Source organism: Electrophorus electricus, unplaced genomic scaffold (genome assembly GCF_041902795.1).
Source record: "Electrophorus electricus isolate QZ-2024a unplaced genomic scaffold, ASM4190279v1 Scaffold43, whole genome shotgun sequence".
Taxonomy (NCBI): domain Eukaryota; kingdom Metazoa; phylum Chordata; class Actinopteri; order Gymnotiformes; family Gymnotidae; genus Electrophorus; species Electrophorus electricus.
In genome coordinates this window covers 556,083-844,440 of record NW_027658725.1, presented here as the reverse complement: position 1 = coordinate 844,440, position 288,358 = coordinate 556,083, and the positions used below count along the sequence as shown (strand labels likewise).

At 40.6% G+C, this 288,358-nt stretch overlaps 3 protein-coding genes, 2 long non-coding RNA genes and 1 pseudogene across 5 annotated transcripts; 2 read left to right on the top strand and 4 right to left on the bottom strand.

The window, feature by feature from the left end:
• Positions 1–60,462: 60,462 nt before the first annotated feature.
• Positions 60,463–61,306, bottom strand: LOC145656013 (uncharacterized). The gene is made up of 3 exons (XR_014121805.1): positions 61,272–61,306; positions 60,621–60,724; positions 60,463–60,515 (listed from the first exon to the last, which is right to left on the bottom strand). It is a non-coding gene; the product is annotated as an uncharacterized LOC145656013 (long non-coding RNA).
• A 113-nt stretch (positions 61,307–61,419) lies between these two features.
• LOC145656007 (protein NDRG1-like) lies at positions 61,420–63,408 on the bottom strand. Its single transcript, XM_081709468.1, has 6 exons — positions 63,183–63,408; positions 62,951–63,071; positions 62,451–62,513; positions 62,277–62,337; positions 61,837–61,923; positions 61,420–61,428 (listed from the first exon to the last, which is right to left on the bottom strand). The coding sequence occupies exons 1-6, from the start codon at positions 63,244–63,246 to the stop codon at positions 61,420–61,422; spliced, it is 405 nt and encodes a 134-aa protein (XP_081565594.1). The 5' UTR covers positions 63,247–63,408.
• A 17,440-nt stretch (positions 63,409–80,848) lies between these two features.
• LOC145656011 (uncharacterized) lies at positions 80,849–83,524 on the top strand. The gene is made up of 7 exons (XM_081709471.1): positions 80,849–80,910; positions 81,272–81,554; positions 81,646–81,685; positions 81,907–82,077; positions 82,325–82,456; positions 82,579–83,000; positions 83,431–83,524. The coding sequence occupies exons 1-6, from the start codon at positions 80,905–80,907 to the stop codon at positions 82,811–82,813; spliced, it is 867 nt and encodes a 288-aa protein (XP_081565597.1). The 5' UTR covers positions 80,849–80,904; the 3' UTR covers positions 82,814–83,000; positions 83,431–83,524.
• Positions 83,525–83,858: 334 nt separating this feature from the next.
• On the top strand, positions 83,859–86,190 carry LOC145656010 (uncharacterized). Its single transcript, XR_014121802.1, has 2 exons — positions 83,859–84,532; positions 84,609–86,190. It is a non-coding gene; the product is annotated as an uncharacterized LOC145656010 (long non-coding RNA).
• A 1,369-nt stretch (positions 86,191–87,559) lies between these two features.
• LOC118240774 (homeodomain-interacting protein kinase 1-like) lies at positions 87,560–94,788 on the bottom strand. Its single transcript, XM_081709467.1, has 11 exons — positions 94,639–94,788; positions 94,174–94,297; positions 91,268–91,683; positions 90,564–90,937; positions 89,781–89,904; positions 89,234–89,353; positions 89,027–89,113; positions 88,545–88,726; positions 88,169–88,399; positions 87,786–87,912; positions 87,560–87,658 (listed from the first exon to the last, which is right to left on the bottom strand). The coding sequence occupies exons 1-11, from the start codon at positions 94,786–94,788 to the stop codon at positions 87,560–87,562; spliced, it is 2,034 nt and encodes a 677-aa protein (XP_081565593.1).
• Positions 94,789–97,651: 2,863 nt separating this feature from the next.
• Positions 97,652–280,628, bottom strand: LOC145656006 (homeodomain-interacting protein kinase 2-like; annotated as a pseudogene).
• Between the last annotated feature and the right edge of the window lie 7,730 nt (positions 280,629–288,358).

Sequence of the window (288,358 nt, the reverse complement as noted above, 5' to 3'; positions counted from 1 at the left end):
CCAATAAATGTCTAGATTTGTGAGTTATAGAAAGACAGCTGGAAGAGAAGTCCTCCCAGCCCAGCACACAGGGCCAAGTGTCAAAGCGCTGGGAGGTGAACTGAACTTTCATCTTAGTCAGGTACTCCTGAACCCTCTTACAGTCATCAGACAGCAGCAGCCACGCATGTTTGGTCATGGGGTCCAATGTGACCTCATCCACAGCACTGCAGATCCAGTTCCACAATGAATTTGGAATGGATTTTGAAGTTCTCCAGGATCGCTGTTTACTGAGGACCCAAAGCTGTGAAACTACATCCTGGTTATGTTTGAGTAGAGACCATGCGATGAAGTCCAGGACAGGCAGCATGGGTTCCAGCTTCTTCTTAAGCTCCAGCTGCCTGAAATTCTGTGCCAACTCTGCCCTCATCATGCCGCTGTAAAGGCCTCTGCAGGCTTCTGCAAAGGATGGTGGATAGGCTCCAGCACACTTACAAGTATGAGATATTATTTCCATCAGGCTCAGGACCATCTCTTTAGGATAAGGTCAAGAGAAATCTCTTGGAATGTGGTGTTAACAGGTTCCAACTGGTGTGGGTGTTTTATATTACTTTGCATATATTGACAAATGTATGGTTTGGATGCAATGGACGTGAAGACAAACGCAAATATGTAAAGGAATGTGGGGTGAATACATAACCACTACTGAAAAATGTATGAAAATGTGGGTTCTCTGATTTTTAGACATTCTCCAGAGGGTGCCTCAATAATGCGTGTTAATGTTAACCTACAATAAAGTACGTGCACAGTTATGCTCTTTAACCAATTCTGAAGTCTGCATTTTTATTTAATATTTGAATTGAACTTTAAAACTAGCCGACTGGGCACCTAGGAACCACATACTGTTGCTATGTGCAGAGATGTGGGCTTGCAGCCCATTGTTGGGCAGAGTCCATCGCACTGCTCCAATAGACCTGCTCTGACTGCTACTTTCCCACGTCGGCAGTCGAAGTCGTTTCTCCTTCACAATGCTTTTCACCTGGTTGGCCAGTTTCACCGTCTCAGTAGACAAGCTAAAAGAAACTGTTGGCAGCCTCTCGTTGCTCCTGTAATATGACCGTCGCCAGACCAGAGAGTGGAACTGGATGGCAGTGTGGCACTTGCAGCTGCAGTTTGTTTGCTTCAAGATTTAATACGTGTAAGTGACCTTTGCTTCTCATCCTGTCTTTACTGGTTTGTTAATGAGGTCATTTGAAATTGTGTTGTACATAAAGGAATATTACAGAATTATTCTCTATTTTAAGCTACACTGTGGGGTTTTGTTTTTTTGATCTTTACATTTATATTAATGCAACCCAATACACTTATCTAATGATCAGCTATGACCTGTAAGAACTGACAATCTGAACATTCAAACTTTAAGAGGAATAAAAACAAAAAAATGATCAGCTGTTCATGTCAAAATCTGTAATATGTAATAGAAATAACTGTAATATGTTCAATATAACTGTAATATGTTCAATTACCACCATGTAACATATAACTGTAAATATGTCAATTGCAAGATGGGACTGTACATTCTGTACATACATATATAAATATCCATATATACATTGTACATATAAACATTATATATATATATATATATATATATATATATATATATATATATATATATATATATATATATATATATATATATATATATATATATATTGTACATGCACTATTAATATATTTTTGTATATATATAGAATATATTTCTCTATGCACCCCTGTTTTTCTTTTTCCTCAGATTGGACAGAGCACTCAACCATTTCACTGTGAGTTATACTGTGTATGACTATGTATGCGACAAATAAACCAAACTTGAAATGATTTTACCTTTTTCTGTCGTTTTCATTTTAAGCTTAGAATAACCAAGGCCTGGACTTTGTAAGGTGGTTTTGAATCCAGGTCAGCTAGGTGAGGACACCAATAGCTTACTGGGTAAGCAGCCACACTCTAACAATGGTGGGCTCGTGTGCAGAACAGTTAGAGCTTGGATCAAGCAAAACAAGAGGAAAAAACGAAACACCTCGGTGAGCGTGGAAAAGGGGAGAACAAAGAACGCCACGGAAAGAAATGGCAACCCCGATGCACTGGGGAAAACTCGAACTAAAAGCTCCCAAACAAAACCAGAAAACGGGGAGAAACTTGAATGGCTAAGGGAAGCCTCAGGAGAGAGACAGACTCGAGAGGGGAAAACTGGAGAAGGGAGGGGACGTGTAAAAACACTGACACCCTCGCAGAACAGAAAAGAGGCATAGCACAAGGGCTCACAGACCTCAATACCCAGAGTTACCGGCTAGGAGCTTGGCTCAAAACTTTATCAAAAACCCAGCACTGAATGATTGGGTCACTGGGCTTATATAAGGTCTAGCCCAGCTGTTGGGTGTTGATCCTGATCAGTGGCGTGGTTGACTCGACGCCTCCCTCTGGTCGAGGGGGCCTCGGCCTGGTGCCAACCCTTACAGGCTTGATGTCTACAGACATGGCAAAAATATTTCAATGTTCAATGCATTTCAGTTTCAATGTTTATTTTTTTCAGTTAAAATGTTAATTTTTTTTACTGCTTATTCTTCCATTAGACAGCCAGAAGCGCAGCACTGGTTAAAGTTTTTGAGCGGCTTCCTGCGCGCACTGGTCCTGGAGCACAGCGACTGCCTCATCCACCTTAGGGTGCAGAGACTCAGGTCATAGAGAACACCACAGACAACTGTGTGGCACATCACTGTTAAACATGCTGATTGCAACCCTGGGCATCATGAACTGTACAATATTAACCTCAGACAACGTTCTCGGAGTGAAATCTATAAACATATTCATCTAACTATCATTACTTTCTCTAACAGCTCATTGGATGAGAGGCCATTAAGTGAAAGGGAGTTTTAATATCCTTTCTATTTTTAAGTTTAAAAAAACACAGACATAAAAATTTCAGAAAGTGAGACAGAGAAAGGAAACCAGACTTTAAAATGGTGCTTCGCTCTTGAGTTACAACAGTAGCGTAACGAGGGGTGGCCCGAGTGCCGCAGGGTGAGGGGCAGGACGCACAGACTCCAACGTCTGGGACGTACATTTATTAACATTTAACACAGAACACTAACGGCACTCACAAGAATCACACGCGATTAATACAAACAAGAAACGGTTAACTGCAAATGCACTGTATATGCAAAATGAAAGATGCAGGGAGTGGTTGGTCTCTTTTTCAATCAAATCTGAACAGAGTGAAATCTTCACATTTGATTAATTTGACAGACTTTAAAGGGATAATAGACAACATATAAAATGGAACAGAACACGATATAAAAAGGAACTAAATGAAAAACAAACGAAAAAATACTTTTTATCACACTTGCACAGACAAGCACCAAATCAGACCAAAATAGATCAAGCAAAGGCATAACTGGGAAGAAGCATATTAGCCATTTATTACTCTATTGTTAACAACCTAACAACAGTAATCTGATTGTTAACTGATTGTTAACATACTTTTCAAGTCTTTAACCGTTTTGCTCCCAACATCCTATATGAATGGGTACGAATGCGGCTCATTACCCGCCTGCACAAACTGCTTCTGAAATACTGGGCAGCTAAAGGGTTCTTCACCTGTGTGGATTCTCATATGCTGCTTTCTGTGGCCTGTTTCGCCAAAGCCCTTCCTTACAGTACTATGACAAGCAGACACCCCTGTGTGAGGGTTTAGGTGCTCCTCAAGAGCCTGTGCATGTTAGAAACACATGTTGCAAATATCAGTGACGTTATTTCTCATTTTTGTGATTAGCCATGTTTTTCTGTAGCTACAAATACTTTGATTTTGAAAAAAAGTTTTTGGTAATTTAATAAAACAGACATCTTAAGTTTTACGACAAAATGTGCAAATAAGCTGGCCTGAGAGGTGCGTTCGGGAATATGACTCAGTGCGTCTCTGGTGCTGCTTTTGATGAGTGCAGTGTCATGAGAGTGTGGCCATCTAGCAGTACAAAGAGGGGTTACAGCTTCTCCCGGACGTTTCCAATAAATGTCTAGATTTGTGAGTTATAGAAAGACAGCTGGAAGAGAAGTCCTCCCAGCCCAGCACACAGGGCCAAGTGTCAAAGCGCTGGGAGGTGAACTGAACTTTCATCTTAGTCAGGTACTCCTGAACCCTCTTACAGTCATCAGACAGCAGCAGCCACGCATGTTTGGTCATGGGGTCCAATGTGACCTCATCCACAGCACTGCAGATCCAGTTCCACAATGAATTTGGAATGGATTTTGAAGTTCTCCAGGATCGCTGTTTACTGAGGACCCAAAGCTGTGAAACTACATCCTGGTTATGTTTGAGTAGAGACCATGCGATGAAGTCCAGGACAGGCAGCATGGGTTCCAGCTTCTTCTTAAGCTCCAGCTGCCTGAAATTCTGTGCCAACTCTGCCCTCATCATGCCGCTGTAAAGGCCTCTGCAGGCTTCTGCAAAGGATGGTGGATAGGCTCCAGCACACTTACAAGTATGAGATATTATTTCCATCAGGCTCAGGACCATCTCTTTAGGATAAGGTCAAGAGAAATCTCTTGGAATGTGGTGTTAACAGGTTCCAACTGGTGTGGGTGTTTTATATTACTTTGCATATATTGACAAATGTATGGTTTGGATGCAATGGACGTGAAGACAAACGCAAATATGTAAAGGAATGTGGGGTGAATACATAACCACTACTGAAAAATGTATGAAAATGTGGGTTCTCTGATTTTTAGACATTCTCCAGAGGGTGCCTCAATAATGCGTGTTAATGTTAACCTACAATAAAGTACGTGCACAGTTATGCTCTTTAACCAATTCTGAAGTCTGCATTTTTATTTAATATTTGAATTGAACTTTAAAACTAGCCGACTGGGCACCTAGGAACCACATACTGTTGCTATGTGCAGAGATGTGGGCTTGCAGCCCATTGTTGGGCAGAGTCCATCGCACTGCTCCAATAGACCTGCTCTGACTGCTACTTTCCCACGTCGGCAGTCGAAGTCGTTTCTCCTTCACAATGCTTTTCACCTGGTTGGCCAGTTTCACCGTCTCAGTAGACAAGCTAAAAGAAACTGTTGGCAGCCTCTCGTTGCTCCTGTAATATGACCGTCGCCAGACCAGAGAGTGGAACTGGATGGCAGTGTGGCACTTGCAGCTGCAGTTTGTTTGCTTCAAGATTTAATACGTGTAAGTGACCTTTGCTTCTCATCCTGTCTTTACTGGTTTGTTAATAAGGTCATTTGAAATTGTGTTGTACATAAAGGAATATTACAGAATTATTCTCTATTTTAAGCTACACTGTGGGGTTTTGTTTTTTTGATCTTTACATTTATATTAATGCAACCCAATACACTTATCTAATGATCAGCTATGACCTGTAAGAACTGACAATCTGAACATTCAAACTTTAAGAGGAATAAAAACAAAAAAATGATCAGCTGTTCATGTCAAAATCTGTAATATGTAATAGAAATAACTGTAATATGTTCAATATAACTGTAATATGTTCAATTACCACCATGTAACATATAACTGTAAATATGTCAATTGCAAGATGGGACTGTACATTCTGTGCATACATATATAAATATCCATATATACATTGTACATATAAACATTATATATATATATATATATATATATATATATATATATATATATATATATATATATATATATATATATATATATATATTGTACATGCACTATTAATATATTTTTGTATATATATAGAATATATTTCTCTATGCACCCCTGTTTTTCTTTTTCCTCAGATTGGACAGAGCACTCAACCATTTCACTGTGAGTTATACTGTGTATGACTATGTATGCGACAAATAAACCAAACTTGAAATGATTTTACCTTTTTCTGTCGTTTTCATTTTAAGCTTAGAATAACCAAGGCCTGGACTTTGTAAGGTGGTTTTGAATCCAGGTCAGCTAGGTGAGGACACCAATAGCTTACTGGGTAAGCAGCCACACTCTAACAATGGTGGGCTCGTGTGCAGAACAGTTAGAGCTTGGATCAAGCAAAACAAGAGGAAAAAACGAAACACCTCGGTGAGCGTGGAAAAGGGGAGAACAAAGAACGCCACGGAAAGAAATGGCAACCCCGATGCACTGGGGAAAACTCGAACTAAAAGCTCCCAAACAAAACCAGAAAACGGGGAGAAACTTGAATGGCTAAGGGAAGCCTCAGGAGAGAGACAGACTCGAGAGGGGAAAACTGGAGAAGGGAGGGGACGTGTAAAAACACTGACACCCTCGCAGAACAGAAAAGAGGCATAGCACAAGGGCTCACAGACCTCAATACCCAGAGTTACCGGCTAGGAGCTTGGCTCAAAACTTTATCAAAAACCCAGCACTGAATGATTGGGTCACTGGGCTTATATAAGGTCTAGCCCAGCTGTTGGGTGTTGATCCTGATCAGTGGCGTGGTTGACTCGACGCCTCCCTCTGGTCGAGGGGGCCTCGGCCTGGTGCCAACCCTTACAGGCTTGATGTCTACAGACATGGCAAAAATATTTCAATGTTCAATGCATTTCAGTTTCAATGTTTATTTTTTTCAGTTAAAATGTTAATTTTTTTTACTGCTTATTCTTCCATTAGACAGCCAGAAGCGCAGCACTGGTTAAAGTTTTTGAGCGGCTTCCTGCGCGCACTGGTCCTGGAGCACAGCGACTGCCTCATCCACCTTAGGGTGCAGAGACTCAGGTCATAGAGAACACCACAGACAACTGTGTGGCACATCACTGTTAAACATGCTGATTGCAACCCTGGGCATCATGAACTGTACAATATTAACCTCAGACAACGTTCTCGGAGTGAAATCTATAAACATATTCATCTAACTATCATTACTTTCTCTAACAGCTCATTGGATGAGAGGCCATTAAGTGAAAGGGAGTTTTAATATCCTTTCTATTTTTAAGTTTAAAAAAACACAGACATAAAAATTTCAGAAAGTGAGACAGAGAAAGGAAACCAGACTTTAAAATGGTGCTTCGCTCTTGAGTTACAACAGTAGCGTAACGAGGGGTGGCCCGAGTGCCGCAGGGTGAGGGGCAGGACGCACAGACTCCAACGTCTGGGACGTACATTTATTAACATTTAACACAGAACACTAACGGCACTCACAAGAATCACACGCGATTAATACAAACAAGAAACGGTTAACTGCAAATGCACTGTATATGCAAAATGAAAGATGCAGGGAGTGGTTGGTCTCTTTTTCAATCAAATCTGAACAGAGTGAAATCTTCACATTTGATTAATTTGACAGACTTTAAAGGGATAATAGACAACATATAAAATGGAACAGAACACGATATAAAAAGGAACTAAATGAAAAACAAACGAAAAAATACTTTTTATCACACTTGCCCAGACAAGCACCAAATCAGACCAAAATAGATCAAGCAAAGGCATAACTGGGAAGAAGCATATTAGCCATTTATTACTCTATTGTTAACAACCTAACAACAGTAATCTGATTGTTAACTGATTGTTAACATACTTTTCAAGTCTTTAACCGTTTTGCTCCCAACATCCTATATGAATGGGTACGAATGCGGCTCATTACCCGCCTGCACAAACTGCTTCTGAAATACTGGGCAGCTAAAGGGTTCTTCACCTGTGTGGATTCTCATATGCTGCTTTCTGTGGCCTGTTTCGCCAAAGCCCTTCCTTACAGTACTATGACAAGCAGACACCCCTGTGTGAGGGTTTAGGTGCTCCTCAAGAGCCTGTGCATGTTAGAAACACATGTTGCAAATATCAGTGACGTTATTTCTCATTTTTGTGATTAGCCATGTTTTTCTGTAGCTACAAATACTTTGATTTTGAAAAAAAGTTTTTGGTAATTTAATAAAACAGACATCTTAAGTTTTACGACAAAATGTGCAAATAAGCTGGCCTGAGAGGTGCGTTCGGGAATATGACTCAGTGCGTCTCTGGTGCTGCTTTTGATGAGTGCAGTGTCATGAGAGTGTGGCCATCTAGCAGTACAAAGAGGGGTTACAGCTTCTCCCGGACGTTTCCAATAAATGTCTAGATTTGTGAGTTATAGAAAGACAGCTGGAAGAGAAGTCCTCCCAGCCCAGCACACAGGGCCAAGTGTCAAAGCGCTGGGAGGTGAACTGAACTTTCATCTTAGTCAGGTACTCCTGAACCCTCTTACAGTCATCAGACAGCAGCAGCCACGCATGTTTGGTCATGGGGTCCAATGTGACCTCATCCACAGCACTGCAGATCCAGTTCCACAATGAATTTGGAATGGATTTTGAAGTTCTCCAGGATCGCTGTTTACTGAGGACCCAAAGCTGTGAAACTACATCCTGGTTATGTTTGAGTAGAGACCATGCGATGAAGTCCAGGACAGGCAGCATGGGTTCCAGCTTCTTCTTAAGCTCCAGCTGCCTGAAATTCTGTGCCAACTCTGCCCTCATCATGCCGCTGTAAAGGCCTCTGCAGGCTTCTGCAAAGGATGGTGGATAGGCTCCAGCACACTTACAAGTATGAGATATTATTTCCATCAGGCTCAGGACCATCTCTTTAGGATAAGGTCAAGAGAAATCTCTTGGAATGTGGTGTTAACAGGTTCCAACTGGTGTGGGTGTTTTATATTACTTTGCATATATTGACAAATGTATGGTTTGGATGCAATGGACGTGAAGACAAACGCAAATATGTAAAGGAATGTGGGGTGAATACATAACCACTACTGAAAAATGTATGAAAATGTGGGTTCTCTGATTTTTAGACATTCTCCAGAGGGTGCCTCAATAATGCGTGTTAATGTTAACCTACAATAAAGTACGTGCACAGTTATGCTCTTTAACCAATTCTGAAGTCTGCATTTTTATTTAATATTTGAATTGAACTTTAAAACTAGCCGACTGGGCACCTAGGAACCACATACTGTTGCTATGTGCAGAGATGTGGGCTTGCAGCCCATTGTTGGGCAGAGTCCATCGCACTGCTCCAATAGACCTGCTCTGACTGCTACTTTCCCACGTCGGCAGTCGAAGTCGTTTCTCCTTCACAATGCTTTTCACCTGGTTGGCCAGTTTCACCGTCTCAGTAGACAAGCTAAAAGAAACTGTTGGCAGCCTCTCGTTGCTCCTGTAATATGACCGTCGCCAGACCAGAGAGTGGAACTGGATGGCAGTGTGGCACTTGCAGCTGCAGTTTGTTTGCTTCAAGATTTAATACGTGTAAGTGACCTTTGCTTCTCGTCCTGTCTTTACTGGTTTGTTAATGAGGTCATTTGAAATTGTGTTGTACATAAAGGAATATTACAGAATTATTCTCTATTTTAAGCTACACTGTGGGGTTTTGTTTTTTTGATCTTTACATTTATATTAATGCAACCCAATACACTTATCTAATGATCAGCTATGACCTGTAAGAACTGACAATCTGAACATTCAAACTTTAAGAGGAATAAAAACAAAAAAATGATCAGCTGTTCATGTCAAAATCTGTAATATGTAATAGAAATAACTGTAATATGTTCAATATAACTGTAATATGTTCAATTACCACCATGTAACATATAACTGTAAATATGTCAATTGCAAGATGGGACTGTACATTCTGTACATACATATATAAATATCCATATATACATTGTACATATAAACATTATATATATATATATATATATATATATATATATATATATATATATATATATATATATATATATATTGTACATGCACTATTAATATATTTTTGTATATATATAGAATATATTTCTCTATGCACCCCTGTTTTTCTTTTTCCTCAGATTGGACAGAGCACTCAACCATTTCACTGTGAGTTATACTGTGTATGACTATGTATGCGACAAATAAACCAAACTTGAAATGATTTTACCTTTTTCTGTCGTTTTCATTTTAAGCTTAGAATAACCAAGGCCTGGACTTTGTAAGGTGGTTTTGAATCCAGGTCAGCTAGGTGAGGACACCACTAGCTTACTGGGTAAGCAGCCACACTCTAACAATGGTGGGCTCGTGTGCAGAACAGTTAGAGCTTGGATCAAGCAAAACAAGAGGAAAAAACGAAACACCTCGGTGAGCGTGGAAAAGGGGAGAACAAAGAACGCCACGGAAAGAAATGGCAACCCCGATGCACTGGGGAAAACTCGAACTAAAAGCTCCCAAACAAAACCAGAAAACGGGGAGAAACTTGAATGGCTAAGGGAAGCCTCAGGAGAGAGACAGACTCGAGAGGGGAAAACTGGAGAAGGGAGGGGACGTGTAAAAACACTGACACCCTCGCAGAACAGAAAAGAGGCATAGCACAAGGGCTCACAGACCTCAATACCCAGAGTTACCGGCTAGGAGCTTGGCTCAAAACTTTATCAAAAACCCAGCACTGAATGATTGGGTCACTGGGCTTATATAAGGTCTAGCCCAGCTGTTGGGTGTTGATCCTGATCAGTGGCGTGGTTGACTCGACGCCTCCCTCTGGTCGAGGGGGCCTCGGCCTGGTGCCAACCCTTACAGGCTTGATGTCTACAGACATGGCAAAAATATTTCAATGTTCAATGCATTTCAGTTTCAATGTTTATTTTTTTCAGTTAAAATGTTAATTTTTTTTACTGCTTATTCTTCCATTAGACAGCCAGAAGCGCAGCACTGGTTAAAGTTTTTGAGCGGCTTCCTGCGCGCACTGGTCCTGGAGCACAGCGACTGCCTCATCCACCTTAGGGTGCAGAGACTCAGGTCATAGAGAACACCACAGACAACTGTGTGGCACATCACTGTTAAACATGCTGATTGCAACCCTGGGCATCATGAACTGTACAATATTAACCTCAGACAACGTTCTCGGAGTGAAATCTATAAACATATTCATCTAACTATCATTACTTTCTCTAACAGCTCATTGGATGAGAGGCCATTAAGTGAAAGGGAGTTTTAATATCCTTTCTATTTTTAAGTTTAAAAAAACACAGACATAAAAATTTCAGAAAGTGAGACAGAGAAAGGAAACCAGACTTTAAAATGGTGCTTCGCTCTTGAGTTGCAACAGTAGCGTAACGAGGGGTGGCCCGAGTGCCGCAGGGTGAGGGGCAGGACGCACAGACTCCAACGTCTGGGACGTACATTTATTAACATTTAACACAGAACACTAACGGCACTCACAAGAATCACACGCGATTAATACAAACAAGAAACGGTTAACTGCAAATGCACTGTATATGCAAAATGAAAGATGCAGGGAGTGGTTGGTCTCTTTTTCAATCAAATCTGAACAGAGTGAAATCTTCACATTTGATTAATTTGACAGACTTTAAAGGGATAATAGACAACATATAAAATGGAACAGAACACGATATAAAAAGGAACTAAATGAAAAACAAACGAAAAAATACTTTTTATCACACTTGCCCAGACAAGCACCAAATCAGACCAAAATAGATCAAGCAAAGGCATAACTGGGAAGAAGCATATTAGCCATTTATTACTCTATTGTTAACAACCTAACAACAGTAATCTGATTGTTAACTGATTGTTAACATACTTTTCAAGTCTTTAACCGTTTTGCTCCCAACATCCTATATGAATGGGTACGAATGCGGCTCATTACCCGCCTGCACAAACTGCTTCTGAAATACTGGGCAGCTAAAGGGTTCTTCACCTGTGTGGATTCTCATATGCTGCTTTCTGTGGCCTGTTTCGCCAAAGCCCTTCCTTACAGTACTATGACAAGCAGACACCCCTGTGTGAGGGTTTAGGTGCTCCTCAAGAGCCTGTGCATGTTAGAAACACATGTTGCAAATATCAGTGACGTTATTTCTCATTTTTGTGATTAGCCATGTTTTTCTGTAGCTACAAATACTTTGATTTTGAAAAAAAGTTTTTGGTAATTTAATAAAACAGACATCTTAAGTTTTACGACAAAATGTGCAAATAAGCTGGCCTGAGAGGTGCGTTCGGGAATATGACTCAGTGCGTCTCTGGTGCTGCTTTTGATGAGTGCAGTGTCATGAGAGTGCGGCCATCTAGCAGTACAAAGAGGGGTTACAGCTTCTCCCGGACGTTTCCAATAAATGTCTAGATTTGTGAGTTATAGAAAGACAGCTGGAAGAGAAGTCCTCCCAGCCCAGCACACAGGGCCAAGTGTCAAAGCGCTGGGAGGTGAACTGAACTTTCATCTTAGTCAGGTACTCCTGAACCCTCTTACAGTCATCAGACAGCAGCAGCCATGCATGTTTGGTCATGGGGTCCAATGTGACCTCATCCACAGCACTGCAGATCCAGTTCCACAATGAATTTGGAATGGATTTTGAAGTTCTCCAGGATCGCTGTTTACTGAGGACCCAAAGCTGTGAAACTACATCCTGGTTATGTTTGAGTAGAGACCATGCGATGAAGTCCAGGACAGGCAGCATGGGTTCCAGCTTCTTCTTAAGCTCCAGCTGCCTGAAATTCTGTGCCAACTCTGCCCTCATCATGCCGCACCGCTTTGAGACTGTCTGGAGTTCTTTAGCCCATTCAGTGTTTCTCTGCTTGGTCTCCTTCACTGCCTAGGTCCTCTCTTCACTTCCTCTCTCCTGCTGCCCTTCACGTGGACTGAACAATGTATCAACAGCTTTGAGACGGCTGGCCCACTGAAAAATGTGCTGGCAACATTGTGGGGGTGTACGGTTCCACCGCAGTCATTACTGCTACTGGATGCAGCTGCAGCGCCCTCGTCAGGCTTACAGACACGCTCCACCTCTTGTTTCCACTGAGCGATAAACTTCACGCACTCCTTGAGACCGTGCAAATTCCTCAGGTCTGGTGCTTGAGGTAATAAAAAGAGAACAGAGGTTTAACATTGAATTAGACATATTAATAACATAATCACAGAATGGTATGTGTCCTTTCAGAATGATTTGTGTACAGGGCAGAAGCCTCTGTAAAGGCCTCTGCAGGCTTCTGCAAAGGATGGTGGATACGCTCCAGCACACTTACAAGTATGAGATATTATTTCCATCAGGCTCAGGACCATCTCTTTAGGATAAGGTCAAGAGAAATCTCTTGGAATGTGGTGTTAACAGGTTCCAACTGGTGTGGGTGTTTTATATTACTTTGCATATATTGACAAATGTATGGTTTGGATGCAATGGACGTGAAGACAAACGCAAATATGTAAAGGAATGTGGGGTGAATACATAACCACTACTGAAAAATGTATGAAAATGTGGGTTCTCTGATTTTTAGACATTCTCCAGAGGGTGCCTCAATAATGCGTGTTAATGTTAACCTACAATAAAGTACGTGCACAGTTATGCTATTTAACCAATTCTGAAGTCTGCATTTTTATTTAATATTTGAATTGAACTTTAAAACTAGCCGACTGGGCACCTAGGAACCACATACTGTTGCTATGTGCAGAGATGTGGGCTTGCAGCCCATTGTTGGGCAGAGTCCATCGCACTGCTCCAATAGACCTGCTCTGACTGCTACTTTCCCACGTCGGCAGTCGAAGTCGTTTCTCCTTCACAATGCTTTTCACCTGGTTGGCCAGTTTCACCGTCTCAGTAGACAAGCTAAAAGAAACTGTTGGCAGCCTCTCGTTGCTCCTGTAATATGACCGTCGCCAGACCAGAGAGTGGAACTGGATGGCAGTGTGGCACTTGCAGCTGCAGTTTGTTTGCTTCAAGATTTAATACGTGTAAGTGACCTTTGCTTCTCGTCCTGTCTTTACTGGTTTGTTAATAAGGTCATTTGAAATTGTGTTGTACATAAAGGAATATTACAGAATTATTCTCTATTTTAAGCTACACTGTGGGGTTTTGTTTTTTTGATCTTTACATTTATATTAATGCAACCCAATACACTTATCTAATGATCAGCTATGACCTGTAAGAACTGACAATCTGAACATTCAAACTTTAAGAGGAATAAAAACAAAAAAATGATCAGCTGTTCATGTCAAAATCTGTAATATGTAATAGAAATAACTGTAATATGTTCAATATAACTGTAATATGTTCAATTACCACCATGTAACATATAACTGTAAATATGCCAATTGCAAGATGGGACTGTACATTCTGTACATACATATATAAATATCCATATATACATTGTACATATAAACATAATATATATATATATGTATGTATATATATATATATATATATATATATATATATATATATATTGTACATGCACTATTAATATATTTTTGTATATATATAGAATATATTTCTCTATGCACCCCTGTTTTTCTTTTTCCTCAGATTGGACAGAGCACTCAACCATTTCACTGTGAGTTATACTGTGTATGACTATGTATGCGACAAATAAACCAAACTTGAAATGATTTTACCTTTTTCTGTCGTTTTCATTTTAAGCTTAGAATAACCAAGGCCTGGACTTTGTAAGGTGGTTTTGAATCCAGGTCAGCTAGGTGAGGACACCAATAGCTTACTGGGTAAGCAGCCACACTCTAACAATGGTGGGCTCGTGTGCAGAACAGTTAGAGCTTGGATCAAGCAAAACAAGAGGAAAAAACGAAACACCTCGGTGAGCGTGGAAAAGGGGAGAACAAAGAACGCCACGGAAAGAAATGGCAACCCCGATGCACTGGGGAAAACTCGAACTAAAAGTTCCCAAACAAAACCAGAAAACGGGGAGAAACTTGAATGGCTAAGGGAAGCCTCAGGAGAGAGACAGACTCGAGAGGGGAAAACTGGAGAAGGGAGGGGACGTGTAAAAACACTGACACCCTCGCAGAACAGAAAAGAGGCATAGCACAAGGGCTCACAGACCTCAATACCTAGAGTTACCGGCTAGGAGCTTGGCTCAAAACTTTATCAAAAACCCAGCACTGAATGACTGGGTCACTGGGCTTATATAAGGTCTAGCCCAGCTGTTGGGTGTTGATCCTGATCAGTGGCGTGGTTGACTCGACGCCTCCCTCTGGTCGAGGGGGCCTCGGCCTGGTGCCAACCCTTACAGGCTTGATGTCTACAGACATGGCAAAAATATTTCAATGTTCAATGCATTTCAGTTTCAATGTTTATTTTTTTCAGTTAAAATGTTAATTTTTTTTAATGCTTATTCTTCCATTAGACAGCCAGAACCGAAGCACTGGTTAAAGTTTTTGAGCGGCTTCCTGCGCGCACTGGTCCTGGAGCACAGCGACTGCCTCATCCACCTTAGGGTGCAGAGACTCAGGAGACTCCAGCATATGCAGTAGCTTCGAGTTGTCCAGTTCCAGGAACATACACGTGATCTTCCCTGCAAGGGTGGGCTGCATGTTCTGGATCAGGGGAAACAGACGCTCACCCAGTATCTGCTTCTGCTCCTGTGGAGGTGCAGCAGCCAGCATGGAGGCACTGAGAGGTTCCTGACCCTGCACATGGACCGCAGCCAGCTGCACGGGCACCTGGAGCTCTGCCCCCAGGTGCTGCTGTGGGTTGAGAAACATAAATGTTTTATAATTGATTTGACTGATAAATGGTAAGTTCGACATTTATATCTAAGGGCTGTGTGCCCAGGTGTTGCTGTGGGCTGTGAACGCCTGAGGTGGTTTTGTACTGTGGTACTGCTCTCACCAGCGACGCCTTGTTGGCAGCTTCCGCGCTGGCCATCCCTGTCCCCGGAGCCTCAGATGCCATGGTCTGATAGGCCATCGTGCGTGGGACCTGGCAGGCGGTGGTTGGTCGGATGGCGCTGAAGGCCTGCGGGCAGGATGCGGCTGGACCGATGGCACTCGGCATATCCTGGACTTGCTGTGGGTGGACGCACTGCATGGCCCAGCAAGGGCTGGGGAGGAGTTGTGCCAGCTTGCTGCTTGCGCAGTAGGCAGGCCAGTTCTGAGCTTGTGGAATGGCTTCCATGTTGTAGCCGGAGGGCGGGGCAGGCTGGTAGGGGTTGAGCACGAGGTTGGGCAAGGCACTCACGCTGGCCGTGCGCTTCATGTACTTGTTGGAGAGGTGGGCCTGCCGCTCCTCCTTGCGCTGCGCCAGAGCCACGTACAGCGGCTTGGTGCCTACAACGCGCCCATTCATCTCCGTCATGGCCGTGGCGGCCTCCTCCGGCGAGGAGAAACACACGAAGCCGAACCCTTTGGAGCGGCCGCCCTCCATCATCACCTTGGCACTTGTGATGGTCCCGAACGGAGAGAACTCCTTACGTAGACGCGCGTCGTCCAGACCGTCGTCTAGGTTCTTGACGTACAGGTTGTCTCCCTGGTAGTGAGTCATACCGTCCTGCTTCATCTGCTCAAACTTTCGTTTCAGCCCTGTCTGCCTCTCGCCTTTCTTCTGGGCATAACCCACATACACCTTCTTCCCATTCAGCTCCTTCCCATTTATCTCATCCACAGCCCTCTGGGCATCCTCGTGCCTCTCGAAGTTCACAAAGCCAAAGCCCTTGGACTTGCCGCTCTCGTCGGTCATGACGCGAGTGCTCAGCGTTTGGCCAAACTTGCTGAAGATCTCCTTCAGCTTGTCGTCGTCCATGTCCTCTCCAAAGTTCTTGACGTACACATTGGTGAACTTTTTGGCCCTGGCCCCCATCTCAGCCTCTCGCTCCTTGCGAGACTTGAAGTGGCCAATGAACACTTTGCGGTCATTGAGCAACATGCCATTAAGTCTCTCAATTGCTCTCGCCGCAGCCTCACGGGTCTCAAAGTGCACAAAGCCGTAGCCCTTAGAGCCATTCTCGTCACACACCACCTTGCTGGAAAGGATGTTCCCAAAGGCAGAGAATGTGTCGTAAAGAGCTTTGCTGTCAATAGACTTGTCAAGGTTCTTGATGAAGATGTTGCCAACTCCACTCTTCCTCAGAGAGGGGTCTCTCTGGGACCACATAATTCGCACAGGTCTGCCTTTGATGATGTTAAAGTTCATAGTGTCCAAAGCACGCTCAGCATCTGCCTGCTGCTGAAAGTTCACGTATGCGTATCCAAGTGAGCGGAGGGTCATCGCGTCCCTGCAAATCCGTACGGAGACTATTGCGCCAGCAGGACTGAATTTCTCGTATAGCATGGCCTCGGTAACGTCTGGATGAAGGTCACCCACGTACAACGAAGTCATCGGCGAACTTGGAGCACTTGGATTCATTTTCGTGGGGATCGTCGGTCAACCTTTCTGGAAATCGTAGTCGAAAGTAGTAAATGAATAAAATAAAATCGTAAATGATTTAACCAAATGATCTAACTGTACGAATTATAAAACAGTTTGAAACAGCAATTCAACAGAGCCAGGCAAGTGTCGACCGACCAAAGCGATCAAAGCAACACTTTAGCTTTAGATTCAAATACATGACAACTTGGTTGTTACGTAAGAGTGCTTTTACGTAAATGTTTATTTTTAAATATTATACAAACGCTATTTATTTATTTATGAATTATTCAATTATTTTAACTTATAACGTTAATAGCGTGAATGAGAGGCTTTAACAACGCCTTATATTTCAAAATATTACCTAGTCACAGCATTTTCCAAAAATCGTCCATATGCTGCTCACACTGAATCATTTACCGCATGGCTCAGAATAAATACTTTTAGTTTGATAAACGCAGCAACATTCATTTTCTTTAGCCTAATGCTCGGCAAAAAACATCGCATTAAAGTTAATTAATGGGATGAAATCAGTTTGCCTTGGAGCAGGCCTATGTTCTTTGAGGTTAAAAATAATCGCCTGGATTGTAAACCTTAGTAGAGTTCCACAACGAGGTGCGATTTGTAAAAGGACGTCTTTTTCTCTCCGAGTTAGAAATCTGGAGAAATAAATATATCAATTGATTTCCGCCCATCGGAGGACCTTTAGAACTTTATTATTTATTCATTATTTATTTCTAACTTCTCACTGTGTCCAACTATATCGGGTGTATAAAACGTATGAACAGACATAAATAACGTGGGGGAAACGGGAATAGGGGAGAGAGGAAAAATAAGACGAACAGAGACGAAACAGACAAACGGGAAATGCAGATAGAGTATTTTAAGTATTAGCCACCTGCACCATTATGGGAATGTGTGTGTGTGTGTGTGTGTGTGTGTGTGTGTGTGTGTGTGTGTGTGTGTGTGTGTGTGTGTGTGTGTGTGTGTGTGTGTGTGCGTCTGCGTGTGTGTGTGTGTGTGTGTGTGAGAGAGAGAGAGGCTATGTGCGAGTGCACTGTATATGTACACGTACTAGATTGGGATATTTATCATTTATGGATTAGCTCTGTAAACTTTTTATCAAAGGAGTCCAGTCTAGGTTATTGGTTCTTATTGATTCATTCTGAGATTTTTTTCCATTGATATGTAGTCTATCAATAGATTTTTCCATTCGGTGACACTAATATTATTTTTTGTTTTCCAATTCATGAGTATGTTTGTATTTGCAATTAATAATGTTATATATATATTATCCTGTTTTTTTTCTATTGACACATTGGTTGATGACATGTCTCCTAGGAGACATAAAGATGGTGTTGGATGGATAGGGTTATTTAAATCATGGTACATGTGTGTGATGACCTATTGCCAAAATTACTTGATAGGTGTGCTCTGCCACACGATGTGAATGTAATCGTCAGCTGTCTTTGGAGTAAAGTATGTACAGATTGCTGAGCTTGTGAAACCAATTTTAAACATCCAATGTGTAGTATAATGTAATCTATGTATTATTTTGCACTGAATGCATTGTAGGTTAGTGTTGCTGTCATGTGGTAATTATTATTATACATTTTAATCCAGACTGTGGCGTCGGGGGCTAGTAATAAATCTTCCTCCCATTGTCTCGATGGGAGAGTAATTATGCGATTTGATTTCATTATTATTTTGTATATCTTATGTGATAGTTTTTTTGTATTAGGAATGTTTATAATACTGATATGGATGCAGGTGAGTTTAATGTCTCTGAACTGATAGTTGCTCTTACCTGCTTTCTATATCTTATGTTTGGGCTACTTGTGGAAGTGACATGAAAGCAGTGTTATGTTTATGTTAGTGTGGAGTTTGATATCTTGTGGAATTTCCACCAGGCTGTTAGTATCATGGCCACCCACAAATTGTTGATCATGAATGTTCTTTAATTGATTTGACTGATAAATGGTAAGTCTGACTTTTAGATCTTTGCATAATGTTTGCTCTATGTCTATCCATATTCTGTCTGATATACTAGGTTTTATCCATTTTATTCCATATTGTAGTTGATTTGCAATAATCAACTACAGTTCTGTAATGTTGTGAGTTTGATTCTATGTGATTTATTTTTCCAGTAGAATCAAGTTATGATGTTGTCCAAAGATTTTAGACAGGTTGGTGGCACTGGAATAATTGAAAACAAACAATTTCGTTTAGGTAATATTCTCATTTTAATTATTGCAGTTTGTCCGAAGAGCATAAGGGGCAAATTTGTCCATCAATGAAGTTCGTCGCTTATTGTTTTAATAATTGGATGACTATTTATTTTGAATAACAGACAACTGGGAAGAGAATTTAGTACCCAGATATGTAATATGATTGGTATTCAGGGGGATGGGGAATGTTTTTAATTGCATCATAAAGATATGCTGCTAATATATAGTATAATACACAAATATCCTACTGGAGATACAATTTGACCAGTTATGTGTGATTTTCTGTGATGATCATATAGAACACTACAGACAACTGTGGCACATCACTGTCAAACCTCCTGATTGCAACCTGGGGCATCGTGAACTGTACAACATGACCCTCAGACAATGATCTCTGAGTGAAAGCGATAAACATAATCATCTTCATATCATCACTTTCTCTACAAGTTCAGTGGAAGAGATGTCAGTGAAAGGGAGTTTTAATACCCTTTCCATTTTTAACTTTAACAAAAACACAGACGGAAAAATTCCAGAAAGTGATACAGAGAAAGGAAACTAGACTTTAAAATGGTGCTGCCCTCTTGATTTACAAGTGTAGATTATTGAAATTATTACAAATGTCTGATGCCAAAAGGGATTGTGTCAGTGTTTCACTACTCAGTATTTGGTAGACAGTATAAACAAGCAGACTATGGTTAAAAAGATCACAGAAATAAAGCAAACACCAATATAATCTTGAACCACCTAGTCCACAGGAAACATTAGATTACTGGAACAAAATCAGACAACTAGCAGAACAACTTTTTACCAATGATGCAGGTGCACTTTTGGTGGATTTATTTATCTGTATTTCAATCCACTAGTTTTTCACTTGATCTAACATTACATTTAAGACCGACGCCCTGTTACGTCTCACAGAAGAGTCCATTGATCAAGCTGCTACTTACCCATCCTGGTCCTGGAGTACCTTTGCTCTGTACACTTTAGTGATGTCTTTGTTACCAACAAACCTATTTTAATCCATCAGATAGTAACCAAACGCTTCAAGGACACTTGCATAACCATTTTTATTTTTTCATAATACTTGTCCAGGTTTCCACTATTATGTTCAAACCATACATTATTCAATATATGCTAATTGATATTTAATAGTTACACCAACAAGTTCTTGGTACTATTATGTTCAACCTGAACTACTTCTATTTTTTTAAAAGACGATCCTATTCTATATCACCGGATGCCCATATTGTTTCTTTTGGTGATCTCCATATTGTTTCTTCCAGTGCTTGGCCGGGATGTCCCATCCTTGAACCAAGGCTCTCCCTTCAACGGAATCCCCTAGAGGCTTTTTCAAAGAGGCCTCCTGAAGATTTATGCTGAAGCCTACACTGGTCTTTCCTGCATGAAACCAGTTTATTCGGGACCATCCATACTTTTCTGCTTACAATATCATTTTATTACCTCAGCATTTTCATTACTAATTTAAAAATCAATCACTTTATACTTCTAAAGCTTTCACAGACACATTTAGACTTTTCAGCACTCTCAATGTCCAATGCTAAATGCTACAAACCACTCATACCCAAACAGAAGAAATAGCCCAAATATAGCCACACATATTCCTCCAACCTCTACATACTTCTAAGCTATATATAACGTTTAAAGCCATTAAAAGCAAAGTTATGAACATTTAAAATACACCTTGATAACACAGTTTATAGCTCTTCAAGAATGTTTAGTTGTCATGGCAACTATTCCTTTCTCGACTCTGTTTTGTTTTGGGGTTTTTTTGGCATACCTTTCTTTTTCAGTCATGAATTCCCTTTTTTGTTAAAATCTCCTCACCTTTTCTACAGCGCTTTCTCTCTCTCTAATTTCACAGGTAATTGTCTCTTTCCTCCAAGGGTCTGCATCTCACCTGGACCTTTTCCTCTTTGCTACTTCAGCTCCTGTCGTAGCTGAACATCAATAGTTTAATAGTTATTAGGAAATATTACTTAAAACAAAACAACAAGAAAACAGCAAAGAAGGTATATGCAAGTATATGTTCACTGTATTGTGCAACTGTCATGTCAGCAGGTGGACAATTTTAGCTAAAGTTAGCATTTCAAACATATATTTTGATATTCTAAAATAATGTTTATTAACTCAATATTTCATCACAATGGGGTGGACATTTTTAGCTTTAACTCATCTGAGTATGGAGACAAAGTGAGAAATTCAAATGAACTGATATACTATAGGAGCATGCAGTTTATGCCTTTAGTCGAATGAAGATAGACCTTTTTTAAAGTTGTGAGGTCACTGATGTCAAAGGTCGCATTTTTACCAAGATGGTTATCCAAAGATGAGAGAGTGGACAGCAATTCTTGGACATGTTTAAATAACTTGATTTTTTATTTTTATTTATTTATTTATTTTTAATCAAAATTGCAAAATGAATAATCAAAATACCTAAAATATTAATGAACGTATTTACAACCTTACGGTAATATTTAAAAGTTTAAAAGGTTAAAACATGTTTAAAAGGTTAAAACATCCAAAATACCCATTTCCTCATCAAAGACAATGTAATAAGGTTAACATTCCTATATATTCGTAAAATGTGTTCATTCAGAGTAAAACTTTAATCAGTTAATTAAAAACATTAATTGTTTCACAATCTTTGTATCAGCACATTTAAACGAGTATGTTGTACTGACCCTTAGGTAACAGAACGAAGTGTGAAGTCCACTTATAAAATAAATTACGCATTCGTCATTAGATCAGAGTAGGTGAGGGACAGAGAGCCATGTGTGAAAACGAACAATCATCTCACAAAACACTACTTATGACTAACAAGTAAACACTTGCAAAATAAAAGTAGCCGTTTATGTTAAATATAAGATTTCACAAAACTATTAATTAAAAAAATATTAATTAAAAAATATTAATTACAAAAATATGAATTAAAAAACGTAAATCGATATTTTTGCGATTGATCTCCCTCCCAAGTTACACCGTTTACTTGTCTTAGAACTGAAACACGAGTATCACTGTTACGTTTTAATGAAACCGTTATTTTGAAAATTACAAAACTGCATGTCAATGTTAACCGTGTGGGGTCATACGTGAGTGTATGTTACAGCTGAATTATTAGGTTACCTAACTAAGCTACAGATATTTTTATATTTATTGGCTGCTTGTACAGATTTGTTAGCTCGCTGATAATATACTTTTGTATATAAAATTGTTCTGCGCAAACCACAGCACCATTGCTAAGTTAGCACTTAGCCTTAGCTAACGTTACTTTTAAAGTTAAATTGAGTTTCTTGTCTTGTTCATGGCTTTGTAGCCGAATCTCCCGTTTAGACATGATGTCTGCCCGCAGGCTTAGACTTCTAGTGTTTTCTGTTCAAAAGTGTTTATCTCGACTCGCCGACAAATGCAGAGGTTATTGCTCAGTGTCTCTATCTAGCACTCCTACTAATGAGACTGATGAGACGAGAGTGAGCACATTTAAGACCAAGCTGTCGTCATTAAGAGTTCTTCAGGCAAAAGTTCAACTGAGACGCAACAGGAACATGAGGAATCGTATCTTCCTGAAGAAAGTGGTCTGGCGCAGCTACGGAAAGGTATGTAACTGCATTTGTTGCCATGATAGTTCAGGCTTTAGGATTTTAATTCCCATGTGTCAGTATGCCGGTAGTCGTTGCCAATTTTATTTTGGTGTTTACATCTTGCAGTGTATTTCGAAACATACGGCTGTCAGATGAACGTCAACGACACTGAAATTGCGTGGTCCATTCTTCAGAAGGGTGGATATGTTCGGACCCACGAACTATCAGAGGTAAGTGTCAATGCCTTGACCTTTGACCCTTGATAAACACAGCGCTTCCTTTATTTGAAAGCTTTCATTCTCATCTTTCCTAATTTTTTTTTTTTTTTTTATACAGGCAGATGTGGTGCTTCTTGTCACATGCTCCATAAGGTAGGAAAAGCCTATTTCTGTTTGTATTTTACACAGTGAATCTATACGTTGCCAATCTTGTGCAACTTGACAGCAGTCCTTGACTTCAGTGACATTTTTTGCTTGGATGTAATGCTATTTTCTGTTGGAAAAAATAAAAATCATTGTGACAGGGAAAAGGCAGAGCAGACCATCTGGAACAGACTCAAACATCCAGCAGTTCTGAAAAAGAAGCATCTAAAGAGCAGCACTCCATTAAAGATAGGAGTCCTGGGTAACTTCTCACTTCACCATAGTTCTTCATTCACGTTCAAATGTATCTCTCAGTCTGAAATGTTCGTGTGTGCGCATGTATGTTTGTGTGTGGGTTCACGCGCCCGTATACGCATATGTGTGCTTGCTCTCTTGTAGGTTGCATGGCAGAGAGACTGAAGACTGAGTTGCTGGAGAAGGAGAGGGTGGTGGATGTTGTAGCAGGGCCAGATGCCTACAGAGATCTTCTCCGACTCCTTGCACTGGCCCATGGGGGTCAGAGGACCAGCAATGTCCTGCTCTCCCTGGAAGAGGCATATGCTGATGTCATGCCCATTCACCATTCAGGACACAGTGCCTTTGTGTGAGTGCCATAATAATATCTGGTTGATTTATAAGGGAGGAGTTCCTGCTAAACACTAACTCTTAAATTAACTTTGCACTGTGTGATTTTGTAAAGATGGTACAGTTCAATTTTTAAGTTAACATGTATAGACAGTTTTTGGTGTTTTCATATTCAACTCTAATACACTGAATTTAATCTGAACAGCAACTGTTAGATTAAAATACAGAAAAGTCAGCTATAATTTAAAGGCATTTGCTACCATATTGCATGAAACATGGGACTTGCATCCACAATAAAGCCAAAAACAGCAAATGCTCATAGTTCAGTTGTTTATTATTATCATTTTACTGAACACTTGTCAATCTGCATTTTTTGGTTAAATATTTATACATGACTGACCCTCCTACACTTATGAAGGGATATAAAACTTCAAACACCGTGGTGGCTCATCTTCAGCTCCTTCATGCTTTTAGATGTAGCACTTCAAATAATGGTTTGATATCAGGGGTGTCGATACTTTTAAAGTCCTTTCACGCTGTTGACAGTACAGACCTTGTGTACTGCAAGCCTTGTTGGTGGCACCTTGTCTTACAGTGGGATTATCCAGTATATTTTGTCCCTCTTTGACTGCTGTAGGTCTATCATGCGGGGCTGTGACAACATGTTCAGCTACTGCATTGTGCCGTTTACCTGGGGGAGGGAAAGGAGCAGACCTGTGTCCTCCATACTTGAAGAAGTGCGCATGCTGTCTGACCAGGTCTCTTCCCTTCAGCGACTATGTGTGCAGTCTGGCTTTACTAGTTTCTGTGTGTGAAACTTGGCCAGATGTGAACACTAAGTATATGAAATGATCATGGCCATAGGGGGTGAAGGAAGTGACCCTGCTGGGTCAAAACGTGAACAGCTACAGAGACGTGTCTGGGGACGGGGCCAGCAACTCGGAGCTTGGTTCGCACCTCAGCCGTGGTTTCAGCACCGTGTTCCCGTGATGAGCAAGGAGGCCTACGATTCGCTGACCTGCTACACCACGTCTCCCTCGTAAACCCTGACAAGGATTCGCTTCACCTGGCCACATCCTAAAGACTTTCCTGATGAGGTAGAAACCCCAGAGTCATGGATGTGAGCATGTGGTTTTTGGTTGGGATACCCATGACTAGTGTGGGGAAGGTACTTTTAAAATGTATTTCATTGCAGGTGACAAAATACAGAACACAGAATACATGCTGTTAAATGTAATTAAAGTGAGTTATATTTGAAATAGTCTTGGACAATGTTGAAGTATTCCAAAAGTATGTTTAAAGTATGTTCCTCGTTTGAGTAATGTAATGGAATATGTTACCAATTACATTTAGGGGCATGTACATGTACACTGCCTACAGTGGCAGATTAAACCCTGTGGAGGCCCCTAGGCAGTCATAATCTTGGGGCCTCCCTTGCAAATTATCTCCTAATATGTTTTTTTTTTTTTAATTCCTTGTTGCATGGCCCCTAAAAGGTGTGGGGCCTACAGGTCACTGCCTGCTCTGGTAATCTATTGGTAATCCGGCCCTGACTGTTTATGGCTTGTGTGGTGTAGTGGATGTTCAAAGAGTTTAAGTATTTAGTTGAACAGTTTCTTATAGTCTGAATTCATGTGCAGATATTGCTCATAGGCCATTTTAAGCAGCAGATTGGATAATAATTTAGGATTCGCAAATTTGGATGTGAGCAGTAGAAAAGATCATTAATAGATTATCAGATTGAAAAAGCCTTATGCTTATCAGATATGTGAAATAAGGTTTGACTGCCATAGTCAATTTGTGCTGTTTTCGTTTGACCTGTGCTGGGGTGGGTGAGTATGTTTCCTGAAGGTGTTATAGCTAATCCAAGAGCGGAGGAACATCTGTAAGCAGATCCGCTTGCCAGCTCAGAGCGGCAGCAGCAGAGTCTTACAGACCATGAGGCGTGGGTGAGAAACGCTCCTAGAACGACAGCACTCACCACAAGCACAGTAGAGATTAGCCTGCTTATCTCAAATCTCTTGATGTCTCATGTGTTAAAACTTAGTTCTCACTTTAAGTCATCATGCTCGGGGATGTTTTCATAGGTATACTAGGGAAGCCTACCTTGAGCTTGTGGAAAACATTTGAAAGATAATACCAGGTGTCCTATCATTACCAAACATTCAATATGTAATTATAAAATTATTGTAGCTATAATAGGTCTTGTGTGAATATATATCTATGTATAATTTCTTTTTACAGGGGTCAGTCTGAGCAGTGACTTCATCACAGGCTTCTGTGGGGAAACCGAGGAGGACCACCAGCAGTCGGTCTCTTTGATCAGGGAAGTGGGCTATAATGTAGCCTTCCTGTTTGCCTACAGCATGAGGAAGGTGAGATCCTATTTTGTCATTGTGTTTAACACTATCAAAAAACAGACATTCTCCCTGGTTCATGTGATGGTTCTATCAAGAAATTCACCATTGTCTATTATCATTTGGAGAATTGAAAGGGTCTTGTGGCTGCCAGTTGGGCTTTACCTTCTGACATGAACATGTGTGTACCACACCCACAGAAAACTCAGGCATATCACCGTCTCGGGGACGATATCCCAGCTGAGGTGAAGAAGCTGTCGCCTGGAGGAGCGTATTACCTGCCATCAATAACTGTTTGAAGATTGGGGTCTTAGTTAATTTTGATTATTGTTAGTGTCCTTCTTTTGAGGACATGCCTGGCGAATGCACAGAAAACTACCACAAGGTGTTTGCCACTTGTGTGTTAATATGCGCTACCAGTCATGCTGAGATTGGATCTACCGATATACACACTGATAACAGAATTTTATGACCATCTACATAACAGTGGGAATAACCACCCTTGGTTTGGATAACACTAGTGAGACGTTGTGGCATGGTATCTGGAGGCAATGTAAGAGCAGGAGAGAATTTCTGTCTGCTACAGTGCTTAGTCAAGCCTTTTATATTGTACAAATGTTATCTGCTGTTTTTGCTTGACTGAGTCTGTTTTCTGCAGGAAAGTAAGAAGTCATCTCAAGATCTTTGTGGTCGGAATGATGGGAATGTGAAGGTTATTTTTCCAAGAAAGGATTTGCTTTCTTATCCCACGGATACCAACCCTGTCACTGTTAAAGCTGGAGACTATGTACTGGTGAAGGTGAGCTCTTACTTCAGTTTGCTACTCCTACATGTATATCTGTCTGTGTTGAGACTAAAACAGGAGCATGTTTTTACACACACACACACAGATATATATGAGCTGTATGTGTGGAATATTTATTCTGGTAAGCCTGGTCTGTGATATGTAATATACATGGCTGTGAAATATACTGTACAGTTATGGCTACATTTCCATGATTATTGGTGACTACTCTCTCCTTTAGAGATTACCTCAGCCAGCTCTCAGAGTCTGCAAGGCCACGCCTTCAGCCACGCCTCCCTGAGTGATGGACACCCCAGACGCCTATTGATGCACAGGCAGCTGCATATTAGCCTGTAGGTTCCACCTTCTTAGTATCAGGACTGGGTGGGAGTGTGTGTCACAGACCTATAGGTCTTCCCAGCTCCAGCTCTTGGAAGCCAGTATGCTCAGTGAGGAGTGTTCACTGCCTCAGTCACCCTGTCTCCTCATTATCAAGCTCCTTATGAGGTGATTCAGGCATGGTGAGGCAGAAAACCCCTGAAAATATGCAGGGAAGTTTCCTCAGAACTTGAGCTCAGTGTTCCTGAAGTGCAGTTTGAAATGAAATAAGGCTTTTCATTTTTTCATTCATTAATTTATTCAGAATCATGTCTGACTCATGTATGACTCTGTGTTAAAGGAAAGTTTTAACACAGATTTTGTCTGGGTACACACTTTGCAAACTTCAAACTGCATGATTAGCAGACAGTATTGTAGCTATTCAAGTTTATGATCAATAATGTAAGGTAAGTGTGTGTTAACTCTGGGTGGGTCAGGGTGTATTCTCCCCTAAACATACTTCTGACATAATGATTTGTTTAAACACTACAATTCTCTATATCCTAATAATTACTGCCACATTTTAATAACCTGCAATACACTGTAAATACAGCATTTGTAAGCTTTAAATTTACAAACTTGAACAATCATACTATATCAAATACATGATACTCATACCTGTGACATAGTGTTTTGAACAGACATTTGCTGCCACACCTGCTATTTTAGCAGGCTAAATAATCTGCCTTCTGAAATGCTAATATGCTTAATTTCATGCAAGTGCTAGTGTTCCTATTTGCTTGCTGATGTGCATGGAAGCGCCATATTATTATCATTATTATTATTACTATTATTATTATTATTATTATTATTATTGAGTCACACTGCTATCAAGTTAGCTGGTTGCTCTTAGCTAGTAGTGTGAACAGGACAGGGGACTTGGGGAAGACCCAAAGGGTGAGGTTTGTGTGTGTACATTCACAAGTATTGGTGCACAGCCACTGACATACATAAACACTGCTATCTGGATCTGGAATTTTTAACATTAATGTACAGACTATTCTTTCTCCTTAAAAAAATCATTATGGTAATAATTATGGCAGTGTATGTTCCCCTGCAAACAAATGCTAGGCTGCAGGCTGCATGATGCTGCAATCAACCAGCTGATGGCAAATCCAGACAGTGTTGTTATTGTGGCAAGAGACTTATTGTAAATGCATTGCCATTAATTGAGAGTCATTTTAAAAGATATTTACTCTCCCACTGCGCATACTCCCGTTTTCATAAATTGGCAAATATACATGTTGCTGCTTGTCACACAAACTTTTGTTGTACACAAGTAATAATGAGAAAAGGACTCATCATATGTTTTATGATATAGCTAAAGCTATGCATTTATCGAGAGGATTTAACACATTACAGAACACATCTAGTTAATCCTTTCCATGATTGACCCAAGGGCAGATAGCAATTATTTAAGTATTACTATGTTTTAATTTAATAATAAAAATGACCATATGAACCTTTTTGCTTTATATTTGTTTATATTCAGCTGCCTTTATAATGACAATTATTTATGACAATGACAATTTACAATACATTATCAGTGAGTGGTATAATTAAAGTAAAATCATTGTTAAATAAGTCTCATTCTTGTCTCAGATTCAAACACTACAAAATCTTGGTCTTTGCTTGAATGATTTTTTAATGGTCCTGACTACAACACTATCCTTTGATAAGCTTGGAAGTTGTACACTACTGTGAGAGGAAGTTACATTCAGCTAGGAAAGAACCAACAATCAAATAATATACACAGATTAAGATGGTCATTAAAGATCCCAAACTAAGATTAATGCACTAATTAATAAACTACAACTTGTTTGCAGGAGTTCATCAGTGTTTTATCATTGGCATAGGTAAAGGGGTTTTCAGGCACAAGTTAAAAAAGGCACAAGTTGTCAAAGCATAAGAATAATGACCATAATGATCATAAGAAAGCCTTTCTGAGCCAAAGATCTGAATTAACAGGGAATAACAGGAGCACTTGCAAAACTGTGCCTAAGTGTATCCAGAAAGCACTGTTGGGCTTTTGTAGGAAAAAAAGGTTACACAAAGGTTACACTGATAAAACAGTTTAATCTGAACGAAGAATCAAGACCCAGGAGCTGTAAAAGAATAAGTTAATCTCTGCATTGCTCTCTATATAGGGGGAGTTTTACAACATTGGAGTGCACAAGAAACCCGCTTTTGCCCCGACACCATTTTCACTGCCACCTGATGAAAGCAACATGCTGTATATGGGCATCTCTGCCTTCACTGCCAACTCAGCAGGCTTTGTGTAGAAAAATGCAGGAGCACTCACACTCAGAATCACAGATGACATGGTGAGTTTAAACCACTCCTTGCCATCACTGAGGGAAAGGTGTGCATGTGGTTACCTTACAAGACCAGGCTATTTAGTTAGAAGACTGATAAAGAAGACTGATAACTTTATACTGTTCTCCCAGTGCACATTAATAATCCCTTAATAGTGTAATAAATGAATGGACAAATAAATGATCAACAGTCCCTGAAAATGAAACAAACGTTTATCCTTCCAGATTCCCAGAGCCTCTCCATATCGTCTGAACACCAAGACATTTGAAGCCTTAATTCCGCAGGTATAAGAGATCACTTTCTGTATTCATCACACAAGCATGCAGAAACTGCTGATTTTATATTCTCACATAGGTTTCCTAACACAGTAGACTTTGAATCTTAAAGGAATAATAAGGTTTAAAGAGTAACAAATAATATGATCTCATTAGCAACACAACCATATTTAGATGAAGAATTTCCGAAAAGAACAACATTTCACATGATGATGCTTGGATGAAATGTGTTGAAAACACTGAGTTCTTTTGCTTTTGGTGCTAAAGGCACTTGCAAGTACACCTTACACAGATTGATGGTGGTAGTATAGTTGGCATTCAGTTAAATCAATTAAACTTTGGACAGGGGTAGATTTGTCCTTCATACTGTTATTCAGCACAGGTAATAGCCATTTTGGGACTTTGTATCACTTTTGGGAGGCTGCCGTGTTCTCCTTAAAGTACCCAGGTTGAAGAGTGCTGGGCCCAGGAGTATTATCACCTGCTCCTGCATTTCTGCCGATGAAATAGTGAGACGGATCCACATCCTGCCTGCTTATTGGGGACGTACTGTTCTAGCAGCTCTTCCTCATCTGTCCATGCTCATACCATGGGTTGCTGTACTGTTTCCATGCTTATGTGGTACTCTTTCCGCAGGATGCTATGGAACTTTTGGTGCTCCCTGCTCCTCTCTGGCATTTGTAGCTTGACCTTCCTGGTGATTTTTTTGCAGTCCACGTCACTTTGCCAGGAGCTTCCTTTTGCTGATTAGCAGAAGCAGGAATACCTCCTGTCCTGCCAGGCTTTTGCAGTCATATTAGGCACATTGACTGCTCCGCTCTTACCTGCTTTCTATATCTTATGTTTGGGCTACTTGTGGAAGTGACATGAAAGCAGTGTTATGTTTATGTGAGTCTGGAGTTTGATATCTTGTGAAATTTCCACCAGGCTGTTAGTATCATGGCCACCCACAAATTGTTGATCATGAATGTTCTTTAATTGATTTGACTGATAAATGGTAAGTCTGACTTTTAGATCATATAGAACACCACAGACAACTGTTTGGCACATCACTGTTAAACCTCCTGATTGCAACCCGGGGCATCGTGAACTGTACAACATGACCCTCAGACAATGATCTCTGAGTGAAAGCGATAAACATAATCATCTTCATATCATCACTTTCTCTACAAGTTCAGTGGAAGAGATGTCAGTGAAAGGGAGTTTTAATACCCTTTCCATTTTTAACTTTAATAAAAACACAGACAGAAAAATTCCAGAAAGTGAGACAGAGAAAGGAAACTAGACTTTAAAATGGTGCTGCCCTCTTGACTTACAACTGTAGATTATTGAAATTATTACAAATGTCTGACGCCAAAAGGGATTGTGTCAGTGTTTCACTACTCAGTATTGCATTTGGTAGACAGTATAAACAAGCAGACTATGGTTAAAAAAATCACAGAAATAAAGCAAACACCAATATAATCTTGAACCACCTAGTGCCAGGAAACATTAGATTACTGGAACAAAATCAGACAACTAGCAGAACAACTTTTTAACCAATGATGCAGATGCACTTTTAGTGGATTTATTTATCTGTATTTCAATCCACTAAAGTTTTTCATTTGATCTAACATTACATTTAAGACCGACGTCCTGTTACGTCTCACAGAAGATTCCACTGATCAAGCTGCTACTTACCCATCCTGGTCCTGGAGTACCTTTGCTCTGTACCCTTTAGTGATGTCTTTGCTACCAACAAGCCTATTTTAATCCATCAGATAGTAACCAAACGCTCCTTTGCTGCAGAGCACAGAAATCATTCAAATTTGCAGTCAACAGATACATCTGGGCCAGATTTTGGATCAGTGGACTAGGCTGGAACTGCACATATACTGTATATGCAAAATTCAAAATACGGGGAGTGGTTGGTCTCTTTTGCAATCAAATCTGAATACTATGGAATTCGTTTCACATTTGTTTAATTTGACAGATTTTAAATGGATAATGGACATCACTAGACAAAAAAGAATAAACAACTATATGAAAAGGAACAAAACCAAAAACAAAGGAAGACTTTAACACACTTGCCCAAACAAGCACTAAATCTGACAAAAATAGATCAACCAATGACATAGCTGTGAAGGAACATATTAGCCATTGTTTTCTTGTCATCAACAGTAATTTTAACTGATTGTTAACATACTGTTCAAGTCTTCAACTGATTTGCTCCCAACATACGAATGGGTACAAATATGGTTCATTACCCAGCTGCACAAATTGCTTCTGACATACTGGGCAGCTACAGGGTTCTTCTCCCGTGTGGATTCTGACATACTGGGCAGCTATGGGCTTCTTCAGTTGTGTGGATTGTCCTCTGCTCCTCCATGCGGCCTGTTTCACCAAAGCCCTTCCTGCAGTATTTGCAGCACTATGGCAAGCGGACACCCTTGTGTGAGCGTTTAGGTGCTTCTCAAGAGTCTGGGCAAGTTTGAAACACCTGCCCCAAACATCACTGACATTATTTCTTGTAGGTGATTAGCCACGTGTTTCTCTAGCCACAAGTACTTTTTGATTTATTTGTTTTTTTAAATAGGTAATTTTATATATAATGGCAACAAATGACATTTTAAGTTTTATGACAAAACGTGCAAACAAGCTGGCCTGAGAGGTGTGTAGCGGGATATGACTCAGTGCGTCTCTGGTGCTGCTTTTGATGAGTACAGTGTCATGAGTGTGTCTGTCCAGCGGTGCAAAGAGGGGATACAGCAAGGCATGGCATGGTGTTTATTCATTCGTTTGCATAGAAAATGACGCCTTTTCACATTGTGGAACTACAAATATGGCGGTCTTTTTTGTGCGGCGTAGTAATGACATATGTTGTGGAATTTTGAACAAACAGCAAGTCAGACGTGATTAAGAGAGTAATTTAATAAGAAAAAGAATAAAATAAATGTTTGGCTCTCCTCAGGTAGGGAGCCCCGAGTATACAAAACCGTGGCTAGTTATACTACTCCTGTGCTGTCTTTAACCAATCATCTTTTCTTAAGCAGCTCTTCTTTCCTTTGTTGCTGTGGCTATAAGCCAATCAGCTCTCAGCTTGTTTTTTTCCACAAACCAACCCAAACTGACTCCAGTGTGGGTTGTGTGTCAAGTTGACCTTGATGTTAACAGTTCCTGATACATGTTCAACTTAATCAGCAACAGGCGGATACAAATGTGCAAACAGCATTATTAATTTAAGAACAAAAGGATCAGTGTGATTTTATATGAATCACATAATACATAGTTTCGTATCATTTTCCATCACACGTAAAAACAGAGTCTCACCGTATTGTCGGGCAGGGGGATCTGGACTCATTTATTACTTAATATCTTCCCCCATCTAGCGGTCATTAGAGGTTAGTCTTGAATTGATTTCTGTCGTGCAATATTTTAGATATAAATGTTTACATTTTCTATTACAGAACACGGCAAAGTATAGTCAACCAGTTCTAACCTTTTGAGAAAAACTTTAACTTCAAAGTAGGTGAATCTATTTACTTAGATTGAACCAATCGGATCACAGTTTATTTACATAACATCAATGCTTTGAGTGCTTTAGATATAAGGACATCATGGCGATCTTTCTGCTCACACCTCAGTCAGTCTATAATTCTGTACTATGTGTTTCTATAGCTTCCAACTTTCACGAGTTTCTTGAATCTGTGGAGAAAAGTGCAGACTCAGGTACTTTCTTATTTGTGAACTTTTATACATTTTATGTAATTTATTTATCATCTATAATGTTTTATTACTTTTAATTTATAGATATAAGGACACAAAAACAGTTCATATACTCAATGAATTGTTACAAGATAATCTTTTCTAGAGAATGTTTACCATTTGTTAAAAGACTGATTTATTTCTAAAAGTTTATGCAGTGTGTTAATTTGTCACATGGAGGCAGAAGGGGTGAATCTGATATACCCCTCTTCCATCATCAACTATTCATCGAGTCCTCCAGTGGAGCTTGTACAACCAAAGAAATGCATACAGCGGTCACCGGCGGTTCTAAGTTACATCTAAAGAGGTCTAGGCCTATACACACTGTTCCACCTGAGGTAATAAAATGTTTTGGGGTAAAGGTATTTTCATGAGGCGATCTGTGATCTAATTATAATAGGCTTTGAAGCTCTCTGCAACAGGTGCAGAGTGGTGCAAGACTGTGTTTGAAAGCATAAAGAGGAATAATGTTTCTGGGGTATCTTAAGGCCTTTTTGGGTCTGTAAGTGCAGAGCAGAGGCTCTGATGCAGGTGGTTTCAAGGCCTCTGTGGAAGTCTACGGCAGATGACTCTGGACTGTTCCCGTGAGAAATAGCTTCCTAAGTATTGGGAAAGATCCCGGCTTTTAAAAGACGTGAAAGCCTCTTCGAGAGTTCTGTGGCTAAGAAAGGTTCATTATCTTACCATAAGAGCAGGGTGATACTGACCTGCAACATCATCTTGCAGGTGTTTGATGGTATGAGTTGAGATCATCTTTGTTAAAAACAAAAAAAACAACAAAAAAAAAAAACAGGAAAATCTTCCAATAGAATATATACTGGGGTCAAGCTTCAATTTGTACAATGATAGATCTCAATTTGCATATATTGCATAATGTATGGTTGAACACAGTGGTGGAGATTTCAAACACCAGTATGTAGAGAAGGTGTGGCAATCACATAATCAGTTGTGAAAACTGGATAAAAATGTGTGTTCCTTGTGTGATTATTAGACATATTCTGGACTATGCCTTGTTTGTATGTAACGCTGAGCTCAAAATAAATAATGGACCTACTACTCTCTTCAATTAATTCTGCATCTTTATTTTCTGTTTAAAGAGGACTTAATAAAATTACTGGAAGGTGGGGAATATCTAGTAACACAGTGCCGAGTCCGCTAAACGTAGATCCCAGCCTTTTATATGGCCTCTTCCCTTTAATTCTACTGACTATAATTAATGTAAACCTTGTCGATTCTGGTGTTTGCTGTATAGAGGTAGCGAAAACTTTGCTAAAACAATGAAAAATTTGCATCCTGTGAAAAGTTTATTGAACAATATAACATTGTTCCTTACCCAGAGCCATAACACATCATTGATGGATATCACACTGATGTGAGGGCGGTATGAGCCAACTCAACTGTATTTCCTGATTGTTTTATTCTGCAGGAGGATGTGGTCCAAATATTAAAAAAATCACAGGTTTGTTTAAGAGGACATAGTCGAACGATTTGGGCTTACTGTTATTTTAATACTAGTGGTAACTATTAGTAAATACAACAATCTGACCATCCTCATACTGCATTGAGGGGTGATGGGGAGATGGTACCAGATGATGTTTAGGTATGTGGTTATGTTCATTTATTTTTGTTCCTTTATATTCACGTATTTTGCAAGTGCGTATGTTATTGAGTTTAAAACCATCCATATATTATGCAATTATAGAAAATACAGAAACTGCATGAGACTTCTCTTGACTTGCTAGAAGTTCAGACTGTAGCAAGCTTAGCATTAGTAAATGGAATAGGTGTCATTTTAAGGATTCATTTAAAGTATTCATGAGGTATTTCTCCTAACATCGATGTATCGACAGTGGCAATACAATAGATAGCATAACAAGAATTACAGGTGTATAATAGTGTAGTTACCCACAATGGTTAAAGTGTTTGAAAAGAGTTGTATAAAAAAATAGTTGGTTGGTTCGTGGCATAAAGTCATGAAACGGTGAAATGAGGTCATAAAAAGAGTGTTTACAGGGGAAAGTGCTTTAACATTGAATTAGACAAACTAATAACATAAAACATAAGGTAGTTTAGAGATTCTGTGTCCTTTCATAATGATTTCTGCATATGGCAGGCTGCTGCAAAGGATCCTGGGTAGGCTTCAGCAGACCTCAGTGTAAGATATATTAATAATATTAATCATAATAATACTAGTCAGAGGTTACTTGACTTGTAATCAGAATGTTGCTAGTTCAAGCCCTACCACTGCCAAGTTACCACTGCTGGGTCCCTGAACAGCAATGAATCCTCAATTGTATTATTAATACAATCCAATACACATGCCTAATGCTCAGCTGTCAACTGCAAAAACATTCTGAGCATTTGAACAGTAAGAGGAATAAAAAGAAAGGAGTGACGGACTGTACACGTCTCAATCATTTAGCCTTTTTACATGTTGTTTTAGTTTACTGCAATCAAGGCCTGAAACTGGAGTCTACAGACCAGGCAAAAATATTTAAAATATTTAATGCGTTTTTATTTTTTCAGTTTCAGTGTTTCAATGAGACTCAGGAGACTCCAGCATATGCAGAAGCTCCGAGTTGTCGATCTCCAGGCGCAAACCCGTCCCTGCAAGTTTGGGGTGCATGTTCTGGATCACGGGAAACAGACCATCCATCACCCAACATCTGCTTCTGCTCCTGCGGAGGTTCCAAATCCAGCACGGAGGCAGTGAGAGGTTCCTGGCCCAGAGATTGGTCTGCAGCCGGCCTGATGGTACTCGGCATGTATTGGAAATGCTGTGGTTGTATGCTGTGCGTAGCCCAGCGGGTGCTGGGGTGGAGCTGTGCCAGTTGCCTGCTCGGGTAGCAGGCAGGCCAGTTCTGATCTTGTGGAATGGCTTCCATGTTGTAGCCGGAGGGCGGGGCAGGCTGGTAGGGGTTGAGCACGAGGTTGGGCAAGGCACTCACGCTGGCCGTGCGCTTCATGTACTTGTTGGAGAGATGGGCCTGCCGCTCCTCCTTGCGCTGCGCCAGAGCCACGTACAGCGGCTTGGTGCCTACAACGCGCCCATTCATCTCCGTCATGGCCGTGGCGGCCTCCTCCGGCGAGGAGAAACACACGAAGCCAAACCCTTTGGAGCGGCCGCCCTCCATCATCGCCTTGGCACTTGTGATGGTCCCAAACGGAGAGAACTCCTTACGTAGACGCGCGTCGTCCAGACCGTCGTCTAGGTTCTTAACGTACAGGTTGTCTCCCTGGTAGCGAGTCATACCGTCCTGCTTCATCTGCTCAAACTTTCGTTTCAGCCCTGTCTGCCTCTCGCCTTTCTTCTGGGCATAACCCACATACACCTTCTTCCCATTCAGCTCCTTCCCATTTATCTCATCCACAGCCCTCTGGGCATCCTCGTGCCTCTCGAAGTTCACAAAGCCAAAGCCCTTGGACTTGCCGCTCTCGTCGGTCATGACGCAAGTGCTCAGCGTTTGGCCGAACTTGCTGAAATCATCATGTCTCCACCCCAAGGGAATGTTAGGTCTCTTCTAGAATATCCTTCATCATCTCTGGAAGGTCAGGCAAGACCTCACTGATGGCGGTGTGTAACCATGTTTGCCCCAAGTCAGTCATTTCTGGAATCATGGATGATTGCTTACTGTACAAATAAAAGGAAAAACTGTCATTACACTGATCTCAAGTATGTGTATATATAAAAAAAACCTTTTCATTTTGTGATACGTTTCTTACATAGTATGTGTGAATTTTTAGTATGGTTTCCATCACAGATCATATTTACCTCGACAATACACTGTGTTTCAGTGGAAGGACTTGGTGCCCATTAACAATGTACAATGGTAAAAATCTACCAAGTTGTTAATGTTAAGACATTCCAGCCTTGAACTGTGTTTTGTCACAAAGTACAGATGGTATTCAAAATGAACGTCAGCATTATGTATATCCATTACAAAATACACAGATGTATCATTTTGAATTAAAATAATGAGAAGTTCTCCAAACTTCATGTGCTCATCATTTTTTGACACAAGAAAATGTCCTTTTTTATATGATGCACCCTTACACTGCACCTCTGTGGAAACACTAGTATTGTGTTCTGAAAAGCCAAACTCTCTAACTGCATGTTTAATTGCATCACTGTAAAGGTTGGGGTAGAAGGTACAACTGTCTTTGACTTGCAGAAGCTGACAACGTCCAGGTCCAGCTGAAAGACATGCCTGAAACATCTTCTGTCTTTTGGATAAATTTAGGCAGATATTTTTTAAAGTTTTTCAAATGCCTGGCACACCTTTTGAAGTAGCTGCGTTTACTTTCAAAACGCATTGTCCACAACCTAATCAAGGGGCCAAATTTAAAAATTAGTGCTGGATAGTGTCGCAAGAAATTATGTTTTGGTCTTAGTGGACTCTCACTGTCACGGAACGCTCGCCTCCCCCGAGTCACGTGGTTTGGCCCGCCACGTGCAGTGGGAGGGTGGTTTTGTTTGTAACTACACCTGCACACACCTGCACCTTGTTCGTCCTGCCTCTCGTCCTGCGGCACCCGGGCCACCGCACGCTACACTCAGGAAATAAATGCAGATTCCAGATATTCTTGGATTATAATGTCAAGATAGGCCACCTGTGACAAAGAAATCGTCTGTGTGCAAATCATATCAACAATATCTTTAAGCTGGAGAGTTAATTTACACACATCATCATCTGGATTTTGCACTTTGTCACCAATTAATAAAGGCAACAACATTAGGAAATTCCAATTCTGGATAGCTTGACCTGAAAGCTTGGACACCCCAGAGTTAACAGAACATAGCTTTGTAAAAGCATCAGATCCTTTGCACTTGAACTGCTTGATGTGCCAGTTCAATAATGAATATGTAAGGCATTTTTTTTTCTTAATGAAATGCTTCAAGTACAGTGCAACGTCATAGAACAACACACACTCAAATATGTCAAGGCCTAAACAAGGTGGGAGACCAGGCTGACAAACATGAAAAGATATCAGAGTATTGAAAACAGTTTACCTTTATGCCTTTGATATCTCGACTGTCCACAGCTTCAATGTCTAGATCACCAACAGCATAATTAGAACTTTCAGGGGTGCCCTGGGGACCACGTACATTTGGATCATCACTCTGAAACTCACTTCGTATGATTTCACAGTACCTGCAAAATTAAAGTAAGTTTTCAGTAAACCCACCAATGCTGTGTAAACCCAAATTATAACCAGCAATACAACAAAGAGCCCCGTGGATCGTTTCACCACCTACAATAATTCCATTTACATCCAAATCTTTTAAATCCACTAACATCTCTGAGAAAACCTTAGCACTTCCAATTTTCCAATTAAGTCATTTAATTTTCCAATTAAGTCATTTTCTCCACACAGTAAGACAAGGGACGTGATCGATATCGGACCATACACGAACAGGTAAATTTGCCAAAAAAAGACAGACTGCGACAACGTTGTCTTTTTTCTTAGCAGAGCTGAAGGGATTTACAATTTCAAAAGCATTCTGGTACAGAATTAGCATCAGGCATCATGGATTTTCAATGAAGAACTGGTTGGACTTCACAAGACTGAAGACACAAGACACTGAATTCGTCCATAATTCTGATTCTAATAAACTACTTCATGTTTGTAACACAGGTATGTATTTGAACATCTTTTTGAATACTTGAGCTCTTGAATATGTTGTCCTTAGTGGTCCCGGATGACAGACAGAACAGATCTGAATCCTTAACACAATCACAGATTTTAGCAATAGCATTATCTGTTAGACACATGTCAAAACATGTTTTTTAAAAGTGAATGTAGTTTACCCAAAGTATATTCCTGTCTCTACTTATGCACATTTTACATCTCTTCAACAACAGTCTGTATTGTTGAAGCTGGAAGAAGGTGATGCCCTTCTAACTGTAGGTAGAATAGACATACATTCCCAAGAAAGGTCTCCTTCAAATTCGGTGGCAACTGAATGCTTTCATTTGTTGTTGCATCATTTGAGCTCTGGGAAGCATCCTCAAGTACAAATGAGAGAAATTGTTTTCTTGTACATGTCACATAGGTTATGCTAGCAGTCGAACATTCTTGATGTTTCCTAGACATATGAGCAGTAAATGATGATTTCACGGTGAACGTATTTTTACAACCAGTTACTGGACATGCCACAGGTCGTCCCTCCACTATATGTTCTTTTAAGTCACAAGTTCTTCGCTGTGTGAATTTGACGCTCACAGCGAAATTGCACATTTCAAATCTGTAACAACGGCTCTAGCAGTAACAGAGGGTGCAGGCACACTGTGAACACAATAGAAATGAGCTTTAAAAGCTGCATAAGTACAAAACGTCTGCTTGCAGTCAATGCTAACACATTTGAAAAAACAAGTGGCTTCGTTTCTATGAACTTTACAGTGCAGCACACAACCCTTCAAAGCATCAAGTTCTTTGCTACAAAAACGGCAGGTAATCATTGTTTGGCAAACAAACTAACAAAACAACCCGTTAGGGTTTTAGCCTCCTCGACTGATACTACAAAACTACCGCAGCACAACAGTATGAAAAAAAAACGAACTGAAAAGCTTTAACACGAAACCCACCTTTCGGCGTTATAACTATGACTGAAAAATATACCCTCGATCGAAAGGAGAAGCTAGTATATTTCTGACAACAAACGTTAGCATTATCGTATTTCCAGTCTGAAGAAATTAAATTGCTAGCGTACAAGTGCTGCATGCGGTGAGTCTACCGTATCTTCAAGCGCGAGCAGCTCGGCCGCGCACTCACCGACTTCGCCTAAACGGTCGCTCTCGCGACAATGAACCAGTCCAATAAAAGAACGGAAACAAACTCTACTGCTCCGTAATTTGACCATTCGGAGCTCATATGTTTAAACATTGAAAATACAGACCTTTATTTTTGCAGGAATGCAAATTTACGCTGAAAATCCATTACTGTTAAATTTGAAATGGCCTTAAGGCACTATAAATATGACCAAATGACATTATTTCGTAATGAAAACGCAGAAACTTTTTTTATCATTAGCAAATTATTAACAATTAATATGATGCAAAAATAAAGAACATGCTGTCATCTATCTAAATATTGACAACATATTCCTTGTTCACTGCAGTCACATGCACTTATTTTATTTTATACAGCGAACATAAATAGGAAAGTGTTAACATTTCAGCTTAACCCTCAAATGTTTTTTCAGAGGCTGTAAAAATAGTGCATATAATACATTTTTAGAAACCTATTACTACAGTATTACTACTATCCTACTGATATGCTGTTAAATATAGGTCCGGTTGCAGAGGTCTTTTTTTAGCAGCCGTACTAATACGTGTAGTAAGACAGGTAAGCGTGGTCGGGTCGGTCCGGGGTCGTACACGGGGTGGCGTTCAGGAGGTGACGGAGGGTCAGGCAGGAGACGAGGTCTAGAAAGCAGGCAGGAGTCAATAACCGGGAAACCACACAGGATGAGGAAACGCTCGTACGCCGTATAGGAAAGCAATACTTCGCGACTAGTATGCGATGAGGAGAAGCTTATTAAAGGGGTTGGTAATGAGGGGAATAGGACTCAGGTGTGGGCAATATTTGAGAGAGGGATAGGTGCGGTGATCAGGATAGGTATGTGATCAGGACTACATAAAGAATTACTAAACAGTCCAGGGAAGTTATCATCAGGAGCTCCAGCCAGTCTTCCTTTAAGGAATTACTAAACAGTCCAGGGAAGTTATCATCAGGAGCTCCAGCCAGTCTTCCTATCTTCGGCTGGGTTGGACCGGCTGGGCGGGATCTTCCCTCGATGACTTGGGTGGAGGCGGCTGCTCACGATTTGTCGCCCGCAGGTCCGGAAGCGCACCAGCTGATTTGTCCGTTTCAGGGGTGGGCACTGGTGACGTTGCCTCCTTGTCTTTACGAGGCTTAGGCGTAGGCGCTTTAAGTTCTGGGGCTGCGAGACTTCACGGAGGGAGTGTCCTCATAGGACAACGACGCTTCTCTGAAAGCCCCCCCAAGGGAGAATCCCCATGGAGGACCAGCTCCACCTGCCTCTCAAAGGCATTCAGGTCCAGGACACTGCAGTCGCTTACTCACCTAACTGACACACACACATACAAGCAAGGAGACGTTTGGAAGCAGGGGCCGTATCGTGACAGTATGTAAGTAGGATTGCTGAGCTTGTGAAACAATTACATTTACATTTACGGCATTTAGCAGACGCTCTTATCCAGAGCGACTTACAAAAGTGCTTTGTCATTTACTCATAGAATATGTCCAAGTACAGTATAGTAGGTTAGAATTAAACATACCAATGAACAAGAATACTGTAGAATACAGGGATAAATGCTAATACTTAGAAGTGCAAAATACATAAGGTCTGTCTTAAACAATGATAAATGCTATAAACAATAAGTGCTAGAGTTTGTTAAAAAGCATAAATGCCCTACAATAAGTATTAAATTGGTCAGTCAATAAGGGAGCAGTGTCAGTTGTCCTTTAAATATTCTGCAAATAAATGGGTCTTCAGTCTGGGTTTGAAGACTGCAAAGGACTCTGCTGTCCGGACAGCAAGCGGGAGTTCATTCCACAATCTTGGAGCCAGGACAGAAAATAGTCTCGATGCTTGTCGTCCATGAGACCCGAAGCAAGGTATTTCAAGCCGAGCCGTACTTGAGGTTCGAAGTACTCGAGGTACAGATCGGGCTTTGACCATTGACCTCATGTATGAAGGGGCTGGTCCATGAAACCAATTTTAAACATCTTATGTGTAGTATAATGTACTCCATGCATTATTTTGTAGTGAATGCATTGTAGATTAGTGTTGCTGGTCATTTGGGTGCTTACTATATCATACTTTTGGGATACTTGTGGAAGTGACATGAAAGTAGTGTTATGAGGAATATGTTTGCCTTTTTCTATCCAAGGTGTAAAGTTTAATAATTTTTGTTGTTGTTGAAGGTAAAGTCTTGATTGTTCCAAATACGAGAATGAATAGTTCTTTGTTATCTTGTGGAATTTCCACCAGGCTGTTAGAGTTATGGCCTCTGTCAAACAGTTGAAACATGGATGTTTTTAATTGATTTGCTTGATGGTAAGTCTGACTTTTATATCTCTGCATAATGTTTGTTCTATGTCTATCCATATTCTGTCTGATATACTGGGTTTAATCCATTGTATTACATATTGTAGTTTATTTGCAATAATCAACTACAGTTCTGTATCATTGTGAGTTTGATTCTTTGTGATTTATTTTTCCAGTTATGATGGTGTCCAAAGGTTTAAACCAGGTTGCTGGAGCTGGATAGCAATAATTGAAAACAAATCGTTTATCTTAGGCATTATCACTTTAATTGTTGCAATTCTTCCAAAGAGTATAAGGGGCAAATTTGTCCATCAATGAAGTTTGTCACTTATTGTTTTAAAAACTGGAATGATATTAAATTTGAATAACTGACAACTGCAGAGAGAATCTAATACCCAGATATGTAATGTGATTGGCATTCAGAGGGATGGGGAATGTTTTTTAATTGCATCATAAAGTTATGCTGCTGCAATAGTATAATATACAAATATACTAATTGAGATACAATTTTACCAGTTATGTGTGATGCTCTGTGATGGTCATAGAGAACACCACAGACAACTGTGTGGCACATCACTGTTAAACATGCTGATTGCAACCCTGGGCATCATGAACTGTACAATATTAACCTCAGACAACGTTCTCGGAGTGAAATCTATAAACATATTCATCTAACTATCATTACTTTCTCTAACAGCTCATTGGATGAGAGGCCATTAAGTGAAAGGGAGTTTTAATATCCTTTCTATTTTTAAGTTTAAAAAAACACAGACATAAAAATTTCAGAAAGTGAGACAGAGAAAGGAAACCAGACTTTAAAATGGTGCTTCGCTCTTGAGTTACAACAGTAGCGTAACGAGGGGTGGCCCGAGTGCCGCAGGGTGAGGGGCAGGACGCACAGACTCCAACGTCTGGGACGTACATTTATTAACATTTAACACAGAACACTAACGGCACTCACAAGAATCACACGCGATTAATACAAACAAGAAACGGTTAACTGCAAATGCACTGTATATGCAAAATGAAAGATGCAGGGAGTGGTTGGTCTCTTTTTCAATCAAATCTGAACAGAGTGAAATCTTCACATTTGATTAATTTGACAGACTTTAAAGGGATAATAGACAACATATAAAATGGAACAGAACACGATATAAAAAGGAACTAAATGAAAAACAAACGAAAAAATACTTTTTATCACACTTGCCCAGACAAGCACCAAATCAGACCAAAATAGATCAAGCAAAGGCATAACTGGGAAGAAGCATATTAGCCATTTATTACTCTATTGTTAACAACCTAACAACAGTAATCTGATTGTTAACTGATTGTTAACATACTTTTCAAGTCTTTAACCGTTTTGCTCCCAACATCCTATATGAATGGGTACGAATGCGGCTCATTACCCGCCTGCACAAACTGCTTCTGAAATACTGGGCAGCTAAAGGGTTCTTCACCTGTGTGGATTCTCATATGCTGCTTTCTGTGGCCTGTTTCGCCAAAGCCCTTCCTTACAGTACTATGACAAGCAGACACCCCTGTGTGAGGGTTTAGGTGCTCCTCAAGAGCCTGTGCATGTTAGAAACACATGTTGCAAATATCAGTGACGTTATTTCTCATTTTTGTGATTAGCCATGTTTTTCTATAGCTACAAATACTTTGATTTTGAAAAAAAGTTTTTGGTAATTTAATAAAACAGACATCTTAAGTTTTACGACAAAATGTGCAAATAAGCTGGCCTGAGAGGTGCGTTCGGGAATATGACTCAGTGCGTCTCTGGTGCTGCTTTTGATGAGTGCAGTGTCATGAGAGTGCGGCCATCTAGCAGTACAAAGAGGGGTTACAGCTTCTCCCGGACGTTTCCAATAAATGTCTAGATTTGTGAGTTATAGAAAGACAGCTGGAAGAGAAGTCCTCCCAGCCCAGCACACAGGGCCAAGTGTCAAAGCGCTGGGAGGTGAACTGAACTTTCATCTTAGTCAGGTACTCCTGAACCCTCTTACAGTCATCAGACAGCAGCAGCCACGCATGTTTGGTCATGGGGTCCAATGTGACCTCATCCACAGCACTGCAGATCCAGTTCCACAATGAATTTGGAATGGATTTTGAAGTTCTCCAGGATCGCTGTTTACTGAGGACCCAAAGCTGTGAAACTACATCCTGGTTATGTTTGAGTAGAGACCATGCGATGAAGTCCAGGACAGGCAGCATGGGTTCCAGCTTCTTCTTAAGCTCCAGCTGCCTGAAATTCTGTGCCAACTCTGCCCTCATCATGCCGCACCGCTCTGAGACTGTCTGGAGTTCTTTAGCCCATTCAGTGTTTCTCTGCTTGGTCTCCTTCACTGCCTAGGTCCTCTCTTCAGTTCCTCTCTCCTGCTGCCCTTCACGTGGACTGAACAATGTATCAACAGCTTTGAGACGGCTGGCCCACTGAAAAATGTGCTGGCAACAGTGTGGGGGTGTACGGTTCCACCGCAGTCATTACTGCTACTGGATGCAGCTGCAGCGCCCTCGTCAGGCTTACAGACACGCTCCACCTCTTGTTTCCACTGAGCGATAAACTTCACGCACTCCTTGAGACCGTGCAAATTCCTCAGGTCTGGTGCTTGAGGTAATAAAAAGAGAACAGAGGTTTAACATTGAATTAGACATATTAATAACATAATCACAGAATGGTATGTGTCCTTTCAGAATGATTTGTGTACAGGGCAGAGGCCTCTGTAAAGGCCTCTGCAGGCTTCTGCAAAGGATGGTGGATAGGCTCCAGCACACTTACAAGTATGAGATATTATTTCCATCAGGCTCAGGACCATCTCTTTAGGATAAGGTCAAGAGAAATCTCTTGGAATGTGGTGTTAACAGGTTCCAACTGGTGTGGGTGTTTTATATTACTTTGCATATATTGACAAATGTATGGTTTGGATGCAATGGACGTGAAGACAAACGCAAATATGTAAAGGAATGTGGGGTGAATACATAACCACTACTGAAAAATGTATGAAAATGTGGGTTCTCTGATTTTTAGACATTCTCCAGAGGGTGCCTCAATAATGCGTGTTAATGTTAACCTACAATAAAGTACGTGCACAGTTATGCTCTTTAACCAATTCTGAAGTCTGCATTTGTATTTAATATTTGAATTGAACTTTAAAACTAGCCGACTGGGCACCTAGGAACCACATACTGTTGCTATGTGCAGAGATGTGGGCTTGCAGCCCATTGTTGGGCAGAGTCCATCGCACTGCTCCAATAGACCTGCTCTGACTGCTACTTTCCCACGTCGGCAGTCGAAGTCGTTTCTCCTTCACAATGCTTTTCACCTGGTTGGCCAGTTTCACCGTCTCAGTAGACAAGCTAAAAGAAACTGTTGGCAGCCTCTCGTTGCTCCTGTAATATGACCGTCGCCAGACCAGAGAGTGGAACTGGATGGCAGTGTGGCACTTGCAGCTGCAGTTTGTTTGCTTCAAGATTTAATACGTGTAAGTGACCTTTGCTTCTCGTCCTGTCTTTACTGGTTTGTTAATAAGGTCATTTGAAATTGTGTTGTACATAAAGGAATATTACAGAATTATTCTCTATTTTAAGCTACACTGTGGGGTTTTGTTTTTTTGATCTTTACATTTATATTAATGCAACCCAATACACTTATCTAATGATCAGCTATGACCTGTAAGAACTGACAATCTGAACATTCAAACTTTAAGAGGAATAAAAACAAAAAAATGATCAGCTGTTCATGTCAAAATCTGTAATATGTAATAGAAATAACTGTAATATGTTCAATATAACTGTAATATGTTCAATTACCACCATGTAACATATAACTGTAAATATGCCAATTGCAAGATGGGACTGTACATTCTGTACATACATATATAAATATCCATATATACATTGTACATATAAACATAATATATATATATATATATATATATATATATATATATATATATATATATATATATATATATTGTACATGCACTATTAATATATTTTTGTATGTATATAGAATATATTTCTCTATGCAACCCTGTTTTTCTTTTTCCTCAGATTGGACAGAGCACTCAACCATTTCACTGTGAGTTATACTGTGTATGACTATGTATGCGACAAATAAACCAAACTTGAAATGATTTTACCTTTTTCTGTCGTTTTCATTTTAAGCTTAGAATAACCAAGGCCTGGACTTTGTAAGGTGGTTTTGAATCCAGGTCAGCTAGGTGAGGACACCAATAGCTTACTGGGTAAGCAGCCACACTCTAACAATGGTGGGCTCGTGTGCAGAACAGTTAGAGCTTGGATCAAGCAAAACAAGAGGAAAAAACGAAACACCTCGGTGAGCGTGGAAAAGGGGAGAACAAAGAACGCCACGGAAAGAAATGGCAACCCCGATGCACTGGGGAAAACTCGAACTAAAAGTTCCCAAACAAAACCAGAAAACGGGGAGAAACTTGAATGGCTAAGGGAAGCCTCAGGAGAGAGACAGACTCGAGAGGGGAAATCTGGAGAAGGGAGGGGACGTGTAAAAACACTGACACCCTCGCAGAACAGAAAAGAGGCATAGCACAAGGGCTCACAGACCTCAATACCCAGAGTTACCGGCTAGGAGCTTGGCTCAAAACTTTAACAAAAACCCAGCACTGAATGACTGGGTCACTGGGCTTATATAAGGTCTAGCCCAGCTGTTGGGTGTTGATCCTGATCAGTGGCGTGGTTGACTCGACGCCTCCCTCTGGTCGAGGGGGCCTCGGCCTGGTGCCAACCCTTACAGGCTTGATGTCTACAGACATGGCAAAAATATTTCAATGTTCAATGCATTTCAGTTTCAATGTTTATTTTTTTCAGTTAAAATGTTAATTTTTTTTACTGCTTATTCTTCCATTAGACAGCCAGAAGCGCAGCACTGGTTAAAGTTTTTGAGCGGCTTCCTGCGCGCACTGGTCCTGGAGCACAGCGACTGCCTCATCCACCTTAGGGTGCAGAGACTCAGGAGACTCCAGCATATGCAGTAGCTCCGAGTTGTCCAGTTCCAGGAACAGACCCGTGATCTTCCCTGCAAGGGTGGGCTGCATGTTCTGGATCAGGGGAAACAGACGCTCACCCAGTATCTGCTTCTGCTCCTGTGGAGGTGCAGCAGCCAGCATGGAGGCACTGAGAGGTTCCTGACCCTGCACATGGACCGCAGCCAGCTGCACGGGCACCTGGAGCTCTGCCCCCAGGTGCTGCTGTGGGTTGAGAAACATAAATGTTTTATAATTGATTTGACTGATAAATGGTAAGTTCGACATTTATATCTAAGGGCTGTGTGCCCAGGTGTTGCTGTGGGCTGTGAACGCCTGAGGTGGTTTTGTACTGTGGTACTGCTCTCACCAGCGACGCCTTGTTGGCAGCTTCCGCGCTGGCCATCCCTGTCCCCGGAGCCTCAGATGCCATGGTCTGATAGGCCATCGTGCGTGGGACCTGGCAGGCGGTGGTTGGTCGGATGGCGCTGAAGGCCTGCGGGCAGGATGCGGCTGGACCGATGGCACTCGGCATATCCTGGACTTGCTGTGGGTGGACGCACTGCATGGCCCAGCAAGGGCTGGGGAGGAGTTGTGCCAGCTGGCTGCTTGCGCAGTAGGCAGGCCAGTTCTGAGCTTGTGGAATGGCTTCCATGTTGTAGCCGGAGGGCGGGGCAGGCTGGTAGGGGTTGAGCACGAGGTTGGGCAAGGCACTCACGCTGGCCGTGCGCTTCATGTACTTGTTGGAGAGGTGGGCCTGCCGCTCCTCCTTGCGCTGCGCCAGAGCCACGTACAGCGGCTTGGTGCCTACAACGCGCCCATTCATCTCCGTCATGGCCGTGGCTGCCTCCTCCGGCGATGAGAAACACACGAAGCCGAACCCTTTGGAGCGGCCGCCCTCCATCATCACCTTGGCACTTGTGATGGTCCCGAACGGAGAGAACTCCTTACGTAGACGCGCGTCGTCCAGACCGTCGTCTAGGTTCTTGACGTACAGGTTGTCTCCCTGGTAGCGAGTCATACCGTCCTGCTTCGTCTGCTCAAACTTTCGTTTCAGCCCTGTCTGCCTCTCGCCTTTCTTCTGGGCATAACCCACATACACCTTCTTCCCATTCAGCTCCTTCCCATTTATCTCAACCACAGCCCTCTGGGCATCCTCGTGCCTCTCGAAGTTCACAAAGCCAAAGCCCTTGGACTTGCCGCTCTCGTCGGTCATGACGCGAGTGCTCAGCGTTTGGCCAAACTTGCTGAAGATCTCCTTCAGCTTGTCGTCGTCCATGTCCTCTCCAAAGTTCTTGACGTACACATTGGTGAACTTTTTGGCCCTGGCCCCCATCTCAGCCTCTCGCTCCTTGCGAGACTTGAAGTGGCCAATGAACACTTTGCGGTCATTGAGCAACATGCCATTAAGTCTCTCAATTGCTCTCTCCGCAGCCTCACGGGTCTCAAAGTGCACAAAGCCGTAGCCCTTAGAGCCATTCTCGTCACACACCACCTTGCTGGAAAGGATGTTCCCAAAGGCAGAGAATGTGTCGTAAAGAGCTTCGCTGTCAATAGACTTGTCAAGGTTCTTGATGAAGATGTTGCCAACTCCACTCTTCCTCAGAGAGGGGTCTCTCTGGGACCACATAATTCGCACAGGTCTGCCTTTGATGATGTTAAAGTTCATAGTGTCCAAAGCACGCTCAGCATCTGCCTGCTGCTGAAAGTTCACGTATGCGTATCCAAGTGAGCGGAGGGTCATCGCGTCCCTGCAAATCCGTACGGAGACTATTGCGCCAGCAGGACTGAATTTCTCGTATAGCATGGCCTCGGTAACGTCTGGATGAAGGTCACCCACGTACAACGAAGTCATCGGCGAACTTGGAGCACTTGGATTCATTTTCGTGAGGATCGTCGGTCAACCTTTCTGGAAATCCTAGTCGAAAGTAGTAAATGAATAAAATAAAATCGTAAATGATTTAACCAAATGATCTAACTGCACGAATTATAAAACAGTTTGAAACAGCAATTCAACAGAGCCAGGCAAGTGTCGACCGACCAAAGCGATCAAAGCAACACTTTAGCTTTAGATTCAAATACATGACAACTTGGTTGTTACGTAAGAGTGCTTTTACGTAAATGTTTATTTTTAAATATTATACAAACGCTATTTATTTATTTATGAATTATTCAATTATTTTAACTTATAACGTTAATAGCGTGAATGAGAGGCTTTAACAACGCCTTATATTTCAAAATATTACCTAGTCACAGCATTTTCCAAAAATCGTCCATATGCTGCTCACACTGAATCATTTACCGCATGGCTCAGAATAAATACTTTTAGTTTGATAAACGCAGCAACATTCATTTTCTTTAGCCTAATGCTCGGCAAAAAACATCGCATTAAAGTTAATTAATGGGATGAAATCAGTTTGCCTTGGAGCAGGCCTATGTTCTTTGAGGTTAAAAATAATCGCCTGGATTGTAAACCTTAGTAGAGTTCCACAACGAGGTGCGATTTGTAAAAGGACGTCTTTTTCTCTCCGAGTTAGAAATCTGGAGAAATAAATATATCAATTGATTTCCGCCCATCGGAGGACCTTTAGAACTTTATTATTTATTCATTATTTATTTCTAACTTCTCACTGTGTCCAACTATATCGGGTGTATAAAACGTATGAACAGACATAAATAACGTGGGGGAAACGGGAATAGGGGAGAGAGGAAAAATAAGACGAACAGAGACGAAACAGACAAACGGGAAATGCAGATAGAGTATTTTAAGTATTAGCCACCTGCACCATTACGGGAATGTGTGTGTGTGTGTGTGTGTGTGTGTGTGTGTGTGTGTGTGTGTGTGTGTGTGTGTTTGTGTGTGTGTGTGTGTGTGTGTGTGTGTGTGTTCGTGTGTGACTGCTTGTGTGCGTCTGCGTGTGTGTGTGTGTGTGTGTGTGTGTGTGTGTGTGTGAGAGAGAGAGAGAGAGGCTATGTGCGAGTGCACTGTATATGTACACGTACTAGATTGGGATATTTATCATTTATGGATTAGCTCTGTAAACTTTTTATCAAAGGAGTCCAGTCTAGGTTATTGGTTCTTATTGATTCATTCTGAGATTTTTTTTCCATTGATATGTAGTCTATCAATAGATTTTTCCATTCGGTGACACTAATATTATTTTTTGTTTTCCAATTCATGAGTATGTTTGTATTTGCAATTAATAATGTTATATATATATTATCCTGTTTTTTTTCTATTGTCACATTGGTTGATGACATGTCTCCTAGGAGACATAAAGATGGTGTTGGATGGATAGGGTTATTTAAATCATGGGACATGTGTGTGATTACTTATTGCCAAAATTGCTTGATAGGTGTGCTCTGCCACACGATGTGAATGTAATCGTCAGCTGTCTTTGGAGTAAAGTATGTACAGATTGCTGAGCTTGTGAAACCAATTTTAAACATCCAATGTGTAGTATAATGTAATCTATGTATTATTTTGTACTGAATGCATTGTAGGTTAGTGTTGCTGTCATGTGGTAATTATTATTACACATTTTAATCCAAACTGTGGCGTCGGGAGCTAGTAATAAATCTTCCTCCCATTGTCTCGATGGGAGAGTAATTATGCGATTTGATTTCATTATTAGTTTGTATATCTTATGTGATAGTTTTTTTGTATTAGGAATGTTTATAATACTGATATGGATGCAGGTGAGTTTAATGTCTCTGAACTGATAGTTGCTCTTACCTGCTTTCTATATCTTATGTTTGGGCTACTTGTGGAAGTGACATGAAAGCAGTGTTATGTTTATGTGAGTCTGGAGTTTGATATCTTGTGAAATTTCCACCAGGCTGTTAGTATCATGGCCACCCACAAATTGTTGATCATGAATGTTCTTTAATTGATTTGACTGATAAATGGTAAGTCTGACTTTTAGATCTTTGCATAATGTTTGCTATATGTCTATCCATATTCTGTCTGATATACTAAGTTTTATCCATTTTATACCATATTATAGTTGATTTGCAATAATCAACTACAGTTCTGTAATGTTGTGAGTTTGATTCTATGTGATTTATTTTTCCAGTAGAATCAAGTTATGATGTTGTCCAAAGATTTTAGACAGGTTGGTGGCGCTGGAATAATTGAAAACAAATAATTTCGTTTAGGTAATATTCTCATTTTAATTATTGCAGTTTGTCCAAAGAGCATAAGGGGCAAATTTGTCCATCAATGAAGTTCGTCGCTTATTGTTTTAATAATTGGATGACTATTTATTTTTGAATAACAGACAACTGGGAAGAGAATTTAATACCCAGATATGTAATATGGTTGGTATTCAGGGGGATGGGGAATGTTTTTAATTGCATCATAAAGTTATGCTGCTAATATATAGTATAATATACAAATATCCTACTGGCGATACAATTTGACCAGTTATGTGTGATGTTCTGTGATGATCATATAGAACACCACAGACAACTGTTTGGCACATCACTGTTAAACCTCCTGATTGCAACCCGGGGCATCGTGAACTGTACAACATGACCCTCAGACAATGATCTCTGAGTGAAAGCGATAAACATAATCATCTTCATATCATCACTTTCTCTACAAGTTCAGTGGAAGAGATGTCAGTTAAAGGGAGTTTTAATACCCTTTCCATCTTTAAATTTAATAAAAACACAGATGGAAAAATTCCAGAAAGTGAGACAGAGAAAGGAAACTAGACTTTAAAATGGTGCTGCCCTCTTGACTTACAACTGTAGATTATTGAAATTATTACAAATGTCCGATGCCAAAAGGGATTGTGTCAGTGTTTCACTACTCAGTATTGCATTTGGTAGACAGTATAAACAATTAGACTATGGTTAAAAAAATCACAGAAATAAAGCAAACACCAATATAATCTTGAACCACCTAGTCCCAGGAAACATTAGATTACTGGAACAAAATCAGACAACTAGCAGAACAACTTTTTAACCAATGATGCAGATGCACTTTTAGTGGATTTATTTATCTGTATTTCAATCCACTAAAGTTTTTCACTTGATCTAACATTACATTTAAGACCGAAATCCTGTTACATCTCACAGAAGATTCCACTGATCAAGCTGCTACTTACCCATCCTGGTCCTGGAGTACCTTTGCTCTGTACACTTTAGTGATGTCTTTGCTACCAACAAGCCTATTTTAATCCATCAGATAGTAACCAAACGCTCCTTTGCTGCAGAGCACAGAAATCATTCAAATTTGCAGTCAACAGATACATCTGGGCCAGATTTTGGATCAATGGACTATGCTGGAACTGCACATATACTGTATATGCAAAATTCAAAATACGGGGAGTGGTTGGTCTCTTTTGCAATCAAATCTGAATACTATGGAATTCGTTTCACATTTGTTTAATTTGACAGATTTTAAATGGATAATGGACATCACTAGACAAAAAGGAATAAACAACTATATGAAAAGGAACAAAACCAAAAACAAAGGAAGACTTTAACACACTTGCCCAAACAAGCACTAAATCTGACAAAAATAGATCAACCAATGACATAGCTGTGAAGGAACATATTAGCCATTGTTTTCTTGTCATCAACAGTAATTTTAACTGATTGTTAACATACTGTTCAAGTCTTCAACTGATTTGCTCCCAACATACGAATGGGTACAAATATGGTTCATTACCCAGCTGCACAAATTGCTTCTGACATACTGGGCAGCTACAGGGTTCTTCTCCCGTGTGGATTCTGACATACTGGGCAGCTATGGGCTTCTTCAGTTGTGTGGATTGTCTTCTGCTCCTCCATGTGGCCTGTTTCACCAAAGCCCTTCCTGCAGTATTTGCAGCACTATGGCAAGCGGACACCCTTGTGTGAGCGTTTAGGTGCTTCTCAAGAGTCTGGGCAAGTTTGAAACACCTGCCCTAAACATCACTGACATTATTTCTTGTAGGTGATTAGCCACGTGTTTCTCTAGTCACAAGTACTTTTTGATTTATTTGGTTTTTTAAATAGGTAATTTTATATATAATGGCAACAAATGACATTTTAAGTTTTATGACAAAACGTGCAAACAAGCTGGCCTGAGAGGTGTGTAGCGGGATATGACTCAGTGCATCTCTGGTGCTGCTTTTGATGAGTACAGTGTCATGAGTGTGTCTGTCCAGCGGTGCAAAGAGGGGATACAGCAAGGCATGGCATGGTGTTTATTCATTCGTTTGCATAGAAAATGACGCCTTTTCACATTGTGGAACTACAAATATGGCGGTCTTTTTTGTGCGGCGTAGTAAAGACATATGTTGTGGAATTTTGAACAAACAGCAAGTCAGACGTGATTAAGAGAGTAATTTAATAAGAAAAAGAATAAAATAAATGTTTGGCTCTCCTCAGGTAGGGAGCCCCGAGTATACAAAACCGTGGCTAGTTATACTACTCCTGTGCTGTCTTTAACCAATCATCTTTTCTTAAGCAGCTCTTCTTTCCTTTGTTGCTGTGGCTATAAGCCAATCAGCTCTCAGCTTGTTTTTTTCCACAAACCAACCCAAACTGTCTCCAAACAGTGTGGGTTGTGTGTCAAGTTGACCTTGATGTTAACAGTTCCTGATACATGTTCAACTTAATCAGCAACAGGCGGATATAAATGTGCAAACAGCATTATTAATTTAAGAACACAAGGATCAGTGTGATTTTATATGAATCACATAATACATAGTTTCGTATCATTTTCCATCACACGTAAAAACAGAGTCTCACCGTATTGTCGGGCAGGAGGATCTGGACTCATTTATTACTTAATATCTTACCCCATCTAGCGGTCATTAGAGGTTAGTCTTGAATTGATTTCTGTCGTGCAATATTTTAGATATAAATGTTTACATTTTCTATTACAGAACACGGCAAAGTATAGTCAACCAGTTCTAACCTTTTGAGAAAAACTTTAACTTCAAAGTAGGTGAATCTATTTACTTAGATTGAACCAATCGGATCACAGTTTATTTACATAGCATCAATGCTTTGAGTGCTTTAGATATAAGGACATCATGGCGATCTTTCTGCTCACACCTCAGTCAGTCTAGAATTCTGTACTATGTGTTTCTATAGCTTCCAACTTTCACGAGTTTCTTGAATCTGTGGAGAAAAGTGCAGACTCAGGTACTTTCTTATTTGTGAACATTTATACATTTTATGTAATTTTTTTATCATCTATAATGTTTCATTACTTTTCATTTATAGATATAAGGACACAAAAACAGTTCATATACTCAATGAATTGTTACAAGATAATCTTTTCTAGAGAATGTTTACCATTTGTTAAAAGACTGATTTATTTCTAAAGGTTTATGCAGTTTGTTAATTTGTCACATGGAGGCAGAAGGGGTGAATCTGATATACCCCTCTTCCATCATCAACTATTCATCGAGTCCTCCAGTGGAGCTTGTACAACCAAAGAAACGCATACAGCGGTCACCGGCGGTTCTAAGTTACATCTAAAGAGGTCTAGGCCTATACACACTGTTCCACCTGAGGTAATAAAATGTTTTGGGGTAAAGGTATTTTCATGAGGCGATCTGTGATCTAATTATAATAGGCTTTGAAGCTCTCTGCAACAGGTGCAGAGTGGTGCAAGACTGTGTTTGAAAGCATAAAGAGGAATAATGTTTCTGGGGTATCTCAAGGCCTTTTTGGGTCTGTAAGTGCAGAGCAGAGGCTCTGATGCAGGTGGTTTCAAGGCCTCTGTGGAAGTCTACGGCAGATGACTCTGGACTGTTCCCGTGAGAAATAGCTTCCTAAGTATTGGGAAAGATCCCGGCTTTTAAAAGACGTGAAAGCCTCTTCGAGAGTTCTGTGGCTAAGCAAGGTTCATTATCTTACCATAAGAGCAGGGTGATACTGACCTGCAACATCATCTTGCAGGTGTTTGATGGTATGAGTTGAGATCATCTTTGTTAAAAACAAAAAAAACAACAACAAAAAAAAAAAAACAGGAAAATCTTCCAATAGGATATACTGGGGTCAAGCTTCAATTTGTACAATGATAGATCTCAATTTGCATATATTGAATAATGTATGGTTGAACACAGTGGTGGAGATTTCAAACACCAGTATGTAGAGAAGGTGTGGCAATCACATAATCAGTTGTGAAAACTGGATAAAAATGTGTGTTCCTTGTGTGATTATTAGACATATTCTGGACTATGCCTCGTTTGTATGTAACGCTGAGCTCAAAATAAATAATGGACCTACTACTCTCTTCAATTAATTCTTGAGTCTGCATCTTTATTTTCTGTTTAAAGAGGACTTAATAAAATTACTGGAATGTGGGCAATATCTAGTAACACAGTGCCGAGTCTGCTAAACGTAGATCCCAGCCTTTTATATGGCCTCTTCCCTTTAATTCTACTGACTATAATTAATGTAAACCTTGTCGATTCTGGTGTTTGCTGTATAGAGGTAGCGAAAACTTTGCTAAAACAATGAAAAATATGCATCCTGTGAAAAGTTTATTGAACAATATAACATTGTTCCTTACCCAGAGCCATAACACGTCATTGATGGAAATCACACTGATGTGAGGGCGGTATGGGCCAACTCAACTGTATTTCCTGATTGTTTTATTCTGCAGGAGGATGTGGTCCAAATATTTAAAAAATCACAGGTTTGTTTAAGAGGACATAGTCGAACAGTTTGGGCTTACTGTTATTTTAATACTAGTGGTAACTATTAGTAAATACAACAATCTGACCATCCTCATACTGCATTGAGTGCTGTGCAGCTAACAAAGATGATAAAGGGTAGAAACCGAAAGGTATGAGAAGGGATGAAAAGTAGTAATGAAGTTTGGAAAGTAATGTCGTTCCTAAATACCCAGTCAGTTAGTTTTAAAGTTAAACATTCAAACATAACATGAAGAGTCAGCCTTCAGAATTAGTTAAAGAGAATAGCTGGTCCCATCCTTTATTGCCGGTTAACCTTAACAAACATTATTGAGGCACCCTTCGTGAAGGTCTAACTGTCAAACAGAGAACCCATATTTTTATACACTTTTCAGAAGTGGTTATGTATTCACCCCACCTTCCTTTACATATTAGTGTTTGCATTCACCACCATTACATCTGAACCACACAGTAGTCAATATATGCAAACTGCTATTCAATACCCACACCAGTTGGAAGCCATTACCACTACATTCCAAGAGAAGATTTGTATTAGCCTTGTCCTAAAGAAGATTGTTTTTCTATATGGTCCTGAGCCTGGTGGAGAGTTCATATATCTTACCCTGAGGTCCACCAAAAGCCTACGCAGGATCCTTTACTGAAGCCTGAAGCCCTGTATGTAAGTCATTCTGAAAGGACACAGAATCTCTAAACTCCCTTATGTTTTATGTTATTAATCTGTCCAATGCACTGTTAGGCCTCTTTTCCCTGTAAACACGCATGTTATTACCTCAGTAATAACAGGGACCACCTCTTGTAAAGAATTTATTGCATTTGAAAGTATGGAAATGTGGTCAAAGGTGATGCTAGAAACATCTCCCTTTAAAGGTTAGAAAAGGATATGGAAAGGTGGCTACATGCTTAAAAGCTAAAATGTTACATGTAACTAAACTGTGAGAGATGCCTTTATAAAGAACAGTGTGTGAATCTACAGGGGATGCAGTGGCTGATGTGATCGTGCGTCTGCTATGATAGCGAGGCGAGGTTATTATATTGTGGCTTGTATGTAGTTCAAATGAAATTAAGGAATGGTCTGAGATGGCATCCGACTGGGGTAGTCTGACTATGTTCTCCGTGTCCACCGTATGTCAATAGTAAGTCAAGCGCATGTCCATCAGAGTGTGTGGGTTCTCTTATACATTGGATGAAACCAATTGATTCTGATATACAGCTAAAGGCCAATCTCAAAGGGTCTTGGGCATTATCAAGGTGAATATTGAAATCACAAAAAATAATGGCTCTTTCTACAAAAGTGACTAGATTAGAAAGGAAATCTGAAAATTCCTTAATAAATTCTGAGTAGGGCCGTGGTGGCCTATAGATACCAAATAGTGAAACAGGCTGGGTGGGCTTCATATCGCTGGCTACATCATTCATTTTAGAAAAAAAAACAAAATTTCCCCTTTTTTCCTCAATTATCCTGTTATCTTCAATTCCCTGCTCTAGAGCGATTACTCACGTAATACTAGTCAGAGTTTTAGGGTGCCCCAAAAGGGTGCATTAGGTGCATTAAAGTTACTAATAAAGACATCAGAATATTCCCTGTCTTTCAAGTAGAAAATAAATCAGAATACCACAGAAATGTATTTGCTATTAAGTAACCTAGAGCCTTAAAGATTATTTTGGACTTCAGTGGACGTAAGAACAATAGCAGGTAAATAAACTTTATTTATTTATTTATTCCTTAATATGGCATTCTCTAAAATGATGTAAATACATTGAAAATATGCAGTACAAGTGCAGTAAAATAATTCAATGTTGTACTTCTTCTTCTTCAAAGCAGAGCATTGGGTACTTAATACCATTGAACTGTGTCAAATCAATGTGCCCTATTACCATTGAATTTTTACTATTACTATTACAACAGTAATGTAAATAATGTGATACAAATAGTTAATGAAGTACAAATTCATGAAACTCACATGCTGCTAGTATGTTAAAAGTTATAAATGTAAATGACAATTAATTATTCATACTGTTGTTGGTGGGGAATTCAGTAGATTGACTGATTTAAACAACTCCCAAAGTATTTGCATAACCTGAAACACACATTATGAAGACTTCCATTAAAATTACATTTATTTCAAGATTAGACTAGGAATGGAAAGAAGTACAATGTAAGAAAAAATCAAATAGGTCCTCTGAAAAAGCTGAAATTGTCAGTCATGTAAAGCTTTTACAAGATGAAGCATAATGTCATGGAATGTTAGCCTCCCTCGAGTCATGTGGTTTGGCCTGCCACGTTCAGTGGGAGGGCTGTGTTTGCAACCACACCTGCACCTTGTTCGTCTCAATGTATATAAACCCGTGTTAAAGTGTACAGGGTGTTGGTCATTGTCGGTGTAATGTCTGAATGTAACATGTTTATGTTAGATGTATTCTTGTGTATCATGTTTGTTTAACTTCATTTGTTTCAGGTCCATGTTTATTGTTTCTAATACGTGAGTGCCACTGTCATTTATGTTAATAAATGTTCGTCCCAGTCGGTGGAGTCTGTGCGTCCTGCCCCTCGCCCTATGGCACTCGGGCCGCCACACGTAATCACAGTGCATTATTTCTTTATTATATTAAACTTTTGTACTGGTGTTAAAGCAGGCCAAATATTATACATTGATTCATATACTAAGTACTAAAAGTGTTATACATTGATTGATGCGGAGAAAACTATACATCAACTTTTTTATGGCTACTAAATAAAGGTACAACACTGAGCCTGATAAGTATAAACATTTTAAACAGCTTTTTATCGTTTAGGGTTTTTTTTTCCTTTTGTGCAAGTCTAAATTATTCCACTGGGACAATGACACACAAACACTAACACCAACACATCAATGGTCCCTCAATTTAGAGTATTTTTTATTTGAAATGGAGCCGAACTGAGCATGACAACACTGGGATGGAGCAGCGGGTAGGAGAGCCTCATCTTCAGCGTTGCTTGGAGGTGCTCTCCATGGAAGTGATGGCCCAGGGGTGGAAGAATGCCATTCTGGTGGAGAAGGTGGGGTGCCAATGAGACAGGTGTGTCATGCCTGCAGAAGACACTGTCAGAGGCAGATAAGCAGAAGGACAAGGTGAAGTAACATAGCTCAAGGTCCCTACTTAACTGCACCATTTAGAAAGCATGCATAACTTAAAGATAGTTGTGAAAGCCTGAAGGTCTACAACAGGCAGTAATGAACTTTTCTAAACTGGATTTATGGGTTTTACATTGCGCAGAGGCTGAACGATTTTTAATTTCGACCTTTTGTCAGTGTGTTTACAGTATTTACTTACTGTAGCCCAGTCCTTGAATGAAGTATTTCAAGGCTTCTGCCAGCTTGCCAGGCTATAAGGTAAGAACAGGACACAATAGATTACACAGTGCATCACTCAGTTTGAATGCAAGAGCATTATTTTAATGGGTAACGACAGACCTGATCAAGCTGTGGTAGACCTCCACAGTCAGCCATCTTCATGAGGGACAACATGAAGGACAATGTTATTCACCACAAGTTCATCACAAAGTTCTAGATTTATAAGCCCCCAGTGACATATAATGACTTCTGCATTTATAATGAGAGTCAAATAAAAAAAGCAAAACATAACATTTTAAGTATCGCTTTGCTGAGGTTTGAAGGTCACTAACTTTGAGGAGGGTTGTCTTTGAGGGATTCATTTTGGAATTGCAGTCAACCTACGACGGAAAACACAAACATTTGCACGCAGGCTCCCAGGTACATATAGAAGTTTGATTTGAATGCTGGGTTGGATTTTGAATGTTGTTTTTAAACTTCTGCATGTAAAACAAGCTGTACATACCACAGCATCCACCACAGGAGAGTCATCTCCTACCACCAGAAGAGTGTGACACCTACAGCAACAAAACCTTTCAGGCATGTGGTGGCACAGGGGCATTTTACATCAAAAAATAACATGGAATAAGGATAAAAGAGAAACAGTTTCTCACTTACTTTAGAGTCTTTCTACCCAGAGAAGTTCTCTTAATGTTCAGTTTACTTCGGCTGAAAATTGATCAGATCTAATAAGACTGGGAGCTGTTCATATGACAAACAAGTCTAGAAGCAGAGAGCTCAGAAGATTCCATAGAATGCAGATGTCAGTCATACCTGTTGTAGGACTTCATAAAATGCAGAAGGTTGGTCTGGTTAATCCTTTTGCTGATGTTGTGACGGAAGGTCTTTACAAATTCTGCCTTCTTCTTAATCTCCTCCTGCCATGGTGCCATAAAGGAGTCAGTCCAAGACACAATCAGTCACAAAACATTAAAACTTGATGTGAATATGAATTTAAATGTCTCTTCCTCTATATGCACAGTCTGCACAGGCACTCGAGACAGAAATGTATAATAAAAGGAATATGTAAAAAAAAAAAAAAACATTGTTGACCTTTTGATGGACAATAATGTAGGCATCTGGTTCTTTAGTTACGAAAAGGACACAGTCTAAATTCAGGACAGCTCATTTGGAACACTCATCTTTAGTAATAAGGCATTTAACTTTTAAATATTCTAGTTCAGTGTTTAGTGACCCAGTCCACAGTACACATGAAATGGCCCACATGTTTATTCTAACCCAGCCCAGTACAACTGTACCAGGTGTTCATTTTCCTAATGGCTTGGTTTAGGAGCTAGGATGATGTTGTCAGGAGCTGGGATAGAGGGAAAATGTGGGATGTCAGATGTATCACAAGGACTGGGTTGACAAGTACTGCTCAATAATACATACAATATACATTTCATTTTAGGCGTTATTTCGTACCTGACCGAACAGGTGGGAGATGACAACACTGGGGGGACCAAGGACCCAGCTGGAAATCTGTGGAAAGTGTGGGTTGATCTTTAGTGGCTGGAGTACACATAAGCTTTGATCAAATACATTACTTTATTAAAAGAGGCTTGACACTGTTCTAAGGATCCTAAAAGAATAAAAATATAGGGTCGATTGTCACCATATGATTGGCATGAAAGGTTAACTGGAAACTGCAGAAAACTAAGAGTAATATGCTGAGAACTATTTGTTATCACATTGAAAGTTATATGGATTCAGTGAACAGCCAAGACACAGGGAACAAGACAGTTTAAATACATGAAGTAATAAGAGTTAAACAAGACAGGTGCAAATAATAAGGAGCGGAGAAAATGAAGCTAAGGAACGGAACCACAACAAGGAAGTAAAGCAAAACAAAAGACATGAGACAGGGAAACCATAGACATGGACGCTAGGTGGGACCAGCTAAACGACATAATTGTAGAGATACAGGGATCGTGATGATTAAGCAGGGTGTTAACAGAATGATAATTACTATTGCATTAGACTGTGATACCTTGGATGCTGCCCGGTCTGCCCAGCCCTCTGCCTGAGCATTAATGTTCATCAGGACAAGGCCCTCAACCAAGTCTGGGTACTTCAACTGCAAGACATTTATGCATGAGCAGTCAAAGGGAGATGAACCTTCAGGGCAAAATTACTTACTATATGTCAAACTGTTGTAGTTAAATGAGCAATTAAGAGTCTCCATATTTGGCATTCTTGCACTTTACATTGCACTTAGAAAAAGGTTTGTTTACATGTGCAAGCAGAGGAACAATAGTGAAGTGTCAGTATTCTGGAGAGTTGATGTCTAGCTAGCTTGACAGTGTAATGATTAGGATTATGCTGCAAGTATCAACACTTTGTTACAAAGCAAGAATTTCACCAAGGAGTAATCCTTGTTTGATCATTGTGTTAAAATCTATTGGGAAGAAAGACAGTGCTACAACTCACAGCGAACCGTGTGAGGATGTTTGCTCCTGCTCCAACACCCATTCCAATAACACTCTTAATTCTGTGGAGAGAAAAAAATGTACATAACTTTAAACCATTAAAGCGCAAGGTTTCAGATTAGAACAAGGATTGACAGTTTAATCTCAGAGTAAATGGCTAATCTGGTTCACTCACTTAAAATGCTTGAGCACAATTGGGAGGGTCTCGGAGAGCTTGTCCATTGAGGGATATGTGAATCTACAGGAAAAAATTGCCCTGAGTGAGTTATAATTCTAAGGGACGCCACTGATTCTTCAGGATTTGAACCTGCTAAACCTAGCTATGATGTACTGGGAGCCACAGCCATCAATGTAGCATATGAACGCTAAGAAAAAAGTTCATGAAAGAAACCCTGGTGCATGACAAGCCGGTGCCAGCTAGACATGCTGACAGTCAGGGCCTCCAGATGTTAGTTTAGGTGGGCACCAACACCATGGCATAGAGTCGTCCTGTCTGACTGCCAGGAAGAAGTGGTCTGAGGGCAGACGGAGGGCTATGGAGTAGGTTCTGATAAATATACATTCTGGAAAAAATTGTATGGGGTAGCTGAAGGTCACATTTTAGATTAGATTTAACCTTGGAATGTCTTTCAGCCCCTGAAAGAACATTGTGGCATATGGTGCACTCACGCTCACCCTGCAGGGAAGGTGCTGGCACCCTCATGTTGCCCAGGAGCGTTGACCTGACACACGGCAAAGTGTCGCATGATTTCCTGCATGTCCTCATCATAGAAAAGAACGTCGAAGCAAGTTTTGTCTGCAGACATGCATTCCAGGGTCATTACAACACAATAAATGATGCTTATGCTAAGTTTTAGACTTTAGAGCAATCAGCTACGTGCCACAAGCAACAGTATCAGAGTCTTACGGTTCATTCCGATGTCATGGTAGGTGAGGATGACCGGTCGGTTATCCCTGGGGATACCTGCCATGGTGCAGCATACAGTGCCAAAGGGGGTCTCCACATTGTCCTCCTATAAGACCCAGGTGGAGTATAAAGGTCTAGGTCTAGATGTATAAGAAAAACCTCTAAAAAGAGGTCTGATTCCACTGCAGTGGTTTTGTGTGTCAGGACATTACTCTGTCACACTTAGAACTACTTCTGTGGAATGAGCCTCTTATCACGAGGAATGTCAATCATTTATTTATTATTTATCATTAACCAAGTTAATTTGTTTACAAAAGATCATGTTTGACTCAGAAGACACATGACAGTGCTTGAAAACATGCTTTATGGGTAAAAGCTTTAGCCTATTGAAACATCTGTGAAAAGGTAGTGCTACTTACCACAACTTGACCCCAAAATGCCCCCTTAAAATCCTTCAGACAAAACACAGAGAAAAATAGATTTTGGAGTGGTAACATTTCATTCTGGATGTGAAAAGATCCATCCCATAGACTTTATTCTATTAACAGTACTCAATGTCTGAAAATACAGCCTTATTTTACCGGACACAACGGGTCCATACAAAAGGCATCATCAGATGTTTCTTCATCATCCTCCAATAGAGGGTTATAGAGGGCCTGGGGGTTAAGAAGCAAAAATTCTCAGTACAAAGTTAGATAAAACTTGGTTGTAAGGTAGTATTAAACAAGTATTCTCTTTTTAAAACATTTGCCCAACCTACCCTTTTTGCCATTATCCCAAAAGTTGACGAGCAAATATTCCTCGCTAAATCGATTCCCTGTCTGAATACCGTCTGCATTGCTGGTGCCACTGTAAGGGTCGTTTCCTTTTGGTCACAGAGATTCAGTACAGACTTATTTGGATATTAGGCTGTGCAGTTCCAATTTAGAATATTTGCAGCTCTCCTGTAATAGTAATATTATGACATCACTAAAATACTTTTGAGCAGTTTAATGACAGATTCCCTAAAATCTATATGACAAGAACACCATGCCACTTTTTAATGCTTGATGAAGTATGTTTTGGATGTTACAGCTGTTTTTCTGACAGACCTTCTCTGTTTGAAATGCATCAAAATGATCCCTAAGAGACTAAAGATTCCACTGTACCTTGTTCTGTAAAATTCAGTAGTAATCCACCACCTATGGTTAGGTTTAATTCACCCTATTGTCTCCCAACCTTTGAACTGCTGAAGTGTGTCAAGTGAAATAACATATAGATGCTTGCGCTCACCTTTAAAATAGATGTAGTGATGTCATAGCCATTGTGACGTCATAGACATTGTGATGTTACTACAGGGTTGCGCTGACATTTTGGTCATTGGGAAAATAAGTCAAAAGTTTAAAAAATATGTGAAATCCCTATTTTTAGCGGCAGCTGAGTACGTAGCTGAAAGATGGGTACAGTTATATAGACATTTATTACAGTTTTCCAATACAACACGAAGTCCCTCCATGCAGGCACTACATGGGTTTTTGATAAAGATCAAGACATTAACTGTAATACAGAGAGAGGTCGGTAGAGTAGGCAAAACTGTCATCAAGTAAAATTACTGTTACTTTAAAATAATAACTACTGAAGTAGAAGTAAAAGTAGTCATTTAAATTATTACTTAAGTAAAAGTAAGAAAGTATCTGTTACAAGAATACTCAAGTAGCAAGTTACTTCACTGGAACTCATTTAATAGCAGTTTAATGCCATTGAACTGTGTCAAATCAATGTGCCCTATTACCATTGAATTTTTACTATTACTATTACAACAGTAATGTAAATAATGTGATACAAATAGTTAATGAAGTACAAATTCATGAAACTCACATGCTACTAGTATGTTAAAAGTTATAAATGTAAATGACAATTAATTATTCATACTGTTGTTGGTGGGGAATTCAGTAGATTGACTGATTTAAACAACTCCCAAAGTATTTGCATAACCTGAAACACACATTATGAAGACTTCCATTAAAATTAAATTTATTTCAAGATTAGACTAGGAATGGAAAGAAGTACAATGTAAGAAAGAATTAAATAGGTCCTCTGAAAAAGCTGAAATTGTCAGTCATGTAAAGCTTTTACAAGATGAAGCATAATGTCATGGAATGTTAGCCTCCCCCGAGTCATGTGGTTTGGCCTGCCACGTTCAGTGGGAGGGCTGTGTTTGTAACCACACCTGCACCTTGTTCGTCTCAATGTATATAAACCCGTGTTAAAGTGTACAGGGTGTTGGTCATTGTCGGTGTAATGTCTGAATGTAACGTGTTTATGTTAGATGTATTCTTGTGTATTATGTTTGTTTAACTTCATTTGTTTCAGGTCCATGTTTATTGTTTCTAATACATGAGTGCCGCTGTCATTTATGTTAATAAATGTTCGTCCCAGTCAGTGGAGTCTGTGCGTCCTGCCCCTCGCCCTACGGCACTCGTGCCGCCACACGTAATCACAGTGCATTATTTCTTTATTATATTAAACTTTTGTACTGGTGTTAAAGCAGTCCAAATATTATACATTGATTCATATACTAAGTACTAAAAGTGTTATACATTGATTGATGTACTATACATATATGAACTGTTTTCTGTATCCTTATGTCTATAAATTAAAAGAATTAAAACATTTAAATGATAAATAAATTACAATAAATGTATAAATGTTCACAAATAAGAAACTACATTGGTCTGCACTTTTCTCCACAGATTCAAGGAACTCATGAAAGTTGGAAGCTATAGAAACACATAATACAGAATTATAGACTGACTGATGTGTGAGCAGAAAGATCACTGTGATGTTCTCATATCTAAAGCACTCAAAGCATTGATGTTATGTAAATGAACTGTGATCTCATTGGTTTAAGGAAATAGATTCACCTACTTTGAAGTTCAAGTTTTTATCAAAAGGTTAGAACTGGTTGACTATACTTTGTCTGTTCTGCAACAGGAAATTTAAACATTTATATCCGAAGTATTACGCGATAGAAATCAGTTCAAGACTACCCGTTATTGACCGCTAGATGGGGGAAGATACGAAGAAATAAATGAGTCCAGATCCTCCTGCCCGACTTTACGGTGAGACTCTGCTTTTACGTCATTAAAACGCTAAAGAAAAAAGGCCGCCATATTTGTAGTTCCAAAACGTGAAAAGGTGTCATTTTGTATGCCAAAGAATGAATAAACACCATGCCATGCCTTGAAGACGACGAAATTGCAATCAATTTAGCTAGCCATAAGAATAAGAATAGCTGTTTGATTTACATAATCACAAATATATTGCATGTACATACATCTACATTTCAGTCGATCAAAATGTTTCACGTACTTATAACCGCAACTTTATGTTACAGCGGTCATATCAGATATTTACCAATATAAAACGCAACAGGTGTCGTGTTCTGTAATAGAACATTTTAACATTTATATCCATATTACACTGCATAAATCAATTCAAGACTGTAGAGTCGTCGTACCAAATGACGTAAACTCAATATAAACCGCTGACTTAATTTAATGAACAGTATTAAGATAATGAGTGAGTACAGCGAGTCTTGTCTTACTGATGCCTGTTCTAACTGAACATAGGCAGACTCCTGCATGCTGACTGGTCTAGTCACCAAACACCTGCAGCTATGGCAGCTCGTAGCAGGCAAACAGAACAGTCATTTATTCAAATGATCTACACTGACAACAGTTCTGGAATGTTACCCCTGCCATAGAATTAAAAAGATTCAAGTTCAGCAAATGTTAGCGCATTTGACAATGGGACAGAGACAGAGCAGGACGAAAATCCACCCTCTGCCGACTGAACAAGAGCGGCGGAGGATGAGCAATGACTGGCCCATTAGACCAATCTTGAAGCGGATAGATTTCTGGGCAGAACGTGACCAAAGCTGGAGGTTCCCTGCTCGAAGATCAGGCACTAGCAGGCAAACCGAGCATTGCACAGGCCATATTTGAAATTCCCACAATGCTTTTCTCACCGGGCGTATGTCGGGGCAATAACGTTGTCAGTTGGTCCTACCAGACAATTATCAGCATGACGAGAGCCTTTCATATCAATAAATTCTGACAACACTTTGAAAGTGATAAGCAGTGGTTAGCTCGAAAGTTATTCATAAACAAGCACGTTGAAAATTACGAAGCAAGAGACTTAGATCAGCTGTTGTCTCTATCGATGGTCTGAGTGAACCATGTGTTCTTAGCATGCAGGTATGGTCTAACGCCTTATGTGCTGAGTTGCTGTTTCCATATTTTAAAAATAGAACATTGTTAAACGGCATCTGTAATAGTTAAGGAAAGTGTGTTATAAGTATAAAGTGTTACAGTAAGTGTTTTGGCCCCTGACTGCCATTAGGACAAGCCAAGACAACCGCTCACTACGTTAGCTTATCTACTTGTTAAATCAGCCTGAAATTAAGATACAGATAAAAGTGTTGATTTTTATACTAAGATTTTAACAACTTGAGCCAAAGTATTCAGAATGTAAATGTTTGGTCTAGCAGGTATGGCCCACAACTGATGCAGAGAGTGCATGACATGGCAGAGGGGATTCATGTTGGCAAAATGCCCTCCTACGAATTAGTCCCAAATACTGAAGCAAAAAAGAGGCCGAATTCATCTGATGGAAGTAAGTCTAAAAGGGCTTCTTGATGATGTTACCCTGGTGACTTGCATTCTTTCCAGATGCTCAACAACCACTAAAAGTAGTGCATTGCTAAAAACTACTACTTGTGCTGGAGGTGTTGAAAATATGGTTTCCTTGTCATTGTCAGTTTGATTTTATAAGGTTCTACGTGGGCATCGATAGGAGCTGAAACTGTGCATGTGTTGCCCCTCTGAGGAGATGAGCCAATGAGGAAGATGCCCGTGTTGAAATTTGGCTCTAGACCACGCTTTGAGCTGGTGCACTTTGTCAGCGGTTGAAGTTGCAGCAGCATTGGCGGAGTGGGACGCAATGGGGAGAAGGAGAACGAGAAGGATCTCAGGAGTGAGAAGCTGAACAGCGGCAAGCAGCGGGAGGCTGGAGACAAAGCCTCTCCTCTCCCTTCTCTGACACAAACACAGTCACGCGTTATATACTCACATAATCCAAAATCCAGCATCTTTTATTTGCTGTTAGCTGGCAAAGAGTAATCAGTATAGTCAGATTCCTTTAATGTAAACACTTGGGAAAATTCCTGCCATGATATCACTTTGGACACAGGGAAAATCTGATAGTAAATATTCTGGCAGGGACAGGCCATGACGACTAAGGAAAGTTTATAATGAAGGTTAATTACACCATTCCATAAAATATAGATTCAGTTAAAATGATCAAACTTTTAAGTCATTCACTTTTATTTTTATGTAGTTAACCCTTTCTTACCGACTTAGTACAATGACAGGAGTTCATCAGAAACACTCTCAGTGGCATTTCTGCTTGAATTGGCTTGACTTAGAAATGGTTGGCTAGAAAATTCCTGCCATGAGATCACTTTGGACACAGGGAAGATATGATAGTAAATATTATGACAGGGTGAGGTCATGACTGCTTAGAAAAGTTTATAATGAAGGTCATGAAAGGTCAGTTTTGACTAATTGCAAAAAACGCCATGTAAACATTAGAATGGGAAAGTCAAGTGGTCTGAGCGAAGCGAACTGCGAACGAGGCATGGACCAGACTAACCAGGACCAATATTTTGAAAGGGATCAAAGGAGGATGACATCAAGAATAATTCTGATGATCAAGTGGTGCACGGTCAAGCAAATTGCAGCCAGATACAATGCTGTTGCTCCAACTAACATGTCTGAATGCACAGGTCATCACCTTAGCACATTTGGATGACCTGTTCAGATGATCTGTTCGAGTGTCATTGCTGTCTGAGGCAAACAGAACGGCAAGACTCCAGTGGGCAGAAGAGCAGAAAACTAAACAGTGGAACATCATCTTGTCAGATGTATCCAAAATTCTGTTGCACTATGATGATGGGAGGGTAAGAATTTGGCATAAGCAGCATGAATTAAAGAGTCCTTCCTGTCAGGTGTCAACAGTTCAAGCTGGTAGAGGTGGCATAAAGGTGTGAGGAATGTTTTCTTGGCACACCATGGGTCCTCTGAAATCAGTAGATGTTTGAACAGAAGGGCTTACCTATGTATTGCGACCGAGTGCATCCCTTCATGCAGCTGCTTAAACTATGGCAGAAGGACACTTTCAACAAGACAAGAAACCCTGCCGCAAGGGTTGTATAATCACGGATTTGTTCCAGTATCAAGACAGCAAATTTTCAATGTTTTCCTGGCCTTCACAGTCCCCAGATCTTAATCCTATAGAACATCCCTGGGTAAAGGTATAACAGGCAGTTTAGAACATGTCAGTCCCTCTATGTAATTTGAGAGAAAATATCCTATGAAGATTGGACCAAGATTCCTGCAGAGTATTTTCAGCATATAGTGGAAACTATGCCAGAAAGAATTGCTGCAGTTCTGGAGGCCAAAGAAGGTCCAACATGCTATTAAATGGGTGTACTTAAGCCAGATACACTGTGTCCTATAATAGGATGTTGCTGGAATGTATGTGGATGTTGTTGGAATGGCCGCAGAGTTGCAGCAGCAGTACAGGTAGTCTGTGATCCTTTCCCCGATCCGAGTGAGTTTGCCCTATTACACGGTGTCGAGTTATGATGTGAATGTTTAATTACACAGGATGGATTGTGGGCGACGGAACCGAACAGCCTTCAGGATTCAAATAGAGAAAGGTGAAACTTCTCCAGCCTTTGAGTTAATCACAGGACTATTGCATAGCAATTAGGGATAACAGAACAGCTTTCGGGGGTTTGGGTGGGGTGCCTTATCCGCCCCTTTAACAGAGTAGTCACAGTTCAAATTTCCCTTCTTCCATTGTTTACAAGGCATTATACATGTGGTTTATTTATAGTGCACAGAGTAATATGCAGCGAGTCTGGTCTGTCTGCTTTGGAAGAGAAACATTTGGCCAAAAGAGCAAGACACAGCCAGGAGGATGATTGGTAAGAGCACATCATAATATGCACCTTAAAGCTGTGCTCTACAGCTAGGTCCTGTTCCATGACTGCATATATAAATTTACTACTGACATTGCCATTTATATCTGGCCATTTACAGTGCACTCTTGCTCAATGCAGCACTTGAAGCTGATTTTCCATTGTGTAGTTATTATGTTCAAGAGATGTTTGACCCGGTCAGGTTGACACACTTTAGTGAGGGCAGAAGTATCCTAGAGGACACTACAGACAGTGACGAAGACATCTCAGAGCGCGAGGTGAGAGGTTGAGTTTTTTGTTACTCTTTCTACGACATACTTTTCATGCCAGGTACTATTGTCCAGTTCAGCCAAATTTAATTTACTGCCTTGTATTATCATATATAAATTGCTGAACATCTTATCACTCAGTTTCAAACATCCCCTCAGCTGTTTTAAGCCATTTCGGTTATTCAGAAGTACTGCTAAATGGATGTGGTGGGAAAATGAGAGCACATCAAACACAGACAGCTTTATGCATTGAGTAGTAAAGAGTAAAGGTTTATTGAGTTCTGTCCCCTGTATAACAGAGTAAGAGGACTGACCCGCAGTATGGTCCCCCTCCCCTTATACACAGAACAGAAGAAAGAGAAAAAAAGAAAAACGACTCCTACAGAGTATCCGCTAATTCATGTTTTGGTTAGCCTGAGCGCTGAAGGCTTCTTCTATCTCTATGGTTAGAACGGTATGTGAGCAGCTGGAGTCCCTGACTCACACGCTTATCTGCAGACTGTTATGCTGTGACTATAGAAACATAAAGCAAAGTAAAATAAAGCAAAGTAAATTTCCACAAAATGAAGCAAAGTAAATTTCCACAACATTTCCCCCTTTTATTCTATATCACACATTATCACACATTTATTCAGCAAATAGCACTACGATGTCTTCATGTGGATCACCGGCACCGCCCATCTTGGGGAGCGGAATGTCTTCACAGAGCTGGGGTTGGTCATTGGCATGACTGCTGAGCGCTGGCATGGTGAACACACTAGAAAGACGTCTGACACGCAATGACAAAAAAGGAGGTAAACACAGAAGAAGAAGAAGAAGAAGAATGGGTAGCAGAATGGGCAACGCTACAGCTGCTAGGTTCGCTGCCCAACTGCCCAACCAGGCCGTCAGCCAGTCCCAGAATCCACCTGGAACTGTAGGCTGCGGAGTGAAGGCAGATAACACATGATTCATATAATCAGCAATATTAGCGCTGAGATCTGGAATGTAAAAACAGCAGGAAGTGTTAATCATTTTGCACACTCCTCCTTCCTTCATGGTTAGGAGATCTAATACCAATCTATGTTGAAGCACTGCTGCCCTTATCACTTGTTGTTCTATCTTTAAGGCACCTATTGCTGCTAAGGTGTCATTAACTACTTGCAGTAACTGATAAGCTAAGCCATTGATCTTTTGCAGGGCTGCTACTGTGCCACCGCCCAGGAAAAGGGACCAACCAATGGTTTCACCCGGAGTGGTCCATGGGTCCCTCAGAATTCTACCACAATAGTCTGTGCTGGTTATGTCTCTCCTCACCCTGTGCTGCTTGGCATGGGGAAGTGTATACACCTGTGTCCTTGGGCGCACTACAGCTGGATAACAACAACCAATCCGGTTCTGTGGCAATTCACCATAGGCCACCGAACCACAGACCCACATTACATTCCAATACCCCTGCAGGGTTGTCATGGAACAATTCCAGAGGGAACTGCTATTGGAGTCACTGCAAGTGCCGTTGCTGTGCACCTGCACATAGTCGACGCATCTGGACCAGGCTTCCGGCACCTGCTGCTTCATCTGCTATACAAATATCTCACCCTTACTAGCTGCCACATGCAGCATCATTTTCGGTGGTGCAGGGTTAGTGGGACTGGGACAGTTTGAGGTCTGGTTAATAACCTGGCACATAGAGATTGTCATATTCACTTCTCCTACGTCTGCGTTTTTCAGAGGGATTACAGTCCATGGAACACTGGTATGCTGGCACACCAGGCACTCTTGCTCGATATGTTGGGCATGCACAATGACTGACATACACGCTGTATTTTGCTGGCATTTAGCTGCTAATCGTTCTGCCTCAGTGGCGTTGGGACCCTGAAATGGTAACAAGTCTTCTGATAAGTGGTGGGATTCTTCATCCATGTTAATATGCAGTCTATGTTCTGACTGTGTTAGCTGTGTCTGATTTTCTCTATGTGGCAGTGCTACATGTGTCAGTGGCACACAAATGTCAGCCCCCACCCTTTCTATACAGCACAGATAGCTACCATTGGGATTGTTCCAGTTTCCTCGTAACTTTACCTGAATGGCATTTCCATCCCCGGGCGCACTGGCAATAGTAAGATTGACTGTTTAACTTCACTATCAGTTCTGATGTCCCATACATATTTTCTGTTTGCAGAATAATCATAAGAACCAGACGGAACCCTAATGATTTGACTCTGCTTTGTGGTGTTTTCTCTTAGGTGACCTGTAATTGTCTGCTGCACTGGCTTATTGAAGGCTTGATACCATGGGATTTGTTCCTTGTTAGAGGTGCTAAAATAGCCGTTGTTTAACCTGGTCCAATAAGCGGAGGAGGAGGTATCCCAGGTTATACGTTCGGATGTACTCAAGTGGACACTATGCCAGACCCCAAGTATCACAAGCACCAACACACCCATCTTATGGGTTTCTTGACGGTTCCGAGTGTCGAAAGGGTAGGCCTTGCCTTTAACACCCTACTCAACACAGTTCCAACTCAACCAGTACTTTAATATGCTGTCCACGATTCCCCCTTTGCTCACATGGCTACGCCCATGAGCAATTCTGATTAGGCCCTGCACGTATGATTTGGGTAGGCAAGGTTTGCCCGTAGGTGTGTGTGTCCAAGCACCATTGTACACTGTGCAGTCTAGTTATCTCCACCTGGTGCGCTCGGTGGCGGTAGCCCCTGACTGAATCTCCCGTAATGTGGCCTGCGGGGTAGCAGCGGTTTCCTGTATTGCTTGCACAGCGGTTTTAGTTGCAGCTGCCTTTGCTACTCTATCTGCAAAATTATTCCCCTTGCTGATTTGGTCTTCTGTAGTCTTGTGAGCTGCACACTTAACAACTGCAATTGTCTTTGGCAGCAAAATGGCTTCTAGCAAGATGGCGATGTCTAATATATTTCCCCGAGCTTGTCAGGAATTGCCTATGTTTCCATATGGCTCCAAAATCATTAACAGTTTTGTCTGCAGCTAGTTTGCATGCTTCCGTCAGTGCTATTAGTTCAGCAGCCTGCGCTGAATAGGAGGATGGTAATACTTCTGTTTTAAGTATTTCATGATCTGTTACTACCGCGTATGCTTCCCTATTGACCCCTGTGTCGTCCCTGCTGGCTGACCCATCCACATAGAGGCATAGGTCTGGGTTACTTATGGCTTCTTCAAAGAGATCAACCCGCGGTATATATACTTCAGCTAAGATTGCTGTGCAGTCTTGTGGATCTCCATCCTCCTCCGTAGGAAGGAGTGTAGCTGGGTTCAGTGTTATACACCTTTTGACAGTTATATTAGGCATATCTAAGAGGGTGGTGTGGTATCTCAGCTACCACTGGGCTGAGAAGTGTGACACTCTTTGGTCCTGCAGTATTCGGTGTACTGCGTGTGGGACTAAAAGAGTAAGATGGGAGTATGCCACTATGGTTTAGGTAGCGAAATTATGGCTTGTGGTCGGTTTTGAGACAGCTTGTGTGTATTTCCCTTAATGATATGCCCCAAGAACGTCACTTCCTCCTTAAAATTCTGTAATTTTGCTCTACTAGGTCAGTTACATGTATGTTACATCTGAAATATTTCCATGAGCTTTTACGCAACATACTAAACAAAGGTTAGGAACAGGCTAAATCAAATCAGGCTAACTCTCAGCAGGTCAAAAGTACTTCAGACTGCAAACTATGATCTTGTATTTGATCAAATTTTATCATAATTGTAACGCAGGGAGGATTGGCAGGATACAAAAGAGGAGCCATGATGCATACAACGATGTTTATTTAGAGACATGGAAGACAACGTAGCAATAAGGCTATCGTGGGATCAAACACTGACAACGTTAACGTTTACACAAAGGACTTATATACGCAAACAATAACAACATAACGAAGGGCAGGCGTGAAACACAAGGGAGCGTGGCCACACGGATGAACACACACACACACACACACACAAGCAAACGCACACGGGGAGACGTTTGGGGGGAGGGGCCGTACCGTGACAAGAATATGTTCACACATGCTCTCTCTCTCTCTCTCTCTCTCTCTCTCTCTCTCTCTCTCTCTCTCTCTCTCTCCCCATCCTTTCAGCCTTTGGGTTTCAATAATACCCCCAGGGCAGACAGAGCCACTATTCAAGCAATGTAATATTCTGTAATATTCTGCTCTGGCTCCTCCTACCTCTGCAATGACATCCTCAGCTTTTATTTCAGTGGGTGTTGCATAGCCACTCATAAATATAAGTATGCCCCTGCCTGAGCTCCTGAAATTACTACAGCCTATTAAAAAAAAAACCTAATGAGTGAGCTTTTACGTAACATACTAAACAAAGGTTAAGAACAAGCTAAATCAAATCAGGCTAACTCTCAGCAGGTCAGAAGTACTTCAGACTGCAAACCATGAACTAGTGTTTTGTCAAACATGTTTGTTATTACATTATCAGTGACTTAGCCTTGTTAAAGTAGATGAGGGCTTGTGGTCGTGAGAGAGTGACAATAAGCAGCAGCATAACCTTGTAGAGCAGCACCTGCTCCGAGTTACGCATATGCACCAACGGGTCCGTGCATCTCTGACTACAGGTGAACAAACTGGTACAGTGCGCTGGCGTAAGTGCCATTAACCACTCTAAACTGGAGTTTTCAGTGTATATACGTGGAGGAAGGACAAGTAGTTAAAGAGCATTTCGTCTCCACATGTGTTGTGGTTGCTGGCGGTACTGGTCAGCGCAGGGCACGTGTGTCAAAGCTGGACATACTCCTGTCCATTGATCTGGCAATGCAAAACAGAGAGACTGAGCTGCAACAGAGTTCCAGAGTTTTAACAAGAATTTTGACTTATTGACAACTCGCATATAAGAACAAAGTGAAAGATTTAAGATCATGCTTTTATGTTTCCAGAAGATTAACTCACCTGCCTTTCAGAGACGTGCAGAGCGGAACTTTCAAAAAGCTTATCAACGTGACGAGAATGCGAGGTTTAGGTTCATCTATAGTGTTACAGTAACAATGTGAAATATGGATATTGAGGTCAGCATCACTTAAGAGTGTATGTGTGAAACATCCTTGTCACCATAAATGTTGTGTTGTTACAAAATTAAGCAGTCCATCCAGTTTCATTTACCTGATTTATTAGCAGCCTGTGCCCACGGTCTGACTCAAGTATTTTTATTTTAATTTCCTCCATGTTGTTTATAATAGGCCTACAGTAAGAAATCCTTTTAAAGGTGATCGCCATTTCTCCCATTGTATACTGTTGAAGCATACGAGTTTTTATTCACTGAGAGATATGTCATTTATGGGGATTAGGTACAGCGTGTTTTATTCAGGACATTCACGACGATATATGGGCTAAATGGGATTGTAAAATAACTAGCTAGCTAGCCATGTATTTAGACAGAACCTGAATTGTGTTACATGGGGATTTTTATCCCATGTTTTTAAGGCTGCGTTATGTACAGCCTAGCATAAATAAATATGCAAGAATGCAGAGCACAAATAGTCCATAGTTTATTTTCCCTTCTATATAAGCCCGCAGGTTCATAGGTGACTAGCTTTTATAATTTCATTTGTAATTTGTGCATAATGGTGGAAACTTCAAAGAACAATATGGAAAAAAAGGAGGGTTGTTTACATAATTGCCCTTGAAAAAGTTTATAAGAATTAAACTCTTGTGTACCCCTCCGACATTCTCCGGAGGGTCCCTCAAAAGCATGTTTATATTTAAGTTGCAATAAAGGACGGGACCAGAAATTCTCTTCAACTAATTCTGATATCAAGTGGAAACAAGTTGTCAGGTTCTGGTCCGCACCGAACCAGGAACGCAGACACAGACACGTACACACATATCCGCACAAATCACCCACGACGACCACTGCTCGGTTCACAATCACACACTTATCAACCATCACGATCACCTGCTTCTAATTAACTCTCTCCCTATTTAAACCCCTCATGTACCATCCTCCAGTGTTTCCCATTTAACATACTGTGGACTAAAGCTGAGCCTGTCTTCATGAGCTTCCACACAGCTGTTTTTAAAACTTTTTGGCAGTGCTTTGTGTGACTAATATCCTGCCTTTTTATCCCTCACTCATGTCTTGCTCAGGTGTCAATATGTCACATAACTAAATTAGTGTTCTATTATTTTCTTAGTTTGTACAAGAAGTACAAATATGTAGCTATCTAACATTTATAATGTGTATTGTTTCTTATTTTGTTAACATTAAAATGTAAAACCAAGTGAAAACATTTAAATGTAAAAACAGGTTTGACACTGCTTTGGATCTAGTGAAAATACTAGAAGCTGTCAACACCATGACCTGAGCAGTCTGCATTTAACACAGAGAGAGCCAGAGACGATGTACGACAACAATCAAAGGTATTCAGATCTTAAGGGAATCCTTTTACTTAGTCTTCAGTTATGCACTCCATAGATGTCATGAGGGACAGCCTCACAAGAAAGGAGGCCTGGTGCATGGCATGCAGTGGTGCCTATCATGCGAACACAGAGAGAGACAGAGACAAGGTAGCAGACAACAACCAATGGTGTTCAACTGCTGTCAGGTCTTTCTCAGTAAACTTCAGAGAATGAAGTACAGGGCAAGCACTTGAACATGCACATGTTCTTCCCTGGATACAGACACTTTGCTTCAAAGACAGTTGCCTCACAGGTTTGTTCCAAAATGACTTCCCTTGTCACTTATTCCCTTATGCAACAGGAATCAAAAAGAAAGGTGTGAGCAAGTACACCCTCCACTGACAAGCTCCTGTTGTTTAAGTGTAAATGGATTTTGTGACTTGAACAAGTCTGCTCCTTCTCTCATCCAATATAGAAATTGCTCACCGAACTACAATGAGTGAACAAGGTCTAATGAACTTGCTGTGAGAATGATCTCAGTAATTAACTCAAAAAGGATAGGCTCAGAAGTGATGATTTTTTTTTAAAGTAGGAAGGATTTTGATATTTCAAGCTTGCCAGCAGAACTAGCTAGCCTAACCTGGGGTGACAGCCAATGCACAGCATCACAGCTGGGGGAAACGGATGTGAAATGTCAATTTAATCGGCAAGGCTCAAGGCAACAGGGTCCTGTCCCTTGACTTAGGTTGATCTAGAGGTATTTCAAGAAACTTCTCAAGCGCACTTTAGTGGCAAAGAACAATATTTTCACTTGAACAGGGACCACAGATTAAAAGTCTGATGCTCTACTGACTGAGCTATTCAGGAGAGAAGCAATATCAGAAACATTACAAGTGCAATGTACATGTATGCAAAGAAAATTGAGTTCATGTGTATCACATTAAGATGTCAATCTGCCTATGGAACATAACACCTCTTACGAGGCTCGATTTTTGCTCTCAAGCTGCTATGGTTTTGTCATGTTGTCTAAGAGAAGAGGCTTTGGTCGGTGGAGTGAGTCTTTGATAACTAAGATTGTAACTAAGATTGAAACTGCTCACCGCACTACATCGAGTACACAAGGTGTAATGAACTTGCTATGAGAATGATCTCAGTAAGTAACTCAAAAAGGATAGGCTCATCATGATGCATTAGCTAACAGTCGGCACTCATACACAAGTGTGAATGTTCAACATTCATTCAAGCATCTCGAGGTCACAGTCTGTAGTGTGTACAAAAGGAATCTAAAGAAAAGGTTTGAGCAAGTGCATCCTCCACTGATAAGAGATATAACTTTAGACTCCAATTGTAACATTAGAAAAAAGATGTACATACAGTCCATTTGTTTAAAATGTTCTTTGATGTGAAGCTCATATTATTTTGCCCCCACTTACGCAGAACTTGATTGTTGGAAGAATACAACAGGGGAACTTTCAGTTGTACTTCACATGACTGACACTGTGTAGACTTTAACTAATGTACAGTTGTGTAGCTTTAGAGTTGTGTACAATTAGAGCAAGTGACCTAAGCAACATGTATTGCATACACAGTTTGCCTTAACAAATCCATCACTTCATCATGGTCAGAATATTTGTTATAGATACATGTAATGCTTCAGCATTGCTACTAGTTCTAATACACTCAAACTAGTGCACCAGAGTGGGTGATGGTAATGGTACTGTTAGAAGCAAACCTATATGACTGCGGTTGGGCTTCCACACACTGTCCCTTTCTCCCAATTCACAGAGCGGAAACGACTCGTTTTCAGCCTGTCATTTTTTTTTTTTTTACAGAACCAATTTCCAACCTCTATATATATATATCGCTTGGAATTCAACAGGCACCTGTTGCTACTGCACCTTTAAGACGGATGTAAGATAAATGAGCTCCTTTATGATTGGCTGCCCTGTATTGTGCTTCATTCAAAAGGTACTCAGAGCTGAAATGCCTGAGAAAGGCAATTTAAGTGGGTGTGCTAAACCTCTATAGGCTGAATAGGCAGAGATAGGTAAATAAAGTGTTCTTGTGACATTAGAAATACAAATTTCAAAAGGGGCATTTTTGGCATCTTAACTGACATAGTTAAGAATTTTAACATTTAAAATATATATATTAAAAGGAGAATGTTACTTATTTCACTCTGACTGTAAAACAGTGCATATTGTGTTAAATGGGATTTCCATCCCATGTTTTTAAGGCTGCCTTATGTATAAATAAATATGCAAGAATGCAGAGCATGAATAGGTCGGTCTTCCATTCTGTATCACATACCTACCCTTGATAACACCGTGGTAACAACCCTTTTTACTCAGTTGTCACTACTTCCAATAGACTTCACGCTAATCTCATAGAAGTCCACCCCTTTCCGTGTCCTCCGGAAACAGCACTTCCGTTGTGTTGTGACAGGATTTGTTCCTGAAGTTGTATGCGTTTTCTAAATTTGCACCGCATTTCTAAAGCGTGTTACCACTTTGATGAATATGCTTTGTGTATTTGCAGCACGATGGGTTTTCCAGGACACCGTAATTTATGCATGTTTAATTCCATCTTTTATTCACGTACTAAGCCCAACTCTATAGGCTAATATTTATAAAACCGAGATAACCATAGAAACGTCTTCATCTGTGCTTGATACTTTCACGGAAAAACGGAACTGCTGCTTGTCAAGCTTGTTTCATCAGGTTTTATATCATCGTCATGACGTGTTTGAATTGATCCCAGGCATATGCAGTCCTCATCAAAATCCATTCAAGTCCTAGGCTGTGAGTAAGGTAGCTAGCTATGTTCTCTCTCTGGTCACAGTTGGCAAATAAATTGTGCATATAGATTGTGGGGAAAACACTTTAGCACGTGTTCTCCAAAGAAGTGTCTTAATATGAGCTATCTAGCTAGTTCCAATGTCAACTGTAATCATAACACTGGGTTTCTCTCTGTGCTCAGGTGTCTTATTCGCATGCCAGTAACATGTTAGCGATATTGCAGTAGTGTGAATTTTTATGTTGCCCGTGATGAAAGGTGACAGCGAATAAAAATCCAAACATTTTTTTTGTTCAGGTCTTTTTAACGGTCATAACCCACACATATTTATCTAACAAAAAAATCAGGTTCCCTAAACTATCCCACATGTCATACTGAAGAAAAAAAAATCACTTGTTGCTAAGAGATAGTAGAAGCACAGTAATCCGCTACCTGTAAAAATAACTGAACGTTACAACTCTGGCTTTGAATACATTCTTATGGATTCTATTTACAGTGTGGTTATACAATAAAATAAGTTGTACATTAAAATAATTGTAATTATTTACAGGTGCACACGTTTGCCAGAGCGCAAGACTAATTGCGTCTTAAAGTAACAATGCTTATAGATGTATGTCTAGAGAAATTAGGGCGCAAATGTAAATTTGTAGCCAGTTATCTATGATAAAACGTAACCTGTCATATTTGGAACATTTCTCCTTACCACAGGGCGAGACAGTGAGGATTTTAGGAAAAAACATTACGCTACCTGAATTTACCAAACTATACTGCGGAAGTTAAAGAATCTTACGTTTGAAACGCATACACACACACACACACACACACACACACGTAAATAATATTTATTTTCAAGAGGGTGACAACGTATGAGAACTGAGAACTTGCATCAGTAATGACGAAATAATACATATTCATAACATCTAAGAGTCAAAACTCCGTTTTAAAACAAAACAATGAGGTGCGCTGTATCGCGAATATCAGTTAAAGGACCTGTAAAAACCATATTTGATATTTTACTTAATTCTCTAATCGAGTAGATCACAGATTCGAACAGGATGGGCTGTGTTTGCTCGTGTATGAAGGTATGTATGTTTTTTCCTACACTTTGGGAACGATTTTAAATACGATAATCTGAAAAGGATTAAGATTTATTGTGCATGTCACGGAACGCTTCCACTGGTCACGTGGTATGGCCCGCCGCGTGCACTGGGAGTTCTTCGTTGACTGTCTCGTGTGTAACCTTGCCTATGTTGTTCAGCACACACCTGCATCGGTTTACTCGTCATGTTTGTATGTATTTAAACCCTTGTTAGTGTGTGCCTTATTGTCAGTCGTTGATCATGTTCACGGTCACAGTTTGTGTTATACGTGAGTGCCGGTGTCTGTATCGTATGTTAATAATCGTTAATAAACGTCTCCGTGGAGCGAGTCTGTACGTCCTGTTCCTTGACCAGCGGCACTCGGGCCGTTACAGTGCGTAACTAATTAGCATTTTCCTGTAAAAAAAAATAGCGCAAATGCAGATGATTAAAAAGTTTTGTTTTGTTTTTTTTAAATCAAAATGAGATTATTGTAAGAATACCGAGATATCGCTAAGTCGCGATAATACTGCATATACAAATCAATACGTTTCTACAATGCTTTTCTACAGAAAAAGAAGAAGGAGAAAACGAATAGAAGTTGGTGGAGACACATAATCTCATCCTCCAAAGTGTCTGACTCCTGCGTGGCATTAGACGGTCACGCCGCGAATGTGACCACCTCCACTTCTTGCCCCTCTTCCTCTGAGGGGTCCCTGATCTTCAGTACTGCTTCTTCCTTTTCACCTGTGGACATATCCCACAATGCCTCTTCTACCCAGTCGTGCCTTCCTGGTCAAGCCTCCTCCTCCTCCTCATATGAGTCGCTCAGGACTACAGCAGTGATTGTTCCTGGTTAGAGCTCAGCAGATTTGATCATGTTGTTCAAATGCATAGTCTGTTTTTGGTTAAGGACATTTACTCCAAGTTTCTGTTCTCTATACAGAGGCTGCAGATAAAGATGTGGACTCCGTGCGCATTGAGAGGTGGGTACATTATCAAAATTCATCTTCGTGGCAGAGAAAAGTGTGGCATGGTGGTTACCCAATGGCACTGCCATTGTAACTTCCTTATGGCATAAAACGAGAAAAAACATCATTGTATTTTTCATTCTTCACACCTTTATCTGTCTAAGGGTTGTTATGTGAACATTTTGTGCATAACTGGCCACTCTGTATTCATCTCTCCCTTCTTTTCTGTCTCTCAGGTTTCCGGCTGTTCTGATGCAGGCAGACACTCGTGTTCAGCCGCGGAATTTATTGCGACAGCTGCTGCACGTCCTCAGGAGTAAAAGGATGCGTCAGATTGGTCAGGGTGAGGGCCAAGGCCACACCCCCATCCATTCCGCTGTCGAACACCTCAACATTCGGCAGCTCGGGTAAAGACGAGAATACACACCGCGTTTTACTACACAGCCTATTAAGAGTAGATGATTTTACAGTTTACACAGGTGAAGCTCAGTCTTTTTCTCCTATACAAATACAAACATATTGTAATTAAATGAACAGTAAGTCATTTAGCAGTTCTTCTTCACATTATGAAACAGCCATTATACTGACATGTAGTGGCCTGGATGTTTCAGAGCTTCTGCACTAAATCTATTTTTAACATGGATGACCTGTTAGGTTTCCCAACATTGGGAACAGCTGCTATATGAACGCCACTCTGCAGTGCCTACTGAGTATCTCCTGCTTCTGGAGACCCATCAGAGCTCAGTCATCCTGCTTGACGGATCCTTCTAGTTGCCAGATGCTCAGGTACCCGTTCAGAACCAGAAGCTTCACATGGGTCTAAATGAACTGTTTAATCATGAGTGCTTAAGGAGGTGCTGTGATGCTCAGAGATATAAACCACTTGGTCTCCCTGTTGCTGTGTGTAGATGTTTTTCAGATCTGCAGCAGGCCCAACTCACCACTCGCAGCACAAAGCAGAAGGTGCAGCTCCTGGGAGCCCTGCTTGAGTGTGTTTCAGCCCGCTGCCCTGCATTCGAAGAGGACTATGAACAGGTCCAGCTAAATGGCCCCCTCAGCCATTCAGAACACATCAGAACCTCACGCAGTACCCTGCAGGAACTGCACACGGCCACCTTTGTTTTCTCACCGTGCTGCTGTTGAAGTCCAGGAGCAAATCCTCCTCTGATGTTCTCCTGTGCTGTCCTCCACAGGATGCTCATGAGTTCCTGATGCTCTGCTTACTGCAGCTGAAAGAGGAGGGAGAGAGACTCAGGGCCTCTTTCTTCTCTTACATCTGCCCTGTGGCAAACTTTGAGTTTCATATCAAGTCTGTGCTCACATGTACCAGGTAATTAGGTATCACTGTTGCATATCTCCTTTGTGTTAATGGACTGGTCTTAACCAGTCTTAACATGTTTGTTTAAAGTACATTTTCTCACCGAGAGTAGGCGCTTTCTCCGGACATCTCTGTTTAAAGTATTCATGAAAGTTTCATAACATACATAACTTAAATATGAACATTTAAAATGCTCACAAGTTCAGCTTGTATTCATCACATAGCTTTCAAATCTCAGAGTGTGTGTGAGTTTGGGAAAACATAACAGACATGGACTGAGCATTCGAAATGTTTTCTGCTCTGATGCTTCACATTAGATAAGATGTTATCTACTTGTAAAACTGAGCAAATTAGCATGTGATAACTCACACACTGTATAAGGGATGCAGGAGATTATTTCTGTGCAAATGTTGTAACATTTCTGTTCTCCATTTTGTGAAAGCTGTGGAAAGCAGAGCTGCAGAGTGGATGTCTACAACCACCTCTCTGTAAATCTGAGCCCTGCTACGACCGACAGCCTACACACTTACTTTAAGGTTGGTCACCTCACACACCCTCTTTGGATAAGGCTTCATTACTGTGTTGTAAAGGAGAGAATACAGTTATGACATGCTACCATTTTGATTTTATCACTCTCAATGAAAGGGTCTCTTTCTTTTTTCAGCCAACACTACTGGAGCGTTTTTGTGAGTGTGAAGCAGGCTGCGAGGCAACTGAAGAGGTGGAGTTTTTCACACTGCCACGGTGAGTCTCGTCTGACGTAGATGACCTTAAAGAATGAGTTTTAAACCAGTCCAACACACACACCCTCCTCCACTCACACACACTTCCAGTCCTTAAGTCACTTTTCCTCTTGGAACAGTATTTTCGTCCTCCACCTTAAGCGGTTTGACATGCTGGGCCAAAAGCTCTCAGACGTGATGGACGTCCCGTCCGAGCTGGATCTCTCTGCCCTTCCTGGGGTGGCTTCTCTCAGGCAGCAGTCGAGGTGAGCTCGTACCATCAACCCGTGCCCACATACTTCTCTGTCCACCCATTCCCATTTAGCTACAAAATGCCGACTGAATGGCTTTGTGGTTTGTCCTCAGTGGAGCAGCGGGAACCCAGGACAAACCGCAAGAAATGCAAAATGATAAACTGGGGGAAAACTCCAGTCCCCAGCCAGGTAGAGTTGTGCCATTTTCTTACAGTGGAGTGATAATACGGCTGTGTATAAGTATCTGCCATAATGACTAAGTTCTTTTAACCCATCAGTAGTAAATGAGAGAGGAGAAGGACAGGGAGCTAGAGGACAGCAAGTAAGCCTACCGGTGAGGAGAGAGAGAGACCAAAAAGAAGAGAGATACAGGCTGAGAGAGACACAGAGACAGAATGAGAGAGAATGAAAGAGGCCTGTTAATACAGAGATGGCGTTCGATCCGTGATGCGTTTTCAGTTAATCGTATGAAAAAAAAGATGTATTTGTTTGTTGCAGGAATGTGCACCCACTGGCACCTACAGACTCCAGGCGGTGGTTTCTCATTTAGGTGACAGCATGGACCATGGTGAGTAATCTGACATTATTTATACACGTGCAGTAGAAACTATTAAATGACTAAGGACCACCGACTACTCCGACAGGCCACTATATCAGTGACACAGCTGAGGGAGAAGGACAGAGCTGGTTGTCATTCAATGACTTAAAAGTATCAAGAAGCACTGAGCCAGCCATCCTGAAGAGCAGGACAAAAACAGCCTACCTGATTTTCTACGTGCACAGGTAGAATCTCACCTTTCAGACTTGGGAATGTAGGTACCTCAGTCTAGGAGCACTCTAACAGAAACAAGTTTTACAAGCTTATATATGTAGGGAGTAAATTAGCCTTTACTGTGCCCTGGGACTGCAGGTCTCTTGTGCATGACAGGTGAGTGAGGCCTACTCCCAGCACCGGTTGGCAGGTGCTAACCTTCTTTCTCAGTCCTTTCACCCTTCCCTCTCTGTAAAAGAATTAAAAAAAATTTAACCCATTAAAATGAGCCATTTTTTATTCTCCACAAAATAGTAAATGCCCCCTCTGGCGTTCTTGTTAAAACACTTTTTCCATATTTTTATGCCATAGATTTATAACATGAATAATACTATACTTGTCAAGTCAACATATTTAGATGAGGTGTCCTAGTGTCAGTTATTGTCTTCTAATCGCTATTGGAGATGTACAAGTCCCCATTCTTTATCCCCAACATTGTTCATACTAAAAGATTAATTTCTTTTCCAAGTAGCACATGGCAGGGATTAAACACCTATTTACATGGACGTCACTTCCATCGCCACATATGAGAACACTACCAGGGTGCTTCACTGACAGAGGAAGAGCTTCAGTCCTTTTTGAGAAATAACCAACTTGTATTTTAATTTGCAGATGTTAGGAGTGAACCAGCATCTGTCTATAGTTCTTTTAATTGTGAGCACACATATTTAAACCCTTGTTTTGTTGTTGCTTGTCAGTGTTTGACCCCATGTATGCTGCTTTGCTGTGTTTTAAGACTGCCTGTTATGTTCTAAGTAGTGTTAATGCTTAATGTTCTTCGTGTTTGGTTTTGTCTTGTTCTGTATGATAATAAACGTCTGTGGCATCTGAACCGCAGCTCATCTTTGCATCCGGCTTCACGTCACAGGAACACCGACCGTTGAAGGTTGCCTCGAGCCAAGGGAAAGAAGAAAAAGGGGAAGAAGCAGTGTAGCTGCTTCTACCCAACCCATGCAGGAGAATCCTCCATGCTTGTGGGATGCACCTGTCATCACATCGGGGGAGAGTATCTCTGGAGGATTTTGGGGGGGCCCTGGTGGTGGTCCAGGATCAGATGCTGCAGAGTCCTGCCTACCTTCACTGGATTACCGGGACCCGTACGATTACGACTACCAATATCCAGGGTCTGACTCTGCAGGGTCCTACTCTCCCCCCACGGACTACCAGGAGGACTATGAGGATTACAGCAGGAGTGAGGAGTATGTTGACGTCGGCCTCAGGTCGGACACCGAATCCGACCGCTCTGAGGATCCATCAGTGGAGGTGGAGGAGGCCCGCCATGAGGATCCTTCCTGTGGTTTATAGACCGGGTCAGAGGACTCTGAAAGCAACGAGCCTCCGATGTTAGTGCTTAATGTTCTTCGTGTTTGGTTTCATTTTGTTTTGTGTGTTAATAAACATCTGTCTCATGTGAACCACGGCTCGTCTTTGCATCCTGCCTTGTCTCCCACGTCACAGAACAGCAATTCATCTACACTTCTCACAGATAAAACTATTGCTAACGGCGAAGAATAAACATGTTGCAAAAAAGCAGTAAGAGCTAGTATGCAGAAACAGTGGTGTTAGCGTGAAACAGTTTCAAAAACAGGAGTCTCCTTATGAAGGAAGGAGGTCCTTATGAACCTCTGTATTTTGACAGCAAGTATTGACCATGTGCCATTAAAACCATGCCAGGTATGGTATTAATCCACAAAATAGCACATCAAATCTAATTATTTGGCTAGTACAGGGTTATGCAATATTCCCTCAACTCAGCAAAATGCAACAGCTTGAATTACTTAACTGATTAATAATAATAAAAAATCTTTCCTGACTATAAAAATATAGCTGACCCATTAGAAAGATTAAACATCCAGTGACTGTGTATCCTGGCATGTGTGTATCCTGGCATGTTAAGGTAAAAGGCATCTCCGACTGGAATACATTTAAGCGGTTTCGGGCGCCATCTGGTGGCGACTTGTTGTCCTTATCACGCTCTCATTTCTTTTGTATGGCGGGACAAGTGTTTTGTTATCCTACCTATCGAACAGTTCTACCTAGATTTAATGCACTTATGTACATTAGCATTAGTCCAGGCTTCTGGTGTTTATTTTGGATGCATATATTATAATTAGGCTACTGTGGACATTTGTATTTTGTATAGCTACAGCACCTGTACTTCACACACGTGTAGTAATTGGATCTAGAAAGTTGCCAGCCCTATTAAAATATTAGATTTATAGTATAATAGTTTCATTAAACAGACAACGCGTTAATCACAATAATTTGCATGATGATTAATCTTGAACCAAAAATCTCGCCGGGAGCTGTAGTTCTCTTTCCAGACACACACCCAATAAAACTGTGCTTGATCATTTCTTATTGATAGCCACTGACTATAGGATCAATAGAATAGTACAACCAAATAACCTTTAAATGTTTTGCTTTACTGTAATACAATTTAGAATTGCGATGTTACCCTTTTAAGAAGAACTGAACACATTGTGACAAGAGCAACTAGATGAAGCTTTATTGACATGCTGGTCAAGGACTCACATCCAATATGTTTAAAATACATTAATTGAGGCCAAGTGCAGCATAAAAAAATATTTTAACTTCACACAGAACCAAAACCATCAACATCAAAATATAAATGTATAAAAATATGGGTATTGTTAAAAAAAATGTTAAAAATGGGGCCTCCCACAGAAAGGCATGGCACAGTCAGCGACTTCAATTCAAAGTTTTTTATTCAAAGTAAAAAAAAACAAAAACAAAAAAACACTTGGGCAGGTTGGTGGCGCTCTACACGAACTTGGGCAGACGCTTGGGGCTGAGCGGGATGTATGTGGACATGTCGGAGTGCTGCGCCGTCACCCAGCTCATGACGTTCGCCCGCCGCAGCTGGGAGTTGGGGCCAAGGAAGGGAAGGAAGGGTTAAACAACAAGATGAGTGACAGCAAGGAAAGTGTTAGGAAGGATTTCATAATGGCTTTAAAAAGACGAGGCGAGGGCACCTGGTGGGCTGGACTTTGGTGTCATCTTCGTCCTCCGAGTCGCTGGAGATGATGATGACGCTCATAGCTGGGCTGGGCGTGTCAGAGATGATAATGGGCTCCGATGCGTCGCCCATGCCATGCACGGGGGAGGACACAGGTCTGGCACAGGGTCAGAGGAGCACGTCAACACTCTCAACACACACTGCACACTCGAGTGAACACACACAACCTATCACCAAAGTGTGATGCCACAGAGCCATCCAGCACTTGTTACAACAGTTGTACCCACAATGCAGACCCACACACTAGACCAGTAGGTCTCGAGTCCTGTTCTAGGGTTCCCTTGCACTGAATTAGTGTGGAGTTTTAGCGTTAATGCCAGCCATTATAAAGTGCAATAAGAAGCAGGGAGTACCTAGCCCGGCTCTCTGCTTGGCGATCTTTTGACCTCTTGAACCCGCCCTGCTGTGCCGGTTGTCCCACCTGGCTGTGCTGGGCGAGCCAGCTGCTGAAGGTGTCATTGAGGTTGGCAGCTGTGCTGGCCCCGCCCCCCGCCCCACCCCCACTGCCAAACAGGCTCTTGCTGCCATCACACCCTGTGCACTGCCGATTGCAGATCTCCATTTTCTGGAAGCAAGATTTCACACTGCAGCGAGAGAGAGAGAGAGAGAGAGAGACACGGGCGGGGGGCAAGTTACAGTACTACCATTTGGATTTGTAAATTAAGATGGTGTTCCTTAATTTTTTTTAAAAACTGTGACATGTAGATTGGAAGGCCTGGAACAACTCACTGGGCACTTTGAGGGAACTGGAGGAGGTGGCTCATGGTGACAAACGGGTGCTTCAGGGCCTTCATCGGCGTGATCCGTTTGTCAGCGTCCAGCGTGAGCATCTTGTTCAGCAGGTCGATGAACTCCCGCCGGTCTGCCTTCTCCGCCGAGACGTCTGCGCCTTCCAGACTGGTCGCATTGACCTGCGTGAGAGACCCAGGGGTGAGTCATATTAAACACCAGCAGAGGGCACCGATCCACCTAAGACGCAGCAAGTTCTGCAGCAAGTTACTATGCATTGCTCTGCCTTTCGTAGATGCCGTTCTCCAGAGCGATTCATGTGCGTTCCTCATTATAACGGCACGAACGCTCGACCTTTGAGCTAGCACCTTGCTCAACCTGCTCTACAACGTGAGCCGTGGAAGCTGTTTCTCACGTTCTTCAAATTCACATCACAACAGTAAAGCAATGCGTACAGTTATGTGCACAAAAGCCAAAATAACCTGCATCATGTCGTCAAGACAGGTGAAAATGTACTTCCGTGTCTCTTTGGACTTGATGCCATGCTCTGCCTCATGCTCTGAAGGCGTCTGGAGAAAGGAAAGAAAAAAAATCAACCATTCAGCTCCACCATAAAGTTACATGACATCATTAAGTTACATCCCTTATGAAACAAACACATGGTATTTGGCATTTAAAGACTGGCAAACCTTGAGTCTCCACAGGGGGCAGCTGGAGTCAGGGCTCCTGTGGAAATAATAGTTGCTCTTGGTCCCTGCGCTCAGCAGGTACTCTGCTGGTAGGCCCTGCGTCTGGGAGATGTAACGGATCTGCAGAGACACCACACAGCAAGAGGATTACGACTTTATTTTGTGTTCATCCTTCCATTTTCAAAATGCATGTATAAAAAAAAAAAGAAAAGAAAAACAGGCCATAGAAACTCTTATTTATATTATTCCTAAAAATAAGCTAGCCAAAGCAGTAGCTAAAAGCTCAAACCATACAGTCACTCTCTTCCTTGCTAGCCATTATGGACTCCCTAACAAACTGCATAGTTAGAAGAACGGCCATTTCCATTAGCAACACTACGCCACTCTTTTCACAAACAAGATTTACGTCTTCATCACACAGTGAGAAAAGTGTGAAAAGAAAGTGAAAGAACCGACCCCAAATCAGCGAAATTCTACAGAGCGCCGTGAATCCAAGCCCAAGATGCGTGAAAAAGACTAGGCACAGCTCAAAGGCCCGTGTGCTTACCTGATCATATTCAGAGGCTCCCGGATACAGGGGGGAGCCCAGAAACAGCTCGGCGATGACACAGCCCAGCGACCACATATCCACGGCCTCGCAGAAAGGGAGACCCAGGATGATCTCAGGTGACCTAGACCAAAAACACAGATATCGCCATCATGAAATAAGTCTCGGCTGATTCCGTAGTGTGTGGTGATTCGGCGGCAATTGCTTTAACACAAACGGTGCTGAATTCATTCATGAAAATGTAAAAGGTTTAAATAGTATTTTGTTGATGAGTCCAGGTTTTATTTCCCCCCCTACACACCACTTTACATTACACACCCACTATTCTAACATGGAACTATATGCAAAAATGCACTGACACTACAATGATGTTCTGTTTTCCATTAAGTAAATACAGAGTATCAATGCAGTTAAACACTGTTACTCGGTAAACAACACGGTTAATTAACGGTATAGCTACAATGCAACAGTAGTTTTGTACAGACATGACCAATACTAATATTACCAAAGCCTGCAACTCGGAGCATCCTAACTAATCTCAGACATTGAAGAGGGTTCATCAGGTATTTTGCTAAATAACAGCACTCACATGAATCACTAAAATTAAACCACTTATAAATCAAATATGAATCAGTCGTGCTCCAGTTAACTGTAATGCTTATCACGATTTTAATGTGTAGCAGGGTCATCGCAACTGCCAAAATGTGCAGCTCTACTCTAAAGCACACTCGAGTGCAACAAGTGCACACTTATTTCTAACACGCCTCAGCACGTGTCCCTCACCGGTAGTATCTGGTCTGCAGGTAGCTGGAGCACACGGCCTCGGAGACGTGGCTAGCCGAGCCGAAGTCGATGACTTTGACCCTGTACGGCTGCCTGACGGGGTCCACCAGCATGATGTTTTCGGGCTTGAGGTCGGTGTGGATCAGGCCCAGGCTCTTCAGCTTCATGAGCGCTTTGGCGACCTGCTGCAGCACGGGCCGGACGCACTTCAACAGAAGCGGGCTGAACATGCTGTCCTTCAGGAAGTCGTAGAGGCTCTGCCCCAGCATCTCGAACACCAGGCACATGTGCTTCTTGTGCTGGAAGCACTCATACGCACGCACGAAGTTGAACTCGTCTGCGTTCTCCCTGCTCAGCCGTCTCAGGATGCTCACCTGAGGAGGAGCAAATGAGGAAAGACAGATTTAATTTTTCTGCACTTTTTTTTTTAATACACATCCAAACAGGTATGGCTTATGCAATTGTAGCTAAGCCTTCTTTTTATAGTAAGCTTCAAGCTGTCGATGTGTTATCTGAACTAGTTCCTACTGATGCTTTGAAAATTAGAACTAGTGTGCTGATACCAAACACAAGTGTTTTTGTGCTACCCTGGCTGTATACAGATTCCACAGTGTGAGTTAGCACATCTGATACCAACAAACAGAATCGGGGCTACAGCTGATTCCATATCAAAAGCTCCAAAAAAGCAGGCAAAACTTTCCCACCTCGATCTGACCCTGTCGAGCAAAGAATGGATGGTTTTTCAGGATCTTGATGGCAACCATTTCATTGGTGTCCTTCTTGGAGCATTTGGCCACCTGGCCAAAACTTCCACAACCAAGGTAGTGCAGAACCTCGTAGCTGTTGGAGGCAGAGCAGAGGATTTCATTCTGCACCAGCTGGTATTCGCAATCACTTATCGATTTGCTGCTATCTGCGGTACAACCGGAGTACGCAATGGACTGGGTGGAAGAGGTGGTTGTTCCGCTCCTGGCCACGCGCTTGGACAACGAAGGAGTGTAGAGATCCTCCAGGATCTGTACGCTGTCGCTGCTGTGTTCCCCTTCTCTCTTCCTCTTCAGGCTGCACCGCTTCTGACGGGCGTCTTCTCCCCGCTGGCTGGACGACGACGCAGCCTTGTCTGAGGCTCCAGAGGGGGAAAAGACCAGGGCAGGTAAGCCATCGGTTGAACTGAACCCTGGATCCGAGGGCCAGGGCGTCCCCGGCCGAATCCGAGGACCAGGACTCCGCAGGTAGTAATTGCTCTCGAATTTTACTTTCTTGGCGATCCCACTGGAGGAATCTGAAGGGGAAGAGAATATTCCTTTAGGGAAAGATGAAAACAGGGCCACTAACCAAAGGAATGCTATGCAGATCTAGTTAGGGGCTATATTCAAAATTAAAACTAAAACAGCAGATTAAAAAACAACAACAACAACAACAACAACAAAACACGATCTATGATTTAGCTAACGCTAGCTAGCTAACGCTAAAGCTAACCGCTAGTTAACTTCATAACTTACCCTCAGTGTTGATTATTTTCCCACCTTTAACCTTACGGAAAGAAGGCTCAAGAAAACCGAACGGATATAATTCATGATCATCCATGTTGTTCTGTGGTTCTTAATTTAAAGAATTGAAATTATTAGCACGCTATATCGACCGGAGTGAGAAGATTTCCACCAAATATCAATTCGCTACTCTACGGACTCTTCGTTCCATGGCAACAAGGTGACATGGACAGGTGTAACGTCATAAAATGGAATTTCAAGTGCACGTATTGAACCTCGCCAGTGGACAAGATAAAAGCTCACATTTATTTTACTCTTTGTCCAGACATAATCAAAACTGTAGTGTCTGCTTGTCCGCCTGCTGCACCTACAGGCCCAAACTGGCAGACTCATATAAATCACTTGATAGCATCGAATATTAAGTACTACATTTATCAACATAACATTTCTTAGGACTAATACATGTACCTGCTTACCGATTTCAGCCGTCTACATGCATCCGTTCTCCAGAATCCCACGCTAAATATTTCGTGCTTTGCTGGTAAATTTCCACAACAATCGTGCCTGTCATTTTAAATGGCATTTTAAAACATGCTTCCAGTATAAGATAACTTCAGATTTTGTCAAAGAAAATTCAATTACATAAAAAGTGGGGTGGGTGACTATTATTTACTTCATATGTTTCCTGGGCAAGTGGCGTGATTGGCAGGTGTTTCAACAAATGGAGGAGGTATAGATGAAAACGTAGACCCTTCACTTGTCTTATTTAGTTCTCCTTTTAACCGTTTAAAGGTCCGCGTGCTGTCAATCAGCTTCCCATTTATTTGACGCTGTTTGGCGAAACTCATGCAGCCATAAGAATGACGCCAATACTTTTGGACATCATGGAAAGGAAGAGGCTTATTTGAGCTGAAGTTTATGTGGAGTTGTTTGGGAGCTTCTAGCATGGACTAGCTACAATGTATAAAGTATACTATTTCTTTACAGTATTATGGTATAGATTCTGTGGATTCCATATATACATTAAATGTAAAATGTTGCCCAGTTATGTCAGAAATAGCAAACAAAAACCACAGGCTCCAAGTTACTGAAAGAGAAGTATTAAATGAGGTCCTGGTAGAGCATACGTGCAGGTTTGTCAGACATGTTCATGAGGAGTTTAACTGAAGCAAAATCCTCATCACACACCCAAGGAGTCAAAGCCTGCAAAATCCCCAAGTAGCAAGACTGCATCCAGGTAGCACTTGCTGATGGAAAGCAAAAAATAGTGCTGTATCCTGCTCTGTGCCTCATCCACTGTACCAGTCTCTTAGTATTGGACTTAGTGTGGTTAATCAATCTTTGACTGTACTGATTACATTTATGTCATTTAGCTGACACTTTTATTCAAAGCGACAATTATGACTGAGTACGATTTGAGCAATTGAGGGTTAAGGGTTTTGCGCGGGGGCCCAACAGTGGCAACGTGGCAGTGAACCAGCAATCTTCCGAGAACAAGTCAAGTACCTTAACCGCTGAACTACCACTGCCTGTGTTTATATATTGTACTATTTAAAGATTTTGCAGTTACTTGGATTTTGTCAATATAGCAACATGCCCTCAGTCCAGCAGAACAGGAAATCTGAAACCTGATAAATTACCTGTTTCAATTTTTGTTTTCTATTTTAAACACACACAATCCCAAAAAGATTTCTCTGTAGTAATACAGTTCACTACTATAGTTATAGAATTAGCTCCAATTAGCCCATAATATCCCTTTAAATTAAGCCAAAATTCAAAGTCTGAGGTGAAGATCCTATAAAGGTTACATAAGAGCTTGATGTTACATGTGTTTTGAACAAATACTGCCACTAAGTGCCAAAGAACTATTTTTTATAGTTACACCTCCCATGGAATTCAAAATACAACAATCAACTTGTTAAACACATTAATCACACATTGCATTTGAGATACATTTAATACAGTTTGTTAGTCTGTTTGTAAAAAACACTATTTTTTAAAAAAAATGAAGGCATTAAAACAAACAATAAGCCCAGAAACTACAATAATCAAGTTCAATAATCGAGCTGATGTTCAATGTCCGAATCCCTCATGTCTCTCCGTGTTCCTCTTCCTCTCACAGGTAAGGATACAGGCTTTCCTCTGGCCGAGCGAGTAGGCCACGGGCCAGTGGTAGGGCTGGTCAGGGAGCTGGTGACGAAGGGAGCTGCTTCCTGATCTATCGTGGGATGACATCACAGACTGCTGGACCTGTAGGAGGAGCCAAAACAAAAAAAAGGGCACCAAGATATCGATAGGTATGTCAATATTCCCAGGCCCCAGCTAAACTACTGCCCAACATTGGAAACCTATTATAGCGTGTAATTATTATGAACCTATTATAGCATCTAGATTCCACTATTACTGCCTCGTAGTAGCAGGGCTCTGCTGTACTATAAATGTGTTTCTGTCTTCTACTAAAAGTCTCTTTTGGCAGTGTAATTTATTTTGGTCAAATGGCTGCATGACCGTTTTCAAAACAAATTTATAGAGGTGTTGGTGAGGTGATCCTTCCTGAGTTCCCCGGCCAGCAGAGCATGAATGACCTGAGTGGGCGAGCAGCTCTGCACCATGGCACCGAGCGCAAGGTCCTTGTCCTCCCTGATGAAGAGGTTGCTTTCGCCCGCCTTGTGCGGCAGCATGCAGGCAACCAACTCCACCTTGGCGTCCATGGCCCTCCACAGGTCGGTGGACATGTGCGCCAGTGTTGTCATGGAAGCACGCGACACCATGGAGCTCAGATTCTTCAACTGAGACAGTGGACATGGGGCTCAGGTGTTCAGGCACTCCATGGGGATGTGCCTGTTTAAACACGCCGATCGGACTCATCCGATATGTGGCAGATTTACTTGGTGTGTCAGAGAAGGAAAAGCATCAGTTTGTACTACCTACCATGTTTAAGGACAAGATATTCCTCGCTAGAACATTCCAAATTGACTCTTCATCAGGTTAGAACCATTTTGGTCACAAAACAGAGCAATTCCAGCTCGGACAGCAAAATGCGAAGATCCTTTTTGGGCCATTGTTTATATGATTTGATTAGAGAATCTTTTGTCCCTGAGAGGGCCCCTCTGGACCACAGTCAGGCACACATCGTGGAGCTTGGGAAGCAGGATGTCAGTGTGGTTCTGGGCCAGAGACTGCACCAGAGTCAAGCTCCCCTTCTTCTTCTCCCTAAAACAGCGTTAGAACACGGTGTACATACCTGGTGTTATGATATCGGTAATGCTAAACAGGTTTCATTAATAAAATCAACTTTTAAAAACACAGAAACAAATGTATTCGCTGTCAGGGTGACCCTCACTAATTTTTATATTTATTTTTCCAAAGCATGCCATTTGTGTATTTTTAGGTATGCTCTGTAATTATAGCTCTTTGCCACCTGCCTGAAGTGGGGCCGCTCTTCTCTGACAGCAGCCTGTGGGCCGCGGATCCTTCGCTCTCTCTGGGGCTCATCCAGTGGTGGGAAATGGCTCACAGAGGAAGCATCTGCCTCAGAGTGGGAGCTACTCTGGCTTTTCCTCAGGAGATCAAATCAAAAATCAAAATCAAAAGTTATTTATATAGCGCTTTTTAGAACAGATGTCACAAAGCACCTTTACAAATGTCCAAGTCCAAGCCACCAGTGAGCAAGCTAAGGCTGACATTGGCAAGAAAAAACCCCACTAGAGCATGAGGAAGAAACCTTGAGAGGAACTAAAACTAAATGGTGGGCCCATCCTCCTCTGGCCGACAACAGTCACCACAATAATAACAATTTAAAGAGAAAAATATAATTATAAAATGAAAAAACAAGTAAAGTGTCTTGGTACAAGTAAAGAACCTGCACCTTTCGATCTAAGCAGACATGGTGGTTTATAATGAACTAAGAGTTCTCTAAGGAACTGTGGGGCAAGACCATTCAATGCTTTGTAGGTAATTAGAAGTATTTTATAATCAATATGAAATTTTATTGGGAGCCAATGTAAAGTATCTTAGATAGCCGTGATGGATTCAGATTTTGTTGTTCTAGTGAGCACTCTGCCTGCTGCATTTTGAACTAGCTGGAGCTTGTTTAACCACTTAGTAGTACAGCCTAATAGTAGGGCATTACAATAGTCCAATCTTGAAGTAATAAATGCATGGACTATCTTTTCTGCATCATGTGAGGAGAGCATGTTTCTAATCTTAGAAATGTTCCTAAGGTGGAGAAAGGCCTTCCTAGAAATATTATTTACATGAGCTTCGAACGAGAGACTGGGATCCATGATACCTCCAAGATCTTTATCTGTTAGGGAAGATGTGACTGTGATTTCACTGAGGTTCATTGAGTAATTAGAGGATCTAGCTGTCTCTGTGTCTAATAGAAGCGCCTCTGTTTTGTCAGAATTAAGTGAGAGAAAGTTTCTCAACATCCTTTATGCATTCGGTTCTGATTCAGATATGCGCTTAGCTGCTGAACTACAGCTTTTTCTAGGATCTTGGAAATAAATGGTAGGTTTGAGATCGGTCTGTAGTTTGACAGCTGACATGGGTTGAGGTTAGATTTTTTGAGAAGTGGTCTGATTACTTCACATTTGAATGATTTAGTAACGTAGCCAATATTTAAGGATTAGTTTATTAAATTTAGTAAAGGTTCAATTACTTCAGGTAGAATTTCTTTAAGAAAGTGTGTGGGCAGTGAATCTAGTAAACACTGGAGGACTTTGAGCGTGACATCAGATATGCAATTTCTGGCTCTTGGATAGGTGTAAAGGATTCAAAAGTCATTTTTGGCTTGGTTGTTCTTGGTTGTACCTAAGTAGTTGCCCGATGTCATATTAATGCTCTTAACGTTATCTCTAATGTGCTTTATTTTCTCATTGTAGAAATTCATGAACTCCTTACTACTATGGTGGTGATGTAATCTGAGCATTGGTGTCAATCTTATTCTTAGTTAGATGGGCAATTGTACTAAAAAGAAATCTAGGATTATTTTTTTCTTTTTCTATTAGGTTTGAGAGATAAGCTGTTCGAGCGGTAATAAGTGCTTTTCTAAACTTGAGAAGGTTCTCCTTCCATGCAAGCCGGAAGACTACAAGCTGTGTGGCGCCATTTACGTTCAATTTTTTATTTAAAATGTGAAAGTGTTTTGATTTAAATTGCAAATGTGGTCATTATACCAAGGTACCAATTTTTTGTCCCTAATTTTTTTATTCTTAAGTGGGGCAACATCATTAAGTGTGCAGCAGAATACTGATTCTAAGCATTCAGTTATTTGATGAAGTTCTGTGGCGTTTGAGGGCATCCTAGTCACAAATAATATGTCTGGGAGACTGCCAATGTCATGTTATGGCCCCACCCCCTCCTCAAACGTCTTGGTTTGTGTGTGTTCATCCGTGTTGCCATGTCCTCTCGTGTTGTCCACCTGTTCTGCATTATGTGTAATCGTCTTTAATGTATATACATCTCCTGTGTCGTAGTGTGTTTGTTGATGTTTAAGGTGTACAGAGCATGTGGGTTGTTTTATGTATCATTCGTGTGTGTAATAAACGTCTGGTTAATCGTGCCTCTTCCCCGCATCCTGTTTACCTCGAGACGTTACAGAAACACCAACCGAAGAAGGATGCCGGGGAAGGGTAGGAAGAAGGGGAGGAAGGGGAGTAGACACACTTCCCCAGCTCGTGCATGCAATTCCCCCGTGTTCTTGGCTACCCTGCTGACTCCCACAATACGGGAATGTGGTCCTGGGACGGAAGTGGAGGAGTCACAAGGGACTGCGTCCGACTACCATGACTGGTATAATGATTTCCAGTCCTCGGAGTTGTGTGCAGCAGAATACTGATTCTAAGCATTCAGTTATTTGACCAAGTTCTGTAGGGTGTGAGGGCATCCTAGTCGCAAATGATATGTCTGGTAGATTGCCAATAAAACCAGGTGCAGTGGCTGATGTGATTGTGCATACATAGTTCAAATGAAATGAAGGAATGGTCTGAGATGGAGTAGTATAACTACATCTACACCATAGCTCAGTACTAAGTCAGGCGTATGTCCACCAGAGTGTATGGGTTCTGTTATACATTGGGTAAAACGAACTGATTCTAATATAGAACTAAAGGCCCATCAGAAGGTCTTGGCCACTATCAAAGTGAATATTGTTGAAATCACCAACAAAAGTGTAAAGGAAATCTGCAAATTCCTTAATAAATTCTGAGTAGCGTCCTGGTGGCCTGTAGATGCCAATTACTGGAAGAGGCTGGATGGGCTTTTTATCGCTGGCTACATGATTTATGCTAGTAAAAATCATTTCAAAGGCTTTCTGGTTTATGCTTAATGTGTCAATAGAAATAACTGCAATGTCACCTCCACGGCTAGTTAGACGAGGGTGGTGTACATAGCTGTAGCCAGAAGGACACGCTGCATTTAAAGCTATGTACTCGTTTGGCTTGATCCAGGTTTCTGTTATTAAAAGTACATTACATCTATGATCTGTTAGTATTTCAGTTATCATGAGCATTTTAGACGCTGATGATCTAACATTTAGCAAACCCAGCTTTAGATAAAAGGAGTTTTCTGTGAATCAGTTACTTTAATACTAATTATGTTATTAAGCGCATACTACAGCATCGGACATCGCCTTCGCTAATTGACACACCTCTTCAATATTATTTTCAGTAATCTCTGACTGACGAAGGCGTATATCGTTAGCTCCTACGTGAATAACTATCTTAGAAAACCCATGCTTGCCTAAAACCTTAACACTACCTGCAACATCTGGCGCCCTGGCACCTGCTATACAGCTAACTGTTGCTGCTGGTCTCCCTAAAGGCCTGCTAATTTCACGTGTCGCAAAATAAAGTCCCCTATAACCAGAGCACTTCTAGCGCTTGAGTCTTCTCCGTCAGACTAGCAATTCAACTACACTTCTCACAGATGAAACTATCGCTAACGACGAAGAATAAACATGTTGCAAAAAGCAAAATGTTAACGTTACTTACGTTTCTGGTAGTTCCTTAGATGTAGTTTGTGATGATAAAGTAGTTTTCGATGGAAGTTGCCACCATACCTGGTATGGTATTAATCCACAAAATAGCACATCAAATCGAATTATTTGGCCAGTACAGGGTTATGCAATATTCCCTCACCTCAGAAAAATGCAACAGCTTGAATTCCTTAACTGATTAATAATTAAAAAAAAATCTTTCCTAACTATAAAAATATAGCTTACCCATTAGAAAGATTAAACATCCAGTGTGTGTACCCTGGCATGTTAATATAAAGGCAGCTCCGACTGGAATACCTTTAAGCGGTCTCGGGCGCCATCTGCTGGCGACTTGGAGTCCTTATCACGCTCTCATTTCTTTTATATGGCGGGACAAGTGTTTTGTTATCCTACCTATCGAGCAGTCCTACCTAGATTTAATGCACTTATGTACATTAGTATTCGTCCAGGCTTCTGGTGTTTATTTTGGATGTATATATTATAATTAGGCTACTGTGGACATTTTCTATTTTGTAAAGCTACAGCACCTGTACTTCACACACGTGTAATAATCGGATCTAGAAAGTTGCCAGCCCTGCTAAAATATTAGGTTTATAGTATAATAGTTTAATTAAACAGACAAAGCGTTAATCACAATAATTTGCATGATGATTAATCTTGAACCAAAAATCTCACCGGGAGCTGTAGTTCTCTTTACAGACACACACCCAATAAAACTATGCTTGATCATTTCTTGTTGATAGCCACTGACTATAGGATCAATAGAATAGTACAACCAAATAATCTTTAATGTTTTGCTTTACTGTAATACAATTTAGAATTGCGATGTTACCCTTTTAAGAAGAACTGAACACACTGTGATAAGAGCAACTGGATGTAGCTTTATTGACATGCTGGTCAAGGACTCACATCTAATATGTTTAAAATACATTAATTGAGGCCAAATGCAGCATAAAAAACTTTTTTAATTTATACAGAACCAAAACAATCAACATTAAAATATATAAAATATATAATGTATAAAAATATGGGTATTGTTAAAAAAAAAAAAAAAAAAAAATACCTAACCCTAACTCTACCCTAACCAAACCCTAATCCTAACCCTAAACCAGTAGCACAGACGTGTGTCCCAATTTGTCTGGGACAGCAATAGATAGATAGATAGATAGATAGATAGATAGATAGATAGATAGATAGATAGATAGATAGATAGATAGATAGATAGATAGATAGATCGATAGATCGATAGATCGATCTACTTGAAAAGAAATGTGAGCTATGTCCTATTTTCCTTTCTTTACTGCAACACTGTCATGGGACCCAATGTTAATGCCTTTCTTTTGTTCCACTTTCCCACTGTTCACTTTACTATGTTATGAGATGCTATGAAAGGAAAAATAAAACATGCCACAACTACTGTACGCATAATAAAGCACAAATAGAACATGAAAGTCCAAACTATTGTGATCTTTGGCGTCCAAGAGCTCGTCTGCGACTGCCTCTTGCTGTAGTTGTGACAAGTCACCACAAGAGGTCTCTGTTAAAGCAAACACACAAAAAAGACAGGTCTTCTGTGACCTACGGCATTAATTCTGCTTACTCCAGATACAAAAACAAGTATACAATTTTGCAAAAGGTGCAGTCTTGTATGTGAGATTTGTTTATAGATCTGGGAAATGTCAAAGTATATGTATCCATACCCTGCCTGTTCAGACACAGAACATATGTGTAAATATAATAGATGAATGCATTTATTATAATAATTTTAACAGAATTCAATACATATATTTTGCATAATTGATGAGAGAAACATTATCAAATAAAACCAAGACAAACAGCTGGAAAAGAATCGTGAGGATCCCTTTTTTAAGTGCACACTGTTCAAGTTCAAGTTTGGTTTATTCGTCACATACATAGTCATACACAGTATAACTGTTTGCACAGACAGCAGTGCGAGCCACTGCTAACCAGACTGGATCTGCTTCTCCAGAAAGTTGGTTATTTCAGTGATCAGTAACATATCATTTTCTAATTTAAGGCATATGTTTTGAACAGTTTGCATACTTTTAGGGCACGCACACTGGCTTTGAAAATTACGTGAACTGGCTTTGATGTGGTATGAATGAACAAACAGAAATAAAATGGATCATTAACAATGCATTGGTCAAGGAATGTGCAGTCATGCAACCCGCAGTCCCTCGCTCGCCCTTGGCCAAAACTAGTCGAGGAATAGCAAACCCATTCCTGATACGGTAGGCTTGGACAAAACTCCAGTTGTTTCTGCACAGTCCGAGTTCGCTACATCTCAGCGCCACCGAACCAGAGACAGTAAATCCCCTGGCACTGCAGGTACACGGGCATCTCGTCGTTCACGGAAAAAGCAGGATGTGGTTACTTTACAAGTTTTATCACACTAGGTTCTTGTCCGTTATCACACTTTGGGCCCTTAACACTTTTCAGTGCATTCCACATCTGAGAGTGGTGTTGGGGAGGGGTGGATTGTAATTTACAGCTTTTATCTGAAAACCATTTCTTTTTTTCCCACCTACACTTCTTTCTTAAAGCCGTGTTTTACGGTACTTCACTCCTTTAGTTCACAGTCGTAATTGTAAGCGATACATCTAAAAACTTTTGTGAACACCTCTGAATGAACATGGACATGGCTCATCCGTTTTGAACAGGTAAGCAATTCAGTAATGCTTAACTAATTCATGCTATACTTTATATTAGTATAAGTTACTAAAAAGGCTAAAGTGTATCTAGTTATTTATTTAGCTAATGGTTGAAATAATTTATCATGCACTGTATGATTTAACTCGGTAGGGCTTAGCGTCATAATTAATTTTTAGGTCTAGATAAAACATACATCTTAACAAACGATCATTACATATTATGTACATTATGTACGTATCTATTCTTTTTGCGAGCTAGGAAAGGATATTATCTTTATTCTGATTATTTTTGATCAATATCAAATATGACCATTGTGTTTTAGAGTACGTGAAACATTTTGATTGACTGAAACTCGATGGCTATTCTTATTCTCATGGCTAGCTATACAGAAAAACTTGAACTTCGAAGTAGGTAATTCTATTTACTTAAATGAATCATTAAATGATGTAACATCTATTTGTTCTGGTAAAGAAGATACCATCATGATGATCTTTTTATGCTCACGGTTTATAATTCTATTTTATGTATCTCCGTAGGTTCACACGATCACGAGTTCCTTGTTCCTGATAACATTGTATGGTGTTATACATGTTGGCAACCTCTGTATGATGAGCTGATGAACAAAATAAACCCGAGTTACAATTTTTTTCAGTTTTAAAGGCCACTAAAGTCTTTTGCAGCTCCTCTTCATAAAAGATCCCATCTATATTTTCCCCATCAAAATCCCGTAATTTGTATACAGGAGGGTCTCTCCTTAGACATTCAGAAACGGTAAAATATTCATCCATAAAGTGATTCATCCTGCTCGTACCCTTTCTCAAAATGTCTTTTTAATCGTGACATTCTGATGGTATCACCGACTTTAAACTTCAATCTTAGTTTTTCCACCTTTTTCGGTTGAAACAACCCATACAAGGTTTTAAACACCGTGAAGGAATTTCCTTCGTTCACTTCAACGGGTTTCATTTGAATTCTTCTGTGAAAGCTGTTGTTATAAGCATGAACCAAGTCTTGTACCACATCGATGTATTTTCTCGTATTGATGGCTGTGAAGTATCTCCACATTCTGGTTTTCAACATCCTGTTGAACCGTTCACACACTGATGCTTTTTGTCCCGTCCCAGTAGCAAATTGATTGACGTTGTTTTTTTCATTAATGTTTTGAAACCTTTATTAAAAAATTCTTTCCCTTCATCAGTCTGAAGTTTTTTAGGAACTCTGCCTTCTTTTAGAATTGAAACAAAGGCTTTGGTAACCTGTCTTGTTTTTCATCATGCATACCCAAGCATACTTGGAAAGTATATCTATACACGTTAGCATAAATTTCATGTTCCCGTTATGTTGGTCATGTCCACGAAATCGGCCTGCCATTGTTCATCTGTGTTTTTTTACAATGACTCTGTTTCTTTTAAATTTCACAGAGATTGGTTTATGTAGCATGTATGCATCCTGAGCTGCTAACCAGTTTTTGATTTCCTTATCATCAATCCGTTTACCGATTTCATCCACCACGGACCTTTGCATACTCTTGACCCCTCCATAGGATCCTGGGTTTGAAGGAGTGTAGTAAATATTTTTCAGCAGACGTTCAGTCATGGCGAAATGATTGAAACACCATGAAAAGAGTGCTAGATTGGATTATGGTTTTATTAGCATCTTTTTGGCAAAAGAGGTTATGTTTACGTTACATTCAATTAAAAATGAAAGCATGCAATCAAAGGTTTTATATACATCAACCTTTTCATCGTTACTTAGTTTCAAAACACATACATCTATTACATATGTGAATATATATATAATATATGCCCGTTTTTACATTCATCGGGTTTTCAAACATATGTGAAATAACATGACATATATATATATACATATACATATGTGTAAAGGATAACATGTATTATTGGCTTCCGATACTAGAGAACTCCACTGACTAGACTCACATACTACACACATCAGCTTTTCCAAATTATATGCGGATTTGATATTATCGGTTTACGGTTCTGACTCTATTTTCAAGGGTTTTACAGAACAGCGTGATCAACTTCGTCCTCAGCACTCTTTTTTTTTTCTCGGTTAAAGGACCAGCGCTGGTGTCCATGCAGATTCCCATTTGGCTCAAGCACCAGGGTTCAGGCTTTTGTGCAGCTTCCAGTAGTACTCGACATCGCCGTGTACCTGCTCCCCGCACGCTATCGTTTTCATTGTTCAGGTTTTCATGCAGCTTCCAGTAGTCCATGACGTCGTCATGTACCTGCTCCATGCACATGCTATCGTTTTTTTCATTCAGGTTTTCGTGCAGCTTCCAGTAGTCCACAACGGCGTCTTGTACCTGCTCCCCGCACACGTTATTGTTTTTTACTATGAACTCTTTGAGAGTGGATTTGATATTCTGTTCTTCCTGCAGGTCGGTTACCACTACCTCAGCGATTGCCTGAATCTTGCTAGAGGATGGAGGTATCTGAATACCGCACAGCTTCAAAGCTCTGGCTAGAGTATGTATGAGCCACGGCTTGAACAGTTTATTGTATCAGCTTAGGTGCGTTGAGGCTGAAATAGGATTCATCCGGAACGTACAGGCATGTGTGCTGACGCTGACTAGGATGGCCAATAGCACACTTTGGGCCCTTAACACTTTTCAGTGCATTCCACATCTGAGAGTGGTGTTGGGGAGGGGTGGATTGTAATTTACAGCTTTTCTTTTTTCCAACTACACTTCTTCCTTAAAGCTGTGTTTTACGGTATTTCACTACTTTAGTTCACAGTCGTAATTGTACTGAGTAGTGTCCTCGTTGCCTGTAGATTGGCAATTAGTGGAAGAGGCTGGGTGGACTACATTATGCTAGTAAAAATAATTTCAAAGGACTCGAAAATCATAACCAGCTTTCTGGTTTTCCTTAGTCACTTAATGGTTTCTACTGCACATGTATGAATAATATCAGATTACTCTCCATGGTCAAGGCTGTCACCTAAATGAGAAACCACAGCCAGGAGTCTGTGGGTGCCGGTGGGTGCACATTCCTGCAACCAACAACTACATCTGTTTTTTTCATACGATTAACTGAAAATGCATCATGGATCGTTGAAACCCCATCTCTGTATTAACAGGCCTCTTTCATTGTCTCTCATTCTGTCTCTGTGTCTCTCTCAGCCTGTATCTCTCTTCTTTTTGGTCTCTCTCTCCTCACCGGTGGGCTTACGTGCTGTCCTCTAGCTCCCTGTCCTTCTCCTCTCTCATTTACTACTGATGGGTTAAAAGAACTTAGTCATTATGGCAGATACTTATACACAGCTGTATTATCACTCCACTGAAAGAAAATGGCACAACTCTACCTGGCTGGGGACTGGAGTTTTCCCCCAGTTTATCGTTTTGCTTTTCTTTTCATTCAGTCAGCATTTTGTAGCTAAAGGGGAATGGGTGGACAGAGAAGTATGTGGGCACGGGTTGATGGTACGAGCTCACCTCGACTGCTGCCTGAGAGAAGCCACCCCAGGAAGGGCAGAGAGATCCAGCTCGGACGGGACGTCCATCACGTCTGAGAGCTTTTGGCCCAGCATGTCAAACCGCTTAATGTGGAGGATGTGAATACTGTTCCAAGAGGAAAAGTGACTTAAGGACTGGAAGTGTGTTTGAGTGGAGGAGGGTGTGTGTGTTGGACTGGTTTAAAACTCATTCTTTAAGGTCATCTACGTCAGACGAGACTCACTGTGGCAGTGTGAAAAACTCCACCTCTTCAGTTGCCTTGCAGCCTACTTCACACACAAAAACGCTCAAGTAGTGTTGGCTGAAAAAAGAAAGAGACCCTTTCATTGAGAGTGATAAAATCAAAATGGCAGCATGTCATAACTGTATTCTCTCCTTTACAACACAGTAATGAAGCGTTATCCAAAGAGGGTGTGTGACGTGACAGACCTTAAAGTAAGTGTGTAGACTGTCGGTCATAGTAGGGCTCAGATTAACAGAGAGGTAGTTGTAGACATCCACTCTGCAGCTCTGCTGTCCACAGCTTTCACAAAATGGAGAACAGAAATATTAAAACATTTGCACAGAAATAACTTGCTGCATCCCTTATACAGTGTGTGAGTTATCACATGCTAATATGCTTGTGTATGTTTTACTAGTAGATAACAGCTTATCTAATGTGGAGCATCAAAACAGTAAACATGTACACTAATGCAAAGCCAGCAGAGCACGTAGAATGCTCAGTCCATGTCAGTTATGTTTTCCCAAACTCACACACTCTGGGATTTGAAAGTTATGTGATGAATAGAAGCTGAACTGGTGAGCATTTTAAATGTTCACATTTAAGTTATGTATGTTATGAAACTTTCATGAACACTTTAAACAGATGTCCGGAGAAAGCGCCTGCTCTCGGTGAGAAAATGTACACTTTAAACAAACACGTTAAGACTGGTTAAGACCAGTCCATTAACACAAATGAGATATGGAACAGTGATACATAATTACCTGGTGCATGTGAGCACAGACTTGATATGAAACTCAAAAGTTTTCCGCAGGGCAGATGTAAGAGAAGAAAGAGGCCCCGAGCCTCTCTTCCTCCTCTTTCAGCTGCAGTAACTCAGGAACTCATGGGCATCCTTTGGAGGACAGCACAGGAGAACATCAGAGGAGGCTTTGCTCCTGGACTTCAACAGCAGTGAAAAAACAAAGGTGCCCGTGTTCAGTTCCTGCAGGGTACTGCGTGAGGTTCTGAGGTGTTCTGAATGGCTGAGGGGGCCGTTTAACTGGACATGATCATAATCTTCTTCAAATGCAGGGCAGCGGGCTGAAACACACTCAAGCAGGGCTCCCAGGAGCTGAACCTTCTGCTTTGTGCTCCGACTGGTGAGGCGGGCCTGCTGCAGATCTGCAAAACATCTACACCCAGCAACAGGGAGACCAAGTGGTTTATATCTCTGAGCTTCACAGCACCTCCTTAAGCACTCATGATTAAACTGTTCATTTAGACCCATGTGAAGCCTCTGGTTCTGAACGGACATGTGTGCTGGTGTGTGTAGACATGCCTGGAAGAGCAGGATGTTCAAATATATGGCACAGAAATCCAACCGGAGGGCTCTCGATTGGAAGAATGTGGTTGGACCAAATCCATATAAGAGTCTGAAAGTGTGTGAGTAAAGCGCACTTTTGCGGCAATTAAAGTGTGTAAGGCTCACTCTAGCAATGATGAAAGTGTGTAAAGTGCACTCTAGTGACGATGGTGCGCTTTAGCAGGCCCGTCCAGAGCGCTCTGTATTTGTCCATGACGTCTGCAGTGTGGATCAGCGCTCAAGGAACAGCTCACATCACACCTAACCTCAGCAGAAAACACCAGACTCCACATGCTGATTGCCTTGCGAAAGCACAGACTGCCTGCATGATCCCAGCAATGTTCCTCTTTAGGACTTTGGGAGCAAGTCCCTCCTACCACACAGTAAGTCCAGTGCTCCCAAATTATATAATCATTTCTGCATTAACCTTTGAGTTTTAATTGGGTTTTTCAGCAAAACATATTTACTGAGCTTTTGCTGAAATTTAGGATATTCTATTAGTCATATAATGCTAATGTTCTTCTTGCTGTCCTGGGTGCCATGCTGGTTGCCATGCTGGTTGCTCTTCTTGTTGCCATGCTGTTGGCCGTTCTTGTTGCCATGCTGGTTGCTTTTCTTGTTGCCATGCTTGGCGCTGTTCTTGTTGCTGTGCTGGTCGATGTGCTGGTTGCCATTCCTGTTGCCGTGCTGGTTGCCATTGTTGTTGCTGTCCTGGTTGGAGTGCTGGTTGCCGTGCTGGTTGTGGTTCTGCAGAACTGAGTCTTTGCTCCTCCATTTCCTGTACCATGTAGGTATGCTCAGAGATTGCCCTGTATGCACTCTCAACATCATTTGGTCTTTGCAGCCTTACAGCTACTTCCAATTCATTCCTCATGATTGGTGTTGTGTATTTTGAATACGCTATGTCTGCTTTTTCCCTGGCAATTTTCTTCATTTCCTGCAACAAAATGCTGTTGGTTGTCTCAGAGAGGAGTGTATCGTAGTGCTGCTTGTAGCTGTTCCATTCACAATTGCATTTAAAGCAAACCTAAAGGCAAAATGAGTCGTGAGTAACACCACAGCTGCTTAAGAGGTACCATAGAAACAATCCACCAGCCATGAGGATCAAGCCATACGTCTACATTTTCTCTTTCGTGAGCATCATTTCTTTCTCTGTTTATAAACAGTATAATTACAGGAGGTAAAAGCAGATACAGTACTCCATTTACATGTACACCAGGTTTGCAGGAGCAATGAAATTCCATTTCAAAGATGCTCTGGAGGATGTAGAAACTATGAAGATGAGAAAAGCGTTGGCAGCCGTTGAGAGGAGGCTGAATAGTTTCTGTGGTACATGAGGTTACTTCACTCAATTCACTCAGTTCAACTTCAGATGAAGAAAAATTGTGAGAAAAAGTTGATGTCCAGCTGCCCAAAAGCCCTGCATCCCGTCTTTAACTTGTGTGATCGGTTTAGAGGTGTCAGCAGTCCAAACAGAGTCTGATTCCAAAGGCGAATCCCTCGGAATGCTTCAATTATGGAATGTATCATGAGGAGGACATTGGGTATCCACAGGTTCCTCTTGGAAATATTTCCAACCACATTAGCAAGTTTCAGTATAAGTAACATATGTTAGAGACTTATTGTTAATTTCATATTGATGTGTAAAATTTCTTTTTGTTTTCAGTACCTATGAAAGATTTTGTCTGTTTTCTTGCTTTTTTTTTACCAAGTTTATTTTTTTGTATGTCATGTTGTTATTAATTCCATTCTTTTCTAGGCTTATTTACATTTCCATTCACGATATTTAGCAGATTTTTTTTATCCAGAGTGACTTACAAAAGTGCTTTATCATTTACTCAAGGAATGAATACATCCTAGCCAGTGCAGTAAGTTAGAGTCCAAGATACCATTGAACTAGAATACTGTTGAAATACAGGGATCAGTGCTGATGCCTAGAAGTGCAAAATACTCTATAACAGATATCGATAAGTTCGGAAAACAATACTCTAGAATAAGTACCAGAGGTTCAGTTACTCAACATAGGTGTAGGATCAGTGCTCATTTAAATATTCCACAAATAGATGGGTCTTCAGTCTGCATTTGAAGACCACAAGGGACTCTGCTGTCCAGACAGTAAGCAGACATTTGTTCCACCATCTAGGATCCAAGATAGAGAATACTCTCGATACTTGTCTTCCATGAGACTTGAAGCATGGTGTTTCAAGCCAAGCCATACTTGAGGTTCGACGTACTCAAGGTACAGATCGGGCTTTTACCATTGACATCAAATATTGAGGGACATTTTTGGCTTTGTAGGCAAACATTCAGGTTTTAATCTGATGTGTGCAGCTATTGGAAGCCAATAAAGGGAAACCAGTCGAGACCAGTCTTGCTGATGTGTTTTGGACAAATTGTAGAGGTCTGATGTCTCGGAGGAAGACCAGCAAGTAGCGAGTTGCATTAGTCTAGCCTTGAGATTACAAGAGACTGCACAAGCACCTGGGTAGCTTCCTGTGAGAGAACGGGCCGAATCCTTCGTATGTTACAAAGGAGAAATCTGCAAGACCGTGTTAGATTAGAGAAGAATGTCAAAGGCTGCTGAAAGGACTAGAAGAATCAAAACACATGACAGTTTGGCAGCTTTAGCAGCAAGTTTTTCCGTCACATGCTATGAGGGCCATTTCTGTAGAATGTGCCGGTTTGTAGCCAGACCGATTGATCACTTTATGCAAGTGCATGTACAACCAATGTTTCAGGAACTGCTTAAATATTAGGTTTCATACCTCAAATGTTAATCAAAATGAAGATTTTGAGGAAAATAAGTTTAATATGTAACTTTTCTCTGAAATATACCACCACTTTACTGGATAATATTGTTACTGACTTGTTCACAAACAGTAAATGTCATTCTTTGCAGTACAAATCTTTGTAAACTTTGCAGAGAATTAATTTATTATGATTATTCTTTATGTCTTTGGTTTGGACTTTTTGGGGGCAAATATTGTTCGAAACTGGATGTTTGACAAATCACATTATTTTTTGTTACACACAAAAGGGTCTCTATACGAAAAAAAAGTTGAAAGTCATATAAGGCTTCTTTTGAAGAAAGATGTACCCATCTATCAGTACCCATCTATCAGCTACTTACTCGGCTGCTGCTAAAAATAGGGATTTCAAATATTTTTTGAACTATTGACTTATTTTCCCAATAACCAAAATGTCAGTGCAGCATTCTAGAAATGTCACAATTGTCACAATGTCACAATGATTATTCTTTATGTCTTTGGTTTGGCCTTTTTTGGGGAAAATATTGTTTGAAACTGGATGTTTGACAAATCACATTATTTTTTGTTACACACAAAAGGGTCTCTATACGAAAAAAAAGTTGAAAGTCATATAAGGGTTCTTTTGAAGAAAGATGTACCCATCTACCAGTACCCATCTATCAGCTACTTACTCGGCTGCTGCTAAAAATAGGGATTTCAAATATTTTTTGAACTATTGACTTATTTTCCCAATAACCAAAATGTCAGTGCAGCATTCTAGAAATGTCACAATGCATATGACATCACAACAGCTTTGACGTCACTACAAGTATATAAAGGTGAGCGCAAGCATTTATATGTCATTTCACTTGACAGATTTCAGCAGTTATAAAGTTGGAAGACAATAGAGTGAATTAAACCTAATCGTAGGTCAACTTTCCAGAACAAGGTACGGTTGAATAAGTCAATTTTGTAATTACAGAAGGCTATTTTCCATCTAATTGTATGTGTATGTATCTGTCTGTCTGTCTAAATGTCCGCTTAGCTACTATAGCTAGAGCTTTTCTAATTTTATGATGAACGGTCTGTCTGCTGTAGTTTTATATAGTTATGGAATGCATTGACGTTCCACCTGTTTTCTCACACAAGGCTTTATGTCAAGCATAAGCGACTGCTTTTTATGCTATTTAGATTTTGCTGTTTTAAAGGTACAAGACAAGTAATATAAGTGATTAAACCAAATTTCATCACCATACCTGCCCTTTCTCGTCTGCCCACAATTGGTGACGAATTTCGTTGTGATACGTCCACACTGCAGGTGCGGTCTGTCTGCTGTAGTTTTATATAGTTATGGAATGCATTGACGTTCCACCTGTTTTCTCACACAAGGCTTTATGTCAAGCATAAGCGACTGCTTTTTATGCTATTTAGATTTTGCTGTTTTAAAGGTACAAGACAAGTAATATAAGTGATTAAACCAAATTTCATCACCATACCCGCCCTTTCTCGTCTGCCCACAATTGGTGACGTATTTCGATGTGGTACGTCCACGCTGCAGGTGCGTATAACGTTCCTAAGTGCGGGCAGTTTGAGACGAACAGCTCTACTTAGCAGAGAAGAGTCGGTCCACAGTAGCGCCCCTCTCTCTGCGTCTACCTCTGTTCACTCACTAGAGAGAATCTGCTTAATATAAACAATTTAATTTGATAATTTTGACCATTACCACTTTGTGCGCTGTGTGAGCAAAAACAATGTATGTATTCTTTGCTTTCTAACTTTCACAGCAGTTGTCGGTTATGTGTTGATTTTGTCAGATGCCCTCACGGTTATAAAATCATTTTAGCGTGGCCGAGCCACAGGTTGAATATTTGGAAGTGACTGTTGGTTAACACGTAAGCTAGTGTTAATGGGTGCGTTTCAGTCGCTGTCATACTCGTCCCGTTGTCTGAAACGGAAAAAAATATATGTAATAGAATTATCAAAAAAAAAGGACTTATTACTTGAAGCAGTGAAGCGAAAACGGGTTTTATGTTATGAGCAAATTTTTGGCCCTTAACTCAAAAGAGAGTTCCATTTGAGAGTTCCAAAGTCTAGAGTTTAAAAGTACCTTGTTAATGGCTATAAATGAACAGTTTAAATGCGTAAAAAGAGCAGCTGACCTGTTGCTTGCCATATGGGCTAGTTAGCTCACCTTCATATGTACTGCTAACCTGACTGGTTACTTATCTTAGTTGGCCTTCTCCAACAGTCACCATTACGTGGGGTCAGATATTTGTTAGCTAATAAGTTACTTCCATATACCCACCAACACATTCTACAGGTCAACACATTCCTGCTGCCCCTTTTGTGTATGTGTCATGACTGTTTACTTAATGATGTTTAAGTTGTTTGTGACCTAATTATTAACCACTAATAAAATCAGTTTAAACCATTCATAAACTTTTTGTATTCAATGCAGTAAGATTTAGCCTTTGGAACTAATGGTTTAGGGATATGCATACCCAGCTGCTTGCCTGTTGAAATTTGCCTGTAAAGGTGTGCTGCCATTCTGATTGCTTTCTTGCCTGTTTTCTGTCCTCCATGAGTGTTGGTCTGCATACTGACAGTCTTTCTGAACTGACTGCCATTCACATGTATAACTGTCTGCCTTCTGATCCTCAAGCCTGCCTGCTTACATGTTAGATTGCTGTCTGTCCACCAAACTGTAAAAATGATTTATGCTTTTGACTTCATATTGCCTTTTCAGAACAAAGTATTCCAGGAGAGTCCTAAGAAAACTTGGACCAGGACAAATGGAGAAACAGAAGCGTCTTTTTGGCAGGAAGATGTAAGGCCTTTGCACTACAATGTTAAAAAATCTTAGAATAACAATATTAATTTAAAATGATTCTTATTTATATAGCATATTCCTTATAGAACCCAAAATCTCAAGGTGCTTTACACTGCAATGAACGAACAGTATTCAGTAATAAAACATTGATCAAATAAAACAGTTAAAAGTCACAAAATATAAATGTAGAAAATGAAATTAATTGAAACAGAATTTAAATTAAACCGGCTAAACAAGCTGAACAATTAGATCAAGCTAAACAAGCCACTATTTAATCTGTATTAAACACCAATAGAGCTTGCACTCTAAATACTTTCTGGACTATTCCAAAGTATCGGAACGATGAAACATGAAACAGATGAAACATGTTTCATCAGCCTTGTTATTTTAAAAGATTAGGAAGTAATGTTAAAGGAATTAGTCTTATTTTCCTTATAATGTGCTAAAGTAGAATAAAATAATTTTGATTGTATTGTGCAATTAACAAAATACAACATGGACCTGAGCTCTATGAGTGATTCATCCATTAAATAGAGAATAAGAATAACAATCTATAAACTTAGACACAAGCTCTCTCAAAATAATTTGATCATGGATTTTAGTTCAGGCTGTTGATGTTTGAAGAATGACAAACAAACAACATTTCCTTATATATTTTTTTTGTTTCCATAGTAAAATTCCTTCACCTCCAAAAGTGGCACGGGCTTCTTCAGTATTTAAAAAGGTGAGTTTAAAATGACCAAATTTGTTATTCATCATAAAATCGAATTGTTGCTAATAAGTGAGATGTCAGCACAGTTGTTATGTTATCCTGATATTTAATTTCTTTTTATTCAACCTCTTCTATGGTTCTCAAAACAAGAGCAAGTCAAAAAGCACAAGACAAGACGAGAATAAACCTGTGAGGAATGACAGCAAAATGCTCCTTGATAGAGCCAAAAAAATCATCCCAGACTTGGAGAAGCTCGATATTGCACCAATCTTGACCCATTTTGTGATGGATCTGACTAATGAGTATGCCATTTTTAAACCTTTTCTTCTTCTTCTTCTTCTTCTTCTTCTTCTTCTTCTTCTTCTTCTTCTTCTTCTTCTTCTTCTTCTTCTTCTTCTGCTTTTTCAATTTATCATTTTTATTTTTGGTATACTTTTGAATGTATGAGATTTTTAGAATAAATATTAATTATAGTTCTAAAGAATGCTTTTATTCACATTCTTTTAGGCAGTGGACATCTATCCGGAAAGCAATCCCTAGTCCAGTAAGTCATACTACATTGCTTACACATCAACATATTTTAAATGGGATTCATATTAATTCTAAACCAAACAACCAAAACCATTTTGGAGCAATTTTCAATGTTCGCCTTTCTATGTTATCTCTCCTTTCTTTCACAGGAGACAAAGGTCATGATCTCTCATATGGGTTCATTCATTGCGGACATTGTCACTGAAGTAACTGTGATGGGTCTTCTTTCATCTCTGGAAGAAATGTTAGATGTTGATCTAAAATCAGTGTTGCTTTCAAATTCCAAGAAGGAAACTGCAGATTTGCTGAATGCTTTCCGTACCAGATCTTGTGAGATAAATCATTCAGCTTCAGTCCACGTGAAGGAGGGGACAGCTCATATAGACTCTCTAAGCAGAGATGTTAGGACTGCAGTTATTGATACGCATCGCAGTTGCCTGGATGACCATGAGAGAGACCAAATTGTGATGAAATTCCACTCGACTATGGAAGATACAAATTCAGAAGCAATGAGTGAGCTTCTGATAGGAGATACTGAGAGTTTGACATCGTTATCCTCAGATGTCCATGACGATGGTACATCTAGACCTATAAGTACCATTCCTATAGCTGGCTCTCCGGTTTCGGATATGCTTCAGCGCTTTGATGATGAGATGGAGGAATTTGCTGAACTGTCGCAAGACATCAATCCCCACATAAAAGGAAGGACACATTTTTTGTCCCGTCATTTAATAAATCCTGACCTTGAAGGGGTCTCATCTTGTGAGCTCTGTGGTATGGTCATACCAATCTACCTAGAGCAGGATGACTTGAAATCATCACAGGCATCATCAGAGCTATGCACAGATAGTAGGAACACCTCCTCCGACGTCATGGCAAGCCAAGTTATGGAGTTGGTTGTCCCACCCTCTGTGAAGAAGGCTCAAGAGTCCCCCAGTGTACACAATGACTGGTCTTCCCTGTTCAGCATCGATATACATAGCTCTCCATCACTACAGTCTGAGATGTCTGCTAGGTCACCATGTACTGAGCCTGCTCTGGACAATCAGAGCAAAACCATGAAAGCCCAGAAGGGGAGATTGCATTTCCTATTCCCCTTCAGTAAGGTCTCAAAGGACTTAAAGGTAAAACATTTGACTTATTTCTTATTTAGATTTTGTTACATTATTAATTTTTAAAGTAGTGCATATTTGAATTTCATTTCACACTGAATGTGTATATATCACTTTGCATAAATGACATAATTTGTTCTAAATTATATTCTGTTGCATTATTACTGGTTTGTATCTGTACTTTTAGTTATAAATTTACTTATGCTCTGATATTTTTCTACTAAATCATTGTTTTGTTTTTGTTAGAAACTCAAAAAGAAAAGCAAGGAGCACCCTAACACTGTAGCTGCTGCTGCAACTACAGGTAAGAACATATTGCTAGAAACACATATGACAATTTAGTTGTTAGACAGAATATCACAGTTATATCCATTTTTTAAAAATCAATAACTTTTTTGTCTTATGATAGGTAGTGAAGATGTTTCCCCCATCTCGTCACGTTTCACGAGGATGTTATCGTTCTTTACAAGGCAACGCTCAAATCATCAATAAAGCCTGAAACATCAATTTGCTGAAAATGTGCAAAAATGGCTGGTTTTTGATTACATTTACATTTACATTTACAGCATTTAGCAGATGCTCTTATCCAGAGCGTCTTACAAAAGTGCTTTGTCCTTTACTCAAAGAATATATCCTAGTACAGTACAGTAGGTTAGAGTCCAACATACCAGTGAACTAGAATATGTAAAAGTAGATTTGGTGAATACATTGTAACATTGGTAGTGGGATGGACAATTCTTTGTGCAAGAATGATGTTATTGGTTCATTTTTCTGCGGTTGCATTTAATATCACTATCCTTATGTATTTATATATCGCTTTTTACTGCAGATGTTGTCACAAAGCAGTTTTACAAATGTCCAAGTCCAAGCCCCCAGTGAGCAAGCCAAGGGCGACAGTGGCGAGGAAGAACTCCCTAGAGCATGAGGAAGAAACCTTGAGAGCAACCAAGACCCAAAGGGGAAGCCCATCCTCCTTTGCCTGGCAACGCTCACCACAATAATATCAATTTTAAGAGAGAAATAAATAAATAAATGAAAAAATAAGCAGTTAATGTCCAGTCCAATTTGCTAGAGGCCCTAGTCTTGACGCGATGGTGTGCATGTGTCCAAAGCCCATCCCACAAGAGAGCATCCATTAAGAGCAAGGGAGAAGCAGTTGGCTAGGGTGGAGCTGTGGTGGCCTACAGCAGGGCACATCAGGGGGTGGTGGGAAGAGCCATGGCAGCTGAGACGGGCTGAGGCTCAGTAACATCATGACATCAGGAGTAGGTGTACCTCGGCAGAAAGAGAGACTAGATTATTAGGCATGTCCAGGTACAAGGGTGTGTAAATTAGGGAACTATAATGTGCAAAGATGGGCTCCGGCAGATCTAGCTATGGCAGCACAGCTAAAAGGAAAGAGCCAGAAGGAAACACAGGCACGAGGGCACCCTGGAACATCAGCACTCCGCCGCTCTCAGTCAACACACTCGAGTGACAAAAGAGAGGTGAAGTGACAGCATCATAACATCCCAGTTTATCATAACTCTCAAAACCCATGGACCCCCAAGATGGGAAGTAGTTAATAAAATACCTGACTGTACAGATACTAAAAAGAAATCTAGGATTATTTTTGTTATTTTCTATTGGGCTCAAGAGATAAGATGTTCGAGCAGTAATAAGTGTTTTTCTATAGGTGAGTAGGCTCTCCTTCCATGCAAGCTGGAAGACTACGGGCTTAGTGCGGTGCCATTTATGTTCTATTCTTTGAGTGTTTTGTTTTAAATTGCGAATGAGATCATTATACCAAGGTACTACATTTTTGTAGCTAATTTTTTTATTCTTAAATGGAGCAACATCATTAGGTGCACAGCAGAATACTGATTCTAAGCATTCAGTAATTTGATCAAGTTCCGTTGGGTTTGAGGGAATCCTAGGCGCAAATTATTAGTCTGGGAGATTCCCAATAAATCCAGGTGCAGTGGACGATGTGATCGTGTGTCTGGTATGATAGCGAGGCGAGGTTACGATAGTGTGGCTCATGCATAGTTTAAATGAAATTAGGGAATGGCCTGAGATGGCACCTGACTGGGGTAGTATAACTACCTTCTCCATGTCTACACCGTATGGCAGTACTAAGTCAAGCGTATGTTTACATTTACATTTACAGCATTTAGCAGTACGCTGTTATCCAGAGCGACTTACAAAAGTGCTTTGTCATTTACTCATAGAATATATCCTAGTACAGTACAGTAGGTTAGAGTCCAACATACCAGTGAACTAGAATACTGTAGAATACTGGGATCAATGCTGATACCTAGAAGTACAAAACACATAAGGTCTATCTTAAACAATGATAAGTGCAATAAACAATAAGTGATAGAGTTTGTTAATCAACATCATTGTAATAAACAATACCCTACAATAAGTACTAATTTAGTCAGTCAATATGAGAGCAGGGTAAGTATGTCCACCAGAGTGTGTGGGTTCTCTTTGTACATTGAAACCAATTGATTCTAATATAGAACTAAAGGCCAAGTTCAGAGGGTGTTGGGCACTATCAAAGTGAATATTGAAATCACCAACAATAATGGCACTTTCTACTAGAGCAGATCCCTCTCAGTATCTACAGCTAGACAAGACGCACCTGCCACCTTGTGGTCAGTTGAAGTATTTGCTAGTGATTCTAGACAGGTTTTCCAAGTGGACTGAGGCGTTTCCTTGTTCTAAGGAAGATGCCCGCGCTGTGGTTAAAATCCTAGCCAAGGAGATAATACCGAGGTACGGTGCGCCTCGGGTAATAGATTCAGATCAGGGACCCTGTTTCATTTCTATGGTAACTCAGAAACTATGCACCTACCTAACTATTGACTGGAAGTTTCACATCCCTTACCATCCTCAGTCATCTGGCATTGTTGACAAAATGAATTATACATTGAAACAAAGGCCATGATGGAAAACAGGAAAGAAATGGATAGATCTTGTCCTTCCTAGGTCTTCCTAAGTTCAAGACTGTTAACTCAATACACACTTTAAAACACTCAATACACAATTTAATTTTTTAATAATACTTGTTCAGGTTCCACTATTGTTCTCCAAACCATACATTATTCAATGTATGCATATTAATATTCAATGCTTACACCAACCGGTTCTTGGTACCATTATGTTCAACCTGAGCTACTTGCATTTTATTTAAAAGGCGATCCTCTTCCATATCACCGGATGCCCATATTGCTTTTATTACCTCAATCTACTGCCAGCAGTGTTGTGTGAGATCAGAATGATGCCCAGTGCCACCACCAAATTGTCACTATTTGAGGTCGTTTTTGGTAGACCATTTACCACCCCATGGGTCAGAGGTAACCCAGGTGTTTCTCAGTCAGGTGACACAGCCATAGCTGATGACTGACAGACAAATCCTCTAAGACTTGGCTTGCGTTGCTTTGGTGTTACAGGAAAGGTTTGAAGCCCTTGTTTTTGTCTGTCTGGCATTCAGATTTCCTGAGCAGCCATGTTGTGGTTCCTAATTAGGAACATGTTCCAGCCTGCTCCATGCAAGCTGGAGCACTGGATCCACTCTTTAAATGTGCCTTTTTAAGGTGACAGCTTATAAAAGTCATCTCTGATTATTTTTTTTGTTGTTAGCTTTTTAATCTGTCAAGTCTGTAATTTTCCAGATTTATATCCATTAAAAAAACAGATGCTCTAAAGGGAGGGGGTGGACTCCTTCAGTGGTACAGCAGAAGTTGATAACTTCAAAATCATTTACAGCAGCTTCAACCTTGTACTAACAGAACAAATACGGACACAGCATTAACTGAACTATGGCCTGAGTGATTTAAGTAATTAGTGAAACTGGCACAGCACCACCAACCGTTTATTAAAGAAAACGTGTATGACACATGATTATCTTAATTCTTTTAATTAAAATAGTCCCTTGCAAGGCATATTATTCAATTATGTTCAAAGAGGTACATAGAGCATGCTGGCAAAACCGAACCGTTGAAGATACTACAGGAAATAAGAAATTTCCATAATGTGAATGAAACATTTATTTAAATGTATTGAATATTGCACATCTCAGAGCCTCCAGAGGTGGAAAAGACCAGGCCAGGTGAGCCATAGGTTGAATTGGACCCCGAATCCGAGGGCCAGGGTGTCCCCACCCGAATCCGAGGGCCAGGGCTCCCGCCAGACGCATGACGCTCGAATTTGATCTTCTTGAAGTAATTAACTAGAGTTAATTGAAAGCGGAAGAGGATGCCTGGAGCTGCGATGCCATACCTTTAGGGAAAGATGAAAAAAGGAACACGAATCAAATAAATGAGACTGTTTGTTCTTCGAGGCTGAATGGGATGTGCCATAATAACCTTCAATTACTATATTGGTGTCCAAGCTGAAATTCAACTTGATTACAATAGCCGCAAGCCATGCAGATCTAGTTATGGGCTTTATTCAAAATTAAAACTAAAACAGAAGTAGATTTTAAAAAACACAACCACAATTCTGTGATTTATCTAATGCCAGCTAGTTAACTTCATAACTTATTCTCTGTTGATTTTCCCACCCTTAATCTTGCAGAAAGAAGGCTCAAGAAAATCAAGCGGATGTAAATCACAATCATCCATGTTGTTTTGCCTCCACATCACCCTGACAGCGCTTTATTTAAATAATCTAGCTGTGCTGTATCGACAGGTATGAGAAGATTCCCACAGAATATCAATTTACTACTCTATGGATTCTTCATGACTTGGCAGTAAGGTAATAATAACAGGCAGGTGTAGCATCTAAAAGTGGAAAGTCCAAGTGCACGTGTTATTAGCTAGCCAGTAGACAAGATCAAATACAAGGTCACAAATTTTAACCTGCCCTTTATATGGAAAATCTGCAATATTTTATATTTGCCACATCGTTAGTGGATAGGTAGCTAGCTATAGTAATTAACCTGCAAAATGTGTTCTTAATCTGTTGATTGCAACTGTCAAACATTTTTTAAAAATGTGTTGAATATTACCCACTCACAGCCTACAGAGGTGGAAAAGACCAGGCCAGGTGAACCATAGAACAAGTTGAACCCTGAATCCGAGGGCCAGGGCGACCCCGCCCGAACCCGAGGGCCAGGGCTCCCGCCAGACGCATGACGCTCGAATTTGACCCTCTTGAAGCAGACGAGCCCACTAGAGGTAACTGAAGCGGAAGAGGATGCCTGGAGCTGCGATGCCATACCTTTCGGGAAAGATGAAAAAAGGAACACGAATCAAATAAATGAGACTGTTTGTTTTTCGAGGCTGAATGGGATGTGCCATAATAACCTTCAATTACTATACTGGTGTCCAAGCTGAAATTCAACTTGATTACAACAGCCCCAAGCCATGCAGATCTAGTTATGGGCTTTATTCAAAATTAAAACTAAAACAGAAGTAGATTTTAAAAAACACAACCACAATTCTGTGATTTATCTAATGCCAGCTAGTTAAATTCATCACTTACTCTCTGTTGATTTTCCCACCCTTAATCTTGCAGAAAGAAGGCTCAAGAAAATCAAGCGGATGTAAATCACAATCTTCCATGTTGTTTTGCCTCCACATCACCCTGAAAGCGCTTTATTTAAATAATTTAGCTCTGCTCAATTTCAGCTTGATTACAATAGCTGCAAGCCATGCAGATCTAGTTATGGGCTTTATTCAAAATTAAAGCTAAAATAGAAGTAGATTTTAAAAAACACAACCACTATAGTAATTAACCTGCAAAATGTGTTCTTAATCTGTTGATTGCAACTGTCAAACATTTTTAAAAATGTGTTGAATATTACCCAAGTCACAGCCTACAGAGGTGGAAAAGACCAGGCCAGGTGAACCATAGAACAAGTTGAACCCTGAATCCGAGGGCCAGGGCGACCCCGCCCGAACCCGAGGGCCAGGGCTCCCGCCAGACGCGTGATTCTCAAATTTGACCTTCTTGGAGAGGGAGATCCCACTGGAAGAAACTGAAGGGGAAGAGAATATAACTTTAGCGAAAGATGAAAACTGACCACTAACCAAACGAATGAGAGAGATTGTTCTTTGAGGCTGAATATGATGTGTCATAATAACCATCAATTACTATAAAGGTGTCCAAGCTGAAATTCAACTTAATTACAATAGCTAGCCAGCAGCCAAGATAAAAGGTCACATGCCACACAATTTTAAGCTTCCCTTTATACGAAAGAACTGCAGTATTTTAAATTTGCCACATCGTTGGCAGACAGGTACCTAGCCATAGTAGCTAATTATCCTAGCTAGTTCACACTTCATTCTCCCCCCAAATGATCCCATTATCGACAGGTATCCGTGCTTAGACATGAAGACAGTTCAGCGACCGAGGACTGACATGCAGCTGTCACAGCTCTTTTAGAGCAATCCGATCGTTAGCGAGCCAATGCTAGATAATAACGTTAATTGCAGCTACAGCAAATAGTTGGCAGTTAATCTGCAAGTTAACTAACGTGCTCCATCGCCATGCAAATTAGAATCTGTTGCCGCAAGAGATGTGCATAAGTAATGTGTGAACTAGCTAAGTTAACCATCTCAAATAGACAGCTTGTCTGTTAGCTAACCTAGCTAGAGAGCCCAATGTTACCTGAGTCGTTGAATTCAAGTCCGACTTGACACTTTAGCCTTTCCCGTTAGGCCTCATCGTCTTTTTAAACAAAATTCGCATACTATTCATAAAATCCATATAGAGCAACTTTTATGGATGATCTGCTCAGTGAAGCTGCATTATTTCTGTTATAATACGGACACGGCAGCATTTTCACGGCATGTTTTCTTAATCTGTTTATTGCAACTGTCAACACATACGAATGATTAATAATTAATGTAAACTGTTATGCAGCGAATTAAAGATACTATATTTTCCTGTTTCCCTAGAAATAATCCAAACTGCAGTGTCTGCTTGTTTATGCTGAAGCACGCTTAAGTGCCTATAATTTTTGTGGATTCCACATATACATTAAAAGGAAAATGTTGCCCAATCATGTCAGAAATAGCAAAACAAAAAAACACAGGCTCCGAGTTACTGAAAGAGAAGTACGCATATTAATATTCAATACTTACACCAACCGGTTCTTGGTACCATTATGTTTAACCTGAGCTACTTGCATTTTATTTAAAAGGCGATCCTCTTCCATATCACCGGATGCCCATATTGCTTTTATTACCTCAATCTACTGCCAGCAGTGTTGTGTGAGATCAGAATGATGCCCAGTGCCACCACCAAATTGTCACTATTTGAGGTCGTTTTTGGTAGACCATTTACCACCCCATGGGTCAGAGGTAACCCAGGTGTTTCTCAGTCAGGTGACACAGCCATAGCTGATGACTGACAGACAAATCCTCTAAGACTTGGCTTGCGTTGCTTTGGTGTTACAGGAAAGGTTTGAAGCCCTTGTTTTTGTCTGTCTGGCATTCAGATTTCCTGAGCAGCCATGTTGTGGTTCCTAATTAGGAACATGTTCCAGCCTACTCCATGCAAGCTGGAGCACTGGATCCACTCTTTAAATGTGCCTTTTTAAGGTGACGGCTTATAAAAGTCATCTCTGATTATTTTTTTTGTTGTTAGCTTTTTAATCTGTCAAGTCTGTAATTTTCCAGATTTATATCCATTAAAAAAACAGATGCTCTAAAGGGAGGGGGTGGACTCCTTCAGTGGTACAGCAGAAGTTGATAACTTCAAAATCATTTACAGCAGCTTCAACCTTGCCTGAGTGATTTAAGTAATTAGTGAAACTGGCACAGCACCACCAACCATTTATTAAAGAAAACGTGTATGACACATGATTATCTTAATTCTTTTAATTAAAATAGTCCCTTGCAAGGCATATTATTCAATTATGTTCAAAGAGGTACATAGAGCATGCTGGCAAAACCGAACCGTTGAAGATACTACAGGAAATAAGAAATTTCCATAATGTGAATGAAACATTTATTTAAATGTATTGAATATTGCACATCTCAGAGCCTCCAGAGGTGGAAAAGACCAGGCCAGGTGAGCCATAGGTTGAATTGGACCCCGAATCCAAGGGCCAGGGCGTCCCCGCCAGACGCATGACGCTCGAATTTGATTTTCTTGAAGCAATTAACTAGAGTTAATTCTTATTTAATTATTTAATTTAATTATTTCTGTTATAATACGGACACGGCAGCATTTTCACGGCATGTTTTCTTAATCTGTTTATTGCAACTGTCAACACATACGAATGATTAATAATTAATGTAAACTGTTATGCAGCGAATTAAAGATACTATATTTTCCTGTTTCCCTAGAAATAATCCAAACTGCAGTGTCTGCTTGTTTATGCTGAAGCACGCTTAAGTGCCTATAATTTTTGTGGATTCCACATATACATTAAAAGGAAAATGTTGCCCAATCATGTCAGAAATAGCAAAACAAAAAAACACAGGCTCCGAGTTACTGAAAGAGAAGTACGCGATGAGGTCCTGGTAGAGCATAGGCACAGGTTGGTCATACGTGTTTATGAGGCGTTTAATTTAAGCAAAATCCTCATCACACACCCAAGAAGTCAAAGCCTGCAAAATCCCCAAGCAGCAAGACTGCATCAAGTTAGCACTGGCTGAAGCAAAAATAGTGCTGTGTCCTGCTCTGTGGCTCATCCACTCTACCAGTCTCTTAGTATTGGGCTTAGTGTGCTTAATTCATCTTGATGTCCTAACTGACATTCAAAAAGAAATGGACATGAGAAGACAGTGTAGGAGTTCAAATTTGAATTGGCTCGAAATGTAGGTTGAAGTGCTCTTCTGCAGCTGAGCAGCTCATTTTCTGCTGAGCATCTTCACAGCCCTTACAAGGAGAGCATGAAATGATGGAGGGGACAAGAAAAATCAGAATAATGCTTTAAGGACTGGACACATTTACAGCTTCTCACACCAAACAAAGTACTCCAAGGTAAAAAGTTCATCAAAGTAAAACATGTTTCATCCATCTTTCTGTGAACTGATATTTTAATGACTGACAGACAAATCCTCCAAGACTTGGCTTGGGATGCTTTGGTGTACAGGAGAGGTTTGAACCCCTTTCATTAAAGAAAACGTGTATGACTCAGGTGCTAGGGTATTATCAGAATGTAATTTATTCCAAATGTAAACACATGATTCTCTTAATTAGAGATTCCCTTATAAGGCATATTATTCAATAATGTTCATAGAGGTACAAAAAACAAAACAAAACAACAAAACCCTACTGAGTCTGGAAAAGAACATCTTTATCAATAAAAAGTATCAAATGACCTGAACACAGTTGTACCACCATTACAAACTCCTTGCTTGAGTCTGCATGTATACATGTATGATAGTAACATATCAGCCAATGAATGATGGACTCGAGTTTGTACTCGAGGAAAGAAAGAAATTTTCATAATGTCATAAAGAATCAAGTGTTTGGAAAACATCTAGGAAAAGAAAGAAACATTTATTTAAATGTGCTGAATATTGCACAAGTCGCAACCCTTGAAAAACCAAGAAGAGTTCTCGGTCTGCTTAAGTACTGTGTACTGCAAAAGCACAAGTAGAATTGAATTTTCCACAAATACACATACAAGAACCATAGAAGAAAGCATAGTGTTGATCTTATAGAATGAGAGACACAAAAAACCTCAGCTACAATTATCAACAATTACACAATGAAGTTTGGATTCAACGGAATTTCGTTTTGAACTACGGTAGAGTGGAATCTTTATCGGCTACTCGAATACTAGGCAACAACCTGATTCACCATTTGTGGATCACATTTGAGCAGTAACATGATTTGGTAGAACACTTGCATTTGAAACCATTTTTGTCTTCTTTTATAGGTGGAATCGGAGGCCAATTTGGTGATGTTTTAAATCTACTTAAAGAATAACAAACAAAAAGCCAACCCTAATGTAACATTTAAAAGAAGCACCGAAGTGGGCATCAGATTTACCATCAAACAGGGTCTTGCTGCTGTCGAAGCCTGTGCACTGCCGCTTGCAGATTTCCATGTTCTGCAAGCAAGATTTCACACTGCAGCAAGAGAGAGAGACACACACACACACACACACACACACACACACACACACACACACACACACACACACAGGTGGGGGGGGGGGGGGGGGTTACAGTACTAGCAGAGAAACTCTGATGCTATTTGGATTTCTAAATTAACACGGTGTTCCTTAAATGTTTTGGAAACACTGACATGTAGATTGGAAGGCCTGGAGCAACTCACTGTGCACTCTAAGGGAAGTGGAGGAGGTGGGTCATGGTCAGAAACGGGTGGTTCAGGGTCTTCACTGGCGTGATCCTTTTGTGAGCGTCTAGCGTGAGCATCTTCTTTAGTAAGTCGATGAACTCCCGCCGGTCGGCCTTCTCCGCCAAGACGTCGGTGCCTTTCAGACTGGTCATATTGACCTGCGAGAGAGACCCATGGGTGAGTCATATTATTCACCAGCAGAGGGCGGCAATGCACCCAATACGAACGAAGTTCTGCAGCAAATTTCTACGCACTGCTCTGCCCTTCGCAGATGCCGTTCTCCAGAGCGACTTACATGCGCTACTCATTATGACAGCAGAAACGCTCGACCTTTCAGCTGGCACCTTGTTCTACCTGCTCTATAATGTGAGCTGCGGGAGCCCTTTGTCACGTTCTTCAATTTCACATCGCAACACTAAAAGAAATGCGTATAGTTACGCGCACAAAAGCCCAAATAACCTGCATCATGTCGTCAAGGCAGTTTAAAATGTACTTCCGAGTCTCTTTGGACTTGATGCCACGCTCCGCCTCATGCTCCGAAGGTGTCTGGAGAAAGGAAAGAAAAAACAAACCATTCAGCTCCACCATTAAGTTACATGAAGTCATTAAGTTACGTCCCTTATAAAAAACACATGGCATTTGGCATTTGAAGACAGGCAAACCTTGAGTCTCCACAGGGGGTAGCAGTAGAAATAGTAGTGCGTCTTGGTCCCTGCGCTCAACATGCACTCTGCTGGTAGGCCCTGCGTCTCGGAGATGTAACGGATCTGCAGAGACACCATACGGCAAAAGGATTATGACTTTATTTTGAGTTAATCCTTTCATTTTCAAAGTGCATGTCTAAAAAAACAGGCCATAGAAACTCATTTATATTAATCCTAAAAATGAGCGGGCCGACAAAGCAGCTAAAAGGTCAAACTACACACACACAAACACACACACACACACACACACACACACACACACACACACACACACACACACACACACACACACACACATATCACTACAGCCACAAAACCACTACAGGTCTGCACCACTGATGCTGTACGGGCGTTAAGGCACAGCTCAAAGGACCATGTGCTTACCTGATCATATTCGGAGGCTCCAGGATACAGGGGCCAGCCCAGGAACAGCTCAGCAATGACACAGCCCAGGGACCACATATCGATGGCCTCACAGAATGGGAGACCCAAGATGATCTCAGGCGATCTGGACCAAAAACACAGAGATCGCCATCATGAAATCAGCCTCGGCTGATAATTCCGTGGGGGGGTGTTTGTGTTCCTAGACATTACACACCCACTATTCTAGTGTAACATGGAACCAACACTACAATGCACCAACACTACAATAATGTTGTTTTGCATTAAGTAAATACAGAGTACCAATGCAGTTAAACACCCGTTACTCAGTATATTACACTGTTAATTAACAGTGTAGCTACAATGTAATAGCGGTTTTGTACAGACTTGCTAAATACTGATATTACCAAAGCCTGCAGTTCAGCGCATCCTAACTAATCTCAGACACCGAAGACGGTTCATTAGGTGTTTTGCTAAATAACAGCACTCACATGACCCAATAAAAATAAACCACTTATAAATCAATCGTGCTCCAGTTAACTGTAATGCTCATCATAGGCTTTTAATGTGTAGCAGGGTTATTACAACTGTCCACAACATGCAGCTCTACTCTCAAGCACACTAGAGTGCAACGAGTGCATACTTATTTCTAACACGCCTCAGCACGTGTCCCTCACCGGTAGTATCTGGACTGCAGGTAGCTGGGGGCCTTGGAGAAGTGGCTAGCTGAGCCGAAGTCGATGACCTTGACGCGGTACGGCTGCCTGACGGGGTCCACCAGCATGATGTTGTCGGGCTTGAGGTCGGTGTGGATCAAGCCCAGGCTCTTCAGTTTCATGAGCGCTTTGGCGACCTGCTGCAGCACGGGCCGGATGCATTTCAGCAGCAGTGGGCTGAACTTGCTGCGCTTGAGGAAGTCGTAGAGGCTCTGCCCCAGCATCTCGAACACCAGGCATATGTGCTTCTTGTGCTGGAAGCACTCGTACGCGCGCACGAAGTTGAACTCGTCGGCGTTCTCCCTGCTCAGCCGGCTCAGGATGCTCACCTGAGGAGGAGCAAAGGAGGGAAGACAGAATACGCGTTAAGCCGAAGCTACGTGGTCACAGCTTCAAAGTTTGATACTGCTGACAAATAGCCTACTTATTTTCAATAGCATCAAGCACTTTGTGTACTTCCCTTCAACCATTTACTTCTACAGGATTTGGGAGATGCAATTATGGAAGTGGTCCCTTGGAAATGAACCCATGAACTTGCTTTTGGTACTCAAACAATGCAGATTAATGCTCTTTCATAACAATAACATTTTTAATGCACATCCAAACAGGCATGGCTTACACAACTGAAGCTAAATCTTCTTTTTAGAGTAAGCTTCAAGCTGTCCGTGTGTTATCCGAACTAGTTCCTACTGAACTAGTGAAAATTAGAACTAGTGTGCCAAACAAGTATTTCTGTGCTACCCTGGCTGTATACAAATTCCACGGTGTGCGTTAGCACATCTGACACCAACAGAACATATGTTGTAAAACTGAAACAAACAATAACAGAATCAGGGCTACAGCTGATTCTAGGCCATATCAATAGCTCATTTAAAGCAGGCACAACTTTCCCACCTCGTTCTGGCCCTGTCGAGCATAGGACGGATGACTTTTCAGGATCTTGATTGCGACTACTTCACTGGTGCCCCGCTTCCAGCACTTGGCGACCTGGCCAAAGGTTCCACGGCCCAGGGACTCCAAAACCTCGTAGCTGTTGGAGACGGAGCGGAGGATCTCGTTCTGCACCAGTTGGTACTCGCAATCGCTGCCCCTGGCCACACGCTTGGACAACCCAGGGGAGGAGAGCTCCTCCAGGATCTGTACACTGTTGCTGCTGTGTGCCTCCTCTCTCTTCCTCTTGAGGCTGCCCCGCTTCTGATAGCCGTCAGCACGCCGCGAGGTCAATGCCTCGTCTCCGCCCTGCCAGCTGGAAGAGGAGGAAGACGACGACGAAGCCTCGTCCGAGGCTCCAGAGGGGGAAAAGACCATGGCAGGTAAGCCATCGATTGAATTGAACCCCGGATCCGAGGGCCAGGGTGTCCCCGCCCGAATCCGAGGGCCAGGGCTCCCGCCCCGTGCAGGATTCTCAAATTTAACCTTCTTGGAGTGGGAGATCCCACTGAAGGAATCTGAAGGGCAAGAGAATATACCATTATGGAAAGATGAAAACAGGACTACTAACCAAATGAACGAGAGAGATTGTTTGTTCTTTGAGGCTGAATGTGATGTGCCATAATAACCATCAATTAGCTAAATTAGCTAAATCACAGAGCTTTGATTTTTTTTAAAACATCTACTGCTGTTTTAGTTTTAATTTTGAATATTTCTGTCTGAAGCAGAGCAGAGCCCTGATCGATGCCATTGTTTTTTGGGCAGGCTTTAGCAAGTGATTGCTTTCTCTTTACACGCTTCTCAGAAAAGACAAGTTCTTTGTCTTGCGTTACTCAAAGGTGGTTCTGTGTGCTAAAACAACATCTTGACCTTTCAGCGATGCTGCCACACTGAAAAACAGAAGGCCAAGAAAAAAACAGCTTCTATTCTTAGACTCTCTGGCACTCTAAGTGCTTGCTGATACCTTGCTGACTGCAGTATTTCCTACACCTTTCCAACTGAGAGGCTCCTGAACTTGCAGCACCTCTGTCAATTAATCAATTGCATAACAAGAGTTCATCCACTCTATAATTGAGGGAGATACCCCCTCTAATCATTAATGCTCATCATTACAAAGACCATTAGTGTAAGCTGATGAAAAATGTTTCAATGTATTTAAAAGGTAAAGAACAGAGTAGCAATGTAAAGATACCATTTATAATGCATTACATTTTAGTCTTTAACACAATCTCTTGCCCTGAAACAGTGTTTAGGGCGATTACAATGCTGTTTCAATATGTTTAAAAGGTAAAGAACAGAGTAGCAATGTAAAGATTCCATTTATAATGCATTACATTTTAGTCTAAAACACAAACTCTTGCCTTGAAACAGTGTTTAGGGCGATTACAATGCTGTTTCAATGTGTTTAAAAGGTAAAGAACAGAGTAGCAATGTAAAGATACCATTTATAATGCATTACATTTTAGTCTAAAACAAAATCTCTTACCCTGAAACAGTGTTGTTGGGCGATTACAATGCTGTTTCAATGTGTTTAAAAGGTAAAGAACAGAGTAGCAATATAAATATTCCATTTATAATGCATTACATTTTAGTCTAAAACACAATCTCTTGCCCTGAAACAGTGTTTAGCGCGATTACAATGCTTTGAAACGCTGTTTCAATGTGTTTAAAGGTAAAGAAGAGAGTTGCAATGTAAAGATTCTACTTATCATGAATTACATTTTAGTCTAAAACACAATCTGGGTTTGTGTGTATATAAATGATGTAATGTTACTGTTGTGGAACAAATTACTTCCATTTCCATTTTTAAGGCAAAAATATTAAATGTTGGAATTTATCATTACATATTCATATGAATATGACTTTAATTTGTATACATATTTGTTGACATTAGCTATTTTGATCAGTCATTTTTGTGTCTGGTTGTTCTAGCTCATATTTAGCACGTTGTCCTTGACCATGTCCCTCTGTCCACAGGGTGGTGGTGTTGGACTGTGTTACAGACACGCTGCTGTTTTCCTGCAAGGTGCTAGTGGTCGGATTTGTAGGTGAGAAATATAGAGTGAAGTCATGTGTATATTACCCATACTACACTTCATCACATTCTGACCATGATGGCACATGGCAACACACTTTAATAGGTAACTCTGAGGGTTTTTCTACATTCCCTGTAAGGTCTGCTGGCTTTCTTCTTCTTCTCTGGGAGAATCAGGCTGCCATATGACAATTTCCAGCTTCAGCTGCTGCATTATTACTGGTTGCCCGTTATTGTACGTATTGTAACCTCAGAAAAGCTCAAGTGCTGACACTTGCGTCTGTGTGAGAACAAAACATCAGCATATTCAGTACACTGAAGAAATGGTTCTTTCTTTTTTAGATTCCAAAATGCTTATTGACAGTGATTGTAAAGTCACTTTGTTTGTAAATAACCATGATTTACACATTTATTCTGGACAGCAGTTCCTCTCATAATACTGAAGGCCCAGCATGTATATCTACTACTGCTGTTTTTTTAGACGGTGATTGTGGGAGCTTATTTCATCGCGCAGGGCTTCTTTAGTGTGTACAGCATGTGTGTGGACACCCTTTTCCTCTGCTTCTGTAAGCTGCACACACACACACACACACACACACACACACACACACACACACACACACACACACACACACACACACACACACACTCTCTCTCTCTTCATTCCAGCAGTTCATAATGACATTGGGCACACACAGTCGAAAGCTTGTATGGTCTCGTCCCTTTACTTCAGGGAGAATAGAATTATAAAAAACATTATTAGCTCACATTTCACTCTCAAGCTACTACACATATGCCAATCATGAGGACTATATTGGTTTTATTTCCACTATGATGTTTCTGTCTCCTCTAGTGGAGGATCTGGAGCGTAACGACGGCACCGTGCAGAGACCATACCTCCGATTTACTCCTCCACATCAGCCGACTTTAAAAAACCATTTAAAGCTCTACACATCATGGATCACAGAATGTCTGTTATTAACGCTATACAAGAACTATACTAAGGCCATAGATCTAGACTAAGACTATAAAGTTATTTCACTTAGCTAAATAACTTTAATACATAATTTAAATCATGCAATGTGTAATAATATTTCTTGTTTTTGTTCAGGAGATGTGCAGACATTATCTGCTGTATTATTTTTGTGGCTGCCATTGTCACCTATATTCTTATTCGCTCCCTGGGTAAGAAACATTTCCAACTACACTTTCATGGGGGAAAAAAAATCATTATTATTGTGGGCTCAAGCGGAAGGTCTTTTACCCATGTATGGCTTGTGAGATATCCTTCTAACGGAGGTTCTAACACAGCGTGGCTGCTTGGAGACTCTCGTCATGTCGTGTTGCCCCAGAACTCCACTGGGATGTTTTGTGGAGCTGGAGTCAATGTGTAAGTCCCTCACATACTGGATAAGTATTTATATCTTCACAGGAATACCAAAACAGCACACCCAGTATGTAAGGAACACCGTCAGTATTCTTTCGAATGGACTTTAGTGAGTCGGACTAGGGTTACAATGGAGCTGTGCAGGTGCAAATCATGTGGAAACATGAAACATCAACAAGACAAGATGGGTTAGACTTTAGCTTTAAGATTTTCATGATTGGCACTGCACAGCAACAAGTGGAACCAATCAAATCACTTGTGTTTAATGATTGTCTCTAAACCAAGGGGTCCAAACTCAGGTCTAGGAGTGTCACAACACTGCAGAGTTTATTGGTTACCCCAGTCCAATTCACCCTCGAAGAAAGAACACTTAGCTGGGTAGTGGTGTGACTCTCCAGCACTGAATCCTGATACACATACTCAAAAAATTGAATAAAAATTGTTTATTTAATTGGCTAATATTCATGTGTCAAGCTGCATTTGTTTCCTGCATCCTCTCGTGTTTCAGTGACAAACCAAACGTCCTCTACTTTGACCTTCTGAAGTGTGCCAGAGCAACGACAGAAATGGACGCCATTCTAGAGGGTCTCCAGTGTCCAACCACTCAAGTGAGATTTCCACACAAATGTCCTGTTGACATTGTACAGAAACCAAACACGTATGTCAGTAGCCTTTTAGAAATATGCACATGAGACTCATTTATTACAAAACAGTTTAGCATGTAGTATGTGAATGCCAGTTTGTAAGTCTGGGGGCTTGGGTCTCCTTTTGCTGCTTGGTTTGGGAGCCTTTTGCTCTATCATGCAATGAACAATGTGTAAATAGTGTAGATAGAAATATAAAAAGCAACACTGTGTTTAGCTACTCAAATAAGATCTCCTTCACTCTGTGTGTTTGTGCGTTGGTTTGCAGGTCTGTGTTAAAAAATGCCCTTCAGAGTTCTGGAAGTTGCCCCCAGAGGCGTATGCCCCAAATGCCCTGCCTAAAGACTTCTTTCAGCAGCAGTATTGTGACCCTAGACTTGACCTCGCCCAAACCACATTGGTAAAACCTCACACTGCAAATAAGCAATGTAACCAGCTTCATCTCTGAGAAATAAACCCTCACCTCACTCTTGACAGAACAGAATTTGTCGTATCAAAAGTCTTTGCAATATGCAACTCTTTGTACATGTAATTCATGCATTGGCTTAGCCACTCACGCATACATAGCATTTGTGCATACATAGCATTCTGCATGTTAATGAGATTTTCACATGCATTTCCACTACAGAGTGTCCAAGACATCCTCAATCAAGAGCTTTGTCCATATTTCTACACGCCAAGTAAACCAGGTAAAGACAGCAGGATTACACAACTACCTGTTAATTTGTCCATTCTGTTTTGTAACAGTTTGACTATGCTATGTACCAAAACATAACCAAACCACCAGGAAAGTACTTATACCTGCAGTGATAAGTCAGCAGGTTTAATTGTTAGTCATATTATTTTCTGTCTCTCCCTCCACCCAGAACTAGGGAGATGTCTGCCTAGCTTTGACTGGCAGGACGTTCCTCCAGACTTCTCTCTCCCTGGATTCGCTTCCGTTAATGAAACAGTCGAGCACATAAAGGGATATATGGAGTAATCCTTCACACACACATTTCACTCTCAAGCTACTACACATATGCCAATCATCAGGACTATATTGTTTTTATTTCCACTGTGATGTTTCTGTCTCCTCTAGTGGAGGGTCTGGAGCGTAATGACGGCACCGTGCAGAGACCATACCACATGCCCAGGTCTCTGTGGCAAATCCTCCACAAGAGAGACAGCTTTCTCCCTTAATGAATAAACCATCCAGCATATATTTGAGTCTTTTTTCTGTTGTTGTAACTGTAAAACTGTTCTCAACAGCATTTCGACCACTGTTTTGTTCAAAAGAGATCTGACGGGGCGGCCTCTGGACTGATCCAGTTTTGACCGAACGGCAGACACACACTGGATGTTCTGGCAAACATTTACATATCTGGCTGGACCTTAACCATGTTGCTCTGTTTATTTGATACGCCTACTCTTTTCATATACCGCACTGCTTATTGTGTAGGAGTAGGCTTGCTCCTAAATGTGGAGTATATGAGAGGCTTAAGGGGAAGTTGATATATTTAATTGAGTTTTAGTTCTTTGCCAACCTCTCTCATTATGTGTGAAAGATCACATTTCATGGGATGCTACAATATATTTTTTTTAATTCCTGAGTGTAATAATGTCAAGATTGGCCACCCTCCTGGACTCCCTCTTTCCGTGGTTTCACGTCTTGCGCTGCAGGCCGCTCCCCCCTGCAGCGTTGGTCAAGACGGGTAGACGCTTACCTGGGATCTCGTCGTTATCAAAATAAACGTGAGCCTGCTTCTTCCGGGAACGACGAGATGCCCGTGTACAGGCAGCCACGACCAAGGCACACAGCAGGGTTTAAATACATGAACTAGAAACGAGGGACAGGTGTACGCAATCAGTGTGAGGACAAAATGAAACCGTGGAACGGAACCAAACACAAGACATGGAAAACACGGAACATGGAAGGGACTGATCGTGACAATCAGCATAGATTATTTAACACAAAGATTCAGAACTGCTGGTGCTGTGTATTTAATCATCTAATATAGACACCAGTACCTCCACTAAAGCCTGCCATAATGATATCAACATCAAATGCAAAAAAAGTAATTTTGTTTCCAATAGTAAAACCAAAAAAAAAAGCCAAACAAATAAAACGTGATGATGGACATGCGCCTCTTTAAAGGATTTTCTCAATAAATATATGTAGAATTTATGACTATAACAGAAAACAGCAAAGAGAAAAATGCAAGAATGCATATGGCGAAGGACGTATGGCAAGTATGGCAAATTCCTCCTAAATGTCTATATGGTTCCATCAATGCAATATTTGAAGCTCTATGAAATAAACAAACCAAATTGTTATCAGAACACTCCACTATATTCATGAAAAACACTTTCTCATGTACTCATGGTATAACTCATTTTTACTGTAGGAATTTGGAATAATAGGATGGCAAAATCCTGTTCATGCCTATTCTGTTCCATATATGCAATAGTTGAAGCACTATAAAATACACAATTCATATTGTTATCAAATCCTTCCAATATATTCTTGAAATACACTTTCTTGTGTATCCATACTATTACGTTCCAATGTTTTTACTTTAATTTGGAGTAAAAGGATGGCAAAATCCTCATAAACATGTATTCGTTCCACTATATAATCAGTTTTTGAAACTCTAGAAAACAAACTAGTCAAATTGTTATCAGATCCCTCCACAATATTCATGAAATCCACTTTCTCATGTACCCATGGTATGACTTTCAAGTGTTTTACTGTAGGAAGCTTGAGTAATAGGATGGCAAAATCCTCTTAAACATCTGTTCAGTTCAACATATATCACTACTCGAAGATCTATAAAATACACAATTCAAATTGTTATAAAATCACTCCACTACGTACTTGAAATAAACTTCCTCCTGTACCCATGATATGACTTTCAGTCATTTTTACTGCAGAAATTTGGAATAATGGAGTAGCAAAATTCTGTCGAATGTCTATTCAGTTCCATATATGTAATAATTGAAGCTCTATAAATAAATCAAATCAAATTGTTATCAGATCACTCCACTAAATTCTTGATATACACTATCTTATGTACCTGTGGTATGACTTTCAGTCATTTTTACAGTAGGAATTTAGAGTAATAGGATGGCAATATCCTGTGAAATGTCTATTCAGTTCACTATATATCACTACATGAAGCTGAGTGAAATGCACAAATCAAATTGTTATCAAATCACTTCATTAAATTCTTGAAATACAGTTTCTCTTGTACTCATGAATGACTTTCAGTCATTTTTACTGTAGGAATTTGGAGTAATAGGATGGCAAAAGCCTGTTAAATATCTATTTGGTTCACTACATATCACTTTTCCTTGTACCCATAATATAATGTTGAATATATTTACTGTAAAAATTTAAAGTATTGGGATGGCAAACTCATGTAAATTGCCTGTTTGGTTATATACATGCAACTTTAGAAAGTCTTTAAAATAAACAAATCAAATTGTTATCACATATCACTACTATACTCTTGAACTACTATACTATACTACTATTCTCATAGTCAGTGTAGACGTAGTTTAGGTAGGGGACGGGAGACGTTGTCACTTAGCCTCACAGGTTACATCTTGGCGATAAGCCTAAGGTTACATTATTATGTAAAGATTATTTTATTATTTGTGTAGCTTTTTTTGTACGTTAAAAGCACAGTAACCACGGACAGTTTAATCGTATAGGCCTAAATATTCGATACAGGACATGGAAAATTGAGCGCGAGCATCCCATAGCATGGAAAGCAGGTGCTCGTGACCAAGCTGCCTTTGTTGATGAGCTAAGAACGAGAACGTGCTGTGACTTCCAACATCACAATGTGTCAATAACCTGGAATGATGCGTCATAAGAATAGATTATCGAATGCAAGATTATTTTTTACTGAAACATTACACATTGCGGACTCTGTGTGATGGCGCTTATCGAAAGTGCAAGGGAGTGTACTGTAGTCAGCATGCCAGATTATTGCGGTGAGTTTTGTTGTTGTTGTTTTTTCCAGATATAGCCATATGCCAAAGATTTTATGAGAACCCATACGTCAAATACAATGGTTAAAAAAGAAAAAAAAAATGTACAAAACTAGCTTGTACATTTCATGTTAAAATAATAAATGTTCTTACGTACTTGGTAGGTCTACCTTATATTAAAAACATTTATATAGTGTACGATCTGTAACTGTGTATCAGATCGAAAGCGTGTGTGTGCAGAAGGTGTCATAAAAAAAAAAGAAAAGTGTTGTAACGGCCCTAGTGTCGCTGGACAAGGAGCAGGACGGACAGACGTGTATTAACACACGATAAAGACACCGGCGCTCATATGCAACATAAACAGTGAACATAAAACACGAATACAGATAACGAACTATGTGAACACGAACATGGGCATTGACCGACTAAGATGCACACTCCCACAGCGGTTTAAACACACAGACGTTACAAGACTAAACCATGTGCAGTTGCGCGTTAATTACACAGGCGTGGTTACAAACAAGACTATGAACTCCCACTGCACGCGGCGGGCCGTACCACATGGCTAGTGTGAAGGGGAGCGTTCCATGACAACTGTATATAAAATGTGTTAGACAAAATATAGCGTACCGGTCAAAGGTTCAGACACGCGTGACTGAATATATGTTTTTCAAAGGTTTAAATTCATTCTAATGTAATGGTATATACTTAGAATTTATAGAATATATATATTCTTCAATTCTATCTTCTCAGGGGAACCTCCTCCGTATGAGCCCATTTTCAGGCGACCAGTTAACAAGAGGCGAGTCCGGCAATCTCTCAGTGCTTCTCCGATTTACTCCTCCACATCAGCTGACTTTAAAAAACCATTTAAAGCTCTACACATCATGGATCACAGAATGTCTGTTATTAACGCTATACAAGAACTATACTAAGGCCATAGATCTAGACTAAGACTATAAAGTTATTTCACTTAGCTAAATAACTTTAATACATAATTTAAATCATGCAATGTGTAATAATATTTCTTGTTTTTGTTCAGGAGATGTGCAGACATTATCTGCTGTATTATTTTTGTGGCTGCCATTGTCACCTATATTCTTATTCGCTCCCTGGGTAAGAAACATTTCCAACTACACTTTCATGGGGGAAAAAAAATCATTATTATTGTGGGCTCAAGCGGAAGGTCTTTTACCCATGTATGGCTTGTGAGATATCCTTCTAACGGAGGTTCTAACACAGCGTGGCTGCTTGGAGACTCTCGTCATGTCGTGTTGCCCCAGAACTCCACTGGGATGTTTTGTGGAGCTGGAGTCAATGCGTAAGTCCCTCACATACTGGATAAGTATTTATATCTTCACAGGAATACCAAAACAGCACACCTAGTATGTAAGGAACACCGTCAGTATTCTTTCGAATGGACTTTAGTGAGTCGGACTAGGGTTACAATGGAGCTGTGCAGGTGCAAATCATGTGGAAACATGAAACATCAACAAGACAAGATGGGTTAGACTTTAGCTTTAAGATTTTCATGATTGGCACTGCACAGCAACAAGTGGAACCAATCAAATCACTTGTGTTTAATGATTGTCTCTAAACCAAGGGGTCCAAACTCAGGTCTAGGAGTGTCACAACACTGCAGAGTTTATTGGTTACCCCAGTCCAATTCACCCTCGAAGAAAGAACACTTAGCTGGGTAGTGGTGTGACTCTCCAGCACTGAATCCTGATACACATACTCAAAAAATTGAATAAAAATTGTTTATTTAATTGGCTAATATTCATGTGTCAAGCTGCATTTGTTTCCTGCATCCTCTCGTGTTTCAGTGACAAACCAAACGTCCTCTACTTTGACCTTCTGAAGTGTGCCAGAGCAACGACAGAAATGGACGCCATTCTAGAGGGTCTCCAGTGTCCAACCACTCAAGTGAGATTTCCACACAAATGTCCTGTTGACATTGTACAGAAACCAAACACGTATGTCAGTAGCCTTTTAGAAATATGCACATGAGACTCATTTATTACAAAACAGTTTAGCATGTAGTATGTGAATGCCAGTTTGTAAGTCTGGGGGCTTGGGTCTCCTTTTGCTGCTTGGTTTGGGAGCCTTTTGCTCTATCATGCAATGAACAATGTGTAAATAGTGTAGATAGAAATATAAAAAGCAACACTGTGTTTAGCTACTCAAATAAGATCTCCTTCACTCTGTGTGTTTGTGCGTTGGTTTGCAGGTCTGTGTTAAAAAATGCCCTTCAGAGTTCTGGAAGTTGCCCCCAGAGGCGTATGCCCCAAATGCCCTGCCTAAAGACTTCTTTCAGCAGCAGTATTGTGACCCTAGACTTGACCTCGCCCAAACCACATTGGTAAAACCTCACACTGCAAATAAGCAATGTAACCAGCTTCATCTCTGAGAAATAAACCCTCACCTCACTCTTGACAGAACAGAATTTGTCGTATCAAAAGTCTTTGCAATATGCAACTCTTTGTACATGTAATTCATGCATTGGCTTAGCCACTCACGCATACATAGCATTTGTGCATACATAGCATTCTGCATGTTAATGAGATTTTCACATGCATTTCCACTACAGAGTGTCCAAGACATCCTCAATCAAGAGCTTTGTCCATATTTCTACACGCCAAGTAAACCAGGTAAAGACAGCAGGATTACACAACTACCTGTTAATTTGTCCATTCTGTTTTGTAACAGTTTGACTATGCTATGTACCAAAACATAACCAAACCACCAGGAAAGTACTTATACCTGCAGTGATAAGTCAGCAGGTTTAATTGTTAGTCATATTATTTTCTGTCTCTCCCTCCACCCAGAACTAGGGAGATGTCTGCCTAGCTTTGACTGGCAGGACGTTCCTCCAGACTTCTCTCTCCCTGGATTCGCTTCCGTTTATGAAACAGTCGAGCACATAAAGGGATATATGGAGTAATCCTTCACACACACTCACACACACATTTCACTCTCAAGCTACTACACATATGCCAATCATCAGGACTATATTGTTTTTATTTCCACTGTGATGTTTCTGTCTCCTCTAGTGGAGGGTCTGGAGCGTAATGACGGCACCGTGCAGAGACCATACCACATGCCCAGGTCTCTGTGGCAAATCCTCCACAAGAGAGACAGCTTTCTCCCTTAATGAATAAACCATCCAGCATATATTTGAGTCTTTTTTCTGTTGTTGTAACTGTAAAACTGTTCTCAACAGCATTTCGACCACTGTTTTGTTCAAAAGAGATCTGACGGGGCGGCCTCTGGACTGATCCAGTTTTGACCGAACGGCAGACACACACTGGATGTTCTGGCAAACATTTACATATCTGGCTGGACCTTAACCATGTTGCTCTGTTTATTTGATACGCCTACTCTTTTCATATACCGCACTGCTTATTGTGTAGGAGTAGGCTTGCTCCTAAATGTGGAGTATATGAGAGGCTTAAGGGGAAGTTGATATATTTAATTGAGTTTTAGTTCTTTGCCAACCTCTCTCATTATGTGTGAAAGATCACATTTCATGGGATGCTACAATATATTTTTTTTAATTCCTGAGTGTAATAATGTCAAGATTGGCCACCCTCCTGGACTCCCTCTTTCCGTGGTTTCACGTCTTGCGCTGCAGGCCGCTCCCCCCTGCAGCGTTGGTCAAGACGGGTAGACGCTTACCTGGGATCTCGTCGTTATCAAAATAAACGTGAGCCTGCTTCTTCCGGGAACGACGAGATGCCCGTGTACAGGCAGCCACGACCAAGGCACACAGCAGGGTTTAAATACATGAACTAGAAACGAGGGACAGGTGTACGCAATCAGTGTGAGGACAAAATGAAACCGTGGAACGGAACAAAACACAAGACATGGAAAACACGGAACATGGAAGGGACTGATCGTGACAATCAGCATAGATTATTTAACACAAAGATTCAGAACTGCTGGTGCTGTGTATTTAATCATCTAATATAGACACCAGTACCTCCACTAAAGCCTGCCATAATGATATCAACATCAAATGCAAAAAAAGTAATTTTGTTTCCAATAGTAAAACCAAAAAAAAAAGCCAAACAAATAAAACGTGATGATGGACATGCGCCTCTTTAAAGGATTTTCTCAATAAATATATGTAGAATTTATGACTATAACAGAAAACAGCAAAGAGAAAAATGCAAGAATGCATATGGCGAAGGACGTATGGCAAGTATGGCAAATTCCTCCTAAATGTCTATATGGTTCCATCAATGCAATATTTGAAGCTCTATGAAATAAACAAACCAAATTGTTATCAGAACACTCCACTATATTCATGAAAAACACTTTCTCATGTACTCATGGTATAACTCATTTTTACTGTAGGAATTTGGAATAATAGGATGGCAAAATCCTGTTCATGCCTATTCTGTTCCATATATGCAATAGTTGAAGCACTATAAAATACACAATTCATATTGTTATCAAATCCTTCCAATATATTCTTGAAATACACTTTCTTGTGTATCCATACTATTACGTTCCAATGTTTTTACTTTAATTTGGAGTAAAAGGATGGCAAAATCCTCATAAACATGTATTCGTTCCACTATATAATCAGTTTTTGAAACTCTAGAAAACAAACTAGTCAAATTGTTATCAGATCCCTCCACAATATTCATGAAATCCACTTTCTCATGTACCCATGGTATGACTTTCAAGTGTTTTACTGTAGGAAGCTTGAGTAATAGGATGGCAAAATCCTCTTAAACATCTGTTCAGTTCAACATATATCACTACTCGAAGATCTATAAAATACACAATTCAAATTGTTATAAAATCACTCCACTACGTACTTGAAATAAACTTCCTCCTGTACCCATGATATGACTTTCAGTCATTTTTACTGCAGAAATTTGGAATAATGGAGTAGCAAAATTCTGTCGAATGTCTATTCAGTTCCATATATGTAATAATTGAAGCTCTATAAATAAATCAAATCAAATTGTTATCAGATCACTCCACTAAATTCTTGATATACACTATCTTATGTACCTGTGGTATGACTTTCAGTCATTTTTACAGTAGGAATTTAGAGTAATAGGATGGCAATATCCTGTGAAATGTCTATTCAGTTCACTATATATCACTACATGAAGCTGAGTGAAATGCACAAATCAAATTGTTATCAAATCACTTCATTAAATTCTTGAAATACAGTTTCTCTTGTACTCATGAATGACTTTCAGTCATTTTTACTGTAGGAATTTGGAGTAATAGGATGGCAAAAGCCTGTTAAATATCTATTTGGTTCACTACATATCACTTTTCCTTGTACCCATAATATAATGTTGAATATATTTACTGTAAAAATTTAAAGTATTGGGATGGCAAACTCATGTAAATTGCCTGTTTGGTTATATACATGCAACTTTAGAAAGTCTTTAAAATAAACAAATCAAATTGTTATCACATATCACTACTATACTCTTGAACTACTATACTATACTACTATTCTCATAGTCAGTGTAGACGTAGTTTAGGTAGGGGACGGGAGACGTTGTCACTTAGCCTCACAGGTTACATCTTGGCGATAAGCCTAAGGTTACATTATTATGTAAAGATTATTTTATTATTTGTGTAGCTTTTTTTGTACGTTAAAAGCACAGTAACCACGGACAGTTTAATCGTATAGGCCTAAATATTCGATACAGGACATGGAAAATTGAGCGCGAGCATCCCATAGCATGGAAAGCAGGTGCTCGTGACCAAGCTGCCTTTGTTGATGAGCTAAGAACGAGAACGTGCTGTGACTTCCAACATCACAATGTGTCAATAACCTGGAATGATGCGTCATAAGAATAGATTATCGAATGCAAGATTATTTTTTACTGAAACATTACACATTGCGGACTCTGTGTGATGGCGCTTATCGAAAGTGCAAGGGAGTGTACTGTAGTCAGCATGCCAGATTATTGCGGTGAGTTTTGTTGTTGTTGTTTTTTCCAGATATAGCCATATGCCAAAGATTTTATGAGAACCCATACGTCAAATACAATGGTTAAAAAAGAAAAAAAATGTACAAAACTAGCTTGTACATTTCATGTTGAAATAATAAATGTTCTTACGTACTTGGTAGGTCTACCTTATATTAAAAACATTTATATAGTGTACGATCTGTAACTGTGTATCAGATCGAAAGCGTATGTGTGCAGAAGGTGTCATAAAAAAAAAAGAAAAGTGTTGTAACGGCCCTAGTGTCGCTGGACAAGGAGCAGGACGGACAGACGTGTATTAACACACGATAAAGACACCGGCGCTCATATGCAACATAAACAGTGAACATAAAACACGAATACAGATAACGAACTATGTGAACACGAACATGGGCATTGACCGACTAAGATGCACACTCCCACAGCGGTTTAAACACACAGACGTTACAAGACTAAACCATGTGCAGTTGCGCGTTAATTACACAGGCGTGGTTACAAACAAGACTATGAACTCCCACTGCACGCGGCGGGCCGTACCACATGGCTAGTGTGAAGGGGAGCGTTCCATGACAACTGTATATAAAATGTGTTAGACAAAATATAGCGTACCGGTCAAAGGTTCAGACACGCGTGACTGAATATATGTTTTTCATAGGTTTAAATTCATTCTAATGTAATGGTATATACTTAGAATTTATAGAATATATATATTCTTCATTTCTATCTTCTCAGGGGAACCTCCTCCGTATGAGCCCATTTTCAGGCGACCAGTTAACAAGAGGCGAGTCCGGCAATCTCTCAGTGCTTCTCCGATTTACTCCTCCACATCAGCTGACTTTAAAAAACCATTTAAAGCTCTACACATCATGGATCACAGAATGTCTGTTATTAACGCTATACAAGAACTATACTAAGGCCATAGATCTAGACTAAGACTATAAAGTTATTTCACTTAGCTAAATAACTTTAATACATAATTTAAATCATGCAATGTGTAATAATATTTCTTGTTTTTGTTCAGGAGATGTGCAGACATTATCTGCTGTATTATTTTTGTGGCTGCCATTGTCACCTATATTCTTATTCGCTCCCTGGGTAAGAAACATTTCCAACTACACTTTCATGGGGGAAAAAAAATCATTATTATTGTGGGCTCAAGCGGAAGGTCTTTTACCCATGTATGGCTTGTGAGATATCCTTCTAACGGAGGTTCTAACACAGCGTGGCTGCTTGGAGACTCTCGTCATGTCGTGTTGCCCCAGAACTCCACTGGGATGTTTTGTGGAGCTGGAGTCAATGCGTAAGTCCCTCACATACTGGATAAGTATTTATATCTTCACAGGAATACCAAAACAGCACACCCAGTATGTAAGGAACACCGTCAGTATTCTTTCGAATGGACTTTAGTGAGTCGGACTAGGGTTACAATGGAGCTGTGCAGGTGCAAATCATGTGGAAACATGAAACATCAACAAGACAAGATGGGTTAGACTTTAGCTTTAAGATTTTCATGATTGGCACTGCACAGCAACAAGTGGAACCAATCAAATCACTTGTGTTTAATGATTGTCTCTAAACCAAGGGGTCCAAACTCAGGTCTAGGAGTGTCACAACACTGCAGAGTTTATTGGTTACCCCAGTCCAATTCACCCTCGAAGAAAGAACACTTAGCTGGGTAGTGGTGTGACTCTCCAGCACTGAATCCTGATACACATACTCAAAAAATTGAATAAAAATTGTTTATTTAATTGGCTAATATTCATGTGTCAAGCTGCATTTGTTTCCTGCATCCTCTCGTGTTTCAGTGACAAACCAAACGTCCTCTACTTTGACCTTCTGAAGTGTGCCAGAGCAACGACAGAAATGGACGCCATTCTAGAGGGTCTCCAGTGTCCAACCACTCAAGTGAGATTTCCACACAAATGTCCTGTTGACATTGTACAGAAACCAAACACGTATGTCAGTAGCCTTTTAGAAATATGCACATGAGACTCATTTATTACAAAACAGTTTAGCATGTAGTATGTGAATGCCAGTTTGTAAGTCTGGGGGCTTGGGTCTCCTTTTGCTGCTTGGTTTGGGAGCCTTTTGCTCTATCATGCAATGAACAATGTGTAAATAGTGTAGATAGAAATATAAAAAGCAACACTGTGTTTAGCTACTCAAATAAGATCTCCTTCACTCTGTGTGTTTGTGCGTTGGTTTGCAGGTCTGTGTTAAAAAATGCCCTTCAGAGTTCTGGAAGTTGCCCCCAGAGGCGTATGCCCCAAATGCCCTGCCTAAAGACTTCTTTCAGCAGCAGTATTGTGACCCTAGACTTGACCTCGCCCAAACCACATTGGTAAAACCTCACACTGCAAATAAGCAATGTAACCAGCTTCATCTCTGAGAAATAAACCCTCACCTCACTCTTGACAGAACAGAATTTGTCGTATCAAAAGTCTTTGCAATATGCAACTCTTTGTACATGTAATTCATGCATTGGCTTAGCCACTCACGCATACATAGCATTTGTGCATACATAGCATTCTGCATGTTAATGAGATTTTCACATGCATTTCCACTACAGAGTGTCCAAGACATCCTCAATCAAGAGCTTTGTCCATATTTCTACACACCAAGTAAACCAGGTAAAGACAGCAGGATTACACAACTACCTGTTAATTTGTCCATTCTGTTTTGTAAGTTTGACTATGCTATGTACCAAAACATAACCAAACCACCAGGAAAGTACTTATACCTGCAGTGATAAGTCAGCAGGTTTAATTGTTAGTCATATTATTTTCTGTCTCTCCCTCCACCCAGAACTAGGGAGATGTCTGCCTAGCTTTGACTGGCAGGACGTTCCTCCAGACTTCTCTCTCCCTGGATTCGCTTCCGTTAATGAAACAGTCGAGCACATAAAGGGATATATGGAGTAATCCTTCACACACACTCACACACACATTTCACTCTCAAGCTACTACACATATGCCAATCATCAGGACTATATTGTTTTTATTTCCACTGTGATGTTTCTGTCTCCTCTAGTGGAGGGTCTGGAGCGTAATGACGGCACCGTGCAGAGACCATACCACATGCCCAGGTCTCTGTGGCAAATCCTCCACAAGAGAGACAGCTTTCTCCCTTAATGAATAAACCATCCAGCATATATTTGAGTCTTTTTTCTGTTGTTGTAACTGTAAAACTGTTCTCAACAGCATTTCGACCACTGTTTTTTTGAAAAGAGATCTGACGGGGCGGCCTCTGGACTGATCCAGTTTTGACCGAACGGCAGACACACACTGGATGTTCTGGCAAACATTTACATATCTGGCTGGACCTTAACCATGTTGCTCTGTTTATTTGATACGCCTACTCTTTTCATATACCGCACTGCTTATTGTGTAGGAGTAGGCTTGCTCCTAAATGTGGAGTATATGAGAGGCTTAAGGGGAAGTTGATATATTTAATTGAGTTTTAGTTCTTTGCCAACCTCTCTCATTATGTGTGAAAGATCACATTTCATGGGATGCTACAATATATTTTTTTTAATTCCTGAGTGTAATAATGTCAAGATTGGCCACCCTCCTGGACTCCCTCTTTCCGTGGTTTCACGTCTTGCGCTGCAGGCCGCTCCCCCCTGCAGCGTTGGTCAAGACGGGTAGACGCTTACCTGGGATCTCGTCGTTATCAAAATAAACGTGAGCCTGCTTCTTCCGGGAACGACGAGATGCCCGTGTACAGGCAGCCACGACCAAGGCACACAGCAGGGTTTAAATACATGAACTAGAAACGAGGGACAGGTGTACGCAATCAGTGTGAGGACAAAATGAAACCGTGGAACGGAACAAAACACAAGACATGGAAAACACGGAACATGGAAGGGACTGATCGTGACAATCAGCATAGATTATTTAACACAAAGATTCAGAACTGCTGGTGCTGTGTATTTAATCATCTAATATAGACACCAGTACCTCCACTAAAGCCTGCCATAATGATATCAACATCAAATGCAAAAAAAGTAATTTTGTTTCCAATAGTAAAACCAAAAAAAAAAGCCAAACAAATAAAACGTGATGATGGACATGCGCCTCTTTAAAGGATTTTCTCAATAAATATATGTAGAATTTATGACTATAACAGAAAACAGCAAAGAGAAAAATGCAAGAATGCATATGGCGAAGGACGTATGGCAAGTATGGCAAATTCCTCCTAAATGTCTATATGGTTCCATCAATGCAATATTTGAAGCTCTATGAAATAAACAAACCAAATTGTTATCAGAACACTCCACTATATTCATGAAAAACACTTTCTCATGTACTCATGGTATAACTCATTTTTACTGTAGGAATTTGGAATAATAGGATGGCAAAATCCTGTTCATGCCTATTCTGTTCCATATATGCAATAGTTGAAGCACTATAAAATACACAATTCATATTGTTATCAAATCCTTCCAATATATTCTTGAAATACACTTTCTTGTGTATCCATACTATTACGTTCCAATGTTTTTACTTTAATTTGGAGTAAAAGGATGGCAAAACCCTGGTTTTCTGTATGGCTTTAGCCACTCCTGCTGCATGTTGGGTGTCTTTTTTCCATGTTGTCTAGCTGTGTGCTCACATGCATGAGTACTTGTCTCTCTCCCCCTTTCTTAGCTCACAATCTGATTCCAGTTTTCGAGTGCAAAATACAATCCTTGCTGTCACGTAGGAACCCAAACCAGGCGAAACTCTCTCTCCTGGGGGCTACGTGTTGACATACAAGCTGACAGCAGGGCCCAAACTTCGGGAATTAAACCTTAACAAGCTTGCCTCTCTAGGTAACTCAATTAGCGAGTAGGCTTAGTTAAAATAACAGCTTTAGTGAGCAAGGCTCCGATGAAAAACGCAAGTTATGATGGCCATTCACACTCCAGACACATTTTTTCGTAACTCAACAATGACTCCTAAGTTCTTTCAAACTTCTCAGTAAGGAATTCAAATCTGAAAAAGGACGTTCAAGAATAGTTTTGAGATGTCATTCACCTGGTTCTGAAAACTTGACTTGTAGAGTAACATACCATGCTGATGAGGTTACAGTGTCAAGCGTGAATGTGTGGAAGCTTGACTTGGAAAAAAGACAATGAATTGGCCATCAAGTCTACAACAAAAGCATGCCAGCTAACATTGGTACTCACCCCAACCTGCCTTTGCACTGTGCAATTCCAGCAGTCTTAAACATTGTTTTGCATTTCAAACTGTACAAGACGATGCATCTGAAACCTTGACCAAACTCCATGGCACAGTGCTCCATCGATAGTTGTTCTCAATATTGGTCTACAGATTTTCTGGAAACTATCATGCTAGATCATTAAGATATTGTGCTTTTGTCACAACAAATGTGAAATCAAAAAGGCATTCTATCTGCTGCCACAACTGCACAAAATATTTTTGTGTCCCACATACTTCATGCTCATTTCGCTATACCGCTGTTATTTGTAGTTGGCATGTGAGCTATGGCAGGCTGTTTCCTATTGGTTGTTTTTATACGCGTGTTGCGTATATGTGTACTGCGAGATTTTAGAGCAAAATTTCTGACACTGCATGAGGAGACATGAGATGCCCAGTCCAACATTTCAGTAAAAAAAAAAAAAAAAAAAAAGTCAATCATTCATATTTTGAAGCACTATAGACTTTTTATGGTCTGAAGCTATAGTGGAATGGTTTTCCAGGCTGGACGAGGTATGAAGTGAAAACACGGACTCGATCATCTCCACGTGTGGACTCTGTGTCCAGCAGGGCCTCTCCAGGAGCCTGGATAGTGACCGATTTGTCCCCTCTGCTGTCCCTGCTCTTAGAGCGGTGCCTGTCTCTCCGATCCCTGAAACAGCACCACACACGCACGCGCACACAGATGTATATAAACATTTATATACACAGTATACTCCAAGTTGGTACATAAAGCAACATAAAATGGATAATCGTTAAATAACGATACGGTGGTACCCTCAGTGTTTGCAGTAGTGTACATTCACATTTGTATGTTCTAGACAAAACATCAATGCCCGCCCACATTTAGGCAAAAGGGAAGAATGTCGGGAAATGGCATACGCACCTGTGCTTGCGAGAGCTACGGGAATGGGAGGACTTGTAGGAGTAGCCTGAGTACTGTGACTCGTTGTCCATGTCTGGGGCCAGTGCCTGGGGTTTGTGGACCTCAGCTCCACCCCTGGAACGTTCTGTTGCTCTGCGCAGTTGAGTTTTGCGCTCTGAGATAGATTTAGAGGATAGCGCCAGCGGCAGCTGCAGCAGTTCAACCTTACTCCTGAGAGAATCTATTTTGAAGGCTGAAGAGGAGGAGGACTAACCTGAGGGAGGAAGAGAAATAAGTATACCTTTAAAGCAAATACCATAATCCAGAGCAACACATCTCAGAGTGAACACGCTCCCTGTTAATCAAACCAAAGACTGGTGGTGTCAGCACAAAGCTCTATCTGCTCTTAAAGGTGAGCTACAAGTGCCCACAATTTCATTACAATCTGTTCTCATTCAGAATGAACAAGTGCATATAAAATCAGAGCAACACCATAATATGTAGAGATCTATAAAGATCTCTTTTTATATATTTCAATGAATCCATTAATGTCCCGGAACAGTGATAGTATAAAATTAAGTCACATTTTGAAAATGAACATCTTGAATACACACTGAAAATTCAAACAAAGGTTGTAGTCTTCATCTATTAATTGAACTGTGCAAGAATAATGAACAAACCAGAAAATAGCATTACACACTACTTCACCTTCAAGGTATTAAATGTGTTTCACCCTAAGGAAGCAATTTACAAAAACAGGCCCATCATTCAACAACTTTGTGAATCAGTGCTTTCACAATTCTCACACTCACCACAAGGTCTCATCACACACACACACACACACACACACACACACACACACACACACACACATACACACACACACACACACACACACATTCCCCAGCCATCTCCCATCATCTCCAGGGTTACCAAGCTTGGCTCTTACCAAGGGAATGAATAAGGGGGTACAGGAGCAGTGAACAGTGTGGGGGCTACGTTTCTATGGTTACATGACCTTTAACCACACAACCCTATTTCTGGGGAGAGCAAAAATATGTCAGTGAGCTGTTTGTATGTTTACCTGGGTCTTTGTGTGTGTGGTCAGCTCTAAAATAACAGCAGCAACTGTCATTGAAGAAGCTGTTGTGTGGGCCTGAGTAGGTACTAAACACATTCTTAAGAATAGTGACTCTTAATCCAATTCCTTTAATGAAGAACCACAACTTTCCTCACTTTCTATTTCTAAATGTCTGTCCCCTTCTCTCTGATTGGCTGTATATGAAGGGAACGCAAACTTGATTAGGAAGCCAAAAACACAGACCTCCTCTTTCTGCTGTGTCTATGTGCATGCACTTCTCACTCACCCACTTGTCAGGGATTGTTTACAAAACTGATAATACAGTCAAGGATACTATTTGTCGAGGGCAGACTCCCAACACATGCCACTCATCAATCTCAAATAGGGGCTCTTGGATTCTCTCACACACACACACACACACACACACACACACACACACACACACACACACACACACACACACACACGCACACACACACACACACGCTTCTCACAGGAATTGTAAAAACAGTAGGCCTACATTTGAACAGAATAGAATGGGACCATAACCCCATACATTTTATGATAAAGTTTAAAATAAAAACTCATATATAAAAACATAACTCTCGAAGAAAATTAAGAGATCAGTCCAAATTAGTATCTCTGCGTTTGGCAATGATTTCAATTCCACAGTCTGTTGAATTCCACCACATGTACAGCTCTTTGTATTTAATGAGATTCTGATTAGGTAATCAAAGCTTATTTAACAAGCAGTGTGAAAGACTGGTGGAGAACACCTCAAGATGCATGAACAAGCTACAATCAAAATCTGAGATATTCCACCAAATACTGATTTCTTAACTAATCCTAAATTAAAACATTAGTACCATAATCCTTAGTCCTTAACACTGATCTTAGACTATTTCATTCTTTTTTGAACCATAACATTAGCCATTATACAACAAAGGCCAAACTGGAGTCAGTGTAAAGGAGCCACTTCTACCAACATCTTAACAGATCAAAGTATAAATCCTTTCATATGTGTCAAAAACCAACCCTGGCATCACTGAGCCATTTCAAGAGGTGAGGGACGAGCTTCACAGAATTTACACTACACAGAATGTGCCTCTTCATCGGTAATGACATGATATCAGACAACAAATATGTTCCTTTTTGTCCCCTGCAATGTTGACAGGAGTCAGTCCAGAACAGGGCTGCACAAATAAGTATACAGTAATGAGCAGTGAAGATGATGTCTTGCCACAACACAATGGCAATCCCAGTAAGCCCTGCCTTATCCATTGTGCGTAAAGAGAGGCCAAACCTTTATTTTCTATTCTGTAGAACGCTTAAAGAAATAAAATAAACTCCTTCCACACTCTTTATTCTTTGCTCTCGCATAGTGTTAATTTATAAAATAAAGGATACAACATAGACATATGATGATATTAATGCAAAATACCCTCTTGGAGCCCATGTGCCTTGCAGGGGTCCCAGTGCAAAAGAACCTGAATTTGTTTAAGTCATCCATCCACACATTCCATAAGGCGAAGAGAGATGAGGACCACCATCTTGCCTCAAGTTGACATGGGCACATTATGGGTTCTCGAGCAAAATGGCACCTGTTGGATTGCCAGTTTGTCACTGATGGCGTGAGTGAGTATTAACATACATGTATTGGGCAAAGTGCTTGGGGGGGGGGTCCCTTTAGTGGGCAGATTCATTTCCTCAGCCATACATTTTCAGTCTCATTTTAGTTCCATTTCTTCATCTTCACTGACTAATTTTTTTTTTTAAACTGTCACCTCAGTTCCCTTGTTCCAACTTTAGCTTTACCTGATAAAAAAAAACACCTCACATATCTGGACTTTCATTTGAATGCTTTTTATTCCAACTCGGTGCATGTGCTGAAGGTTCGTCTGTCCTGTCTCTCTCTTCTCAGTTGCAGACAATACAATATTTGCAGGTTTCTCCCAGGAGAAAGGCATGCTGGGATTCTAGTAAAGAGCTACACCGGATGTATGAAATGGCAGGAATGCCACACCCTTATTGTGTGTGTTCATGTTTCAAATGTGTAAGTAAAACTCTTTACAATGTCTCGTGTAATAAATCAGAATCCTGTAGAATGGATCTCGGGCTGAGCTGGTTCTGTTGGCCCTTCTTCGTTACCTAAACAGGTTGGAAAGATGACCATACAATTGTTACAGTCTGCAGGGGTAGTACACCATAAGCAACATAATTACATCAACTCCAAAATCAATACTAAACATTATTCAAATACATACATAAAATTCTTAAAGTTGAAATTAGGAATTGCTACAGGTTTGAAGGCCAGTTTTCAGTCTGGCAATAGCAAGACCCAAGATCTGCGGTGATGTTTTAATATTCAACTGTGTGCTCCATTTAAACTCAACCCCAAATTATCCCAGTGATTCCAGATTAGTTCTTTTTGTTTGGTACAATCAAAAAGAATTGTGCTACAGCATTAAACAGGTTTAGCCCCAGTATTTATAAATTGCTTCTTTGACACACTTACCATCGCTCGACCCAAGATAAATAGATGGTGTCCTGATAATGGAGGAAGACCCATGGATGGTGTCATCTGAACTGACTGACAGGTGACTTTTTTCTCACCATTGTGAGCAGTCTACACTGGTCTGCTTCAATCTCCTATGAAAATGAAAACAAGGAGTTAACCAGGATCTCACAAGTGCACAAAGCCATTCTTTTAAAACATAACATGAAAGTGCTAGCTAGCTGCAATGATAGTGTGTGTGTGTGTGTGTGTGTGTGTGTGTGTGTGTGTTTGAGAGAGAGTGAGTAATATATCCACTTTACCCTAAGCTGATGCAGGTTTTTCATCAGTCCCTCCATTCTTTGAAAGATTCCATCCACATTTTTTATCATGCGCTGCCGTATGCTTGCTCGTGATTGGCAGGGCCTCGTTTCATGCCTCAGCATCTCCAGGTGTGAACGGCCTTTTGGTGACTGGCAAGGCATCTCCTGCCCTTCTTGCTGTGAGGACAATGATGTCACTTTCTGCTTCTGACTGGCAGCCTCTAAAGGATCCAAGGATCCAAGGATCAACAGTCTTAGTGTCCTGACTGGCAGAACACAAAGGGTGCAAAAAAGTTGGTAAATATCTGAGCCTGCTAAAATTCTATTTATAAAAACACCACCACCACCACCAGAAATATACTGTTTAACTATCATAGTGCAACAATGACTGTGTAACGGAGTGTAACAAATTCTTACCATCTTGAAAAGCAGCATCAGCCACTTTAGCTTGTCCTCCCACATAACCCTGCCCACCAGTATGCATGTAGGCTTCTGATTGGTCAGTTGGGATAGTAGGTGTGAGAACATTTTCATCATCACTCTGTGAATCTCTCTCTATCGAACCAGACTCTTCTGATAGGGAGCCATCTAGGGACCAAAGGCATCAGCCATAAGTACCACAGAGAGCAAATCCTATGACATTGTATACAAACAAAAACAAACATGGGCTTACCTAGACGACCGACTTGATTACCATGCAACCGTAGAACCGCAGACCTAGAGGAGATGTCAGGAGTCCAATCATTGTAAGTGCATCTTTGAAATTCTGCCTTCTCTTAACAGCATTACAGCAGCATTAGAAAACTTTAAAAATCCTGAGTACTTACGGAGCTGTTGATCCTTGCTCGGTGGCTTCAATGCCTCCAGAGGCCGAGGAGATGGTCTTTTCTAACAGGTTCTTCCATCTGTGGAAACATCGCTAAAGCCATCAGGTCCCAATTTCTACAACAGCACAATGTTGTTAAAATCATCTGAACATAAATGGCCTGACACCATAAATGTTATCACAAAACAGACACAGCAGTGCTGACTGGTTGACCTTGATGAGAAGATGGTGGGTCAGAGAGAGACAAAAAAACAAACTCACGTGTTTTTCTCAGAGGAAGTCCCAGCCACCAGCTCGTATATCTGTCTCTCTGATGTACTGATCACATACAAGGCCTTGTTATCTGATAGAGAAGAGCAGGCTGTCAAACAATGTATTCAAACTAACCCAAATGCAATTTGTAACTGGCTTCTTAATTTTTTAAAAATAAAATAAAGACATAGTTATTCCAGACCCATTCATCTATTCTGTCTATTCACAGCTGTAAGAATAACTACAAATATACCTGTAGCCACAGATCTGACAAGAGATGAATCCAAGCGAACAACGGGGCAAAAGGGGGTTTTGAGGTCCGTGTTCCTACCCCAAACCCCACCCAGTGAGCGCGCAGGACATCGCAAGATCAAACGGTCACCTGAACCCCTTTGGAGTAGCACCAACAGGTCTGAGAGAAGCAGAGCATGAATGTCTGAAACACACACACACACACACACACACACACACACACACACACACATACAGAGTGAGAATGGACCTGTCAAGTAATCATTTGCAAGAGGAAAAACAAAAATGTGATTTGTTCAGCTGTGATGATCTCTTACCTATAGCTTTATCTTTACTAACTTTCCAAGTCAACGGTCCTTCGTGGATCATTTTCTTAGTGGTCAGGTCCAGATTCTACATAGAAAAAGAATATAGTTAATAATTCATACTCTGGATCAGGTGCTCCAAGACCAGAGAAGCTGTTTGGAAGGCAGATGGTGGATACATAGTAAGGCCGTACCTTGAACTGAGCAGCGACAGGACTGGCCTGCCTCTCCAGAGGGGACAAGTCTAGCCTGCGCTGATAACGGCTGAGCAGTCGCCGGTGCTCCGTCTCCCTGACGACCTCATTGACAGCTCGTAGTATCCCACGGCAGCACGCCTGTGCCCTCACCAATGTCTGCAGGTCTGGAGAACCAGCTGTTGTGGGGGCACATACTAGTGTTAATCCAGGAGAAAGGGCGTGTGTGCTTGCCTCCTTGGTAAACTGGTATGTGTGTGTATACTGAAGTGTTTTCATGGTTCAATACATTGTGTGTGAGTGTTTCTATACATGCCTTCTGTGTGTCTGATGATGTTATCCAGCAGCAAGGGGTATTTGGTGAGTCTCTGCATCTCAGATACTAGAAGGTCCTTTAATTGTAGTCGGCGGCAGTGAGGGCTGGCTTCACATTCCTAACACACACACACACACACACGAATGAGCCAAGGACATCTAAGTCCAAATGTGGATTCTGTTGACTGCAACACCAATTTATACCTAAAACAGCATCACTAGAAGTTATGTGCTGCAATAAAAGTCAAATATAAAAGACTGGATAGTCTCCAATTCAAAGTATGGGTCAACCAATTCACAACCCAGCCCACTAACAAATATGGCAGAAGCTCTAGTGTTTGTAGGTTTGTCCAAAGGCTTTATACCTCTAAAAAGTGTTACCTGTATAAGGTGCGCGAAACGCGGGTCTTTGCATTTATTTTTAATGAGCTCCAGTGCCTGACTCTGCTGACTGCACAGGTGAGACACCTGCTCCTGGAACTCCTCTCCTGCAGCGTCTTCAAACTATCACGCACACGCACAAACACATGAGCTACTGACATATCAAGTAAAGCAACAAGTATATCCCACACTACACAGAACAACCCCTTCATTTTAGACAGCACCAAAAGATGATGTGAACTAGAAAGGGAGTAACACTAGCCAGCTCTCACTCTAGACACCATGATGTCTCCGATGCCTTGAACTATAGAAGAGTCCCTCAGCCTCTTCATGGACTCACACAGATTCGCTGAAACACAAATGCAACACCACAAAACAGAATCTGTTTAAGCGAGCCAGTGTATATGTGGTTTGTTAGAAAGTTGTGTCAGTGGGCAACAGAACTCTACTTGTGTCATGAAGGCCACCACAGAAACAACATGTACAGCCTCCAGTCCATACCTGCTCACAGTAATGGCATGGTGCCGATAGCTGATATTGTTCTGTCATTAAATTCTCAGTTTGGGTGGGTTTTACACTTCTTTAATCTTGATTATGATTTAGACACCAAGTAGGCTTCAGAAATTTAGGTTTGAAAACACACTAAGACAAATGGAGCGGATTTGCACGCACACACACACGCTCGCACACAGAGAGACTGACCATGAAGATTGTAGACCTGGGGCAGGTTGGGGAAGATACAGGAAAGTTCTTCGACGGTCAAAAGATTCCTCATCTTCTGGAAGAACACCTGATCGAGAACCCTGAGAGTCCGCAAGTGAGATGCTTCCGTTGTGAACAGCTCTGAGTAAGAGGATATAGCAAAGTCACTACAATTTCTTACAAACGTTACACAATTCAGAATTCCACATTTTCATGAGTCAGGATAGAATTATCATATGTGCATAATAAATAGAATACTGTATGTTCAAAAGATTTAGTAGCTATTTAGTTTAAGTTAGATCAGTAAATAATTTTTTTCATTTTACATGTTAACTGTGTACTGGGAGTTGTCTTTTATAGTCAGTTGCTGTGCACCACATTTGCTGTTTTACCATATATGACAGCCTGCCGTTCGATCTCCCGGGAGCCGAGAGAGGCGAGTGTGTGCGGCTCCACTGTCTCCTGCCAGTTCTGACAGTGGACCGTGTCCTCTTCCAAAGGAGGTGCATCAGGCAACAACACCAGTGGTGTATCCACACTCCTACAGGAAGGGAAGGAGGCATGGGGAAAGAGAGAAAGAGAGACAGAGCTTCAGCAGCAACTTACTAAGATAAATCAAGGTGACGGATATGGATGTTAAAGAACTGGACGGCAGGTGTGCATGTGTGCTCATTAGCATCAGACTAATGAGGTGTATATAGTTATAATTACATCTCAGTCATGCTCATGGATCTCTGCGTCCTGGTGCAAGGCGGTGACATACCTGTCCAGAGTAGATGCTGGAGGCCGGACATTCATGGCTCAGGAACCTCAGCAGCTCTTCCACTAGTGTGTCTACTGAAATATCTTGAATGTTGGATGATCTCTTTAGTGTTCGTTTCAGCATCTGTTCATTCAGCTGAAGAACACCTTTTCTGAACGGGTTATCAGACGCAACAATGGTCCTTAAAAATTCCACATTACCTATTATGATGTAATAAACCGAGGTGTGAGAGCTGCAGTAGTGATCTAAGCCAGTTAGCTAGCTAGCTATGTTCTTGTCCAGACACTTTAATGCCTCATGGCTGGTGCAATGACACAATATTCAACATTTCCCTCTGATTCTACTTTTAATTCTGTGACATTAGCTAAGCAACTATAAAGCTACTCTTGTCCAAAAATGCCAGTGTCGTTAGACGTATCAAAACGTATCAAACATAGCTTTAGCTAGGCTAGCTAATCAGACCTTCTATGAAACAATCACAACTTAGTAAATTCATAGTTGTTAATCACAGTAAAGTGTTTTTTCTTTTTGTTGTTTAAAAAGAGTTACCTTGTTACCTTGCTAGCTAACAGTTAGCTAGTAACAATGCCTTCAAAAGTAGTTCTCCACTGATACAAGATACCTAAGAGAAGTTTGGCTCGGAATGTGACTGATTGAAAAACAAAAATACATCACAAATAGCGTTATGCAATAATACCTAAAGTGCATGCATCAAATACAAACAGTCCCCAATGCAAACCTCTTTTACAAGGCAGCTATTTAGCGTCTGCTACTTCTGCAAAACAAACCCAGTCTTGCATGTTAGTGTTAGCTATCCAGCTAGCTAGGCATTGCTCCAGGACAGGTTTTAGTATAGCCAAAATAATTTGATTGCCTGTTAATTTTTTTTAAAAAGTTGATGTAGAGATGTGACATTTTACTAAGCGTGCCCTGATAAAAAGCTAATAAAATAGCTAAGGGCCAGATTCTGTTATATCATTAGTTAGTGTCATGTCCGTTGATGCAGGAAAGAAGAGACAGGAAACAGTGCGTTACCCTGTGGCCTTTTATTAATGCAGAGCTCTTGAGATGTCACTTCACAACACAGTGCGAGTGAGATCTAAAGCATAACTTTGCAACAGACAGACATATTTCTCTCGCCTTGTGCCACTTCTGCTTTTGTGTTTTTCCATCTCAGCCGTCACCTCTGTTTGACCGTCTCGTACACATGTCTTGTTGCATAATCACACATATACACGTCTAGGGCATTTCCTGTTATGTCTGGACATACAGTAATTATTTTATTTATTCAAGCATTAGTCCTATTCCATTCTGCACATTATTCTCTACTAGTGTAAGCTTAGCATTCATTTAATTTCTGAAACTCCACAATTCCCCCTTTTGATCTCTACAAAGAGATCACCAATCACACTCCTTTATTCTGGCATCTCCTGTCTCTACGTCCCTTTCCCCCTGTATCAGTGGCATCATCGTGGTACCCTCATGCACATCTTTCCTTTCTATCATAGCTGAAATTAGTCTAACCATTAACGCCCTAATACATGGAATACAGCAGCACCCGCATGTCACAGCAATTCCCGTGAATGTGGCTAATGAAACCATCAATGACACAATTAAGTCTTTCCACTGACCGAACCGGCTCACCATCCAGGATTCCAACTGGTTGTTTATGCCTGAATTCTCATGCATTTCCTCTGATAGGGTCTTCAAACCATCCAATGCTCTACTAACTGACCCATCCGGAGCGGTATTATTAGGAATGAATGTACAACACACATCCTCAAGCATAGCGCAGACACCCCCCTTTTCCGCCAACAACATGTCTAATGCCATACGATTTTGCACCGCCATCAGTGAGGTTGGTCCCAGCTGATCTCTAAGTCCTTCCACTGCATCCCTAGTCAGGTTGGCTAGCCTGAGGACATTATAATGTACATAGTTAATCCGATCCACATTTTTATTTGGAGTAATGGGGAATAATGCAGAAAGTATCGGAATATTCTCAAATCCCCCTGCTATCTGGTCTGCTAACTTATATCTGTCCGGAACTCCGCGAGGTATTCCTATTGCATCTATGTATGTGGGGGTATTCCTTGTTAAATCAAAATGGTATGCCTCTCGCTACTGTCTTGCTGCATCAGTTACCGGGTCCCTGTGTAGATTTTTGCCTATCAGTAATAAAGGAGCTGCTAACCTGACCATGGTGCATGTCCCCTCCGAGTTCTCTGGCATGTTAACAACCAAAGTCATCCTTCCACAATAATCATACAATCCTGCTCGTGCCCATGAACCCACAGACTCGTTCCCAGTGACCGTGCGGTTACACCATTCCGCCGGGATGTGCGCCAAGCGTACTTGAGGTGTGCTTGAACTTCTAACGAAGCACGTGTAGTTCCCCTCCCCCTTTTCGGGTGAAAATAGTCCTGTCCTGGTTCTGTTACTGATGGGGGGGAAAATAACGCTCAAAGTGTCACAATTCTTAGGGTTTCTTTCCTTAGTCAGGCCAATCATGCACGCATAACCCTTGGGGTCTTTTTGTGGGAATAGGGGTGCCGGGGTGGTTATAAGTCTGGGTCTTGCGGCTGCACATGCTACACATCCACCAATCTCTACCCCCATTCTTCTTCACCGTCTTGTTGTTAATGTTTTAATCCTTTCCTACTGCCATGCTATTATTTAACCCAAGCGTGACCAAACTGTAAATGGAAACACACAACACAATACACCAACAAATAATCAAACAACACAATTGTCCAGAAGTCATCACTGGTGTTCTGTTCTTCTTACTTTGGGGTCTAAGGGTGGACTACCTTGACCCTTTTGCTCCCGGGGATTATTCTGCCCCTTCCGGGTCAGGTGAGTTAGGTGATGTTTCAGCAAGGTCCCTCGCTGTCTCTTGCAGACTCCTCTGCGGTGACTCTGCGGCGGCGCACTGGCTCAGATGAAACCACGTTTCCCCTTTACCCTTCAGGCGTACGGCGTGGCTGGTTCTTTCTGTCACCTGGAATGGACCTGTCCACCTCGGCTCACTCCATTTTCTCTTGATGACTCTCAGCAGCCCCCAGTCCGTAACGGGTATCGTCTGGGTTTGTCTGCTCCCCGTCCGGTCCCCCTCCTGCGTGGAGAAAGCTGAAATGATACTTTGCAATTCATTAAAGTATGATGTGTGTGTGAGATGTTTTTCTTTTCTCATTTATTGTTAAGGGTCCCTGGGGTCCTGGAAATCCTCAACCTGTCTGCAATTCAAAAGGGGTAAAAGCAGTTGTTGCATTTACTGAACATCTAATTTGCATTAATGCCAAAGGTAAGGCATCAACCCAATTTAATTTTGTCTGTGCACAGATTTTGGCCACTTTGTTTTTCGCATTTAGATTCATCCTTTCCACCTTACCTTGAGACTGAGGATGATACACTGCCCCAAATGAATGTTTCAGACCCAGCATTTTCTCTAACTCCTGCAAATTGCGCGCTGTAAAATGAGTGCCATTATCTGATCTCACCTTTCTCTGAAACCCATGGTGAGGAATGTACTGGTTCACCAGGAACTTTACCACTGAAGCACTGTCTTCCCGTTTTGTTGGCCACGCTTCCGGCCACCCTGTGTAGTTGTCTACGCACATCAATTCGTACCTGTCACTGTTAAAGCTGGAGACTATGTACTGGTGAAGGTGAGCTCTTACTTCAGTTTGCTACTCCTACATGTATATCTGTCTGTGTTGAGACTAAAACAGGAGCATGTTTTTACACACACACACACACACACACACACACAGATATATATGAGCTGTATGTGTGGAATATTTATTCTGGTAAGCCTGGTCTGTGATATGTAATATACATGGCTGTGAAATATACTGTACAGTTGTGGCTACATTTCCATGATTATTGGTGACTACTCTCTCCTTTAGAGATTACCTCAGCCAGCTCTCAGAGTCTGCAAGGCCACGCCTTCAGCCACGCCTCCCTGAGTGATGGACACCCCAGACGCCTATTGATGCACAAGCAGCTGCATATTAGCCTGTAGGTTCCACCTTCTTAGTATCAGGACTGGGTGGGAGTGTGTGTCACAGACCTATAGGTCTTCCCAGCTCCAGCTCTTGGAAGCCAGTATGCTCAGTGAGGAGTGTTCACTGCCTCAGTCACCCTGTCTCCTCATTATCAAGCTCATTATGAGGTGATTCAGGCATGGTGAGGCAGAAAACCCCTGAAAATATGCAGGGAAGTTTCCTCAGAACTTGAGCTCAGTGTTCCTGAAGTGCAGTTTGAAATGAAATAAGGCTTTTCATTTTTTCATTCATTCATTTATTCAGAATCATGTCTGACTCATGTATGACTCGGTGTTAAAGGAAAGTTTTAACACAGATTTTGTCTGGGTACACACTTTGCAAACTTCAAACTGCATGATTAGCAGACAGTATTGTAGCTATTCAAGTTTATGATCAATAATGTAAGGTAAGTGTGTGTCAACTCTGGGTGGGTCAGGGTGTGTTCTCCCCTAAACATACTTCTGACATAATCATTTGTTTAAACACTACAATTCTCTATATCCTAATAATTACTGCCACATTTTAATAACCTGTAATACACTGTAAATACAGCATTTGTAAGCTTTAAATTTACAAACATGAACAATCATACTATAGCAAATACATGATACTCATACCTGTGACATAGTGTTTTGAACAGACATTTGCTGCCACACCTGCTATTTTAGCAGGCTAAATAATCTGCCTTCTGAAATGCTAATATGCTTAATTTCATGCAAGTGCTAGTGTTCCTATTTGCTTGCTGATGTGCATGGAAGCACCATATTATTATTATTATTACTATTATTATTATTACTATTATTGTTATTACTATTATTATTATTATTATTATTATTATTATTACTATTATTTTTATTATTTTTATTATTATTGAGTCAAACTGCTATCAAGTTAGCTGGTTGCTCTTAACTAGTAGTGCGAACAGGACAGGGGACTTGGGGAAGACCCAAAGGGTGAGGTTTGTGTGTGTACATTCACAAGTCCTGGTGCACAGCCACTGACATACATAAACACTGCTATCTGGATCTGGAATTTTTAACATTAATGTACAGACTATTCTTTCTCCTTAAAAAATTCATTATGGTAATAATTATGGAAGTATATGTTCCCCTGCAAACAAATGCTAGGCTGCAGGCTGCACGATGCTGCAATCAACCAGCTGATGGCAAATCCAGACAGTGTTGTTATTGTGGCAAGAGACTTATTGTAAATGCATTGCCATTAATTGAGAGTCATTTTAAAATATATTTACTCTCCCACTGCGCATACTCCCGTTTTCATAAATTGGTAAATATACATGTTGCTGCTTGTCACACAAACTTTTGTTGTACACAAGTAATAATGAGAAAAGGACTCATCATATGTTTTATGATATAGCTAAAGCTATGCATTTATCAAGAGGATTTAACACATTACAGAACACATCTAGTAAATCCTTTCCATGATTGACCCAAGGGCAGATAGCAATTATTTAAGTGTTACTATGTTTTAATTTAATAATAAAAATGGCCATATGAACCTTTTTGCTTTATATTTGTTTATATTCAGCTGCCTTTATAATGACAATTATTTATGACAATTTATGACAATGACAATTTACAATACATTATCAGTGAGTGGTATAATTAAAGTAAAATCATTGTTAAATAAGTCTCATTCTTGTCTCAGATTCAAACACTACAAAATCTTGGTCTTTGCTTGAATGATTTTTTAATGGTCCTGACTACAACACTATCCTTTGATAAGCTTGGAAGTTGTACACTACTGTGAGAGGAAGTTACATTCAGCTAGGAAAGAACCAACAATCAAATAATATACACAGATTAAGATGGCCATTAAAGATCCCAAACTAAGATTAATGCACTAATTAATAAACTACAACTTGTTTGCAGGAGTTCATCAGTGTTTTATCATTGGCATAGGTAAAGGGGTTTTCAGGCACAAGTTAAAAAAGGCACAAGTTGTCAAAGCATAAGAATAATGACCATAATGATCATAAGAAAGCCTTTCTGAGCCAAAGATCTGAATTAACAGGGAATAACAGGGGCACTTGCAAAACTGTGCCTAATTGTATCCAGAAAGCACTGTTGGGCTTTTGTAGGAAAAAAAGGTTACACAAAGGTTACACTGATAAAACAGTTTAATCTGAACGAAGAATCAAGACCCAGGAGCTGTAAAAGAATAAGTTAATCTCTGCATTGCTCTCTATATAGGGGGAGTTTTACAACATTGGAGTGCACAAGAAACCCGCTTTTGCCCCGACACCATTTTCACTGCCACCTGATGAAAGCAACATGCTGTATATGGGCATCTCTGCCTTCACTGCCAACTCAGCAGGCTTTGTGTAGAAAAATGCAGGAGCACTCACACTCAGAATCACAGACGACATGGTGAGTTTAAACCACTCCTTGCCATCACTGAGGGAAAGGTGTGGATGTGGTTACCTTACAAGACCAGGCTATTTAGTTAGAAGACTGATGAAGAAGACTGATAACTTTATACTGTTCTCCCAGTGCACATTAATAATCCCTTAATAGTGTAATAAATGAATGGACAAATAAATGATCAACAGTCCCTGAAAATGAAACAAACGTTTATCCTTCCAGATTCCCAGAGCCTCTCCATATCGTCTGAACACCAAGACATTTGAAGCCTTGATTCCGCAGGTATAAGAGATCACTTTCTGTATTCATCACACAAGCATGCAGAAACTGCTGATTTTATATTCTCACATAGGTTTCCTAACACAGTAGACTTTGAATCTTAAAGGAATAATAAGGTTTAAAGAGTAACAAATAATATGATCTCATTAGCAACACAACCATATTTAGATGAAGAATTTCCGAAAAGAACAACATTTCACATGATGATGCTTGGATGAAATGTGTTGAAAACACTGAGTTCTTTTGCTTTTGGTGCTAAAGGCACTTGCAAGTACACCTTACACAGATTGATGGTGGTAGTATAGTTGGCATTCAGTTAAATCAATTAAACTTTGGACAGGGGTAGATTTGTCCTTCATACTGTTATTCAGCACAGGTAATAGCCATTTTGGGACTTTGTATCACTTTTGGGAGGCTGCCGTGTTCTCCTTAAAGTACCCAGGTTGAAGAGTGCTGGGCCCAGGAGTATTATCACCTGCTCCTGCATTTCTGCCGATGAAATAGTGAGACGGATCCACATCCTGCCTGCTTATTGGGGACGTACTGTTCTAGCAGCTCTTCCTCATCTGTCCATGCTCATACCATGGGTTGCTGTACTGTTTCCATGCTTATGTGGTACTCTTTCCGCAGGATGCTATGGAACTTTTGGTGCTCCCTGCTCCTCTCTGGCATTTGTAGCTTGACCTTCCTGGTGATTTTTTTGCAGTCCACGTCACTTTGCCAGGAGCTTCCTTTTGCTGATTAGCAGAAGCAGGAATACCTCCTGTCCTGCCAGGCTTTTGCAGTCATATTAGGCACATTGACTGCTCCGCTCTTACCTGCTTTCTATATCTTATGTTTGGGCTACTTGTGGAAGTGACATGAAAGCAGTGTTATGTTTATGTTAGTGTGGACTTTGATATCTTGTGGAATTTCCACCAGGCTGTTAGTATCATGGCCACCCACAAATTGTTGATCATGAATGTTCTTTAATTGATTTGACTGATAAATGGTAAGTCTGACTTTTAGATCTTTGCATAATGTTTGCTATATGTCTATCCATATTCTGTCTGATATACTAAGTTTTATCCATTTTATACCATATTATAGTTGATTTGCAATAATCAACTACAGTTCTGTAATGTTGTGAGTTTGATTCTATGTGATTTATTTTACCAGTAGAATCAAGTTATGATGTTGTCCAAAGATTTTAGACAGGTTGGTGGCGCTGGAATAATTGAAAACAAATAATTTCGTTTAGGTAATATTCTCATTTTAATTATTGCAGTTTGTCCAAAGAGCATAAGGGGCAAATTTGTCCATCAATGAAGTTCGTCGCTTATTGTTTTAATAATTGGATGAAAATTTATTTTTGAATAACAGACAACTGGGAAGAGAATTTAATACCCAGATATGTAATATGATTGGTATTCAGGGGGATGGGGAATGTTTTTAATTGCATCATAAAGTTATGCTGCTAATATATAGTATAATACACAAATATCCTACTGGAGATACAATTTGACCAGTTATGTGTGATGTTCTGTGATGATCATATAGAACACCACAGACAACTGTTTGGCACATCACTGTTAAACCTCCTGATTGCAACCCGGGGCATCGTGAACTGTACAACATGACCCTCAGACAATGAGCTCTGAGTGAAAGCGATAAACATAATCATCTTCATATCATCACTTTCTCTACAAGTTCAGTGGAAGAGATGTCAGTTAAAAGGAGTTTTAATACCCTTTCCATCTTTAAATTTAATAAAAACACAGATGGAAAAATTCCAGAAAGTGAGACAGAGAAAGGAAACTACACTTTAAAATGGTGCTGCCCTCTTGACTTACAACTGTAGATTATTGAAATTATTACAAATGTCCGATGCCAAAAGGGATTGTGTCAGTGTTTCACTACTCAGTATTGCATTTGGTAGACAGTATAAACAATTAGACTATGGTTAAAAAAATCACAGAAATAAAGCAAACACCAATATAATCTTGAACCACCTAGTCCCAGGAAACATTAGATTACAGGAACAAAATCAGACAACTAGCAGAACAACTTTTTAACCAGTGATGCAGATGCACTTTTAGTGGATTTATTTATCTGTATTTCAATCCACTAAAGTTTTTCACTTGATCTAACATTACATTTATGACCGAAATCCTGTTACGTCTCACAGAAGATTCCACTGATCAAGCTGCTACTTACCCATCCTGGTCCTGGAGTACCTTTGCTCTGTACACTTTAGTGATGTCTTTGCTACCAACAAACCTATTTTAATCCATCAGATAGTAACCAAACGCTTCAAGGACACTTGCATAACCATTTTTATTTTTTCATAATACTTGTCCAGGTTTCCACTATTATGTTCAAACCATACATTATTCAATATATGCTAATTGATATTTAATAGTTACACCAACAAGTTCTTGGTACTATTATGTTCAACCTGAACTACTTCTATTTTTTTAAAAGACGATCCTATTCTATATCACCGGATGCCCATATTGTTTCTTTTGGTGATCTCCATATTGTTTCTTCCAGTGCTTGGCCGGGATGTCCCATCCTTGAACCAAGGCTCTCCCTTCAACGGAATCCCCTAGAGGCTTTTTCAAAGAGGCCTCCTGAAGATTTATGCTGAAGCCTACACTCGTCTTTCCTGCATGAAACCAGTTTATTCGGGACCATCCATACTTTTCTGCTTACAATATCATTTTATTACCTCAGCATTTTCATTACTAATTTAAAAATCAATCACTTTATACTTCTAAAGCTTTCACAGACACATTTAGACTTTTCAGCACTCTCAATGTCCAAGGCTAAATGCTACAAACCACTCATACCCAAACAGAAGAAATAGCCCAAATATAGCCACACATATTCCTCCAACCTCTACATACTTCTAAGCTATATATAACGTTTAAAGCCATTAAAAGCAAAGTTATGAACATTTAAAATACACCTTGATAACACAGTTTATAGCTCTTCAAGAATGTTTAGTTGTCATGGCAACTATTCCTTTCTCGACTCTGTTTTGTTTTGGGTTTTTTTTGGCATACCTTTCTTTTTCAGTCATGAATTCCCTTTTTTGTTAAAATCTCCTCACCTTTTCTACAGCGCTTTCTCTCTCTCTAATTTCACAGGTAATTGTCTCTTTCCTCCAAGGGTCTGCATCTCACCTGGACCTTTTCCTCTTTGCTACTTCAGCTCCTGTCGTAGCTGAACATCAATAGTTTAATAGTTATTAGGAAATATTACTTAAAACAAAACAACAAGAAAACAGCAAAGAAGGTATATGCAAGTATATGTTCACTGTATTGTGCAACTGTCATGTCAGCAGGTGGACAATTTTAGCTAAAGTTAGCATTTCAAACATATATTTTGATATTCAAACATATATTTTGATATTAACTCAATATTTCATCACAATGGGGTGGACATTTTTAGCTTTAACTCATCTGAGTATGGAGACAAAGTGAGAAATTCAAATGAACTGACATACTATAGGAGCATGCAGTTTATGCCTTTAGTCGAATGAAGATAGACCTTTTTTAAAGTTGTGAGGTCACTGATGTCAAAGGTCGCATTTTTACCAAGATGGTTATCCAAAGATGAGAGAGTGGACAGCAATTCTTGGACATGTTTAAATAACTTGATTTTTAATTTATTTATTTTTTTTTTTTAATCAAAATTGCAAAATGAATAATCAAAATACCTAAAATATTAATGAACGTATTTACAACCTTACGGTAATATTTAAAAGTTTAAAAGGTTAAAACATGTTTAAAAGGTTAAAACATCCAAAATACCCATTTCCTCATCAAAGACAATGTAATAAGGTTAACATTCCTATATATTCGTAAAATGTGTTCATTCAGAGTAAAACTTTAATCAGTTAATTAAAAACATTAATTGTTTCACAATCTTTGTATCAGCACATTTAAACGAGTATGCTGTATTGACCCTTAGGTAACAGAACGAAATGTGAAGTCCACTTATAAAATAAATTACGCATTCGTCATTAGATCAGAGTAGGTGAGGGACAGAGAGCCATGTGTGAAAACGAACAATCATCTCACAAAACACTACTTATGACTAACAAGTAAACACTTGCAAAATAAAAGTAGCCGTTTATGTTAAATATAAGATTTCACAAAACTATTAATTAAAAAAATATTAATTAAAAAATATTAATTACAAAAATATGAATTAAAAAACGTAAATCGATATTTTTGCGATTGATCTCCCTCCCAAGTTACACCGTTTACTTGTCTTAGAACTGAAACACGAGTATCACTGTTACGTTTTAATGAAACCGTTATTTTGAAAATTACAAAACTGCATGTCAACGTTAACCGTGTGGGGTCATACGTGAGTGTATGTTACAGCTGAATTATTAGGTTACCTAACTAAGCTACAGATATTTTTATATTTATTGGCTGCTTGTACAGATTTGTTAGCTCGCTGATAATATACTTTTGTATATAAAATTGTTCTGCGCAAACCACAGCACCATTGCTAAGTTAGCACTTAGCCTTAGCTAACGTTACTTTTAAAGTTAAATTGAGTTTCTTGTCTTGTTCATGGCTTTGTAGCCGAATCTCCCGTTTAGACATGATGTCTGCCCGCAGGCTTAGACTTCTAGTGTTTTCTGTTCAAAAGTGTTTATCTCGACTCGCCGACAAATGCAGAGGTTATTGCTCAGTGTCTCTATCTAGCCCTCCTACTAATGAGACTGATGAGACGAGAGTGAGCACATTTAAGACCAAGCTGTCGTCATTAAGAGTTCTTCAGGCAAAAGTTCAACTGAGACGCAACAGGAACATGAGGAATCGTATCTTCCTGAAGAAAGTGGTCTGGCGCAGCTACGGAAAGGTATGTAACTGCATTTGTTGCCATGATAGTTCAGGCTTTAGGATTTTAATTCCCATGTGTCAGTATGCCGGTAGTCGTTGCCAATTTTATTTTGGTGTTTACATCTTGCAGTGTATTTCGAAACATACGGCTGTCAGATGAACGTCAACGACACTGAAATTGCGTGGTCCATTCTTCAGAAGGGTGGATATGTTCAGACCCACGAACTATCAGAGGTAAGTGTCAATGCCTTGACCTTTGACCCTTGATAAACACAGCGCTTCCTTTATTTGAAAGCTTTCATTCTCATCTTTCCTAATTTTTTTTTTTTATACAGGCAGATGTGGTGCTTCTTGTCACATGCTCCATAAGGTAGGAAAAGCCTATTTCTGTTTGTATTTTACACAGTGAATCTATACGTTGCCAATCTTGTGCAACTTGACAGCAGTCCTTGACTTCAGTGACATTTTTTGCTTGGATGTAATGCTATTTTCTGTTGGATAAAAATAAAAATCATTGTGACAGGGAAAAGGCAGAGCAGACCATCTGGAACAGACTCAAACATCCAGCAGTTCTGAAAAAGAAGTGTCTAAAGAGCAGCACTCCATTAAAGATAGGAGTCCTGGGTAACTTCTCACTTCACCATAGTTCTTCATTCACGTTCAAATGTATCTCTCAGTCTGAAATGTTCGTATGTGCGCATGTATGTTTGTGTGTGGGTTCACGTGCCTGTATACGCATATGTGTGCTTGCTCTCTTGTAGGTTGCTTGGCAGAGAGACTGAAGACTGAGTTGCTGGAGAAGGAGAGGGTGGTGGATGTTGTAGCAGGGCCAGATGCCTACAGAGATCTTCTCCGACTCCTTGCACTGGCCCATGGGGGTCAGAGGACCAGCAATGTCCTGCTCTCCCTGGAAGAGGCATATGCTGATGTCATGCCCATTCACCATTCAGGACACAGTGCCTTTGTGTGAGTGCCATAATAATATCTGGCTGATTTATAAGGGAGGAGTTCCTACTAAACACTAACTTTTAAATTAACTTTGCACTGTGTGATTTTGTAAAGATGGTACAGTTCAATTTTTAAGTTAACATGTATAGACAGTTTTTGGTGTTTTCATATTCAACTCTAATACACTGAATTTAATCTGAACAGCAACTGTTAGATTAAAATACAGAAATGTCAGCTATAATTTAAGGGCATTTGCTACCATATTGCATGAAACATGGGACTTGCATCCACAATAAAGCCAAAAACAGCAAATGCTCATAGTTCAGTTGTTTATTATTATCATTTTACTGAACACTTGTCAATCTGCATTTTTTGGTTAAATATTTATACATGACTGACCCTCCTACACTTATGAAGGGATATAAAACTTCAAACACCGTGGTGGCTCATCTTCAGCTCCTTCATGCTTTTAGATGTAGCACTTCAAACAATGGTTTGATATCAGGGGTGTCGATACTTTTAAAGTCCTTTCACGCTGTTGACAGTACAGACCTTGTGTACTGCAAGCCTTGTTGGTGGCACCTTGTCTTACAGTGGGATTATCCAGTATATTTTGTCCCTCTTTGACTGCTGTAGGTCTATCACGCGGGGCTGTGACAACATGTTCAGCTACTGCATTGTGCCATTTACCTGGGGGAGGGAAAGGAGCAGACCTGTGTCCTCCATACTTGAAGAAGTGCGCATGCTGTCTGACAAGGTCTCTTCCCTTCAGCGACTATGTGTGCAGTCTGGCTTTACTAGTTTCTGTGTGTGAAACTTGGCCAGATGTGAACACTAAGTATATGAAATGATCATGGCCATAGGGGGTGAAGGAAGTGACCCTGCTGGGTCAAAACGTGAACAGCTACAGAGACGTGTCTGGGGACGGGGCCAGCAACTCGGAGCTTGGTTCGCACCTCAGCCGTGGTTTCAGCACCGTGTTCCCGTGATGAGCAAGGAGGCCTACGATTCGCTGACCTGCTACACCACGTCTCCCTCATAAACCCTGACAAGGATTCGCTTCACCTGGCCACATCCTAAAGACTTTCCTGATGAGGTAGAAACCCCAGAGTCATGGATGTGAGCATGTGGTTTTTGGTTGGGATACCCATGACTAGTGTGGGGAAGGTACTTTTAAAATGTATTTCATTGCAGGTGACAAAATACAGAACACAGAATACATGCTGTTAAATGTAATTTAAATGTAATTAAAGTGAGTTATATTTGAAATAGTCTTGGACAATGTTGACGTATTCCAAAGTTTTTAAAGTATGTTCCTCGTTTGAGTAATGTAATGGAATATGTTACCAATTACATTTAGGGGCATGTACATGTACACTGCCTACAGTGCCAGATTAAACCCTGTGGAGGCCCCTAGGCAGTCATAATCTTGGGGCCTCCCTTGCAAATGATCTCCTAATATGTTTGTTTTTTTTTAATTCCTTGTTGCATGGCCCCTAAAAGGTGTGGGGCCTACAGGTCACTGCCTGCTCTGGTAATCTATTGGTAATCCGGCCCTGACTGTTTATGGCTTGTGTGGTGTAGTGGATGTTCAAAGAGTTTAAGTATTTAGTTGAACAGTTTCTTATAGTCTGAATTCATGTGCAGATATTGCTCATAGGCCATTTTAAGCAGCAGATTGGATAATAATTTAGGATTCGCAAATTTGGATGTGAGCAGTAGAAAAGATCATTAATAGATTATCAGATTGAAAAAGCCTTATGCTTATCAGATATGTGAAATAAGGTTTGACTGCCATAGTCAATTTGTGCTGTTTTCGTTTGACCTGTGCTGGGGTGGGTGAGTATGTTTCCTGAAGGTGTTATAGCTAATCCAAGAGCGGAGGAACATCTGTAAGCAGATCCACTTGCCAGCTCAGAGCGGCAGCAGCAGAGTCTTACAGACCATGAGGCGTGGGTGAGAAACGCTCCTAGAACGACAGCACTCACCACAAGCACAGTAGAGATTAGCCTGCTTATCTCAAATCTCTTGATGTCTCATGTGTTAAAACTTAGTTCTCACTTTAAGTCATCATGCTCTGGGATGTTTTCATAGGTATACTAGGGAAGCCTACCTTGAGTTTGTGGAAAACATTCGAAAGATAATACCAGGTGTCCTATCATTACCAAACATTCAATATGTAATTATAAAATTATTGTAGCTATAATAGGTCTTGTGTGAATATATATCTATGTATAATTTCTTTTTACAGGGGTCAGTCTGAGCAGTGACTTCATCACAGGCTTCTGTGGGGAAACCGAGGAGGACCACCAGCAGTCGGTCTCTTTGATCAGGGAAGTGGGCTATAATGTAGCCTTCCTGTTTGCCTACAGCATGAGGAAGGTGAGATCCTATTTTGTCATTGTGTTTAACACTATCAAAAAACAGACATTCTCCCTGGTTCATGTGATGGTTCTATCAAGAAATTCACCATTGTCTATTATCATTTGGAGAATTGAAAGGGTCTTGTGGCTGCCAGTTGGGCTTGACCTTCTGACATGAACATGTGTGTACCACACCCACAGAAAACTCAGGCATATCACCGTCTCAGGGACGATATCCCAGCTGAGGTGAAGAAGCTGTCGCCTGGAGGAGCTTATCTTTACATTCCGAGAAGATGCGGCTAAGGTCAACACCAGTTTCATCGACAGCAAACAGCTTGTCCTAGTGGAGGGAGTGAGTACTGCAGTGGGTTGAAGCCATGCTGTGTTACAACTGTGTTTGGAGCACTTCTGCTGTTAATAATTTGGGATTGCTGCATCTGTGTGTCTTGGTCATCATGTTTTGCATATCGATTTAACTAGATTTCTGCAAGAAAATAAATAGTTGCAGTAAATTCTCCTCCCTTATCTTATTTAGACCTGCTGGATCAACATCATGAGGTCTGTCTGACAACGATGATGAACAATGGCATTGTCTATCAGCTCAGCCCTAGCACCTTTTGGCATTTCATTTTGGTTTTGGCTTTGTTCTTTTCTGGAGGGCAAATAGAGTTTATGTGTTTATGTATTTAGGGCATTGTTTGGTCTATTTTAGTCTATTTGAGTTGTATGGTCACTTTCCCGTTTGCGGTGTTAGTTTGCGATTGCCGCATGGGTTTCTGTGGCCCTTTCATTTGAAACCCTTCCCTGGTTAGGCATAGCATTGTGTCTGTTTTGGATGCTTTGAGCTTTTTGTTATTTTTGAAGTGTTGAGAGCAGTTCACATCTTTGGTACCGGGAAATCCCAATGACTGGTTTCCCTGTGCTTGTGGTCTTTAGTGTATTACCTGCCATCAATAACTGTTTGAAGATTGGGGTCTTAGTTAATTTTGATTCTTGTTAGTGTCCTTCTTTTGAGGACATGCCTGGCGAATGCACAGAAAACTACCCAAAGGTGTTTGCCACTTGTGTGTTAATATGCGCTACCAGTCATGCTGAGATTGGATCTACCGATATACACACTGATAACAGAATTTTATGACCATCTACATAACAGTGGGAATAACCACCCTTGGTTTGGATAACACTAGTGAGACGTCTGCTACAGTGCTTAGTCAAGCCTTTTATATTGTACAAATGTTATCTGCTGTTTTTGCTTGACTGAGTCTGTTTTCTGCAGGAAAGTAAGAAGTCATCTCAAGATCTTTGTGGTCGGAATGATGGGAATGTGAAGGTTATTTTTCCAAGAAAGGATTTGCTTTCTTATCCCACGGATACCAACCCTGTCACTGTTAAAGCTGGAGACTATGTACTGGTGAAGGTGAGCTCTTACTTCAGTTTGCTACTCCTACATGTATATCTGTCTGTGTTGAGACTAAAACAGGAGCATGTTTTTACACACACACACACACACACACACACACACACACACACAGAGATATATATGAGCTGTATGTGTGGAATATTTATTCTGGTAAGCCTGGTCTGTGATATGTAATATACATGGCTGTGAAATATACTGTACAGTTATGGCTACATTTCCATGATTATTGGTGACTACTCTCTCCTTTAGAGATTACCTCAGCCAGCTCTCAGAGTCTGCAAGGCCACGCCTTCAGCCACGCCTCCCTGAGTGATGGACACCCCAGACGCCTATTGATGCACAGGCAGCTGCATATTAGCCTGTAGGTTCCACCTTCTTAGTATCAGGACTGGGTGGGAGTGTGTGTCACAGACCTATAGGTCTTCCCAGCTCCAGCTCTTGGAAGCCAGTATGCTCAGTGAGGAGTGTTCACTGCCTCAGTCACCCTGTCTCCTCATTATCAAGCTCCTTATGAGGTGATTCAGGCATGGTGAGGCAGAAAACCCCTGAAAATATGCAGGGAAGTTTCCTCAGAACTTGAGCTCAGTGTTCCTGAAGTGCAGTTTGAAATGAAATAAGGCTTTTCATTTTTTCATTCATTCATTTATTCAGAATCATGTCTGACTCATGTATGACTCAGTGTTAAAGGAAAGTTTTAACACAGATTTTGTCTGGGTACACACTTTGCAAACTTCAAACTGCATGATTAGCAGACAGTATTGTAGCTATTCAAGTTTATGATCAATAATGTAAGGTAAGTGTGTGTTAACTCTGGGTGGGTCAGGGTGTATTCTCCCCTAAACATACTTCTGACATAATGATTTGTTTAAACACTACAATTCTCTATATCCTAATAATTACTGCCACATTTTAATAACCTGCAATACACTGTAAATACAGCATTTGTAAGCTTTAAATTTACAAACATGAACAATCATACTATAGCAAATACATGATACTCATACCTGTGACATAGTGTTTTGAACAGACATTTGCTGCCACACCTGCTATTTTAGCAGGCTAAATAATCTGCCTTCTGAAATGCTAATATGCTTAATTTCATGCAAGTGCTAGTGTTCCTATTTGCTTGCTGATGTGCATGGAAGCGCCATATTATTATTATTATTATTATTGAGTCACACTGCTATCAAGTTAGCTGGTTGCTCTTAGCTAGTAGTGTGAACAGGACAGGGGACTTGGGGAAGACCCAAAGGGTGAGGTTTGTGTGTGTACATTCACAAGTACTGGTGCACAGCCACTGACATACATAAACACTGCTATCTGGATCTGGAATTTTTAACATTAATGTACAGACTATTCTTTCTCCTTAAAAAATTCATTATGGTAATAATTATGGCAGTGTATGTTCCCCTGCAAACAAATGCTAGGCTGCAGGCTGCACGATGCTGCAATCAACCAGCTGATGGCAAATCCAGACAGTGTTGTTATTGTGGCAAGAGACTTATTGTAAATGCATTGCCATTAATTGAGAGTCATTTTAAAAGATATTTACTCTCCCACTGCGCATACTCCCGTTTTCATAAATTGGCAAATATACATGTTGCTGCTTGTCACACAAACTTTTGTTGTACACAAGTAATGAGAAAAGGACTCATCATATGTTTTATGATATAGCTAAAGCTATGCATTTATCGAGAGGATTTAACACATTACAGAACACATCTAATTAATCCTTTCCATGATTGACCCAAGGGCAGATAGCAATTATTTAAGTATTACTATGTTTTAATTTAATAATAAAAATGACCATATGAACCTTTTTGCTTTATATTTGTTTATATTCAGCTGCCTTTATAATGACAATTATTTATGACAATGACAATTTACAATACATTATCAGTGAGTGGTATAATTAAAGTAAAATCATTGTTAAATAAGTCTCATTCTTGTCTCAGATTCAAACACTACAAAATCTTGGTCTTTGCTTGAATGATTTTTTAATGGTCCTGACTACAACACTATCCTTTGATAAGCTTGGAAGTTGTACACTACTGTGAGAGGAAGTTACATTCAGCTAGGAAAGAACCAACAATCAAATAATATACACAGATTAAGATGGTCATTAAAGATCCCAAACTAAGATTAATGCACTAATTAATAAACTACAACTTGTTTGCAGGAGTTCATCAGTGTTTTATCATTGGCATAGGTAAAGGGGTTTTCAGGCACAAGTTAAAAAAGGCACAAGTTGTCAAAGCATAAGAATAATGACCATAATGATCATAAGAAAGCCTTTCTGAGCCAAAGATCTGAATTAACAGGGAATAACAGGAGCACTTGCAAAACTGTGCCTAAGTGTATCCAGAAAGCACTGTTGGGCTTTTGTAGGAAAAAAAGGTTACACAAAGGTTACACTGATAAAACAGTTTAATCTGAACGAAGAATCAAGACCCAGGAGCTGTAAAAGAATAAGTTAATCTCTGCATTGCTCTCTATATAGGGGGAGTTTTACAACATTGGAGTGCACAAGAAACCCGCTTTTGCCCCGACACCATTTTCACTGCCACCTGATGAAAGCAACATGCTGTATATGGGCATCTCTGCCTTCACTGCCAACTCAGCAGGCTTTGTGTAGAAAAATGCAGGAGCACTCACACTCAGAATCACAGATGACATGGTGAGTTTAAACCACTCCTTGCCATCACTGAGGGAAAGGTGTGCATGTGGTTACCTTACAAGACCAGGCTGTTTAGTTAGAAGACTGATAAAGAAGACTGATAACTTTATACTGTTCTCCCAGTGCACATTAATAATCCCTTAATAGTGTAATAAATGAATGGACAAATAAATGATCAACAGTCCCTGAAAATGAAACAAACGTTTATCCTTCCAGATTCCCAGAGCCTCTCCATATCGTCTGAACACCAAGACATTTGAAGCCTTAATTCCGCAGGTATAAGAGATCACTTTCTGTATTCATCACACAAGCATGCAGAAACTGCTGATTTTATATTCTCACATAGGTTTCCTAACACAGTAGACTTTGAATCTTAAAGGAATAATAAGGTTTAAAGAGTAACAAATAATATGATCTCATTAGCAACACAACCATATTTAGATGAAGAATTTCCGAAAAGAACAACATTTCACATGATGATGCTTGGATGAAATGTGTTGAAAACACTGAGTTCTTTTGCTTTTGGTGCTAAAGGCACTTGCAAGTACACCTTACACAGATTGATGGTGGTAGTATAGTTGGCATTCAGTTAAATCAATTAAACTTTGGACAGGGGTAGATTTGTCCTTCATACTGTTATTCAGCACAGGTAATAGCCATTTTGGGACTTTGTATCACTTTTGGGAGGCTGCCGTGTTCTCCTTAAAGTACCCAGGTTGAAGAGTGCTGGGCCCAGGAGTATTATCACCTGCTCCTGCATTTCTGCCGATGAAATAGTGAGACGGATCCACATCCTGCCTGCTTATTGGGGATGTACTGTTCTAGCAGCTCTTCCTCATCTGTCCATGCTCATACCATGGGTTGCTGTACTGTTTCCATGCTTATGTGGTACTCTTTCCGCAGGATGCTATGGAACTTTTGGTGCTCCCTGCTCCTCTCTGGCATTTGTAGCTTGACCTTCCTGGTGATTTTTTTGCAGTCCACGTCACTTTGCCAGGAGCTTCCTTTTGCCGATTAGCAGAAGCAGGAATACCTCCTGTCCTGCCAGGCTTTTGCAGTCATATTAGGCACATTGACTGCTCCGCTCTTACCTGCTTTCTATATCTTATGTTTGGGCTACTTGTGGAAGTGACATGAAAGCAGTGTTATGTTTATGTTAGTGTGGAGTTTGATATCTTGTGAAATTTCCACCAGGCTGTTAGTATCATGGCCACCCACAAATTGTTGATCATGAATGTTCTTTAATTGATTTGACTGATAAATGGTAAGTCTGACTTTTAGATCATATAGAACACCACAGACAACTGTTTGGCACATCACTGTTAAACCTCCTGATTGCAACCCGGGGCATCGTGAACTGTACAACATGACCCTCAGACAATGATCTCTGAGTGAATGTGATAAACATAATCATCTTCATATCATCACTTTCTCTACAAGTTCAGTGGAAGAGACGTCAGTGAAAGGGAGTTTTAATACCCTATCCATTTTTAACTTTAATAAAAACACAGACGGAAAAATTCCAGAAAGTGAGACAGAGAAAGGAAACTAGACTTTAAAATGGTGCTGCCCTCTTGACTTACAACTGTAGATTATTGAAATTATTACAAATGTCTGACTTCCAAAAGGGATTGTGTCAGTGTTTCACTACTCAGTATTGCATTTGTTAGACAGTATAAACAAGCAGACTATGGTTAAAAAAAACACAGAAATAAAGCAAACACCAATATAATCTTGAACCACCTAGTGCCAGGAAACATTAGATTACTGGAACAAAATCAGACAACTAGCAGAACAACTTTTTAACCAATGATGCAGATGCACTTTTAGTGGATTTATTTATCTGTATTTCAATCCACTAAAGTTTTTCATTTGATCTAACATTACATTTAAGACCGACGTCCTGTTACGTCTCACAGAAGATTCCACTGATCAAGCTGCTACTTACCCATCCTGGTCCTGGAGTACCTTTGCTCTGTACACTTTAGTGATGTCTTTGCTACCAACAAGCCTATTTTAATCCATCAGATAGTAACCAAACGCTCCTTTGCTGCAGAGCACAGAAATCATTCAAATTTGCAGTCAACAGATACATCTGGTCCAGATTTTGGATCAGTGGACTAGGCTGGAACTGCACATATACTGTATATGCAAAATTCAAAATACGGGGAGTGGTTGGTCTCTTTTGCAATCAAATCTGAATACTATGGAATTCGTTTCACATGTTTAATTTGACAGATTTTAAATGGATAATGGACATCACTAGACAAAAAGGAATAAACAACTATATGAAAAGGAACAAAACCAAAAACAAAGGAAGACTTTAACACACTTGCCCAAACAAGCACTAAATCTGACAAAAATAGATCAACCAATGACATAGCTGTGAAGGAACATATTAGCCATTGTTTTCTTGTCATCAACAGTAATTTTAACTGATTGTTAACATACTGTTCAAGTCTTCAACTGATTTGCTCCCAACATACGAATGGGTACAAATATGGTTCATTACCCAGCTGCACAAATTGCTTCTGACATACTGGGCAGCTATGGGCTTCTTCAGTTGTGTGGATTGTCTTCTGCTCCTCCATGTGGCCTGTTTCACCAAAGCCCTTCCTGCAGTATTTGCAGCACTATGGCAAGCGGACACCCTTGTGTGAGCGTTTAGGTGCTTCTCAAGAGTCTGGGCAAGTTTGAAACACCTGCCCCAAACATCACTGACATTATTTCTTGTAGGTGATTAGCCACGTGTCTCTCTAGCCACAAGTACTTTTTGATTTATTTGTTTTTTTTAAATAGGTAATTTTATATATAATGGCAACAAATGACATTTTGAGTTTTATGACAAAACGTGCAAACAAGCTGGCCTGAGAGGTGTGTAGCGGGATATGACTCAGTGCGTCTCTGGTGCTGCTTTTGATGAGTACAGTGTCATGAGTCTGTCTGTCCAGCGGTGCAAAGAGGGGATACAGCAAGGCATGGCATGGTGTTTATTCATTCGTTTGCATAGAAAATGACGCCTTTTCACATTGTGGAACTACAAATATGGCGGTCTTTTTTGTGCGGCGTAGTAATGACATATGTTGTGGAATTTTGAACAAACAGCAAGTCAGACGTGATTAAGAGAGTAATTTAATAAGAAAAAGAATAAAATAAATGTTTGGCTCTCCTCAGGTAGGGAGCCCCGAGTATACAAAACCGTGGCTAGTTATACTACTCCTGTGCTGTCTTTAACCAATCATCTTTTCTTAAGCAGCTCTTCTTTCCTTTGTTGCTGTGGCTATAAGCCAATCAGCTCTCAGCTTCGTTTTTTCCACAAACCAACCCAAACTGACTCCAAACAGTGTGGGTTGTGTGTCAAGTTGACCTTGATGTTAACAGTTCCTGATACATGTTCAACTTAATCAGCAACAGGCGGATACAAATGTGCAAACAGCATTATTAATTTAAGAACAAAAGGATCAGTGTGATTTTATATGAATCACATAATACATAGTTTCGTATCATTTTCCATCACACGTAAAAACAGAGTCTCACCGTATTGTCGGGCAGGAGGATCTGGACTCATTTATTACTTAATATCTTCCCCCATCTAGCGGTCATTAGAGGTTAGTCTTGAATTGATTTCTGTCGTGCAATATTTTAGATATAAATGTTTACATTTTCTATTACAGAACACGGCAAAGTATAGTCAACCAGTTCTAACCTTTTGAGAAAAACTTTAACTTCAAAGTAGGTGAATCTATTTACTTAGATTGAACCAATCGGATCACAGTTTATTTACATAACATCAATGCTTTGAGTGCTTTAGATATAAGGACATCATGGCGATCTTTCTGCTCACACCTCAGTCAGTCTATAATTCTGTACTATGTGTTTCTATAGCTTCCAACTTTCACGAGTTTCTTGAATCTGTGGAGAAAAGTGCAGACTCAGGTACTTTCTTATTTGTGAACTTTTATACATTTTATGTAATTTATTTATCATCTATAATGTTTTATTACTTTTCATTTATAGATATAAGGACACAAAAACAGTTCATATACTCAATGAATTGTTACAAGATAATCTTTTCTAGAGAATGTTTACCATTTGTTAAAAGACTGATTTATTTCTAAAAGTTTATGCAGTGTGTTAATTTGTCACATGGAGGCAGAAGGGGTGAATCTGATATACCCCTCTTCCATCATCAACTATTCATCGAGTCCTCCAGTAGAGCTTGTACAACCAAAGAAACGCATACAGCGGTCACCGGCGGTTCTAAGTTACATCTAAAGAGGTCTAGGCCTATACACACTGTTCCACCTGAGGTAATAAAATGTTTTGGGGTAAAGGTATTTTCATGAGGCGATCTGTGATCTAATTATAATAGGCTTTGAAGCTCTCTGCAACAGGTGCAGAGTGGTGCAAGACTGTGTTTGAAAGCATAAAGAGGAATAATGTTTCTGGGGTATCTTAAGGCCTTTGTGGGTCTGTAAGTGCAGAGCAGAGGCTCTGATGCAGGTGGTTTCAAGGCCTCTGTGGAAGTCTACGGCAGATGACTCTGGACTGTTCCCGTGAGAAATAGCTTCCTAAGTATTGGGAAAGATCCCGGCTTTTAAAAGACGTGAAAGCCTCTTCGAGAGTTCTGTGGCTAAGCAAGGTTCATTATCTTACCATAAGAGCAGGGTGATACTGACCTGCAACATCATCTTGCAGGTGTTTGATGGTATGAGTTGAGATCATCTTTGTTAAAAACAAAAAAAACAACAACAAAAAAAAAAAACAGGAAAATCTTCCAATAGGATATACTGGGGTCAAGCTTCAATTTGTACAATGATAGATCTCAATTTGCATATATTGAATAATGTATGGTTGAACACAGTGGTGGAGATTTCAAACACCAGTATGTAGAGAAGGTGTGGCAATCACATAATCAGTTGTGAAAACTGGATAAAAATGTGTGTTCCTTGTGTGATTATTAGACATATTCTGGACTATGCCTCGTTTGTATGTAACGCTGAGCTCAAAATAAATAATGGACCTACTACTCTCTTCAATTAATTCTTGAGTCTGCATCTTTATTTTCTGTTTAAAGAGGACTTAATAAAATTACTGGAATGTGGGCAATATCTAGTAACACAGTGCCGAGTCTGCTAAACGTAGATCCCAGCCTTTTATATGGCCTCTTCCCTTTAATTCTACTGACTATAATTAATGTAAACCTTGTCGATTCTGGTGTTTGCTGTATAGAGGTAGCGAAAACTTTGCTAAAACAATGAAAAATATGCATCCTGTGAAAAGTTTATTGAACAATATAACATTGTTCCTTACCCAGAGCCATAACACGTCATTGATGGAAATCACACTGATGTGAGGGCGGTATGGGCCAACTCAACTGTATTTCCTGATTGTTTTATTCTGCAGGAGGATGTGGTCCAAATATTTAAAAAATCACAGGTTTGTTTAAGAGGACATAGTCGAACAGTTTGGGCTTACTGTTATTTTAATACTAGTGGTAACTATTAGTAAATACAACAATCTGACCATCCTCATACTGCATTGAGGGGTGATGGGGTGATGGTACCAGATGATGTTTAGGTATGTGGTTATGTTAATTTATTTTTGTTCCTTTATATTCACATATTTTGCAAGTGCGTATGTTATTGAGTTTAAAACCATCCATATATTAAGCAATTATAGAAAATACAGAAACTGCATGAGACTTCTCTTGACTTGCTAGAAGTTCAGACTGTAGCAAGCTTAGCATTAGTAAATGGAATAGGTGTCATTTTAAGGATTCATTTAAAGTATTCATGAGGTATTTCTCCTAACATCGATGTATCGACAGTACCAATAAAATAAATAGCATAACAAGAATTACAGGTGTATAATAGTGTAGTTACCCACAATGGTTGAAGTGTTTGAAAAGAGTTGTATAAAAGAATAGTTGGTTGGTTCGTGGCATAAAGTCATGAAACGGTGAAATGAGGTCATAAAAAGAGTGTTTACAGGGGAAAGTGCTTTAACATTGAATTAGACAAACTAATAACATAAAACAAGGGAGTTTAGAGATTCTGTGTCCTTTCGTAATGATTTGTGCATATGGCAGGCTGCTGCAAAGGATCCTGGGTAAGCTTCAGCAGACCTCAGTGTAAGATATATTAATAATATTAATCATAATAATACTATTCAGAGGTTACTTGACTAGTAATCAGAATGTTGCTAGTTCAAGCCCTACCACTGCCAAGTTACCACTGCTGGGTCCCTGAACAGCAATGAATCCTCAATTGTATTATTAATACAATCCAATACACATGCCTAATGCTCAGCTGTCAACTGCAAAAACTGACATTCTGAGCATTCGAACAGTAAGAGGAACAAAAAGAAAGGAGTCACCGACTGTACACGTGTCAATCATTTAGCCTTTTTACATGTTGTTTTAGTTTACTGTAATCAAGGCCTGAAACTGGAGTCTATGGACCAGGCAAAAATATTTCAATTTTTAATGCGTTTTTATTTTTTCAGTTTCAATGTTTCAATGAGACTCAGGAGACTCCAGCATAAGCAGAAGCTCCAAGTTGTCGATCTCCAGGAGCAAACCCGTCCCTGCAAGGTTGGGGTGCATGTTCTGGATCACGGGAAACAGACCATCGATCACCCAACATCTGCTTCTGCTCCTGCGGAGGTTCCAGATCCAGCACGGAGGCAGTGAGAGGTTCCTGGCCCAGAGATTGGTCTGCAGCGGGCCTGATGGTACTCGGCATGTATTGGAAATGCTGTGGCTGAATGCTGTGCGTAGCCCAGCGGGTGCTGGGGTGGAGCTGTGCCAGTTGCCTGCTCGGGTAGCAGGTAGCCCAGTTCTGAGCCTGTGGAATGGCCATCATGAAGTAGCCGGAGGGCGGGGCGGGCTGGTAGGGGTTGAGCACTGGGTTGCGCACGGCACTCACGCTGGCCATGCGCTGCATGTACTGGTGGGTGAGGTGGGCCTGCCGCTCCTCCTTGCGCTGCGCCAGGGCCACGTACAGCGGCTTGGTGCCTACGATGCACCCGTTCATCTCCTTCATTGCCTCGGTGGCCTCCTCCGGCGAGGAGAAACACACAAAGCCGAACCCTTTGGAGCGGCCGCCCTCCGTCATCACCTTGGCACTCGTGAATGTCCCGAATAGAGAGAACTCTTTACGCAGACGCTCGTCGTCCAGACTGTCGTCTAGGTTTTTAACGTACAGGTTCACTCCCTGGTAGCGAGTCGTGCCGTCCTGCTTCATCTGCTCAAACTTGCGTTTGAGCTCTGTCTGCCTCTCGCCTTTCTTCTGGGCACGAGCCACATACAGCTGCTTCCCATTCAACTTCTTCCCGTTCATCTCATCCACAGCCCTTTTGGCATCCTCGTGCCTCTCGAAGCTCACAAAGCCAAAGCCCTTGGACTTGCCGCTCTCGTCTGTCATGACGCGACGGCTCAGCGTTGGGCCGAACTTGCTGAAGATCTCATTTAGCTTGTTGTCGTCCATGTCCTCCCAAGTATGAGATATTATTTCCATCAGGCTCAGGACCATCTCTTTAGGATAAGGTCAAGAGAAATCTCTTGGAATGTGGTGTTAACAGGTTCCAACTGGTGTGGGTGTTTTATATTACTTTGCATATATTGACAAATGTATGGTTTGGATGCAATGGACGTGAAGACAAACGCAAATATGTAAAGGAATGTGGGGTGAATACATAACCACTACTGAAAAATGTATGAAAATGTGGGTTCTCTGATTTTTAGACATTCTCCAGAGGGTGCCTCAATAATGCGTGTTAATGTTAACCTACAATAAAGTACGTGCACAGTTATGCTATTTAACCAATTCTGAAGTCTGCATTTTTATTTAATATTTGAATTGAACTTTAAAACTAGCCGACTGGGCACCTAGGAACCACATACTGTTGCTATGTGCAGAGATGTGGGCTTGCAGCCCATTGTTGGGCAGAGTCCATCGCACTGCTCCAATAGACCTGCTCTGACTGCTACTTTCCCACGTCGGCAGTCGAAGTCGTTTCTCCTTCACAATGCTTTTCACCTGGTTGGCCAGTTTCACCGTCTCAGTAGACAAGCTAAAAGAAACTGTTGGCAGCCTCTCGTTGCTCCTGTAATATGACCGTCGCCAGACCAGAGAGTGGAACTGGATGGCAGTGTGGCACTTGCAGCTGCAGTTTGTTTGCTTCAAGATTTAATACGTGTAAGTGACCTTTGCTTCTCGTCCTGTCTTTACTGGTTTGTTAATAAGGTCATTTGAAATTGTGTTGTACATAAAGGAATATTACAGAATTATTCTCTATTTTAAGCTACACTGTGGGGTTTTGTTTTTTTGATCTTTACATTTATATTAATGCAACCCAATACACTTATCTAATGATCAGCTATGACCTGTAAGAACTGACAATCTGAACATTCAAACTTTAAGGGGAATAAAAACAAAAAAATGATCAGCTGTTCATGTCAAAATCTGTAATATGTAATAGAAATAACTGAAATATGTTCAATATAACTGTAATATGTTCAATTACCACCATGTAACATATAACTGTAAATATGCCAATTGCAAGATGGGACTGTACATTCTGTACATACATATATAAATATCCATATATACATTGTACATATAAACATAATATATATATATATATATATATATATATATATATATATATATATATATATATATATATATATATATATATATATTGTACATGCACTATTAATATATTTTTGTATATATATAGAATATATTTCTCTATGCACCCCTGTTTTTCTTTTTCCTCAGATTGGACAGAGCACTCAACCATTTCACTGTGAGCTATACTGTGTATGACTATGTATGCGACAAATAAACCAAACTTGAAATGATTTTACCTTTTTCTGTCGTTTTCATTTTAAGCTTAGAATAACCAAGGCCTGGACTTTGTAAGGTGGTTTTGAATCCAGGTCAGCTAGGTGAGGACACCAATAGCTTACTGGGTAAGCAGCCACACTCTAACAATGGTGGGCTCGTGTGCAGAACAGTTAGAGCTTGGATCAAGCAAAACAAGAGGAAAAAACGAAACACCTCGGTGAGCGTGGAAAAGGGGAGAACAAAGAACGCCACGGAAAGAAATGGCAACCCCGATGCACTGGGGAAAACTCGAACTAAAAGCTCCCAAACAAAACCAGAAAACGGGGAGAAACTTGAATGGCTAAGGGAAGCCTCAGGAGAGAGACAGACTCGAGAGGGGAAAACTGGAGAAGGGAGGGGACGTGTAAAAACACTGACACCCTCGCAGAACAGAAAAGAGGCATAGCACAAGGGCTCACAGACCTCAATACCCAGAGTTACCGGCTAGGAGCTTGGCTCAAAACTTTATCAAAAACCCAGCACTGAATGATTGGGTCACTGGGCTTATATAAGGTCTAGCCCAGCTGTTGGGTGTTGATCCTGATCAGTGGCGTGGTTGACTCGACGCCTCCCTCTGGTCGAGGGGGCCTCGGCCTGGTGCCAACCCTTACAGGCTTGATGTCTACAGACATGGCAAAAATATTTCAATGTTCAATGCATTTCAGTTTCAATGTTTATTTTTTTCAGTTAAAATGTTAATTTTTTTTACTGCTTATTCTTCCATTAGACAGCCAGAAGCGCAGCACTGGTTAAAGTTTTTGAGCGGCTTCCTGCGCGCACTGGTCCTGGAGCACAGCGACTGCCTCATCCACCTTAGGGTGCAGAGACTCAGGAGACTCCAGCATATGCAGTAGCTCCGAGTTGTCCAGTTCCAGGAACAGACCCGTGATCTTCCCTGCAAGGGTGGGCTGCATGTTCTGGATCAGGGGAAACAGACGCTCACCCAGTATCTGCTTCTGCTCCTGTGGAGGTGCAGCAGCCAGCATGGAGGCACTGAGAGGTTCCTGACCCTGCACATGGACCGCAGCCAGCTGCACGGGCACCTGGAGCTCTGCCCCCAGGTGCTGCTGTGGGTTGAGAAACATAAATGTTTTATAATTGATTTGACTGATAAATGGTAAGTTCGACATTTATATCTAAGGGCTGTGTGCCCAGGTGTTGCTGTGGGCTGTGAACGCCTGAGGTGGTTTTGTACTGTGGTACTGCTCTCACCAGCGACGCCTTGTTGGCAGCTTCCGCGCTGGCCATCCCTGTCCCCGGAGCCTCAGATGCCATGGTCTGATAGGCCATCGTGCGTGGGACCTGGCAGGCGGTGGTTGGTCGGATGGCGCTGAAGGCCTGCGGGCAGGATGCGGCTGGACCGATGGCACTCGGCATATCCTGGACTTGCTGTGGGTGGACGCACTGCATGGCCCAGCAAGGGCTGGGGAGGAGTTGTGCCAGCTGGCTGCTTGCGCAGTAGGCAGGCCAGTTCTGAGCTTGTGGAATGGCTTCCATGTTGTAGCCGGAGGGCGGGGCAGGCTGGTAGGGGTTGAGCACGAGGTTGGGCAAGGCACTCACGCTGGCCGTGCGCTTCATGTACTTGTTGGAGAGGTGGGCCTGCCGCTCCTCCTTGCGCTGCGCCAGAGCCACGTACAGCGGCTTGGTGCCTACAACGCGCCCATTCATCTCCGTCATGGCCGTGGCGGCCTCCTCCGGCGAGGAGAAACACACGAAGCCGAACCCTTTGGAGCGGCCGCCCTCCATCATCACCTTGGCACTTGTGATGGTCCCGAACGGAGAGAACTCCTTACGTAGACGCGCGTCGTCCAGACCGTCGTCTAGGTTCTTGACGTACAGGTTGTCTCCCTGGTAGCGAGTCATACCGTCCTGCTTCATCTGCTCAAACTTTCGTTTCAGCCCTGTCTGCCTCTCGCCTTTCTTCTGGGCATAACCCACATACACCTTCTTCCCATTCAGCTCCTTCCCATTTATCTCATCCACAGCCCTCTGGGCATCCTCGTGCCTCTCGAAGTTCACAAAGCCAAAGCCCTTGGACTTGCCGCTCTCGTCGGTCATGACGCGAGTGCTCAGCGTTTGGCCAAACTTGCTGAAGATCTCCTTCAGCTTGTCGTCGTCCATGTCCTCTCCAAAGTTCTTGACGTACACATTGGTGAACTTTTTGGCCCTGGCCCCCATCTCAGCCTCTCGCTCCTTGCGAGACTTGAAGTGGCCAATGAACACTTTGCGGTCATTGAGCAACATGCCATTAAGTCTCTCAATTGCTCTCTCCGCAGCCTCACGGGTCTCAAAGTGCACAAAGCCGTAGCCCTTAGAGCCATTCTCGTCACACACCACCTTGCTGGAAAGGATGTTCCCAAAGGCAGAGAATGTGTCGTAAAGAGCTTCGCTGTCAATAGACTTGTCAAGGTTCTTGATGAAGATGTTGCCAACTCCACTCTTCCTCAGAGAGGGGTCTCTCTGGGACCACATAATTCGCACAGGTCTGCCTTTGATGATGTTAAAGTTCATAGTGTCCAAAGCACGCTCAGCATCTGCCTGCTGCTGAAAGTTCACGTATGCGTATCCAAGTGAGCGGAGCGTCATCGCGTCCCTGCAAATCCGTACGGAGACTATTGCGCCAGCAGGACTGAATTTCTCGTATAGCATGGCCTCGGTAACGTCTGGATGGAGGTCACCCACGTACAACGAAGTCATCGGCGAACTTGGAGTACTTGGATTCATTTTCGTGAGGATCGTCGGTCAACCTTTCTGGAAATCGTAGTCGAAAGTAGTAAATGAATAAAATAAAATCGTAAATGATTTAACCAAATGATCTAACTGCACGAATTATAAAACAGTTTGAAACAGCAATTCAACAGAGCCAGGCAAGTGTCGACCGACCAAAGCGATCAAAGCAACACTTTAGCTTTAGATTCAAATACATGACAACTTGGTTGTTACGTAAGAGTGCTTTTACGTAAATGTTTATTTTTAAATATTATACAAACGCTATTTATTTATTTATGAATTATTCAATTATTTTAACTTATAACGTTAATAGCGTGAATGAGAGGCTTTAACAACGCCTTATATTTCAAAATATTACCTAGTCACAGCATTTTCCAAAAATCGTCCATATGCTGCTCACACTGAATCATTTACCGCATGGCTCAGAATAAATACTTTTAGTTTGATAAACGCAGCAACATTCATTTTCTTTAGCCTAATGCTCGGCAAAAAACATCGCATTAAAGTTAATTAATGGGATGAAATCAGTTTGCCTTGGAGCAGGCCTATGTTCTTTGAGGTTAAAAATCATCGCCTGGATTGTAAACCTTAGTAGAGTTCCACAACGAGGTGCGATTTGTAAAAGGACGTCTTTTTCTCTCCGAGTTAGAAATCTGGAGAAATAAATATATCAATTGATTTCCGCCCATCGGAGGACCTTTAGAACTTTATTATTTATTCATTATTTATTTCTAACTTCTCACTGTGTCCAACTATATCGGGTGTATAAAACGTATGAACAGACATAAATAACGTGGGGGAAACGAGAATAGGGGAGAGAGGAAAAATAAGACGAACAGAGACGAAACAGACAAACGGGAAATGCAGATAGAGTATTTTAAGTATTTGCCACCTGCACCATTACGGGAATGTGTGTGTGTGTGTGTGTGTGTGTGTGTGTGTGTGTGTGTGTGTGTGTGTGTGTGTGTGTGTGTGTGTTCGTGTGTGACTGCTTGTGTGCGTCTGCCTGTGTGTGTGTGTGAGAGAGAGAGAGAGAGAGGCTATGTGCGAGTGCACTGTATATGTACACGTACTAGATTGGGATATTTATCATTTATGGATTAGCTCTGTAAACTTTTTATCAAAGGAGTCCAGTCTAGGTTATTGGTTCTTATTGATTCATTCTGAGATTTTTTTCCATTGATATGTAGTCTATCAATAGATTTTTCCATTCGGTGACACTAATATTATTTTTTGTTTTCCAATTCATGAGTATGTTTGTATTTGCAATTAATAATGTTATATATATATATTATCCTGTTTTTTTTCTATTGACACATTGGTTGATGACATGTCTCCTAGGAGACATAAAGATGGTGTTGGATGGATAGGGTTATTTAAATCATGGGACATGTGTGTGATGACCTATTTCCAAAATTACTTGATAGGTGTGCTCTGCCACACGATGTGAATGTAATCGTCAGCTGTGTTTGGAGTAAAGTATGTACAGATTGCTGAGCTTGTGAAACCAATTTTAAACATCCAATGTGTAGTATAATGTAATCTATGTATTATTTTGTACTGAATGCATTGTAGGTTAGTGTTGCTGTCATGTGGTAATTATTATTATACATTTTAATCCAGACTGTGGCGTCGGGGGTTAGTAATAAATCTTCCTCCCATTGTCTCGATTGGAGAGTAATTATGCGATTTGATTTCATTATTATTTTGTATATCTTATGTGATAGTTTTTTTGTATTAGGAATGTTTATAATACTGATATGGATGCACGTGAGTTTAATGTCTCTGAACTGATAGTTGCTCTTACCTGCTTTCTATATCTTATGTTTGGGCTACTTGTGGAAGTGACATGAAAGCAGTGTTATGTTTATGTTAGTGTGGAGTTTGATATCTTGTGGAATTTCCACCAAGCTGTTAGTATCATGGCCACCCACAAATTGTTGATCATGAATGTTCTTTAATTGATTTGACTGATAAATGGTAAGTCTGACTTTTAGATCTTTGCATAATGTTTGCTCTATGTCTATCCATATTCTGTCTGATATACTAGGTTTTATCCATTTTATTCCATATTGTAGTTGATTTGCAATAATCAACTACAGTTCTGTAATGTTGTGAGTTTGATTCTATGTGATTTATTTTTCCAGTAGAATCAAGTTATGATGTTGTCCAAAGATTTTAGACAGGTTGGTGGCACTGGAATAATTGAAAACAAACAATTTCGTTTAGGTAATATTCTCATTTTAATTATTGCAGTTTGTCCGAAGAGCATAAGGGGCAAATTTGTCCATCAATGAAGTTTGTCGCTTATTGTTTTAATAATTGGATGACTATTTATTTTGAATAACAGACAACTGGGAAGAGAATTTAGTACCCAGATATGTAATATGATTGGTATTCAGGGGGATGGGGAATGTTTTTAATTGCATCATAAAGATATGCTGCTAATATATAGTATAATACACAAATATACTACTCGAGATACAATTTGACCAGTTATGTGTGATGTTCTGTGATGATCATATAGAACACCACAGACAACTGTGGCACATCACTGTCAAACCTCCTGATTGCAACCCGGGGCATCGTGAACTGTACAACATGACCCTCAGACAATGATCTCTGAGTGAAAGCGATAAACATAATCATCTTCATATCATCACTTTCTCTACAAGTTCAGTGGAAGAGATGTCAGTGAAAGGGAGTTTTAATACCCTTTCCATTTTTAACTTTAATAAAAACACAGACGGAAAAATTCCAGAAAGTGATACAGAGAAAGGAAACTAGACTTTAAAATGGTGCTGCCCTCTTGATTTACAAGTGTAGATTATTGAAATTATTACAAATGTCTGACGCCAAAAGGGATTGTGTCAGTGTTTCACTACTCAATATTTGGTAGACAGTATAAACAAGCAGACTATGGTTAAAAAGATCACAGAAATAAAGCAAACACCAATATAATCTTGAACCACCTAGTCCACAGGAAACATTAGATTACTGGAACAAAATCAGACAACTAGCAGAACAACTTTTTACCAATGATGCAGGTGCACTTTTGGTGGATTTATTTATCTGTATTTCAATCCACTAAAGTTTTTCACTTGATCTAACATTACATTTAAGACCGACGCCCTGTTACGTCTCACAGAAGAGTCCATTGATCAAGCTGCTACTTACCCATCCTGGTCCTGGAGTACCTTTGCTCTGTACACTTTAGTGATGTCTTTGCTACCAACAAACCTATTTTAATCCATCAGATAGTAACCAAACGCTTCAAGGACACTTGCATAACCATTTTTATTTTTTCATAATACTTGTCCAGGTTTCCACTATTATGTTCAAACCATACATTATTCAATATATGCTAATTGATATTTAATAGTTACACCAACAAGTTCTTGGTACTATTATGTTCAACCTGAACTACTTCTATTTTTTTAAAAGACGATCCTATTCTATATCACCGGATGCCCATATTGTTTCTTTTGGTGATCTCCATATTGTTTCTTCCAGTGCTTGGCCGGGATGTCCCATCCTTGAACCAAGGCTCTCCCTTCAACGGAATCCCCTAGAGGCTTTTTCAAAGAGGCCTCCTGAAGATTTATGCTGAAGCCTACACTGGTCTTTCCTGCATGAAACCAGTTTATTCGGGACCATCCATACTTTTCTGCTTACAATATCATTTTATTACCTCAGCATTTTCATTACTAATTTAAAAATCAATCACTTTATACTTCTAAAGCTTTCACAGACACATTTAGACTTTTCAGCACTCTCAATGTCCAATGCTAAATGCTACAAACCACTCATACCCAAACAGAAGAAATAGCCCAAATATAGCCACACATAATCCTCCAACCTCTACATACTTCTAAGCTATATATAACGTTTAAAGCCATTAAAAGCAAAGTTATGAACATTTAAAATACACCTTGATAACACAGTTTATAGCTCTTCAAGAATGTTTAGTTGTCATGGCAACTAATCCTTTCTCGACTGTTTTGTTTTGGGGTTTTTTTTTGGCATACCTTTCTTTTTCAGTCATGAATTCCCTTTTTTGTTAAAATCTCCTCACCTTTTCTACAGCGCTTTCTCTCTCTCTAATTTCACAGGTAATTGTCTCTTTCCTCCAAGGGTCTGCATCTCACCTGGACCTTTTCCTCTTTGCTACTTCAGCTCCTGTCGTAGCTGAACATCAATAGTTTAATAGTTATTAGGAAATATTACTTAAAACAAAACAACAAGAAAACAGCAAAGAAGGTATATGCAAGTATATGTTCACTGTATTGTGCAACTGTCATGTCAGCAGGTGGACAATTTTAGCTAAAGTTAGCATTTCAAACATATATTTTGATATTCTAAAATAATGTTTATTAACTCAATATTTCATCACAATGGGGTGGACATTTTTAGCTTTAACTCATCTGAGTATGGGGACAAAGTGAGAAATTCAAATGAACTGACATACTATAGGAGCATGCAGTTTATGCCTTTAGGCGAATGAAGATAGACCTTTTTTAAAGTTGTGAGGTCACTGATGTCAAAGGTCGCATTTTTACCAAGATGGTTATCCAAAGATGAGAGAGTGGACAGCAATTCTTGGACATGTTTAAATAACTTGATTTTTAATTTTATTTATTTATTTATTTTTAATCAAAATTGCAAAATGAATAATCAAAATACCTAAAATATTAATGAACGTATTTACAACCTTACGGTAATATTTAAAAGTTTAAAAGGTTAAAACATGTTTAAAAGGTTAAAACATCCAAAATACCCATTTCCTCATAAAAGACAATGTAATAAGGTTAACATTCCTATATATTCGTAAAATGTGTTCATTCAGAGTAAAACTTTAATCAGTTAATTAAAAACATTAATTGTTTCACAATCTTTGTATCAGCACATTTAAACGAGTATGTTGTACTGACCCTTAGGTAACAGAACGAAGTGTGAAGTCCACTTATAAAATAAATTACGCATTCGTCATTAGATCAGAGTAGGTGAGGGACAGAGAGCCATGTGTGAAAACGAACAATCATCTCACAAAACACTACTTATGACTAACAAGTAAACACTTGCAAAATAAAAGTAGCCGTTTATGTTAAATATAAGATTTCACAAAACTATTAATTAAAAAAATATTAATTAAAAAATATTAATTACAAAAATATGAATTAAAAAACGTAAATCGATATTTTTGCGATTGATCTCCCTCCCAAGTTACACCGTTTACTTGTCTTAGAACTGAAACACGAGTATCACTGTTACGTTTTAATGAAACCGTTATTTTGAAAATTACAAAACTGCATGTCAATGTTAACCGTGTGGGGTCATACGTGAGTGTATGTTACAGCTGAATTATTAGGTTACCTAACTAAGCTACAGATATTTTTATATTTATTGGCTGCTTGTACAGATTTGTTAGCTCGCTGATAATATACTTTTGTATATAAAATTGTTCTGCGCAAACCACAGCACCATTGCTAAGTTAGCACTTAGCCTTAGCTAACGTTACTTTTAAAGTTAAATTGAGTTTCTTGTCTTGTTCATGGCTTTGTAGCCGAATCTCCCGTTTAGACATGATGTCTGCCCGCAGGCTTAGATTTCTAGTGTTTTCTGTTCAAAAGTGTTTATCTCGACTCGCCGACAAATGCAGAGGTTATTGCTCAGTGTCTCTATCTAGCACTCCTACTAATGAGACTGATGAGACGAGAGTGAGCACATTTAAGACCAAGCTGTCGTCATTAAGAGTTCTTCAGGCAAAAGTTCAACTGAGACGCAACAGGAACATGAGGAATCGTATCTTCCTGAAGAAAGTGGTCTGGCGCAGCTACGGAAAGGTATGTAACTGCATTTGTTGCCATGATAGTTGAGGCTTTAGGATTTTAATTCCCATGTGTCAGTATGCCGGTAGTCGTTGCCAATTTTATTTTGGTGTTTACATCTTGCAGTGTATTTCGAAACATACGGCTGTCAGATGAACGTCAACGACACTGAAATTGCGTGGTCCATTCTTCAGAAGGGTGGATATGTTCGGACCCACGAACTATCAGAGGTAAGTGTCAATGCCTTGACCTTTGACCCTTGATAAACACAGCGCTTCCTTTATTTGAAAGCTTTCATTCTCATCTTTCCTAATTTTTTTTTTTTTTATACAGGCAGATGTGGTGCGTCTTGACAGCAGTCCTTGACTTCAGTGACATTTTTTGCTTGGATGTAATGCTATTTTCTGTTGGAAAAAATAAAAATCATTGTGACAGGGAAAAGGCAGAGCAGACCATCTGGAACAGACTCAAACATCCAGCAGTTCTGAAAAAGAAGTGTCTAAAGAGCAGCACTCCATTAAAGATAGGAGTCCTGGGTAACTTCTCACTTCACCATAGTTCTTCATTCACGTTCAAATGTATCTCTCAGTCTGAAATGTTCGTATGTGCGCATGTATGTTTGTGTGTGGGTTCACGTGCCCGTATACGCATATGTGTGCTTGCTCTCTTGTAGGTTGCTTGGCAGAGAGACTGAAGACTGAGTTGCTGGAGAAGGAGAGGGTGGTGGATGTTGTAGCAGGGCCAGATGCCTACAGAGATCTTCTCCGACTCCTTGCACTGGCCCATGGGGGTCAGAGGACCAGCAATGTCCTGCTCTCCCTGGAAGAGGCATATGCTGATGTCATGCCCATTCACCATTCAGGACACAGTGCCTTTGTGTGAGTGCCATAATAATATCTGGCTGATTTATAAGGGAGGAGTTCCTACTAAACACTAACTCTTAAATTAACTTTGCACTGTGTGATTTTGTAAAGATGGTAAAGAGTAAAATAACAGTCTCACATGTACAGTTCAATTTTTAAGTTAACATGTATAGACAGTTTTTGGTGTTTTCATATTCAACTCTAATACACTGAATTTAATCTGAACAGCAACTGTTAGATTAAAATACAGAAAAGTCAGCTATAATTTAAAGGCATTTGCTACCATATTGGATGAAACATGGGACTTGCATCTACAATAAAGCCAAAAACAGCAAATGCTCATAGTTCAGTTGTTTATTATTATCATTTTACTGAACACTTGTCAATCTGCATTTTTTGGTTAAATATTTATACATGACTGACCCTCCTACACTTATGAAGGGATATAAAACTTCAAACACCGTGGTGGCTCATCTTCAGCTCCTTCATGCTTTTAGATGTAGCACTTCAAACAATGGTTTGATATCAGGGGGTCGATACTTTTAAAGTCCTTTCACGCTGTTGACAGTACAGACCTTGTGTACTGCAAGCCTTGTTGGTGGCACCTTGTCTTACAGTGGGATTATCCAGTATATTTTGTCCCTCTTTGACTGCTGTAGGTCTATCACGCGGGGCTGTGACAACATGTGCAGCTACTGCATTGTGCCGTTTACCTGGGGGAAGGATAGGAGCAGACCTGTGTCCTCCATACTTGAAGAAGTGCGCATGCTGTCTGACCAGGTTTCTTCCCTTCAGCGACTATGTGTGCAGTCTGGCTTTACTAGTTTCTGTGTGTGAAACTTGGCCAGATGTGAACACTAAGTATATGAAATGATCATGGCCATAGGGGGTGAAGGAAGTGACCCTGCTGGGTCAAAACGTGAACAGCTACAGAGACGTGTCTGGGGACGGGGCCAGCAACTCGGAGCTTGGTTCGCACCTCAGCCGTGGTTTCAGCACCGTGTTCCCGTGATGAGCAAGGAGGCCTACGATTCTCTGACCTGCTACACCACGTCTCCCTCGTAAACCCTGACAAGGATTCGCTTCACCTGGCCACATCCTAAAGACTTTCCTGATGAGGTAGAAACCCCAGAGTCATGGATGTGAGCATGTGGTTTTTGGTTGGGATACCCATGACTAGTGTGGGGAAGGTACTTTTAAAATGTATTTCATTGCAGGTGACAAAATACAGAACACAGAATACATGCTGTTAAATGTAATTTAAATGTAATTAAAGTGAGTTATATTTGAAATAGTCTTGGACAATGTTGACGTATTCCAAAGTTTTTAAAGTATGTTCCTCGTTTGAGTAATGTAATGGAATATGTTACCAATTACATTTAGGGGCATGTACATGTACACTGCCTACAGTGGCAGATTAAACCCTGTGGAGGCCCCTAGGCAGTCATAATCTTGGGGCCTCCCTTGCAAATTATCTCCTAATATGTTTGTTTTTTTTAATTCCTTGTTGCATGGCCCCTAAAAGGTGTGGGGCCTACAGGTCACTGCCTGCTCTGGTAATCTATTGGTAATCCGGCCCTGACTGTTTATGGCTTGTGTGGTGTAGTGGATGTTCAAAGAGTTTAAGTATTTAGTTGAACGGTTTCTTATAGTCTGAATTCATGTGCAGATATTGCTCATAGGCCATTTTAAGCAGTAGATTGGATAATAATTTAGGATTCGCAAATTTGGATGTGAGCAGTAGAAGAGATCATTAATAGATTATCAGATTGAAAAAGCCTTATGCTTATCAGATATGTGAAATAAGGTTTGACTGCCATAGTCAATTTGTGCTGTTTTCGTTTGACCTGTGCTGGGGTGGGTGAGTATGTTTCCTGAAGGTGTTATAGCTAATCCAAGAGCGGAGGAACATCTGTAAGCAGATCCACTTGCCAGCTCAGAGCGGCAGCAGCAGAGTCTTACAGACCATGAGGCGTGGGTGAGAAACGCTCCTAGAACGACAGCACTCACCACAAGCACAGTAGAGATTAGCCTGCTTATCTCAAATCTCTTGATGTCTCATGTGTTAAAACTTAGTTCTCACTTTAAGTCATCATGCTCTGGGATGTTTTCATAGGTATACTAGGGAAGCCTACCTTGAGCTTGTGGAAAACATTCGAAAGATAATACCAGGTGTCCTATCATTACCAAACATTCAGTATGTAATTATAAAATTATTGTAGCTATAATAGGTCTTGTGTGAATAAATATCTATGTATAATTTCTTTTTACAGGGGTCAGTCTGAGCAGTGACTTCATCACAGGCTTCTGTGGGGAAACAGAGGAGGACCACCAGCAGTCGGTCTCTTTGATCAGGGAAGTGGGCTATAATGTAGCCTTCCTGTTTGCCTACAGCATGAGGAAGGTGAGATCCTATTTTGTCATTGTGTTTAACACTATCAAAAAACAGACATTCTCCCTGGTTCATGTGATGGTTCTATCAAGAAATTCACCATTGTCTATTATCATTTGGAGAATTGAAAGGGTCTTGTGGCTGCCAGTTGGGCTTTACCTTCTGACATGAAGATGTGTGTACCACACCCACAGAAAACTCAGGCATACCACCGTCTCGGGGACGATATCCCAGCTGAGGTGAAGAAGCTGTCGCCTGGAGGAGCTTATCTTTACATTCCGAGAAGATGCGGCTAAGGTCAACACCAGTTTCATCGACAGCAAACAGCTTGTCCTAGTGGAGGGAGTGAGTACTGCAGTGGGTTGAAGCCATGCTGTGTTACAACTGTGTTTGGAGCACTTCTGCTGTTAATAATTTGGGATTGCTGCATCTGTGTGTCTTGGTCATCATGTTTTGCATATCGATTTAACTAGATTTCTGCAAGAAAATAAATAGTTGCAGTAAATTCTCCTCCCTTATCTTATTTAGACCTGCTGGATCAACATCATGAGGTCTGTCTGACAACGATGATGAACAATGGCATTGTCTATCAGCTCAGCCCTAGCACCTTTTGGCATTTCATTTTGGTTTTGGCTTTGTTCTTTTCTGGAGGGCAAATAGAGTTTATGTGTTTATGTATTTAGGGCATTGTTTGGTCTATTTTAGTCTATTTGAGTTGTATGGTCACTTTCCCGTTTGTGGTGTTAGTTTGCGATTGCCGCATGGGTTTCTGTGGCCCTTTCATTTGAAACCCTTCCCTGGTTAGGCATAGCATTGTGTCTGTTTTGGATGCTTTGAGCTTTTTGTTATTTTTGAAGTGTTGAGAGCAGTTCACATCTTTGGTACCGGGAAATCCCAATGACTGGTTTCCCTGTGCTTGTGGTCTTTAGTGTATTACCTGCCATCAATAACTGTTTGAAGATTGGGGTCTTAGTTAATTTTGATTCTTGTTAGTGTCCTTCTTTTGAGGACATGCCTGGCGAATGCACAGAAAACTACCACAAGGTGTTTGCCACTTGTGTGTTAATATGCGCTACCAGTCATGCTGAGATTGGATCTACCGATATACACACTGATAACAGAATTTTATGACCATCTACATAACAGTGGGAATAACCACCCTTGGTTTGGATAACACTAGTGAGACGTTGTGGCATGGTATCTGGAGGCAATGTAAGAGCAGGAGAGAATTTCTGTCTGCTACAGTGCTTAGTCAAGCCTTTTATATTGTACAAATGTTATCTGCTGTTTTTGCTTGACTGAGTCTGTTTTCTGCAGGAAAGTAAGAAGTCATCTCAAGATCTTTGTGGTCGGAATGATGGGAATGTGAAGGTTATTTTTCCAAGAAAGGATTTGCTTTCTTATCCCACGGATACCAACCCTGTCACTGTTAAAGCTGGAGACTATGTACTGGTGAAGGTGAGCTCTTACTTCAGTTTGCTACTCCTACATGTATATCTGTCTGTGTTGAGACTAAAACAGGAGCATGTTTTTACACACACACACACACACACACACACACACACACACACACACACAGAGAGATATATATGAGCTGTATGTGTGGAATATTTATTCTGGTAAGCCTGGTCTGTGATATGTAATATACATGGCTGTGAAATATACTGTACAGTTATGGCTACATTTCCATGATTATTGGTGACTACTCTCTCCTTTAGAGATTACCTCAGCCAGCTCTCAGAGTCTGCAAGGCCACGCCTTCAGCCACGCCTCCCTGAGTGATGGACACCCCAGACGCCTATTGATGCACAGGCAGCTGCATATTAGCCTGTAGGTTCCACCTTCTTAGTATCAGGACTGGGTGGGAGTGTGTGTCACAGACCTATAGGTCTTCCCAGCTCCAGCTCTTGGAAGCCAGTATGCTCAGTGAGGAGTGTTCACTGCCTCAGTCACCCTGTCTCCTCATTATCAAGCTCCTTATGAGGTGATTCAGGCATGGTGAGGCAGAAAACCCCTGAAAATATGCAGGGAAGTTTCCTCAGAACTTGAGCTCAGTGTTCCTGAAGTGCAGTTTGAAATGAAATAAGGCTTTTCATTTTTTCATTCATTCATTTATTCAGAATCATGTCTGACTCATGTATGACTCAGTGTTAAAGGAAAGTTTTAACACAGATTTTGTCTGGGTACACACTTTGCAAACTTCAAACTGCATGATTAGCAGACAGTATTGTAGCTATTCAAGTTTATGATCAATAATGTAAGGTAAGTGTGTGTTAACTCTGGGTGGGTCAGGGTGTATTCTCCCCTAAACATACTTCTGACATAATGATTTGTTTAAACACTACAATTCTCTATATCCTAATAATTACTGCCACATTTTAATAACCTGCAATACACTGTAAATACAGCATTTGTAAGCTTTAAATTTACAAACATGAACAATCATACTATATCAAATACATGATACTCATACCTGTGACATAGTGTTTTGAACAGACATTTGCTGCCACACCTGCTATTTTAGCAGGCTAAATAATCTGCCTTCTGAAATGCTAATATGCTTAATTTCATGCAAGTGCTAGTGTTCCTATTTGCTTGCTGATGTGCATGGAAGCGCCATATTATTATTATTATTATTATTATTATTACTATTATTATTATTATTATTATTATTGAGTCACACTGCTATCAAGTTAGCTGGTTGCTCTTAGCTAGTAGTGTGAACAGGACAGGGGACTTGGGGAAGACCCAAAGGGTGAGGTTTGTGTGTGTACATTCACAAGTACTGGTGCACAGCCACTGACATACATAAACACTGCTATCTGGATCTGGAATTTTTAACATTAATGTACAGACTATTCTTTCTCCTTAAAAAATTCATTATGGTAATAATTATGGCAGTGTATGTTCCCCTGCAAACAAATGCTAGGCTGCAGGCTGCACGATGCTGCAATCAACCAGCTGATGGCAAATCCAGACAGTGTTGTTATTGTGGCAAGAGACTTATTGTAAATGCATTGCCATTAATTGAGAGTCATTTTAAAAGATATTTACTCTCCCACTGCGCATACTCCCGTTTTCATAAATTGGCAAATATACATGTTGCTGCTTGTCACACAAACTTTTGTTGTACACAAGTAATGAGAAAAGGACTCATCATATGTTTTATGATATAGCTAAAGCTATGCATTTATCGAGAGGATTTAACACATTACAGAACACATCTAATTAATCCTTTCCATGATTGACCCAAGGGCAGATAGCAATTATTTAAGTATTACTATGTTTTAATTTAATAATAAAAATGACCATATGAACCTTTTTGCTTTATATTTGTTTATATTCAGCTGCCTTTATAATGACAATTATTTATGACAATGACAATTTACAATACATTATCAGTGAGTGGTATAATTAAAGTAAAATCATTGTTAAATAAGTCTCATTCTTGTCTCAGATTCAAACACTACAAAATCTTGGTCTTTGCTTGAATGATTTTTTAATGGTCCTGACTACAACACTATCCTTTGATAAGCTTGGAAGTTGTACACTACTGTGAGAGGAAGTTACATTCAGCTAGGAAAGAACCAACAATCAAATAATATACACAGATTAAGATGGTCATTAAAGATCCCAAACTAAGATTAATGCACTAATTAATAAACTACAACTTGTTTGCAGGAGTTCATCAGTGTTTTATCATTGGCATAGGTAAAGGGGTTTTCAGGCACAAGTTAAAAAAGGCACAAGTTGTCAAAGCATAAGAATAATGACCATAATGATCATAAGAAAGCCTTTCTGAGCCAAAGATCTGAATTAACAGGGAATAACAGGAGCACTTGCAAAACTGTGCCTAAGTGTATCCAGAAAGCACTGTTGGGCTTTTGTAGGAAAAAAAGGTTACACAAAGGTTACACTGATAAAACAGTTTAATCTGAACGAAGAATCAAGACCCAGGAGCTGTAAAAGAATAAGTTAATCTCTGCATTGCTCTCTATATAGGGGGAGTTTTACAACATTGGAGTGCACAAGAAACCCGCTTTTGCCCCGACACCATTTTCACTGCCACCTGATGAAAGCAACATGCTGTATATGGGCATCTCTGCCTTCACTGCCAACTCAGCAGGCTTTGTGTAGAAAAATGCAGGAGCACTCACACTCAGAATCACAGATGACATGGTGAGTTTAAACCACTCCTTGCCATCACTGAGGGAAAGGTGTGCATGTGGTTACCTTACAAGACCAGGCTATTTAGTTAGAAGACTGATAACTTTATACTGTTCTCCCAGTGCACATTAATAATCCCTTAATAGTGTAATAAATGAATGGACAAATAAATGATCAACAGTCCCTGAAAATGAAACAAACGTTTATCCTTCCAGATTCCCAGAGCCTCTCCATATCGTCTGAACACCAAGACATTTGAAGCCTTAATTCCGCAGGTATAAGAGATCACTTTCTGTATTCATCACACAAGCATGCAGAAACTGCTGATTTTATATTCTCACATAGGTTTCCTAACACAGTAGACTTTGAATCTTAAATGAATAATAAGGTTTAAAGAGTAACAAATAATATGATCTCATTAGCAACACAACCATATTTAGATGAAGAATTTCCGAAAAGAACAACATTTCACATGATGATGCTTGGATGAAATGTGTTGAAAACACTGAGTTCTTTTGCTTTTGGTGCTAAAGGCACTTGCAAGTACACCTTACACAGATTGATGGTGGTAGTGTAGTTGGCATTCAGTTAAATCAATTAAACTTTGGACAGGGGTAGATTTGTCCTTCATACTGTTATTCAGCACAGGTAATAGCCATTTTGGGACTTTGTATCACTTTTGGGAGGCTGCCGTGTTCTCCTTAAAGTACCCAGGTTGAAGAGTGCTGGGCCCAGGAGTATTATCACCTGCTCCTGCATTTCTGCCGATGAAATAGTGAGACGGATCCACATCCTGCCTGCTTATTGGGGACGTACTGTTCTAGCAGCTCTTCCTCATCTGTCCATGCTCATACCATGGGTTGCTGTACTGTTTCCATGCTTATGTGGTACTCTTTCCGCAGGATGCTATGGAACTTTTGGTGCTCCCTGCTCCTCTCTGGCATTTGTAGCTTGACCTTCCTGGTGATTTTTTTGCAGTCCACGTCACTTTGCCAGGAGCTTCCTTTTGCTGATTAGCAGAAGCAGGAATACCTCCTGTCCTGCCAGGCTTTTGCAGTCATATTAGGCACATTGACTGCTCCGCTCTTACCTGCTTTCTATATCTTATGTTTGGGCTACTTGTGGAAGTGACATGAAAGCAGTGTTATGTTTATGTTAGTGTGGAGTTTGATATCTTGTGGAATTTCCACCACGCTGTTAGTATCATGGCCACCCACAAATTGTTGATCATGAATGTTCTTTAATTGATTTGACTGATAAATGGTAAGTCTGACTTTTAGATCATATAGAACACCACAGACAACTGTTTGGCACATCACTGTTAAACCTCCTGATTGCAACCCGGGGCATCGTGAACTGTACAACATGACCCTCAGACAATGATCTCTGAGTGAATGTGATAAACATAATCATCTTCATATCATCACTTTCTCTACAAGTTCAGTGGAAGAGACGTCAGTGAAAGGGAGTTTTAATACCCTATCCATTTTTAACTTTAATAAAAACACAGACGGAAAAATTCCAGAAAGTGAGACAGAGAAAGGAAACTAGACTTTAAAATGGTGCTGCCCTCTTGACTTACAACTGTAGATTATTGAAATTATTACAAATGTCTGACTTCCAAAAGGGATTGTGTCAGTGTTTCACTACTCAGTATTGCATTTGTTAGACAGTATAAACAAGCAGACTATGGTTAAAAAAAACAGAAATAAAGCAAACACCAATATAATCTTGAACCACCTAGTGCCAGGAAACATTAGATTACTGGAACAAAATCAGACAACTAGCAGAACAACTTTTTAACCAATGATGCAGATGCACTTTTAGTGGATTTATTTATCTGTATTTCAATCCACTAAAGTTTTTCATTTGATCTAACATTACATTTAAGACCGACGTCCTGTTACGTCTCACAGAAGATTCCACTGATCAAGCTGCTACTTACCCATCCTGGTCCTGGAGTACCTTTGCTCTGTACACTTTAGTGATGTCTTTGCTACCAACAAGCCTATTTTAATCCATCAGATAGTAACCAAACGCTCCTTTGCTGCAGAGCACAGAAATCATTCAAATTTGCAGTCAACAGATACATCTGGGCCAGATTTTGGATCAGTGGACTAGGCTGGAACTGCACATATACTGTATATGCAAAATTCAAAATACGGGGAGTGGTTGGTCTCTTTTGCAATCAAATCTGAATACTATGGAATTCGTTTCACATTTGTTTAATTTGACAGATTTTAAATGGATAATGGACATCACTAGACAAAAAGGAATAAACAACTATATGAAAAGGAACAAAACCAAAAACAAAGGAAGACTTTAACACACTTGCCCAAACAAGCACTAAATCTGACAAAAATAGATCAACCAATGACATAGCTGTGAAGGAACATATTAGCCATTGTTTTCTTGTCATCAACAGTAATTTTAACTGATTGTTAACATACTGTTCAAGTCTTCAACTGATTTGCTCCCAACATACGAATGGGTACAAATATGGTTCATTACCCAGCTGCACAAATTGCTTCTGACATACTGGGCAGCTACAGGGTTCTTCTCGCGTGTGGATTCTGACATACTGGGCAGCTATGGGCTTCTTCAGTTGTGTGGATTGTCTTCTGCTCCTCCATGTGGCCTGTTTCACCAAAGCCCTTCCTGCAGTATTTGCAGCACTATGGCAAGCGGACACCCTTGTGTGAGCGTTTAGGTGCTTCTCAAGAGTCTGGGCAAGTTTGAAACACCTGCCCCAAACATCACTGACATTATTTCTTGTAGGTGATTAGCCACGTGTCTCTCTAGCCACAAGTACTTTTTGATTTATTTGTTTTTTTTAAATAGGTAATTTTATATATAATGGCAACAAATGACATTTTGAGTTTTATGACAAAACGTGCAAACAAGCTGGCCTGAGAGGTGTGTAGCGGGATATGACTCAGTGCGTCTCTGGTGCTGCTTTTGATGAGTACAGTGTCATGAGTGTGTCTGTCCAGCGGTGCAAAGAGGGGATACAGCAAGGCATGGCATGGTGTTTATTCATTCGTTTGCATAGAAAATGACGCCTTTTCACATTGTGGAAGTACAAATATGGCGGTCTTTTTTGTGCGGCGTAGTAATGACATATGTTGTGGAATTTTGAACAAACAGCAAGTCAGACGTGATTAAGAGAGTAATTTAATAAGAAAAAGAATAAAATAAATGTTTGGCTCTCCTCAGGTAGGGAGCCCCGAGTATACAAAACCGTGGCTAGTTATACTACTCCTGTGCTGTCTTTAACCAATCATCTTTTCTTAAGCAGCTCTTCTTTCCTTTGTTGCTGTGGCTATAAGCCAATCAGCTCTCAGCTTGGTTTTTTCCACAAACCAACCCAAACTGACTCCAAACAGTGTGGGTTGTGTGTCAAGTTGACCTTGATGTTAACAGTTCCTGATACATGTTCAACTTAATCAGCAACAGGCGGATACAAATGTGCAAACAGCATTATTAATTTAAGAACAAAAGGATCAGTGTGATTTTATATGAATCACATAATACATAGTTTCGTATCATTTTCCATCACACGTAAAAACAGAGTCTCACCGTATTGTCGGGCAGGAGGATCTGGACTCATTTATTACTTAATATCTTCCCCCATCTAGCGGTCATTAGAGGTTAGTCTTGAATTGATTTCTGTCGTGCAATATTTTAGATATAAATGTTTACATTTTCTATTACAGAACACGGCAAAGTATAGTCAACCAGTTCTAACCTTTTGAGAAAAACTTTAACTTCAAAGTAGGTGAATCTATTTACTTAGATTGAACCAATCGGATCACAGTTTATTTACATAACATCAATGCTTTGAGTGCTTTAGATATAAGGACATCATGGCGATCTTTCTGCTCACACCTCAGTCAGTCTATAATTCTGTACTATGTGTGTCTATAGCTTCCAACTTTCACGAGTTTCTTGAATCTGTGGAGAAAAGTGCAGACTCAGGTACTTTCTTATTTGTGAACTTTTATACATTTTATGTAATTTATTTATCATCTATAATGTTTTATTACTTTTCATTTATAGATATAAGGACACAAAAACAGTTCATATACTCAATGAATTGTTACAAGATAATCTTTTCTAGAGAATGTTTACCATTTGTTAAAAGACTGATTTATTTCTAAAAGTTTATGCAGTGTGTTAATTTGTCACATGGAGGCAGAAGGGGTGAATCTGATATACCCCTCTTCCATCATCAACTATTCATCGAGTCCTCCAGTAGAGCTTGTACAACCAAAGAAACGCATACAGCGGTCACCGGCGGTTCTAAGTTACATCTAAAGAGGTCTAGGCCTATACACACTGTTCCACCTGAGGTAATAAAATGTTTTGGGGTAAAGGTATTTTCATGAGGCGATCTGTTATCTAATTATAATAGGCTTTGAAGCTCTCTGCAACAGGTGCAGAGTGGTGCAAGACTGTGTTTGAAAGCATAAAGAGGAATAATGTTTCTGGGGTATCTTAAGGCCTTTTTGGGTCTGTAAGTGCAGAGCAGAGGCTCTGATGCAGGTGGTTTCAAGGCCTCTGTGGAAGTCTACGGCAGATGACTCTGGACTGTTCCCGTGAGAAATAGCTTCCTAAGTATTGGGAAAGATCCTGGCTTTTAAAAGACGTGAAAGCCTCTTCGAGAGTTCTGTGGCTAAGCAAGGTTCATTATCTTACCATAAGAGCAGGGTGATACTGACCTGCAACATCATCTTGCAGGTGTTTGATGGTATGAGTTGAGATCATCTTTGTTAAAAACAAAAAAAACAACAACAAAAAAAAAAAACAGGAAAATCTTCCAATAGGATATACTGGGGTCAAGCTTCAATTTGTACAATGATAGATCTCAATTTGCATATATTGAATAATGTATGGTTGAACACAGTGGTGGAGATTTCAAACACCAGTATGTAGAGAAGGTGTGGCAATCACATAATCAGTTGTGAAAACTGGATAAAAATGTGTGTTCCTTGTGTGATTATTAGACATATTCTGGACTATGCCTCGTTTGTATGTAACGCTGAGCTCAAAATAAATGATGGACCTACTACTCTTCAATTAATTCTTGAGTCTGCATCTTTATTTTCTGTTTAAAGAGGACTTAATAAAATTACTGGAATGTGGGCAATATCTAGTAACACAGTGCCGAGTCTGCTAAACGTAGATCCCAGCCTTTTATATGGCCTCTTCCCTTTAATTCTACTGACTATAATTAATGTAAACCTTGTCGATTCTGGTGTTTGCTGTATAGAGGTAGCGAAAACTTTGCTAAAACAATGAAAAATATGCATCCTGTGAAAAGTTTATTGAACAATATAACATTGTTCCTTACCCAGAGCCATAACACGTCATTGATGGAAATCACACTGATGTGAGGGCGGTATGGGCCAACTCAACTGTATTTCCTGATTGTTTTATTCTGCAGGAGGATGTGGTCCAAATATTTTAAAAATCACAGGTTTGTTTAAGAGGACATAGTCGAACAGTTTGGGCTTACTGTTATTTTAATACTAGTGGTAACTATTAGTAAATACAACAATCTGACCATCCTCATACTGCATTGAGGGGTGATGGGGTGATGGTACCAGATGATGTTTAGGTATGTGGTTATGTTAATTTATTTTTGTTCCTTTATATTCACATATTTTGCAAGTGCGTATGTTATTGAGTTTAAAACCATCCATATATTAAGCAATTATAGAAAATACAGAAACTGCATGAGACTTCTCTTGACTTGCTAGAAGTTCAGACTGTAGCAAGCTTAGCATTAGTAAATGGAATAGGTGTCATTTTAAGGATTCATTTAAAGTATTCATGAGGTATTTCTCCTAACATCGATGTATCGACAGTACCAATAAAATAAATAGCATAACAAGAATTACAGGTGTATAATAGTGTAGTTACCCACAATGGTTGAAGTGTTTGAAAAGAGTTGTATAAAAGAATAGTTGGTTGGTTCGTGGCATAAAGTCATGAAACGGTGAAATGAGGTCATAAAAAGAGTGTTTACAGGGGAAAGTGCTTTAACATTGAATTAGACAAACTAATAACATAAAACAAGGGAGTTTAGAGATTCTGTGTCCTTTCGTAATGATTTGTGCATATGGCAGGCTGCTGCAAAGGATCCTGAGTAAGCTTCAGCAGACCTCAGTGTAAGATATATTAATAATATTAATCATAATAATACTATTCAGAGGTTACTTGACTAGTAATCAGAATGTTGCTAGTTCAAGCCCTACCACTGCCAAGTTACCACTGCTGGGTCCCTGAACAGCAATGAATCCTCAATTGTATTATTAATACAATCCAATACACATGCCTAATGCTCAGCTGTCAACTGCAAAAACTGACATTCTGAGCATTCGAACGGTAAGAAGAACAAAAAGAAAGGAGTCACCGACTGTACACGTGTCAATCATTTAGCCTTTTTACATGTTGTTTTAGTTTACTGTAATCAAGGCCTGAAACTGGAGTCTATGGACCAGGCAAAAATATTTCAATATTTAATGCGTTTTTATTTTTTCAGCCAGCATAAGCAGAAGCTCCAAGTTGTCGATCTCCAGGAGCAAACCCGTCCCTGCAAGGTTGGGGTGCATGTTCTGGATCACGGGAAACAGACCATAGATCACCCAACATCTGCTTCTGCTCCTGCGGAGGTTCCAGATCCAGCACGGAGGCAGTGAGAGGTTCCTGGCCCAGAGATTGGTCTGCAGCGGGCCTGATGGTACTCGGCATGTATTGGAAATGCTGTGGCTGAATGCTGTGCGTAGCCCAGCGGGTGCTGGGGTGGAGCTGTGCCAGTTGCCTGCTCGGGTAGCAGGTAGCCCAGTTCTGAGACTGTGGAATGGCCATCATGAAGTAGCCGGAGGGCGGGGCGGGCTGGTAGGGGTTGAGCACTGGGTTGCGCACGGCACTCACGCTGGCCATGCGCTGCATGTACTGGTGGGTGAGGTGGGCCTGCCGCTCCTCCTTGCGCTGCGCCAGGGCCACGTACAGCGGCTTGGTGCCTACGATGCACCCGTTCATCTCCTTCATTGCCTCGGTGGCCTCCTCCGGCGAGGAGAAACACACGAAGCCGAACCCTTTGGAGCGGCCGCCCTCCGTCATCACCTTGGCACTCGTGATTGTCCCGAATAGAGAGAACTCTTTACGCAGACGCTCGTCGTCCAGACTGTCGTCTAGGTTTTTAACGTACAGGTTCACTCCCTGGTAGCGAGTCGTGCCGTCCTGCTTCATCTGCTCAAACTTGCGTTTGAGCTCTGTCTGCCTCTCGCCTTTCTTCTGAGCACGAGCCACATACAGCTGCTTCCCATTCAACTTCTTCCCGTTCATCTCATCCACAGCCCTTTTGGCATCCTCGTGCCTCTCGAAGCTCACAAAGCCAAAGCCCTTGGACTTGCCGCTCTCGTCTGTCATGACGCGAAGGCTCAGCGTTGGGCCGAACTTGCTGAAGATCTCATTTAGCTTGTTGTCGTCCATGTCCTCCCAAGTATGAGATATTATTTCCATCAGGCTCAGGACCATCTCTTTAGGATAAGGTCAAGAGAAATCTCTTGGAATGTGGTGTTAACAGGTTCCAACTGGTGTGGGTGTTTTATATTACTTTGCATATATTGACAAATGTATGGTTTGGATGCAATGGACGTGAAGACAAACGCAAATATGTAAAGGAATGTGGGGTGAATACATAACCACTACTGAAAAATGTATGAAAATGTGGGTTCTCTGATTTTTAGACATTCTCCAGAGGGTGCCTCAATAATGCGTGTTAATGTTAACCTACAATAAAGTACGTGCACAGTTATGCTCTTTAACCAATTCTGAAGTCTGCATTTTTATTTAATATTTGAATTGAACTTTAAAACTAGCCGACTGGGCACCTAGGAACCACATACTGTTGCTATGTGCAGAGATGTGGGCTTGCAGCCCATTGTTGGGCAGAGTCCATCGCACTGCTCCAATAGACCTGCTCTGACTGCTACTTTCCCACGTCGGCAGTCGAAGTCGTTTCTCCTTCACAATGCTTTTCACCTGGTTGGCCACTTTCACCGTCTCAGTAGACAAGCTAAAAGAAACTGTTGGCAGCCTCTCGTTGCTCCTGTAATATGACCGTCGCCAGACCAGAGAGTGGAACTGGATGGCAGTGTGGCACTTGCAGCTGCAGTTTGTTTGCTTCAAGATTTAATACGTGTAAGTGACCTTTGCTTCTCGTCCTGTCTTTACTGGTTTGTTAATAAGGTCATTTGAAATTGTGTTGTACATAAAGGAATATTACAGAATTATTCTCTATTTTAAGCTACACTGTGGGGTTTTGTTTTTTTGATCTTTACATTTATATTAATGCAACCCAATACACTTATCTAATGATCAGCTATGACCTGTAAGAACTGACAATCTGAACATTCAAACTTTAAGAGGAATAAAAACAAAAAAATGATCAGCTGTTCATGTCAAAATCTGTAATATGTAATAGAAATAACTGTAATATGTTCAATATAACTGTAATATGTTCAATTACCACCATGTAACATATAACTGTAAATATGTCAATTGCAAGATGGGACTGTACATTCTGTACATACATATATAAATATCCATATATACATTGTACATATAAACATTATATATATATATATATATATATATATATATATATATATATATATATATATATATATATATATTGTACATGCACTATTAATATATTTTTGTATATATATAGAATATATTTCTCTATGCACCCCTGTTTTTCTTTTTCCTCAGATTGGACAGAGCACTCAACCATTTCACTGTGAGTTATACTGTGTATGACTATGTATGCGACAAATAAACCAAACTTGAAATGATTTTACCTTTTTCTGTCGTTTTCATTTTAAGCTTAGAATAACCAAGGCCTGGACTTTGTAAGGTGGTTTTGAATCCAGGTCAGCTAGGTGAGGACACCAATAGCTTACTGGGTAAGCAGCCACACTCTAACAATGGTGGGCTCGTGTGCAGAACAGTTAGAGCTTGGATCAAGCAAAACAAGAGGAAAAAACGAAACACCTCGGTGAGCGTGGAAAAGGGGAGAACAAAGAACGCCACGGAAAGAAATGGCAACCCCGATGCACTGGGGAAAACTCGAACTAAAAGCTCCCAAACAAAACCAGAAAACGGGGAGAAACTTGAATGGCTAAGGGAAGCCTCAGGAGAGAGACAGACTCGAGAGGGGAAAACTGGAGAAGGGAGGGGACGTGTAAAAACACTGACACCCTCGCAGAACAGAAAAGAGGCATAGCACAAGGGCTCACAGACCTCAATACCCAGAGTTACCGGCTAGGAGCTTGGCTCAAAACTTTATCAAAAACCCAGCACTGAATGATTGGGTCACTGGGCTTATATAAGGTCTAGCCCAGCTGTTGGGTGTTGATCCTGATCAGTGGCGTGGTTGACTCGACGCCTCCCTCTGGTCGAGGGGGCCTCGGCCTGGTGCCAACCCTTACAGGCTTGATGTCTACAGACATGGCAAAAATATTTCAATGTTCAATGCATTTCAGTTTCAATGTTTATTTTTTTCAGTTAAAATGTTAATTTTTTTTACTGCTTATTCTTCCATTAGACAGCCAGAAGCGCAGCACTGGTTAAAGTTTTTGAGCGGCTTCCTGCGCGCACTGGTCCTGGAGCACAGCGACTGCCTCATCCACCTTAGGGTGCAGAGACTCAGGAGACTCCAGCATATGCAGTAGCTCCGAGTTGTCCAGTTCCAGGAACAGACCCGTGATCTTCCCTGCAAGGGTGGGCTGCATGTTCTGGATCAGGGGAAACAGACGCTCACCCAGTATCTGCTTCTGCTCCTGTGGAGGTGCAGCAGCCAGCATGGAGGCACTGAGAGGTTCCTGACCCTGCACATGGACCGCAGCCAGCTGCACGGGCACCTGGAGCTCTGCCCCCAGGTGCTGCTGTGGGTTGAGAAACATAAATGTTTTATAATTGATTTGACTGATAAATGGTAAGTTCGACATTTATATCTAAGGGCTGTGTGCCCAGGTGTTGCTGTGGGCTGTGAACGCCTGAGGTGGTTTTGTACTGTGGTACTGCTCTCACCAGCGACGCCTTGTTGGCAGCTTCCGCGCTGGCCATCCCTGTCCCCGGAGCCTCAGATGCCATGGTCTGATAGGCCATCGTGCGTGGGACCTGGCAGGCGGTGGTTGGTCGGATGGCGCTGAAGGCCTGCGGGCAGGATGCGGCTGGACCGATGGCACTCGGCATATCCTGGACTTGCTGTGGGTGGACGCACTGCATGGCCCAGCAAGGGCTGGGGAGGAGTTGTGCCAGCTGGCTGCTTGCGCAGTAGGCAGGCCAGTTCTGAGCTTGTGGAATGGCTTCCATGTTGTAGCCGGAGGGCGGGGCAGGCTGGTAGGGGTTGAGCACGAGGTTGGGCAAGGCACTCACGCTGGCCGTGCGCTTCATGTACTTGTTGGAGAGGTGGGCCTGCCGCTCCTCCTTGCGCTGCGCCAGAGCCACGTACAGCGGCTTGGTGCCTACAACGCGCCCATTCATCTCCGTCATGGCCGTGGCGGCCTCCTCCGGCGAGGAGAAACACACGAAGCCGAACCCTTTGGAGCGGCCGCCCTCCATCATCACCTTGGCACTTGTGATGGTCCCGAACGGAGAGAACTCCTTACGTAGACGCGCGTCGTCCAGACCGTCGTCTAGGTTCTTGACGTACAGGTTGTCTCCCTGGTAGCGAGTCATACCGTCCTGCTTCATCTGCTCAAACTTTCGTTTCAGCCCTGTCTGCCTCTCGCCTTTCTTCTGGGCATAACCCACATACACCTTCTTCCCATTCAGCTCCTTCCCATTTATCTCATCCACAGCCCTCTGGGCATCCTCGTGCCTCTCGAAGTTCACAAAGCCAAAGCCCTTGGACTTGCCGCTCTCGTCGGTCATGACGCGAGTGCTCAGCGTTTGGCCAAACTTGCTGAAGATCTCCTTCAGCTTGTCGTCGTCCATGTCCTCTCCAAAGTTCTTGACGTACACATTGGTGAACTTTTTGGCCCTGGCCCCCATCTCAGCCTCTCGCTCCTTGCGAGACTTGAAGTGGCCAATGAACACTTTGCGGTCATTGAGCAACATGCCATTAAGTCTCTCAATTGCTCTCTCCGCAGCCTCACGGGTCTCAAAGTGCACAAAGCCGTAGCCCTTAGAGCCATTCTCGTCACACACCACCTTGCTGGAAAGGATGTTCCCAAAGGCAGAGAATGTGTCGTAAAGAGCTTCGCTGTCAATAGACTTGTCAAGGTTCTTGATGAAGATGTTGCCAACTCCACTCTTCCTCAGAGAGGGGTCTCTCTGGGACCACATAATTCGCACAGGTCTGCCTTTGATGATGTTAAAGTTCATAGTGTCCAAAGCACGCTCAGCATCTGCCTGCTGCTGAAAGTTCACGTATGCGTATCCAAGTGAGCGGAGGGTCATCGCGTCCCTGCAAATCCGTACGGAGACTATTGCGCCAGCAGGACTGAATTTCTCGTATAGCATGGCCTCGGTAACGTCTGGATGGAGGTCACCCACGTACAACGAAGTCATCGGCGAACTTGGAGTACTTGGATTCATTTTCGTGAGGATCGTCGGTCAACCTTTCTGGAAATCGTAGTCGAAAGTAGTAAATGAATAAAATAAAATCGTAAATGATTTAACCAAATGATCTAACTGCACGAATTATAAAACAGTTTGAAACAGCAATTCAACAGAGCCAGGCAAGTGTCGACCGACCAAAGCGATCAAAGCAACACTTTAGCTTTAGATTCAAATACATGACAACTTGGTTGTTACGTAAGAGTGCTTTTACGTAAATGTTTATTTTTAAATATTATACAAACGCTATTTATTTATTTATGAATTATTCAATTATTTTAACTTATAACGTTAATAGCGTGAATGAGAGGCTTTAACAACGCCTTATATTTCAAAATATTACCTAGTCACAGCATTTTCCAAAAATCGTCCATATGCTGCTCACACTGAATCATTTACCGCATGGCTCAGAATAAATACTTTTAGTTTGATAAACGCAGCAACATTCATTTTCTTTAGCCTAATGCTCGGCAAAAAACATCGCATTAAAGTTAATTAATGGGATGAAATCAGTTTGCCTTGGAGCAGGCCTATGTTCTTTGAGGTTAAAAATCATCGCCTGGATTGTAAACCTTAGTAGAGTTCCACAACGAGGTGCGATTTGTAAAAGGACGTCTTTTTCTCTCCGAGTTAGAAATCTGGAGAAATAAATATATCAATTGATTTCCGCCCATCGGAGGACCTTTAGAACTTTATTATTTATTCATTATTTATTTCTAACTTCTCACTGTGTCCAACTATATCGGGTGTATAAAACGTATGAACAGACATAAATAACGTGGGGGAAACGGGAATAGGGGAGAGAGGAAAAATAAGACGAACAGAGACGAAACAGACAAACGGGAAATGCAGATAGAGTATTTTAAGTATTAGCCACCTGCACCATTACGGGAATGTGTGTGTGTGTGTGTGTGTGTGTGTGTGTGTGTGTGTGTGTGTGTGTGTGTGTGTGTGTTCGTGTGTGACTGCTTGTGTGCGTCTGCCTGTGTGTGTGTGTGTGAGAGAGAGAGAGAGGCTATGTGCGAGTGCACTGTATATGTACACGTACTAGATTGGGATATTTATCATTTATGGATTAGCTCTGTAAACTTTTTATCAAAGGAGTCCAGTCTAGGTTATTGGTTCTTATTGATTCATTCTGAGATTTTTTTTCCATTGATATGTAGTCTATCAATAGATTTTTCCATTCGGTGACACTAATATTATTTTTTGTTTTCCAATTCATGAGTATGTTTGTATTTGCAATTAATAATGTTATATATATATATTATCCTGTTTTTTTCCTATTGACACATTGGTTGATGACATGTCTCCTAGGAGACATAAAGATGGTGTTGGATGGATAGGGTTATTTAAATCATGGGACATGTGTGTGATGACCTATTTCCAAAATTACTTGATAGGTGTGCTCTGCCACACGATGTGAATGTAATCGTCAGCTGTGTTTGGAGTAAAGTATGTACAGATTGCTGAGCTTGTGAAACCAATTTTAAACATCCAATGTGTAGTATAATGTAATCTATGTATTATTTTGTACTGAATGCATTGTAGGTTAGTGTTGCTGTCATGTGGTAATTATTATTATACATTTTAATCCAGACTGTGGCGTCGGGGGTTAGTAATAAATCTTCCTCCCATTGTCTCGATTGGAGAGTAATTATGCGATTTGATTTCATTATTATTTTGTATATCTTATGTGATAGTTTTTTTGTATTAGGAATGTTTATAATACTGATATGGATGCACGTGAGTTTAATGTCTCTGAACTGATAGTTGCTCTTACCTGCTTTCTATATCTTATGTTTGGGCTACTTGTGGAAGTGACATGAAAGCAGTGTTATGTTTATGTTAGTGTGGAGTTTGATATCTTGTGGAATTTCCACCAAGCTGTTAGTATCATGGCCACCCACAAATTGTTGATCATGAATGTTCTTTAATTGATTTGACTGATAAATGGTAAGTCTGACTTTTAGATCTTTGCATAATGTTTGCTCTATGTCTATCCATATTCTGTCTGATATACTAGGTTTTATCCATTTTATTCCATATTGTAGTTGATTTGCAATAATCAACTACAGTTCTGTAATGTTGTGAGTTTGATTCTATGTGATTTATTTTTCCAGTAGAATCAAGTTATGATGTTGTCCAAAGATTTTAGACAGGTTGGTGGCACTGGAATAATTGAAAACAAACAATTTCGTTTAGGTAATATTCTCATTTTAATTATTGCAGTTTGTCCGAAGAGCATAAGGGGCAAATTTGTCCATCAATGAAGTTTGTCGCTTATTGTTTTAATAATTGGATGACTATTTATTTTGAATAACAGACAACTGGGAAGAGAATTTAGTACCCAGATATGTAATATGATTGGTATTCAGGGGGATGGGGAATGTTTTTAATTGCATCATAAAGATATGCTGCTAATATATAGTATAATACACAAATATACTACTCGAGATACAATTTGACCAGTTATGTGTGATGTTCTGTGATGATCATATAGAACACCACAGACAACTGTGGCACATCACTGTCAAACCTCCTGATTGCAACCCGGGGCATCGTGAACTGTACAACATGAACCTCAGACAATGATCTCTGAGTGAAAGCGATAAACATAATCATCTTCATATCATCACTTTCTCTACAAGTTCAGTGGAAGAGATGTCAGTGAAAGGGAGTTTTAATACCCTTTCCATTTTTAACTTTAATAAAAACACAGACGGAAAAATTCCAGAAAGTGATACAGAGAAAGGAATCTAGACTTTAAAATGGTGCTGCCCTCTTGATTTACAAGTGTAGATTATTGAAATTATTACAAATGTCTGACGCCAAAAGGGATTGTGTCAGTGTTTCACTACTCAATATTTGGTAGACAGTATAAACAAGCAGACTATGGTTAAAAAGATCACAGAAATAAATCAAACACCAATATAATCTTGAACCACCTAGTCCACAGGAAACATTAGATTACTGGAACAAAATCAGAGAACTAGCAGAACAACTTTTTACCAATGATGCAGGTGCACTTTTGTTGGATTTATTTATCTGTATTTCAATCCACTAAAGTTTTTCACTTGATCTAACATTACATTTAAGACCGACGCCCTGTTACGTCTCACAGAAGAGTCCATTGATCAAGCTGCTACTTACCCATCCTGGTCCTGGAGTACCTTTGCTCTGTACACTTTAGTGATGTCTTTGCTACCAACAAACCTATTTTAATCCATCAGATAGTAACCAAACGCTTCAAGGACACTTGCATAACCATTTTTATTTTTTCATAATACTTGTCCAGGTTTCCACTATTATGTTCAAACCATACATTATTCAATATATGCTAATTGATATTTAATAGTTACACCAACAAGTTCTTGGTACTATTATGTTCAACCTGAACTACTTCTATTTTTTTAAAAGACGATCCTATTCTATATCACCGGATGCCCATATTGTTTCTTTTGGTGATCTCCATATTGTTTCTTCCAGTGCTTGGCCGGGATGTCCCATCCTTGAACCAAGGCTCTCCCTTCAACGGAATCCCCTAGAGGCTTTTTCAAAGAGGCCTCCTGAAGATTTATGCTGAAGCCTACACTGGTCTTTCCTGCATGAAACCAGTTTATTCGGGACCATCCATACTTTTCTGCTTACAATATCATTTTATTACCTCAGCATTTTCATTACTAATTTAAAAATCAATCACTTTATACTTCTAAAGCTTTCACAGACACATTTAGACTTTTCAGCACTCTCAATGTCCAATGCTAAATGCTACAAACCACTCATACCCAAACAGAAGAAATAGCCCAAATATAGCCACACATATTCCTCCAACCTCTACATACTTCTAAGCTATATATAACGTTTAAAGCCATTAAAAGCAAAGTTATGAACATTTAAAATACACCTTGATAACACAGTTTATAGCTCTTCAAGAATGTTTAGTTGTCATGGCAACTATTCCTTTCTCGACTGTTTTGTTTTGGGGTTTTTTTTTGGCATACCTTTCTTTTTCAGTCATGAATTCCCTTTTTTGTTAAAATCTCCTCACCTTTTCTACAGCGCTTTCTCTCTCTCTAATTTCACAGGTAATTGTCTCTTTCCTCCAAGGGTCTGCATCTCACCTGGACCTTTTCCTCTTTGCTACTTCAGCTCCTGTCGTAGCTGAACATCAATAGTTTAATAGTTATTAGGAAATATTACTTAAAACAAAACAACAAGAAAACAGCAAAGAAGGTATATGCAAGTATATGTTCACTGTATTGTGCAACTGTCATGTCAGCAGGTGGACAATTTTAGCTAAAGTTAGCATTTCAAACATATATTTTGATATTCTAAAATAATGTTTATTAACTCAATATTTCATCACAATGGGGTGGACATTTTTAGCTTTAACTCATCTGAGTATGGGGACAAAGTGAGAAATTCAAATGAACTGACATACTATAGGAGCATGCAGTTTATGCCTTTAGGCGAATGAAGATAGACCTTTTTTAAAGTTGTGAGGTCACTGATGTCAAAGGTCGCATTTTTACCAAGATGGTTATCCAAAGATGAGAGAGTGGACAGCAATTCTTGGACATGTTTAAATAACTTGATTTTTAATTTTATTTATTTATTTATTTTTAATCAAAATTGCAAAATGAATAATCAAAATACCTAAAATATTAATGAACGTATTTACAACCTTACGGTAATATTTAAAAGTTTAAAAGGTTAAAACATGTTTAAAAGGTTAAAACATCCAAAATACCCATTTCCTCATCAAAGACAATGTAATAAGGTTAACATTCCTATATATTCGTAAAATGTGTTCATTCAGAGTAAAACTTTAATCAGTTAATTAAAAACATTAATTGTTTCACAATCTTTGTATCAGCACACTTAAACGAGTATGTTGTACTGACCCTTAGGTAACAGAACGAAGTGTGAAGTCCACTTATAAAATAAATTACGCATTCGTCATTAGATCAGAGTAGGTGAGGGACAGAGAGCCATGTGTGAAAACGAACAATCATCTCACAAAACACTACTTATGACTAACAAGTAAACACTTGCAAAATAAAAGTAGCCGTTTATGTTAAATATAAGATTTCACAAAACTATTAATTAAAAAAAATATTAATTAAAAAATATTAATTACAAAAATATGAATTAAAAAACGTAAATCGATATTTTTGCGATTGCTCTCCCTCCCAAGTTACACCGTTTACTTGTCTTAGAACTGAAACACGAGTATCACTGTTACGTTTTAATGAAACCGTTATTTTGAAAATTACAAAACTGCATGTCAATGTTAACCGTGTGGGGTCATACGTGAGTGTATGTTACAGCTGAATTATTAGGTTACCTAACTAAGCTACAGATATTTTTATATTTATTGGCTGCTTGTACAGATTTGTTAGCTCGCTGATAATATACTTTTGTATATAAAATTGTTCTGCGCAAACCACAGCACCATTGCTAAGTTAGCACTTAGCCTTAGCTAACGTTACTTTTAAAGTTAAATTGAGTTTCTTGTCTTGTTCATGGCTTTGTAGCCGAATCTCCCGTTTAGACATGATGTCTGCCCGCAGGCTTAGACTTCTAGTGTTTTCTGTTCAAAAGTGTTTATCTCGACTCGCCGACAAATGCAGAGGTTATTGCTCAGTGTCTCTATCTAGCACTCCTACTAATGAGACTGATGAGACGAGAGTGAGCACATTTAAGACCAAGCTGTCGTCATTAAGAGTTCTTCAGGCAAAAGTTCAACTGAGACGCAACAGGAACATGAGGAATCGTATCTTCCTGAAGAAAGTGGTCTGGCGCAGCTACGGAAAGGTATGTAACTGCATTTGTTGCCATGATAGTTGAGGCTTTAGGATTTTAATTCCCATGTGTCAGTATGCCGGTAGTCGTTGCCAATTTTATTTTGGTGTTTACATCTTGCAGTGTATTTCGAAACATACGGCTGTCAGATGAACGTCAACGACACTGAAATTGCGTGGTCCATTCTTCAGAAGGGTGGATATGTTCGGACCCACGAACTATCAGAGGTAAGTGTCAATGCCTTGACCTTTGACCCTTGATAAACACAGCGCTTCCTTTATTTGAAAGCTTTCATTCTCATCTTTCCTAATTTTTTTTTTTTTTATACAGGCAGATGTGGTGCTTCTTGTCACATGCTCCATAAGGTAGGAAAAGCCTATTTCTGTTTGTATTTTACACAGTGAATCTATACGTTGCCAATCTTGTGCAACTTGACAGCAGTCCTTGACTTCAGTGACATTTTTTGCTTGGATGTAATGCTATTTTCTGTTGGAAAAAATAAAAATCATTGTGACAGGGAAAAGGCAGAGCAGACCATCTGGAACAGACTCAAACATCCAGCAGTTCTGAAAAAGAAGTGTCTAAAGAGCAGCACTCCATTAAAGATAGGAGTCCTGGGTAACTTCTCACTTCACCATAGTTCTTCATTCACGTTCAAATGTATCTCTCAGTCTGAAATGTTCGTATGTGCGCATGTATGTTTGTGTGTGGGTTCACGTGCCCGTATACGCATATGTGTGCTTGCTCTCTTGTAGGTTGCTTGGCAGAGAGACTGAAGACTGAGTTGCTGGAGAAGGAGAGGGTGGTGGATGTTGTAGCAGGGCCAGATGCCTACAGAGATCTTCTCCGACTCCTTGCACTGGCCCATGGGGGTCAGAGGACCAGCAATGTCCTGCTCTCCCTGGAAGAGGCATATGCTGATGTCATGCCCATTCACCATTCAGGACACAGTGCCTTTGTGTGAGTGCCATAATAATATCTGGCTGATTTATAAGGGAGGAGTTCCTACTAAACACTAACTCTTAAATTAACTTTGCACTGTGTGATTTTGTAAAGATGGTAAAGAGTAAAATAACAGTCTCACATGTACAGTTCAATTTTTAAGTTAACATGTATAGACAGTTTTTGGTGTTTTCATATTCAACTCTAATACACTGAATTTAATCTGAACAGCAACTGTTAGATTAAAATACAGAAAAGTCAGCTATAATTTAAAGGCATTTGCTACCATATTGGATGAAACATGGGACTTGCATCCACAATAAAGCCAAAAACAGCAAATGCTCATAGTTCAGTTGTTTATTATTATCATTTTACTGAACACTTGTCAATCTGCATTTTTTGGTTAAATATTTATACATGACTGACCCTCCTACACTTATGAAGGGATATAAAACTTCAAACACCGTGGTGGCTCATCTTCAGCTCCTTCATGCTTTTAGATGTAGCACTTCAAACAATGGTTTGATATCAGGGGGTCGATACTTTTAAAGTCCTTTCACGCTGTTGACAGTACAGACCTTGTGTACTGCAAGCCTTGTTGGTGGCACCTTGTCTTACAGTGGGATTATCCAGTATATTTTGTCCCTCTTTGACTGCTGTAGGTCTATCACGCGGGGCTGTGACAACATGTGCAGCTACTGCATTGTGCCGTTTACCTGGGGGAAGGATAGGAGCAGACCTGTGTCCTCCATACTTGAAGAAGTGCGCATGCTGTCTGACCAGGTTTCTTCCCTTCAGCGACTATGTGTGCAGTCTGGCTTTACTAGTTTCTGTGTGTGAAACTTGGCCAGATGTGAACACTAAGTATATGAAATGATCATGGCCATAGGGGGTGAAGGAAGTGACCCTGCTGGGTCAAAACGTGAACAGCTACAGAGACGTGTCTGGGGACGGGGCCAGCAACTCGGAGCTTGGTTCGCACCTCAGCCGTGGTTTCAGCACCGTGTTCCCGTGATGAGCAAGGAGGCCTACGATTCTCTGACCTGCTACACCACGTCTCCCTCGTAAACCCTGACAAGGATTCGCTTCACCTGGCCACATCCTAAAGACTTTCCTGATGAGGTAGAAACCCCAGAGTCATGGATGTGAGCATGTGGTTTTTGGTTGGGATACCCATGACTAGTGTGGGGAAGGTACTTTTAAAATGTATTTCATTGCAGGTGACAAAATACAGAACACAGAATACATGCTGTTAAATGTAATTTAAATGTAATTAAAGTGAGTTATATTTGAAATAGTCTTGGACAATGTTGACGTATTCCAAAGTTTTTAAAGTATGTTCCTCGTTTGAGTAATGTAATGGAATATGTTACCAATTACATTTAGGGGCATGTACATGTACACTGCCTACAGTGGCAGATTAAACCCTGTGGAGGCCCCTAGGCAGTCATAATCTTGGGGCCTCCCTTGCAAATTATCTCCTAATATGTTTGTTTTTTTTAATTCCTTGTTGCATGGCCCCTAAAAGGTGTGGGGCCTACAGGTCACTGCCTGCTCTGGTAATCTATTGGTAATCCGGCCCTGACTGTTTATGGCTTGTGTGGTGTAGTGGATGTTCAAAGAGTTTAAGTATTTAGTTGGAACAGTTTCTTATAGTCTGAATTCATGTGCAGATATTGCTCATAGGCCATTTTAAGCAGCAGATTGGATAATAATTTAGGATTCGCAAATTTGGATGTGAGCAGTAGAAGAGATCATTAATAGATTATCAGATTGAAAAAGCCTTATGCTTATCAGATATGTGAAATAAGGTTTGACTGCCATAGTCAATTTGTGCTGTTTTCGTTTGACCTGTGCTGGGGTGGGTGAGTATGTTTCCTGAAGGTGTTATAGCTAATCCAAGAGCGGAGGAACATCTGTAAGCAGATCCACTTGCCAGCTCAGAGCGGCAGCAGCAGAGTCTTACAGACCATGAGGCGTGGGTGAGAAACGCTCCTAGAACGACAGCACTCACCACAAGCACAGTAGAGATTAGCCTGCTTATCTCAAATCTCTTGATGTCTCATGTGTTAAAACTTAGTTCTCACTTTAAGTCATCATGCTCTGGGATGTTTTCATAGGTATACTAGGGAAGCCTACCTTGAGCTTGTGGAAAACATTCGAAAGATAATACCAGGTGTCCTATCATTACCAAACATTCAGTATGTAATTATAAAATTATTGTAGCTATAATAGGTCTTGTGTGAATAAATATCTATGTATAATTTCTTTTTACAGGGGTCAGTCTGAGCAGTGACTTCATCACAGGCTTCTGTGGGGAAACAGAGGAGGACCACCAGCAGTCGGTCTCTTTGATCAGGGAAGTGGGCTATAATGTAGCCTTCCTGTTTGCCTACAGCATGAGGAAGGTGAGATCCTATTTTGTCATTGTGTTTAACACTATCAAAAAACAGACATTCTCCCTGGTTCATGTGATGGTTCTATCAAGAAATTCACCATTGTCTATTATCATTTGGAGAATTGAAAGGGTCTTGTGGCTGCCAGTTGGGCTTTACCTTCTGACATGAAGATGTGTGTACCACACCCACAGAAAACTCAGGCATACCACCGTCTCGGGGACGATATCCCAGCTGAGGTGAAGAAGCTGTCGCCTGGAGGAGCTTATCTTTACATTCCGAGAAGATGCGGCTAAGGTCAACACCAGTTTCATCGACAGCAAACAGCTTGTCCTAGTGGAGGGAGTGAGTACTGCAGTGGGTTGAAGCCATGCTGTGTTACAACTGTGTTTGGAGCACTTCTGCTGTTAATAATTTGGGATTGCTGCATCTGTGTGTCTTGGTCATCATGTTTTGCATATCGATTTAACTAGATTTCTGCAAGAAAATAAATAGTTGCAGTAAATTCTCCTCCCTTATCTTATTTAGACCTGCTGGATCAACATCATGAGGTCTGTCTGACAACGATGATGAACAATGGCATTGTCTATCAGCTCAGCCCTAGCACCTTTTGGCATTTCATTTTGGTTTTGGCTTTGTTCTTTTCTGGAGGGCAAATAGAGTTTATGTGTTTATGTATTTAGGGCATTGTTTGGTCTATTTTAGTCTATTTGAGTTGTATGGTCACTTTCCCGTTTGTGGTGTTAGTTTGCGATTGCCGCATGGGTTTCTGTGGCCCTTTCATTTGAAACCCTTCCCTGGTTAGGCATAGCATTGTGTCTGTTTTGGATGCTTTGAGCTTTTTGTTATTTTTGAAGTGTTGAGAGCAGTTCACATCTTTGGTACCGGGAAATCCCAATGACTGGTTTCCCTGTGCTTGTGGTCTTTAGTGTATTACCTGCCATCAATAACTGTTTGAAGATTGGGGTCTTAGTTAATTTTGATTCTTGTTAGTGTCCTTCTTTTGAGGACATGCCTGGCGAATGCACAGAAAACTACCACAAGGTGTTTGCCACTTGTGTGTTAATATGCGCTACCAGTCATGCTGAGATTGGATCTACCGATATACACACTGATAACAGAATTTTATGACCATCTACATAACAGTGGGAATAACCACCCTTGGTTTGGATAACACTAGTGAGACGTTGTGGCATGGTATCTGGAGGCAATGTAAGAGCAGGAGAGAATTTCTGTCTGCTACAGTGCTTAGTCAAGCCTTTTATATTGTACAAATGTTATCTGCTGTTTTTGCTTGACTGAGTCTGTTTTCTGCAGGAAAGTAAGAAGTCATCTCAAGATCTTTGTGGTCGGAATGATGGGAATGTGAAGGTTATTTTTCCAAGAAAGGATTTGCTTTCTTATCCCACGGATACCAACCCTGTCACTGTTAAAGCTGGAGACTATGTACTGGTGAAGGTGAGCTCTTACTTCAGTTTGCTACTCCTACATGTATATCTGTCTGTGTTGAGACTAAAACAGGAGCATGTTTTTACACACACACACACACACACACACACACACACACACACAGAGAGATATATATGAGCTGTATGTGTGGAATATTTATTCTGGTAAGCCTGGTCTGTGATATGTAATATACATGGCTGTGAAATATACCGTACAGTTATGGCTACATTTCCATGATTATTGGTGACTACTCTCTCCTTTAGAGATTACCTCAGCCAGCTCTCAGAGTCTGCAAGGCCACGCCTTCAGCCACGCCTCCCTGAGTGATGGACACCCCAGACGCCTATTGATGCACAGGCAGCTGCATATTAGCCTGTAGGTTCCACCTTCTTAGTATCAGGACTGGGTGGGAGTGTGTGTCACAGACCTATAGGTCTTCCCAGCTCCAGCTCTTGGAAGCCAGTATGCTCAGTGAGGAGTGTTCACTGCCTCAGTCACCCTGTCTCCTCATTATCAAGCTCCTTATGAGGTGATTCAGGCATGGTGAGGCAGAAAACCCCTGAAAATATGCAGGGAAGTTTCCTTAGAACTTGAGCTCAGTGTTCCTGAAGTGCAGTTTGAAATGAAATAAGGCTTTTCATTTTTTCATTCATTCATTTATTCAGAATCATGTCTGACTCATGTATGACTCAGTGTTAAAGGAAAGTTTTAACACAGATTTTGTCTGGGTACACACTTTGCAAACTTCAAACTGCATGATTAGCAGACAGTATTGTAGCTATTCAAGTTTATGATCAATAATGTAAGGTAAGTGTGTGTTAACTCTGGGTGGGTCAGGGTGTATTCTCCCCTAAACATACTTCTGACATAATGATTTGTTTAAACACTACAATTCTCTATATCCTAATAATTACTGCCACATTTTAATAACCTGCAATACACTGTAAATACAGCATTTGTAAGCTTTAAATTTACAAACATGAACAATCATACTATATCAAATACATGATACTCATACCTGTGACATAGTGTTTTGAACAGACATTTGCTGCCACACCTGCTATTTTAGCAGGCTAAATAATCTGCCTTCTGAAATGCTAATATGCTTAATTTCATGCAAGTGCTAGTGTTCCTATTTGCTTGCTGATGTGCATGGAAGCGCCATATTATTATTATTATTATTATTACTATTATTATTATTATTATTATTATTGAGTCACACTGCTATCAAGTTAGCTGGTTGCTCTTAGCTAGTAGTGTGAACAGGACAGGGGACTTGGGGAAGACCCAAAGGGTGAGGTTTGTGTGTGTACATTCACAAGTACTGGTGCACAGCCACTGACATACATAAACACTGCTATCTGGATCTGGAATTTTTAACATTAATGTACAGACTATTCTTTCTCCTTAAAAAATTCATTATGGTAATAATTATGGCAGTGTATGTTCCCCTGCAAACAAATGCTAGGCTGCAGGCTGCACGATGCTGCAATCAACCAGCTGATGGCAAATCCAGACAGTGTTGTTATTGTGGCAAGAGACTTATTGTAAATGCATTGCCATTAATTGAGAGTCATTTTAAAAGATATTTACTCTCCCACTGCGCATACTCCCGTTTTCATAAATTGGCAAATATACATGTTGCTGCTTGTCACACAAACTTTTGTTGTACACAAGTAATGAGAAAAGGACTCATCATATGTTTTATGATATAGCTAAAGCTATGCATTTATCGAGAGGATTTAACACATTACAGAACACATCTAATTAATCCTTTCCATGATTGACCCAAGGGCAGATAGCAATTATTTAAGTATTACTATGTTTTAATTTAATAATAAAAATGACCATATGAACCTTTTTGCTTTATATTTGTTTATATTCAGCTGCCTTTATAATGACAATTATTTATGACAATGACAATTTACAATACATTATCAGTGAGTGGTATAATTAAAGTAAAATCATTGTTAAATAAGTCTCATTCTTGTCTCAGATTCAAACACTACAAAATCTTGGTCTTTGCTTGAATGATTTTTTAATGGTCCTGACTACAACACTATCCTTTGATAAGCTTGGAAGTTGTACACTACTGTGAGAGGAAGTTACATTCAGCTAGGAAAGAACCAACAATCAAATAATATACACAGATTAAGATGGTCATTAAAGATCCCAAACTAAGATTAATGCACTAATTAATAAACTACAACTTGTTTGCAGGAGTTCATCAGTGTTTTATCATTGGCATAGGTAAAGGGGTTTTCAGGCACAAGTTAAAAAAGGCACAAGTTGTCAAAGCATAAGAATAATGACCATAATGATCATAAGAAAGCCTTTCTGAGCCAAAGATCTGAATTAACAGGGAATAACAGGAGCACTTGCAAAACTGTGCCTAAGTGTATCCAGAAAGCACTGTTGGGCTTTTGTAGGAAAAAAAGGTTACACAAAGGTTACACTGATAAAACAGTTTAATCTGAACGAAGAATCAAGACCCAGGAGCTGTAAAAGAATAAGTTAATCTCTGCATTGCTCTCTATATAGGGGGAGTTTTACAACATTGGAGTGCACAAGAAACCCGCTTTTGCCCCGACACCATTTTCACTGCCACCTGATGAAAGCAACATGCTGTATATGGGCATCTCTGCCTTCACTGCCAACTCAGCAGGCTTTGTGTAGAAAAATGCAGGAGCACTCACACTCAGAATCACAGATGACATGGTGAGTTTAAACCACTCCTTGCCATCACTGAGGGAAAGGTGTGCATGTGGTTACCTTACAAGACCAGGCTGTTTAGTTAGAAGACTGATAAAGAAGACTGATAACTTTATACTGTTCTCCCAGTGCACATTAATAATCCCTTAATAGTGTAATAAATGAATGGACAAATAAATGATCAACAGTCCCTGAAAATGAAACAAACGTTTATCCTTCCAGATTCCCAGAGCCTCTCCATATCGTCTGAACACCAAGACATTTGAAGCCTTAATTCCGCAGGTATAAGAGATCACTTTCTGTATTCATCACACAAGCATGCAGAAACTGCTGATTTTATATTCTCACATAGGTTTCCTAACACAGTAGACTTTGAATCTTAAAGGAATAATAAGGTTTAAAGAGTAACAAATAATATGATCTCATTAGCAACACAACCATATTTAGATGAAGAATTTCCGAAAAGAACAACATTTCACATGATGATGCTTGGATGAAATGTGTTGAAAACACTGAGTTCTTTTGCTTTTGGTGCTAAAGGCACTTGCAAGTACACCTTACACAGATTGATGGTGGTAGTATAGTTGGCATTCAGTTAAATCAATTAAACTTTGGACAGGGGTAGATTTGTCCTTCATACTGTTATTCAGCACAGGTAATAGCCATTTTGGGACTTTGTATCACTTTTGGGAGGCTGCCGTGTTCTCCTTAAAGTACCCAGGTTGAAGAGTGCTGGGCCCAGGAGTATTATCACCTGCTCCTGCATTTCTGCCGATGAAATAGTGAGACGGATCCACATCCTGCCTGCTTATTGGGGACGTACTGTTCTAGCAGCTCTTCCTCATCTGTCCATGCTCATACCATGGGTTGCTGTACTGTTTCCATGCTTATGTGGTACTCTTTCCGCAGGATGCTATGGAACTTTTGGTGCTCCCTGCTCCTCTCTGGCATTTGTAGCTTGACCTTCCTGGTGATTTTTTTGCAGTCCACGTCACTTTGCCAGGAGCTTCCTTTTGCTGATTAGCAGAAGCAGGAATACCTCCTGTCCTGCCAGGCTTTTGCAGTCATATTAGGCACATTGACTGCTCCGCTCTTACCTGCTTTCTATATCTTATGTTTGGGCTACTTGTGGAAGTGACATGAAAGCAGTGTTATGTTTATGTTAGTGTGGAGTTTGATATCTTGTGGAATTTCCACCACGCTGTTAGTATCATGGCCACCCACAAATTGTTGATCATGAATGTTCTTTAATTGATTTGACTGATAAATGGTAAGTCTGACTTTTAGATCATATAGAACACCACAGACAACTGTTTGGCACATCACTGTTAAACCTCCTGATTGCAACCCGGGGCATCGTGAACTGTACAACATGACCCTCAGACAATGATCTCTGAGTGAATGTGATAAACATAATCATCTTCATATCATCACTTTCTCTACAAGTTCAGTGGAAGAGACGTCAGTGAAAGGGAGTTTTAATACCCTATCCATTTTTAACTTTAATAAAAACACAGACGGAAAAATTCCAGAAAGTGAGACAGAGAAAGGAAACTAGACTTTAAAATGGTGCTGCCCTCTTGACTTACAACTGTAGATTATTGAAATTATTACAAATGTCTGACTTCCAAAAGGGATTGTGTCAGTGTTTCACTACTCAGTATTGCATTTGTTAGACAGTATAAACAAGCAGACTATGGTTAAAAAAAACAGAAATAAAGCAAACACCAATATAATCTTGAACCACCTAGTGCCAGGAAACATTAGATTACTGGAACAAAATCAGACAACTAGCAGAACAACTTTTTAACCAATGATGCAGATGCACTTGTCTCTTTTGCAATCAAATCTGAATACTATGGAATTCGTTTCACATTTGTTTAATTTGACAGATTTTAAATGGATAATGGACATCACTAGACAAAAAGGAATAAACAACTATATGAAAAGGAACAAAACCAAAAACAAAGGAAGACTTTAACACACTTGCCCAAACAAGCACTAAATCTGACAAAAATAGATCAACCAATGACATAGCTGTGAAGGAACATATTAGCCATTGTTTTCTTGTCATCAACAGTAATTTTAACTGATTGTTAACATACTGTTCAAGTCTTCAACTGATTTGCTCCCAACATACGAATGGGTACAAATATGGTTCATTACCCACCTGCACAATTTGCTTCTGACATACTGGGCAGCTACAGGGTTCTTCTCCCATGTGGATTCTGACATACTGGGCAGCTACGGGCTTCTTCAGTTGTGTGGATTGTCTTCTGCTCCTCCATGTGGCCTGTTTCACCAAAGCCCTTCCTGCAGTATTTGCAGCACTATGGGAAGCGGACACCCTTGTGTGTGCGTTTAGGTGCTTCTCAAGAGTCTGGGCACGTTTGAAACACCTGCCCCAAACATCACTGACATTATTTCTTGTAGGTGATTAGCCACGTGTTTCTCTAGTCACAAGTACTTTTTGATTTATTTGTTTTTTTAAATAGGTAATTTTATATATAATGGCAACAAATGACATTTTAAGTTTTATGACAAAACGTGCAAACAAGCTGGCCTGAGAGGTGTGTAGCGGGATATGACTCAGTGCGTCTCTGGTGCTGCTTTTGATGAGTACAGTGTCATGAGTGTGTCTGTCCAGCGGTGCAAAGAGGGGATACAGCAAGGCATGGCATGGTGTTTATTCATTCGTTTGCATAGAAAATGACGCCTTTTCACATTGTGGAAGTACAAATATGGCGGTCTTTTTTGTGCGGCGTAGTAATGACATATGTTGTGGAATTTTGAACAAACAGCAAGTCAGACGTGATTAAGAGAGTAATTTAATAAGAAAAAGAATAAAATAAATGTTTGGCTCTCCTCAGGTAGGGAGCCCCGAGTATACAAAACCGTGGCTAGTTATACTACTCCTGTGCTGTCTTTAACCAATCATCTTTTCTTAAGCAGCTCTTCTTTCCTTTGTTGCTGTGGCTATAAGCCAATCAGCTCTCAGCTTGGTTTTTTCCACAAACCAACCCAAACTGTCTCCAAACAGTGTGGGTTGTGTGTCAAGTTGACCTTGATGTTAACAGTTCCTGATACATGTTCAACTTAATCAGCAACAGGCGGATATAAATGTGCAAACGGCATTATTAATTTAAGAACAAAAGGATCAGTGTGATTTTATATGAATCACATAATACATAGTTTCGTATCATTTTCCATCACACGTAAAAACAGAGTCTCACCGTATTGTCGGGCAGGAGGATCTGGACTCATTTATTACTTGATATCTTCCCCCATCTAGCGGTCATTAGAGGTTAGTCTTGAATTGATTTCTGTCGTGCAATATTTTAGATATAAATGTTTACATTTTCTATTACAGAACACGGCAAAGTATAGTCAACCAGTTCTAACCTTTTGAGAAAAACTTTAACTTCAAAGTAGGTGAATCTATTTACTTAGATTGAACCAATCGGATCACAGTTTATTTACATAGCATCAATGCTTTGAGTGCTTTAGATATAAGGACATCATGGCGATCTTTCTGCTCACACCTCAGTCAGTCTATAATTCTGTACTATGTGTTTCTATAGCTTCCAACTTTCACGAGTTTCTTGAATCTGTGGAGAAAAGTGCAGACTCAGGTACTTTCTTATTTGTGAACTTTTATACATTTTATGTAATTTATTTATCATCTATAATGTTTTATTACTTTTCATTTATAGATATAAGGACACAAAAACAGTTCATATACTCAATGAATTGTTACAAGATAATCTTTTCTAGAGAATGTTTACCATTTGTTAAAAGACTGATTTATTTCTAAAAGTTTATGCAGTGTGTTAATTTGTCACATGGAGGCAGAAGGGGTGAATCTGATATACCCCTCTTCCATCATCAACTATTCATGGAGTCCTTCAGTGGAGCTTGTACAACCAAAGAAACGCATACAGCGGTCACCGGCGGTTCTAAGTTACATCTAAAGAGGTCTAGGCCTATACACACTGTTCCACCTGAGGTAATAAAATGTTTTGGGGTAAAGGTATTTTCATGAGGCGATCTGTGATCTAATTATAATAGGCTTTGAAGCTCTCTGCAACAGGTGCAGAGTGGTGCAAGACTGTGTTTGAAAGCATAAAGAGGAATAATGTTTCTGGGGTATCTTAAGGCCTTTGTGGGTCTGTAAGTGCAGAGCAGAGGCTCTGATGCAGGTGGTTTCAAGGCCTCTGTGGAAGTCTACGGCAGATGACTCTGGACTGTTCCCGTGAGAAATAGCTTCCTAAGTATTGGTAAAGATCCCGGCTTTTAAAAGACGTGAAAGCCTCTTCGAGAGTTCTGTGGCTAAGCAAGGTTCATTATCTTACCATAAGAGCAGGGTGATACTGACCTGCAACATCATCTTGCAGGTGTTTGATGGTATGAGTTGAGATTATCTTTGTTAAAAACAAAAACAACAACAACAAAAAAAAAAAACCCAGGAAAATCTTCCAATAGGATATACTGGGGTCAAGCTTCAATTTGTACAATGATAGATCTCAATTTGCATATATTGAATAATGTATGGTTGAACACAGTGGTTGAGATTTCAAACACCAGTATGTAGAGAAGGTGTGGCAATCACATAATCAGTTGTGAAAACTGGATAAAAATGTGTGTTCCTTGTGTGATTATTAGACATATTCTGGACTATGCCTCGTTTGTATGTAACGCTGAGCTCAAAATAAATAATGGACCTACTACTCTCTTCAATTAATTCTGCATCTTTATTTTCTGTTTAAAGAGGACTTAATAAAATTACTGGAATGTGGGCAATATCTAGTAACACAGTGCCGAGTCTGCTAAACGTAGATCCCAGCCTTTTATATGGCCTCTTCCCTTTAATTCTACTGACTATAATTAATGTAAACCTTGTCGATTCTGGTGTTTGCTGTATAGAGGTAGCGAAAACTTTGCTAAAACAATGAAAAATATGCATCCTGTGAAAAGTTTATTGAACAATATAACATTGTTCCTTACCCAGAGCCATAACACGTCATTGATGGAAATCACACTGATGTGAGGGCGGTATGGGCCAACTCAACTGTATTTCCTGATTGTTTTATTCTGCAGGAGGATGTGGTCCAAATATTTTAAAAATCACAGGTTTGTTTAAGAGGACATAGTCGAACAGTTTGGGCTTACTGTTATTTTAATACTAGTGGTAACTATTAGTAAATACAACAATCTGACCATCCTCATACTGCATTGAGGGGTGATGGGGTGATGGTACCAGATGATGTTTAGGTATGTGGTTATGTTAATTTATTTTTGTTCCTTTATATTCACATATTTTGCAAGTGCGTATGTTATTGAGTTTAAAACCATCCATATATTATGCAATTATAGAAAATACAGAAACTGCATGAGACTTCTCTTGACTTGCTAGAAGTTCAGACTGTAGCAAGCTTAGCATTAGTAAATGGAATAGGTGTCATTTTAAGGATTCATTTAAAGTATTCATGAGGTATTTCTCCTAACATCGATGTATCGACAGTACCAATAAAATAAATAGCATAACAAGAATTACAGGTGTATAATAGTGTAATTACCCACAATGGTTGAAGTGTTTGAAAAGAGTTGTATAAAAGAATAGTTGGTTGGTTCGTGGCATAAAGTCATGAAACGGTGAAATGAGGTCATAAAAAGAGTGTTTACAGGGGAAAGTGCTTTAACATTGAATTAGACAAACTAATAACATAAAACAAGGGAGTTTAGAGATTCTGTGTCCTTTCGTAATGATTTGTGCATATGGCAGGCTGCTGCAAAGGATCCTGGGTAAGCTTCAGCAGACCTCAGTGTAAGATATATTAATAATATTAATCATAATAATACTATTCAGAGGTTACTTGACTAGTAATCAGAATGTTGCTAGTTCAAGCCCTACCACTGCCAAGTTACCACTGCTGGGTCCCTGAACAGCAATGAATCCTCAATTGTATTATTAATACAATCCAATACACATGCCTAATGCTCAGCTGTCAACTGCAAAAACTGACATTCTGAGCATTCGAACAGTAAGAGGAACAAAAAGAAAGGAGTCACCGACTGTACACGTGTCAATCATTTAGCCTTTTTACATGTTGTTTTAGTTTACTGTAATCAAGGCCTGAAACTGGAGTCTATGGACCAGGCAAAAATATTTCAATATTTAATGCGTTTTTATTTTTTCAGCCAGCATAAGCGGAAGCTCCAAGTTGTCGATCTCCAGGAGCAAACCCGTCCCTGCAAGGTTGGGGTGCATGTTCTGGATCATGGGAAACAGACCATAGATCACCCAACATCTGCTTCTGCTCCTGCGGAGGTTCCAGATCCAGCACGGAGGCAGTGAGAGGTTCCTGGCCCAGAGATTGGTCTGCAGCGGGCCTGATGGTACTCGGCATGTATTGGAAATGCTGTGGCTGAATGCTGTGCGTAGCCCAGCGGGTGCTGGGGTGGAGCTGTGCCAGTTGCCTGCTCGGGTAGCAGGTAGCCCAGTTCTGAGCCTGTGGAATGGCCATCATGAAGTAGCCGGAGGGCGGGGCGGGCTGGTAGGGGTTGAGCACTGGGTTGCGCACGGCACTCACGCTGGCCATGCGCTGCATGTACTGGTGGGTGAGGTGGGCCTGCCGCTCCTCCTTGCGCTGCGCCAGGGCCACGTACAGCGGCTTGGTGCCTACGATGCACCCGTTCATCTCCTTCGTTGCCTCGGTGGCCTCCTCCGGCGAGGAGAAACACACAAAGCCGAACCCTTTGGAGCGGCCGCCCTCCGTCATCACCTTGGCACTCGTGAATGTCCCGAATAGAGAGAACTCTTTACGCAGACGCTCGTCGTCCAGACTGTCGTCTAGGTTTTTAACGTACAGGTTCACTCCCTGGTAGCGAGTCGTGCCGTCCTGCTTCATCTGCTCAAACTTGCGTTTGAGCTCTGTCTGCCTCTCGCCTTTCTTCTGGGCACGAGCCACATACAGCTGCTTCCCATTCAACTTCTTCCCGTTCATCTCATCCACAGCCCTTTTGGCATCCTCGTGCCTCTCGAAGCTCACAAAGCCAAAGCCCTTGGACTTGCCGCTCTCGTCTGTCATGACGCGACGGCTCAGCGTTGGGCCGAACTTGCTGAAGATCTCATTTAGCTTGTTGTCGTCCATGTCCTCCCAAGTATGAGATATTATTTCCATCAGGCTCAGGACCATCTCTTTAGGATAAGGTCAAGAGAAATCTCTTGGAATGTGGTGTTAACAGGTTCCAACTGGTGTGGGTGTTTTATATTACTTTGCATATATTGACAAATGTATGGTTTGGATGCAATGGACGTGAAGACAAACGCAAATATGTAAAGGAATGTGGGGTGAATACATAACCACTACTGAAAAATGTATGAAAATGTGGGTTCTCTGATTTTTAGACATTCTCCAGAGGGTGCCTCAATAATGCGTGTTAATGTTAACCTACAATAAAGTACGTGCACAGTTATGCTATTTAACCAATTCTGAAGTCTGCATTTTTATTTAATATTTGAATTGAACTTTAAAACTAGCCGACTGGGCACCTAGGAACCACATACTGTTGCTATGTGCAGAGATGTGGGCTTGCAGCCCATTGTTGGGCAGAGTCCATCGCACTGCTCCAATAGACCTGCTCTGACTGCTACTTTCCCACGTCGGCAGTCGAAGTCGTTTCTCCTTCACAATGCTTTTCACCTGGTTGGCCAGTTTCACCGTCTCAGTAGACAAGCTAAAAGAAACTGTTGGCAGCCTCTCGTTGCTCCTGTAATATGACCGTCGCCAGACCAGAGAGTGGAACTGGATGGCAGTGTGGCACTTGCAGCTGCAGTTTGTTTGCTTCAAGATTTAATACGTGTAAGTGACCTTTGCTTCTCGTCCTGTCTTTACTGGTTTGTTAATAAGGTCATTTGAAATTGTGTTGTACATAAAGGAATATTACAGAATTATTCTCTATTTTAAGCTACACTGTGGGGTTTTGTTTTTTTGATCTTTACATTTATATTAATGCAACCCAATACACTTATCTAATGATCAGCTATGACCTGTAAGAACTGACAATCTGAACATTCAAACTTTAAGAGGAATAAAAACAAAAAAATGATCAGCTGTTCATGTCAAAATCTGTAATATGTAATAGAAATAACTGTAATATGTTCAATATAACTGTAATATGTTCAATTACCACCATGTAACATATAACTGTAAATATGTCAATTGCAAGATGGGACTGTACATTCTGTACATACATATATAAATATCCATATATACATTGTACATATAAACATTATATATATATATATATATATATATATATATATATATATTGTACATGCACTATTAATATATTTTTGTATATATATAGAATATATTTCTCTATGCACCCCTGTTTTTCTTTTTCCTCAGATTGGACAGAGCACTCAACCATTTCACTGTGAGTTATACTGTGTATGACTATGTATGCGACAAATAAACCAAACTTGAAATGATTTTACCTTTTTCTGTCGTTTTCATTTTAAGCTTAGAATAACCAAGGCCTGGACTTTGTAAGGTGGTTTTGAATCCAGGTCAGCTAGGTGAGGACACCAATAGCTTACTGGGTAAGCAGCCACACTCTAACAATGGTGGGCTCGTGTGCAGAACAGTTAGAGCTTGGATCAAGCAAAACAAGAGGAAAAAACGAAACACCTCGGTGAGCGTGGAAAAGGGGAGAACAAAGAACGCCACGGAAAGAAATGGCAACCCCGATGCACTGGGGAAAACTCGAACTAAAAGTTCCCAAACAAAACCAGAAAACGGGGAGAAACTTGAATGGCTAAGGGAAGCCTCAGGAGAGAGGCAGACTCGAGAGGGGAAAACTGGAGAAGGGAGGGGACGTGTAAAAACACTGACACCCTCGCAGAACAGAAAAGAAGCATAGCACAAGGGCTCACAGACCTCAATACCCCGAGTTACCGGCTAGGAGCTTGGCTCAAAACTTTAACAAAAACCCAGCACTGAATGACTGGGTCACTGGGCTTATATAAGGTCTAGCCCAGCTGTTGGGTGTTGATCCTGATCAGTGGCGTGGTTGACTCGACGCCTCCCTCTGGTCGAGGGGGCCTCGGCCTGGTGCCAACCCTTACAGGCTTGATGTCTACAGACATGGCAAAAATATTTCAATGTTCAATGCATTTCAGTTTCAATGTTTATTTTTTTCAGTTAAAATGTTAATTTTTTTTACTGCTTATTCTTCCATTAGACAGCCAGAAGCGCAGCACTGGTTAAAGTTTTTGAGCGGCTTCCTGCGCGCACTGGTCCTGGAGCACAGCGACTGCCTCATCCACCTTAGGGTGCAGAGACTCAGGAGACTCCAGCATATGCAGTAGCTCCGAGTTGTCCAGTTCCAGGAACAGACCCGTGATCTTCCCTGCAAGGGTGGGCTGCATGTTCTGGATCAGGGGAAACAGACGCTCACCCAGTATCTGCTTCTGCTCCTGTGGAGGTGCAGCAGCCAGCATGGAGGCACTGAGAGGTTCCTGACCCTGCACATGGACCGCAGCCAGCTGCACGGGCACCTGGAGCTCTGCCCCCAGGTGCTGCTGTGGGTTGAGAAACATAAATGTTTTATAATTGATTTGACTGATAAATGGTAAGTTCGACATTTATATCTAAGGGCTGTGTGCCCAGGTGTTGCTGTGGGCTGTGAACGCCTGAGGTGGTTTTGTACTGTGGTACTGCTCTCACCAGCGACGCCTTGTTGGCAGCTTCCGCGCTGGCCATCCCTGTCCCCGGAGCCTCAGATGCCATGGTCTGATAGGCCATCGTGCGTGGGACCTGGCAGGCGGTGGTTGGTCGGATGGCGCTGAAGGCCTGCGGGCAGGATGCGGCTGGACCGATGGCACTCGGCATATCCTGGACTTGCTGTGGGTGGACGCACTGCATGGCCCAGCAAGGGCTGGGGAGGAGTTGTGCCAGCTGGCTGCTTGCGCAGTAGGCAGGCCAGTTCTGAGCTTGTGGAATGGCTTCCATGTTGTAGCCGGAGGGCGGGGCAGGCTGGTAGGGGTTGAGCACGAGGTTGGGCAAGGCACTCACGCTGGCCGTGCGCTTCATGTACTTGTTGGAGAGGTGGGCCTGCCGCTCCTCCTTGCGCTGCGCCAGAGCCACGTACAGCGGCTTGGTGCCTACAACGCGCCCATTCATCTCCGTCATGGCCGTGGCGGCCTCCTCCGGCGAGGAGAAACACACGAAGCCGAACCCTTTGGAGCGGCCGCCCTCCATCATCACCTTGGCACTTGTGATGGTCCCGAACGGAGAGAACTCCTTACGTAGACGCGCGTCGTCCAGACCGTCGTCTAGGTTCTTGACGTACAGGTTGTCTCCCTGGTAGCGAGTCATACCGTCCTGCTTCATCTGCTCAAACTTTCGTTTCAGCCCTGTCTGCCTCTCGCCTTTCTTCTGGGCATAACCCACATACACCTTCTTCCCATTCAGCTCCTTCCCATTTATCTCATCCACAGCCCTCTGGGCATCCTCGTGCCTCTCGTAGTTCACAAAGCCAAAGCCCTTGGACTTGCCGCTCTCGTCGGTCATGACGCGAGTGCTCAGCGTTTGGCCAAACTTGCTGAAGATCTCCTTCAGCTTGTCGTCGTCCATGTCCTCTCCAAAGTTCTTGACGTACACATTGGTGAACTTTTTGGCCCTGGCCCCCATCTCAGCCTCTCGCTCCTTGCGAGACTTGAAGTGGCCAATGAACACTTTGCGGTCATTGAGCAACATGCCATTAAGTCTCTCAATTGCTCTCTCCGCAGCCTCACGGGTCTCAAAGTGCACAAAGCCGTAGCCCTTAGAGCCATTCTCGTCACACACCACCTTGCTGGAAAGGATGTTCCCAAAGGCAGAGAATGTGTCGTAAAGAGCTTCGCTGTCAATAGACTTGTCAAGGTTCTTGATGAAGATGTTGCCAACTCCACTCTTCCTCAGAGAGGGGTCTCTCTGGGACCACATAATTCGCACAGGTCTGCCTTTGATGATGTTAAAGTTCATAGTGTCCAAAGCACGCTCAGCATCTGCCTGCTGCTGAAAGTTCACGTATGCGTATCCAAGTGAGCGGAGGGTCATCGCGTCCCTGCAAATCCGTACGGAGACTATTGCGCCAGCAGGACTGAATTTCTCGTATAGCATGGCCTCGGTAACGTCTGGATGAAGGTCACCCACGTACAACGAAGTCATCGGCGAACTTGGAGCACTTGGATTCATTTTCGTGAGGATCGTCGGTCAACCTTTCTGGAAATCGTAGTCGAAAGTAGTAAATGAATAAAATAAAATCGTAAATGATTTAACCAAATGATCTAACTGCACGAATTATAAAACAGTTTGAAACAGCAATTCAACAGAGCCAGGCAAGTGTCGACCGACCAAAGCGATCAAAGCAACACTTTAGCTTTAGATTCAAATACATGACAACTTGGTTGTTACGTAAGAGTGCTTTTACGTAAATGTTTATTTTTAAATATTATACAAACGCTATTTATTTATTTATGAATTATTCAATTATTTTAACTTATAACGTTAATAGCGTGAATGAGAGGCTTTAACAACGCCTTATATTTCAAAATATTACCTAGTCACAGCATTTTCCAAAAATCGTCCATATGCTGCTCACACTGAATCATTTACCGCATGGCTCAGAATAAATACTTTTAGTTTGATAAACGCAGCAACATTCATTTTCTTTAGCCTAATGCTCGGCAAAAAACATCGCATTAAAGTTAATTAATGGGATGAAATCAGTTTGCCTTGGAGCAGGCCTATGTTCTTTGAGGTTAAAAATCATCGCCTGGATTGTAAACCTTAGTAGAGTTCCACAACGAGGTGCGATTTGTAAAAGGACGTCTTTTTCTCTCCGAGATAGAAATCTGGAGAAATAAATATATCAATTGATTTCCGCCCATCGGAGGACCTTTAGAACTTTATTATTTATTCATTATTTATTTCTAACTTCTCACTGTGTCCAACTATATCGGGTGTATAAAACGTATGAACAGACATAAATAACGTGGGGGAAACGGGAATAGGGGAGAGAGGAAAAATAAGACGAACAGAGACGAAACAGACAAACGGGAAATGCAGATAGAGTATTTTAAGTATTAGCCACCTGCACCATTACGGGAATGTGTGTGTGTGTGTGTGTGTGTGTGTGTTTGTGTGTGTGTGTGTGTGTGTGTGTGTGTGTGTGTGTGTGTGTGTGTGTGTGTGTGTGTGTTCGTGTGTGACTGCTTGTGTGCGTCTGCCTGTGTGTGTGTGTGAGAGAGAGAGAGAGAGGCTATGTGCGAGTGCACTGTATATGTACACGTACTAGATTGGGATATTTATCATTTATGGATTAGCTCTGTAAACTTTTTATCAAAGGAGTCCAGTCTAGGTTATTGGTTCTTATTGATTCATTCTGAGATTTTTTTCCATTGATATGTAGTCTATCAATAGATTTTTCCATTCGGTGACACTAATATTATTTTTTGTTTTCCAATTCATGAGTATGTTTGTATTTGCAATTAATAATGTTATATATATATTATCCTGTTTTTTTTCTATTGTCACATTGGTTGATGACATGTCTCCTAGGAGACATAAAGATGGTGTTGGATGGATAGGGTTATTTAAATCATGGGACATGTGTGTGATTACTTATTGCCAAAATTGCTTGATAGGTGTGCTCTGCCACACGATGTGAATGTAATCGTCAGCTGTCTTTGGAGTAAAGTATGTACAGATTGCTGAGCTTGTGAAACCAATTTTAAACATCCAATGTGTAGTATAATGTAATCTATGTATTATTTTGTACTGAATGCATTGTAGGTTAGTGTTGCTGTCATGTGGTAATTATTATTACACATTTTAATCCAAACTGTGGCGTCGGGAGCTAGTAATAAATCTTCCTCCCATTGTCTCGATGGGAGAGTAATTATGCGATTTGATTTCATTATTAGTTTGTATATCTTATGTGATAGTTTTTTTGTATTAGGAATATTTATAATACTGATATGGATGCAGGTGAGTTTAATGTCTCTGAACTGATAGTTGCTCTTACCTGCTTTCTATATCTTATGTTTGGGCTACTTGTGGAAGTGACATGAAAGCAGTGTTATGTTTATGTGAGTCTGGAGTTTGATATCTTGTGAAATTTCCACCAGGCTGTTAGTATCATGGCCACCCACAAATTGTTGATCATGAATGTTCTTTAATTGATTTGACTGATAAATGGTAAGTCTGACTTTTAGATCTTTGCATAATGTTTGCTATATGTCTATCCATATTCTGTCTGATATACTAAGTTTTATCCATTTTATACCATATTATAGTTGATTTGCAATAATCAACTACAGTTCTGTAATGTTGTGAGTTTGATTCTATGTGATTTATTTTTCCAGTAGAATCAAGTTATGATGTTGTCCAAAGATTTTAGACAGGTTGGTGGCGCTGGAATAATTGAAAACAAATAATTTCGTTTAGGTAATATTCTCATTTTAATTATTGCAGTTTGTCCAAAGAGCATAAGGGGCAAATTTGTCCATCAATGAAGTTCGTCGCTTATTGTTTTAATAATTGGATGACTATTTATTTTTGAATAACAGACAACTGGGAAGAGAATTTAATACCCAGATATGTAATATGATTGGTATTCAGGGGGATGGGGTTTTTAATTGCATCATAAAGTTATGCTGCTAATATATAGTATAATACACAAATATCCTACTGGAGATACAATTTGACCAGTTATGTGTGATGTTCTGTGATGATCATATAGAACACCACAGACAACTGTTTGGCACATCACTGTTAAACCTCCTGATTGCAACCCGGGGCATCGTGAACTGTACAACATGACCCTCAGACAATGATCTCTGAGTGAAAGCGATAAACATAATCATCTTCATATCATCACTTTCTCTACAAGTTCAGTGGAAGAGATGTCAGTTAAAGGGAGTTTTAATACCCTTTCCATCTTTAAATTTAATAAAAACACAGATGGAAAAATTCCAGAAAGTGAGAGAGAGAAAGGAAACTAGACTTTAAAATGGTGCTGCCCTCTTGATTTACAACTGTAGATTATTGAAATTATTACAAATGTCCGATGCCAAAAGGGATTGTGTCAGTGTTTCACTACTCAGTATTGCATTTGGTAGACAGTATAAACAATTAGACTATGGTTAAAAAAATCACAGAAATAAAGCAAACACCAATATAATCTTGAACCACCTAGTCCCAGGAAACATTAGATTACTGGAACAAAATCAGACAACTAGCAGAACAACTTTTTAACCAATGATGCAGATGCACTTTTAGTGGATTTATTTATCTGTATTTCAATCCACTAAAGTTTTTCACTTGATCTAACATTACATTTAAGACCGAAATCCTGTTACGTCTCACAGAAGATTCCACTGATCAAGCTGCTACTTACCCATCCTGGTCCTGGAGTACCTTTGCTCTGTACACTTTAGTGATGTCTTTGCTACCAACAAGCCTATTTTAATCCATCAGATAGTAACCAAACGCTCCTTTGCTGCAGAGCACAGAAATCATTCAAATTTGCAGTCAACAGATACATCTGGGCCAGATTTTGGATCAATGGACTAGGCTGGAACTGCACATATACTGTATATACAAAATTCAAAATACGGGGAGTGGTTGGTCTCTTTTGCAATCAAATCTGAATACTATGGAATTCGTTTCACATTTGTTTAATTTGACAGATTTTAAATGGATAATGGACATCACTAGACAAAAAGGAATAAACAACTATATGAAAAGGAACAAAACCAAAAACAAAGGAAGACTTTAACACACTTGCCCAAACAAGCACTAAATCTGACAAAAATAGATCAACCAATGACATAGCTGTGAAGGAACATATTAGCCATTGTTTTCTTGTCATCAACAGTAATTTTAACTGATTGTTAACATACTGTTCAAGTCTTCAACTGATTTGCTCCCAACATACGAATGGGTACAAATATGGTTCATTACCCACCTGCACAATTTGCTTCTGACATACTGGGCAGCTACAGGGTTCTTCTCCCATGTGGATTCTGACATACTGGGCAGCTACGGGCTTCTTCAGTTGTGTGGATTGTCTTCTGCTCCTCCATGTGGCCTGTTTCACCAAAGCCCTTCCTGCAGTATTTGCAGCACTATGGGAAGCGGACACCCTTGTGTGTGCGTTTAGGTGCTTCTCAAGAGTCTGGGCACGTTTGAAACACCTGCCCCAAACATCACTGACATTATTTCTTGTAGGTGATTAGCCACGTGTTTCTCTAGTCACAAGTACTTTTTGATTTATTTGTTTTTTTAAATAGGTAATTTTATATATAATGGCAACAAATGACATTTTAAGTTTTATGACAAAACGTGCAAACAAGCTGGCCTGAGAGGTGTGTAGCGGGATATGACTCAGTGCGTCTCTGGTGCTGCTTTTGATGAGTACAGTGTCATGAGTGTGTCTGTCCAGCGGTGCAAAGAGGGGATACAGCAAGGCATGGCATGGTGTTTATTCATTCGTTTGCATAGAAAATGACGCCTTTTCACATTGTGGAAGTACAAATATGGCGGTCTTTTTTGTGCGGCGTAGTAATGACATATGTTGTGGAATTTTGAACAAACAGCAAGTCAGACGTGATTAAGAGAGTAATTTAATAAGAAAAAGAATAAAATAAATGTTTGGCTCTCCTCAGGTAGGGAGCCCCGAGTATACAAAACCGTGGCTAGTTATACTACTCCTGTGCTGTCTTTAACCAATCATCTTTTCTTAAGCAGCTCTTCTTTCCTTTGTTGCTGTGGCTATAAGCCAATCAGCTCTCAGCTTGGTTTTTTCCACAAACCAACCCAAACTGTCTCCAAACAGTGTGGGTTGTGTGTCAAGTTGACCTTGATGTTAACAGTTCCTGATACATGTTCAACTTAATCAGCAACAGGCGGATATAAATGTGCAAACGGCATTATTAATTTAAGAACAAAAGGATCAGTGTGATTTTATATGAATCACATAATACATAGTTTCGTATCATTTTCCATCACACGTAAAAACAGAGTCTCACCGTATTGTCGGGCAGGAGGAGCTGGACTCATTTATTACTTGATATCTTCCCCCATCTAGCGGTCATTAGAGGTTAGTCTTGAATTGATTTCTGTCGTGCAATATTTTAGATATAAATGTTTACATTTTCTATTACAGAACACGGCAAAGTATAGTCAACCAGTTCTAACCTTTTGAGAAAAACTTTAACTTCAAAGTAGGTGAATCTATTTACTTAGATTGAACCAATCGGATCACAGTTTATTTACATAGCATCAATGCTTTGAGTGCTTTAGATATAAGGACATCATGGCGATCTTTCTGCTCACACCTCAGTCAGTCTATAATTCTGTACTATGTGTTTCTATAGCTTCCAACTTTCACGAGTTTCTTGAATCTGTGGAGAAAAGTGCAGACTCAGGTACTTTCTTATTTGTGAACTTTTATACATTTTATGTAATTTATTTATCATCTATAATGTTTTATTACTTTTCATTTATAGATATAAGGACACAAAAACAGTTCATATACTCAATGAATTGTTACAAGATAATCTTTTCTAGAGAATGTTTACCATTTGTTAAAAGACTGATTTATTTCTAAAAGTTTATGCAGTGTGTTAATTTGTCACATGGAGGCAGAAGGGGTGAATCTGATATACCCCTCTTCCATCATCAACTATTCATCGAGTCCTCCAGTGGAGCTTGTACAACCAAAGAAACGCATACAGCGGTCACCGGCGGTTCTAAGTTACATCTAAAGAGGTCTAGGCCTATACACACTGTTCCACCTGAGGTAATAAAATGTTTTGGGGTAAAGGTATTTTCATGAGGCGATCTGTGATCTAATTATAATAGGCTTTGAAGCTCTCTGCAACAGGTGCAGAGTCGTGCAAGACTGTGTTTGAAAGCATAAAGAGGAATAATGTTTCTGGGGTATCTTAAGGCCTTTGTGGGTCTGTAAGTGCAGAGCAGAGGCTCTGATGCAGGTGGTTTCAAGGCCTCTGTGGAAGTCTACGGCAGATGACTCTGGACTGTTCCCGTGAGAAATAGCTTCCTAAGTATTGGTAAAGATCCCGGCTTTTAAAAGACGTGAAAGCCTCTTCGAGAGTTCTGTGGCTAAGCAAGGTTCATTATCTTACCATAAGAGCAGGGTGATACTGACCTGCAACATCATCTTGCAGGTGTTTGATGGTATGAGTTGAGATTATCTTTGTTAAAAACAAAAACAACAACAACAAAAAAAAAAAACCCAGGAAAATCTTCCAATAGGATATACTGGGGTCAAGCTTCAATTTGTACAATGATAGATCTCAATTTGCATATATTGAATAATGTATGGTTGAACACAGTGGTTGAGATTTCAAACACCAGTATGTAGAGAAGGTGTGGCAATCACATAATCAGTTGTGAAAACTGGATAAAAATGTGTGTTCCTTGTGTGATTATTAGACATATTCTGGACTATGCCTCGTTTGTATGTAACGCTGAGCTCAAAATAAATAATGGACCTACTACTCTCTTCAATTAATTCTGCATCTTTATTTTCTGTTTAAAGAGGACTTAATAAAATTACTGGAATGTGGGCAATATCTAGTAACACAGTGCCGAGTCTGCTAAACGTAGATCCCAGCCTTTTATATGGCCTCTTCCCTTTAATTCTACTGACTATAATTAATGTAAACCTTGTCGATTCTGGTGTTTGCTGTATAGAGGTAGCGAAAACTTTGCTAAAACAATGAAAAATATGCATCCTGTGAAAAGTTTATTGAACAATATAACATTGTTCCTTACCCAGAGCCATAACACGTCATTGATGGAAATCACACTGATGTGAGGGCGGTATGGGCCAACTCAACTGTATTTCCTGATTGTTTTATTCTGCAGGAGGATGTGGTCCAAATATTTAAAAAATCACAGGTTTGTTTAAGAGGACATAGTCGAACAGTTTGGGCTTACTGTTATTTTAATACTAGTGGTAACTATTAGTAAATACAACAATCTGACCATCCTCATACTGCATTGAGGGGTGATGGGGTGATGGTACCAGATGATGTTTAGGTATGTGGTTATGTTAATTTATTTTTGTTCCTTTATATTCACATATTTTGCAAGTGCGTATGTTATTGAGTTTAAAACCATCCATATATTATGCAATTATAGAAAATACAGAAACTGCATGAGACTTCTCTTGACTTGCTAGAAGTTCAGACTGTAGCAAGCTTAGCATTAGTAAATGGAATAGGTGTCATTTTAAGGATTCATTTAAAGTATTCATGAGGTATTTCTCCTAACATCGATGTATCGACAGTACCAATAAAATAAATAGCATAACAAGAATTACAGGTGTATAATAGTGTAGTTACCCACAATGGTTGAAGTGTTTGAAAAGAGTTGTATAAAAGAATAGTTGGTTGGTTCGTGGCATAAAGTCATGAAACGGTGAAATGAGGTCATAAAAAGAGTGTTTACAGGGGAAAGTGCTTTAACATTGAATTAGACAAACTAATAACATAAAACAAGGGAGTTTAGAGATTCTGTGTCCTTTCGTAATGATTTGTGCATATGGCAGGCTGCTGCAAAGGATCCTGGGTAAGCTTCAGCAGACCTCAGTGTAAGATATATTAATAATATTAATCATAATAATACTATTCAGAGGTTACTTGACTAGTAATCAGAATGTTGCTAGTTCAAGCCCTACCACTGCCAAGTTACCACTGCTGGGTCCCTGAACAGCAATGAATCCTCAATTGTATTATTAATACAATCCAATACACATGCCTAATGCTCAGCTGTCAACTGCAAAAACTGACATTCTGAGCATTCGAACAGTAAGAGGAACAAAAAGAAAGGAGTCACCGACTGTACACGTGTCAATCATTTAGCCTTTTTACATGTTGTTTTAGTTTACTGTAATCAAGGCCTGAAACTGGAGTCTATGGACCAGGCAAAAATATTTCAATATTTAATGCGTTTTTATTTTTTCAGCCAGCATAAGCGGAAGCTCCAAGTTGTCGATCTCCAGGAGCAAACCCGTCCCTGCAAGGTTGGGGTGCATGTTCTGGATCACGGGAAACAGACCATCGATCACCCAACATCTGCTTCTGCTCCTGCGGAGGTTCCAGATCCAGCACGGAGGCAGTGAGAGGTTCCTGGCCCAGAGATTGGTCTGCAGCGGGCCTGATGGTACTCGGCATGTATTGGAAATGCTGTGGCTGAATGCTGTGCGTAGCCCAGCGGGTGCTGGGGTGGAGCTGTGCCAGTTGCCTGCTCGGGTAGCAGGTAGCCCAGTTCTGAGCCTGTGGAATGGCCATCATGAAGTAGCCGGAGGGCGGGGCGGGCTGGTAGGGGTTGAGCACTGGGTTGCGCACGGCACTCACGCTGGCCATGCGCAGCATGTACTGGTGGGTGAGGTGGGCCTGCCGCTCCTCCTTGCGCTGCGCCAGGGCCACGTACAGCGGCTTGGTGCCTACGATGCACCCGTTCATCTCCTTCGTTGCCTCGGTGGCCTCCTCCTGCGAGGAGAAACACACAAAGCCGAACCCTTTGTAGCGGCCGCCCTCCGTCATCACCTTGGCACTCGTGATTGTCCCGAATAGAGAGAACTCTTTACGCAGATGCTCGTCGTCCAGACTGTCGTCTAGGTTTTTAACGTACAGGTTCACTCCCTGGTAGCGAGTCGTGCCGTCCTGCTTCATCTGCTCAAACTTGCGTTTGAGCTCTGTCTGCCTCTCGCCTTTCTTCTGGGCACGAGCCACATACAGCTGCTTCCCATTCAACTCCTTCCAGTTCATCTCATCCCTTTTGGCATCCTCGTGCCTCTCGAAGCTCACAAAGCCAAAACCCTTGGACTTGCTGCTCTCGTCTGTCATGACGCGACGGCTCAGCGTTGGGCCGAACTTGCTGAAGATCTCATTTAGCTTGTTGTCGTCCATGTCCTCCCAAGTATGAGATATTATTTCCATCAGGCTCAGGACCATCTCTTTAGGATAAGGTCAAGAGAAATCTCTTGGAATGTGGTGTTAACAGGTTCCAACTGGTGTGGGTGTTTTATATTACTTTGCATATATTGACAAATGTATGGTTTGGATGCAATGGACGTGAAGACAAACGCAAATATGTAAAGGAATGTGGGGTGACTACATAACCACTACTGAAAAATGTATGAAAATGTGGGTTCTCTGATTTTTAGACATTCTCCAGAGGGTGCCTCAATAATGCGTGTTAATGTTAACCTACAATAAAGTACGTGCACAGTTATGCTATTTAACCAATTCTGAAGTCTGCATTTTTATTTAATATTTGAATTGAACTTTAAAACTAGCCGACTGGGCACCTAGGAACCACATACTGTTGCTATGTGCAGAGATGTGGGCTTGCAGCCCATTGTTGGGCAGAGTCCATCGCACTGCTCCAATAGACCTGCTCTGACTGCTACTTTCCCACGTCGGCAGTCGAAGTCGTTTCTCCTTCACAATGCTTTTCACCTGGTTGGCCAGTTTCACCGTCTCAGTAGACAAGCTAAAAGAAACTGTTGGCAGCCTCTCGTTGCTCCTGTAATATGACCGTCGCCAGACCAGAGAGTGGAACTGGATGGCAGTGTGGCACTTGCAGCTGCAGTTTGTTTGCTTCAAGATTTAATACGTGTAAGTGACCTTTGCTTCTCGTCCTGTCTTTACTGGTTTGTTAATAAGGTCATTTGAAATTGTGTTGTACATAAAGGAATATTACAGAATTATTCTCTATTTTAAGCTACACTGTGGGGTTTTGTTTTTTTGATCTTTACATTTATATTAATGCAACCCAATACACTTATCTAATGATCAGCTATGACCTGTAAGAACTGACAATCTGAACATTCAAACTTTAAGAGGAATAAAAACAAAAAAATGATCAGCTGTTCATGTCAAAATCTGTAATATGTAATAGAAATAACTGTAATATGTTCAATATAACTGTAATATGTTCAATTACCACCATGTAACATATAACTGTAAATATGTCAATTGCAAGATGGGACTGTACATTCTGTACATACATATATAAATATCCATATATACATTGTACATATAAACATTATATATATATATATATATATATATATATATATATATTGTACATGCACTATTAATATATTTTTGTATATATATAGAATATATTTCTCTATGCACCCCTGTTTTTCTTTTTCCTCAGATTGGACAGAGCACTCAACCATTTCACTGTGAGTTATACTGTGTATGACTATGTATGCAACAAATAAACCAAACTTGAAATGATTTTACCTTTTTCTGTCGTTTTCATTTTAAGCTTAGAATAACCAAGGCCTGGACTTTGTAAGGTGGTTTTGAATCCAGGTCAGCTAGGTGAGGACACCAATAGCTTACTGGGTAAGCAGCCACACTCTAACAATGGTGGGCTCGTGTGCAGAACAGTTAGAGCTTGGATCAAGCAAAACAAGAGGAAAAAACGAAACACCTCGGTGAGCGTGGAAAAGGGGAGAACAAAGAACGCCACGGAAAGAAATGGCAACCCCGATGCACTGGGGAAAACTCGAACTAAAAGCTCCCAAACAAAACCAGAAAACGGGGAGAAACTTGAATGGCTAAGGGAAGCCTCAGGAGAGAGACAGACTCGAGAGGGGAAAACTGGAGAAGGGAGGGGACGTGTAAAAACACTGACACCCTCGCAGAACAGAAAAGAGGCATAGCACAAGGGCTCACAGACCTCAATACCCAGAGTTACCGGCTAGGAGCTTGGCTCAAAACTTTATCAAAAACCCAGCACTGAATGATTGGGTCACTGGGCTTATATAAGGTCTAGCCCAGCTGTTGGGTGTTGATCCTGATCAGTGGCGTGGTTGACTCGACGCCTCCCTCTGGTCGAGGGGGCCTCGGCCTGGTGCCAACCCTTACAGGCTTGATGTCTACAGACATGGCAAAAATATTTCAATGTTCAATGCATTTCAGTTTCAATGTTTATTTTTTTCAGTTAAAATGTTAATTTTTTTTACTGCTTATTCTTCCATTAGACAGCCAGAAGCGCAGCACTGGTTAAAGTTTTTGAGCGGCTTCCTGCGCGCACTGGTCCTGGAGCACAGCGACTGCCTCATCCACCTTAGGGTGCAGAGACTCAGGAGACTCCAGCATATGCAGTAGCTCCGAGTTGTCCAGTTCCAGGAACAGACCCGTGATCTTCCCTGCAAGGGTGGGCTGCATGTTCTGGATCAGGGGAAACAGACGCTCACCCAGTATCTGCTTCTGCTCCTGTGGAGGTGCAGCAGCCAGCATGGAGGCACTGAGAGGTTCCTGACCCTGCACATGGACCGCAGCCAGCTGCACGGGCACCTGGAGCTCTGCCCCCAGGTGCTGCTGTGGGTTGAGAAACATAAATGTTTTATAATTGATTTGACTGATAAATGGTAAGTTCGACATTTATATCTAAGGGCTGTGTGCCCAGGTGTTGCTGTGGGCTGTGAACGCCTGAGGTGGTTTTGTACTGTGGTACTGCTCTCACCAGCGACGCCTTGTTGGCAGCTTCCGCGCTGGCCATCCCTGTCCCCGGAGCCTCAGATGCCATGGTCTGATAGGCCATCGTGCGTGGGACCTGGCAGGCGGTGGTTGGTCGGATGGCGCTGAAGGCCTGCGGGCAGGATGCGGCTGGACCGATGGCACTCGGCATATCCTGGACTTGCTGTGGGTGGACGCACTGCATGGCCCAGCAAGGGCTGGGGAGGAGTTGTGCCAGCTGGCTGCTTGCGCAGTAGGCAGGCTAGTTCTGAGCTTGTGGAATGGCTTCCATGTTGTAGCCGGAGGGCGGGGCAGGCTGGTAGGGGTTGAGCACGAGGTTGGGCAAGGCACTCACGCTGGCCGTGCGCTTCATGTACTTGTTGGAGAGGTGGGCCTGCCGCTCCTCCTTGCGCTGCGCCAGAGCCACGTACAGCGGCTTGGTGCCTACAACGCGCCCATTCATCTCCGTCATGGCCGTGGCGGCCTCCTCCGGCGAGGAGAAACACACGAAGCCGAACCCTTTGGAGCGGCCGCCCTCCATCATCACCTTGGCACTTGTGATGGTCCCGAACGGAGAGAACTCCTTACGTAGACGCGCGTCGTCCAGACCGTCGTCTAGGTTCTTGACGTACAGGTTGTCTCCCTGGTAGCGAGTCATACCGTCCTGCTTCATCTGCTCAAACTTTCGTTTCAGCCCTGTCTGCCTCTCGCCTTTCTTCTGGGCATAACCCACATACACCTTCTTCCCATTCAGCTCCTTCCCATTTATCTCATCCACAGCCCTCTGGGCATCCTCGTGCCTCTCGTAGTTCACAAAGCCAAAGCCCTTGGACTTGCCGCTCTCGTCGGTCATGACGCGAGTGCTCAGCGTTTGGCCAAACTTGCTGAAGATCTCCTTCAGCTTGTCGTCGTCCATGTCCTCTCCAAAGTTCTTGACGTACACATTGGTGAACTTTTTGGCCCTGGCCCCCATCTCAGCCTCTCGCTCCTTGCGAGACTTGAAGTGGCCAATGAACACTTTGCGGTCATTGAGCAACATGCCATTAAGTCTCTCAATTGCTCTCTCCGCAGCCTCACGGGTCTCAAAGTGCACAAAGCCGTAGCCCTTAGAGCCATTCTCGTCACACACCACCTTGCTGGAAAGGATGTTCCCAAAGGCAGAGAATGTGTCGTAAAGAGCTTCGCTGTCAATAGACTTGTCAAGGTTCTTGATGAAGATGTTGCCAACTCCACTCTTCCTCAGAGAGGGGTCTCTCTGGGACCACATAATTCGCACAGGTCTGCCTTTGATGATGTTAAAGTTCATAGTGTCCAAAGCACGCTCAGCATCTGCCTGCTGCTGAAAGTTCACGTATGCGTATCCAAGTGAGCGGAGGGTCATCGCGTCCCTGCAAATCCGTACGGAGACTATTGCGCCAGCAGGACTGAATTTCTCGTATAGCATGGCCTCGGTAACGTCTGGATGGAGGTCACCCACGTACAACGAAGTCATCGGCGAACTTGGAGTACTTGGATTCATTTTCGTGAGGATCGTCGGTCAACCTTTCTGGAAATCGTAGTCGAAAGTAGTAAATGAATAAAATAAAATCGTAAATGATTTAACCAAATGATCTAACTGCACGAATTATAAAACAGTTTGAAACAGCAATTCAACAGAGCCAGGCAAGTGTCGACCGACCAAAGCGATCAAAGCAACACTTTAGCTTTAGATTCAAATACATGACAACTTGGTTGTTACGTAAGAGTGCTTTTACGTAAATGTTTATTTTTAAATATTATACAAACGCTATTTATTTATTTATGAATTATTCAATTATTTTAACTTATAACGTTAATAGCGTGAATGAGAGGCTTTAACAACGCCTTATATTTCAAAATATTACCTAGTCACAGCATTTTCCAAAAATCGTCCATATGCTGCTCACACTGAATCATTTACCGCATGGCTCAGAATAAATACTTTTAGTTTGATAAACGCAGCAACATTCATTTTCTTTAGCCTAATGCTCGGCAAAAAAACATCGCATTAAAGTTAATTAATGGGATGAAATCAGTTTGCCTTGGAGCAGGCCTATGTTCTTTGAGGTTAAAAATAATCGCCTGGATTGTAAACCTTAGTAGAGTTCCACAACGAGGTGCGATTTGTAAAAGGACGTCTTTTTCTCACCGAGTTAGAAATCTGGAGAAATAAATATATCAATTGATTTCCGCCCATCGGAGGACCTTTAGAACTTTATTATTTATTCATTATTTATTTCTAACTTCTCACTGTGTCCAACTATATCGGGTGTATAAAACGTATGAACAGACATAAATAACGTGGGGGAAACGGGAATAGGGGAGAGAGGAAAAATAAGACGAACAGAGACGAAACAGACAAACGGGAAATGCAGATAGAGTATTTTAAGTATTAGCCACCTGCACCATTACGGGAATGTGTGTGTGTGTGTGTGTGTGTGTGTGTGTGTGTGTGTGTGTGTGTTCGTGTGTGACTGCTTGTGTGCGTCTGCCTGTGTGTGTGTGTGTGAGAGAGAGAGAGAGGCTATGTGCGAGTGCACTGTATATGTACACGTACTAGATTGGGATATTTATCATTTATGGATTAGCTCTGTAAACTTTTTATCAAAGGAGTCCAGTCTAGGTTATTGGTTCTTATTGATTCATTCTGAGATTTTTTTCCATTGATATGTAGTCTATCAATAGATTTTTCCATTCGGTGACACTAATATTATTTTTTGTTTTCCAATTCATGAGTATGTTTGTATTTGCAATTAATAATGTTATATATATATATTATCCTGTTTTTTTTCTATTGACACATTGGTTGATGACATGTCTCCTAGGAGACATAAAGATGGTGTTGGATGGATAGGGTTATTTAAATCATGGGACATGTGTGTGATGACCTATTTCCAAAATTACTTGATAGGTGTGCTCTGCCACACGATGTGAATGTAATCGTCAGCTGTGTTTGGAGTAAAGTATGTACAGATTGCTGAGCTTGTGAAACCAATTTTAAACATCCAATGTGTAGTATAATGTAATCTATGTATTATTTTGTACTGAATGCATTGTAGGTTAGTGTTGCTGTCATGTGGTAATTATTATTATACATTTTAATCCAGACTGTGGCGTCGGGGGTTAGTAATAAATCTTCCTCCCATTGTCTCGATTGGAGAGTAATTATGCGATTTGATTTCATTATTATTTTGTATATCTTATGTGATAGTTTTTTTGTATTAGGAATGTTTATAATACTGATATGGATGCACGTGAGTTTAATGTCTCTGAACTGATAGTTGCTCTTACCTGCTTTCTATATCTTATGTTTGGGCTACTTGTGGAAGTGACATGAAAGCAGTGTTATGTTTATGTTAGTGTGGAGTTTGATATCTTGTGGAATTTCCACCAAGCTGTTAGTATCATGGCCACCCACAAATTGTTGATCATGAATGTTCTTTAATTGATTTGACTGATAAATGGTAAGTCTGACTTTTAGATCTTTGCATAATGTTTGCTCTATGTCTATCCATATTCTGTCTGATATACTAGGTTTTATCCATTTTATTCCATATTGTAGTTGATTTGCAATAATCAACTACAGTTCTGTAATGTTGTGAGTTTGATTCTATGTGATTTATTTTTCCAGTAGAATCAAGTTATGATGTTGTCCAAAGATTTTAGACAGGTTGGTGGCACTGGAATAATTGAAAACAAACAATTTCGTTTAGGTAATATTCTCATTTTAATTATTGCAGTTTGTCCGAAGAGCATAAGGGGCAAATTTGTCCATCAATGAAGTTTGTCGCTTATTGTTTTAATAATTGGATGACTATTTATTTTGAATAACAGACAACTGGGAAGAGAATTTAGTACCCAGATATGTAATATGATTGGTATTCAGGGGGATGGGGAATGTTTTTAATTGCATCATAAAGATATGCTGCTAATATATAGTATAATACACAAATATACTACTCGAGATACAATTTGACCAGTTATGTGTGATGTTCTGTGATGATCATATAGAACACCACAGACAACTGTGGCACATCACTGTCAAACCTCCTGATTGCAACCCGGGGCATCGTGAACTGTACAACATGACCCTCAGACAATGATCTCTGAGTGAAAGCGATAAACATAATCATCTTCATATCATCACTTTCTCTACAAGTTCAGTGGAAGAGATGTCAGTGAAAGGGAGTTTTAATACCCTTTCCATTTTTAACTTTAATAAAAACACAGACGGAAAAATTCCAGAAAGTGATACAGAGAAAGGAAACTAGACTTTAAAATGGTGCTGCCCTCTTGATTTACAAGTGTAGATTATTGAAATTATTACAAATGTCTGACGCCAAAAGGGATTGTGTCAGTGTTTCACTACTCAATATTTGGTAGACAGTATAAACAAGCAGACTATGGTTAAAAAGATCACAGAAATAAAGCAAACACCAATATAATCTTGAACCACCTAGTCCACAGGAAACATTAGATTACTGGAACAAAATCAGACAACTAGCAGAACAACTTTTTACCAATGATGCAGGTGCACTTTTGGTGGATTTATTTATCTGTATTTCAATCCACTAAAGTTTTTCACTTGATCTAACATTACATTTAAGACCGACGCCCTGTTACGTCTCACAGAAGAGTCCATTGATCAAGCTGCTACTTACCCATCCTGGTCCTGGAGTACCTTTGCTCTGTACACTTTAGTGATGTCTTTGCTACCAACAAACCTATTTTAATCCATCAGATAGTAACCAAACGCTTCAAGGACACTTGCATAACCATTTTTATTTTTTCATAATACTTGTCCAGGTTTCCACTATTATGTTCAAACCATACATTATTCAATATATGCTAATTGATATTTAATAGTTACACCAACAAGTTCTTGGTACTATTATGTTCAACCTGAACTACTTCTATTTTTTTAAAAGACGATCCTATTCTATATCACCGGATGCCCATATTGTTTCTTTTGGTGATCTCCATATTGTTTCTTCCAGTGCTTGGCCGGGATGTCCCATCCTTGAACCAAGGCTCTCCCTTCAACGGAATCCCCTAGAGGCTTTTTCAAAGAGGCCTCCTGAAGATTTATGCTGAAGCCTACACTGGTCTTTCCTGCATGAAACCAGTTTATTCGGGACCATCCATACTTTTCTGCTTACAATATCATTTTATTACCTCAGCATTTTCATTACTAATTTAAAAATCAATCACTTTATACTTCTAAAGCTTTCACAGACACATTTAGACTTTTCAGCACTCTCAATGTCCAATGCTAAATGCTACAAACCACTCATACCCAAACAGAAGAAATAGCCCAAATATAGCCACACATATTCCTCCAACCTCTACATACTTCTAAGCTATATATAACGTTTAAAGCCATTAAAAGCAAAGTTATGAACATTTAAAATACACCTTGATAACACAGTTTATAGCTCTTCAAGAATGTTTAGTTGTCATGGCAACTATTCCTTTCTCGACTGTTTTGTTTTGGGGTTTTTTTTTGGCATACCTTTCTTTTTCAGTCATGAATTCCCTTTTTTGTTAAAATCTCCTCACCTTTTCTACAGCGCTTTCTCTCTCTCTAATTTCACAGGTAATTGTCTCTTTCCTCCAAGGGTCTGCATCTCACCTGGACCTTTTCCTCTTTGCTACTTCAGCTCCTGTCGTAGCTGAACATCAATAGTTTAATAGTTATTAGGAAATATTACTTAAAACAAAACAACAAGAAAACAGCAAAGAAGGTATATGCAAGTATATGTTCACTGTATTGTGCAACTGTCATGTCAGCAGGTGGACAATTTTAGCTAAAGTTAGCATTTCAAACATATATTTTGATATTCTAAAATAATGTTTATTAACTCAATATTTCATCACAATGGGGTGGACATTTTTAGCTTTAACTCATCTGAGTATGGGGACAAAGTGAGAAATTCAAATGAACTGACATACTATAGGAGCATGCAGTTTATGCCTTTAGGCGAATGAAGATAGACCTTTTTTAAAGTTGTGAGGTCACTGATGTCAAAGGTCGCATTTTTACCAAGATGGTTATCCAAAGATGAGAGAGTGGACAGCAATTCTTGGACATGTTTAAATAACTTGATTTTTAATTTTATTTATTTATTTATTTTTAATCAAAATTGCAAAATGAATAATCAAAATACCTAAAATATTAATGAACGTATTTACAACCTTACGGTAATATTTAAAAGTTTAAAAGGTTAAAACATGTTTAAAAGGTTAAAACATCCAAAATACCCATTTCCTCATCAAAGACAATGTAATAAGGTTAACATTCCTATATATTCGTAAAATGTGTTCATTCAGAGTAAAACTTTAATCAGTTAATTAAAAACATTAATTGTTTCACAATCTTTGTATCAGCACATTTAAACGAGTATGTTGTACTGACCCTTAGGTAACAGAACGAAGTGTGAAGTCCACTTATAAAATAAATTACGCATTCGTCATTAGATCAGAGTAGGTGAGGGACAGAGAGCCATGTGTGAAAACGAACAATCATCTCACAAAACACTACTTATGACTAACAAGTAAACACTTGCAAAATAAAAGTAGCCGTTTATGTTAAATATAAGATTTCACAAAACTATTAATTAAAAAAATATGAATTAAAAAATATTAATTACAAAAATATGAATTAAAAAACGTAAATCGATATTTTTGCGATTGATCTCCCTCCCAAGTTACACCGTTTACTTGTCTTAGAACTGAAACACGAGTATCACTGTTACGTTTTAATGAAACCGTTATTTTGAAAATTACAAAACTGCATGTCAATGTTAACCGTGTGGGGTCATACGTGAGTGTATGTTACAGCTGAATTATTAGGTTACCTAACTAAGCTACAGATATTTTTATATTTATTGGCTGCTTGTACAGATTTGTTAGCTCGCTGATAATATACTTTTGTATATAAAATTGTTCTGCGCAAACCACAGCACCATTGCTAAGTTAGCACTTAGCCTTAGCTAACGTTACTTTTAAAGTTAAATTGAGTTTCTTGTCTTGTTCATGGCTTTGTAGCCGAATCTCCCGTTTAGACATGATGTCTGCCCGCAGGCTTAGACTTCTAGTGTTTTCTGTTCAAAAGTGTTTATCTCGACTCGCCGACAAATGCAGAGGTTATTGCTCAGTGTCTCTATCTAGCACTCCTACTAATGAGACTGATGAGACGAGAGTGAGCACATTTAAGACCAAGCTGTCGTCATTAAGAGTTCTTCAGGCAAAAGTTCAACTGAGACGCAACAGGAACATGAGGAATCGTATCTTCCTGAAGAAAGTGGTCTGGCGCAGCTACGGAAAGGTATGTAACTGCATTTGTTGCCATGATAGTTCAGGCTTTAGGATTTTAATTCCCATGTGTCAGTATGCCGGTAGTCGTTGCCAATTTTATTTTGGTGTTTACATCTTGCAGTGTATTTCGAAACATACGGCTGTCAGATGAACGTCAACGACACTGAAATTGCGTGGTCCATTCTTCAGAAGGGTGGATATGTTCGGACCCACGAACTATCAGAGGTAAGTGTCAATGCCTTGACCTTTGACCCTTGATAAACACAGCGCTTCCTTTATTTGAAAGCTTTCATTCTCATCTTTCCTAATTTTTTTTTTTATACAGGCAGATGTGGTGCTTCTTGTCACATGCTCCATAAGGTAGGAAAAGCCTATTTCTGTTTGTATTTTACACAGTGAATCTATACGTTGCCAATCTTGTGCAACTTGACAGCAGTCCTTGACTTCAGTGACATTTTTTGCTTGGATGTAATGCTATTTTCTGTTGGAAAAAATAAAAATCATTGTGACAGGGAAAAGGCAGAGCAGACCATCTGGAACAGACTCAAACATCCAGCAGTTCTGAAAAAGAAGTGTCTAAAGAGCAGCACTCCATTAAAGATAGGAGTCCTGGGTAACTTCTCACTTCACCATAGTTCTTCATTCACGTTCAAATGTATCTCTCAGTCTGAAATGTTCGTATGTGCGCATGTATGTTTGTGTGTGGGTTCACGTGCCCGTATACGCATATGTGTGCTTGCTCTCTTGTAGGTTGCTTGGCAGAGAGACTGAAGACTGAGTTGCTGGAGAAGGAGAGGGTGGTGGATGTTGTAGCAGGGCCAGATGCCTACAGAGATCTTCTCCGACTCCTTGCACTGGCCCATGGGGGTCAGAGGACCAGCAATGTCCTGCTCTCCCTGGAAGAGGCATATGCTGATGTCATGCCCATTCACCATTCAGGACACAGTGCCTTTGTGTGAGTGCCATAATAATATCTGGCTGATTTATAAGGGAGGAGTTCCTACTAAACACTAACTCTTAAATTAACTTTGCACTGTGTGATTTTGTAAAGATGGTAAAGAGTAAAATAACAGTCTCACATGTACAGTTCAATTTTTAAGTTAACATGTATAGACAGTTTTTGGTGTTTTCATATTCAACTCTAATACACTGAATTTAATCTGAACAGCAACTGTTAGATTAAAATACAGAAAAGTCAGCTATAATTTAAAGGCATTTGCTACCATATTGGATGAAACATGGGACTTGCATCCACAATAAAGCCAAAAACAGCAAATGCTCATAGTTCAGTTGTTTATTATTATCATTTTACTGAACACTTGTCAATCTGCATTTTTTGGTTAAATATTTATACATGACTGACCCTCCTACACTTATGAAGGGATATAAAACTTCAAACACCGTGGTGGCTCATCTTCAGCTCCTTCATGCTTTTAGATGTAGCACTTCAAACAATGGTTTGATATCAGGGGGTCGATACTTTTAAAGTCCTTTCACGCTGTTGACAGTACAGACCTTGTGTACTGCAAGCCTTGTTGGTGGCACCTTGTCTTACAGTGGGATTATCCAGTATATTTTGTCCCTCTTTGACTGCTGTAGGTCTATCACGCGGGGCTGTGACAACATGTGCAGCTACTGCATTGTGCCGTTTACCTGGGGGAAGGATAGGAGCAGACCTGTGTCCTCCATACTTGAAGAAGTGCGCATGCTGTCTGACCAGGTTTCTTCCCTTCAGCGACTATGTGTGCAGTCTGGCTTTACTAGTTTCTGTGTGTGAAACTTGGCCAGATGTGAACACTAAGTATATGAAATGATCATGGCCATAGGGGGTGAAGGAAGTGACCCTGCTGGGTCAAAACGTGAACAGCTACAGAGACGTGTCTGGGGACGGGGCCAGCAACTCGGAGCTTGGTTCGCACCTCAGCCGTGGTTTCAGCACCGTGTTCCCGTGATGAGCAAGGAGGCCTACGATTCTCTGACCTGCTACACCACGTCTCCCTCGTAAACCCTGACAAGGATTCGCTTCACCTGGCCACATCCTAAAGACTTTCCTGATGAGGTAGAAACCCCAGAGTCATGGATGTGAGCATGTGGTTTTTGGTTGGGATACCCATGACTAGTGTGGGGAAGGTACTTTTAAAATGTATTTCATTGCAGGTGACAAAATACAGAACACAGAATACATGCTGTTAAATGTAATTTAAATGTAATTAAAGTGAGTTATATTTGAAATAGTCTTGGACAATGTTGACGTATTCCAAAGTTTTTAAAGTATGTTCCTCGTTTGAGTAATGTAATGGAATATGTTACCAATTACATTTAGGGGCATGTACATGTACACTGCCTACAGTGGCAGATTAAACCCTGTGGAGGCCCCTAGGCAGTCATAATCTTGGGGCCTCCCTTGCAAATTATCTCCTAATATGTTTGTTTTTTTTAATTCCTTGTTGCATGGCCCCTAAAAGGTGTGGGGCCTACAGGTCACTGCCTGCTCTGGTAATCTATTGGTAATCCGGCCCTGACTGTTTATGGCTTGTGTGGTGTAGTGGATGTTCAAAGAGTTTAAGTATTTAGTTGAACGGTTTCTTATAGTCTGAATTCATGTGCAGATATTGCTCATAGGCCATTTTAAGCAGTAGATTGGATAATAATTTAGGATTCGCAAATTTGGATGTGAGCAGTAGAAGAGATCATTAATAGATTATCAGATTGAAAAAGCCTTATGCTTATCAGATATGTGAAATAAGGTTTGACTGCCATAGTCAATTTGTGCTGTTTTCGTTTGACCTGTGCTGGGGTGGGTGAGTATGTTTCCTGAAGGTGTTATAGCTAATCCAAGAGCGGAGGAACATCTGTAAGCAGATCCACTTGCCAGCTCAGAGTGGCAGCAGCAGAGTCTTACAGACCATGAGGCGTGGGTGAGAAACGCTCCTAGAACGACAGCACTCACCACAAGCACAGTAGAGATTAGCCTGCTTATCTCAAATCTCTTGATGTCTCATGTGTTAAAACTTAGTTCTCACTTTAAGTCATCATGCTCTGGGATGTTTTCATAGGTATACTAGGGAAGCCTACCTTGAGCTTGTGGAAAACATTCGAAAGATAATACCAGGTGTCCTATCATTACCAAACATTCAGTATGTAATTATAAAATTATTGTAGCTATAATAGGTCTTGTGTGAATAAATATCTATGTATAATTTCTTTTTACAGGGGTCAGTCTGAGCAGTGACTTCATCACAGGCTTCTGTGGGGAAACAGAGGAGGACCACCAGCAGTCGGTCTCTTTGATCAGGGAAGTGGGCTATAATGTAGCCTTCCTGTTTGCCTACAGCATGAGGAAGGTGAGATCCTATTTTGTCATTGTGTTTAACACTATCAAAAAACAGACATTCTCCCTGGTTCATGTGATGGTTCTATCAAGAAATTCACCATTGTCTATTATCATTTGGAGAATTGAAAGGGTCTTGTGGCTGCCAGTTGGGCTTTACCTTCTGACATGAAGATGTGTGTACCACACCCACAGAAAACTCAGGCATACCACCGTCTCGGGGACGATATCCCAGCTGAGGTGAAGAAGCTGTCGCCTGGAGGAGCTTATCTTTACATTCCGAGAAGATGCGGCTAAGGTCAACACCAGTTTCATCGACAGCAAACAGCTTGTCCTAGTGGAGGGAGTGAGTACTGCAGTGGGTTGAAGCCATGCTGTGTTACAACTGTGTTTGGAGCACTTCTGCTGTTAATAATTTGGGATTGCTGCATCTGTGTGTCTTGGTCATCATGTTTTGCATATCGATTTAACTAGATTTCTGCAAGAAAATAAATAGTTGCAGTAAATTCTCCTCCCTTATCTTATTTAGACCTGCTGGATCAACATCATGAGGTCTGTCTGACAACGATGATGAACAATGGCATTGTCTATCAGCTCAGCCCTAGCACCTTTTGGCATTTCATTTTGGTTTTGGCTTTGTTCTTTTCTGGAGGGCAAATAGAGTTTATGTGTTTATGTATTTAGGGCATTGTTTGGTCTATTTTAGTCTATTTGAGTTGTATGGTCACTTTCCCGTTTGTGGTGTTAGTTTGCGATTGCCGCATGGGTTTCTGTGGCCCTTTCATTTGAAACCCTTCCCTGGTTAGGCATAGCATTGTGTCTGTTTTGGATGCTTTGAGCTTTTTGTTATTTTTGAAGTGTTGAGAGCAGTTCACATCTTTGGTACCGGGAAATCCCAATGACTGGTTTCCCTGTGCTTGTGGTCTTTAGTGTATTACCTGCCATCAATAACTGTTTGAAGATTGGGGTCTTAGTTAATTTTGATTCTTGTTAGTGTCCTTCTTTTGAGGACATGCCTGGCGAATGCACAGAAAACTACCACAAGGTGTTTGCCACTTGTGTGTTAATATGCGCTACCAGTCATGCTGAGATTGGATCTACCGATATACACACTGATAACAGAATTTTATGACCATCTACATAACAGTGGGAATAACCACCCTTGGTTTGGATAACACTAGTGAGACGTTGTGGCATGGTATCTGGAGGCAATGTAAGAGCAGGAGAGAATTTCTGTCTGCTACAGTGCTTAGTCAAGCCTTTTATATTGTACAAATGTTATCTGCTGTTTTTGCTTGACTGAGTCTGTTTTCTGCAGGAAAGTAAGAAGTCATCTCAAGATCTTTGTGGTCGGAATGATGGGAATGTGAAGGTTATTTTTCCAAGAAAGGATTTGCTTTCTTATCCCACGGATACCAACCCTGTCACTGTTAAAGCTGGAGACTATGTACTGGTGAAGGTGAGCTCTTACTTCAGTTTGCTACTCCTACATGTATATCTGTCTGTGTTGAGACTAAAACAGGAGCATGTTTTTACACACACACACACACACACACACACACACACACACACACACACACAGATATATATGAGCTGTATGTGTGGAATATTTATTCTGGTAAGCCTGGTCTGTGATATGTAATATACATGGCTGTGAAATATACTGTACAGTTATGGCTACATTTCCATGATTATTGGTGACTACTCTCTCCTTTAGAGATTACCTCAGCCAGCTCTCAGAGTCTGCAAGGCCACGCCTTCAGCCACGCCTCCCTGAGTGATGGACACCCCAGACGCCTATTGATGCACAGGCAGCTGCATATTAGCCTGTAGGTTCCACCTTCTTAGTATCAGGACTGGGTGGGAGTGTGTGTCACAGACCTATAGGTCTTCCCAGCTCCAGCTCTTGGAAGCCAGTATGCTCAGTGAGGAGTGTTCACTGCCTCAGTCACCCTGTCTCCTCATTATCAAGCTCCTTATGAGGTGATTCAGGCATGGTGAGGCAGAAAACCCCTGAAAATATGCAGGGAAGTTTCCTCAGAACTTGAGCTCAGTGTTCCTGAAGTGCAGTTTGAAATGAAATAAGGCTTTTCATTTTTTCATTCATTCATTTATTCAGAATCATGTCTGACTCATGTATGACTCAGTGTTAAAGGAAAGTTTTAACACAGATTTTGTCTGGGTACACACTTTGCAAACTTCAAACTGCATGATTAGCAGACAGTATTGTAGCTATTCAAGTTTATGATCAATAATGTAAGGTAAGTGTGTGTTAACTCTGGGTGGGTCAGGGTGTATTCTCCCCTAAACATACTTCTGACATAATGATTTGTTTAAACACTACAATTCTCTATATCCTAATAATTACTGCCACATTTTAATAACCTGCAATACACTGTAAATACAGCATTTGTAAGCTTTAAATTTACAAACATGAACAATCATACTATATCAAATACATGATACTCATACCTGTGACATAGTGTTTTGAACAGACATTTGCTGCCACACCTGCTATTTTAGCAGGCTAAATAATCTGCCTTCTGAAATGCTAATATGCTTAATTTCATGCAAGTGCTAGTGTTCCTATTTGCTTGCTGATGTGCATGGAAGCGCCATATTATTATATGTTTTGGTCTTAGTGGACTCTCACTGTCACGGAACGCTCGCCTCCCCCGAGTCACGTGGTTTGGCCCGCCACGTGCAGTGGGAGGGTGGTTTTGTTTGTAACCACACCTGCACACACCTGCACCTTGTTCGTCCTGCCTCTCGTCCTGCGGCACCCGGGCCACCGCACGCTACACTCAGGAAATAAACGCAGATTCCAGATATTCTTGGATTATAATGTCAAGATAGGCCACCTGTGACAAAGAAATCGTCTGTGTGCAAATCATATCAACAATATCTTTAAGCTGGAGAGTTAATTTACACACATCATCATCTGGATTTTGCACTTTGTCACCAATTAATAAAGGCAGCAACATTAGGAAATTCCAATTCTGGATAGCTTGACCTGAAAGCTTGGACACCCCAGAGTTAACAGAACATAGCTTTGTAAAAGCATCAGATCCTTTGCACTTGAACTGCTTGATGTGCCAGTTCAATAATGAATATGTAAGGCATTTTTTTTTCTTAATGAAATGCTTCAAGTACAGTGCAACGTCATAGAACAACACACACTCAAATATGTCAAGGCCTAAACAAGGTGGGAGACCAGGCTGACAAACATGAAAAGATATCAGAGTATTGAAAACAGTTTACCTTTATGCCTTTGATATCTCGACTGTCCACAGCTTCAATGTCTAGATCACCAACAGCATAATTAGAACTTTCAGGGGTGCCCTGGGGACCACGTACATTTGGATCATCACTCTGAAACTCACTTCGTATGATTTCACAGTACCTGCAAAATTAAAGTAAGTTTTCAGTAAACCCGCCAATGCTGTGTAAACCCAAATTATAACCAGCAATACAACAAAGAGCCCCGTGGATCGTTTCACCACCTACAATAATTCCATTTACATCCAAATCTTTTAAATCCACTAACATCTCTGAGAAAACCTTAGCACTTCCAATTTTCCAATTAAGTCATTTAATTTTCCAATTAAGTCATTTTCTCCACACAGTAAGACAAGGGACGTGATCGATATCGGACCGTACACGAACAGGTAAATTTGCCAAAAAAAGACAGACTGCGACAACGTTGTCTTTTTTCTTAGCAGAGCTGAAGGGATTTACAATTTCAAAAGCATTCTGGTACAGAATTAGCATCAGGCATCATGGATTTTCAATGAAGAACTGGTTGGACTTCACAAGACTGAAGACACAAGACACTGAATTCGTCCATAATTCTGATTCTAATAAACTACTTCATGTTTGTAACACAGGTATGTATTTGAACATCTTTTTGAATACTTGAGCTCTTGAATATGTTGTCCTTAGTGGTCCCGGATGACAGACAGAACAGATCTGAATCCTTAACACAATCACAGATTTTAGCAATAGCATTATCTGTTAGACACATGTCAAAACATGTTTTTTAAAAGTGAATGTAGTTTACCCAAAGTATATTCCTGTCTCTACTTATGCACATTTTACATCTCTTCAACAACAGTCTGTATTGTTGAAGCTGGAAGAAGGTGATGCCCTTCTAACTGTAGGTAGAATAGACGTACATTCCCAAGAAAGGTCTCCTTCAAATTCGGTGGCAACTGAATGCTTTCATTTGTTGTTGCATCATTTGAGCTCTGGGAAGCATCCTCAAGTACAAATGAGAGAAATTGTTTTCTTGTACATGTCACATAGGTTATGCTAGCAGTCGAACATTCTTGATGTTTCCTAGACATATGAGCAGTAAATGATGATTTCACGGTGAACGTATTTTTACAACCAGTTACTGGACATGCCACAGGTCGTCCCTCCACTATATGTTCTTTTAAGTCACAAGTTCTTCGCTGTGTGAATTTGACGCTCACAGCGAAATTGCACATTTCAAATCTGTAACAACGGCTCTAGCAGTAACAGAGGGTGCAGGCACACTGTGAACACAATAGAAATGAGCTTTAAAAGCTGCATAAGTACAAAACGTCTGCTTGCAGTCAATGCTAACACATTTGAAAAAACAAGTGGCTTCGTTTCTATGAACTTTACAGTGCAGCACACAACCCTTCAAAGCATCAAGTTCTTTGCTACAAAAACGGCAGGTAATCATTGTTTGGCAAACAAACTAACAAAACAACCCGTTAGGGTTTTAGCCTCCTCGACTGATACTACAAAACTACCGCAGCACAACAGTATGAAAAAAAAACGAACTGAAAAGCTTTAACACGAAACCCACCTTTCGGCGTTATAACTATGACTGAAAAATATACCCTCGATCGAAAGGAGAAGCTAGTATATTTCTGACAACAAACGTTAGCATTATCGTATTTCCAGTCTGAAGAAATTAAATTGCTAGCGTACAAGTGCTGCATGCGGTGAGTCTACCGTATCTTCAAGCGCGAGCAGCTCGGCCGCGCACTCACCGACTTCGCCTAAACGGTCGCTCTCGCGACAATGAACCAGTCCAATAAAAGAACGGAAACAAACTCTACTGCTCCGTAATTTGACCATTCGGAGCTCATATGTTTAAATATTGAAAATACAGACCTTTATTTTTGCAGGAATGCAAATTTACGCTGAAAATCCATTACTGTTAAATTTGAAATGGCCTTAAGGCACTATAAATATGACCAAATGACATTATTTCGTAATGAAAACGCAGAAACTTTTTTTATCATTAGCAAATTATTAACAATTAATATGATGCAAAAATAAAGAACATGCTGTCATCTATCTAAATATTGACAACATATTCCTTGTTCACTGCAGTCACATGCACTTATTTTATTTTATACAGCGAACATAAATAGGAAAGTGTTAACATTTCAGCTTAACCCTCAAATGTTTTTTCAGAGGCTGTAAAAATAGTGCATATAATACATTTTTAGAAACCTATTACTACAGTATTACTACTATCCTACTGATATGCTGTTAAATATAGGTCCGGTTGCAGAGGTCTTTTTTTAGCAGCCGTACTAATACGTGTAGTAAGACAGGTAAGCGTGGTCGGGTCGGTCCGGGGTCGTACACGGGGTGGCGTTCAGGAGGTGACGGAGGGTCAGGCAGGAGACGAGGTTTAGAAAGCAGGCAGGAGTCAATAACCGGGAAACCACACAGGATGAGGAAACGCTCGTACGCCGTATAGGAAAGCAATACTTCGCGACTAGTATGCGATGAGGAGAAGCTTATTAAAGGGGTTGGTAATGAGGGGAATAGGACTCAGGTGTGGGCAATATTTGAGACAGGGATAGGTGCGGTGATCAGGATAGGTATGTGATCAGGACTACATAAAGAATTACTAAACAGTCCAGGGAAGTTATCATCAGGAGCTCCAGCCAGTCTTCCTTTAAGGAATTACTAAACAGTCCAGGGAAGTTATCATCAGGAGCTCCAGCCAGTCTTCCTATCTTCGGCTGGGTTGGACCGGCTGGGCGGGATCTTCCCTCGATGACTTGGGTGGAGGCGGCTGCTCACGATTTGTCGCCCGCAGGTCCGGAAGCGCACCAGCTGATTTGTCCGTTTCAGGGGTGGGCACTGGTGACGTTGCCTCCTTGTCTTTACGAGGCTTAGGCGTAGGCGCTTTAAGTTCTGGGGCTGCGAGACTTCACGGAGGGAGTGTCCTCATAGGACAACGACGCTTCTCTGAAAGCCCCCCCAAGGGAGAATCCCCATGGAGGACCAGCTCCACCTGCCTCTCAAAGGCATTCAGGTCCAGGACACTGCAGTCCCTTACTCACCTAACTGACACACACACATACAAACAAGGAGACGTTTGGAAGCAGGGGCCGTATCGTGACAGTATGTAAGTAGGATTGCTGAGCTTGTGAAACAATTACATTTACATTTACGGCATTTAGCAGACGCTCTTATCCAGAGCGACTTACAAAAGTGCTTTGTCATTTACTCATAGAATATGTCCAAGTACAGTATAGTAGGTTAGAATTAAACATACCAATGAACAAGAATACTGTAGAATACAGGGATAAATGCTAATACTTAGAAGTGCAAAATACATAAGGTCTGTCTTAAACAATGATAAATGCTATAAACAATAAGTGCTAGAGTTTGTTAAAAAGCATAAATGCCCTACAATAAGTATTAAATTGGTCAGTCAATAAGGGAGCAGTGTCAGTTGTCCTTTAAATATTCTGCAAATAAATGGGTCTTCAGTCTGGGTTTGAAGACTGCAAAGGACTCTGCTGTCCGGACAGCAAGCGGGAGTTCATTCCACAATCTTGGAGCCAGGACAGAAAATAGTCTCGATGCTTGTCGTCCATGAGACCCGAAGCAAGGTATTTCAAGCCGAGCCGTACTTGAGGTTCGAAGTACTCGAGGTACAGATCGGGCTTTGACCATTGACCTCATGTATGAAGGGGCTGGTCCATGAAACCAATTTTAAACATCTTATGTGTAGTATAATGTACTCCATGCATTATTTTGTAGTGAATGCATTGTAGATTAGTGTTGCTGGTCATTTGGGTGCTTACTATATCATACTTTTGGGATACTTGTGGAAGTGACATGAAAGTAGTGTTATGAGGAATATGTTTGCCTTTTACTATCCAAGGTGTAAAGTTTAATAATTTTTGTTGTTGTTGAAGGTAAAGTCTTGATTGTTCCAAATACGAGAATGAATAGTTCTTTGTTATCTTGTGGAATTTCCACCAGGCTGTTAGAGTTATGGCCTCTGTCAAACAGTTGAAACATGGATGTTTTTAATTGATTTGCTTGATGGTAAGTCTGACTTTTATATCTCTGCATAATGTTTGTTCTATGTCTATCCATATTCTGTCTGATATACTGGGTTTAATCCATTGTATTACATATTGTAGTTTATTTGCAATAATCAACTACAGTTCTGTATCATTGTGAGTTTGATTCTTTCTGATTTATTTTTCCAGTTATGATGGTGTCCAAAGGTTTAAACCAGGTTGCTGGAGCTGGATAGCAATAATTGAAAACAAATCGTTTATCTTAGGCATTATCACTTTAATTGTTGCAATTCTTCCAAAGAGTATAAGGGGCAAATTTGTCCATCAATGAAGTTTGTCACTTATTGTTTTAAAAACTGGAATGATATTAAATTTGAATAACTGACAACTGCAGAGAGAATCTAATACCCAGATATGTAATGTGATTGGCATTCAGAGGGATGGGGAATGTTTTTTAATTGCATCATAAAGTTATGCTGCTGCAATAGTATAATATACAAATATACTAATTGAGATACAATTTTACCAGTTATGTGTGATGCTCTGTGATGGTCATAGAGAACACCACAGACAACTGTGTGGCACATCACTGTTAAACATGCTGATTGCAACCCTGGGCATCATGAACTGTACAATATTAACCTCAGACAACGTTCTCGGAGTGAAATCTATAAACATATTCATCTAACTATCATTACTTTCTCTAACAGCTCATTGGATGAGAGGCCATTAAGTGAAAGGGAGTTTTAATATCCTTTCTATTTTTAAGTTTAAAAAAACACAGACATAAAAATTTCAGAAAGTGAGACAGAGAAAGGAAACCAGACTTTAAAATGGTGCTTCGCTCTTGAGTTGCAACAGTAGCGTAACGAGGGGTGGCCCGAGTGCCGCAGGGTGAGGGGCAGGACGCACAGACTCCAACGTCTGGGACGTACATTTATTAACATTTAACACAGAACACTAACGGCACTCACAAGAATCACACGCGATTAATACAAACAAGAAACGGTTAACTGCAAATGCACTGTATATGCAAAATGAAAGATGCAGGGAGTGGTTGGTCTCTTTTTCAATCAAATCTGAACAGAGTGAAATCTTCACATTTGATTAATTTGACAGACTTTAAAGGGATAATAGACAACATGTAAAATGGAACAGAACACGATATAAAAAGGAACTAAATGAAAAACAAACGAAAAAATACTTTTTATCACACTTGCCCAGACAAGCACCAAATCAGACCAAAATAGATCAAGCAAAGGCATAACTGGGAAGAAGCATATTAGCCATTTATTACTCTATTGTTAACAACCTAACAACAGTAATCTGATTGTTAACTGATTGTTAACATACTTTTCAAGTCTTTAACCGTTTTGCTCCCAACATCCTATATGAATGGGTACGAATGCGGCTCATTACCCGCCTGCACAAACTGCTTCTGAAATACTGGGCAGCTAAAGGGTTCTTCACCTGTGTGGATTCTCATATGCTGCTTTCTGTGGCCTGTTTCGCCAAAGCCCTTCCTTACAGTACTATGACAAGCAGACACCCCTGTGTGAGGGTTTAGGTGCTCCTCAAGAGCCTGTGCATGTTAGAAACACATGTTGCAAATATCAGTGACGTTATTTCTCATTTTTGTGATTAGCCATGTTTTTCTGTAGCTACAAATACTTTGATTTTGAAAAAAAGTTTTTGGTAATTTAATAAAACAGACATCTTAAGTTTTACGACAAAATGTGCAAATAAGCTGGCCTGAGAGGTGCGTTCGGGAATATGACTCAGTGCGTCTCTGGTGCTGCTTTTGATGAGTGCAGTGTCATGAGAGTGTGGCCATCTAGCAGTACAAAGAGGGGTTACAGCTTCTCCCGGACGTTTCCAATAAATGTCTAGATTTGTGAGTTATAGAAAGACAGCTGGAAGAGAAGTCCTCCCAGCCCAGCACACAGGGCCAAGTGTCAAAGCGCTGGGAGGTGAACTGAACTTTCATCTTAGTCAGGTACTCCTGAACCCTCTTACAGTCATCAGACAGCAGCAGCCACGCATGTTTGGTCATGGGGTCCAATGTGACCTCATCCACAGCACTGCAGATCCAGTTCCACAATGAATTTGGAATGGATTTTGAAGTTCTCCAGGATCGCTGTTTACTGAGGACCCAAAGCTGTGAAACTACATCCTGGTTATGTTTGAGTAGAGACCATGCGATGAAGTCCAGGACAGGCAGCATGGGTTCCAGCTTCTTCTTAAGCTCCAGCTGCCTGAAATTCTGTGCCAACTCTGCCCTCATCATGCCGCACCGCTCTGAGACTGTCTGGAGTTCTTTAGCCCATTCAGTGTTTCTCTGCTTGGTCTCCTTCACTGCCTAGGTCCTCTCTTCACTTCCTCTCTCCTGCTGCCCTTCACGTGGACTGAACAATGTATCAACAGCTTTGAGACGGCTGGCCCACTGAAAAATGTGCTGGCAACAGTGTGGGGGTGTACGGTTCCACCGCAGTCATTACTGCTACTGGATGCAGCTGCAGCGCCCTCGTCAGGCTTACAGACACGCTCCACCTCTTGTTTCCACTGAGCGATAAACTTCACGCACTCCTTGAGACCGTGCAAATTCCTCAGGTCTGGTGCTTGAGGTAATAAAAAGAGAACAGAGGTTTAACATTGAATTAGACATATTAATAACATAATCACAGAATGGTATGTGTCCTTTCAGAATGATTTGTGTACAGGGCAGAGGCCTCTGTAAAGGCCTCTGCAGGCTTCTGCAAAGGATGGTGGATAGGCTCCAGCACACTTACAAGTATGAGATATTATTTCCATCAGGCTCAGGACCATCTCTTTAGGATAAGGTCAAGAGAAATCTCTTGGAATGTGGTGTTAAGAGGTTCCAACTGGTGTGGGTGTTTTATATTACTTTGCATATATTGACAAATGTATGGTTTGGATGCAATGGACGTGAAGACAAACGCAAATATGTAAAGGAATGTGGGGTGAATACATAACCACTACTGAAAAATGTATGAAAATGTGGGTTCTCTGATTTTTAGACATTCTCCAGAGGGTGCCTCAATAATGCGTGTTAATGTTAACCTACAATAAAGTACGTGCACAGTTATGCTCTTTAACCAATTCTGAAGTCTGCATTTTTATTTAATATTTGAATTGAACTTTAAAACTAGCCGACTGGGCACCTAGGAACCACATACTGTTGCTATGTGCAGAGATGTGGGCTTGCAGCCCATTGTTGGGCAGAGTCCATCGCACTGCTCCAATAGACCTGCTCTGACTGCTACTTTCCCACGTCGGCAGTCGAAGTCGTTTCTCCTTCACAATGCTTTTCACCTGGTTGGCCAGTTTCACCGTCTCAGTAGACAAGCTAAAAGAAACTGTTGGCAGCCTCTCGTTGCTCCTGTAATATGACCGTCGCCAGACCAGAGAGTGGAACTGGATGGCAGTGTGGCACTTGCAGCTGCAGTTTGTTTGCTTCAAGATTTAATACGTGTAAGTGACCTTTGCTTCTCGTCCTGTCTTTACTGGTTTGTTAATAAGGTCATTTGAAATTGTGTTGTACATAAAGGAATATTACAGAATTATTCTCTATTTTAAGCTACACTGTGGGGTTTTGTTTTTTTGATCTTTACATTTATATTAATGCAACCCAATACACTTATCTAATGATCAGCTATGACCTGTAAGAACTGACAATCTGAACATTCAAACTTTAAGAGGAATAAAAACAAAAAAATGATCAGCTGTTCATGTCAAAATATGTAATATGTAATAGAAATAACTGTAATATGTTCAATATAACTGTAATATGTTCAATTACCACCATGTAACATATAACTGTAAATATGCCAATTGCAAGATGGGACTGTACATTCTGTACATACATATATAAATATCCATATATACATTGTACATATAAACATAATATATATATATATATATATATATATATATATATATATATATATATATATATATATATATATTGTACATGCACTATTAATATATTTTTGTATATATATAGAATATATTTCTCTATGCACCCCTGTTTTTCTTTTTCCTCAGATTGGACAGAGCACTCAACCATTTCACTGTGAGTTATACTGTGTATGACTATGTATGCAACAAATAAACCAAACTTGAAATGATTTTACCTTTTTCTGTCGTTTTCATTTTAAGCTTAGAATAACCAAGGCCTGGACTTTGTAAGGTGGTTTTGAATCCAGGTCAGCTAGGTGAGGACACCAATAGCTTACTGGGTAAGCAGCCACACTCTAACAATGGTGGGCTCGTGTGCAGAACAGTTAGAGCTTGGATCAAGCAAAACAAGAGGAAAAAACGAAACACCTCGGTGAGCGTGGAAAAGGGGAGAACAAAGAACGCCACGGAAAGAAATGGCAACCCCGATGCACTGGGGAAAACTCGAACTAAAAGCTCCCAAACAAAACCAGAAAACGGGGAGAAACTTGAATGGCTAAGGGAAGCCTCAGGAGAGAGACAGACTCGAGAGGGGAAAACTGGAGAAGGGAGGGGACGTGTAAAAACACTGACACCCTCGCAGAACAGAAAAGAGGCATAGCACAAGGGCTCACAGACCTCAATACCCAGAGTTACCGGCTAGGAGCTTGGCTCAAAACTTTATCAAAAACCCAGCACTGAATGATTGGGTCACTGGGCTTATATAAGGTCTAGCCCAGCTGTTGGGTGTTGATCCTGATCAGTGGCGTGGTTGACTCGACGCCTCCCTCTGGTCGAGGGGGCCTCGGCCTGGTGCCAACCCTTACAGGCTTGATGTCTACAGACATGGCAAAAATATTTCAATGTTCAATGCATTTCAGTTTCAATGTTTATTTTTTTCAGTTAAAATGTTAATTTTTTTTACTGCTTATTCTTCCATTAGACAGCCAGAAGCGCAGCACTGGTTAAAGTTTTTGAGCGGCTTCCTGCGCGCACTGGTCCTGGAGCACAGCGACTGCCTCATCCACCTTAGGGTGCAGAGACTCAGGAGACTCCAGCATATGCAGTAGCTCCGAGTTGTCCAGTTCCAGGAACAGACCCGTGATCTTCCCTGCAAGGGTGGGCTGCATGTTCTGGATCAGGGGAAACAGACGCTCACCCAGTCTCTGCTTCTGCTCCTGTGGAGGTGCAGCAGCCAGCATGGAGGCACTGAGAGGTTCCTGACCCTGCACATGGACCGCAGCCAGCTGCACGGGCACCTGGAGCTCTGCCCCCAGGTGCTGCTGTGGGTTGAGAAACATAAATGTTTTATAATTGATTTGACTGATAAATGGTAAGTTCGACATTTATATCTAAGGGCTGTGTGCCCAGGTGTTGCTGTGGGCTGTGAACGCCTGAGGTGGTTTTGTACTGTGGTACTGCTCTCACCAGCGACGCCTTGTTGGCAGCTTCCGCGCTGGCCATCCCTGTCCCCGGAGCCTCAGATGCCATGGTCTGATAGGCCATCGTGCGTGGGACCTGGCAGGCGGTGGTTGGTCGGATGGCGCTGAAGGCCTGCGGGCAGGATGCGGCTGGACCGATGGCACTCGGCATATCCTGGACTTGCTGTGGGTGGACGCACTGCATGGCCCAGCAAGGGCTGGGGAGGAGTTGTGCCAGCTGGCTGCTTGCGCAGTAGGCAGGCCAGTTCTGAGCTTGTGGAATGGCTTCCATGTTGTAGCCGGAGGGCGGGGCAGGCTGGTAGGGGTTGAGCACGAGGTTGGGCAAGGCACTCACGCTGGCCATGCGCTTCATGTACTTGTTGGAGAGGTGGGCCTGCCGCTCCTCCTTGCGCTGCGCCAGAGCCACGTACAGCGGCTTGGTGCCTACAACGCGCCCATTCATCTCCGTCATGGCCGTGGCGGCCTCCTCCGGCGAGGAGAAACACACGAAGCCGAACCCTTTGGAGCGGCCGCCCTCCATCATCACCTTGGCACTTGTGATGGTCCCGAACGGAGAGAACTCCTTACGTAGACGCGCGTCGTCCAGACCGTCGTCTAGGTTCTTGACGTACAGGTTGTCTCCCTGGTAGCGAGTCATACCGTCCTGCTTCATCTGCTCAAACTTTCGTTTCAGCCCTGTCTGCCTCTCGCCTTTCTTCTGGGCATAACCCACATACACCTTCTTCCCATTCAGCTCCTTCCCATTTATCTCATCCACAGCCCTCTGGGCATCCTCGTGCCTCTCGAAGTTCACAAAGCCAAAGCCCTTGGACTTGCCGCTCTCGTCGGTCATGACGCGAGTGCTCAGCGTTTGGCCAAACTTGCTGAAGATCTCCTTCAGCTTGTCGTCGTCCATGTCCTCTCCAAAGTTCTTGACGTACACATTGGTGAACTTTTTGGCCCTGGCCCCCATCTCAGCCTCTCGCTCCTTGCGAGACTTGAAGTGGCCAATGAACACTTTGCGGTCATTGAGCAACATGCCATTAAGTCTCTCAATTGCTCTCTCCGCAGCCTCACGGGTCTCAAAGTGCACAAAGCCGTAGCCCTTAGAGCCATTCTCGTCACACACCACCTTGCTGGAAAGGATGTTCCCAAAGGCAGAGAATGTGTCGTAAAGAGCTTCGCTGTCAATAGACTTGTCAAGGTTCTTGATGAAGATGTTGCCAACTCCACTCTTCCTCAGAGAGGGGTCTCTCTGGGACCACATAATTCGCACAGGTCTGCCTTTGATGATGTTAAAGTTCATAGTGTCCAAAGCACGCTCAGCATCTGCCTGCTGCTGAAAGTTCACGTATGCGTATCCAAGTGAGCGGAGGGTCATCGCGTCCCTGCAAATCCGTACGGAGACTATTGCGCCAGCAGGACTGAATTTCTCGTATAGCATGGCCTCGGTAACGTCTGGATGGAGGTCACCCACGTACAACGAAGTCATCGGCGAACTTGGAGCACTTGGATTCATTTTCGTGAGGATCGTCGGTCAACCTTTCTGGAAATCGTAGTCGAAAGTAGTAAATGAATAAAATAAAATCGTAAATGATTTAACCAAATGATCTAACTGCACGAATTATAAAACAGTTTGAAACAGCAATTCAACAGAGCCAGGCAAGTGTCGACCGACCAAAGCGATCAAAGCAACACTTTAGCTTTAGATTCAAATACATGACAACTTGGTTGTTACGTAAGAGTGCTTTTACGTAAATGTTTATTTTTAAATATTATACAAACGCTATTTATTTATTTATGAATTATTCAATTATTTTAACTTATAACGTTAATAGCGTGAATGAGAGGCTTTAACAACGCCTTATATTTCAAAATATTACCTAGTCACAGCATTTTCCAAAAATCGTCCATATGCTGCTCACACTGAATCATTTACCGCATGGCTCAGAATAAATACTTTTAGTTTGATAAACGCAGCAACATTCATTTTCTTTAGCCTAATGCTCGGCAAAAAACATCGCATTAAAGTTAATTAATGGGATGAAATCAGTTTGCCTTGGAGCAGGCCTATGTTCTTTGAGGTTAAAAATAATCGCCTGGATTGTAAACCTTAGTAGAGTTCCACAACGAGGTGCGATTTGTAAAAGGACGTCTTTTTCTCTCCGAGTTAGAAATCTGGAGAAATAAATATATCAATTGATTTCCGCCCATCGGAGGACCTTTAGAACTTTATTATTTATTCATTATTTATTTCTAACTTCTCACTGTGTCCAACTATATCGGGTGTATAAAACGTATGAACAGACATAAATAACGTGGGGGAAACGGGAATAGGGGAGAGAGGAAAAATAAGACGAACAGAGACGAAACAGACAAACGGGAAATGCAGATAGAGTATTTTAAGTATTAGCCACCTGCACCATTACGGGAATGTGTGTGTGTGTGTGTGTGTGTGTGTGTGTGTGTGTGTGTGTGTGTGTGTGTGTGTGTGTGTGTGTGTGAGAGAGAGAGGCTATGTGCGAGTGCACTGTATATGTACACGTACTAGATTGGTATATTTATCATTTATGGATTAGCTCTGTAAACTTTTTATCAAAGGCGTCCAGTCTAGGTTATTGGTTCTTATTGATTCATTCTGAGATTTTTTCCTTTAATATGTAGTCTATCAATAGATTTTTCCATTCGGTGACACTAATATTATTTTTTGTTTTCCAATTCATGAGTATGTTTGTATTTGCAATTAATAATGTTATATATATATTATCCTGTTTTTTTTTCTATTGACACATTGGTTGATGACATGTCTCCTAGGAGACATAAAGATGGTGTTGGATGGATAGGGTTATTTAAATCATGGGACATGTGTGTGATGACCTATTGCCAAAATTACTTGATAGGTGTGCTCTGTCACACGATGTGAATGTAATCGTCAGCTGTGTTTGGAGTAAAGTATGTACAGATTGCTGAGCTTGTGAAACCAATTTTAAACATCCAATGTGTAGTATAATGTAATCTATGTATTATTTTGTACTGAATGCATTGTAGGTTAGTGTTGCTGTCATGTGGTAATTATTATTATACATTTTAATCCAGACTGTGGCGTCGGGGGCTAGTAATAAATCTTCCTCCCATTGTCTCGATGGGAGAGTAATTATGCGATTTGATTTCATTATTATTTTGTATATCTTATGTGATAGTTTTTTTGTATTAGGAATGTTTATAATACTGATATGGATGCAGGTGAGTTTAATGTCTCTGAACTGATAGTTGCTCTTACCTGCTTTCTATATCTTATGTTTGGGCTACTTGTGGAAGTGACATGAAAGCAGTGTTATGTTTATGTTAGTGTGGAGTTTGATATCTTGTGGAATTTCCACCAGGCTGTTAGTATCATGGCCACCCACAAATTGTTGATCATGAATGTTCTTTAATTGATTTGACTGATAAATGGTAAGTCTGACTTTTAGATCTTTGCATAATGTTTGCTCTATGTCTATCCATATTCTGTCTGATATACTAGGTTTTATCCATTTTATTCCATATTGTAGTTGATTTGCAATAATCAACTACAGTTCTGTAATGTTGTGAGTTTGATTCTATGTGATTTATTTTTCCAGTAGAATCAAGTTATGATGTTGTCCAAAGATTTTAGACAGGTTGGTGGCACTGGAATAATTGAAAACAAACAATTTCGTTTAGGTAATATTCTCATTTTAATTATTGCAGTTTGTCCGAAGAGCATAAGGGGCAAATTTGTCCATCAATGAAGTTCGTCGCTTATTGTTTTAATAATTGGATGACTATTTATTTTGAATAACAGACAACTGGGAAGAGAATTTAGTACCCAGATATGTAATATGATTGGTATTCAGGGGGATGGGGAATGTTTTTAATTGCATCATAAAGTTATGCTGCTAATATATAGTATAATACACAAATATACTACTCGAGATACAATTTGACCAGTTATGTGTGATGTTCTGTGATGATCATATAGAACACCACAGACAACTGTGGCACATCACTGTTAAACCTCCTGATTGCAACCCGGGGCATCGTGAACTGTACAAAATGACCCTCAGACAATGATCTCTGAGTGAATGTGATAAACATAATCATCTTCATATCATCACTTTCTCTACAAGTTCAGTGGAAGAGATGTCAGTGAAAGGGAGTTTTAATACCCTATCCATTTTTAACTTTAATAAAAACACAGACGGAAAAATTCCAGAAAGTGAGACAGAGAAAGGAAACTAGACTTTAAAATGGTGCTGCCCTCTTGATTTACAACTGTAGATTATTGAAATTATTACAAATGTCTGACGCCAAAAGGGATTGTGTCAGTGTTTCACTACTCAGTATTGCATTTGGTAGACAGTATAAACAAGCAGACTATGGTTAAAAAAATCACAGAAATAAAGCAAACACCAATATAATCTTGAACCACCTAGTGCCAGGAAACATTAGATTACTGGAACAAAATCAGACAACTAGCAGAACAACTTTTTAACCAATGATGCAGATGCACTTTTAGTGGATTTATTTATCTGCATTTCAATCCACTAAAGTTTTTCATTTGATCTAACATTACATTTAAGACCGACGTCCTGTTACGTCTCACAGAAGATTCCACTGATCAAGCTGCTACTTACCCATCCTGGTCCTGGAGTACCTTTGCTCTGTACACTTTAGTGATGTCTTTGCTACCAACAAGCCTATTTTAATCCATCAGATAGTAACCAAACGCTCCTTTGCTGCAGAGCACAGAAATCATTCAAATTTGCAGTCAACAGATACATCTGGGCCAGATTTTGGATCAGTGGACTAGGCTGGAACTGCACATATACTGTATATGCAAAATTCAAAATACGGGGAGTGGTTGGTCTCTTTTGCAATCAAATCTGAATACTATGGAATTCGTTTCACATTTGTTTAATTTGACAGATTTTAAATGGATAATGGACATCACTAGACAAAAAGGAATAAACAACTATATGAAAAGGAACAAAACCAAAAACAAAGGAAGACTTTAACACACTTGCCCAAACAAGCACTAAATCTGACAAAAATAGATCAACCAATGACATAGCTGTGAAGGAACATATTAGCCATTGTTTTCTTGTCATCAACAGTAATTTTAACTGATTGTTAACATACTATTCAAGTCTTCAACTGATTTGCTCCCAACATACGAATGGGTACAAATATGGTTCATTACCCAGCTGCACAAATTGCTTCTGACATACTGGGCAGCTACAGGGTTCTTCTCCCGTGTGGATTCTGACATACTGGGCAGCTATGGGCTTCTTCAGTTGTGTGGATTGTCTTCTGCTCCTCCATGTGGCCTGTTTCACCAAAGCCCTTCCTGCAGTATTTGCAGCACTCTGGCAAGCGGACACCCTTGTGTGAGCGTTTAGGTGCTTCTCAAGAGTCTGGGCAAGTTTGAAACACCTGCCCCAAACATCACTGACATTATTTCTTGTAGGTGATTAGCCACGTGTTTCTCTAGCCACAAGTACTTTTTGATTTATTTGTTTTTTTAAATAGGTAATTTTATATATAATGGCAACAAATGACATTTTAAGTTTTATGACAAAACGTGCAAACAAGCTGGCCTGAGAGGTGTGTAGCGGGATATGACTCAGTGCGTCTCTGGTGCTGCTTTTGATGAGTACAGTGTCATGAGTGTGTCTGTCCAGCGGTGCAAAGAGGGGATACAGCAAGGCATGGCATGGTGTTTATTCATTCGTTTGCATAGAAAATGACGCCTTTTCACATTGTGGAAGTACAAATATGGCGGTCTTTTTTGTGCGGCGTAGTAATGACATATGTTGTGGAATTTTGAACAAACAGCAAGTCAGACGTGATTAAGAGAGTAATTTAATAAGAAAAAGAATAAAATAAATGTTTGGCTCTCCTCAGGTAGGGAGCCCCGAGTATACAAAACCGTGGCTAGTTATACTACTCCTGTGCTGTCTTTAACCAATCATCTTTTCTTAAGCAGCTCTTCTTTCCTTTGTTGCTGTGGCTATAAGCCAATCAGCTCTCAGCTTGTTTTTTTCCACAAACCAACCCAAACTGACTCCAAACAGTGTGGGTTGTGTGTCAAGTTGACCTTGATGTTAACAGTTCCTGATACATGTTCAACTTAATCAGCAACAGGCGGATACAAATGTGCAAACAGCATTATTAATTTAAGAACAAAAGGATCAGTGTGATTTTATATGAATCACATAATACATAGTTTCGTATCATTTTCCATCACACGTAAAAACAGAGTCTCACCGTATTGTCGGGCAGGAGGATCTGGACTCATTTATTACTTAATATCTTCCCCCATCTAGCGGTCATTAGAGGTTAGTCTTGAATTGATTTCTGTCGTGCAATATTTTAGATATAAATGTTTACATTTTCTATTACAGAACACGGCAAAGTATAGTCAACCAGTTCTAACCTTTTGAGAAAAACTTTAACTTCAAAGTAGGTGAATCTATTTACTTAGATTGAACCAATCGGATCACAGTTTATTTACATAACATCAATGCTTTGAGTGCTTTAGATATAAGGACATCATGGCGATCTTTCTGCTCACACCTCAGTCAGTCTATAATTCTGTACTATGTGTTTCTATAGCTTCCAACTTTCACGAGTTTCTTGAATCTGTGGAGAAAAGTGCAGACTCAGGTACTTTCTTATTTGTGAACTTTTATACATTTTATGTAATTTATTTATCATCTATAATGTTTTATTACTTTTCATTTATAGATATAAGGACACAAAAACAGTTCATATACTCAATGAATTGTTACAAGATAATCTTTTCTAGAGAATGTTTACCATTTGTTAAAAGACTGATTTATTTCTAAAAGTTTATGCAGTGTGTTAATTTGTCACATGGAGGCAGAAGGGGTGAATCTGATATACCCCTCTTCCATCATCAACTATTCATCGAGTCCTCCAGTAGAGCTTGTACAACCAAAGAAACGCATACAGCGGTCACCGGCGGTTCTAAGTTACATCTAAAGAGGTCTAGGCCTATACACACTGTTCCACCTGAGGTAATAAAATGTTTTGGGGTAAAGGTATTTTCATGAGGCGATCTGTGATCTAATTATAATAGGCTTTGAAGCTCTCTGCAACAGGTGCAGAGTGGTGCAAGACTGTGTTTGAAAGCATAAAGAGGAATAATGTTTCTGGGGTATCTTAAGGCCTTTTTGGGTCTGTAAGTGCAGAGCAGAGGCTCTGATGCAGGTGGTTTCAAGGCCTCTGTGGAAGTCTACGGCAGATGACTCTGGACTGTTCCCGTGAGAAATAGCTTCCTAAGTATTGGGAAAGATCCCGGCTTTTAAAAGACGTGAAAGCCTCTTCGAGAGTTCTGTGGCTAAGCAAGGTTCATTATCTTACCATAAGAGCAGGGTGATACTGACCTGCAACATCATCTTGCAGGTGTTTGATGGTATGAGTTGAGATCATCTTTGTTAAAAACAAAAAAAACAACAACAAAAAAAAAAAACAGGAAAATCTTCCAATAGGATATACTGGGGTCAAGCTTCAATTTGTACAATGATAGATCTCAATTTGCATATATTGAATAATGTATGGTTGAACACAGTGGTGGAGATTTCAAACACCAGTATGTAGAGAAGGTGTGGCAATCACATAATCAGTTGTGAAAACTGGATAAAAATGTGTGTTCCTTGTGTGATTATTAGACATATTCTGGACTATGCCTCGTTTGTATATAACGCTGAGCTCAAAATAAATAATGGACCTACTACTCTCTTCAATTAATTCTTGAGTCTGCATCTTTATTTTCTGTTTAAAGAGGACTTAATAAAATTACTGGAATGTGGGCAATATCTAGTAACACAGTGCCGAGTCTGCTAAACGTAGATCCCAGCCTTTTATATGGCCTCTTCCCTTTAATTCTACTGACTATAATTAATGTAAACCTTGTCGATTCTGGTGTTTGCTGTATAGAGGTAGCGAAAACTTTGCTAAAACAATGAAAAATATGCATCCTGTGAAAAGTTTATTGAACAATATAACATTGTTCCTTACCCAGAGCCATAACACGTCATTGATGGAAATCACACTGATGTGAGGGCGGTATGGGCCAACTCAACTGTATTTCCTGATTGTTTTATTCTGCAGGAGGATGTGGTCCAAATATTTAAAAAATCACAGGTTTGTTTAAGAGGACATAGTCGAACAGTTTGGGCTTACTGTTATTTTAATACTAGTGGTAACTATTAGTAAATACAACAATCTGACCATCCTCATACTGCATTGAGGGGTGATGGGGTGATGGTACCAGATGATGTTTAGGTATGTGGTTATGTTAATTTATTTTTGTTCCTTTATATTCACATATTTTGCAAGTGCGTATGTTATTGAGTTTAAAACCATCCATATATTATGCAATTATAGAAAATACAGAAACTGCATGAGACTTCTCTTGACTTGCTAGAAGTTCAGACGTTCAGGTGTCATTTTAAGGATTCATTTAAAGTATTCATGAGGTATTTCTCCTAACATCGATGTATCGACTGTACCAATAAAATAAATAGCATAACAAGAATTACAGGTGTATAATAGTGTAGTTACCCACAATGGTTGAAGTGTTTGAAAAGAGTTGTATAAAAGAATAGTTGGTTGGTTCGTGGCATAAAGTCATGAAACGGTGAAATGAGGTCATAAAAAGAGTGTTTACAGGGGAAAGTGCTTTAACATTGAATTAGACAAACTAATAACATAAAACAAGGGAGTTTAGAGATTCTGTGTCCTTTCGTAATGATTTGTGCATATGGCAGGCTGCTGCAAAGGATCCTGGGTAAGCTTCAGCAGACCTCAGTGTAAGATATATTAATAATATTAATCATAATAATACTATTCAGAGGTTACTTGACTAGTAATCAGAATGTTGCTAGTTCAAGCCCTACCACTGCCAAGTTACCACTGCTGGGTCCCTGAACAGCAATGAATCCTCAATTGTATTATTAATACAATCCAATACACATGCCTAATGCTCAGCTGTCAACTGCAAAAACTGACATTCTGAGCATTCGAACAGTAAGAGGAACAAAAAGAAAGGAGTCACCGACTGTACACGTGTCAATCATTTAGCCTTTTTACATGTTGTTTTAGTTTACTGTAATCAAGGCCTGAAACTGGAGTCTATGGACCAGGCAAAAATATTTCAATTTTTAATGCGTTTTTATTTTTTCAGTTTCAATGTTTCAATGAGACTCAGGAGACTCCAGCATAAGCAGAAGCTCCAAGTTGTCGATCTCCAGGAGCAAACCCGTCCCTGCAAGGTTGGGGTGCATGTTCTGGATCACGGGAAACAGACCATCGATCACCCAACATCTGCTTCTGCTCCTGCGGAGGTTCCAGATCCAGCACGGAGGCAGTGAGAGGTTCCTGGCCCAGAGATTGGTCTGCAGCGGGCCTGATGGTACTCGGCATGTATTGGAAATGCTGTGGCTGAATGCTGTGCGTAGCCCAGCGGGTGCTGGGGTGGAGCTGTGCCAGTTGCCTGCTCGGGTAGCAGGTAGCCCAGGTCTGAGCCTGTGGAATGGCCACCATGAAGTAGCCGGAGGGCGGGGCGGGCTGGTAGGGGATGAGCACTGGGTTGGGCACGGCACTCACGCTGGCCATGCGCTGCTTGTACTGGTGGGTGAGGTGGGCCTGCCGCTCCTCCTTGCGCTGCGCCAGGGCCACGTACAGCGGCTTGGTGCCTACGATGCACCCGTTCATCTCCTTCATTGCCTCGGTGGCCTCCTCCGGCGAGGAGAAACACACAAAGCCGAACCCTTTGGAGCGGCCGCCCTCCGTCATCACCTTGGCACTCGTGATTGTCCCGAATAGAGAGAACTCTTTACGCAGACGCTCGTCGTCCAGACTGTCGTCTAGGTTTTTAACGTACAGGTTCACTCCCTGGTAGCGAGTCGTGCCGTCCTGCTTCATCTGCTCAAACTTGCGTTTGAGCTCTGTCTGCCTCTCGCCTTTCTTCTGGGCACGAGCCACATACAGCTGCTTCCCATTCAACTCCTTCCCGTTCATCTCATCCACAGCCCTTTTGGCATCCTCGTGCCTCTCGAAGCTCACAAAGCCAAAACCCTTGGACTTGCCGCTCTCGTCTGTCATGACGCGACGGCTCAGCGTTGGGCCGAACTTGCTGAAGATCTCATTTAGCTTGTTGTCGTCCATGTCCTCTGCAATGTTCTTAATGTACACATTGATGAACTCCTTGGCCTTGGCCCCCATCTCAGCCTCACGCTCCTTGCGAGACTTGAAGTGGCCAATGAACACTTTGCGGTCATTGAGCAACATGCCATTAAGTTTCTCAATGGCTCTCTCCGCAGCCTCGCCGGTCTCAAAGTGCACAAAGCCGTAGCTCTTAGAGCCATTCTCATCACACGCCACCTTGCAGGAAAGGATGTTTCCAAAGTTGGAGAATGTGTCGTAAAGGGCTCCGCAGTCAATAGACTTATCCAGGTTCTTGATGAAGATGTTGCCAACTGCGCTCTTCCTCTTCCATCCACCGGCTGCTGAAAGTTCACATACGCATATTCGAGTGAGCGACTGGTCATCATGTCCCTGCAAACTCGGATAGAGACAATTGTGCCAGCAGGGCTCAATTTCTCGAATAGCATGGCCTCGGTAACGTCTGGATGAAAGTCACCCACGTGCAACAAAGTCATCGGCGAACTTGGAGCACTTGGATTCATTTTCGTGAGTATCGTCGGTCAACCTTTCTGGAAATCGTAGTTGAAAGTAGTAAATGAACAAAATAAAATCGTAAATGATTTAACCAAATTATCTAACTACACGAATTATAAAACAGTTTGAAACAGCAATTCAACAGAGCCAGGCAAGTGTCGACCGACCAAAGCGATCAAAGCAACACTTTAGCTTTTGAATAAAAATACATGACAACTTGGTTGTTACGTAAGAGTTATTTTACGTAAATGTTTATTTTTTAATATTATCCAAACGCTATTTATTTATTTATGAATTATTCAATTATTTTAACTTATAACGTTAATAGCGTGAATGAGAGGCTTTAACAACACCTTATATTTCAAAATATTACCTAGTCAAAGCATTTTCCAAAAATCGTCCATATGCTGCTCACACTGGATCACTTACCGCATGGCTCAGAATAAATATTGTAGGGTATTGTTTATGAGGTTTAACAAACTCTAGGACTTATTGTTTATAGCACTTTTCATTGTTTAAGATAGACTTTATGTATTTTGTACTTCTAGGTATCAGCATTCATCCCTGTATTCTACAGTATTCTAGTTCATTGGTATGTTTGATTCTAACCTACTGTACTAGGATATATTTTATGAGTAAATGACAAAGCAGTTTTGTAAGTCGCTCTGGATAAGAGCATCTGCTAAGTGCCATAAATGTAAATGTAATAATACTTTATTAGTCACTTAATAATTAATTAAATAATTAAATAATTTCGTCTCATGAGCTAGTGAAGTCCTGCCCCCTGGGGAGATTTGCTCGCCCAATGTTCAGTTCATGGCTACAGCCTTGACGTAACCTACATCACATGAGGTTATTTTAAAAGCTACAAGTGTGTAAACTAACAAACCCTCTCATAAGCAAAGTAAATAAAAAAAAGGAAGATTTTCTCCACCTGAAATACTATTGTAATGTTCTGAGCACATACAAAGGCGGAGTCGCTCGCAGTAAGACGAATGCAACTTTATTAGAGAACACGCTTAGCCCACAAACAGAAGCCAAAAACAGCAGACCGGGCGTTATCCAAAACACAGACGCTCCAAAACGGAACCCGAGCCAACGGGACTTACCTACCGAGAGCGCTTATATACAGAAAGACTAACGAGGACTAATGCGCTGCAGGTGATTACAGTAACAGGAGGCGGTACTAAGCAGGGGGCGGAGCCGACAGGGACCAAAACAAGGAAGTAAACAAACATGGTGGCGTCGCCGTGGGAACCGCGACCACAATTACGTCAGAAGCACGATGTCATAGAACACTGATAGCGTCTAAATTCTAAAGTCATTTCCAAACATTCATTCGGAACACAGTCACAGCAAGGTGAACGTAGCGACAGTGTTACTAGTTTATGTTTTCAAACAAAACCACGAAACAATTCTGGACTTTAAAAAATGTTCCCGGTCATTAAGCTGCATCGGGTCGACTGCAAAGGTATGTACATACAAAATATTTTACTTTACTGTATTTTTAGAACAAAACCCCAAGTTGGAAGAAAACATTTAACATGAAGGAAGCATGTTTGTGCTTGTGCCACGTTTGCCAGATTTGCCAAAATGACACATGCCGCTTGCAAAAAACAGACCCACATGACCCATTTCATTGCAAAACCTGGCAACAGTGGAGACCTGATGAATTTTTTTCTTTCCTCAGTGTGCGGATCCAATCTGCATGATTGTGTTCAGTGTGGTGTCCCTCTGACCCTTACTGAGAAAGCACCAAGTGAAACCACTGGGCCTCAGCCCCCCGTCAACAATGAGGTAGAGGATGCAGGTCAGGTACCTCTCCCACCTCTCCCAGAAAGCCCCCAGCATCAGGGTGAACAGGCTGAAGAGTCAGAGGATGAAAGCGATTATGATGATGATGAAGCTGATAATGATGATGACTGGACTCTTCAGCAGCAGAGCAATTTCTCATTTCAGCTTCCAGCAGCTTCCACTGAGGGGAACACACAGTTTGTCAGACATCCGGCTCTGGACGGCGTGAGCAAAATCATAGACGATGTCCACGAATATCTACGAAACAGAATTCCAAGAGAGTCCTTTGGCTACATGGCCCCAGGATATGGCAGGGACCACCCTCTGCTGAGCAGGAATGCTTGGAAGGCTGATGCATGGGGTGCCAGCTTTGGGGTGGCAGGGAATAGTTCCACACTTGGATGGTATCCGCTTTACAATACGCTGCAGCAGAGTGTATTGTACAATACACCAGCTACTTATGCCTCCAGTGCACCTAAACCTGCTTTCTTGGTGATGGCACAGAATTACCAACCTCAGTACAGCTCCTGGTCTGGAAACACTGTCAGATTTCCTAATGAGGTCAGAGCTCACAGTTCCAATGCTGCTCCTGCCGTGGGCCAGAGCTGTAGGAGCCAGACGGAGCAAAGGAGCTCCAGGAAGAGGAGGAGAGAGACAAACTCCCCGAGCTCCTCTCACTGCTCCGAGACAGAGAGCGTCCCCAGGAAGATGAGAAGATGAGAGCATGAATGAGAATGAAAAGTCACGTCGATCAAGCAATAATAATAAAAACTTACGCTTGAAGTTTTGTAGAAGTAATAAAGATAAAATAAAATGCAATTATTTCATGTTTAACATAGCCTGTGTTCAATTGTTTTTTTGAGGGTCCAGCTCATATTTTATGATACAAATATAACATCTTTAAGAAATTTCTGTAATCACAAACAATACAGTCCAAAGTCTTAGATGATTACCAAGAACTTCAAGTTTATTCCATGATTTATGCAAAGCTAATATAAATTCAAATTCAAAATTCAAATTCAAAATGTATTTATTCAGTGCCATTTACAACAGATGTTGTGAAAAAGCAGCTTTACAAATGTCCAAGCCAAGAGCGACAGTGGCAAGGCAAAGCTCACTAGAGCATGAGGAAGAAACCTTGAGAAGAACCAAGACTCAAGGCGGGGGGAAGGGGGGGGCATCCTCCTCTGGCTGACAACGGTCACCACAATGATAACAGTTTAAAGAGAAAAATAAATTAAAAATGAAATAAGCAAATGTACAAGTTTACTTAGCTGATACGTACTATTCTGGAAAATATTATTTCATTCATTTTTGATTTTCTTGAGAATTCTTTATAATATACTTCAATATATCTGAATATCTTGAATACATAATATTTTTTCAATTTTTAAAACTGTTGATACAGCACATATTTAATTCAAACTATAGTCTATGTAGACTTCCAACACACACTGTCAGCTGTTAGCATCTCTTAAAGAATAATACTTGATATTGACTCAGTGTGGTAATAATTCTTTGGCTCCCTGTAGCTGCACGCATCAGATTCAAAACCTTGATGTTTGCCTACAAAGCCAAAAATGAACCAGCCCCTTCATACATGAGGTCAATGGTCAAAGCCCGATCCGTACCTGGAGTACTTCGAACCTCAAGTCTGGCTCGGCTTGAAATACCTTGCTTCAGATCTCATGGATGACAAGCATCGAGACTATTTTCTGTCCTGGCTCCAAGATGGTGGAATGAACTCCCACTTGCTGTCCGGACAGCAGAGTCCCTTGCGGTCTTCAAGCGCAGACTGAAGACCCATCTATTTGCAGAATATTTAAAGAACAACTGACACTGCTCCCATATTGACTGACTAAATTAATACTTATTGTAGGGTATTGTTTATGTTGTTTAATAAACTCTAGGACTTATTGTTTATAGCCCTTTTCATTGTTTAAGATAGACTTTATGTATTTTGTACTTCTAGGTATCAGCATTCATCCCTGTATTCTACAGTATTCTAGTTCATTGGTATGTTTGATTCTAACCTACTGTACTGTACTAGGATATATTCTATGAGTAAATAATAAAGCACTTTTGTAAGTCGCTCTGGATAAGAGCATGTGCTAAGTGCCATAAATGTAAATGTAATTATACTTTATTAGTCACTTAATAATTAATTAAATAATTAAATAATTTCATCTCATGAGCTAGTGAAGTCCTGCCCCCTGGGGAGATTTACTCCCCCAATGTTCAGTTCATGGATACAGACTTGACGTAACCTACATCACATGAGGTTATTTTAAAAGCTACAAGTGTGTAAGCTAACAAACCCTCTCATAAGCAAAGTAAATTAAAAAAAAAGGAAGATTTTCTCCACCTGAAATACTATTGTAATGTTCTGAGCACATACAAAGATGGAGTCGCTCGCAGTAAGATGAATGCAACTTTATTAGAGAACACGCTTAGCCCACAAACAGAAGCCAAAAAACAGCAGACCGGGCAAAGAGCGTTATCCAAAACACAGACGCTCCAAAACGGAACCCGAGCCAACGGGACTTACCTACCGAGAGCGCTTATATACAGAAAGACTAACGAGGACTAACGCGCTGCAGGTGATTACAGTAACAGGAGGCGGTACTAAGCAGGGGGCGGAGCCGACAGGGACCAAAACAAGGAAGTAAACAAACATGGTGGCGTCGCCGTGAGAACCGCGAGGCCAACTACGTCAGAAGCACGATGTCATAGAACACTGATAGCGTCTAAATTCTAAAGTCATTTCCAAACATTCATTCGGAACACAGTCACAGCAAGGTGAACGTAGCGACAGTGTTACTAGTTTATGTTTTCAAACAAAACCACGAAACAATTCTGGACTTTAAAAAATGTTCCCGGTCATTAAGCTGCATCGGGTCGACTGCAAAGGTATGTACATACAAAATATTTTACTTTACTGTATTTTTAGAACAAAACCCCAAGTTGGAAGAAAACATTTAACATGAAGGAAGCATGTTTGTGCTTGTGCCACGTTTGCCAGATTTGCCAAAATGACACATGCCGCTTGCAAAAAACAGACCCACATGACCCATTTCATTGCAAAACCTGGCAACAGTGGAGACCTGATGAATTTTTTTCTTTCCTCAGTGTGCGGATCCAATCTGCATGATTGTGTTCAGTGTGGTGTCCCTCTGACCCTTACTGAGAAAGCACCAAGTGAAACCACTGGGCCTCAGCCCCCCGTCAACAATGAGGTAGAGGATGCAGGTCAGGTACCTCTCCCACCTCTCCCAGAAAGCCCCCAGCATCAGGGTGAACAGGCTGAAGAGTCAGAGGATGAAAGCGATTATGATGATGATGAAGCTGATAATGATGATGACTGGACTCTTCAGCAGCAGAGCAATTTCTCATTTCAGCTTCCAGCAGCTTCCACTGAGGGGAACACACAGTTTGTCAGACATCCGGCTCTGGACGGCGTGAGCAAAATCATAGACGATGTCCACGAATATCTACGAAACAGAATTCCAAGAGAGTCCTTTGGCTACATGGCCCCAGGATATGGCAGGGACCACCCTCTGCTGAGCAGGAATGCTTGGAAGGCTGATGCATGGGGTGCCAGCTTTGGGGTGGCAGGGAATAGTTCCACACTTGGATGGTATCCGCTTTACAATACGCTGCAGCAGAGTGTATTGTACAATACACCAGCTACTTATGCCTCCAGTGCACCTAAACCTGCTTTCATGGTGATGGCACAGAATTACCAACCTCAGTACAGCTCCTGGTCTGGAAACACTGTCAGATTTCCTAATGAGGTCAGAGCTCACAGTTCCAATGCTGCTCCTGCCGTGGGCCAGAGCTGTAGGAGCCAGACGGAGCAAAGGAGCTCCAGGAAGAGGAGGAGAGAGACAAACTCCCCGAGCTCCTCTCACTGCTCCGAGACAGAGAGCGTCCCCAGGAAGATGAGAAGATGAGAGCATGAATGAGAATGAAAAGTCACGTCGATCAAGCAATAATAATAAAAACGTATGCTTGAAGTTTTGTAGAAGTAATAAAGATAAAATAAAATGCAATTATTTCATGTTTAACATAGCCTGTGTTCAATTGTTTTTTTGAGGGTCCAGCTCATATTTTATGATACAAATATAACATCTTTAAGAAATTTCTGTAATCACAAACAATACAGTCCAAAGTCTTAGATGATTACCAAGAACTTCATGTTTATTCCATGATTTATGCAAAGCTAATATAAATTCAAATTCAAAATTCAAATTCAAAATGTATTTATTCAGTGCCTTTTACAACAGATGTTGTGAAAAAGCAGCTTTACAAATGTCCAAGCCAAGAGCGACAGTGGCAAGGCAAAGCTCCCTAGAGCATGAGGAAGAAACCTTGAGAAGAACCAAGACTCAAGGCGGGGGGAAGGGGGGGGCATCCTCCTCTGGCTGACAACGGTCACCACAATGATAACAGTTTAAAGAGAAAAATAAATTAAAAATGAAATAAGCAAATGTACACGTTTACTTAGCTGATACGTACTATTATGGAAAATATTATTTAATTCATTTTTGATTTTCTTGAGAATTCTTTATAATATACTTCAATATATCTGAATATCTTGAATACATAATATTTTTTCAATTTTTGAAACTGTTGATACAGCACATATTTAATTCAAACTATAGTCTATGTAGACTTCCAACACACACTGTCAGCTGTTAGCATCTCTTAAAGAATAATACTTGATATTGACTCAGTGTGGTAATAATTCTGCTGAGAAGTTGCAACAATGTCATAGGAGCTCAGTGCAGCAGTATGAGGTCACTCTGTTTCACTGGCAAACTACAGCAGCACAAAATCCCTTCAGTTCTTCAGAGCACCCATCAGACGTTTTTGGACCTGACTGAGCATAGGATGCAGAATATAATGTCATTCAGATAAAGAGGGCCTATGAAACGTCCTAGTGCCTACCAACGGATGGCTATGATGTACCGTGACAACCTGCGCACCGTTGGCTACGTCTACGTCCCACTGACTTTGCTGGTGGAATGCCAGGAATTGGACATGGAAGGCATCTCTGAGTGGATAAAGTAGGCCAAGCCATGCATCTGGTGGAAAGCCATCAGATACTACTATGTGCAGGTTACAAGTGACATGCTAGGGTTGAGGTTGGGGTTGAGGTCGGGGTTAGAGAACTCCTGCCTGACTCAGCACACCTGCGGGTGTCGGCGACTACATGGAATCCCAGGAGAGGATGCACCTAAAGAATGTAGACTTCAGACAGTACACGACTGCCTGTGTGGTGTCTTCTAGAGAAAAGGCAACTTCTCAACATGTACTGTCACTCAGGAATTTTGTGTTCTTGGCCCAGTACCTGCAGGCCAAACCCTGCTATGGGAAAGACGCTTCGTTATAAGACACGCGGGTTTAAACTGAACGGAGAATGCCCTCAGCCCTGTATTGATTCAAGCAGAATATTTTTTTCCTCATTGACATTGACA

Excerpts from the sequence above, each read along its gene's own strand:
- LOC145656007 (XM_081709468.1), bottom strand. The coding sequence starts at position 63,246 with ATGGCAGGTATCCCCAGGGATAACCGACCGGTCATCCTCACCTACCAT. Across the intron at positions 62,514-62,950 it reads GCCAGCACCTTCCCTGCAGG|ATTCACATATCCCTCAATGG; the intron begins GTGAGCGTGAGT and ends TTTTTCCTGTAG. Across the intron at positions 61,924-62,276 it reads ACATCCTCACACGGTTCGCT|TTGAAGTACCCAGACTTGGT; the intron begins GTGAGTTGTAGC and ends AATGTCTTGCAG.
- LOC145656011 (XM_081709471.1), top strand. Across the intron at positions 82,078-82,324 it reads CTCAACATTCGGCAGCTCGG|GTTTCCCAACATTGGGAACA; the intron begins GTAAAGACGAGA and ends ATGACCTGTTAG. Across the intron at positions 82,457-82,578 it reads TCTAGTTGCCAGATGCTCAG|ATGTTTTTCAGATCTGCAGC; the intron begins GTACCCGTTCAG and ends TGCTGTGTGTAG.
- LOC118240774 (XM_081709467.1), bottom strand. The coding sequence starts at position 94,788 with ATGTCCACCGACCTGTGGAGGGCCATGGACGCCAAGGTGGAGTTGGTT. Across the intron at positions 94,298-94,638 it reads AGAGCTGCTCGCCCACTCAG|CAGTCTGTGATGTCATCCCA; the intron begins GTCATTCATGCT and ends CTACAGGTCCAG. Across the intron at positions 87,913-88,168 it reads CAAGCAGAGAGCCGGGCTAG|ACCTGTGTCCTCCCCCGTGC; the intron begins GTACTCCCTGCT and ends ACCCTGTGCCAG.